The sequence below is a fragment of the Heliconius melpomene genome, chromosome 5 (assembly GCF_056956725.1).
Source record: "Heliconius melpomene rosina isolate 202511_hmr_F chromosome 5, ASM5695672v1, whole genome shotgun sequence".
Taxonomy (NCBI): Eukaryota; Metazoa; Arthropoda; class Insecta; order Lepidoptera; family Nymphalidae; genus Heliconius; species Heliconius melpomene.
In genome coordinates, this window is record NC_140393.1 from 7,430,249 (window position 1) to 7,718,606 (window position 288,358).

Genomic DNA, 288,358 nt, shown 5'->3' on the forward strand with positions numbered 1-288,358 from the left:
ACGTACTGTGCCCTTAGAAAATTCGGCGGCAGGTAACAGGTCAAACAGTTCTTCAGAACACTCCCCATGATAAATACGGTAGAGAACGCACAATGAGGAGAGGTCTCTACGCAACATCAATGTGAATAAATTATAATATCATTGATTGCATTTTCTATAAATGCAAGGTTAATAAAGGAAGTTTTTTATAGAATATTTCATTGCTCATTATTTTTTATAATAAAAGATTATTATCTAATATGAGATAATATTTTCTAAAAAACGTTTAATTTTCATTACATTTAGTTTATACAGTATATCATGTTTAGTTTTTTTTATAAAATATAAAAAATTAAAACAAGAAAATATCTCAGTTGTTTGTTCCCTTCTAGATTTTGACAATTGAAAATTTTTACTCGATTTTCTTGAAATTTATATTTAACAACTATCATTATCATAAATACATATCTCCAACTTATTCACACAACCATTCACCATTCTTGTGTAATACTAATATATAAAAAACAAATTGTGATAAGTAAAATAAAACACATACATTGATTCCAACAGACTATTCATTTAATTCTCAATCAATCAATAGGATACACACCATAGGTGCTTATTTACAAGATGATACAGATATTGCAAATAAGATTAAAAAAAATTGTATTGCCATAGAAGTTACAATAGGATGTTTTGGTGGCAATGACAAAGACGCTAATAAGAAAGAAGAGCCGTCCCATATATTTGATATAGGAGACTTGCTCCAAACAGTAGTACACTTGAAGGATGATTCGACTTGACATACGTTTTCTCAATAATAGTAATATATTGGTGTCTTCATTTATCTACAAGTCTATAAGCTGGCTATGTGCCTAGGGCTCAAGCTCGAGGGCCACGCCGACCTTGTGACCGCCGGCGTTGAAGTTCTGCCCGTCGATGGCGGCCGACAGGGTGAGGGTTACGCCTGGAGAACAAAAATATTTATTAAATTTAATTAACATCTTATATTAGTAATTGAAACACTGAACTTCCCATATTGACAGCTCGCAGTATATATATTTAAAAAAGTAACAATATTGAATACATATTTTATATTATTTAATTTAATAGAAATTTGACATACAGTTTCAAATCGGTTCATCCTTTTAGATAAATTTCAAAACTTTCTCTGCCTTGTGTAAATAACTTCTGCTTTAAATATAATGTCTCATTCATATTTCATACTAATCAAAATTAAAAGGTTGAAGATTTTGGCAATGTTCCATACATTGCCAAAATCTTCAATATAAAAAACAACATTTGGAAAAAATAATAGAAAAAGAGAACATTTGAAAGTTTTTGAGAGTTCAAAATATTTTAAAGTAATTTCAATAAGAGTTTACTGCTACATCTTTATGTCACAGTATTGCTGTTACATAATTCATTTACCATTCATCATAATATACTGACATACATTCAGATAACAAAGACTAGTGTTTAACTTAAACTATGATATGATAATAATAATCTTTTGTTATGTTGCTGTCAGATTTTGCAGTGACGAAAGTTTCAATTACATATGATATAAAAGGTGAATAGCCCTAACTATTCTAAAATAATTTAGTACTTTTATATATTTGGAAACATTTGCTTTGATTATTATTTACTTTACTGGACATCAGTGTTCATTCTCTGCATTCGGTATTGTAAATTTTTGACACTGAATGTTGATTTTCCAAACTTTGTCTTAACAAAGACGGGAAATTAAAATAATTAATTACCCCATATGGAGAATGAACCCATAACCATAACATTTACTGTCTTAATATACCACACAAATATTCTTTTCTTTATTAGTTAATCTAGATATAATATGTGCATATTAAAACTGTAAAGTCAACAAATAAATTTTAAATAAATCAAAATAATACCTGGGCGCAGTTTCTGTTGGTAACCAAGTCCAATAAGGGACTTGTTGTTGATCTTAGCATGAAGTGACGCATCTTGGTCTAAAGCAAACTTAGCACCAACTCCGAACAATGTGTCAGAGGAACCTGAAGTCCACTTCATGTTGACTCCGCAGTCCAACTTGTCTGATACCTTCTGGTAGATGGAACCACCAAAGTCCTTGCCATTGTCACTAAATATTTATATAAAAGATAGATGTGAAACTGATTTATTTGTCAAGGGATTAAACATAGTCTAGTGAGTAAACTTGAATTATGGTTAAGGTAAACCCATCTATCTAAACTATGTTTAATATATAGTAGGCAAAGGGCATTCCCCACAGAATGCCCAATTTTCGTAACTTGAGTGCTATCACAAAACTGTAGTGTTCACAACACCATGTTTTATGTTTGTGTTGTCACCAAAGCGAGGAAATGAAAATAATAAATTTCCTCAAGAGGGAATCAAACCTACAACTGTTGCATTTACAGACAGACACATTGTGTCAACAGTCTTAATTGTCTTAACTAAATACATAACATGTAATAGTAGGTAATTGTTTTATAAATTAAGCAAAAAATAATTTATCTACATAAAACATACAAAGGTAGTCCCATTACTCTTTAAACTAGAACAAAGACACTAAAATGTCATTGCATTATGTAACCTCATAAAATCAATACATGTATCAACTGACTCAATGTCTTTGGTTACCATTTCAATGTAACATGCTTATACACTGAATTGTATATTTTTAATTGCTTTTTAACATTCCAATTAACAATAATAGTTATACAATACTTAGAAGGTTCACCAGAGATTTTTTTAATTAAAATTACAATTGTATGAAGATAAACTTATGCCATGAATTGGGAAGAGTAATTAAAAATAAGAGTATGTTTTTTGTACTTACACATTGGTATGTAAAGCAAAGTCGTTGGTCTGGTAGCCAAAGGCAAAGTTGTTCTTAGAGAACTTGGCCTTTTGTGTGTCAAACTGTGTGTGTGCACCGGCAAGCCAGCCCTGGTACTTAAGCACAGCGGCTACGTCAACTATTGGTCCGGCCAAGTCAAGGTCCAAATTGCTGTTGACAGCTACTGTTTCATTGGCGAATTGGGTCTTCAATTTTCCAGATTTGCTTCTGCAATTCAAAATGAAAATTTTTGCCATTATTTATACATATTTTTGATAAAATGTTTTTTAAATAGAATATAGTCTAGTTTACCCAGTTTGTGGTGCAAAAGTTCCTTCAAGTGTAACTTTAAGACCAGCAGCAATCTTGTCTTGGATGGTAATGTCTGTGGCCAGTGTGTTGTCGGTATTCCACTTTTCTGTGAATGTCAGACCATAGTCTTTCACAGCATATTTAGATGAAAGGCTACCAAATACCTGTAAACCGTAATCATTTGTAAAATTTATACTATACAAAAATTATAAAAAATTGTACAAATGTCAGTAGAATTCATTCAATTTTTTAAAAAATATATATTTGGAAAATTTTTTTTATGATTGTACCTTTCCACTTTCTTGGTTGGAGGTGATGCCGCTGCTGAACTCAACTCCAGACTCGCTCTTGGTCTTGAGGTCTAGTTTAAAGACTCCAAAATGGTAGCCCTTAGAGAAGACATCATTGGCCTTCTTTCCGAGGTCGGAATAGTGAGGGGGAGCCATTTCCTATAAAAAATATAACGTTTAAAATGCTTCCAATTTGTGTTTTAAACATACGCAAAATTTTACAGTTCGCAGATTACATTTACGTCATCTACCTGGGCAATGAACTTCAGGGCCCCATGATATTTTTATTATTTTAATAGTTTCATGATTATAACACTTTGTTTTAAATTTGTATATAGTGCCAGATGTGTCAGGGTTGATAACTATTGCAATGCACTATTTACAAGCCACATTACCGTGACAGTATTACATAACATTCAAGGATTATAACTGTGCCAATTTGCAAATCCTTGTTTTAACTTCTAATTGCATCTAAATGCAGTAAAAGAATTAAGCACCCGAAAACGTATGATGACCGTAAACTTGACCTTTGATTGAAAGATACCAAAATAAATTCCCCAAGACGAAAATCACATGCTAAACAGTACTTCGTAATTATTGGATAAAATTACCTAACTGGTAAAAGAGGAGATTTATATTAAAGCCAAAATAGTACAGACGTTTTCGATTTATCTATTTACAATAATATATCCAATCATTTCTGTAAAATAAGTAATAAATCACGTGTGTGACGTAGATACTTCCCGGCTAGTCTACGTTTGTAACCTAATAAGAAATTATTTTAACCCCGTTTTGCACAAAAGCTATATACATATTAAATTCTTAATACTTACTGTATTTTATATTTAGTCACTAATTGAAATTAAATATGTAGAATTCAGAGAATTCTTGGCAGTAAGTTCACCTCCTGCACCGCACCACAAGACAATTCTGATTTGCTGAAGTAACAGTAAGAGGGCGTTCGTACCGGATATAACGTTATTGACGTTACGCAAAAGTTTCTTTTTTAATTTAAAATGATAATTATTAATTAAGTTTAAGTAAAAACCTAATTAATATATATGTATTCTATAAACAACAAGTTTATTTTAGAATTTAAAAATGTTTTTCAATATTAAATAATAAAGAATGTATTTGACTTTTTAATGGTACGATATTGTTACAACCAATACAGATGGTGCAATCAAAATAAATACTATTTAATTAACCGACTTCTTTTAAAACGTAATTATCACACTATAAATGAGTTTTACTCCTAAATTATAGTATAAAAATATATAAAGACACATTGGCACGCGTTTATAATAATTTAGCAGGATTTAATTTATGGCGCAAAATTTAAAATACGCTGAATGTTATGGTGAAGATTTTTCTTATTAGATGGATATTTGAAATAACATCATAAGTATAAAAAAACTCACTGGACAGCATGATAATTTTTTTGGAGGAAATTTATCATCTCCTTGATAATCATCTTCCTCTTCACGGGGGCATTCAACTTGTTGACCGGACTCATCTTTGCATACTACCATTTCGCCTATTGAACCATCCTGAAAATAAATTAATTTTAACAAGATTATTTTTATAATTTCTGATTGTAGTCAAAATATAGATAAACATATGCATTTTAAACTTAGCCTAGAAATTAGAATAAATACCTATGCAAGAAGAAAGCCATAACAAAGTACTTACGGAGCGACGACATGGTACTGTTTCTTTGATGACCTCAGCATTAACTAAAGGAAATTTGAAGTGTTTAAAAAGAAAATTGTCCATAAACACATTTTTCAAATTGAATAAATCATTAAAAATTGACATAACTACAATAAATTCATTAATAAATTACTATATCTATGAAAATGGCAAATCTAGGTTACTAGAAAATTTAAATAACACAAATCTATATGGTTTTTATACTTAAAACCTACTAACTATACAAATAAAATACAGTAGCGTTGTGTTCGCAGAGAAGTGATATGGTAAAATGGCATAAAAATATGCATAAGAACTGCATCGATTGTTGAGATATACTTACTTAGATATTTAATATATTACTGATAATATTGTTTTGGCTTCGACGCTCTTATCTAATATGATTTGTTTATAAATGATACAAAATATTTACTATAATATTTATAAAATTCCCTATCTATAAATCTATCGAGCGTAAAACGTATTATCTTAACTATTACAGATTACATTAATTCTTTTTATTAATTTCTCGTACATTACATTAGTAAGATAAAATATCTGTGTAATTAGTATTAACACACTCGGTTCCCCACTCTCCGCCGAATTCTGGAGGCATTGCGTGTTGAGTGGTGGAACTCAACGCTGTGCTTTGCCTCGATACCAGAACGAAGAAATGGAAATATAAATTTAAATAAATATTTCATTTCCTCGAGTGGGGAAGCTGATTTGTATTTTGTGAGAATTATAATTTATCTATAGATACTAAGTATATTTTACCATAGTAGGGTAGGTTAAGTACTTAAATATAGGAATATAATTTTTTTATTAATTTCTTAATGAAAAATTGCATCTTAGTAGTCCTCTATAGTAGCGTTCCAAATAATGACAGTATTATTTAGATTTTTAGTGTTTTATTTATGTTCTCACTTAAAAACCACATTTAAATAATGCTGAAATTCATTATTTTATAAATATTAAGCACTTAAGATGCCTAGACATAGTTAGAACTTTCTTGATTCGTCTGGCGATTCCCGAATGGTCGTTGGCTTATTTTAAGACAATCCAAACGTAGAGACGCTTCAATCTTCGTCCGGCATCCTCCCAGGGAGCATTTTATGCCGCGCTAATTAAGAAATCTTAATTAACTAATTAATAAATTAATTAATTAAAATGGCTGATTCTTGTCACTATGATGTAGAACGAAATGAGAAGTACGGTCGCTATTTGATTTCTAACAAGGATTTAGGATGTGGCGAATTGATATTTACAGATGTTCCAGTAGCTGTTGGACCAAAACCAGGCAAGTTACTGATGGCCGACTCGTATTACAGCACAGTGAACGTGACAATTCGAGTACCTAGTCCTATTTCTTATTCAATAAATACTTACTCATAAATTTTAAACAAACATAATTCATTATTTTTTTTATTAATTTTTGTCATGTATGCAGTATTTAAATTAAATAGATAAGTCATAGAAGCGCCATGTTGTAAAAAATATAATTAGGTTGTTAAATAATTAATTATTTGTTATTTTTTTCATTTCTTCGCTCTGGTAACAAAGCACGGCGCGGCTTGAGTTCCGCTACTCAACAAAAACTCCGCCACGCAACGCCTCAAAAATTCGACGGAAAGTGGAGGACAGAGTGTTTTAATGTTAGGTACTCTGCTATAGCGGGTTCGAGCGTCCATCAGACCTCGTACCTCCCAGTCACCAGTTACTCTCGCGCCTCCCGGTGCGGTGACGCTGTCAATATCAGTCCAGGTCGACTGCAATAAAGTCCTTTCGAAAAAAAAACAAAAGCTATAGCGGAGTACAATATGAAACTGAAAAAAAAAGAAAAAAATATTGAAGTAGATATCATTCACATATCTATCTAAATATACTGCATAAGTTATTATATTACTTAGGGTGTGAGTTCGATTTCTATTCGAAGAAATGAAATATTTAATATTTTAATTTCCTCTCGGAACGGAGTGTGTTAACAGTAAGTCCTCACGTTCCCGTTCCACCCTGCTATGTGCGGGATATAGCGCCAAAATAAGTTATTTACATTATATATTAATTTTTCAGATACGCCGCCGCTTTGTCTAGGATGTTATTGTCCCGTAGTAAACACGGTTTGTTCACGCTGTTGCTGGCCGATATGTAGTAATGAATGTGAACAATCCCCACAGCATTTGCCCGAATGTGAAATATTCTCTGATGCAAAAGTACGCTTTCAGTCAATCGAAGATTGGACCGTTAGCGCTCTACAACTTGATTGTATAACACCGTTGAGGTCGGCTTTAGTATTTTAATTTAAAAAAAAGATACATTAATGTTTACCTTATTATTTTTATAATAAGTTATTTTTTATAGTAAATTGATGCCAGTCGTGGCGCAGGGGCCCAAGCGTATTATTGTAAACGCGGCAGGTTTTAAGTTGTGGGGTTTCCACATTTTAATATTTTCATTCCTTCGCTCTGGTGTCGAGGCAAGCACAATGCCTTCAGAATTCGACGGAAAGTAAGTAAGTAACACTAGCCTCCCTCTGCCTATCTTTTTCCATGCGGGATACAGCGTAAAGATTATTTTTTTTAAATTTTTCATTGAAACACACTTTTAGGTTGCTTCTAGCAAAAGAAAGAGATCCAGAACGATGGCAAAAAGAAGTTGAGGTAATGGAAACTCATACGGAAGAACGCAAAAAAAAACCAACATGGGAAGTCGATCAAGTCAATATCGTTAATTACCTTATAGACCATTGTAAACTTGGAAATAGATTTACAAAACAGTTAGTAGAACAAGTATGCGGTATATTGGAGGTGATTGAGTTCCTTTAAAATAAGATTTATCGTAATTTTATGTTGTTTTATATAGGTAATAACTTTAGATATGCGTGTTGTCCATGAATTATCGATATATATTCTACTTATGTCCGACATAATAAGTATATCTAGTGTGTAGACATGCATTTTCTTTAAAATAAATGATCACTAGTAGATATGACGCCTAATATAAAGCATTAACAGAAAAAAAGAAAGTTAAAGTTCCATTCGAATGCGCCTATCGAGCCTTCCAGACGAAACTCACGATTGTACGTCAAGGGGAAGTGCTAATTTTAATAGTTGACAAACTTAAGTTTACAGGCATATACTTTCATTTTGTTTGAAATGAACTACGAGTAATATTTCACACAAATTTTCACTTTTCGAATTAACCTTTTCTAAATTGAACGATTAACTAACAAAATTAGTAATACAAAAGTTGGTAAGCACTTCCATCCATGACGAAATGTTTTTGTTTGATTTTTACATACATTAACTCAATCTATATTTATAATATGTCACGTTTTCATATTATTTCGATGTAGATGTTATGTTAGCTCGTTTGTTCTTTTTCCTCGTCAATAATAATATAGTAGAGTGTCTTCCTTATGTTAGTTATATTTAGAATATTAAAAAAATATCAAGTAGGTAAGTACCTACCTAATGAATACTTACTTATATTAAAATCGGAGACTTTATTTTATGTAAATAAATACTAGGTCGTCTTAAGGCCGGTACCTACAGCGTCTATAAACGTGATGCTTCAACTTCTACATATTAAGTATATTTAAGTATTTCCCCGAACTGGTAAGAAAACAAAGCACGGCGTTGAATTCCGCCATTCAACAGGTAGTGTCTCGAAAGTGGAGAACACAGTCTCTTATCACAAGGTTTCCTCTGCTTATTCTGCTAGGGATACAGCAGAAAGATAAAAAGCGGTTCGTTTTCAGGTGAACGCTGTAGAAATTCCTTCACGAGGTGGTTTCAGTATACGTGCAGTGTACCCCCGTTTAGCGATAGCCGCACATAGTTGCGTACCAAACATCGTGCATACTATACTTCACGAGGACTATCAGTTTGTATATAATATTTAAATTTATATTTATTTCATATTTATATTAGGTAGCCAAGTAAGCCAAGGGCACAAGAGTGTGACTGTAAGCGCAACAGGTTGTGGGTTTGATTCCCACTCGAAGAACAATAATATCTTTATTTTGTTCCTTTCTTCGTTTTAGTGTCGAAGCAAAGCGTTGCTTTGAGTTCTACCACGTAACACACAATGTCTCCAGAATTTGGCAGAAAGTGGAGAACGGAGTGTCTTAACACTAGATTCCTTCTGCCTAACCTATGTGTGCGGGATACAGCGTGAAGCTCAAAACAAATTTCTATTAATTTTAAATTTTTATATTTTTTCCTTTAATTAAATTGCAAACACTCACTTCTTTCTAAATTTCATAATTGTAGTTTCCATTTCTTCTTTTTGAAGTACGGAATCCTAATAAAGATAAGATTTTTCGCAGAGTTCAAGTACGAGCAGCAATACCCATAAAAGCTGGTGACTTCTTGAATCTCAGCTACACCCACGTTCTGTCCCCAACCATATTACGTCGAGAACATTTATTAGAATCGAAGTTCTTTAATTGTGAATGTCCACGCTGCGCTGACCCTCTGGAGCTCGGTACACACTTGAGTACCCTGAAATGTAATAAATGCGACAACGGTGTGATATTGTCTAGCAATCCTTTAGGTAATTGCACTATTGTTTTTTTTAGCTTCCCGCTGTTTACTGCACATAGCAGGTTAGGCAGTGATACATACTGTAGATGCGGATTTTTGAACATAATTATTATATTTTTTTAACTCCAAATTTAATACATATTATAGTCATCTCTCAACTCATCATATAATAAGTACATTTTTTTTAAGACAACGAAGCACAATGGTGTTGCACTGATAAGAATTGCGGATTCAAAACATCTGGCGCTGCAATGCGTAAAATGTTAGCTGTGGTACAGGCTGAACTCGAACAATTAGATGCTGTGGACCCTGGACCTGATGCTATTCAACTGAGAGAAGCTACTATAAGTAAAGTAAGAATAGCTGTTAATGCATATTTAATATTTACATAAATAAAGTTAAGAATAAAAGAATAAACCGAAATTGGACGTCTTCTTTTAAATATTGTAGAGTGAGTCTATCATCTGAAAAGCAAGGCCAAGTTGGCCTCTAACTTGGAGTCATCAGCAGAGCGAGACAGTACCGTCTCGCCAAAACACCAATTCCTCCTTTATAGCCCCCAGAATCAGCCTTATATGGAGTACCTATTGTTCTCTCTCTCTCTGGTGCACCTCAGTATCAACTTGAACCATTTAATCACTTACAACGTAGAGCCGTTCGAATCGTAGGGGACCCAATGATCTGTGAAAGCCTTGACACTTTGGCTTTGCGTAGGGACGTCTCTTCGCTGTGCGTTCTCTACTGCATTTATCATTGGAAGTGTTCGGAGGAACTGTTTGATATGTTACCTTCTAAAATATATAACATAATTTATAAGTAAAACTATAAAAATATTTTTTCCAGTACAAAACTGTGTTCCACCCACGTCACTCGTTCCTATTAAACATAAAGTATGCCCTAGCCCAGATGTACGGTCGTGTCGAAGGGTACACTATAGACGAGCTGCTCGACGTAATGCTGCAACGTAAAGTGGATTTTTGCAAATTAGTTTTATCTACGCTGGATGTCATATCTCCTGGAGAGAGTAGGATGAGAGGTTTTCTATTCCTTTTTTTATTTAACTTTTTGCCGCATTTAGGAGGTAAAATTAAATGATTCCAACATTTAATAGACACTTTACACTGTCAGACTAAGATATTTTTTATCAATTTTAACACAAGTATAATCATTACTTGCGCTATTAACGTTAAAATTTAATTGATTATATTTTTTAGGTATAATGTTATATGAGTTACATGCACCACTTATTTATTTGGCGAGAAATGAGTTTAGTGCAGGTTTGATAAATCAAGAGCAACTAAAAGAAAAATTACAGGAGCCTTTACAATGTTTATCCAACGCGGCCAGAATACTCAGTAGGGAGGATCCACAGAGTCCTGAAGGCATAACTGGAAATATTGCTAATCAGTCAAAAGAACAATTAAGTACTAGCTTAGAATGTCTTTAGATTTCACTGCTTTTACAATAATCCATTGTTACAGGTAGACTATATGTAAATACATATTACATACAGTATATATTGTGTCATGATGTGATTTCAATATCAGCTTCATGCTGTATCCAGCACACAGCAGGGTAGATAGAGGGAACCTAGTGTCAAGAGTATGACACTCCGTTCCCCACCTTCTTGAGTTTGATAAGTTGAGAGGCAGAACTCAACACCGCGCTTTACCTCGACACCAGAGCGAAGAAAGGGAATATAAATGTAAATAAATATTTATTTATTTGTATATCAAAATATATATAATTAATTCGGTTACAAAAATTCAATTAAAATGTGAACAATAATTAACCTATAGTAGAAAATTACATGTATCAAAAAAGACTATCTAATCTCTTATAATAAGTTGAAATAAAAAACCTGTCTGATTTCAAATTTCTTTTATTGCATTTTATGCATTGTTTAGAATTTTATTTTCTTGGGTTTTTTAACAGTGTTTTTAACAGCCTCTTGTGAGACTGTTTTGGTTTGCTGCCCTATATCTTCAATATTATCATCATTCAATGTTTGTAGTTTAATTGATGTTTCTTCCTTTTTAGTTTGAACCTGTAACATATATAACATGAATTTGAAAATCTGAGGTTTTTAATATAGATTAAACACATTGGGCAAATATTTAGCAAGAATTGCAATTGATTTGAATAAGAGTGAGAATAGAACCCACAAATGTCGTATTCACACTCATTTCCTGTACTGCTGAGCAACCAAGGACTCAAAATGGTACTTCTAGTAATTAAATTCAGAAATTAAATATACTTGTGATACATAGTTTTCCTTAATGAAACAGTTTTCATTAATATGAGCTTTTATAAATTATCTTATCATCCCAAGTACCTTTTTATTGCATATTCAATATATTTCGTAAAATAGGACAAAATTTATCATAACAACAGCCTTCACTTTTATCAGTTATAGTACATTTTGTAATATAACTGTTTATTACATACTTAATTTAGTATAATTAATGTTGGTGTTAGTAATATATATCGAAGATCATAATCAGATATATCATTTAACTAAAACATAGAATCTCGATTATTTGCATTCTTCTAATGCACCCCTACACTATTTAGGGACCGCATTTGGCAAATTTCAGCATATTATATCCCCTGTAGATTTAAAGGTATGTTATATATCAGTCACTCAGCAACTGAAGAGTTACAGTTTTGAGGTGCAAGAAAGTTTTTAATGTGCAGTATGTTCAATCTTACCTCATTTGCTAGTACATATGTATATAAAATATTTTTGATTCCCCGCTCTGGTAGACAAGACATTGAGTTTTAATACTAAACATGCAATGTTTTAAATATACTTACAGTTGGACAATCTTTTCTCAAGTGAGTAACATCCCCACATAATTTACAACAGCCTCCATTTGGATACAGGCCTTTTGGATTATCCGGACATTGCCTTGCTATGTGACCCTGTAACATATTTTGCTTATATGTAGACTCTTATTTTAAATTTCCATCCATTATTTTTACTTTATGTTGTATAAAGTTAGTTCAATTAACAACTAAATACAAATTACATAACTTATTTAAATTTTAAATAGATTATCCAAACAATATTCATATATTATACTTTCCCAATAATACTTACAGATTCTTTGCAAATAAAACATGTTGCGAATCTAAATTCTTTATCCCTCTGGACTTTGCATTCAAATTGCCTGTGTTCAGTTGATCCACATTTAAAGCACAGCCCTTCAGCTGCATCTACACCAGGTAAGTTTGATTTCAAATCTGGACAATCTGATAAGTTATGACCACCCTTCCTACAGTTATAGCAAACATCTCTTTTGATTCTAGCTAAAGCTTTTTCTGCTCTCCGTCTTTCTAACTTCATTGTCCTCTGTACCTCACTTTTAGGTATACCTTTCTTTATCATATTTTTTTTCAATTCATCTAATCTTTCAGCATCTCTCTTCATTATAGGAAAACCATCATACCTCACGAGTTCAACCTCTTTGCTATTTATTATAAGATGAAAGCTTGTATCATTTATGGGCTTTCTACGATTTGGTTGTTCATTTCTATTAAATTTCTTCTTTTCGTTTTTAGTGACCTGTTTTAGGTCTTTATGATTGTTATTTTTAATTGTGTTACTGGCAGAAGTATCATTGGCTGCATTATGTTCAACTTTGGAATCTTCAATGTTTGAATTTTCAGCATTAGAAGTTTCTAATGATTTCTTGGACTTCTTAGCTTTCTTGTGTTTCTTCTTTTCTTTCTCTGGGGATTCTGCTTGATCATTCGTTAGACTATTAAGCTCATTGTTCTGAGGAATTTCTTTATTCCTCTTTTTCTTTTGTGGTGGTTTTGGATTTATTTCTTTTTCTACATCATCTCCTACATTACTAATTTCATTTGCTTCTGATTCATTTAATTTTAAATTGTTTTTATTTTCCTTACTTTTATTTTTTTCTACCTTACCATTTGTAATACATACTTTTTTAGTATCATTATTTATTGCCTCTTGTGTATCATTTGTGTCTGCCTTTTCTTTATTTTTTTTATTTTTCTGTTTTGTGTCTATAATAGGTTTTTTGTTAGGTTGTGATTCTGGAAATTCACACCAAGTTGCCGTTCTTTTTTGGACTCTATGTTCTTTCAGAAAATTATTATAATTGTCAATTCTCTGTTGTTCCGCCTGGTAAAAAAACAGTAGTAAGTAACAGTAGTAATACATATATACATACAATGATATATTTTAAGGATCTTCGAAGCTAACATTATGTTTATAACAAACACATACCTCTTCGCGTTTTTTAGCTTCTTCATTATCTTGCTTCGCTCTCAGCATATGTTCTTTCATTACCTCCCATGGTGTACTATCTTCAGGAGCTTTTAGGTTAGAAGCTTTGGATCCTTTGGCCCTCGCAAATCGAGTCATTTTTATTTTTCGAATAAATTAATTATATTGCATATAACTATAAGTATTATTTATTAAAACGAGCAAATAGATACAGATATTATTTATTAAACTAGTTCAAAAAACAATACAAAGCCGTGATCATGAAGTATTTGACATTTGACATGTGTTTGTTATGGACCACAGATAAAACTGTCAAACAGTTAAAAACGGATACACGTCGCTGAAGTATAGGTAAAGTCCAAGAATGTTTTAAACCTCTCTAATAATTTCTAGAGCTCCGATTAAAAAACTATCTATAACTGTAATCACATAATAAATAACACTGGCCACTACAGACCAAAAAGTCAATAAGTTAAGAATATTTATATATATTGCCTCGAAATAGGCGGGACCGTAGATCCGTATATGGTTTGAATTTTAACTCAATACCTCCAAGCGTTACTGAGATAAAGGTTCTTGACTGACAGACAGACGAAAGGACGGACGGACAACAAAATGATTTTATAATAGTTTCTTTTTCCTTAAAAGATACGGAACACTAAAAAGTATGAAATAATATAATTATTGTACAAATTTATAGCAATATAATAAAGAAACATCAAAAACCGTCTCGTCTCTACTGAGTGAATCACAAAGTATTGCCACACAGACAAAATTACAAAGATCATATTTTGGCTTCTGTTGCTTGCATTAAACTCTCTAGAAGTATTGTTTTAGTTTAATTTATGATGTATAGATTTGTATACAATATCTATAAAAAGAATATATAAGAGCTATGATTAAAGGAAATTTATTACTAACAAAACAACCAGCAAATGTGTTAAGATTTCTTTTTATTTGAAGTCAACTTTTCTTCTATTAATTTAACCCAGTTTTCATACTGTTCATTATCTTCTTCTTCTATTTCATCACAAAACTTATCAATATCTTCCTCTTTAGCTTCATCGTCTTCACTTTGATTTGATTGTTCTTTTCTTAGTTCCGATGTACCAGTATTACCTTGTGTATTTTTAATTTTATCCTTTTTACTGTTACTTTTTTGTACAGATTTATTTTTCGCCGTGTTAGGTAAGATGTCCTCTGTCTGTTGTTCTGGATTACCGTCTTCATCAAATATTATCTTCTTAGACTTATTGCTTTCATTTTTTACCTCACTTTTATTTTGTGTATTTCTAGTTCTTTTTGATTTAGAGTGCTCAATGTTAGTTAATTCACCTTTACTTCGTTTCCCCATGTTGCTGTAATAAAAAATATTTATTAAAACTTTTCTCTCAATCTTGGCACAATCTAGGCAAACAGTTTGTTCTTATTTAATACAATAACGAAATTATTCTACTACGGCGTCATCAGATCAAATATCAGTTGAAAAATATAAAATTTTAAACATCGTCACAAATTTTACGTTTAAAGAGGTCATCTCTTTAATATTTTCTCTACATAAGAACAATAAAAAATAATATTGTTAATTGCATAAGTTTTCCGATAACTAAAAAGGTAAATGATCTCTGACTACCGCGTTAAGAATAAAGAAAAGATAGGATAATTATTAACATTACTAGACAGATTTATATTCTAACATTGGAATGTTTTAGTCCATTAATAGATTATAAATGAACATGAAAATCCACATGTACGCGTTATACTACTCATTACTCATTAACGATCACAAGACTAAGCTTGTCTATTTTAAACTGATTTATCATATTATATTAAATCAGCTTCAAGCTGCATCCCACATACAGTACGGTAGACAGAGGGAACCTTGTGTTAAAACACTCCGTTTTCCATTTTGTTGAGTGGCGGAACTCAACGCCGCTATTTTATCTTGATGCCAGAGTGAAACATTCATAATATTAAGATATTAAATAATTCATTTCCCCGAGTGGGAATCGAACCCACAACTGTCGCGTTACAGTGTCACTCCCTTATTGTGTGCCTGCGCCGCTACGGACTCATTTTTATTTATTTATTGTATATTAGAATCAAATTATTATTGAAATAATTGAACTGTAAAAAAGATTGTAATTTTAATACGACAAAGAAAAATCGCTAATGTTGTGGTGGTGGTAGGTACAGTGTATACTTATGAGTTAATTTTATGGCGTATAAAGCATGAATTGTTGCCGTCATGGCGCAAAGGCACAAACAAGCAAGCGACTGTAAACGCGACGTTCTGGATTCGATTACCAGTCAGGAGAAAGAAATAAAAATAAATAAAATAAACAAGCTAGATACATAAAACTCTATAGTTGAAACATAAAGGAAATAAAGCATTTAAAGCAAGGATAAATAAATTACTTTAACATATAGTACCTACGCGCAGTTGCACTTGCAAGTCACGTTATTTAATGATAGTAACAAAACCCATCGAATATCGTTGATATATTTTTAAATTAATAATATTATTGTTATTAGATGCTTAAAAAAACATATTTTGGCTTAGTCAACGCATTTATCAAGATCTACAATAATAACCGCTCGTAGTCTGAAATATCTGGCATTCAGTCAATATTGCAATAGTGACGCTTGTTTCAGTTTTTTTTTTGCCAATTCCATTTTGTTTAAGGTTCAATTAATAATTCCACAACATTTTTTGAGCGTTATTACTATTGTAATATAATATTGGCAACGACATTTTTTTTTTAATATTTTTATCTGACTGCCTCGCCAAATTAGGTAGGTACCTTAGTTTTTTTAGGTTCACTCTGACATAGCGAGCGCAGAAGCTCATTTACAAACTGGCACGTTCCCGGGATAAAGTGACGCAAGATATCGCAAAATGTCTTTGCGTCAAAGATTCCCAGGGCACGCTGCTCTGTAGTCATGCCTCTGTGAAGGAGAGGTGGAGAAGCTACTTCCAGGAGTTGCTGAATACTCAGCACCCATGCAGTCTTCATCACGACCCACCGCCTAACCTCGGACTTATTGCCCCAATAACCCTTGACGAAACACGTAATTGCCTTCGACGCATGAAGAACGGAAAAGCGGTGGGACCTGACGACATTCCGATCGAAGCGTGGAAATCGTTGGGCTCTCTTGGTGTGCTCATGCTTACTGACCTTTTTAACCATATCTTGAACACTGGTAAGATGCCGCATCAGTGGAGGCTTAGCTTCATTACCCCTATTTACAAAGGAAGGGGCAGTGTTCAAGATTGTGGTAGTTATAGGGGCATTAAGCTTATGAGTCATACCATGAAGCTCTTCGAGCGCATGATCGACCTCAGGCTCCGCCGAGAGTGTACTATCTCTGAGTCTCAATATGGATTTCAGCCAGGATCGGGCACCATGGACGCCATTTTCGCCCTCAGAACTTTGATGGAGGCATACAGGGAAAAAAGGAGAGCTCTGCATGTGGCCTTTTTAGATCTGCAGAAGGCCTTTGACTGTGTGCCTCGTCAGTGTATCTGGTGGGCATTGCGATCCAAAGGGATCCCTGAGGCCTATATTGAGATTATCAGAGACATGTACCACGATTCCGCTTCTATGGTTAGGACTGCTGTTGGCGACACTAGACCCTTCCCGATTACAGTGGGGGTTCACCAGGGCTCGGCTCTTAGTCCGTTCTTATTCAATGTAGTGCTCGATATTGTCTCGGCTCACATCCAGGACCAGCCTCCATGGCTGATGATGTATGCCGATGACATAGCACTCATTGCCGAGAACCGACTGACGCTGGAGCGTAAAGTGAACCTCTGGAAGGGTACGCTTGAGAACGGCGGTCTTAAACTAAATGTGTCGAAGACAGAGTACATGGCCTGCGGGAGCCGGGACTCGAGCACGATCCTTATAGGTCCTGAGCCAGCCGTTAAGTCGGAGAAGTTCATGTACCTTGGATCCGTTATGCACGAGTCTGGAGGCATCGATCACGATGTCCAAGGGCGGATAAGCGCTGCCTGGGCCAAATGGCGGGAGGTCTCTGGTGTGGTCTGCGACCGCAGAATACCGCCCAAACTCAAGGGGCTGATATACAAGAGCATCATCCGACCGGTTCTTTTATACGGCAGCGAATGTTGGCCGGCACTATCTCGGCACACTCAGGAGCTTCACGTCACGGAAATGAAGATGCTGAGGTGGATGTGCGGCGTAACGCGGTCTGACCGCATACGCAACACATTCATTCGAGGTAGTCTTGGGGTCCGTGACGTAGCGGATAAGCTCCAAGAGCGTCGTCTGAGATGGTTTGGCCACGTTACGCGCCGGCCTAAGAACTATGTCGGTTGCAAGTGCCTTGCTATATCAGTTCCTGGAGTGAGACCTCCTGGACGCCCAAGGAAGCGCTGGCTGGATGTCGTGATGCAGGACATGAGAGCCAATGGTCTAACCACCGAGGACGCAAAAGACCGTGCAAAGTGGAGTAGGTTGAGTAGGAGGGCAGACCCTGGCAATAGCCGGGATTAATGCCAGGAGGAAGAAGAAGACTTATTTCCATTTATACACATTTCATACTTATATTATACAAAAGTGCAAATTGAAATAGAATTTGTGTATATTTTAGTAAAAAAAAAAATACTGTACGCGCAAAAATTTAACTTTATTTAAATAACAGAAACTGTTTACATTAAACAAATAAACGAATTAGTTAAAGAAAATTATTTTTGAATGTGCACAAGGCTATCTGGTTCACATCAACTTAATATATTTTGGTTTGTTATCATTAGAACGTAAAGACAAGTGTTATTTATTTACTTTAACCATAATAACTTTTTCAATTACAGTCAGATAAACGTATCGTATACTCGCGAGATATCAAATAGCTCTTTTACGTAATACGCGAGCGGCGCGACCGAGCGGGCGCAGTGCCACCAGCGACCGAGCGACCGCCACCCGCATCCCGCTTCTCTCTTATTGCACCGCGACACGCGAATACCGCAGTGATTGCAACATCCTTGACGTTAACCATCGTAGACGCGAGTGATTTGTCTGTTTAAATTATTAGTTACAACTATTTAACATCTACAAAATGACAGAAAAACAATACATATTAGGAATGGACATTGGTACTACTTCAGTAAAAGTTTGTGTGTACGATCCCGATACCAAAGAGTTGGTTGCTAAACAAAATAAAGACACCGCGGCAAATATTCCTAGTGACCAAGGAATAGAAGGGAACAAGCAGGATGTTCCAAAAATAGTATCTGCCGTGCACTACTGCGTGTCGAGACTACCTCGCGACGTTCTGCGCCACGTTAAAAGAATTGGAGTTTGCGGTCAGATGCATGGAGTCGTCTTATGGAACAATCGGTAACGTTTGTTGTGGCTTCATATTTAGTTGTTTTGACGTTTGTTATCAGTCTAATTATAAATATCGTTATTTACAGAGCGTGGGAGAAAGTCGAAAAAGATGGTGTTGTTATTCGTTTTGAAGCATCTAGAGAAAAAATGTCCGCATTGTACACATGGCAAGATACAAGATGCAAGCCAGAATTTTTGGACACTTTACCAAAACCTGATTCCCACCTGCAGTGTTATTCTGGATATGGATGTGCTACACTTTTGTGGATGTTAAAAAACAAACCAGAAAAACTTAAAAATTTCACATGTTCAGCGACTGTACAAGATTTTGTAGTGGCCATGCTTTGTGATCTTGAAAATCCTATTATATCAGACCAGAATGCTGCAAGTTGGGGTTATTTCAATACAGAAACAAATGAATGGAATATTGATATTTTGAAATCAATAGATTTTCCAATAAATCTATTGCCAAAAATAGTGAAGAGTGGAGAAATGGGAGGAAAATTATGCAGTTCCTGGAATGGGATTCCTGAAGGAACACCTGTGGGTGTTGCCATGGGTGACTTACAATGTTCTATTCTCGCGACATTAGAAAGTAAACAAGATGCTGTTTTGAATATATCTACCTCGGCTCAACTTGCTATTGTTGTTGATAAGATTTGTGATTTAGGCTGTAAGACTATTGAACATTTGCCATATTTTAACAACACTTATTTAGTTGTAGCAGCATCATTGAATGGAGGAAATGTATTGGCTACATTTGTAAAAATGCTTCAGCAATGGATGTTAGAATTTGGATTTCCAATTCCGCAATCTAAAGTCTGGGAAAAATTAATAGCTCTTGGCTTAGATGCCCCAGAAGGTACAAACATGCATATAATTCCTCAACTGTTAGGTGAACGACATGCACCTACAGCAAAAGCTTCTGTTGAAAATATTGACTTATCAAATATTCAGTTAGGTCATGTATTTAGGTGTTTATGCGATAGTTTAATTGATAATTTACATAATATGATGCCTAAACAAATTTTACAAAATGCAAACATAAAAAGAATTGTTGGTAATGGGTCTGGTTTATCTAGAAATGCTGTACTACAGAGGGCCACAGAGCATTATTATAGCTTACCATTGGAATTTTCATCAGGAGGTGACGCTGCTAAAGGGGCAGCTGTAGCCGTTTTAAATTTTACAGAATTTTAATGTATAAAGGCATTTACAATTATAAAATTCATATACATGAATGCATTTATAAATTTCCTATATTTATATATATACTATTATAAAATAATAATTAATAATATGAATTTCTGATACAAGTTATAAATGCTCGAAATTTACTTTTAATTTTATTAATTGTATAAAAATATGCTTGCAGCATTGGAACTAGAAATCTTTTTATTTAAATTTAAAATTTAAACTGTTCCTATTAATCTACCTTCAAAATTTCATAAATAATATAATCTGCTTTTATTTTGTTGTTTTATTTTAACGTCACCGTGCTGGCGCAGCGGCACAGGGGTGTGACTGTAACGTGACGGTTGTTGGTTCGATCCCCACTCATGGAAGTGAAATATTTATTTACGTTTATATTTCCATTTCTTCGCTCTGGTGTCGAGGCAAAGCGCGGCGTTGACTTCTGCCACTCAACACGCAATATCTCCAGAATACGGCGGAAAGTGGGGAACGGGGTTCGCGGGTTCCCTCTGCCTACCTTGCTGTGTGTGGGATACAGCGTGAAGCTGATTTTAAATTTATTTCAACGGTGAAAATAAAAATTATAAAATACTATAAGGGTTTGGTTAGTTGTGTAAAAGTAACCAAATAGTATGTAAATACCTGTATTATGTATGTGACGATTTTCTTATCGTAGCATATGTGTAAATTATGGCAAATTAATGGAGATAGCAATCAGAAATATAGAAATTTCGTATTTAAAACCACCCCACCATATATCAAGCAATTCCACATGACACTGACACTGACAGTGACGACCAGGGAACATATACTAGTGACAAATGTATCTGTTCTATTCTGTTTCTTATTTTATGGCTTTTCGCGTTCCAGTGGAGCAGATTTTTCACGTAGAATGGAGATTGGTCAATTACAAATAAGGAAAGTTCCACATAAAAACTGAATAAAACGCAAAAAGTGGAAAGTCTAATTGTACTATATTCTCTCTCTACTACTATCTCTCTCATCTACTGGATTATAATCCAGCACCTGGAAAAACCAACACAAACTGTATACAATAAAACATAAATATAAAGTGTTAGTGACAAATTTATCTTTACAAATGTGTAAAAGCTTATAACTATAATAACTACGTAATATATTTTTCTATTTTTAACGATCACTATAAACATAATATAGCTTAAAAATATTTTAGATCAAAATTAATTATACAAAGACATACAATTATATTTGCACCGGTACCGTATAAAATAGTCCGAAAAGGGGAATCGGAAAATTATCAGCTGTAGTAAAGAAATAAAAATATCTCTTATCAAAAAGTGTCTGTTGTGTTTATCAAGCTACTAACCGTAATAGAAAATATTCAAAGTTTTAGTTCTTATGTCATTACAAAAAATCTTGTATCGTACGTAAATTGAACACATATAATCATTGAACATAATATATAATCTTGATATAATCGATTAAAAAAATCTTCGGCTACATGTGTCAAAATGACAGACTTGCTTGGAAGTTAGAAATAGCGGAATTGTCAAGTTTCAAGTATACACATAACCCAATTTCAAACAGAATTGGGTTTTGGTGTTAGTTTAGCATTGCTAACATAAATCATTCAAATTAATATATAATATGTTCGCGTAACAATATTTCCAATTATATAAAATAATGAAGTATATAAAACTATAACATAATTTTTACTATTCTAATTATTACGTTATTTTTATAAAATTTACGTCGAAAGCTATTTTTTATTGCATCCAATATGGAAAACATGAAAAAATCAGATGACGTGGATAGTCCAACAGCTGACGGAAACTTATTGCAACCTCCAAAACACAACAGCATTCCAACACGAAATCCTCTGATGAAAGTGCGTACTTATGTGTTGGCACTACGACCATGGTCCCTAAGTGGAAGCTTATTACCGACGTTACTGGGTGCTGCACTAGCGTATCGTCTTCCTGGAGATAGTGGATTCAGCTGGGTTACATTACTGTTGACACTTTGTACAGTTGTTCCTGTTCATGGAGCTGGAAACGTTGTAAATACGTACTTCGATTTTGTAAAAGGAATAGACAATCGAAAATCAGATGATAGGACGCTAGTTGATCATATTTTAAGCATTGATGAAGTTGTATCTTTGGGAGCTTTACTTTATATGGCTGGATGTGCATTTTTTGTGTTGCTTGTTATAATGTCACCAGCTAGAATGGAGCATTTAGCATTAGTATATTTTGGTGGTCTATCTTCATCATTTTTATATACAGGAGGAATTGGCTTAAAATATATTGCTCTTGGTGATATAATGGTTCTAGTTATATTTGGACCTGTGTCTGTTGTGTTTGCTTTTCTTGCACAGACAGGGAGGGTTGATTGGCCAATTTTCTACTATGCCATACCATTGGCGTTAAACACTGAGGCTATTTTACATAGTAATAATACAAGGGATCTGGAGGCAGACAGTAAGGCAGAAATTGTGACATTAGCTATCTTAGTAGGTAAAACAGCATCACATTTGTTATATGCTTTTCTTTTGTTTACTCCATATATCATGTTTGTTGTTGCATCTGTTCGCTGTTCTTTATGGTTTTTATTACCATTGCTTACATTACCAAGAGCTTTTGAAATTGAAAGAAGATTTAGACGTCCAGAAACTATGCAGTATGTTCCAAGACAAACTGCAAGACTTAATTTCTATTTTGGTATGTTATATGTGATATCCTGTTTATTTGCAAATAAACTGCCTTTCTTGTTAAGATAGTTGGAAAGTAGTGTATTCTATGTTGAATATTATGTACTTAAGGAGCTTGCAAATTCTAATTAATGTTATTGCATTTGTTTTGATTTAAGATGTTCATGAAATTTTATATATAATATAAATTTGATAAACATTACAAAGTTTTATATGTTTAGATTGGTCTACAATTTTTTTTCAGAATTGGAAGCTCAAACTAATTAAATGCAATTGATAGATCTTATGTAAACTTTTGACTGATAATGTAATACAAATTGTGACAATGGCAGTTATTTTTTTTTATATATTGTTAATTAAGTTGAACTTGTATCTTTCTTTAGAAGATTAAAAGAAATATTTATTACATGTTTATAAAAATTTGGTGTCGACAAGAACATATCAAAAAGTTGAGGATTGAACTCTGTTACAGGATGTTATTTATCAAGATACATACTACAGACTTGATGAAGGTTACTGATAACTAAACTTAGCTTGGCTTTTTATACAAATGCAAAGTAGTCTTACTTAGGAGGAAAATAAATATTATGCATATTTCAAGTTACTTCAATTCAAAGAAATTTTATTTGTCATTGATATGTGTCTCCACTATACAATATCTCATTAACTGGCTACCTCATGAATAAGCGACAGTATGCATAATTTTATCACTTTTGCTTATTAAATATGTATCTGACAATAACTAAATGATAAACATTACTTAAGTTTTAATATACATAGAAAATAAATACTTAAACAAAACTTTTAGTTTTATTATATTAATCAATTCTATGGTAACAAATTTTAGGCAATAATGCAGTTTTTTATATTTCATTCAAAAAATATATTCAATTTAAATCAGATTGAAGCGAATTATTTCAGACAGTTTGGAAATGACAATAAACACATTTTCATATTTATTATACTTTATTGACATCAACATAAGAGTTATTACAATCTTTATTACATAAGTATAAGAATAAAATTATAAATACAAGAATAAAATTATAATACAATGAGACCATGAATTTTCAAAGAAATATATAATTTAGGAATGCCTGATCTGTAACAACTAAATCATTAAAGTTGGCAGTGACAGGATAAATTTTCTATTTAAAAAAATCATTTTTTTGGCCTAATATATTAGTATTGGAGATTCCCGACGACTTTCTATATCCGACCAATATTTTTTTATATAAGAATAGCAAATATGTTCACTATTACCAATAAATGTACTTAACTGATTAAGTTTCTGATATACAAATGCATGAATATTGAATATTATTAGCTAAGAATTCTATCCAAGATATTATTATCCACGGCAGCTATTAATAGAGGAACATAATCACATCATCGACCATGAGAAATTATTAAAAAAAAATAACTAACAAGAAATTAAATTTAATCACTATGTGCAAATTATTATATACTAAATCGATAAAATAAATTCATATTAATTTTTCATGAAAATAAAGTCTTTAACATTCCATTATATCCTACTTGTGATATATTATTATATATTATGTATAACCATTAGTCGCACTATTGAATATTGCAAAACGTAATGGAGTTACGAATTTACGATTATCGGAATACAGAGGCGGACGATTATTTATGATTTATTAAAAATACTTATTCGCACTAGAGAGGGCTTTTTATCGAGTGTTGACGATAGCTGCCAGTTTTAATTACTAATGAAAAATATTTCTGTAATTGATATGGGGCACTTGCTTTACTTATGAGTATCTTTTTTAAAATAATAACAGACTTTGTGCGGTGCACGAATATAGATATGCAAAACAATCAAACATTTATGAATAATATAACATATCTATTAATCGTCAACCTCTGCCCCAGAGAGTACAAAATCTTTGAAATAAATTCACACATTGCACTTCAAAGATGTACATATATCTTATAGGTATAATGTATACCACATTAGGCCCCCTTTACTTTAGTAAAAAACAAGTCAGATTCGAGTCGGACTCACTCACCCAGGGTTCTATATCAATTTCATAATTCTAGGTCAACAGGCAGTATAACTTATAAAAAGTTTACAAGCTTATGATTGCAGGAATATGCACTAATTTTGAATGAAATGGACTCAAATTATAAGTTTGTAATATTTTTTTCCTGTGACACACCCAATAAATTTCCAATTTCATATATTTTCTCAATTTGGCTTCCATACCTCAGGATGGAACCCAAATTGAGAAAAGAAGTAACATTTTTTCAATAATTATAAATAAAACATGTGAACTACGTCAATTTCGAAACTACAGATCTTAAAGTTTGAGCACACAAAATTGATTTGTTTTACATATTAGTATTGGTGTTATCCTAATATTTTTCATTTCATTTTCATTTTCTATATTTATATTTTAGATATTCATAAAATTGAACAATTCTATTTAATAAAACTTAAAAGGATTGACTACAAAGTTATTAATTGTTGAATTACTTGAATGAACACACAAATTTACAGTACAGTAGGCATGAGCTGCATAGCCCATGTTGTCAGTGAAGTTTCAAAACCAAGACAGCTTACCTTTTAATGAAGACTTAATTTTTTAGGAAACAATATATTTTGAATAAAAATCAATTGTCCCTTTTCAAATAAGTTGTAATACTCGTACATATCAACATACAAAGAATAATGTCTCATACAAGTGGACAATAGTCCGTTGGTCGCTGGCAATATCCAGACATTGTATATGTCAAACATTATATACATCAGACTTTGTGATGGCTTAAACGTTTATGACGTTGATTTTTTTTCGCGTTGCCACTGTAGTATCCTTTCTTTTAGTTCACTTGCTGGAAAAAAATAAAATTACAATTATAATACCTGATTATATCTAAATTAATATGTAAGTAACAATTAAAATTAAGATAATAACAGAAAAAAAATGATGATACCTACTGGGGGTAACGAATGGCGGCTTTGAGTTGCGCCATTCAAGACGCAATGTTTCAAATTGGACATTCTCTGTGAGGCACGAAATGTTCTTAACACTGGGTTCTCTCTGCTTACCTCGGTACATGCGAGATATAAAATACTTAACGATACAAAAGAATGTAATATTACCAGGGCGCAGTTGGTCCTCTGTTAGCCGTTGTCTGTTGAAGGGATCCGTGGCGCTGTTCAGCAAGTGTCGCAGGATCACTGATCGATCCATAATCTGTTGATAAAACAAAAAATATATATATATGTAATTTATATTTATTCTTAGCTTAAAATATCTTTGTAAAAAAATTATGACATTATGATGCAGTCTGGTAGTATCTTTAAACGAAATACTTGTGGGTCTGATCGCATTTGAGTCATGATTGTAATTGGACTGACGTGAACATTTTTTTATTTCGCCACTTTGATATGAATACATACATGCGCGGGGTCTTCGCCGGTAAAAACGCTATGTTCTAAAAGTAGACAGAGAGTGGAGAACAGAGTGTTTAAGTTGTTTTATCTTTACGTCATTTTGTGCATAAAGCAGTGCTTTAATCCATTTATTTCAATTAATTATTCCGCCCAATTTTTGGGTATGGCGAAACTCAACGCCGCGAAACAATATAAATTTATTACCAGATCGAGGAGATACAAATAATTCATTCTTCAGTGGGAATCTAACCCACAACCATCTCTTACAGTGGCACGGCCTCGGATGCTTGTTTTATATTTACCTTTCCAGAGGGTAGAAAAACTGGATCTGTCATCAATGTGTCCATGAGTGGGTCTCTAAACTCCTCTGGGGCGTCTGCGTATTCATCGCTTTTTTGTTGATTTGACACTATAATAGGAAATAAATTTTGACACTATAATAGGAATTAAATAATAGTTTTTATCAGCAGGTTCATCCCCAAACAGCTAAAAACTGTGTGTTATAAATATAATTAAAATACTAGAAGTAACTCTACCCACAGTTAACGTGAGTTACATTGAAACGATAAATGTATAGTAATGTAGCCTCTATAGCCTTCGTCGATTGATGGACTATCCAGAATAAAGATTTTTTTCCAACTCGTAGCAGTATCTGGTAAGATTAGAGCATTCAACCAAACAAGAATTTGTCTATCCGTAAAAATTTTAAGTTTTACTTGAAGCTATTTTTTGTGTTACAATAAGTTACAAGAATAGAAAACATTTTGAGTAAAACTATAATTGCATTTATAACTTTTATTGCATATTGTTTTCCCCCCTTTTCAGAAATATTATAACCCTCACCTTTTCAGAATTATTTATAGTACGACGACTTAGTTTTACGACGATATATAATTAAGATCACCAATTACGTACTATTACTATAAAATAACATTATATTATAAATAATTTAGAATAAAATAAATTAGGTTATTTATAAATAGAATAATTAACCATAAAATGTTAAGTAACAAGTAGTATTTTTTTAATAAAATAACTCACAAGCAATCTGATAGGCGTTGTCCGCGAGTGCTTTAAAGCGCTCGATTTCTGAAGACGTTTTAATGCAGGACTTGGCGAGACGCAGCGCTGCTTCCTCAAATAGCTCCTTGCGGAAAGATCTCTGTGGTACACAAAGTTAAATAGTGAGCAATTGGATATTTTTAGAAGCCCGAAGTAGCACAGGGCACGCACTATGTTCTGCTAATCAAAACGCGTGTATCGAAGTGTCTTAATGGGAACGGGGTGTTTTCATACGAGATTCCCTCTGCCTATCCTGCTATGTGTAGGATGAGACAAAAATTTTTTTTTTAACTTAACAACGTATTTATAAACAGCTGTCACGCTGAAATCCATTTTGTTATTGAGAGTGTGAGTTAATATATAATCTATGAATTAAAATGGTATCTCAAGGTCAATTTCACAATTTCAAGTACGAGTTTCACAATCAATACGAGCCTAACGATTTCAGGGTAGCCAGACAAAATCTTGCGTTTCGTTCTTCACTTTCCGCCCGACTTTAATTAGTGAACATCACGACCGAGCTTTTCTTAGAAGAGCCAGGGAACGAAAATATAGTTTTTCCCCCAGCAGGAATCGAACCCAGACCTATTGCGATTACAGTTAAACACAGTTGCACTGTAGGCCAGTCTCATGGATAGTTAACAGTGGTAGTATTAAACATCACATACATAAAGATATTTAAGGATAATATTTTTAAAAGAAAAAAAAGGCCATATCCTACCCATACCATATACCCATATGTCCATATCATAATGATATCCTATTATAATCCTTAAAATATGCAATAAAGAATTTTAAAGTTAAAATGTAATTCTTTAAAAATGAAATTAGAAATAATAAGAAATTCACCTACATAACTGAAATACATAATTGAAATGGAATAAGAAATAATATGAAAATCAGCTACATAACATGTACATAAAAACTACAAAAAATGTAACCTCGTCCGTGGCTAGCGCGGCGTGGAACTGCGGTGAGTCTAAATGCAGGTAGATGTCCACGAGCTGGCTCAGAAGCCGCCGTGGCTCCCATCCATACATTTCTGGTCGTCGAACCTGAACGAATTACAATATAACATTAAATAAAATGCCGTCGCAGGGTTGTAGAGGCAGCGATTGTGAGTTCGATTCCCACTCGAGGTAATAAATATTTTCATTTCTAATAACAAGACAAAGCGCGGCATTAAGTTTCGCCCCTCAACATGCAATGTCCTGAAATTATGGAGAAAGTTTGGGAATGGAGTGTTTAACATTAGGTTCTTCCTGTCTGTTGTATGCGGTAAAAAAACGATTTACGATTATACAATTTTTTTACAGATTCACACTTGTCTCACATATTAGTAGGGTAGTTAAACGAGTAATCTGTTACGCTGTTTGACTGCAAAAAAAATCCATCACAAATAAAAAAAATAACCAACATACCTTAAGATTATTGCACTTTGGTCCACACAGTTGTTGTAAATTAAAATTGAGCATTGAGGCCAATCTGTCAACGAGCTCCGGTCGCAGGAACGGTTCCTTTATATCCACTGTGAGGTACTGCAGCATATCCACGGTCTCACGGGCCAGGGTCAGGTAGGAGCGACACTGTCTTTCATCCTGAGCGAGGACTCGGGCTCGAGTACTGGTACTGCCTGAGGCCTCCGCTTCTTGTGCTTCGTGGATGCGTTTCAGGTACTGTGGGGTTTATATGGTAATGAGGTAATAAGATAGGTGAATTTTCGTATTACTAACTTTCATAATGAATGCAACAACTTGCATAGTGCATGAGGCTTGCATAGCCATTATTTCAAATTAATCAAACACAAGGATTGCAATATTATACTCTTAATATTTTTATGGACTTTTCATAATTTATTGTTGTACATACATACAAAATTTTAGTAAAACTTTGTAAAGATGTTTAAAAATACAACCTAGTAATGTAACACATAAAATTAAAAATATATATATTATAATTCAAATATAGAAACTAAAAGAATCATACCGTAAGACATTCGTCAAGTAGGAATGTAGTATCGTTCATGAGCATGTTAATGAATTTCACGAATTGCCGCCCCGAGCGAGATTCTTTGATGATTGCCTGAAAAAGAAAACAACATATTATAAATAATTTGAAAGTATTAATTGTCTAACATCATAGTTTGTCAGAAATTTCTTGTTCATATCGGCGTTTGTAAATTTTCCCCAATAATCGGGCCATTGCCTGTTGAGTGGCGGAATTCAATGCAGCGGTTTATCTTGTAACCAGAACAAGGTAATGAGAATAACTCATTTCCCCGAATAAGAAACGAACCCACAATTGTCGCGTTTACAGTCTGACGCTGTGCGAACTATCTACTACTAAATAAATATTTGCATAAATTCTTCTACTACTTGCAGAGAAATTGCATTTCCAAATTGGAAAATATTGCAACACTCGTCACTCAGAATTCAAAATATTGCGAGTAGTCTGTTGGAACTCAACGCTGCGACATGCCAGACCGGGAAAATGCAAAGAATTTTCATGTGGGGATCGAAGACAATTGAACATAGAAAATTCGAAGTATATACCATCCACATACCTGTTTATGTATCGGCCTCTCCCACATACTCTTAAGAATTATACTAATATGGAATCTAATAGTGAACTTGTCGTAGAACTCAGTACTTTGTCCAGTCGTCTCAATATCCGTGTAGAACTTCATCAAAGCACTGGGCAGAGCCGTCTGAGACATCGGATGGTCCATGAATTTTTCATATACTGCGTCGTTCTTCAGTTTAATAGGTAAAGAGAGATTTATCACAAATAACACTTCTACGATTTTCGCGACTAGATATGGATTCTTGATGATGTGGGAATTGCATACGGCGCTCAACAACCATGTGATGATAGGATCTTCTATATAGTAAGCCACTATCTGTGGGACATATCTGTAATTTGGATAAGTATACTTTATTAAAAGAAAATAATTAAAAAAATATATTTTTAATAGCTTATAGTGGAGTAGACAGAGGGGGACCCTATAGTTATGACACTCCTTTCCCCAGCTGCAATCAGAAATCGGAAAGGAGAAGAGTGTCTTACTTACTTACGTACTTAAAAATAATAAAGTTGTTATATAAAGAGGAGCACTCACTGGACAGCAAACAGCATGAACTCGGCCACGTCCTCCACGTACCACTCGGGTGTGGCGCGGAAGGCCTGCGCGGCGCGCCCGGCGCCCTCTGCCACCGACAGCTGCGCGGTCAGCAGCGCGCACACCGACGCGTAGAACTGCACCCCGCGACGCATCAGCTCTGGATCCAAGAGGGCTGTCTCCGCGCACTGCTTTGATCTGTTACGAGAATTTACATGGTATAAATTACATTACTTACTATTACTATATTATAAGGCCATCGTGGCGCAGGGGCACAAGGATGCGACTAAAATGCCACGGTTAGATTCCCACTAAGGGAAATGAAATATTTATAATTTTGTACTATTGGATACATAATTATATAAATTGAGTACAATTTTATGTCTAAGTAAAATTAATTTTTATTTCTGTTTATTCTTACATTTTTGCATTAAAAAATTTGCATTAAAATTACCACAAATTATATTTTTATCTAGTATGAGTCTATCCTTATATAGAATTATCTCTTTCTCTCTCACACACACGCACGCACATACACCCATACACCATATTATATTTTATTGCACAAACGACTGAGTGAATAAATGAAATACAATACGTTACCTGTGTAACCGTTTAATTTGTCTGCGCCACCGTCGCAACAACTCGCGGTTGCGTAATGCTGAATAACTGTTACGCCATTGAGGCTCTGCCGCCATCAGTTCTTCTATCACTTTTTGCAAGTCACGGAACGCGCTGTGGACAGGTTTAATTTTATTATTATGTTATATATTTAAATAACTGATACTTGAGATAGTAGTATGAATTTACTGCAAGAAGGAAGAGTAGTAGCTTACGAATAACACAAAGGTTGATCACAATCATTGAAATGTTGAATATTTATTGAAATCTTTAAGTATCTGATTTTACATCCAAAATAAATATTTGTATATAAGGTATACAATCTCGTGCTGTCTATTCATTTTTTCTCATCTCGGTATTGCATCTGGAACAGCAGAACACAACGCCGCACCGTTTGCCTTGATACCAGATAAAAGAAAATAAAATGTTAATAAATAATAATACATTCCCCGATTGGGAATCGATCCCACACGTCGATTACAAACGTCGTCTTGCAATCACACACTTCTGCCCCTGCGCCACAAGTGCCTCAACTGCTTGAGACCTTTCTATTCATATTATGCTAAATACATTAAAACATAATAAATAATAATACCGAATCCGTCGTTGATGCGTGTGAAGCGCGGGTATGAGCGCCACGTGGTGCATATGTAGTGTCAGGAACCAGCACACCGTTTGGAACTTTGCTTCGGGCCACGTGTGGTTCGGGTCGTTGTCTGTGGTTCATCGAATTTTAGTCTTAAAATTGTTGGATAGATAGAAATGTTACAAACTTTATAAATGTAAGATACATGTGATAGTGTTCAGTGGAATGTTAATGATAAAATTATAGACCTAACGGAAAATAAACAAACATCAGTGCTAAGTGGTATATCACTTAAAGATATTATAAGCTTAAATGACAAAAAATTAAGTGGATTTGTTTAAAATCCATTTTACAAACTTTAACAAAATTAAATAATCCTATGAATTTAAGATTTTTTTGAACACGATGCACTTAGGTATATTGAAAACATCATTAACATCATAAATTCTTGGTTTACGACTACAGACAGTTCACACACAAAAAGTAATAACAACAAATGAAAAAAAGAACACAAACACATCTACAGCATATACTTACTAAGTTCATTAAGCCAAAACTCAGCTTCCAGTGCGGTCAAACTGAGTCTCGTCTCGTCGCGCACGTTGATCCACGTGCCGGGCTGGAACGTGTAGAGCGGGTATACGCGCTCCAACTTGATACGCACAGATAGCAATTGTAGCACCGAGCACACGTTCAACATGAAACCGTCACCTGTGAATAAAAATATTTTTATTAAGTATTGTTTGTAGCGTCACCTGTATCCCGCTCACAGCATAATAGAAGAACCTAGTGTTAGGACACACCGTTTAACATTTTATGCCAAATTCTGAGGTGTTGAGTGGCGAAACTCGCCGCGCTTTGTCTCGACTAGAGCACTAGAGCATAATGAAAATATTAAATATTTCATTTCCTCGAGTAGGAATCTAAAACACAATTTATGGCGTTTACAGTCACACTTTGAGCGTCTGCCACACGACTGGCCTCGATAATAATATTAAGTTAGTTTAGAAAACCTTTTACCTTTTTACCTTCACACTGTATACAGCATATAACGGAAAACGACAGAAGAACTTAGTGTTATGACAATCCGTCTTTCCACTCTAATTTTCGGAATATTGTGTTTTAAGTACCCCTTTTTCTTTCTAATAAGGTTCGTTCGTTTCCAATCACTCAAAATTTTAAAAGTTTATATTATAGAGATGACGATTTTAAAATAAAATGTTATTCGAAAATCGGAGCGGTAAGCTGTTTTACGACTTCTTTATTATTTACGTGTTTACCTAATTATAACAAATACAGAAACAAAATATAAAAACAATCGTGTAACAAATAAAATATAAATCTAATAATTAAGGTTGTAACGAACGGAAATGTTGATAATTGCTCAAAATTGTTATATTCATGATTACACTGTGATCTTGGAAAGCATATAAGTTGGAGGAACGCCAATACTAATCATTAAACGACGAGGTGAGCGACATTTATACGCAGTATCTATTTTAGAGAGTTATTAACAAAATATAATTTACCATCCAAACTTGCTTAATTTTGTATATTTTTGAATTCATAAATTATTACAATCCTAAGTATATTTCTACACAATAATCAATCATACAAAAATTATCGTATTCTCAATATATTAATTGATAAAGTAATTAAAACATTGTAATGTTATATATAGTATGTATAGCGACAGAATAACAAATCATTTTTGTTTTTATTTATTTTTATTATTTCTTGAAAACTATATCGTCCAGTTAGGATACAGCGACGGATGATGGCTAGTTCTTAGATGTACGGAGATATGTTTATTGTTTATGCATCATAATATGTGCCATTGACCGCACTGACTCATCAACTAGTGAGAAATATTAGTGTTTCATAGCAAGTTAGGATTTATAATGAGATATTTGTTTTATTTTGCGGTTACGTATTTCCGCTATGATAAAAAAGGTTCAATAGTTTTAACATTTGAGTTTTAAAATTGGTGGCACCTCTTCAGAAAATCTTTTGTTTTGTTTCTGGTTGTTTGGGAAGAAAGCGTGCAATAACGATTGCGCAGCTTTCGTGCGTTCCTTCGAAACAAACAAAACAACTCAGAAATAACTTTGGCGGGATTTGATAACACCTGACACGAAAATGTACAAGGAAAACAATTTATAGGCGTTCCAAATACGTTCCAAATACTGTTGTTGTTATTAAACTCTTTTTTTTAAATTATAATGACAACCCACTGCATTCTATACATCATTTTTCAATTTCCCTAAAATGAAAAACTGAAAGAAATGTATTACATAGAAATACTTATATTTAAAAACGGATATTTTGTTATTATGTTTTTTATATTACAATAAAATTAAAACGCAAGAAAAATGAATTTGACTTAGTGAAGTACATTTATTTCATAAAAGAGAATCCCTTGTGTAAAAAATATATTAAGATTTTTTAAAATTATTTTGTAGTTTTTTCGCGCTTATAGTAGGCAGTGTAGGCAGAGGGAACTGAATTATTTAAATGGTAACGACCCACTCGTAGCGTTGACCGCTTGTACTACACAATTATTTATTTTATCATCTGAATTACATTCATGGTCTAATAACATTATCTATCATTTAAAGACAATATCCGTAATATATCGTATACCGTATATACCTAAATTTTCAGCTAATTCAATGAAACACTTATTTTTTGGCAATATTGTTGCATGCAATTCTTTATATTAACATAACGTTTTTATTTAAAAACCGAATGAAATAAAACAAACTATAAACATTAAGGGAAGTTTGCCAAAATACAACAAAGAAAACCGCATTTAAATCGGATAACCCATTTCTGAGATTAGCGTGAACAAACGCACAGACAAAGAGACAAAAAATATTATTTTGATTTTTATAACGTTAATAAATGTTCCCAACAACGGTATTTCTCGGACAGCGAGGAGTTATATTTTAATTATATGTATAGATAATAATTTCTCCAATCGGGGACTGAAGTTACAACCGTCGCGATTACAATCACACACACATTTAACATTTTATCTTACAATATTGCAATATTAAAACCACTTACCAGCCAAGGACCGTTCATCAGTTTGCAATTGAGCTCTCCTCTCATTACGTTGTAACAACGTAGCGAAATAACTAAGCAAGGGCTCCCTCGCTTCAGGACATAGTAGGATATTGTGGCAAATATTGTGCAATGTGTTTCGACTCGCTTCAACTTCACGTTGTAGAGCGAAGGATAAACTTTGGTCTGTGCCCGTTGCTATCATACGCTCCGCGAAACGTGGGTTCTCCTCCGCAAACAATGATATCTGGAATTTTTTGTGCTGCTTTAAAATTACTAACGATTTTTTTATATTTTTAATTCGATTTTAATTTTATTTAGCTTTTTTTAGTTATCTTTGAGAATCCTCCATATTTATTAGAGTATATGTATAGGTAGAACTTTATATTTAGAATAATAAATACACTAAATATAGGAGAGATAACTGGCACAGCTGGGACCAAACTTGGAAATACTATATGGGAACTTAACTTACTACTTGGAAATAATATAAATGACTCAAAACGCGCAACACTTGCTGGCATCTTGTCCCACCCGTCGCAAAGGCGAAACACATCGCCGCATCGCAGCAATTAACTTACCGCAAAAAACGGTCCAAGAAAGCTAACTCTAGCAATTTCGCGTCCCGGTGCAGTTGTAACCGGTGCTGGGCATAGACTTGGTAGACGAGCTATGAGGGCACAGACAGGCCGCGAGGCATGGCGAGGGCCTGCGCGTAACTCGCATAGAGAACGGAGAGCGCGTAACACAGCGCCGTGTCCCCGACCAACTAAAGGCGAAACACAACGTCGCATTTCTTCACGAAGGCCCATGAGGAGCGGAGTAAACACCTGTTTATGAAATAGTTGTATTATATTTTTTAGGATCACGATATATATATCCTATATATCAATTTCCGCCTAATTTTAGTGACGGTATTGAGTGGCAGAAAAAATGCCGTTTTAGTCTTGTTACCAGTGACAATAAGAAAGTAAGAAAGATTTCTCACAGTACATTTTAAACATTAGAATAAACATTTAAGTTATCCATTACAAACAAATATAGTAAAAACAATTACCTCGTCAAATCCTTCTTGATCTAAATACGTAGCTAGTAACACTTCTGGTATGAGTCCTATCGGTGTGTTGCCAATTAATATATAAGGCAACAATGGCGATTTTCTACTTTTTTCCAATTCAAATCTACCTCTTATCACTAACACCAAGTTATTAACAAGTAAAGTTCTTAAACTTTGCAGTAAATCACTCAAAGGTGGCTCCGAACTTTTCTTTGGATGTTCTCTCTCATAAATATTTATGTTGGAATAAAATTTTAATATATAACTAACAGCCAAGGCTTGTGTCGGTACATTTTTTGGTATGGGCAGTGATGGTGTAGGGCAGTCAGCTTTATCTGTATCTGTCTCAGAACCAAGGTGTCCTGATGTTAGAACATCGTCCCCACAATCTTCGCTAAGTCTCTTTGTTGTCTCGGTAATTGCTATTAATTTTTGATTTAGCGGATCTAACCCATCAATAATTTGTGTGATAACATCCATTAGAGCTTCGGATGCTAGTTCTTCTAAATTTAACTTTGGATTGTCGAGTAATGATGCAGCTACTGATGGTACAAAAATTCCACCTGTTTTATAAAAAATATTTTGTAATTCATGATATATGATCATTATTTTCATTTTCATAATTGGTCTTTATTTTCATTTCCTTACTTCCTTACTCTGGTAGCATCACGAAGCACAGCAATGAGTTCTACCACTTAACATGCAATATCTCGAAAATTTGGCAGAAAATGGTGAATATAGTGTTATACACTATGTTCCCTCTGCCTTCTTCTTAAATGCCGGATATATAGTGTGAAGCTATATAACCTATATAACCCAACGTAAATATACTTTCTTGTTTAATTTCTACCCACATTCAGACATGTTGAGTAGTAAAACTCAATATTGCATTTTGTCTTCCAAGAGCATGAAAATAAAAATAATTCATTGTCCCAAATAGGAATTAAACCAAAAAACCTTTGCATACTTACTGTATGCATGGTATTGAAATATACACTTTATGTTACCTGCACTGCCATCTGACCAAGACACTTGAAGTATTTTAGCAACAATATTCCGAAGTTGTTCTTCTGTTAGTTCCGTACAACTAACTGTCCGTGATCTTTGAATTTTACGTGCTGGGGATTGTGTTGGATCACTATCCTCAACCTAAACACATATTAAATAAATATATTTCATTAGCATTAGCAAGTTAATATTAGAATTTGAGCTTATTATACTAAAATAGAGACAGAATTTTACATGTATAATTTATTATGTTTTCTATTGTCACATGTTGAGTGGTGAAACATAATGTAAACAAGAAAATTATGAAAATCTTAATACATAGGTGCTTTATACACATTCACTTTAAAAAGATATGTCTTTTAATGAAATATACTTGTACAGTTAGGTATGTCTATGATAATATAGCAATTTGTTTGTATATTTAAATTGATAATAATATAAACATTTAATATAGATTAATTATAAATATATGTTAAGAATGTTATGATAACAGAAAGCTTATAAATAATTTAAAGCCACTTTGGCACAGTGGAATTGCATCTGTCTGTAAATATGATGATTATGGGTTCAATTTTTGTTGAGGGGAATGAATTATTGTCCTTTCTCTGGTCTAGTAATTCAAAGTAGTGTTGAGATCCACCACTCTACATGCTGTCTCAAATTCAGGCCACAAGGAAGGTCCTGTCTGCTCTAAGACTTATTATGTTAACTGTGAAGATAAATAAATATGAACTTTGATGACTATGATTGTATGACTATGACTTTTTGTTTTTAAATTGAACTTTTTAAAATTGAAATTAAAATTACAAAATGTTGGTTAGTAATTGTATGAATTATAAGTTTAATAGCTATTTCTCATCAAAGTTATGAAAATGAATAAGAATATTAAATGATATTTAATATCATACAAACCTCCATAGCCTCTTGTATTGTCTCAGATTGTGAATTTCTTTCAGATACATCATCCACTTCCATAGATAATGAGCGCCTTGAACAACTTGGTGATGCATTACTTGTTCTAGCTCTTACTGGCGGAGGTTCTGCAAATTGTGCTGGAGATATAGACCTAGATGTACTGTCTTCTCGTATAGATGCACCTTCTGATCCACTGACTGTTGATTGTGGTAGAACCCTCACTGAGCCACAGCTTAATAATGTCTCATCACCCATTGAATCAAAGCTATTATATTGTCTTGTTTGAGATAAATCTGTCATTTTTGTGTCAGGCATTTCATCTATTAAATTATTATCTGTTTTGTCTGTGACAATTAAACCATCTGCCGGAATTTTGGCTTGATCTGATACTTCATTTTTATTTTCTGAATAACTTTGATCTTGATTTGTAGTGCCTGAATTTTCAATAGAACTCCTTGGAGTTTGCGCTAGTGTTGGAGATAAACGAGATGGTGGGGCAGGGCTTAATATGTCAGATGGTATTGAAACACTTGGTGTTACAGGGGGACTTGTAGGAATAGGAGATGAACCCGTCCCTCCTAATGCTGCTAGACGCGCCAATCTTCGTCTTCGTATCTACAACGAAATTAATGTTAATTGTTGCAAACGTAGCACGTGTAAAGTTTACACTCACATCAACACTTTTCACTACGATACGAACGCTTTGTTTTGTTACGAAATTAGATTGACCATACGCATTATGCCAAGGGCCGTTTACAAAATAAAACTTACCTCTTCTGGACTGAGTTCACTCATCGCAGTTAATGTACTTTATGTATAATATTTTAAACAACGTCTAATACTAGTTATAATTAAATAGCTTTTTAGAAGTTGAATCAGACAGAACAACGGAGCAAGCTACACAACGTCAAGCAGTCAGTCACCTCTAGCTCAGCTGAGACGATTGGCTATTTGACGTTTGTACTTTTGAATAGATGACGAGAAAGTATTGAAAATACACGCGTCATCCTCATGCAACCTAAACAAAACAATTTATTGATACTCTGTCTCTGTATAAGTGAACAAAATTATTTTTTTTTAATATTGCTCACCGTATGCATTCTTAAAATGTATTTTCATTAACAATTTATCTTTAAAATATTTTTTGCATTAGATGTAATTATAATAAAATTAATTACAATATTATATTTTCTTATTTTTACAGATTAGTTTAAAACTATATAATAATTTATTTGTTGTTGTAATTATGTTTATTTTGCCAAGAATTAAGATTAAAAACTATCCAAGAGTACAATTTAATGAAAATCTAGTGACACTGTTATAAGTATTGTACATAAGTTAGCGACGCAAAATAAATTTAATGTAATTTAATCTAATGTCTTGAAATTTTAGCCATATATCTATTGTCCTCCTCAACAATACGGTACATACGGCATGCTAGCGTATCGTACCGCAGTACCGGTATAGTAGAATATAATGGGCTAATTATCTATGCTCTTCACTCTGTGGCAATAATATAAATTTAAAAAATCGATGGCCGCATGTTTTCAATTTGTTTATGTTTTTTATTTGCTTAAATCATAAATGGATTTGAGTATTATGCAGTTCCTATAAATTGCTATAATAATTCATGTGAAATAAAAAAACACATAATATTGTAAATATGTAGTGCATCAAGAGATTTTCCTATATCTATATATGGTATAAAATATATTTTAATTAGTATTTTCTAGTAATATCAACAAATAAAGATGACGAACAATACAGTATTAGAATTAATATCGGGTCTAAAATCTCGGCATACTGAGACCAGACATAAGTCGATACGGGAACTTCTGCATTTTGTAAAAACAGATCTAAGAGAAATGACACAGGAAGCTGCTACACAGATACTTGATGAATTGAATCAACAAATTCATCTCCTTACTTCGAGTTATGATAATAATGACAAGAAAGCAGGAATTTTAATTATTGGTATGTAGTTTTTATATTGTTCCCATATGTTGTATGGAGAAATTTGTTATGATACTTACTTACTTTTATATATTTGTATTTCCAGTATGTTTAGTAAGTGGAGATTCTGAAGCTAATAAGACGAGAGTAATTCGATATGCCCAGTATATAAGAAATATATTTCCTTCAACTGATAATAATATTCTGGAATTAGCTGCAAAAACGATGGGTAGGATAGCAGCATCATTAGGCATTAAGAGGGCAGAATTTCTTGAATCAGAAATAAAAAGAGCATTTGAATGGTTAGCTGAAGAAAGAAATGAATCCAAACGTTTATCAGCTTGCTTTATTTTAAGAGAACTAGCAATAGCTATGCCTACATATTTTTTTCAGCATATTAATGGATTCTTTAACTATATAATGCTTGCTTTGCGTGATCCTAAAGAGCAAATAAGAGAAGCAGCAGCTAAAGCTATAAGAGCAGCTTTTGTTGTTACATCAAAAAGAGAAATTCCAGAACAAAGCAACAAAGCTCATTGGTATATACAAAGTTATGAGGAAGCCATAGCAGCGTTTGCTGACCAAATGGCAAGAGAAAGAATATTAAGTAGGGATGATCATGTTCATGGTGCGCTCTTGATTTTAAATGAACTTCTCAGGTGTTCTAATGCAAGTTGGGAAAAAAAGTACACAAAGCTTATGCAAAAACTTGACTCTGAGCAGGAAATATTAGATGAAATGGCCAATTTTAATCCTATAGGTAATTTATCTGGATACCATAATTACTCAGATGATAAAACTCAATCTGTCAACATAACTGAGTCTTCTATATGTAAAAAACTGATGGCCGAAAAATATGAAAAAATATCTCTTGGTAAGTTCTTTAATTTCCTAAATTTAAAGCTCTCTCAAATGAAAGGTACTGGTGAACTTCAGGTTCAATTTCTTGCAAGGTTCTTTTATATTATGTTTTAATTTTCATCTTTTATAACAAGAACTTAGGTGACAGTAATTCATATTTAAAGTATTAAATTTACAGAGGTCATGGCTCAACAAATATCAAGATCTACTAGTGTTCACCAAATGCTACTGCTAATAATACCAAGATTAGCAGCATTCAACAAGGAAGCATTTACAAAAAAACATCTAAAATCAACAATAAATCATCTTATCACATTTCTTAGAGGTAGGGAAAAAGAAAAGGCAATGGCTTTTATTACATTAGGCCTGATTTGTATTGCAGTTGAAGATGATATTCGACAGTATCTACCAAGAATTATAGAAATAATTAAAGTCACACTCCCATTAAAAGATGTTCCAAAAAAGAAAAATGGTAACGAAACTCCATTATTCAACTGTGTTACGTTACTAGGAATAGCTATGAAAGAATGTATAGCAAATGAAATAAAAGAACTTTTAGATCCAATGTGTGCAACGGGTTTGAGCCCACAATTGACAACTTGCTTTAAGGAACTCAGTCATAATGTACCATCTTTGAAAAAGGAAATAACAGACAGATTACTAAATATTCTGTCATTAATATTACGGAAAAAACCTTATGTATCCAATAGTTCAGATTCTCCAGTTGTAATGTTATCCACAGCCCTGTTAGTTGAGCCACATGATGCTGTTAAATTGGTCCTAGCATTGCACACTCTTGGAACATTTGATTTTGAATGGAATAATACACTTATGTCTTTCATAAGAAGATGTACAGATTATTATTTACAAAGTGAACAACAAGATATTCGACTAGAAACAATAAAAACTGTGGCAAAATTACTTATAAAAGCTATTGAAAGATGTGCATACTCAAACTCGCGAACCCTGAATGCGTTAATAGACGAGTCTCTGGGTAAGCTGTTATCAATTGGCCGTTCTGACTTTGATCACGAAGTACGGTACCGAGTACTGGAAATATTTACTAACCCTGTATTTGACAAGTATTTGGCTGTGGAAGAACATCTTAGTTGCCTATTTGTGGCCATCAATGATTCAAATAGTGAAGTAAGTGAATTAGCACTGTGTGTGGCCGGAAGACTGAGCAATGTAAACCCAAGCTACACAACGCCCGCTTTACGACAACTATTTGTTCAAATTCTAATGGAACTCCAATATTCGGAATCAACACGTAATAAAGAGCAGTCTCTACGTATGGTCAACAACCTTATATGTCACGCACCAAGGTTGACGCGACAATTTGTAGATACTATACTAAAAGTGCTTGTACCTAAATTGAAGGAAAGTGACAGCAATTCTGTCATGATTTGTATAATATTGAAGGCCATAGGGGATCTAGCAGAAGTCAACAGTGGAGGCAATGCATTAATCCAATGGTTGCCAGAATTAATATCTATACAACTCGATATATTGTCTGATCCTAACCAACTCGAGAAAAGGAGTATAGCTCTGTGGTCTTTCGGACAAGTGATAAGCTCAATTGGATATGTTGTTACACCGTACATGGAGTACCCTAATCTCATGGATATGCTACTTAATTTAATAAAAACTGAGCATAATTCAAGAGATAGACGGGAAGCAATTCGTGTATTAGGTTTGCTAGGTGCACTAGATCCATACAAGCACAGAATTAATCAGGGCCACATTGATTTCCAAACAGTCTCTACACTGATACCAGTCATGGATAGTCATGATAATATTGACACAAGTGTAAGTGAAATGCTCGTGAGTATGTCACCTTTGGTTTTAGATGAGTTTTATCCAGCGATAGCGGTTACGTCTTTAATGCGTATCTTGAGAGACCCATTGCTGTCTCAGCACCACATTAGTGTTGTTCATTCAGTTACGTACATATTTCAAACGTTAGGCATTAAGTGCGTGCCGTACATTTCACGTGTGACACCCAGTCTCTTGTATGTAATACGTACCACTGACAATCAAAATTTTAGAGAATTTTTGTTCACCCAATTAGCACTTATAATATCTGTTGTAAAAATACATATTCGAGCATATTTGGAAGATATATTTGATTTAATTAGGGAATATTGGACTCCTGATAGCCAGATTCAGCACACGCTTATACTACTCGTCGAGCACATAACAGTGGCTATTGGTACAGAGTTCAAAATATATCTAAGAAAAATATTACCAAATATATTAAGAGTTCTTAAATGTGACAACAGCAAGGATAGAATTCTAACACAAAAACTATTGTTGACCATACAAAAATTCGAAAATAATTTAGATGATGTTCTACTATCTGTAGTTCCAGCAATAACGGGACTTTTTGATGGGCGGAATATACCGACATCGATATCGATATTAGCAATGAAGACAATAGAACACTTGTCTATGTATTTGTATTTTAAACCGTATTCCGCGATGCTGATACAGGCTTTGGCGAAGGTTTTGGAAAATAGTCCGGCTTTGAGACAAACAGCTATGGACACACTGTGTGCCCTAATTGTTCAATTGGGCCGCGAGTATATAGATTACATACCTTCTATAGATAGGATATTGTCTAAATATAAAATTCAATGTCCAAATTATATTGTTTTGGTGACTCGTTTACAAGTTATCTCAACTTTAGCTTCGGATGATGATTATTTAGATGAAACTAGATTGCGACTGCGAAATCAAAAAACAGATGTAAGTTTCCTTCAAAAAATGATTTAGTATTTTTGTATTATATTGATTGCCCATCATATTGATAAATATATATCATACTGTTGTTGCATATAAAAAAATAATGATAGGTTCATAATCATTTTGACATATAAGATGTTGGTTCAAGTTCTCCTTTTAAATAAGTATGAAGGTTTTATATTGCCTAAATTTGATATATTATTAAAAATAATTTGGGTTACAGGTTGTTACTAGCGGTGATCTGCAACCGATTCAAAAGCTATCCCTTAATGTGGATAAACTACGAAAATGTTGGTTAGTTAACAACTTAATATCAAAAGAGGACTGGTTGGAGTGGTTGCGTCAACTCAGTGTCGGATTCCTTACTGAGTCTAATAGCCCAGCTATACGGTAAGTCGATTTGTTTTGAAATATAATAATGTAGTGTAGAGATTTTTTTTTATTGAAATCATTAGATATGTTTTTCATTCCTTATCTATAAGAAAAGATAATTTCCTTTTTATTTAGAACTAGCGGTCCACTCGCGGCTTCGCCCGCATACATATAATACTTTTATTATATTGCCAAGAGTTAAGAGGTTAATACATTCAATCATGAATGTGTGTTCTATATACATGTGAAATAAAAATCGATGAAATATCACCTTACAATTTTCAATATTTTTTTTTGTTACAAAATGCGTAACACTAAGTTAGGAAAGTCCTTCCTAATTATCTCTACAATAAAATCTTCAGACTGTAATGATAAATTTTATATATCACTAGCGGACGCGCGCAGCTTCGCTTACGTATTTAGGGGTGATTTCTAATAAACCATGAAACATGTGTTCAATGAAATATTTTTAAGAGTCTAAATTTCAAATTTTATAAAAATCGGTGGCGTTTTAAAAATTTTTTCAAACAAACTTTCAACCCCTTATTTGCACCATTAGGGGGTGAATTCTAGAAAACCATGAAACACATGTTCAATTAAATATTTTTAAGAGTCTAAATTTCAAATTTTATAAAAATCGGTGGCCATTTAAGAATTTTTCCATACAAACTTTCAACCCCTTATTTGCACCCTTATGGAAAGAATTCTCGAAAACCATGAAACACGTGTACAATTAAATACTTTTAAAAGTCTGAATTTCAAATTTTATAAGAATCGGTGCCGATTTAAATTTATTTCCATACAAACTTTCAACCCCTATTTCGCCCCTTCAGGTTTAAATTTTTTTAAAATCCCTTCTTAGTGGATGTCCAGATTACAAAAGTAAACATCTGTCCAAATTTCAAGTTTCTACCAACAGCGGTTACGGCTGTGCGCGCGTCTTACCTCAGTCAGTGAGGACAAGTCCTTTTATATATATAGATTATCAAAGTGAAAACGGAGTGTTTTAACGGTATATTATCTCTGCATATCCTGCTACTTGCGGGATAACGTGTGTATAATAAAAAGATTCTAAAATCTTAGGCGAAACCCGCCTCACTGTTAACTGTAGTGTGTGTATTATTTTCGCTGACAATTTTTATAAAAAAAACATCGATTTTTTTTATAAAAAAGTATATTAAATGAAAATATGTATCTTTACAACAGGGCATGCTCCAGTTTAGCACAGAACTACCCGCAATTAGCCAGTGATTTATTTAATGCTGCATTTATGTCATGTTGGACTGAACTTGGCGACCATCCTCGGGCTGAATTAGTGGTGGCCTTAGAAAAGGCACTCTCAGTGCCTGACGTGCCTGAAGTGGCCCTAGCTGTTTTAAATCTGGCTGAATTTTTAGAACATTGTGAAAAGGGTGCCTTACCTATATCCATTAAACTTCTCGGTGATACAGCTATTACGTGTAGAGCGTATGCTAAAGCTCTTTATTACAAGGTAACTTCGACTTAAAATTTTATTGATTTAATATGTTTTTTAAAATTATTTTAGGAATTTATCTTTAAAAAAGTTTATTATTTTTAATTTTATTCGTACAGGAAGAAGAATATAAAAGAAATCCCTCGACGCAGGTCGTCGAGGCTTTAATTCATATAAATAATAAGTTACAACAAAAAGAATCAGCCAATGGCTTACTAGAAAAAGTAATAATGCAGAAAAAGAGCGGCGATTGTTCACTAAATGTGCACGTTCGTTGGTATGAGAAATTACATAATTGGGATCAGGCATTGGACCTTTACAGTAAGAAGTTGGAGGTAGATCCACAAGATTTCGATTCGAAAATGGGAATGATGCGTTGCTTAGAAGCAATGGGAGAATGGAGAAAGCTCTACACCATGACTACAGAACAATGGGATTCAATGGCAGATGACATTAAAAAGAAATCTGCTAAAATAGCTGCAGCTGCGTCGTGGGGCTTACAAGAGTGGGACTCTATGAAGAAATATGTGGATTGTATGCCTGAAGACACGCAAGATGGTGCTTTTTACAGAGCAATATTATCGATCCATGATGGACAGTGGTCGGAGTCAAGACATTTTGTAGATACTGCCAGAAATTTGTTAGATGCGGAGCTATCTGCTGTAGTAGGAGAAAACTATCAGAGAGCTTATGGTGCTCTAGTAAATGCTCAGTTACTGACTGAACTAGAAGAAGTAGTGACTTACAAACTAGTCGAAGAAAGACGAGGCATTATTCATAGGACATGGTGGAATAGACTTCAAGGTGGTCAACGTGTAGTTGAAGATTGGCGAAAAATGCTTCAAATACGGAGTCTCGTTTTGACTCCCCGAGAAGATTTCCAAACATGGCTAAAGTTTGCGTCACTGTGTAGAAAGACAGGAGCTATTAATCAGGCCCACAAAATAGTACTGTCAATACTAGGATGCGATCCAGCCACTAATCCAGATGTACTATTACGTGTTCAAGATCCAAGAATTGTATTAGCTTATAGTAAAATTTTGTGGCACGCTGGAAATAAACGCTACGCCTACGACGTCTTACAAAGACTCGTCGATAACTCTGAACCGGAAAATGAAGACCAGTGTAGACTTCTCGCTCGCTGTCATCTTAAACTTGGATCTTGGTGCGAATCGTTACAAGAGGTAAATGAATTATCAATCCCTGAAATTTTGAGAAATTACACCTCTGCCACTTTTTATGCCCCAGACTGGTACAAAGCGTGTCATGCCTGGGCGTGCATGAATTTCGAAACTGTATTATTCTATAAGCAACAGGACAATATATCCGAAAGTAGTACGGCCGGCGGTTCTGGCGAGAAAAAGATATCAAGAGCAGAATTTATTAACACCTACACTATACCTGCAATTGAAGGATTCTTTAAATCTATAAGTTTATCAAATGGTAGTTCTCTTCAAGACACTCTAAGACTTCTCACGCTGTGGTTCGACCATGGACATCATCCGGCCATTTACGACGCTTTATTTGAAGGGATCAGACAAATTGATGTTAAGATATGGCTGCAAGTGATACCACAACTAATAGCTAGAATAGATTCGCCAAGAAGCTTAGTCGCAAAGCTTGTACACATCCTGTTAATAGATATTGGAAAGTTACATCCCCAGGCGCTAGTATACCCATTGACTGTAGCGACAAAATCTTCGTTCGTGACGAGGAAGGCGGCAGCAAATTATATATTGAAAACTATGAGTTCTCATTCACAAAGATTGGTAAATGAAGCTGCTATTATATCTGAAGAATTAATCAAAGTAGCGATGTTGTGGCACGATCAAGTGTATACGGCTCTTGATGATGCTTCTAGGTAGTGCCTTTTTTCTATTTCTCCTAATTACGTAAATTTTCTAAATAGTGACAAGGTGGTTTTTATTATTTTTTCTATTTCAGATTATATTACAGTGAAAAAGATTACAGAGGAATGTTCAGGACGCTGGATAAAATGCACGCTATGTTGGATCGTCCACCAGAAACCTTGAAGGAAGTTTCGTTTCTACAAATGTACGGGCGAGATTTACAAGAAGCGCAGAGATGGTGTGAACTTTACAAGGTTTCTATTACATTCTAAGGTTTTGAAATATTTATTCGTTATAAAAGACCAATACGAGCTTACTTTAATACAATATTTCACTCTTTATGGAATATTTTTAGATATCTTATTTGTATATATTGTATAATAATTATAATATGCGAATATCTAACAAACCCAGTCCAAGTCCAAGAGGCCAGTCGTGGCGCAAGGGATCGGCGCAATCCCCACTCGAGAAAATGAAATATTTATTTAAATTTATATTTCTATTTCTTCGCTCTGGTGTCGAGGCAAAGTGCGGCGTTGAGTTCTGCCAGTCATTAGGCGATGCCTCCAGAATTCGGCAGAAAGTGGGGAACGGAGTTACACTAGGTTCTCTCTGCCTACCTTGTTGTGTGCGGGATACAGCTTGAAGCTGATAAAAATAAAAATAAACCCTTGATGGAATTAGAAAATATAACTATTAATATTCGTATTAACAGCAATCTTCTATACTATTGGTGCTTAAAAATTAAAATATGAACTTCAATATTTTATGTATTTTTTCTTATTAGCTTGACGCTTTATCCTTAGTGGCAAAGCCAAAGGGAACGGAGCACCAAATACCACCTAAACCACAGTCATCAACATTGTCTCAATATTAAATATCATCTCCAGCTTTAATATTAAACATATGTAGATTTTCAATTCTACGGCCGTATATAAAAGAAAAAGTAAACATTTAAAACTTTGACGGGCTCTCCTGTAAAGTTGCTGATTTTCACATCCGACAATGTTAATAAGGATACTTCTTTTGCCTTTTCCACTGTCTTCATACATGTTTTCCTTAGTGTTGTCTTGCTTTTCACCTAATCCGCATTCGCCCTGTCTCTTTCTACTCACTCTTGCTTAATTTTTTTTCCCATCCGTCATCAATAATTCTTTCGACGAACCTAAAACTACCTGATTACGTTCTTTTTCATTCTCGTTATGATATTATCACTAGTACTAGCCTGTCATACTGTGTGTTTATTATTTGCGGATTTAGTTAGATAAATTGACCGCATACAGATTTACATTCATTTCTTCTCATGATATAACCTATTCTTACCGCCTATTAACCACCTTGTTTTGAAAGCAAAAATGACACAATCCAACACTCCAGGAGACATCATCAGAGCGCTACCTGAACTCAGCTTGGGACGTGTACTGCCACGTGGTGCGCCGTATCGGCGCGCAGGTGCGCTCGCCCGCGGCGCTCGAGCTGCAGTACGTGAGTCGGCGCCTGCACGCCGCGCGCGACCTGCAGCTGGCGGTGCCCGGCTCGTACGTGCCGCATCATCCGGTCATCAGGATTGCGAGGATCGATACGCATTTGCAGGTTAGCTACCTGAAGACCTCGTAGCGGTCGGGTCCGTTTTTTATGGAAAAATACAAGACAAACGAGCCTATGGGTCATCTGATGGTGAGTGATCACTGCCGCCCACGACCCAGTGTAACACTGGAGGAACTGCAGATGCACTGCTGGCCGTTAATTGATGTACATACATATGGTATTGTCATACATTTCGCCAGTAAGCTGAATTGAAAACATTTTCATGTTACAATTTTGTTTTTCTTCTATTTCTTACAAATAGATTGTTAAATAAGTTATAGAACTTAGAAGACTATACTACTATATGTGCTACTAATAATTTAGTTACAGCACCTTCGGTGACGGAACCTAATTTATATTTTTCTACTTGGTGTATATCAATGAAACAATTAATTCAGTAATAGTTATATTTCACGTTATTAGATAACAATTTAAGCAAGCGTGTGTCTGGGGACAGGGTTTGCGAGCGATTGACTGGCGAATACCACTAAGCCGATACTTATACTCTAAACTGTGTCACCACAGATGTAACTTAAATACAAAATTCTCACGAGTATGAACATAAAAGCATTGTATGTAGATTGTAGAGTCATACGTATCCTAAATGCTTCATGATTGTGAAATATATAGAAAGATTTGATATTTCAAAATGTTAAACACATGCATTTTTTTATGTAACTTTACTACTACTTTACTACGTTGTCATCATGACTTTAACGTGTTATTTAATTGGTTAAAATTCCATTCCATTATAGGTAATTAAATCAAAACAAAGGCCACGTCGACTCACGATTCAAGGTTCCGACGGCAAACAGTATATGTTCCTTCTAAAAGGACACGAGGATCTCCGCCAGGATGAAAGAGTGATGCAACTATTCGGACTTGTTAATACTTTACTTCAGGCCGATCCTAGCACTAATAGACACGACTTAGCCATACAAAGATATGCTGTTATACCCCTTTCTCCTAACTCAGGGTTGATCGGATGGGTGCCTCAATGCGATACGCTGTATAACTTAGTAAGTGATTACAGAGACAAGAAGTCCAATAAGCTAGCGTTGACTAAGGAACAACAAATTATGTTGGGAATGGCCTCCGATTATCAGAAATTGATGTTGAAACACAAGGTTTGTAAATTATTATAAATAATTTTATTTTATATTAAATCTATTGTTATTTGTATATTGCCATATTTTAGTCCCAACTCAATATTTATTTATTATATTTGAATTTAATATATGTATAGTCTGGCAAATATGTTATTGATAATGGGAAGCACGCGCGGCAAATTGCGCAGTATACTATGCGCAGAGAACGTTCGATCAGTGTTACCCTGTTATGTTGTTTTACCCCACGCTTAGCAAATCACATTTACCTATACGATAATTAAAATATCTGTCTATCATGTTTATGTTGTAGTTAATTATACAAAACGAAAATTTTATGAGGATACGTAAATATCGAAAAATAATCAGCTGTTCCATACATTGTTGTCGAGAATAAAATCAAGACTAGCCCGAAAAGTATAATCATTTTTTTTTGTCAATAAATAATTAATCAATTCTAAGCTTCTGCTTATATATCTAATGGCACATGATATTTATATATATATATATATATATATATATATATATATATATATATATATATACACACTTATGTACAACATAAACATTCAGTATGCATAATACAAGCTTATATACAATGCAATATGGATAAAGAAATATGTGGCAATATTTAAGATTATATATATATAAAAAAAATATTGGGTAAATTATTTAAATAAATTTTGGGGAAAAAAAAATGAGAGTGAGGTATCCCTTTGCCATACAAGTTACTGTGCGTCAGTGTGAGCGCTACGTCCTTACAGGAAATTCGCACCCACACATCTTTAAAGGTACTATTGAGCTCACATTATATTGTTCAAACAAGAATATAATTAATTGTAAACAAAAATGCCTTTTACCGTTTTGATTATTTGCTTTATTATTTGTTAATTTTTATTTTTTACTTTCTTGCATGCATTAATTAACGTTTTAAATAAAACGGTAATAAAATTTTGATTTAATTTGGAGATATAATTTATTAACATCATTTATTTGTTAAGACCTCTATTTCCATTATTTAAAAAATTTTTTACTTACCCATAAGTTGATTTTGCATGTTGCCTAACGCCAAAATCTTGTATTTGTTTGCTTGTTTTATATTACTTTTTACTTTTTAAATTTAACTTTTTTTATTGAATTTGGATTGAGAAGATTTGTATGTGGCCTCATTATAATAATTTAATTCAGTTTTTTATTTAATTTTTCAATTTACCATATCTTCATTTTGCATGTTGCTTTGGTGTTTTTTACTAATTTTTATAATATTACTAGATAAATATGCTCTACTACGCCATTCCGCATATATGATGCTATCATATGATATTATATTCATATTTCATAGTAATGAACTGATAGCGTTGCACTCGACTGTACCGTAGCCCGGTCACACCCCGCAACGATTCCCCGCGAGCCCTTATGGGGAATCGGTCCGGCGTGAGCGGGTGTCTATGTGCAGACATCAAAATACGCTTTCTGCGCAATTTGCCGCGCGTGCTTCCCATTATCAATAACATATTTGCCAGACTATACAGTTGTTACTATTAAATGTAAAACCAAAGTCTCTATATAAGAATATTTTCAGGTGGAAATATTCGAATACACGCTATCCCAAACGCCAGGAAATGACCTAGCAAGGCTCCTTTGGCTAAAAAGTCCTTCAGCGGAAGCATGGTTTGAGCGACGTACTAACTACACGCGGTCATTAGCAGTAATGAGTATGGTGGGATATATTTTGGGACTTGGAGACAGACATCCCTCTAATATAATGTTGCATAGAGTCACTGGCAAAGTGTTGCATATAGATTTCGGAGATTGCTTCGAGGTGACCCAAACTAGAGAGCGTTTCCCGGAGAAGATACCGTTTAGGTTGACTCGGATGCTTATTAATGCTATGGAAGTATGTATGATTTGTGTAGTTTTTCTTAATTATGTGTATATATATATATATATATATATATATATATATATATATATATATATATATATATATATATATATATATGTGTGTATATTAATACTTAACTGCAGAGTTTAGAGCTATTTGGTTTAGTCATTGATAACTTTTGAAGAATTTTGACCCTTTCTAAGTACCGTAACGTTCTCCTGTTACTCCTGTAGACCGCTCAAACTATCATTTTAACTAACTTAAATAAGATTGAAAAATATGACAACAAAAAACATTATTCATAATTAATTACAATGCGAAGACTTTATTAAACAAAACAAGAGTTTTTCTATTATATGCAAATTAATATTTTTTTCATTTATACCAACCAGGTGACAGGTATAGAAGGCACGTACCGCTTCACATGCGAGTCAGTAATGCACGTCTTACACAAACACCGAGACAGTGTAATGGCGGTCCTAGAAGCGTTCGTCTACGATCCACTACTAAATTGGAGGTTAATCGACAACGAGCAACACTCCATCACTGAATCTACCTTCTCCTCAGATATAGATTCGCCATATTCTCTACCTAGCCGCAGCAGAAATTTACATTATGAATCTTTAGAAATGCCGCCTGAATCTAATTTGAACAAACGTGCTCTAGCAATATTAAATCGTATTCGTGATAAGCTCACCGGTCGTGACTTCCCGAATGTGGAAGCGGTCGTGAGTGTCCCGAAGCAGGTGGATTTATTGATTAAAATAGCTACTAATAATGAGAATTTGTGCCAGTGTTATATGGGGTGGTGTCCGTTTTGGTGAAGTATATTTCAAGTGTATCGTTATTGTGTAAACTTTATATAAATCACTAAAGAACTGTATTTTATTGAGTGTTTTTGTTGAAAAGGGCGATTTTAACTTTGTATCATTACAAATTTATCAAACATAAAATACATAGAGTATTTTATACATATATATAGTTAGTTATAATTTTCAAGTACAACGTAATTAAGAAATGTATACCGCACCCTTTTTAGCATTTTTGGTTTATATGGCCTCGACAGGAATTGTTTTGGACGTTGCCGAAATTTTAAGGCTTCAAAGAGTCCGTCGTTACGTCAAGTGATGTTATATAGAGTTTACATTGTACAAAATGTATTACATATAGTCGTGTAGTGTTTTTTGTTTAAGATTATATTTTTCGTTCATTATCGTTATAATTATCGCTTTGTTAATCGTATCTTTAAAAACATCACAATACATGTTATATTTAATTTTGTATTTGATGAATTGTTTTTGTTTCGTAGAACATATTATTATAATAGTGACAAAGAATATTTGTTTCAAAACTGTCTAATTTGAGTTAAGCTTGTTTTATATAAACAAACATTTAATAAACATGTATGTGCTCTTTTATATATGTACATATATGTATATTGATTTTAGTTCATATCAGCATGCTACTCGTAAGTTGTAATTTTCATATTTTATTCAAGATAATATTAAAGGCTTAAGTGTTTGAGTGAAAACTCTTATGTGGATACAATCATATTTCATAAGGTACTGAGTACTTACTTAAAGTACTGTTTGCTACTTACAAGACTCAGCCCCGTATATATATACCGCTTTCGACTCTGAGATCGATCTTAAAAGGTTCTCGTTTTTTTTATAAATAACATAGCTAAGAATAAAAACGACATCTCAACACAATTTCAGATTTGAGAGCGATTTATAAATACGGACCTTTAATTATATATGAATCCTTGTATACATAATAAATACTCTAAAAAGATTTTATGTTATTTCATCATTTACATCAGCGGGGGTTTCCCTTTTGTACTCCTAGTCTTTTATTATTATTGCTTTTCCTATTGTTATTAACGTATGGCATTTCAATTTCTCTGAAGCGTAAATATTGTGCGACAGCTGTTCTATAATACGTAGGTTAAGTGTTAAATGTATTAAATAAAGATTACTTTTTAAACTATAAATATATTTTGTTCAAACCTATCACATGTCAATTCATAAGTGAAAAGATCACTCATTTCAAATACTGTCCTGTTGGTAGCTGACGAACGAGAGCGGTAGTAAGTTAGACAATTTGGTACACAAGACTCTATCCATGGTGGGCTTGGCGAGGTACACGTCGATGTCCCCGGCGGAACCTCGGAACTCGCTAAGTGTCTGACGACACACGCCGCACGGCGCTGTAAAGCTATCCTTTTGATGCGCAACCACTGCTACCATACTAAACTTCAGGTACCCATCGCAAACCGCCTTAGGTATGGCCGCTCTCTCCGCGCAAATACTAGGCGCCAGTGTCGAACTCTCTATATTACATCCTGTGTACACTCTGCTATCCTCCTCGGTCAATACAGCAGCCCCCACGGGGAAATTAGAGTACGGACAGTACGCGCGTTTTCGTATCTCCGTCGCTTCTCGAATTAAATTTTTCACTACTTCGCCTGAAAATTAAAGCGTCAATTGATTAACGACGTCTTAATCAAGACTAAACTAGATAAGAGGGTCGACCTTCCGGGCGTTGTGATAGGTAATAGGTGATAATTAAATTAATTCAACACTAAATTATTGTTCTATAACTTATTAGAATTAAATTTTAAATGTATGTTTTTTTTAAAAACAGTATAATGAATTTGGTAAATATTTTAAAATGTTTAAAAATTTCTGTTTTTTTTTTTATTTCATTCTTATAATTTTTTTTTACAGTAGGTTTAATTAAGTCCAATACGGACGCACGGTCTCTATTTTTTTAACTATTAGGTATGTTATTATCTCTATAATTTACAAACTACAACTAGGCCAAAGTCAAGTAATACGCGCCAATATAAATAGATTTCCTCTTTATTTTGCAAGATCACGGCATCTACGTAAATATCGATAATTTGTAAAGGAAGTTGATGTTAAAATCTGTCACTGTAAAAACTATGATATAAAATACTGTTTGCTTTTAGATAATAATAAATAGACTCACTTAATGAATTAAAATCAACTATTTCAAAATTATCCATGGACGCGTATTTGTTGTGTTGTTGTGAAGTTCGCGTGTCGATTGCAAAATGCGAGAGGCGTGCGACTCCCGATGCGGTGAGCGGAGGACTGATTATGGTTAATGATTGTTGATTAGATACTCCGGTTCTCGTGATTGAAGCTTGAAAGTCTCTCCACCCTTGTGACCTATGTTTCCATATTTTATGGGTACCTATAACTTTTTATTAATTCCTTTAAAATACTGATTTTTATACTAATGTTACGGTTTTGATTCAGTTCTCTAATTTAAGCAACTAGCTTTATAAAAATTATTAAGTGTGTAGGGGTATTGCACAAGTATTAATATTATTTATAAATATCAATTGTTAATACGCTATATCAGCGCCCTCAATTTATTCGCTACAAATGCAATTGTGAAATTATGTTCCACTATTGTCTTGTAGCGTTTAAATAATCAAATTAAATATATAATGACAGAGTTGAATGTGAAGTCTAGTCTTATTAACACCACCACGATACTATACGTAACAACTATAGATAAGTACTTATAGTAAGCAAATGAAATATGTTCTTGCAATTTAGAAACTAAATAGGACCTTATGTTATCCATTTACGAGTTAAATGGATAACATTTCTAAACATAGAGCTAAGACTCGAAAAAGCTACAATAAATATATTCAAAATTAATATTTTAAATGTTACTGTCTGCGAGTGCAAACTTACAACAATACAAAAAGGTGTAAAAACTACACACCAGAGCGACACAGGTAGTAAGTGTCTGAAAAAAATTACAATAGTAGAGTTTTTAAATTCGACCTAGGGGGGAAACTATTTCAATCATGATCGCCTTCCCCGGTGTGCTTAGGCGAAGTATGTACATACAGCTTTGGATCCGACACGCAGACCTAAGAAATAGTATAAGAATACATATGTATCTAAAACTTCTCCAGACTTCAGATATTGTTATAAGATGTGGACAATGCGCGAATCATGAATAATATAATAATTGATATTATTTTGTAAAAATGAAAAAATATATATATAGGTAGATACTTGCCGACATTCAGACTTAAATTAAATACAAAACATAAAAACAAGTAATATGCTAAGGTTTTTTGGTAAAGACAACTATAGCAGCATAAAATATTAATTTAAAAAGAAATAAAAAGTTTAAAAGCTTAAGAAATAAAATTAGGTACATTATACAGCTTCAATCACTTGTAGTACAAGTTGTGACTTCCTTAATTTTTTATAAGTTACATTGTATGTGAATGGTAGATATGTGAGCTAACTAATTACGATTTATCGAGTAAAAGTCAAGGTAGCAATTGGAAATAAAATCTCACTCCTGTCCACGTACCAGATAGATCATGTTTTGAAATATTATGCATTTCCTAATTATTTGGATCGTTATTGAAACTTAGCGCTACCTTGTAGGTACAAAAACTATAATGCACGGTTGCAACAGTTCTTCAAATCTATTACAGTACAGTCGACTGATTATGGCCCTCATGAAGCTAGGCTTTCTGAACTTTTGAACATTGGTCACTCGGGAAGAAAGTAGTCAAGAGTAAAAAAAAATTTATTAAGTCACGACTCGTTGACCGTACTATTTGTACCTAAAGGTTATGAACTACAGCCATAGATCTAAGATAATATATAAGATCTCAAAATGTACTGAATTAAACTTGAAAGAAAAACTGAGCTTGCTATTTTTTAAACGATGAATGATAAAGTTAAAAATCTTTATATCAAAGTAAAACAATTTAAGATATAATTATTATTTCCTTTATTGAGTAATATAAAGCGAACTTTATGCATATACATTACCAATTAACAACTTAGAATATTTTAGCTGCTAATCAAGTTACATTATCACCATACTATTGTACATAAGAAAATGAAAAGAAAATGTCGTTTTATTTATTTCCTATTATTAATTTACATGAAATTAGAAACATATTACTAAAACTAAAGTTTATGATATAACCCTCTATAAATATTATTTCTTATGTATGTTCTTTCTATGAAAGCCTAAAAAATTGCTTTACTTTGAATTTTGAATTTCAAAAATAGATAAGTGTAATATTTTTACACAAAAAAACGTGAGATGTCAAAAAAAAAGTACTGAAAAATTGTATTTTGTTTACATCACAAGTAAAAATTTGACATATAAATTAGTAGTAGTATTAAAATCAATTTTTTTTTATTATTTTTGCCTCGAAATATATATTATAATTGTATAAATGAAAAGATTAATCTTTTATTATAAACTATAAAGGAGACGCTACATATTTTTTTACAATTGCAGGTTAAGTGTATATCTATGTATATAATCGTACATATAGAAATGCCGTTGGGATTAAAATTAACTTAAGAAACCCAGAAAACTATCAATAACAATAATCTTACAACTAAATAAATTAATTATTACAATTAGTTATTAAAAAATAATAGGTACATATACCTATAAAAATTTTCATATAATATTGTATTAATTTAATCGTTTATAAAATTAAACCAAATCAATTTATACATTTATTTTCTTTATATATCCCCATTTTTATTGTTTAATTACCAAAAAATGTAACTAAATCTATTTTACAGACTAGAAAACCCCAATATTAATCATAAAGTAAACAATCATATTAATGATAAAAAAAAATAGATTCACTGTCAAAATCGTAAGGGTCCATCTATTAATTACGTCACACGACATTTGTTAATTTTTTTAGCCTTCGTCCCTCCTTGTCACATTTGTAAGACAAACCTACATATATTTTGCAATTTTACATCAAGAAATAACTAAATTAAAACAGCAACTTCAAAATTAAATTTTTATATTATATATTGAAATGAAATGAAGTCCCAACGGAATTTATGTCTCTCCCTACCTCTTGTCACACAATATCATATTTCGTTGATCTTTACGTGTGACTTAATCTATGGATGGTACCTAAGTAGAAAATACATTACAATTTTGATTATTCACATTAAATCGCTTAAATAAATTGTCAGCAAAATTTGCTAACTCATGTCATATTATATTGTAGGGAACGATTCGATAAACAATAATAATAATAATGAACAATAGCAACTAGCAATAAAGCAATAGTTTCTAAACTATTTCTTATTATATTCATTGCAATTAATAGATCCAAATGTATACTATATATAATATAATATTAATTATTTATTTCATTTCTTTAACAAAGAGATCAGTAAATAATTAATCAATCGCATATTATATATTGTGAAATTTACAGATAGAAGTTCCTGTCGCTTCGTCATCTTTACGTTTGATATATAAATGATAAGTCATTTAGAGACTATATTATGACAATTACGTTACACTATTTCTTATGTTGACCGCATTCCAAATAGGGCATTTCAAATTCAAATTTCAATCGTTTCAAGTTTCGCCCTGGCTAGGGTCCTAGATCCTCACATAGATTTTTCTACATATAGTGACCTATACGACATAGTGCACTAGAAGTAGTGTAATGTAATTGCCGCTTTACACTCAGATTCGATTATATGATTTACCAGAACGGGCACCACCCAACATAACACTGGCACAGATTTTCATTACTAGTGGCCTGTTGTATCAACAGATCAACTTGCTTATGAACAGAGACGGCTGTATCAGCTGCATCATCTATATGAGTGAAATCGCGTCCCGTGAGCTTATCCCTCACACGGTTCACTATAGCTAAAGCTCGTTTATTTAAATTCGTCTCGGGGACGTCGTCCCTTGGGGGCGGGTCTGTGTCGTGAGGCGCGTCAGAAGCGCGCGAGCGTCGCCCCGCGTCAATTAAACGCCAGTTTAGCAGCGGGTCGTAGACGAACGCCTCGAGGACCGCCATCACGCTGTCTTTGTGACGATGGAGGACCTCCATTACAGATTCGCAAGTGCGACGGTATGTACCTTCTATGCCTGTTACCTGTGTGTATAATTCATTATGGTGATTGTACATTTATTTAAAATAAGATTGGTAATTTAAATTTCTATTAGCACTGATAATTATAATTTCTTTTTTGTCAAAAATAACATCTAAACACTGATGACTGATCGACCAGCCTATATTCTGTAATAAAAGTAGTTTTTTGATGTACAAACTTTACATACCTCCATAGCGTTTATCAACATCCTTGTCAACCTGAAGGGTATTTTTTCCGGAAATTTGTCTCTAGTGACGGCCACCTCGAAGCAATCACCGAAGTCAATGTGTAGGAACTTTCCAGTTACTCTGTCTAACATGATATTAGAAGGATGTCTGTCGCCAAGTCCCAGAATATAGCCCACCATGCTCATGACCGCAAGTGAGCGAGTGTAGTTGGTACGTCTCTCGAACCAAACTTCTGAAGAAGGACTCTTAAGCCACAATAACTTTGCGAGGTCATCTCCCGCGGTATGTTCTAGAGCATGCTCAAATACTTCCACCTATAAAATATATATGTATAAAAATAGTTGCGCCGTGGTAAACGCGACGGTTATTCGTATTATATTTATGGCAAAGACAAGGCAAACGCGAGTACGTGTCACCTGATAGTAAGTGACCACCGCTACCCATGAGCCGCCGCCCCGACCCTTTGCTACACCAGAGGACCTACAGGGGCATTGCCGGGCTTTAAGGTGGTGCCAGGACGTCTACCACTCAAAACGCAATGTCTCGAAAGACATCACGTGTCTTAAAACCTATCAATAGATAAATGTATCTATAAAATTCATAAATGTAATTTCCAATGGGAAATAACTTTTATCATTAACACAAAAAATATTTTCTTTTTTTAGCAATGTTCGAATCAATTATATTTAGATTCAGTTATTAAATTACTTTGAAAATTTGCGATGCTTGGCCACTTTAATATAAAAATAAAATATACCACCATTAAAAAATATACCTTTTGCATTAGCATCAATTTCTCCAAATCTGAAGCCATCCTCTGCATAATCCTGTGTTCAATATTTATAAGAATCTTTCTTTTCTCCCTAAAATCTTTTATAAGGGAATGCAAGGTATCACAATGGGGCACCCAACCGATTAGCCCCGAGTTAGTGGATAATGGTATTACAGCATATCTCTGTATCGCCAGGTCTCGCCTAAAGGTATCAGGGTCAGCCTGAAGTAAGGTGTTAACGAGACCAAATAATTGCATCACTCGTTCGTCTTGACGTAAGTCTTCGTGTCCCTTTAGTAAGAACATATAATCTTTCCCATTGGAACCTCGTATACAAAGCCTACGGGGTCGCTGTTTTGAAATGATTACCTGAAAAGTAATTACATACGTATTTTAACTTATATCATTACAAAAATATTCTTTTTTACGTTGCGCGCGCAAAACGACACGAAAAACTGATACCATGAAATTAGGTAGTTAACATATTAGATTTTTTAATGATGTACAGTTTTTTTTTTATAAACATTTAATTTATATTTAAATGAACATTATTTAACTAGATAATGTGTTATAATATTTTTTTTTTCTATAATTAGGGGTTTTCTCTAAGAACATAGGTTAACGATTAGAATAAAATTTTTGAAAGAATTTTGTCTTACGTGCCTACATTCTTTTTCATAGTAATCTATTAGAATAAGACTCTAGAATTAACATACTTTAACATATTTTCCAGAAATATATGAAACACCCATATTAAAAACCCAAAAGTTCACCTGCAAGCTACTCTGTATGTGCGCAATACGTATAAGGTCCTGGTGGGGCACGTAGGAGCCGGGCACCGCGAGCTCCAGGTCGCGACAGTTCAGCAGATCGGGGCTCACGTACTGCAGCTCTAGGGACGTGAGCTGCGGCAGCTGCCGGCTGATGCGGCGGAACACGTGGTAGTACAGGTCCCACGCCTGGTTCAGGTCGCGGACTGAACCAGATTCCTGGACCAAACAGATTTACTTTATATAAATAAAACAATAAAATATATTTTTTAGATAGATTAGCGCAAACCGCAGCCACCATAATGTGACGTCATACATACGGTCTTGTAAAAAGTGTCAATAAAATTGTTTGCAGAGGGAATCTAGTGTTAAGATCCTACGTTCTCCACTTTCCACCGAATTTTCGAGGCATTGCATGTTGTAAAAAAATATTCGTAATAACTAACCTTAAAACGATTGCACCATTCCTGAGCTTCATTAAGATCTCGTCCATATGCTTGACTGAAGGAAACTTCTTTTAATGTTTTCGGACCTCTTTCCAGCATAGCGTGCAATGGCTCCAGAGTCTTAAACATGGCCTTCACGTCGTGTTCGCTAAAGTATAATCTTGAAGCTTCTTCCAGAGCCTCATGCCATTGTTCGTGCCACAGAATAGCTACTCTGATGAGCTCTTCGGATATCATAGCTGCTTGATTCACTAAGTTACTTGAATGTGTGCACATTGATTTCAAAATTTGATTGGCCGCATTTTTGCGGTCTACGAACGACGATTTCGATGCGACTGTTAGTGGATAAACAAGGGCTTGCGGATGTGACTTCCCAATATCGATAAGAAGAGAATGGATTAACTTCCCAACTAAAGCCCTCGGAGTGTCAATTCTGGCTATAAGCTGCGGTATAACTTGCAGCCAAACATTTATTTCGATCGTCCGTATCCCCTCTAGTAGTGCTTCGTGCACAGCGGGATGATGCCCATAATCAAACCATAGTGTCAGCAATCGCAATGTATCTTGTAACGAACTACCGTGTGAAAGATTTATAGATTTGAAAAATCCCTCGACAGCAGGGACAGTGTACGTCTGTATGTATTCAGCCACCGATTTAACCTCTTCGGAATTCGACATGTCTGCTTCTTGATGCTTATAGAATAGAACAGTCTCAAAATTCATATAGGCCCACGCATGCCAAGCTTTATACCAATCGGACGACAATTTAGTTGCGGCCGAGTAATTGCGTAATATTTCCGGAATAGAATGTTTATTTATGCCGAGCAAAGATTCACACCAAGAGCCTAGTTTAAGATGGCAGCGAGCAAGCAGGCGACAATGTTCAGGATCTCCTGTTTCGACATTTTCTACGTAACGTTGCAGTTGATCATATGCTAGTTGTTTGTCTCCAGCTACCCACAGATGCTTTGCATATGCTAGCGTAAGTCTTGGCTCGTGAGCCGGAAGTGGCATGTCACGATTTTTGCTTGGATCTATTCCGAGTAACATTACTAGGGTTCTATGAGCTTGTCTTGGAGCACCGCTTTTTCTGCATAGTGATGCAAACTTAAGCCAAGTGGCCATGTCTTCTTGTGGAGTTAGCACTAAGCTATGTACTTGAAGAATTTTACGCCAATCTTCTACTAATCTTTGACCTCCTTGTAATCTTGTCCACCAAGCTTGTCTTATACACTCTCGTCTTTCGGGAACTAATTTATAAGTTATAACCTCCTCTAGCTCAGCCAATAATTGAGCATTTACTAGAGCACCGTAAGCTCTTTGATAACTTTCACCGGCGACGGCAGTCAACTCTGAGTCTAAAATGGAACGAGCTTGATCAATATATAACTTAGAATGGTCATAGTCTTCGTTGTGGATTTTGAGAACGGCCCTATAAAACGCTCCGTCTTGGGTATTTTCTGGTAGAAAGTTAACATATTTATTCATTGAATCCCATTCATTCAATCCCCATGCAGCGGCGGCGGCCAACCTTGCTGATTTAAACTTTTCGTCGGTGCTCATCTTGGACCACCGCTTGGACACAGTATTGTACAACTTATACCACTCTCCTAGAGCTTCGTAGCAGCGCATTTCGCCGAGATATGACTCGCCATTGTCGGCGTCTCCAGCGAGTTTTTCCCCGTACAAATTCAATGCCTTTTCCCAGTTGTGCAATTTTTCATACCATCTAATTTGAACTTTGAGACTCGCGTCGCCGGCTTCGCGTTGTGTCATCACACGCTCGAGTAAACCTTCTGCAGCTTCTTTTTGTTGTAATTTATTATTGATATGTATCAACGCCTCTACTACTTGAGAAGTGGCTCCATTGCGGAACTCTTCTTCCTGTAAGCAAAAATAGTTGGTCACATTTTTTAGTTCTTTAATATAACAAATGAAATGCATTTAGTACTTGATAGTTAATTAATAAAATAAATGTCATAGTAAACCATCAAATGACATTTTGAATTTATTTAACCAAACCGTAACCTACCTTATAATGAAGTGCTTTAGCATACGCTCTGCAATGCATAGCCCGCTCTCCTAATAACTGAGTCGAGATAGGTAATGCGCCACCTTCACAATGCTCCATAAACTCAGCCAGATTTAGGACTGTATGGGCTAGTTCTGGTGCGTCAGGTGCTGTGAGAGCCTGTTCCAAAGCATTTGATAGCTCTGATCGGGACGTATTGTCTAACTCCGTCCAACACGATACAAACGCCGCGTTAAATAGATCACGCAGTAATTGCGAATAATTGTGTGCCAAAGCCAGGCAAGCCCTGTAGAAAAAAGTATTCATAAATAGTTGTATTCTCCGTACGTTATATGAAAAATAAAATATATAAAAATATACAATCGAGATAGCTTAGGTAATAAACAATCAGAAAATATTAGTACAAGCAAGAGCAGATATGATATTATACGATCTTCAAATCAAAATGACACTTGATTAACATTTTTACGGTATTCATTGATTTATACGATACGTTTATTAGAATTTTTTCATCGGTTCCAGACACTTGTGTATTACATCAATTGAAATTGAATAAGTATTAAGATTATTTATTTATGCTTACCTTAAAGCTGGACTATGTGATTCAGTTAGTAATCCTATGCTAAATCGACGCAACCATTCCAGCCAATCGTCCTTGGAAACTCGGCTACTGACCGTCCAAGCTACTTTTAAACTATGAGCATTCACGTAAAGTTTGCGAATGGACTGTGAAGTATCACAAGCTACTATACGTGCCTAAAAATTAAACACATTATTATATAATTGATTCATCAGTTTTGATTAGATGCAAGAAATACAGGTTACCTCTTGGTTATTATTTCGTGGTTTTCGTCTTGTACTTTGTAGGAAATCATCGACAGATAACGCCGAGCTTGATTGTAGTTTCGAGAGCAACAGCTCATAGTTTTGATGCTGTATTCTATGTTTCACAATAACTTTTTGAACGAGCGGAATAAAGTCATTATACTTTCTGCCAAGTTGGATAATTAAAGCACACAGTGTGTCCATTGCGGTAGGTCTTAGAGTATAGATATCCAAGCTTCTAACTAGTGGGTGAATTATCCTCGAAACAAGTTCGCTGTAGTTCAACGAGTCGGATAGATAGTCGACAGTTTCCATAGCTACTTTGGCCACTTGGATAGGACAGTCTGACGCATCGAACAATTTAACTATAGACGGTATTACTAAATGCATGTAATCATCGAGGTTGTCTTCAAATTTTTGTAAAGCATATAGAAGTTTCTCGGTTACAAATCTGTCTTTACTAGTATCATGTGCTAAAACGCGCAATATTTGTGGCATTAATTGTGGTAGATACACTTTAAATTCGGAACCAAGCGCTACAGCAATATGTTCAACTAACAATATTAAAGTAGGCTGTAGAGGACTGTTTGGTGTCCAAAATTCTTTAATCAGGTCGAATATTTTGTCTAAATAGTTTCTTATGTGCTGTTTAACAATAGCTATTAATTTTGCTAATTGAGTAAACAAAAATTCTCTAAAATTATTATTATCAGTCGCTCGAGCTACATAAAGTAGGCTCGGTGTGACGCGAGATATGTATGGCACACATTTTATTCCTAGGGATTGAAATATGAAGGTTACAGCTTGCACGACACTCGTGTGATGTTGTTGAAGTGTTGGATCTCGGAGGATTCGCATCAAGGTTGAAATCACAATAGCGGGATAGTACTCATCTAGCACTGGTGATGACATATTTACTAACATTTCACTAGTGGTCATATCAAAGTTGTTTTCTTCAGCCTTGCTGTCAGCTACTGGCACCAGACTGGAGTCTGGTTGTCCATCAATTAAGCCCCTCGTCATTTTGTGTTTGTATGGATCTAGAGCACCCAAGAGTCCTAAAACTCGGATTGTTTCACGTCTATCTTTGGGTTGTTGTTCTGTTTTTAAGAAATTGAGTAATACATCCATCAGATTAGGATATTCTGTATAGGGTGAGACTACATGCCCTGTTGCACTTATAAGTTGACCAAATGCCCATAAGGCAACACTTCGTTTATCTGTGGCACTTGCATCAGATAATAAGTCTAGCAAAGTGGTAAGAAGGTCAGGTAAACATTTTTTAAGACCTGTATTATCTCCGTGTACATCAGCCAAGTCCCCTACAGCTTTCAAAACACTTATTATCACACCAGGGTTCAAATCAGCCTCTTTTAGCTTAGGAACCAGAACATTCAAAATAGTTTCCATATATGGTTTAACCAGTTTAGGTGCATGTAAAATTAGGTTATCTAGCATCCTTGCAGCCTGTTCTTTATTCCGACTCATGCCCGAATGTTCTAACTCAGTCAAAAATTGTATCAAAGTTTTCCGAAGCCCAGGCATAACATATGCAGGATTAACTGTACTGAGACGACCAATGGTACAAATAGCCAATTCCCGGATTTCCAAGTGTTCATCATTCATAGCAATAAAAAGAAAACTTAAATTTTCAATTTGTGCTAAATGTGTGTCAAATATTTCAGTAAGAGATTCTAGTACCCAATATCGCACTTCGTAATCTGGATCAGTAACTGAAACTACCAACATTTTACCCACAACTTCAGCTGTCAGCATGGTCAGAGTTCTAGAAGGTGTTTTCATAGTTCTTACCGTGGCGTCAGACAATAGTTTTGCTGACGTTTTGACAGCTTCCACTCGAACTTCTTGGTTATCGCTCTGTAAGAAATGTTCAGCACAGCGCCGGACAAATGTTAATAGACTATGCTGACCTTCAAAATGAAAGGTTCTAAGAGTCCTCAATGCGAGAACTATGCTAGCATTATCGTGAGGTTCTAAAACCAAACTGATATTGCTTTGCTGCTCTAAACTTCGAGGAACACCTGGATGTAAGAATGGTTTATTTCGTAACACTTGAGAAAGCATATTCAAAAGTCCTTCAGATATTTCTCCTTTTAGAGTGGGCAAATTGTGACTCAATTCTTTTAGACATATTGTCAAAGATGGACTGAGACCAGTTGCAAACATTGCATCTAACAATTCTTTTATATCACTAACAACAAGATCTTTGACAGCACTGCTTAGTAAAGTGATACAAGCAAAAATAGAGGGATCAATCCACATCCTTTTTTTGCTGATGGTATCTCTGACTGGTAAAGCTTGTTTGATAACATCCATTATTCTAGGAATAAATGGTTTTATATCATCCTCTATTGCAGCTGCCATTAAGCCTAATGTTGTAAATGCCATATTCCTATCTTTCTCTCTACTTTTGATTGACGTTAAAAGATAATGCATAGTAGAATTAAGATATTTCTTTAAAAATAATTCTTTATTAAAAGCTGCTAATCTTGGTATTATAATTAAAAGAACCTGTGGTACACCTTGAGTTTTGAGAAGGCGCTGTGACATCACATCTGAAACATATATTCATTTTTCTAAGTGTTAATTTGTATATTTAAATAACAATCTGGAATTCTAAAAAGACAAAATAAATTAATAAAAATATTTTTTTATCAATTTATTTACCAGAGATAAGAAGATAATAATGGTGGTTGTACTACCAACAACTAAACAAAGTATGGTGTCAAGTTCTATCACTTAACAGACAATGTCTTGTGGAGTGGAGAATGAAATGACTTGACACAAGATTCTACCTATCTTGCTGTATGTGGAGTATAATTTAAATATATTTGTAACAAGACTATGCTTGTTTATAAAAAATATTCACCTTGACATGTTCTTTCTATTTTCTCAGATAGCAATTGTTTACAGACTTCAGATTCATAAATAGGAACAGGATATTGAACATTTTCTGTTTTGAAACCATCACATAAATACCCTCTCTTCACTGATGGACTGTGTAATTTAGAACTTATGAAAATTATATCATCTGAAACTGCAATGTCCTTTTGTGTGTCCAAGCTGTACATAAGATAGGTATACTTTTTCTCCCAAACTGAATTTGAACATCGTAATAACTCATTTAAAATTAAAATTCCTCCATGGATTCTATCTTCTTTAGTAATTCCTTTTTCTCTAATTGGTATTTCTTCAAATGAAGACATGGCTTCTTCATAACATTGCATGTACCACTGAGGTTTAGCAGTTGATTGTTTTGCTGATTCTCTTTGAGCTGTTACTACTAAACCTGCCCTTAGGGCTTTACCAGCTGCTTCCCTAATTTGTTGTTTTGGATCTTTCAGAGCTATGAGTATATGATCAAAGAAACCTGACACTTGCTGATAAAAATATGTTGGCATTGCTATAGCTAATTCTTTTAAAAGTAAAACTGCTGAATGTCTTCTACCCTCATTTCTTTCCTCTGATAACCATTCAAATGCTCTCTTGACTTCAAATTCAACATATTCAGCTCTTTTGACACCTGATACAGTTGCTAGCCGACCCACTGTTTTGGCAGCTAATTCCATAACACCAACATCAGATGAGGGCAATAAGTTCCTCAAGTAATTAGCAAATCGTGTGATTCTTGTTTTAGTTGTGTCACAATCACCTCCAATAAGACAAACTAAAAAATAAACAAACATTATAAAAACTTCAATTGTCACTTAAAGTGTAAGTCGTGTTTCCTACGTACCGATAGCCAGGACTCCTCCTTTCTTTTCATGAACGTCGTTACTGGATACCATTTCGAAAATTTGATGATTAAACTCATCGAGGAACTGTGTAAGTTCTTCTTGAGGAACTTCTCGAAGTTCTGTTTTAGCATAATGATACAACTCCCGTGCTGTTTTTGTTTGTATGTCCACATTACGGGATTTTAAGCCCGCTACAAAAGCGGTTACTTGATTGGACATTTTGGCTGATTTTTATATAAATTTCAAAACGATCATCATTATATAGTTTCTTTTACTCTAGAAAAAAATATATTTATAAAATAAAACCTTGAACAGTCTAATATTAGTAAGTATAATTATTCATTTAAAATATAAATAAATACACAAGGGTTATACTTTTTCAATCTGTCATTATAAGTTTTGAAGCGTTGTAATTGCCTATTACAATAATAGAATTAAAACACCGCTAATCGTCATTAAATTATATAATGGTTGTAATATATTTAGTTAATATATAAATTAGCAAAAAACTTTACTCTTTTTTTATATTGTATACTTAATTTTATCTTAAAATCATTATTACTATAAAAATATCTATGGCCAAATGGCCGATATTTCATTCATTTGACGCTTCAGATTCCTTCTCTGTCGTTTAGATACCTATGTACGGGCGGTCATCGCTGAAGTTATCCGTATAAATTATTAAATGAAGGTGCTATAGGTGTTGATTTTATGCAAAAACTGTAGGTTATAAATTGTTAAATAATGATCTTGCTGGAGATCAATAATAGAATTATAGAAGAAACTTTAACAGTTAAATATAAAAATGCACTGGCGCGGTGAGTACGTTACGCTTAGAAAGTTTACCTGTTTTTTAACGATTACTATTTTAATTAGTGGGTCACACGAGATTCTAAATACAGTGTTTATTAGTAAGTGTTTTTACGTATAGTAAATTACAGTGAGATAGTATTAAACCAGTAACCCCCTTTCCGCAAGATATGACAAATGTCAAATACAGTCACACAGGGTGGGCCCACGTTGGCCGCGGAATATGCAAAATTCGAATTGTATGGACATTATGTCATAGTATACATGGTTTATTTTCCACAATATATGGCTTAAAAATGACGTGATTCAGACCATATCAGCTTGGATGAGTCATACTGGTTGTCTGTATGTACTCACAGCAATTGCGGAAACGTTCCATAAATTGTTTTCGGATGCCTTTGGTAGTAAACAATGTTAAATTTGATATGTGATACTGATGCATAGCAACAATGAAGGGATATCAAGATAATTAAAAGGATGGCAGGAAATGACTAACTCTTGTTTAAAGTTGTGCTTCAATTTTCAATTCAACATTATTTTTATATTTGCAGCTTAAAGCCTGAATCCATAGATGTTACCCTTGCAGACTTTGATGGAGTGCTCTTTCATATATCTAATGTCAATGGGGACAAAACCAAAGTTAGAGTAAGTTTGATATCATCATTGCTGTAACAGTACTTAAAGTTAAATTAGTAGTAAATTTTATTTAAAATTTCCTCCAATGTATTTCAGGTTAGTATATCATTGAAGTTTTATAAGCAATTAGAAGAACATGGGGCAGATGAATTGCTTAAAAGAGTCTATGGACCACTTCTAACAGAACCTGAATCAGGTAATTTGTTAATTTTAAGCCAAAAAACAAATATATTGTTTCATGTAAAACATAAATTATTTTAAGGAAAATTTCCAATGAATAATAAGGAAGCATATAAATAATGTTAATATTGTTTGTTACTAAAGACTTAATAGAGCGAAAATAATTTATTTCACAATATTTATTAGTCTCATTAATTTAATTATAGCACCTAGTTGCTAGCTTTGAAATGTGAAAGCAACTTGTAATTAAGTGCATAATGTTATGGATTATGGTTTTATGAATTGAATTTATATTTATTAAGAGGTAGATGTAGTTAGTACTTAGTTCCAGTGTCTGATAGTAAACAAAATGCTGGTGGGCGTGATTCCCAGTTGGTAGGTACAAGTTCCATGATTGAATTGGGTGGAAAGTTCAATATAACATGATGTTTAATATATAAAACATGAAGCTAAAAGAAAAAAAACATTACTATATAAGTAGAGAAAATTTGATGAATTTTCTTCAGCAACCAAGAGATGATTTCTTCACAACAATATGTGGTGAATATTGTTGTAAAGATTTATACATGCATAAAAAAAATTATAATACCTATTTAATTTATTTCTAGTATTATAATTATTTGTTACATTCCAAATGAATAAATGGTGACTCATGTTGTAGATGATAAGTTATACCACAAAAGAAAAATATTTGTAAATAAAACTTATTATATTATATACAGTACTATATGAGTATCCCTATTATCTGTCATAAATGTATTTGATAAGATTAGCTCTACACTTATTACAAAAATATACTGAGATAAGACAAGCCTGTAATGTATTAAATACAATTTGTCATAACTTTTGGTACCTAAATATTTCATAATAAATTAAAATTAGTTCTTCACCCTGACACAATATTCAGTGGATAGTAAAGATTAAAAATAAATCAGGTTTACGCTGTATCCCGCACACAGCAGGGTAGGCAGAGAGAACCTAGTGTTAAGACACTCCATTCCTCACTTTCTGCCAAATTCTGGGGGCATTGTGTGCTGAGTGGCAGAACACAATGCCGCTATTTTGCCTCAACACCAGAGCACATTGTACATGTTCCACCATGATCGGCTGCATATTGGGTGGCAGAACTCATTGCCTCACTTTGCCTTTTTACCAGAAGGAGAAAACAAAAATAATTCATTTACCCAAGTGCAGTAAATGAAGAGAACCCACAATTGTCATTTTAACAGTCAGATGCAATGTGTCTACACCACAATGATAATAAGACTATTGCCATAGTATTCAAAATATATGTAACTTCATCAATACATTTTCTCTTTTCAGGTTACAATGTATCAGTACTGCTTGATATGGAAAACATCCCAGAAGACTGGGAGGCAATAGTGAAGAAAGTTGGTCTATTAAAGAGGAACTGTTTTGCATCTGTATTTGAGCGCTACTTTCGACTGCAAGAGGATGGTGATGTCGGCCAGAAAAGAGCTGTAATCAACTATCGACAAGATGAGACTCTGTGAGTAATGATTATAAAAATGTATATGTCAAAGGTTTCTTCTTGTCGTATTTTAACACTAGATTTCCTCTGCCTATCCTGCTATGTGTGGGATACAGTTTAAAGCTGAATTTTTATTTTTGTATTGTTACATTATTTTATTGCATTGTTACTATATTAGTATAATAAACTGCAAATATGAATAATATGAAAGCTTACTAAATATTCATATCAGATTACATGATTTTTGATATATCAATACCCTCAAGCCTGCTATACATGTAATGATATATCTTAACAATAAGTGAAAACTAGATTGATAGATTTATCGGTTGTGTGTATGACAAATGGTTGCAATTTATCATTCATCGGCAGCAGTAATAATTTTCATTAAATAATATGGTCTCTTCCCAAATACATATCTGGGAAGGAAATGAAAATATTTTATATTTCATCCCCCTAATAGGAATCAACCATTGCAATTGGGTCATGTCTTAATTCTCTATTTTAATGGTCTTATTTTTATTTCACAGGTACGTAGAAGCGCAAGAGGATCGTGTGACAGTAGTGTTCTCCACAGTGTTTCGTCATGAAGACGACATGGTTATTGGAAAAGTTTTTATGCAAGAACTTAAGGAAGGCCGAAGAGCCTCACATACTGCTCCGCAGGTAAGCAAAGTACTTGCCCTAACCTTAATTAATCACATTTTTGATGGTATAATACATATAAAACTAAATTATAATAATATATTAAGACAAACATTACATGTGTTGACTATTGAAAGTAGACTCTTCATGTTTTTATATTGGAAAAAAGCATAAAAATAAAAAAAAATATTAATATATTCTTCAAATATAATATTAACATCTTTTTACACATTTTAGTTAAAAATGGAAAAATTGTTAATCTCATAATAAAATTTTAATCACAATTTTTCTTATTTCAGGTTTTATTTTCACACAAAGAACCCCCATTAGAACTCTTGGATACAGATGCCAAAGTAGGAGAAAATATAAGCTATGTCACATTTGGTGAGTTATGCATGTTCCATACAAACCCAAAGTTGTAATTTAAAATTATGAAAGTATTATTATTTATATTGTCGTCAAACGTCTGGCGGTAAACGCGGCGGTTGTGATTCGTACGCAATCACGATTTCCATTGTCTAATGTTTATCAACAATATTAAAATAACAAATATTAAATGTTGTACATATTTGTTATGAATAATGTTAATTAAAAATAAATTAGAGGCTGTTGTGGTACAATGAGACAGCATCTGACTGTATATGATGAACATGGTTGTGGGTTCCACCCCTTTCACTCATGACGACTTTGTGTGTCAATGAGTGATGAGGTGTGGAATAGGGAAATGCAGTGTTATGACATTACATTTTCTCTGCCTTTGCTATGTACGGGATAAAGGATAATAATTTCGAATATATTTTGTATGTAGTGCTGTTCCCGCGGCACACGTGCGAGGCGGCGCGCGACAACACCATCGACCTCCTGCACATGTTCCGTGACTACCTCCATTATCACATCAAGTGTTCTAAGGTAAAATATTGTTGTTATTATTATTATATGAATAATTAATATTAATATTATTTTATAATTATACTAGCGAACGCGCGCAGCTTCGCCCGCTTATTTGCACCCTTAGGGGTGAATTAAAATAAACCACGAAACATGTGTTCAATGAAATATTTTTAAGAGTCTAAATTTCAAATTTTATAAAAATCGGTGGCGATTTAAAGATTTTTCCATACAAACTTTCACCCCTTATTGGCACCCTTATGGGGTTCATTCTAAAAAACCGTGAAACACGTGTTCAATTAAATACTTTTAAAAATCTAAATTTCAAATTTTATAAAAATCGGTGCCGATTTAATTTTTTTTCCATACAAACTTTCAACCCCTATTTTACCGCTTTAGGGTTAAAATTTTTCAAAATCCCTTCTTAGTGGATGTCCAGATTACGAAAGTAAACATCTGTCCAAATTTCATGTTTCTCCCATCAGCGGTTACGGCTGTGCGTGCGTCTAACCTCAGTCAGTGAGGACAAGTCCTTTTATATATATAGATAATAAATATTGTAATTGTGTTTGTTTATCTGTTACGCAAAACGTTCAATTTATCAACTAAGCCAATACTATTTTAGAGATGATTGTGGCGTTAGTGTAACAATATGATGAATTATTGATTGTTTCGTCAGGTGTACGTGCACTCGCGAATGCGCGCCAAGGCGGGCGAGCTGCTGAAGGTGTTGAACCGCGCGCGCCCCGCCTCCACCACGCGCCCCACCGAACGCAAGACCATCACGTAAGATTATATAGTTTTTTTCTATATAAATGATAAATTGACGTATTCATAATAATTGTATAATAAGACTAAGATAAAACATTTTAAAATTCAGTGCGATTTTAAAGGAAACGTGACACACCATATCGCTCGGCTATGACGTCAGTCTTGAAAACAAATGTACGACTCTTAGAAAATGGTCAAGCGCTTTGGCTAAAACTATTTAATAAATAGCATTCTCTTTTGCTAAAGCATACTTCTGAGGATTTTTTGGGCACCGGAAATTTAAAAAAAACTGCCTACAGGGATTCTAACAACGTAAATAAATTGTAAGAAATGTATAAAAATTTCAATGTGTCTATGACAATGTATTACTTAGTGGTCAGGGGGCTTGGACGATTTCCAAGAAGCTGGGGTTCAAATACTGCTGTTAAATTTTTTATACATTATCTGAATAAGTAATTTTATTATTTTATGAACTATGTATGTATTAAAAAAAAATATGAATTGTTCACAGGGGAAGAACGTTCGTGAGACGAGATTGAGTGTTGCGTGTCGGCGGGACGTAGGCGCCCCCGCGACGTAACGCGCCCACTCGGACTGACCCCCTCCCCCACTGCTAATACCCTTCCCCATCGCTCCCCACCACAGTGTTCAGGTCCTCAAGACAGCAATCATCCACTAGCATATCTATATAGATATGTATTCTCCCGCCACTATATTTGTGTTAGTATATGGTCTTTAATAATTTGAATAAGCAACCATTAAGCATATTATGTGTTGGCATTAATAATAATTTAGGGAAACCGGAGTCGATCGCTAATTGTAGATTTAAATTTTAAAAAGCATATACTAATACAAATTTAATTGCTAGTCCCTGTGAAGTTATGATAAAAAAAATGGCACTAGGAGATTATATCCGAATGGTCGCGTTATAACTAACGAAACTCCGACAATGTGCGTAATTCCTATATATATATTTAACCGTATAAGTAAAAAGTGTAAACTAAATGGTAAACATACAAGGTTCATGTTATTTTATCGAATCTACATACATACATAGCATTTGTCACAAAGTACTTATTTTAATTGTTTCGTTGCTCTTTGAGATTGTGTACGCCAAATGTTGCTCAATGTACTATATATCATGTACCATTTTGAGTTAAAAAACGAAATGTGCGCATTGTGACATAAATATATATAATAATATATTTATTGTAATACATCAGATTATATGCACTGCTACATTGTACTTTTTATGTTGACATTATGTGTATAAAAATCTCTTTTCGAAGGAAGTAATGGAACATACTGATGCTGATGGTTGTTATTAACAGTTTTATTATTACATCTCTCGATAAATGAGTAAAAATATAGACCGAATTATTCTAATTTACCATATTTTGGTATATTAAAATATTATCGTTAATCAATGTAAAAATATTGTAAATTCTAATACTCAGTGTCATTAGTATGGATGCTCCATTTTTTTTGTTACGTAAAGGTACCTTTAGAAGTGCAATAATCGAATGTATTGATTATTATTATTAATTCTCCAAGCCTAATATAGTGGAAGTCAATAAATAATGTTGCCGTAGTTCTTGTTGATAACAAAATTATGCTTTATTATAAAGATAGTTATATTTATAGTGGAGACACTGCGACAGTCGTGACTTGGGTTCCTAATTCGTAGCGCGCGCCCTCGCCCCTACTACTGCAACCCGGCTACGAGCGTCAAGCACAAACTTACCAATTAATCATTGTTTACGTTTAACAATTACCTGTTTTGTTCGTAGTACGGGATGTGAGCGGTGACGATTTAGTATGAGACGTTATGTTTTTAGGTAGGTCCCATGCAATTATTAATATGTAAGTGAAAGTGTATAAATATATGTCATGCATACTCCTGTAGACGTGTAGCTCGAAGAATGGACAGCGAAGGCCTTATTTGTGGGAAGTGGTTTTAATTCGTTCGAGGAGCCGCATAGTGTCGCTAGTGTAGTGCCCGGTAGGCGCCGGCCGTCGGCCGATAAGTGCAATTCGATACCATACCGCTACTCATATTCCAACTTGCATTCATTTCGTTGTTTTTGGTTTGGTTTTCTACATTATATAGTTAATGTAGTAACGGAAAGTTCAAATATTGTATAGAGCAATAATGCAGTTTTTTATAATCCGATTTTATAACTTAATTATACTGCAATTTTGCTCAATTCTAGAGAATCACCGAATAACCCTATTATATATGCACATTGGAAGTGTCCACTATAAGAACATTGCGCTCTCATCAAATAAAAAAATAATAATTTATCTAATGTTAGCGGTTAAGGAACGGGAATGGAACGGATGTGGCAAATATTGAGTCGTAGACGGAGAAATGTTTAAGGCTATTATTTGTCAGACGTCGGAGGCAAAGTATTGTATGTGAAGCGAACGGATGCTGGTAGATTAACCAAGTCATAAATTTAACAATAATGACAAAACATTATACATGACAGGGAAATTTTAAATCAATACACTTGTAGAAACAATTTAATCTATTTAAAAATCTTAGCTAACTTGAATTTAATGTAATTTTTATTTGCAAGAATGTATTATTTATGTATTATAAAGTGTAAGTTAAATGTTGCTTTAAAGTTATAGCCTACGATTGAATCATTGTTTTACTGTCAGTTTTAACACGAGATTATGTAAGCTCCCCAATAATTAAACGTTGTTTGTGAATATGTAATTATTCTTGTGATCTAAAATCCATTTATACGATATTTTTTATTTTCTAGATTAAAGAAAACATGCCACTGTATTGTTTGTTTGTTATTTTATTTATAAAATATTGATTTTCTACTACACTACAGCTACAGCATCACTCACAGATATCAATTATCGTTCATTGACGTTAAATCAGTGCATGCATCGACTCTAAATGGTATTTCTAAGTTTAGCTAAGTCTACATATAACAATTATATTTCTAAAAGGCACATTTGTTTTCGTAAAAGAGGAATTTTACATAATAACAATTTTAAATTATATCTGAATATAGTATATTTCATTATATATGTTTAGATGATACCTAAAACGAAATAGCTATATAATATCTAATTTATATTAGCTACATAATTCAACATAACTACTTAAATATTAATAATATCATTTCTACAATAAAGTAAGTAAAAGGATACACTTTAAAGATAAGAAACCTAAACATTATTTGAATTTGATACTTAATACAACCTTGTTATTAAAATTCCATTTTAGTATCAGAAGTGGTGGGAGAGGTCGGTGATTTAGTTTGTCCTAGCTTAGAAAGATTTGCTACTTTGGTAGCAAATTTGACAAAGCTTAACCCCGATGGTTGAGACTCTGTCTTGGGGCCGTCTGCTTGAAGAGATGCTTCTAAAGAACCTGAAATAAATTATTATATTTTAGAGAAGCTTGGATTGACTAATATGATGTTCTTATAAGGGTACTTGAACATTATGAGGTAGTATGATTAACTTGCGTCTATTGCGTCCTTAAGGCGCTGCGCAAACTTATACACTTTTTACCGACAAGGTACCTAAACCAAAGAAAAGAGTACGTGTCAAGTGGAAGTACAGTACGGTCAACAACTCGTGACCGTCCTGCAGTTAGTTTGCCTGATTTTTTGAGTATTATTCACTCGATAAGAAAATAATTAAAAAATCCTACAATTAAGAGGCCGTCGTGGCGCAGGGGTACAAGGGTGTGACTGTAACGCGACGGTTGTGGGTTCAATCCCCACTCGATGAAATGAAATATTCATTTACATTTGTATTTTCATTTCTTCGCTCTGGTGTCGAGGCAAAGAGCGGCGATGAGCTTCGCCACTCAACAAGCAATGTCTTCAGAATTCGGCGGAAAGTGGGGAACGGAGTGTCTTAGCACTAGGTTCCCTCTACCTACTCTGCTGTGTGTGGGATACAGCGTGAAGTTGATTTTTTAAATTAAATCTGAGCAGTCATCTACAACTAACTTCGGTCGGCCACGACTTGTTCACGGTACTGTAATTGGACACAAAAATCTTCACGTCTTGTGGATTGATGTCATAATCGCCCATAAAGTACAGGCATACAAGTCAAGCAAGTATACTAATTCGTAATAAAAAATAAAAATTTAACTATTAATTTTAAATATGTAAGAAAATGAGATGCAATGTTTTATATGCAAAAAGTGTGTTTTATCTTATCGTTTGTAATTTAATGCATTTTTTTCGAAATTTGACTTCTACGTTATGCAATTGACGTACGTACCTACATAATGCGTTTTATTATAATGAATGAACAGTTTTTATTTCTTCATAATTAAATTTCATGAGACAATGTTACGGTGATGTTTGAATAGGGTATTTGTTTTAAATGTCTTAAAAGATAACAAACTTGTCACAAGACGCATCTTCCTCTCTTCTTATCTTATACTAGCGACCTGCCCGCGGCTGCCCCATGTACCTACTTAACAATAATTTATTTTCTCATCTGAATTACTTTCGTGATCTAATAACATTAACATTTTATAGACAATATTATGGATATTGATAACTCAAGTTGCAGCCATTCGATAAAACATTTATATTGTAACAATATTATCACATGCATATTGCATGCATTTTTTTATTTGTGAACCGATTGAATTCAAACAAATACTAAATGTTAAGGGAAGTTTGCAAAAATACAATAGTGAAAACTGCATTAAAGTCGGTTAGGCTGTTTCTGATATTCGCGTGAATAAATAATGCACAGTAGGCACCTATCAAAGAAGACAACATTTGAAAAATGGAGAGAAATTACAAAAAGCTCAGGAATATTTTCGAATTTATTTTAGGATTATTCTTTATTTAATTAACCTCGATAGCTGCGTTGTACTTTTATATATGTCTGCAGGCGGCGGCGGATTAGATACTAATATTATAAAGCGAATTAATTTTACATTTAAAATATACTACGATATAAAGATAGGTATTCACGTGTTAAAGTAGTTTTGAAGTAAATTCACACTCAAATTTGGTAATAAAATTTTATCTACACTAATATTACAAAGCGAATTAATTTTACATTTTAAATACATGATATAAAGATATTCAGGTGTTAAAGTAGTTTTCGAAGTAAATTAACACTGAATTTTGATAATAAAAATTCTATTTATTTTTTTAAAAAATAATTGAAAAATAATTGCCCTCAGAACCTTTGGTTGCTTTATGTTCATTTTACGCTTCAAATATTTGCAGAAGTCTATTTGATAAAAAAATATTTGGGAGAAACAAACGTAAATTGTAAAAAATTATGATGCTTAGAAATTAAAAACGAGTTTCTCTTAAGCCTTAATAATATTTTATAAAAAAAAATAAAACAAATAATACTAAATATTACTTAAACAAGTAATAAAATGTGTAAACTCTGAGGGAGGATATTTGTTTCAACTTCACACAAAACTACTGAACAGGTTTAGATGAAGCTTTATAGTAATTATATAGCTTATATACATTAGAAAAATATATAGGCTACAATGTATGTAAAGATTTATTGTAATTCAGTTTCAATTTTTATATTATAAGATCTTATTATTATCAGATGCGCGGGTGAAGCCGCGTTTGGGTCGCTAGTATTTAGTAGTTTAAAGTATTTAGTATGTTGGTATGGTGTAAAGTACAGGACTTTACACCATTATTTGAATATGTAATAAATTATATCAACTGTTTTTTTAAGCAAAATTGAACACTTCTATCAAGTACTTATAGTATAATTGTAAAATAGATTTTTTCAACAATAAAAAAAATACAAACTTTGCTGTGGGGACATGATCGAGCTGGGCTGGGATCCTGCTTGATTGTCTTCTTCCATTGATTGGCTTTTCTCGTGCAATATTTCCAAGGCTAGGCGTGTAATGCAAGCCAAAACTGAATAATATTATATTACTATGTGAAAATATTACTTCCCATTTGGATATCTTATCAAGATAACGTCTTGAAAGACAAATACGCGCTCATCATGTTTAATCTTTAAATAAATGAATCGGCATGCTCACGTAATGTGATTCTGTAAAAGAATCGAATGCCATGAGTCTGACTTAGTGCAGCAGCATCGTCCGACTATTAAAGGCTAAGTCTGTGAGTTCGACACCTACTCGAGAGGAATTAATTATTTTCATTTCCTTTTCATTTTCCTCTGGTAAAGATGACAAAGCGCGGCTAAAAAAGGAATATTAATTAATTAATAATGAATGAAAACATAGCATCATCATTATTTTTAAGATCTTTAAAAATTTTCAACTTTAAAGTTCCTTATATAAAAAGAAGCCTGGACCGATAAAGCAAAAAAGTGTTGATTGGGAGTTTTACTGAAACAAAGAAGCCGGGGCGGCTCACACTTGACATTGAACCAATTTCCACACAAATCTCGAGACAGCGATCTAGCACACTAACAATGGCTACCTCGGCGGATTTACCTTTAAGTTTTTTTTCATAAAAGACTAAAGTGTGGAGATGCGAAATAACAAAGCTCAGCTAAGTATACGACAAATTATTATAATTTTTCGTAATTCGGCTTTTTTCATTCGACGATTCAAAAGTGCTTATTATAAGTTTATTTGAATAAAGAATATTTTGAATTTGAATTTGAATAACATATAATTATGTTAAGTTAAGTTGATTGATATGAATTATTATTAGATCATTTGTATTTACAACGATTGGGAGTTCAAATCTCGCAATTATTTTTGGTGAAGTACTTAAATAGTAAAACTATCGTAATGTTATCAAAAGTAACCATCTTTTAGGGATATGGAATCCATTTTAGCATCTTGAATCGTTTCCAGTTGCTGCCGAAATTTTGTTGTTATCTTCCGTCGTTTATAGTCAGCCTCTATTTGTTGTTTGGTGCGCGGAATACGAAAACGGAAACAACAGCACACCATCACGACTGGAATATATTATAAATAATTAGATAGCAATTGAATATAAATTTGTGTTTTATATTAAAGTATATAGATACTCTAATAGTAGCTATTAGATTACAATTAATTGATTAAAATAACCCAGTTACATACAAAATCATATAAATATTTTCGTATAGACTTACTGAGAGTGGTTACACCAGCCAAACACAAGAACATTATTTGCCATAGCCGTAGTTTTCCAATTACAGCTTTCTCAAGCCATTCTGGCTCTTCTGAATTTTTTATGACGTCCATTATTGGATCCATTTCGATAGTAGGTAGTATAAGAAACTTATGCTTAGTTGCAGATGTTTGCTAATCAAACTAGGACACAGCGAACAATAGGCGCCTGTAAAATATTCTTCTTGAAATGAAACTAATTGTCCTAATTCTGAGGAGTGGTTAATTGCCACACCTAATACTATCCACCCTCGGCACTCCCCAAATTACTATAGTTACACATACAATTATTACAAAAGTAGACTTCGGCTTTAGTCTTTTTGTTTTATTGTATAGGAAATTAATAACATCAACCTTTAAATTATTGTCTTGTCACTAAGATTTTTAGCTATTTTTATCGAATGATGAATTTAAGATAATTAAAATATTGCTTTGTATATTTTGTATTTCCCGCTTAAATTCGTAATAATGTGTGTTGCCTTATAAAGTTCCAAGCAAGCAAATAACGTTCAAATGGTTTGGTGAATAAGTGATTTAAAAATATAAATTTAATATTACAAGCAAACGATCTTAAGAATAAGGTCGTTTGCTTGTAATATTTCCGTGTAAATTAATTGAAAAAACGTATTAATTAAAAAAAAATTGGTAATATTTTCAAAAAGTAAGTTTAAGTAGTTTTTTCCGCAGCTGTGCATAATTAACTTAACGATTTAAGTTATTTTTATTAAATTACTATTAATTCGAAGGTGACGTCAATGCTTACTGATAGTGAACCACAATATATATTACACGACTCTTATAGAAAAGCGGCATATCATTTTTTTTTGTAATGACAACATACATTCGATCGTTTTTCTCTTTCGTTTGAAGTCTATTTCATTTTCCCGCAGAAAATAGGGTGTCGAATCTGTCCTATAACCTCCGTTATATTTATCACTATTTAAAGATCGAAGATGCATCTTTTATGATAATTGTGGATTAATTCGTGTAAAGACTGTTCTAAGTGATGTTGTGTAAGATCATTTGTGTTCTTACGATAATTCTGTAGCGTTTTTAAAAATTAAACATGGCCTCGAATCGAGGACTTCAAATTGGATCCGCGTGGTTTCAACGGAAGCTCAACCTTAGGCCTCAACACCGGGGCGTGCACCTTGTCACGGAAGAAATCCTCAAGCAGGTGCCTGAGTTGTCACAGTTCACGGTCGGTCTCTGCCACATCCAAAGTAAGTGCCTGAAGAACCGTCTTGCCGCCGATGTTTCACTCCCTTCCTATTAAATATTCGTTAATTTATTTAAATATATATAAATTTATAGTATAGAGAAATAAATTAACAAATAATTTATTCACTGATATTAGTTCAAACTCAAATAATTATAATATTTCGTAAGTAAGACAGCTGATCAATTTGATCAGTAAAATTAATGCTTTCAGTTATGCATACATCAGCGAGCCTCGCGCTAAACGAAAGCTGGGACCCCGATGTTAGAGACGACATGGAAATGATGCTCAACAAAATTGTGCCAGAGGGTCTTCCTTACCGCCACTCTTGCGAAGGCCCTGATGACATGGTGAGGCATTACTTGTGTCCAAATCCGAACTTTAATATGTAGATATCTTGCTTAAAAAAATATTAATAACTTAAGTCACTTATGACACTCATTTGTTTGTATTCTAACAGATTGACATGACTTAATTCTAGTTTTGTTTTAGTTATGGATGGACTATCAATTTAAGTTTCAATTAATAACACCTTTTAAATAAAATAATATTATACATTTTAACAAATTATATTTGTGTAAATGTAAATGTCAGATTTATAAATTATCATATTGTTATGCTTACAGTGCATATTTTTTATTGAGTAATTATATTATAATTAACTGACATTATAACACTCAAAATAAGTAAATATATGTTTTTTCATATAGCTCATTAATGCTTATCACTTATATATTCTGAAGGTCTTGTATTGATAACCACTGATGTGTTTCACCTTTAAGTAACATTTATGACATCACTGCAAATAATTATGCATACATTTGCTTATAGATAGTCTTGATTAAGGGTTTTTCAACAGTATTTGGATTGTAACACTAATTTAAATGTAAATTCTCAATTTTTATTAAAAAAAAAATTGCACCAATATTTAATTATTATTATAGATAATATGTGTAATGTATCTGATTCAAGAACAAAATAATATGCTTATTACTTTATTTTTAATAATCATGCCTTTCCCATTTAGCAGATTATGTGCCTTCCACTCGAATTTAAGATATTGCTTATTTTTTGGTGGAATTCAAATCTAAGTTTTAATTTATCAGAGTAAAGAAACTTAAAATTAACTTCAAATGTAATCATTTTGCAACAACTTTTGCACAACTTTTGCATTGACAGTTCTAGTATCAAATCAGAAACACTTTATTGCACAGAAATGATAATAAAAAGTAGGTATTACAAATTTCAACATTGTTAAATGTTGACTAGTATAGTTCAAAGGTGACTTTATCACTACTTATTAAGACAACCACTGTACAACAAATTCATATAAACATATGTTAAGAGTATAGTATATCTGTGTCACTATAACCTCAATACTCAATAATTAAAATTTCATTTTCCATAGCCTGCACATGTCAAGGCTTGTTTCCTGGGCTCTTCGCTAACAATCCCAATCACTGATGGAAAATTAAATCTAGGAACTTGGCAAGGAGTTTGGTTATGTGAACATCGGAATCATGCTGGAAGCCGGAAGGTAAACATGATATTTTTTTTAATATATGATGTATTCCACAAATAATAGGTTATGTAGTGGAACCTAGGGTCAAGACATTTCATTCTATTTTAGAGACATTGTGTTTTGAGTGATTGAACTCAATATATGCTTTGTCTTGTTACCACTGTGAGAAAATGAGAATTCCCCCGAGTGAGTGAACCCATAATCACTGTGTTTACATTGACACTTTGCATCTGCACCATAACAGTCTTGCACTATTATAAATATTATTTTGTATTGATTAAGACATAATTGTAAATTCTGTGGGCATTTTATTTTTGTCTATTTTCTATGGACTAAATCTAAAATCAAAAATCAAAGGCTATAGTTTTAGCTTAATACAGGAATATTTTTTTCTGTTTAAGTTATTAGTTGAAATAAGTGTGTTCAACCAAACAATTTTTGCATTTTAAAATATTAGTATAGATTACAATTCTTAGTACCTTTAATTTATATTGATATGGGCTTGTACCTACCACCTAATCTTTTATTAATGTGCGATATTTGGTAGTTATCATATTGTATAATGTAATTTAAAACTGTATATGTTATATTGGATATACAATTATACATATATAACTTAACTTCACACTTTATTCCTAGCAGGGTAGTCAGAGAGAATGGAGTGCCAAACACTATGGTCTCTACATACAGCTTTCGCCTTGTCCACTCATCATGCCCTCACATGCTCTCTTCATATATGCCCTCAGGGGGGCCCTCATGCTTTTTGCGTGACCTTCCTCCGGTATCTTTGATACTGTGTATCTGAAGGTCAACTGAGGTCTGCCTCTACTTCTCTTACCACTCACTTTTCCATCATAAATCTTTTTTGCCATTCTTTCATCACTCATTCGTTCAACGTTCCCCAACATAGTGTTTTAGTAAATAAAAAAATACAAACTTTATGCAATAATGACTGATTTTATTACCGACGATTTAAAGTGTATTATTGTATCGATAACAATCTAAACCAGCCAAAGTTTATTTTTAAATATGTTTGCTGTTCAATCAAGAGACATTATATTGAAATAACATTGTATTTGTAATATTGTTACAGGTGGTGGTGACCCTATCGGGGTGCCCGCGGGACTCCCCGTTGTCACCGGTGTCGGCCGCGTCGTGCTCCAGTTAGGAGCGGGGGGGGGTCGCGACCCCCCACACGCAGTCCCACTCGCGCCCCTCCTCCAAGAGCACAAGGAGGTAAACCCGCGGACCTTTTGTACCCTCAAATTATACCAAACAAACCCTAGACGTTAGTTCTTATTCTTATCTTCAAACGACAATATGTACATAAGATTAATATTTTGTATCTCTGCATGGCAGTTTGAGCAGACTCGACCGCCGACCAAACGGTAGTTGAGTTGTCACGGAAATTTTATTACTGTTGTTGTTTGCGCGTAGACGGTGTGTGCGTTTTGTCCCACTTTGTCCCCGTAGCGAAGTGCCATGCAAAGACGGGCCCGCGTGTATATAGCGGTGTAGCTGGAGGGTGCCAGTTCAGGTGTATTCCTTTCTGTCGTACGACTTTTTTCACTATTTGCACTCGTTCAGATATTTTCGAAAGTCACTATATTTTAACATGACACGATGTTAGATGTTTTTACGAAATCAACACTTATTTTACACCAACTTTGTACGTAATGGCACTGGTTAAAAATCAGTCGTAAGTTTTAAGCCCTGAACTTAGGCTAAATAGTTAAGTACTTTGTACGTATATAATAGCTCCCTTCTCTCCGTGTTAGGTTAGACGATCGAAGATTAGTATGTGAAATATGTCCATAGCTTTAAATGTGTCACACCCGTTGTATCAACGGGTCCTTCACGGGACAATGAGCTATAAAAATGTAACGTTAGAAGTAGTATATCATTACCGGTAAGATCATGTAAGTGCCTCGGATTTAAGGGGTGGTATGTTTTATTTGCGGTTCGGCTAGATTCGGTTCGATTCGGTTTTGTTTGATTCGGCTCGGTTCGGCTCGGCTCGGCTCGGTTCGGTTCGGCTCGGCTGGAGGACAACACGCGTCGCTTGCACTCCTTGCGCTCTTATTCGTCACTCGCATACTCGCTCGTATTCTTGACGATTATTAATTTTTGTTTTTTCTTATGAAATAGTGACTGCAATATTAATTTTGTCAATAAAAACCCATATATGTATAGATATACGTCTTCCTATGTAAGTACCAATGTAAGACAAGATTAGTGTATCGAGTAATGTAAATGGCATGTGAGCGGTCTTAGGGTATATCAACATCACCAGATCCGGCCACATCGGTGTATATTAGATATTGTAATGAAAGTAATATTAGCTGGGGGCTTCAATATCGGACCTGTCTGCAGTTTAGCGTTATAGCCATTAATATAGTGTAAATGGAGTTATTGGTAGCGGGTGTCTTTTTATATGAATTGAGATGTAGCACGAAATATTTTAGGGAGTGATGTGCAAAAGTATATCATTTTAACGACATTCCAATGAATTAACACGTTTTGGTCATTCCAAGGAACACGTTGGACTCAATGTCTCCGTTCACGGCGCTCGAAAGTGTTCAATTTGCATTTTTACATAGTAATATTCCATGAGAGCTTGTACTGCACAATCACACTAACTAGTTAGGAGTTAAAATTATAAATGTAGATTACAGACGTTAATATTAAGATGTGCTGGCTGTCACGGGTTCGGTTCCAGGACGCAGATTGGAAAGCTAGGCAGGCTACATTTTTTAACTACCACTGCTAGGCGCTGGCGCCTTTAGCCTGCAAAGCGGGTTAGGTTAAAATTAATTAAAATTGTGAAGTTACAATTCGATGTACGCGGCTCTAATTACTATGTCTTATTTAATTTTTCGATCTGCATATGCATTTATGGAACGGTAACTAGACTGAGGTACATCGAACGTCTCTGATTGGGCGCGAGTGTCGGGGCTTAGCAAGGAATCATACGCACAAGTACGATGGTACGGTGTACAGTGAGGGATGCTTAGTTCATCTAAGAGACTTATTGGGGGCCATGCATATATTACGTGACATGTTCAGGTGGAAGGGGGGTCCTAAGTTTGGTCTTTTCCACATTTTAACATACAACATAGAAACGTAATTGCTATTTAAATTTTATTATTTCGAAGTGTGAAGTATTCGACGTCTCACTAGGCAGAAGCAGAGGGACAAGGGGGGATCTCCCAAATTAGAGTAGCTGAAATAAGGGCGGGGGTTAAAAAAAATTATGAAATTCGTGTGACGTAATTTATGGACGGCCCTTGTGTGTATTTTATCGGCCTTATAATTAACGACCACGTAAGCCGTTTTAGGTTCTTCTCGTTCTCACGTTATCGTTTTATTACACTTTGCTACAATTTGAATTTTTTCCTTGATACTGCTCGTGTGTACATTTTCCGCTTACTCTTACGGATAGAATTTTGGGTGTCGGTATGGTGACGGTTATTAAGTGCTTTTTATTGACTATATTGATCGAAAATTTGTAAATATTTTTTGCGATTATATAGTGTACATATAATGTATCATGTAAAAATGTTCAAATGCTATTTGTGTATGAGTGTTAGGTATGCCACTGCCATTGAAATTGCCTGTACGTAAAAATACTGTTAGACCATTATCAGTTGTCGTTTTAATATCAATTTTATCAGTTAGTATTTAAAGTTTTCTCATAAAGTAAATAGTTAAAAGTGTAAATTTCACAAGGAATATGAAAAGCGACTGGTTCGCAGTAATTCCTCGATTTTGAACCTGGTTGTATAGAATTGCGTTTTCTCCCTTTGCGTTGGCTTGTGTGATCCCATATCAGGCTGTTTTATTACAACGAATGTGTTAGTTCTATTTCTGTAGTTCTTATTGACAGTCGTGCTTCTAGTGATTGCCCTAATGAATAGACAGTTTCGATCTTTGTACAATCGTCATTTTACTATGTATACGGTGAAATATTAGTACCCTGTTAGGCCAAAACAGAGCTTTAATTCTATTTTGCCCTTTAAAATTATTTTTAATCTATACCTAATCGATCCCAAATTTCAAAAATATTATAACGTAACAAAAATAATTTTAAAGGCGATTGGAATCGACACAAATTATTTCTTTATCTATGAAACGAAACCAATGATATACGAATAATTAACCAAACACACAAATAGCTGAAACAACATTTAAGTATATATAAACACATTTATTTGTTCTCTGTATGACATTTGAGTGTTTTCACTATTATAAATACTATATTAATCAATAAAGACATACATTCACTTATAAGGGCACGAAATTTTTAAATCTAATTATTTATCTGTATAAGTAATTAATTTGTTAATCGATATTGCACATAGAAAAATGAGGTTGTAATCGAGATTTGTTGAATAACCAAGTACTAATGTGACAAATAATTTGTGTGTATATTATTTAGATAAATAACTTATGAACATGATTGTACAGACCACGAGCCGAGGCTCGCGGCCGGTGACGGGAACATCGTCACGATAAATCTAATTGTATAATATAAATATTATAGATCCACAATTATGAAAAAGATTAAATATTTGCAAAAGTTAAACTGTTGGGTTTTATTTATTTTATTTATCCTATATTTAAATTAAAATTATTGTTACAATATAGTTTAGTTTTTAAAATTAATTTTAATCCATTTTGTTAATCTACTTTATTTGGTAAGTTAAGTCTAGTTTTTGCTGTCCTTAATTATCTGCTAGGTGAGGGCCGGGACCGCTGTCTGTAAACAGAATATTTGATAGTTATATAGTATATGTTTTTAGAATTTAAATTACTTAAGAGACTTCAATAGAATAAGATTTTAAAAATATAATTTCAATGAGTCATTAATATATAATTGTATATTATATATAATTGTATATTATATTGTCATTAATATATAATTGTATATTATATTGCAAATAACTTAATTCTATCGTAGAGGCACGATAGAGTCAACAGAGTATCTCACTATAAACATGATGGATGTCAGTTTGATTCACAATTAGAGCAATGACATTAAAGCCCTTTTCTGGCAAACTGCGCCACTTCGACACGCTGTTTTTAATCAGCAACTCTGCCTTCCTGAAGTCGGGCTGAGTAGGTCAACTTAAAAAATCTATACCTTCAATTTCCGCTTTAACATTCTTTAGGCCAGTTTTGGCTTTCTCCAGCGCCTCCCCAAGCCCGGTCTTGATCTGACTAAACTCCTGAGTAACGAGAGACAGCCTTCCTAACAAGTAGTTTAAGTTGTCGTCCACCTCCGCCATACGTTTCGTGATCGTGCCCACCTGGGAATTGTATCACATATGTTTAATATTGAACCTTAGTGCTATAACTTAAGGTCGATTTCATCTTACCTTGTCTTTCATGTTGTCCAAAGTGGTGGAGCTTCCATTAATATATTGTGTTGTTTGTTCCTGTAGATACAAATCAGCTGTTAATTAATTAAATTTAATGGTTACAAGCTAAAATATGAGTCACGTGTTTTTGTCACCATTACATAGTTTATTAAGGAATTTTATTGCAAATACCTACCTACATAACATGTTAATATAATAGTTATTTTTTACAATTTTTATTCAAATATAAATGATGATTTGATTAAGTAACTTGTCAAAGAAGGATGAAAAAATAAAGAAAAATAAAATTTTGAGAAATAGAGAAGCTAAAGAAGATAACTCGGAAACAGTTATCGCATTTTATATTAGCTAATTTTTGATGAGAATGAGAATTTAATATTTTTTTATATTTAACGAAGAAGACACTTACAGTAAGTTTGTCCAGAGCAGCACGGCTGGCGGTGAGCTGCTGGTACATGACGCCGATCTGACGCCACACCTGCGCCATGCCCGACTCTATCTTAGTACTCACGTTGTGAAAGGTAAGGTTCTGTTTGGCGATCAGAGACGATTCTATTTGATCGAATCTGAAAACACGAGAAATAATTAATGAATTAATATTATTATTGAATTAATATGATATATATTGATATGTACATAAAAGTCGAAAGAAAAAGCTTTCGTTCATTAATTGAGAACATATTTTTTAAATTGGTTAAAAATAAATAGGTATGAATGAGTGATGCAAATCATTTAATGTGTTTATGGACATATTTAGTTTTGCACATTATTAATATTAGATTAATTTTGATGGATTTTGTCAGGTTTTTACTCCAAATTTTGATAGATATTTACACTCAATTAAGAACGTAGCCTGAAGGTTATCCAATAGGAATTAAATAGGTAAAGATATTCATAAAAAATATTACCCATATAAATATCTAATTTTATTCACCTCTGTGATATAGATTTGTTCAATAGATTGCCCTGCATTCTAATAAGCTCGCTGACTTCTACTGAAATTTGGTGGACACCGTACTCGATGCGTTTCTTAGTTGCGATCACGTTGTCCGCAGTTTGAAGTAGCAAGTGCTCGTTTTTGGAGAATGCTTGCAACTAAAATAGAGAAATAGAATATATGAGGTATTTCGTGCTAATAGCAATTTAAATAATGATATTCGGGGCATTTATTATAGAAAAACATATAAGATTATTGTGAACGTCAAATAAGTTTTCTATTTACGAATTTTATTCAATCACTTCGACTATAAACATATATTTAAAAAAATTCCAAATGTTTTTTAATATACTAAAATAATAAAATTAATTAATTATATACCTCTGTACGCAACTCGTCGTAGCTGTGCTGTATATCGGTAAACGCGCGTTCACTCATGGTGTTGCCCTGCGTCAGACTTTGCTGGATGTCTTCATTGGTGGCCACCAGTCTATCCCCCACTTCGTGCAGTTTCATATTTATTTTCGCTACAGCTGTAATTATTTTTGACAAATAAAATCTAGTTTACTGTTAAATTAGATTTGATGTATCTGCACTTTGCTTTGAAATAGATGGAGACAGATTATCATAAATGACTATTTGATGATATTGCTATTACTAAACTGTCAAAGGAAGATATTTTTTTAGCTTCCCGTTGTAGTTCGCATATAGCAGAGTAGGCAGAGGGAACCTAGTGTTAAGACACTGTTCCCCGGTACCTGGATGTTATAAGTACCTAGTACATGCAGCATGTTGCACTTACTCTTTTCTTGGTCTCCAGTTAGGTTATTCTTCAAATCCGCGATTGCCTCGAGCGTATAGTTGGTGCTCCTCTGCAAATCAGCAAGACGTGGCAAATCCTTCCACATGCTCTCCGCGTCGGAAAGCAAATGTTGGATTTTGCCGATTTCTTTTTCTTGTCGCTCCATAACTGATGAGTAACAAGAAACGTTGATTGTTAAGATTATTATTAACTTGTCGCTTTTTGTGATTTAAAAAACTTGAAAATAAAGAACTGTTTCAAAACAAGTAGGTAGTAACGTTACAAGGAAACTATACCTATGTATATATGATTTCGGACGTTTATGTTTGGAAACAATTTGGTTAGGTTTTTTGAAGTACTTTCATACTCTTATTAGATTTATAAGCTTAAATTATTTTTGTGAAAATAAATTATAAACATGATGATAAATTTTAGATTTTCCATTCTATTCATGTTTGTTAATGGGCGGTATGTACAAAACGGAGTGCGCCGTCACTACTTTCTGTTTAGGACAAAGCCAGGAAATTTATTATACATTAAATAATTAATGTACATACACTTATATAACAGAAACAAATCAAATAATTATAATTAAATATTTATTTATTGATTAACTACTATCGTTCAGGAAATCAATTGGTACAGTAGGTCAAGATTGACAAGAGCAATATGTAACTAATAATACCTAATACAAATATAAGATCAAATGAATTCGCTGTTTCATATCCGCAAATACGTTTCGAGTGGGTCTAGAGAATGCAATAAACCTACTTAGATATAAAGCCCATGCAAATAAGTAAAGCATAATCATCTAACTTATCGGTACAAATGGCTAACTTATTTTAAGGTATGATGTTTATTTATGTTTTGTAGCACTGCATTCTGCATATAGCTGGGTAGGCGGATGGAACCTGGCAACCTTGTTTTAAGACATTCGGTTTCAATTTAGACATTTGTGTACCCCATTTTCCTTTGAACTCTGGATATATTTCGATATGAGTGGCGGAATACAACACCGCGCTTTGCCTCGTTACCAGAGCGTGGGTATAAAAATTTTAAAATTTCATTTCCTCGAGTGGGATTCAACCCACATCCTGTGGCTTTCACAAATGTACGCTTGCGGCCCTGCGCCGCGATTGGCCTTAACGTAGTTTTAGTTTAAACCTTAACTTAGTACCATACCGTCGCGCCGAGTCTATTGTATTATTGGTCATCTCTTTAATAAATTAAGAATTATTAAATGATTAAAATAAAATGATATTTTATATTCAATGTAAATACATTTTAGATGGTAAGTTTTTTGTATAGCTCCATTTTAAAATACGTTATGAAATAACCAGAAAGTTGTCACGACTTTTTCTAGCAAAAATAGTTCCGTTATCACTTCCATATACATGCATTAGTTCGAAAGTCGGTTCACGAACGGGCATGATGTCACCGGGGGCATTCTTTTACATAAGTAATTGAACAAAATCAACCAACGTTTTTCACATTTTAAAAGTATTATTCCACACTTAGAAAAAAAAAATACTTATTTTGAATACAAATCTAAACGCAGCGGGTTATGAACCAGCGCCTGTTGGTTCCCAAAGTCAGGTTAAAAGTTCGTTTGAGAAAGCGTGATCAGGACACTTTGATCGATCTAAGAGTCGCAGGTTGAAATACCGCTACGGTCAAATTTTTATACGTTTTCTAAATAAGTACTTATCAACTAACGTTGTTGTTATAAGATATCTAAAACTTTTGTATTTCTCATTTATTTTGAGATCTTTTTACTGCTACAAAAGACAGTAATTATTCTTAATTACCAAAAGTTAGAACTCCTTACCTTCCGTCATCTTGCTGTGCCACGCTTCATCAGCTAATGAAACTTCGCTGAGTGGTACGAAATCAGTTTGCACTTTACTTGCAGTGCCGTTATACTCGCTCAGCTTTAATTCGTATTTGTTAAGCAGTTTCTCAGCCTCTGATATATGCCTTTCAAAAGGATTGATATCTGGAGTGACATCCAAACACATAGCTTGTAGAGCTTCCTAAAAAATTAATTATATTTTAGTTAGTACATACATATATGTTTTTGGTAAGGTATGACTAAAATTCAATTGCAATTTAATTTATTATTTTGAAATTAAAACGAAATATGCATTTATTAAGTTTACCAACTTTACTCAAACTATTTTTCAAATCTTGTATTTCAAGTTTCAAATTATCCAGTTTAGCGTCAGTCGCGTCCAAACGCTTGGTCAGCACGTCATTCTTGGCGGTCAAGCTATTGTCCATTTCCTTAGGGCCACTGTTCTTTTTCACATTTTCTTCTACTAAAGTTGTAAGTGACTGTAGAGACTTTTTAATGTCTTCTAAAGCTTCATGTGTCTTCTTTTGAGTTTCCTTCTCCTTTTCTTCCTTCTGTTACAAATGAAAATTAATGTTTAGGTAGGTCCATTTATGTTGTCAAATTCTTAATAATTTCTTTTTTTAGTTTATAATTAAAAAATTAATGACAACAAAGGGTTAAAAATTAATAATACCTGTAAAAATATATTCTCTACATTATAGAGTCTTTCGTCTAGCCTCGATATTGTGCCTTTCATAGTTTCGAGATTTCTATGTTTCTTTTCTAACCCTGTTAACATTTTTTTTAATTGCTCTCCGAGAGCTTTCTCACGATACTCGTGTCGTTCTAGCTTATCCTCTGAGATTCTGAACATGTGGACTAGAGACATCATTGCGTCGCGTATGTCTTCGTGTCTGTAGAGCAGAAGAAAATGAAATTAAATTTTATAGTAAAAAGTATAATAAAATGAAATAAAAAAACATATAATAATATTTTAACAAACATCGAAATGAATATTTTTGGTATAGGCCTTGTAAACTGATCTATATTTTAAGAGTATCATTTCGTAAGTAGGTAGTTATCCTAAATAGGGTCAGCTTGTTCAATTGATTAACTAAGGTTGATAAGTTTATTTATTATGTATACTTTAGAATTGCGCACAATTATGCATTTTAAACGAAACTACTCTTAATAAAATAATATATCTATTATCTAAGTACATATCCTATAGGTACTTAGTTTACCGAACCGATTTTATTAGCAATTAATAGTAAAATGACGTAATATACTGTGTTCATTCAAAGAGATTCACTGTATTTATATTTTTTAACAGGTTAGGCAGAGAGTATCTAGTAAAACACTCCATTCCTTATTTTCCGCTGAATTTCGTGTTGAATAACAGAACTCAACGCCGCGCTTTGCCACTACATCAGAGTAAAGAAATAGAAATATATTTTTTTCATTTCCTAGGATCGGGATCGAACCCACAACCGTCGCGCATACAGTCACAAACATTGGCCTTTGCGTCGCGATTGACCTGGCTGGTATTAAATTTATAAATTACTTAGTACTTATTTATTGCTTATTTTTTACACAGTGTCAATGCGTGCGACAATGTTGTCATCTAATATACCTACCAACCTACTAAGAGAGATCTAACACATCTCTCTACTATTGGTGTTCCTAAATAAATAAAAATAGTGATATAACTTGGCAAGTGTCCATAGATTACATAATGACCCTTAGTTTCAAACTTTTAACTGTATATAATACACTTGTTGATAATACACACTACAGCAAACGAGAGAAAGGCATTTTTACGCAACTTACTTATATCTAAAGCTAAATTAAAATTTAATTCGATCTTTCTTATAAAGTTACGTAAGCAATACAAAACACATATTGCTGTTGTAGATGTTTATTAATAATTTGGGTTTCCTCTTAACAACGTTCGTTGGCAATTTATTTATATTTTGAAAAGGAAATGCTGTATTGCGTTACTAGTAAACATTGCGAATATACTAAAAAAGGATATTTAGTATTTATTGTTATTGTATACAGAGTAGAATTGTCAGCACCACTTTAAATGAAACCACAGTTTTAACAACTCTATAAAAGCCTAATATAATTCGGAAAATAAATAATTCCCAAAAATAAAAAAGTTATTTTTTCAAACAAAATAAATAATAAAATTATCGTTTTAAAATAAAACGCCATTTGTAAAGCATAACATAAACACGCACACACTTACCTGTCAAAGCGGCAACGTCGCATACGTATGTGTGCGTCACACGAAATACAGGTATGGATAAAAATCGTGAAATGAAGAAAAATTCCTACGTCCAAACTGTTGAGGTACCTTGATTAATTTCTTAGGTTTGGGTTTGAAATTTATTACTCTATATGCAGTTTCAATAAAAGAAGCGCTGCCTCTTCCATCCTGTATAGTGGATATTTAATTGAAATGCATATTATCATTTATAGGCTGTGCCAATTATGTATTCTTTAGAAGAAGACACGAAATGACTAAAGGGCCTAGAGCAGAATATCAGACTGATGTATTAAGTTCTTTCAGCCTCATTCTGCCACTTAAATAATTTAAGGCCTTCGTGGCGCAGCGGCACAAAGGTGCGACTGTAACGCGATGGTTGTGGTTTCGATCCCCACTCGAGGAAGCGAAATATTTGTTTACGTTTATATTTTCATTTCTCCGCTCTGGTGTCGAGGCAAAGCGCGGCGTAGAATTCTGCCACTCAACACAGAATGCTTTCAGAATTCGGCAGAAAGTTGGGAATGGAGTGTCTTAACATTAGGTTCCCTCTGCCTACCCTGCTGTGTGCAGCGTGAAGCTGATTTTATTTTATTTTAAATAATTTAAAATTGATAAATAACAGCAAAATAATAAAATAGATACAAACATTTGATGTCCGTTAATTAGTTTACTTGTTAAAAATATACGCCATAATGTTTTATGACTTCAAATTTAAGATAGACTCATAAATGCCCTACACAAACAAATAACGACGGCATTGACATCATAAAAATACCTATATTAAGATGCAAGCGTTTAATAATAAAATGTTTGTATCGTTAAAAGATCAACGATCTTTACTACATGTCAACAGGTGACAATTACATTAATTTATTAAAAAAAAACATCTCACGCTTTTCTCAGAGAGCAGGTCTCTTCGTTCTCCAGCTCTCAGCTTATCTTGTCAGAGCAGAGAAATGAAAATAAGAATCGAACTCATAGCCATGGTTTACAGTCAAGTGATTCCACTGTGACACAAAGGACTCAATAAAATTTAAAATATAATTGTATATAATTTTAAATAAAATAAAGACTAGTTACGTTTAATTAAAGCAATTTCAAATAATTTTAATATCAAATCATGTATTTACATGAATAAATTATTTTATATTTAAAGTATTTTTTTCTTTACATCGATTACAGGATTTTAAAAAAAGTGAAAGAAAATAAAAGTGCTTCATAGTTGTTTACTTTTTTGTAATCTATACTTACAATAAAATCATAAGAAGGAAGATACATATTTATGCCCAATAGAAGCAATGCGATTGTGCACACTAATATCAAAAATGACTTAAACGATTTAAATGCAGTTTTCACTATTGTATTTTGGCAAACTTCCCTTACTATTAAGTATTTGTTTTGTTTTAATCGGTTCATATATAAAAAAAGTTATATAAATATAAAATATTTTCTTTTTCCAAATTGCAACAAAATAACTGAATTGCCTAAAATTTTGTATTAAATAATATCGACTTTAAAATGATAATATTTTTAAAACACGAAAGTAATCCAGGTTACTAATTAAATAATTGTGTATTATTACTATTCCTCTTTTAGCTTCTACGTAAGTAACCTTAATCAGGCTTTTAAAATAAGATACATTTTAGGTACCTACTATTAATTGAGTATTCCTATGCACTTTAAGCTTTTTTATTATAAAATTAAATTTAATGTATGTTGAAATTTCCCATTAATTAGTCAAAACAAAAGATACTTGACTAAATATATTTTAAACTTTACTTCTACTAATGAGTATTTCCTTAATTAATTAGAACTTGGTAACGACCAGTTTACCCATATATGGGCTATTATTTATGCTCATCCTACTCTTATCATCTTCAATACTCAACGTCAATGCTATTTATGGGTTCTTGCTCTGGTTGTTTATTTTTGCTTGCAAAGGGAACCCATGAATCATCCACGAGGAACAGGAAAGGAACAATTTGTTTACCTGGTAGAAACTATGTAGGTACCTATTTACAGTTTTATTAAAGTAACGGTGGCAGTGTCTCCTCATGAACATCGAACGATGCCATTAAGTTCACATAATATACTAGGCGCCGTAGGAAACTTATAAGGTGCATAAATAACATTTTTTTAAACACTAATTAGGATATGATTATCGTTACTGCTTATTTTATTATTATTTGCGTTATTAGAATTTTTTTTTTTGCGAATTTTTTTGCGGCGTTGAGTTCTGCCACTCAACACGCAAAGCCTCCAGAATTCGCAAAGTGGGGAACGGAGTGTCTTAGCACTAGGTTCCCTTTGTGTGCGATTTATTTTAGAAAATTCATTTCTTTCCTCGTCGTAGGGAAAAATCTCATATATTATTTCATAATTTATCATTTCCTAATCAACACTATTTATGCAATTATTGTAAAATGGACGAATATTTGTTTTGCCTTAAAAGTTTTCTATAAAGCTACTTACGTGACATTCCTGGCGTGTGTTTCGCCCGCCACCAGCAGCACGGCGGCCGCCACCCATAACAGTCTCTGGAGACAAAAAGTAAATTATATAATACTTCATTTATATGCGAATTTGAAATAAACGTGTAAGTTTATTTCTTTCCCCTTATTGTAGTTATTTTAGTTGCGTGCGACGGAAGTCTTAATTTAATTGTTAATTTGAAGAATAATAATTTTAATAGCATGTTATGGTATTTAGAATTTTCAGAATAGATATAGAGATAGAAGTGTTTATTCAGTATTGTCTATTAACAATAATTACATCTAGAATGTAAATTAAAAAATGTATTAAGAAGAAATTTTAGACTGTCTAGTTCTATTATTTTCATAACATTTATTAATTGACTAGAGACCCGCTCGCTTCGCCCGCTTAAACTACTGAATTATTTACTTAGTTTGTCTGCGCGTTTGTTCACGCTAATCTTTGAAACGGCTTGACCGACTCTAATAATAAGTTACATCACTATAAAAAATGTTGTTAAATAAAATTGCTATAAATAACTGTTTTATTCAATTGGCTGAAACTTTTCAATATATATTGTATAGATATTGAAAAGTAAAGATTTTAATATGATTGTATTATTATAAAACTAATGTAACGCAGATTAATAAATTAATAATGATGTGTTTCAAGCGGGCGAAGCCGCGAGCGGGTCTGTAGTTATTCAATATGCGTGTAGACGTAATAAACAAACCCGTAGTGTTATCTCTTGCGGTCATATTAAAGTCAGAGTCGGCTCCAAACGGCTAATTATTTCTGGGTGGTACAAAACGACTCTCCGCTTATCTCAGGTATTGTGTTGCCATCAAGACTAAATAAACTCCTTGCATTCATTATTTCATATGAAAATAGTGTTTTTTTTTATTTGATTTTACTTTTTTCTTTCTCTACATAATTAATACGAAACGTACACTCCATCGTAAGTGCTATAGCATTATTAATAAAACTTCGAATAGTTACCGTTTGAAAGTTTAATTAAATTTGGTAGTAAATTTATTTATTAAGGCGGGAATCGTATTCGTTAAAGATTTAACTAGGTACCTACAAATTGACACACTTCCAAACGTCATTAATTATCTATACTCATTCATATTGAATTACACTGTCAATAAATATTGTTAACCCGATTAACCTTAGTTAACCTAAATACCGCCCTCTCTTTTTAATTTGTAAGAACGCTATATAGGTACCATGTTATGCATTAGATAAGAAATTTAGGTAAGATTTATAAATACTACTATTAAAAGCTTAGGAATTTGTTTTCCTGTATACACTAATCTTAGGTACTACTGGTTTGAATAAAAAAAAACTTTGGATAGTCCATTTGTCAAAAAAGCAATAGCCTATTCCTATAAGGCTATCAAGTTAATCATTAGATGTATCGACAGCGGTCAGAGTTACATACTTCGTGTATGTTTAAAAGTCAAGCTAATCCCATTAGATCATGCGGGCGAAGCCGCATATAAAAGCTATTAATAATAAACTTAAGATGACGGAGAATTTATGATGGTTAGCATACTAGCTTCATTAATAACTGTTGCTACTGTGAGACGACCCCCTGCCAGATGGACCGACGACATAAAGAGGTTGGCGGGAAGCGGATGGGTCTGAAGAGTTGAGGGTCGAGTGTGGTGGCGAGAATTGGGGAAGGATTGGGGAAGGATAAAAGATGACTGCTGTTGCTGATGCTGATGATGATGATTATGCAGCTAATTCAATATTTCAGATATTACTATGTGAAAATTAAATCTCATATGAGATTTAAATGGTCTCTAATGTTAATGATTACCTACATATTATTTCGTTATCGCAACATATAGAAATTAATTCTCAGTTAGTTGTTATTAAATAAGTCGATAATAAGAAGCACATTTAAACAATTCTTAAACTATTTAGATAAGAATATGTGTTTGTAGTAACAAAATTATAACGCTTATTGAAATTATTTTAGGTCGATGTAGATAGTAGATACATACTTCGATATTTACTTCGACTCAGTATCACTTGGATAGATTTTGTAAATGCAGTGAATCAGCAGCAAGAACTTTGAGTTAGCTGGTGGGGGGTGAGGAGGGGGGCTAAAATAGTTGAACAATCATGTTAATGTTAATCAAGTTAGTATTGGATATTTTAATAGCTAGAGTATTATCTAAAAGGGCGCAGGTTCAAATCTCAATCTTAATCTGTAAATTGCGTTGAACTGTTTATATGAAATTTCCGAATTGATGATTTTTTATTTACTAGCCACTACCACACGCCAATCTTAGAAAAATCAGTTTAGGAAATAAATAATTGTGTAGTTCAAGCAGGCGGAGCCGTTAGCGGGTCGCTAGTACGTGATATACCAACCCACTAGAGAGCCTCCTCTTGTTTAAAGTCGGTTAAAAATATTTCTATTTAATTCATTGTGTATGTAGGTATCTACGTCGTCATGTTATTCGTTGATGTCACGACAAAAGACACGCACAACGCAATGTTGACGGCAGCGGGAAAGGAGTTAAGCTAAATGTTGGATGGAGACCTTGGCCGGGATCCAGGTTAATCACGCAAAGTAGTCGCGCGAACAAAGAGGGGAAGCTATGTTTAGGATGATTTCCGCATAATTGTCCCTTCATTTACTGTAATTATCTACTATTTATGTTATGCATTTACATATATTGTTTGTATTTACATATTATTATGACTAGACTTTAAGTTTAATAATGTTTTTATTATTTTTAAATAAAACAATAAGAATTCTTAACATCTTAAAAGAATCATTGAAAAATCTAAAGACGCACTTCGCTCTCAATAGTAGGTACGTATATATTTGTAAATATTTTTGATGTTTCTGCTGTCGGTACTCTAATTGATTCTATATCTGGTCAAGTGGCTATACAGATAAAAATAACTTTATAAATTACATATCTAAATGCATCTCATATTCTAATTAAGTATATTTTTATTTTAAATATTTCCTTCATTTAATATCAATTACTTCATTTTATTTTTGGTTTCTCTTATTTGCTACAAAGCTTACAGTGTACACAGAAGAAAAGTATTTAATATAAAAAAATAAATGTTAACGCCGGACTTTTGCCTTGGTGCCAGAGCGAAGAAATTAAAATATTAATGAATAATACTTCATTCCATCGAAACCGAACCCACAACCGTCGCGTTACAATCACGTCCTCGTGCTCCTGCGCCGCGACGGCCTAAACAGAATAAATGTCCTCTAATATTTTCACAGCGTTTTTACTATTAAATACATTAAAAATATAAAGGCTATTTCGAAGAAAAAAAAAACATAATTACATATGCAAGACGCACCCATAAGTAATAAGTCAATTTCTTGTCACGATGAGGCGTGAAAAGCTTACACGAAGCTCGAGCCTCGGGCAATAAACTTTCTTGTCGTTTGTAGCTTATGACTAATTTTGTGAAATTTTGCGTTTAAAATTCTTAAATTTACTGTGGCTTTTATTACCATTTGTGATTTATCTGTACCAAAACAATAACACGATGCACTATATTTTTATTTATTTCTATTGGAAAACTATGAAAAATATAACGAAAAATAATCTAAGTTTATATAATAAAATGCAAATGTCACAGATATACAAATATGTATTTTTTTCACTTAATGCGTAACAAAATTATCATCTATATTTTAATTTGTAAATGTCAAAGTTTATTATTTAGAATTCGCGCTTACAGTGTCCAGAACTTTATTCACCTATCTTGTTGTGACTCTTGACCTTTAAACAATACTTTATTTAAATGTTGTTTATACGGAATGGAATTATCGCCTATTTAATAGTAATATAATATATGAATTTTCTCTTATAAATGTGCAATTATTAATTATATGTACCTATATCATGATACTTTGTCACATTTAAATACATGTTATTATATTAATTATTACTTCAGCCTAATGATAAATTTTAATTGTGTATAATTTTAGTAAATTTTATTACAAAATCATACTTACAATGTGATGTTAAAGACGCTAAGGCAATATTTTATATATCAAGTCTAATATTTTTAAAAAAGTTTGATCATTATTATTTTTTATATAAAATATAAATAGTATAAATAACATAACAAAAAAGTCTATAAAATATTACTTACCGTATTAAATATTGCCATGTCCTTTTATTTCTAAATGTATATCTAGGAAGCACTTTTTTATTTTAATTCGAGCTCTACACGAGATGGAAGCGGGTTCTAAATTTAAACTAATATGCTGCGCTTGCGCGCGCTGTCGGTCGCGAACTGATCGATGAACTTTTGTTAGGCAGCTGTAGCGCTGGCGCCGGTGAGCGAATGCGCCTGCCGCCTGCCGCCTGCTTATTAGGCCCTCGTATGCTTGATCGATATTCCTTTACGTTACAGATCCTTATTTTTGGACACTATCGGTAAATCGACGTGCACCTCTCATAAATAACCAAAGCGCAGCCAACTAACGGAAATAGAAAGCGATAAATCTATGAGTGATTGTATTTCAATTATAGATGCATAAGACTTCAGTAGCTATGTACTAACACAGCCTAAGGTTATACAGTAGCTAATAAAAGCTGAAACTGGATCCTCCAGTATTGAGTCAATGACGTGTTCTACCTGAGTGTTTCGTTCCTTTTCCGTATATCAAAATTATTATAATAGGAAAACTGAGAGCTTATTGTGGTCACAAGGTATCTATGGATTCAAAATATAAAAGTATCCTTTACAATAACAGATAACTATATTTAACTTTGTTAAAGTTTCCGCATTTAGAAATGAAAAATAGTTTTTAAAACGGTCAAAGCGCTCAGTAGGTTTTCGAAAAGCGCTGGTTCGAATTCTGCTACGTTTTTTTTGACAACTACCAAAAAGTGTATACAACGTTCCTATATTTTTGTAGCAGGATAATATGATACCTACATTTTCCATCTGAATAGTAAATATTTTTCACATAAGAGTGTAGAGCAGAACCAGGGGAATGTCTATGTATAAGAAAACACGTCGTAGGTAAATCTGTCACAACACAAAGTGCAGAAAGCGGGTTATAGATCTTTACTTTTTATATTAAGTTTATTTACTTGTTCCGAGAGTAAACACCCTGATTCAAACTATAAAGGACATTGCTCTGACAATTTCGGTTAAGCTAACAGAGATAGCGCGGCGACTCACGCTATCTAACGAGTCGGTGACGCATTTGTAAGAAACTAAGAACTGATGAGATGGATATTTCGAAATAAATTCAAGATTATATCAAAATGCTTCTCTTCGTACTTGTTCAATTTTTTTTATAATGAAGAAATAGCAAAGATTTTATATTTTTATATTTATGTGAATATATGCCTGTATACTTGAGTTAGTCAATTTAAGAAAGTTGTACTTCCTTTTCCTAGTTCACCTACAATGGCACTGAAATTGGTACGAAAGACTGGGTGCGCGAGTCAAACTCGCCCTTCACCGGATTTTTTTTAATTTCCGGGATGGACTCAGGTCTGTTTTAGCGTGAATCTGGACTACCCGGTATTCCTGCGTCCATGGCTAAAAAATACCTATAGTCACTTAGATAACTAAAATGTGCCGCTTTTGTTGCAATTTAATAAAATCATAGATCGAGGCATTTCATAGATTGCTAATATTTCTCGTTCATAATGTGTTTCTTGCATATGTAATTAATTGCGGAAATCGGTTTGCATTCTCCGTTGTGACTTCAAATGCTAATAATATTGTCACCCGCCATTAGTAGATATCTACTTTGAATATTTATGCAATTTTATTAGGCCATAAATATTTAATACACCTACTTACTAGTAATGTACATTATTGTAATATTAATAAAGTATCTCAGCGCGAATTTATTTACGTTTATATTTCCATTTCTTCACTCTGGTGTCGAGGCAAAGCGCGGCCTGAGTTCTGCCACTGAACACGCAACGCCTCTAAAATTCGGCAGAAAGTGGGGAACGGAGTGTCTTAACACTAGGTTCCCTCTGTCTACCCTGCTGTGCGCGGGATACAGCGTGAAGATTGATTTTTTTATTCATATGTTGCTTTATAACGTTTAATAAAAATACAATACACTATACTCGTTTCCCGTGCATAATAGTATTTCAAATAAATTTTTGCTACGGTTAATGTTTGACCTGTAGCTATCTTATGCATAAGAAATGAAAATTTGCATTATTTCGTAAGAACAGTTCCATGAAAGATAAACGATTCTGTCGCAAAACAGTTTCTACAAAAGCAAACAAGCACTAGTGTACCGTGTACGGCAACTAATTTACAAGTGAATGCAAATGTCATTTTCGCTTTCTGTGGTAGAAACGTCTTATTTATGTATCTGATTTTTTATGTGGGTAATACATGTAGGTATATTTAATTCGTTTTTATAAGATTTATTATAAACCTACGAAGATGCCTTCTACTAATACTTATTATGATATTTACTTCGACCTTTTCATATTTTACGTGTCTTTCATAGGTATTTTCATGTTTTTATATTCAGTATTGTTGAATCACTGCGGCGCAGTGTTTTGTCATGAAAGTTTTGATAGCCACGTACCTACATAAAGCCATATGAAAGATCACGCCTCCAAAAAACGTGAAAAGTAAATATTACATGTATGATCTTGTTATATTTTAATAAAATCGATTCGACAAATCTTTAAATGATAATCTTTATTGTATAAGGAAATGGGTAAAAATTTTATATCACAGACTTACAAACTAAAATACCAGAACACCCATTAAAAACAACATAAATAGATAGGGCTAACAACTAAAAGATAAACGTATTGAGATAAAGACCTTTAATAAATAATTCAATAAGCGATAACGAGGTCAAGTACACAAAATATATACTAAATAACAAAATTATATTTATTTCTTTACAACCTTAATATTTCTGTGGACTATCCGTTTATGTCGGCCCACACAGCCCGCTGTACGGAACGATTTCCCGCATTCGGAACATGTAAACGGCCGTTCATCTGTATGGGATCTATTATGAACCCTTAAAATATCTAAAGAGTTGAACCTTTTCCCACATGTTTCACATTCAAATTTTCTCTCGTTAGCATGGTAGGCGTAATGTCGTCTATACTGCGCCATTATATAAAAGTTTTTGCCGCAAACCTCACAAGTCTTTTTTGGGATAGAATTGTGTATTGCCTTGTGTATAATGAGACCACTTTTGAATTTAAATCTCTTTTGACATATATCACAAGAATAAGTCTTCTCCTTGGAATGTACGTCGAGGTGGCTGAGAAGGTTCCTCGTGTGTTTCCCGCAGATTTCACACACTTTCCAATAGTCGTATCTCATTTTTGCCACTTTCCGCTTTTTCCTAACCTTCTTTTCCGATTTAATTGGTTGATTTGTTTTCGAGGATTCGTCTGGCATATCATCGTAATTTATATCTACATCAAAATCTTGGGATCCCCCGTTATCGTGGTGTTTAAACTCATTATTAATATCAGTTTGTACTTCAATTTTAATGTTGCTATTACTTCTAAGTTCTCGATCCGCCTCTTGACATTTCCGTCTAAATTTGTACGCGTTTTCTAATTCTTTGACACAGTCTAGGCATATTTGTGCTGGCAAAGAGTCTGATTGATCTACCTACGACAAGTAGATTAATCGATTACCTATAGTTAGCTATAATATTTATTACTTACAAAAATATTTTATATTATATGTTAAAATTATCAATGTACAAGTAAAGATGTCAAAGCAATTCAATTCCCATTTGGAATTTTTTTATTTTTTTTACTCTGGTAACTGTTGATTTCCGCCACTTGACACTCAAGATCTCGAAAGCTAGGCGGTGTGTAGAACACAGCTCTTTAACAATAGATTCCTTCTGCTAACAATGCTGTATACGGGATACACCGTGAAGCCAAAAATACTTTATACTATTTACTCAAATTATCATCTAAGTAAATAAAATTAATTAATATTTAATTATTACGACAGTTATATATACTCGTATATGTTGAAACAAAATATTTTGTAACAAAAATTTCCAATTTTGATTTTAGCTCAAAGCCCTAAGTGCTATCTATTTTTTTAGCTTGACGCTGTTTCCTCACAACCTACTCTAGTTGCCCGCTTTCCGCCTGAACGGAGATATCGCATATTACTAAAAATAAAATAAAAAATTACCTCAACACCACAAATAACTCTCAATTTATGTGCCAAATCGAACCCACTATCATCCACTTGCTCATATATACCAACACAGCCGTGTTCACTAGAACACGATCTACAAACATTAGTTACTACTTCTAACTTAGGCTTAACTAGCGACAATCTTTGTTTTAGATCAAATAACTTCATATCATCTTCTACGTCGTCGATGACGTCATTAAAATTATCGTTTTGCTCTTTCAGCGTTTCGTTTTCATGTATTTCTGTATATTTGGCCATTGCGTCGTAATACGGCCATTTTTCACTGAGTATACCTTTGTTAGCGAATTTTTGTTTCCACTAAAAAAGAAATGTTAATATTTATTACAAAAGGAAATTCAATTAACTAAATTATTTACAATTAAAATGAATTTATTTATAAATCATAGTGAAAATTAGGCTTTCGTAATGCTGTGGTATATTGACTAAATGTAAACGTCGTGTGTTAAATATTTCAATTATTTTAATTTTTTCGCTGTGGTAGACGAAGCGCGGCGGTGAGTTCCGCCACTCAACACGCAACGACTCAAAGAAGGTTTCAATACTATGTTGCATCTGACTACCCTACTTACATCCGGGATACAGCATGAACCTATAATAAATAAATAAATAATTACCCTAAAAGTTTTAATTAAAAATGTCCAAATCTCAGGTAGTTCTAACAAACTATGGTCCACTGGTATTCCTAGAGTTCTCAGTCTCTTTTCAATATCTCTGCAAGAAAATATGTGTTAAAAAACTTATTAAGAGGAGGCCGTTAGTACGTCTGGCTGTATTTCTTTTATTTTCAATTCCTCGCTCCGGTAACAAGATAAAACGTGGTGTAGAATTTCGCAACTCAACACACGATATCTTTAAAATTAACCTGTGCGTGGAGAACAGTGTTTTAACACGTGGTTGCTTCTACGTACCCTGCTATATGTACCGTGGATAAATAAATAAATATGTTACAAACATCAAAATAATAAATAGTAATACACACACAATAAATATAAAAAAGTGTTATATTACCGCCATGCATCGTTTACTTCTTTTGTGGACAATCTAAATAAATGATCTAAATCGGATCTAGCTTTTATTAAATTCAATACCCATTCCTCTTGCCCTAAAACAAAATGTGTAATCATATATTTATAATTTATTAAATACATCAATATTACTATTGATAAAAAAAGCCCATAAATACAACAAAGAAACTTACATCCTACTAAAGGGTTGAGGCTAAGACCACCTTCTCCAAAATACACTTCTAACAGATCCCAGTATACCCACGACTTGTTATTCGTGGCTTTTGCTTTTTGATACTCCTGAAATTGTACAACCGCTATATAGTGCGTCCTGTGCACAATAATATTATAAATTACAAGCGTGCGACTCTAGACACTACAGATTGGGGGTTCGATTCCATTCGACGCAATGAAATATTTAATATTTTCGTATTCGAGAATACGAAAATATTAAATATTTCATTCTGTGGTAAAAAAACAATCGCGCCGGCCTTGAATCCCACCACTCCACACGCAATGCCTATAGAATTCGGCGGGAAGTGAGAAATGGAAGTGGGTTACAGGATTGTCTAACACTAGGATCCCAGGTTCTCTTTGCCTACCCTGCTATGTGCAGGATACAGTGTGAAGCTAAAAAAAATCTAAACTGTACATACCCTATAAGTTGCTGACCATTTTCGACAAAGCTCTCTTGCACTTAGTGTTTTAGGAAAACCATATTCTTCTACCATGATTGATCGTAGATCGCTACAAATATATTTATAAAAATAAAAATAAAAATAACTAACACTAACAAAAAAGCTTAACAGAGTAGGCAGAAAGAACCTAGTATTGATAACAATAACTTTCGTTCGTTTACCACCTATATATAATTTCGGAACGGAATTTTATATAGGTGGTTTTAATTTTTTAAGTGCCTGAACTCAACGCCACGTTGATCTCCTTTCCAATGTGATGAAATAAAAGTAACCGTTTTCTCCAAAGGGGAATCGAATCCATAATCACAGCCATGTTTACAGTCAGACACTGTGTGGCTGCACCACAACGGCCTCTGTTATATTAAATTGCAATTATTACTGTTTGACATTTTGATATTATTAATAAAAATAATTAAACAGCTCACCTCCACGCCCATTTCCTATCTCTAAATAACCAGTCATTTTGCAGTCGGATTTGTATGAATGACTCAGTTATGTCTTTGGACCCTGAAAATATGTTAACCTTAGAAACGAAGATCTAAAATGTTTAATAAAATATAAATTGGTATAAAGACCTTCCTATTATGTCAATTATATCAATATTAAACACAAACACAACGTCGTCGTCGGTATGATGCTACATAGAAAGTGTCAGTATAATATGCAAAACAGAGTGAGCCACTGAGCTAACCAAAATCGATTCCAAATTTTTGGTCAGTTCTTTAAATCGAAATCTAAAAGCGAATCGCATACACTGTAAGAAAAATGAAACCTACATACATTGAAACTCATCTAGTGTATCGTTATCCATAGCTTTCCCGCGAGGTCTGTGTTTTTCCCTCCAATGTATCTTAGCTATGCTCCGCGCTGATAACGTCCCTAATCTTTCTAGGTATTCGGGCTCGTACTTTATTAAATAACCCATCATTGGCTTATATAACACCCAGTCTTCAGGACATAGTGATTTTCTTAAAATTAAACGGTGCTTTCTCTGGTAATCAAAAATATAATAATAATAATTAGGGCTTGAGGCCAGTCGTGGCGCAGGATTACGAAGTGTGACTGTAAAATCGTCTTGTTCTGGGTTCGATCCCCCTCCCCCATCCATCGAGGAAATGAAATATTTATTTAAAATTAAACTTCATTTTCCTCACTCTGGTCAAAAAGTAAAGCTCGGCGTTGAGTTCCGCCACTCAATACTGAAAGCCTACAGAATTTGGTCAATAGTGGGGAATGGAGGGTCTGAGTAAGTGTTTTAATGGCAATGGAGTGTCTTAAAAATAGGTTTCCTTACATTAAAAGTTGTCTTTATATACTGCCATAGTCCTTTTAAATCTTGTATGCAGCATTCTAAAGGCAAATCTTGACATCTTAATGCAGTTTCAACAGTTCTGAAAAAGTAAAATTCGATTTTTAATAATATAACATAATTATCTATACATAATTGTAATCACATTGTAACTGATCACTGTCTGAATGTGGAATCTATATAAGAAACTTTATTATTGTAGGCATTTTTCAATGCAACAGAACCTAAAACTATTACTTTAATTGTTTTCTGTGTGTATACTTTACATTTAGTTGTTGTATGTTGTTTTTAATCAATCAATTCATAAAAACAAATATATATAAATATAAAGTCTTAAAACAAAATTGCTACAAAATAACTGTTTCATTAAATTGACTAAAACTTTAGTTTTACATGTGGTTAGGTTTCAATGATACAGTCTTTGAAATTATAATGTTATTCAAACCCTCAAAGTTAATACAGATTAGTAAATAAATAACTGTGTAGTTAAAGTGTGCAAAGCCACAAGCAGGTCACTAGTTATTAGATAAAATAAAAGTATGATAACCATTTTGTTACATTAATCAAAACCTAACTTGTGTTTGATTATTTTTTATCAGTAAAATTCAATGTTATAATAATATTTACTATCATAAGGTTGGGGTTATTAGGAATTGATATTAAAGTTAGTAAATAGAAAAAAATCATGCCATTTTGGAGCAACAGGACTTGTTGACTATAAGCCTGATGGTTGTGGGTTAGACCATCATTTAGGGTGTCCCACGTTGGAAAATAAAAATTACTGATGATTTTGAAATTTGCCAATCGTGGCGTATCCAGGCAAAAAAGAGAATCTTAAAACAGGGTTGTCTTTGTCTAAGCTATTAAATGTAAAATAACATAAAGCATTAAGATAAAAAAAAATTATAACACATTCTTTAAATTACTTACCGCCACATATTATAAAAATCAAGTTTTACTTCTCTAGCTTCAGTTAAACATATTAATAATTTTAATCTCCATTCATTATTCCCTAAAACATATACATAAAATGACATATATTATATAGGTGAAGCTGAATTATACAAAACTCAATAAAAAAATCTCTTCTAATATGTGCTAATCTAAGGAACAATTTAAAAATAATTTTCATATTGTTTCCACTTATTGAAGCAATCTCTAACAGCATATAGGCCATATAACAAGGCAGCTATTAAGCAGGTAAAATTTTTTAAAGTAAAAATTGACTGTAGACATTGGTAAGTACTTACATGATTCATATTTATCCAATTCTTCTGCTTTACCAAAATATTTGTCAAATAATCGATAATATTTCCAACTTGTATTTTTTGTTTTCTTAGCTGCTCTGTATGACTATAAAAAACAATACAATGTAAGAATGACTTTAATGTTTTGAAAACATATAACATTTGAAAGTAGTATATAGACACTTTTCTGTTTGGAAACCATCCTTGCCCTGAGTTCTGAACCATATGTTTTTATTAAGCAACATTGAAATGATGGGAAGATTTTCATAAATATTCTTTTCTCAAATATAATTGCAAAGAACAATCATTCGAGAGACAATGCTATTCATAAAAAAAATTGTCATATTTTCTATACTTAGTGTGAATAACATTTAAAAATTTTAAAAATAATAGATAAATTATTTTTCTTGTCATTAGTTTGTAATATTAATGTTAACAAGAAATTTTCTTTTTAAATATACCACTAACATCATATGTATAAGACCACTTCTTCCTTAAATGTTGTGTAGTTACTTCCTCAGGAAAACCATTTTCCAACAGGATTTTGAGAAATTCACTAAAATTAAACATAGTTATATAATTTATTAATCTTTGCGAATTCTCGGATAAAATAAGAATTAAGAATATCATCGAATATTATAGCTCTTACCTCCATGGTTGCTTCTTTTTTTTAAATAACCAATTGTTTTGGAGACGTAATTCAAAAAACTTTTTCGTTAACTCTGAAGTCCCTATAAAAAATATTCTTATGTGAAAGTAACCAAGTGCTAATCATTAATTTATAAATAAGCTTTTGTTTTTACTTACACACAAATAAGTTTTCATCCATTTTTCTTAGATATTTTGATAATTATACAACTATGTTTACACAATGATATTTAAATATTAACCACTTTATTTAACATTATTTCCATAAAGATATTATTTGTACATTTTATAGTTCAATTCAGTTTTATATTATATCAAAATTGAAAATATGAGAAATGACATTTTCATGTTGATTGTTGACATGTTACTTATAAGATAAAATGTCAACAATGACAAGTGTCAATTTACTACTAATTATATGAGTAAATTTGTTCAAAAATGAAAAAGAATGAAATGAAAAAAAAACGTAGTAATATTAACATTATTAACTATAAATAAGTAAGCCATAAATAAGATTTATATATACTTTATTGCAGTTTAAAATAACATATAAGTAATACAAAATTGAAAGATTCGTTAACAATGGTAGGTTTATAAATGTTTATTTCATCCTACTGCTTGAAAACCATTTGAAATATCACTATGTATTAACTATCTTTAATAATCAAATATATATATAGTCGAATTTTCTAGTTTGAATTATACATAAATAAACTTAAGTTATCTACATAAAATATGTCAAAAGTATGTTTATTGTCATCTGTCGTATATTTTATAAAGTACTTCATTTTCACGTGGTTTTTGAATTTTCGGCATGGATTTCGTGATCTTTTATTCGTAATATTAATTATTGAGATAATGCATCGACTTTTATCTGCAAAAAACTTTTATCAAAATAATTTTCATAGTGTTGTAGGTGGTGGGACCGTTTCACTTAAGAATATATCTCTTACTCATATAAAATGTTCATTTTGTCGCAAAGCTCTATTAAACTCACCAACTATAGGTAAATATACTTTTAATTATTGATTCAAATATTCAAAATATTAAGAAGCTCTTCACATTTTGATATTTATATATATAAACATAACCTTTTTAAATACGTTGCGTAATATTTTAATATCGTTTTAGAAAATTTGTTTCACGCAAGGCATCAATCTACGAGAACGGCTAATGCCTTAAAATCTTTGAAGAAGAAAAATAAACACAAAAATCCAAAAAAATATGGTGAACTTTTACAAGGTAGGATTTGTTGACAAATATTTAGTGTTTACACTTTGTGTTATATTTATATAAATTTCATATTTATAATTACAGTAAATGAAAGTAGTATGACGGAACTGAAGATATCTATTAACAAACTAAATGCATCTCAGCTATCAAAACTTGCTTCTAGTCCAGTTTCTCTGGGTCAACTGCACCAATTGACCACAACATCAGCAAAAAAAGTTAACAATATTGAAGTTGATAAAGAACTACTTCAAAGCATCAAAAATAAAATTTTGAAAAAAGAAAATTCAGAAATTAAATTAGAAGATGATAAATGTGCTCTTATATTTACGCACCACAAAATATCTTCTGTAGAGCAGCACTTTAAGACTAAAAAGTATATAGACATGGTAAAAGACAGCTATTACAATTTTAGGAAAACTACTATATATGACCAAAGACTGCAAGACCTTAGATATGCTATAAATGAAGGGGTGAACCAAGAGATTGACATAAATACTGACTTTAAACATACTAAAAATTCTTTTGACACTAACAATGTATCAAAAAGTCCTCATGCTATATTCAGACAGTTGTTTATTGAAAATCAATTAGATAGCTATGATCAGGAGCTGATGAGTCATATAACAAATTTACAGTAAGTTATTCTCTTATGTATGCATTTATTTATTACATAGGTATCTATGAACAGCACATACAAAAAACAAATACTGCTTTCTCCAGAAACAACAATGTTAACTAGAAAATATATAGTTTATGAAAAAAGCATTTAATGAAATATAATAGTATTAGAATAAAATATACAGTACCTACTTACAACCTAGTTTAAGTTAATGAATTTAAACAATATCTTATAAATATATTAACATTATGATTTGTGATCAATTTGTTAAAAGACAAGTAATTTAAGATTGTTACCACAGTAAATAAATTAAAAAAAGGTATTATAATTTACATGCTGACACTGTTTCTGTACCACAATGGTCTCATTTGTACTAGTGTATTGATAAATTTTCTTTACATATTACAGAAGTGGAGGTTTGCCACAATCTGCAATGGAAGATATTTGTGAAGATGGTTACAGTCAGGAACTTGGAGAGGTTAAAGATGATTTTCACAATGAAGCTGTTAATGTCAAAGCTTTAAAAGTTAAAAAAGCGTAAGGCTATAATTATATAATTACTAATGCTAACTTATATTATAGTAAAATAATATAAGATATTTGCATAATTTGGAACATACATTCATTCTCATAAGAATTACTCTTATGTTTGTGATTCTAAATCTAATGAGATTATGTGTAGCATTTTGAAATGGTATTTTTTTTTTAATTTTGTGGATTCAATTCCCACTTGGAGTAAAGAATTATTTAAAATGTTTATTTCTTCATTCTGTTAAAAAAGACATTGCGGAACTCAGTTTCGTCATACAACACTCAATGCGTCGAGAATCCGGCGGAAATAGAGAACGGAGTTTCTTAACACTAGGTGTCTCTGCCATATACAGGATAGATTGTAGCTGAAAAACAAATAAAAAAATATTTTTTTTTAGTCAACAAGCCATAAAACAGAAAAAGAAGAAACAACGCGAGAAACGCCGCGCTGCACAAGAGGCTAACATGAAGCAGGATATCAAGGAAATGGAGCAACGCGGCAAAGAAGAAACACTGCAAAAATTACTAACTTCACACTTACAACTTCTGTGTTCTTTGGACATGATTGCTGAGGTACATATAAATATTAATATTATAGCTTTACTCTGTATCCCGCATAGAAGGCAAATTGCATAACCTAGTGTTAAAACACTATTCTTCTCTTTCCTTTAAATTTTTAAGATATTATGTGTTAAGTGATGATGCTGCTGGGCCACGACAATGTCAATCTTATTTTATATGATTTATTTTGTAAATAAATTATGGAATTATATCTTTATTCAAATTGAAATTGTTATTTTTATTCTTTAAATTATTATGGTTTAGATGGTTCAGACATTCCTTCAAGATAAACTATTAAGAAAGTAACACAGCATTGATAAACTTTGTTGTTGTTGACCTCGATTCTAAATACACTATCTAAAAGTTAGTGCTCTAGATTTGTAACTAATGTACTACTAAAGTTATTTGTACCTTACTTATTTAATAATATACTTGTTATGGCGCAGTGACACAGTGTCTGAATGTATATGCAACTGTTATGGATTCAATTCCTACATTTTTACATGTATTCTATAATTGTGTATAGTTATCTTTTTTACCTGTAAATTGTCTTTGTGTGTTTTCACACCCTCAAACGCCATATATCAAGAAATTAATCAATCAATTCCTACATTGTGGAATATTTTCACTTCCCCACCCTGAACAAAGCTCAGCTTTGTGTTTCACCACCCGCAATCTTGAAAATTGGATAAAACATAGGGAACCTGGTCTCTTAGCACTAACTACGACTGCCCTGGTATAAGCGAGTATGTTAAAAAACTAGTATTTTATGTGACATTACTGAAGTTATTGAATAATTCTGATAGTTAAAGTAAATAAAACAGCTTTACGCTATATCCCGCACACAGCAGTGTAGGCAGAGGGAATCTAGTCTTAGGACACTCTGTTCCTCACTTTCCGCCGAATTCTGGTGGCATTGCTTGTTGAGTGGCGGGAATCAACGCCGCCCTTTTCCCCGATACTGGAGCGAAGAAATGGAAATATAAATTTAAATAAATGTGTAATTTCCTCGAATGGGGATTGAACTCACAATCTAATAAAATACTAATAGATGTTTTTTTTTTATTTGCAGGGTCGGCAAGTGCTACAGTATTATAGGCAGAGAAGTGCTAGATCTTCAGAGAGCCCTAAAGTTACCAATGTCAATGTTTACAACACTCTGTTACATGGATATGCGTCAAAGGTATATTATTTATTTTATGTCTAAAATATTTATTGTTCATAATATTTCAAATCTTTGATATTATTTTTGAATTTAACACCATGGTTGTTGGTTTGATTCCTTTTTGGATACTACAAGGTGCTGTGTTGACTTCCGTTACATATATTATATTTTTTTAAATAAACTCCATTTTATAATTTACCTTAGGAATGATATTATTTTCGTTTTTTACAGGGTCAATTAGAAAACGCCAAAGAGTTATTATCAATTATGTATGAGGATAAAATAGAACCAAATGCGCAAACATTTGCCGCCATATTTGAATGTATAGAGAGATCAAACTTGCTTGACAAAAATAGTATTCTAGATTACTATAGTAAACAAATGGAGGAGAAGGTAATAATATGGTTATTTATTATCCTTAAGTTATTATTACTAACTTCTTACTACTTTATTTACATTTTATTTTTGTTTATTGTTTTTAAAATATTCAGTTATTATGAAACACTGTTTCTAAATAAAATAATTAATATTCCAATACTGGAATTCAAAGTTAAAGTCAAAAGATGATTATGGATTCCATCTTTTTTTTTATACTTTGGAGGAATAAATTATAATCAATTCCCACTCTGGCAAGACGAAATTGTTTTTACAATGCTACTACATTATTAGTTAAACTTAATATACATATCACATCATTGAAATTAAAATAACCACTCCATTTTCCAACTTCCTATAATCTGACCAAAAACTGCTGTTTAAAGCAAACAATTTTCTTGAACCAACTGTTCCTTGTGTGGGAAAAAATCTGAAACTTCTCATTTAAATAAGCAAATTTTCATTCAAATAATATCATTCAAATTTATTCCTCATTTAAATAATATATTAATATATACAATATTTTTTCAGGGTATAATGTTAAATGATTTATTAGACAAAAGCAATTTTTTATATGATCAACGTGAGACAGTCCTAAAGGCAATCAAAAAACTAGACCCCCACTTCGAACCCAAATACACACTACCTCTGCTAGATTACATATGTCCATTATTAGATAAACTTAAATTAGAAAATATCGAAAATAGAAAAGGATTGCTCAAGTCACCAGCGGAAGGTCTTTTAGTATTTGATGAATTAAAGGCAAAAGGTGTCAAGCAGTTGGAAATGGAAATGGCGGGAGAGATCGAAGTGGAAAATATTTCAGTTAAAGATGAAGAATCGGAAACTGTGCAATTATTTGTATGTTTTTGTTTTATTATTATCTATATATATAAAATCGAAAGGTCACTCACTCATCACGAAATCTCAGAAACTACATGTGCTAGGAATCTCAAATTTTGCATAGCAGTTATTTATAGGACGTAGGTGCTCGCTAAGACGGGAATTTGCAATATTCGACTCCTAAGGGGTTGATTTTGGGGTCGAAAGTTTGTATGAAACTTCGTTACTACAAGTGCTAGGAGTCTCAAATTTTGCATAGACGTCACTAGGACGTAGTCATGGAGACAGAAATTAATAATAACATAGTTCACGTGGGTGAAACCGCGAGCGGGCCGCTAGTTAAGGATAAGCTTGAGGGATTGCATTGATCAGCTGAGACTGAGACTTGAGAAAGTCCCAAGTCATACAACTCCATACAATGGCGACTGTTATTTGTCGTATTGAAAAATAAAGATAAACAATTGAAAACTTTGGTATTCTTTTTATAATTAATTTTATTTTATGAACTTAAACAATAATTTTCTGAGTGTTTATAAAATAAGCTTTATCAATTTAGCAAGAGTACAATACACTCAATGAGTTGTGGTCACACTGAATATCTGAATAATCAAAAGTAAGAAAAATCCTAAAATCAAATTTACAGCTAATTTCAAAAGGGCCACAATTTGTCGAACGTACTGTAAAATATTCAATCGTAATGTTTATTTCAGAGAGAAAAACTACACACAGTAGAAAATGAATGGCGAATCACGATCAGGGAAGCTTTAGAGAGAAACATGAGTACATTGAAATCTAGAAGTAATGCATCTCATTTCGCCATCACGCTATACCCGTACCTGAAAGTTTTACAGGTTTGTTTTACACAAGAAATTTTATCAGCTTCACACTGTATCCCGCTCACAGCAGGGTAGGCAGAGATAGTATGAACACACTCCGTTGCCCACTTTCGGCCGATTTATATAGGCATGTTAAGTGGCGAAACTCAACGCGGCGCTTTGTCTCGACACCAGAGCGAAGAAAATAAAATATAAATGTAAATTAATATTTCATTTCCACGATTGGGCATCGAACCCCCAACCAGTCGTGTTTACAGGCATACTTTGTACCCCTGCGCCACTACTGGCCTAAAGAATCAAGCACACAAGAAATTTTATCAGAATAATAACTTTGTTTTTCACTGCATTATACTATATTAGTGCATTTTTTAAACAGAGCCAAAGATATTTCTTTGGCAATTAATTTAATTACTTTCCACAGACAGAAGACTATGTAAATTTAATGATGAGTGAGATTAGTAAGCTAGTGGACGGCAGCGACACATACAGTCCCACGTTAAAAATGTTGCAGAGAGACCTTGGTACTCAAGTGTATAATAAGTAAGATTTTTTTTATTATTTGTATTAAAAAAATCTTTTCTATTTTAAATCCGCAGTCTGTTGCAAGACTAAGATATTTATTATATGCTGGTTAGGTGACGTCTCTCTAGACGTCTAGGTCTCAGTTTGTCTTTCCTTTTTAAAGTGTAGCCTTCCTTTTTATCCCTTTAGTCATGAAGGTTTCAAAAGATCATTTCTTAAAAAAAATATTTTAATTAATTTTATTATATCCATATAGATGTTTTCAAATTTATTGATGGAAAATGACTAATCAATTTAATTTTTATTGTTTAGATATCAAATAGAGCAATACAAGAAAAATGGGATTCTAAATAAAATTGAGCAAATATACGAGAAGTATTGTAAGTGGTACTTAGAGAGACATTCGTTGGACGGCACCAACACACCATATAATAGCAGACAGGCGTGGCAGTTGATCGTACATCAAAACAGGGAAGGAGCTAGCTTAGTGAGTTAATAGTATTAAAATTATAATATATTTGGCGATGGTTAGGGATTTGATTTCTATTTTTATTTATTTATTTATATTTAAATTATTTTCATTTTCCCATTCTGATGAGACAAAGCGCGACGTAGAGTTCCTCAACATGCAGTTATGTGAATATTAGGCAAAAAGTTCCATTCTTCATTTTTTACCATTTTACCAATATTTTACCATTATAAAATATTTATTAAATATAGCTGCAGTTAATAAACTTAAAAACCTTTTTGATTTTATAATATAATGCTAATATTATGTTGTATATTAAAGAAAATTCTTTATTTTAGGATATTGAGGAAGCACCATGGCCAGTTGAAATGAGACAGAATATTGGAAAATTTCTATACAATATTATTATTAACGATGTGAAAATTGATATTAATATGTTTAAAGCAAAAGCTAAAGTGTAAGTATAATCTTCTTTTAAAGACAGTGTACAACATACAACAGTTTATATGTACATAGTATGTTTTAAAAATTGAATGTAATATTTTCATAAGTTCTATAAGTTACATTAGCCACAAAAGAAACTAATTATAATTCTAATTTAAGAATGACCTATTTGATTAATGTAGAATGTGAATTCTGCGCACAATTACTAATGGAGAACATTCTGTCATGATCTTTACAACAAGCATTCCAGCTTCTTCCTTTAAACCTACTATTATATTAAAGCTAAATTATATAAAATATTTACATTTATTATATAAAGTGTAGCCTATGTGTTATTCTGATGTACAAGCTCTATCTTCAGTAAGAAGCTGCCAGCGGTCTACAAGGTGCACCGCCCGTGGGGTCGCCTCGTCCGGCTGGAGCTGAAGCCGCACCCCACGCTGAGTCGGCTGTGCGGCGCCGCGTCGCGCCCCACGCTGCGGCTGCGTGCCGCACTCGCGCCCATGCGCGCTCCTCCCGCGCCTTGGCGCGCGCCCGACCGCGGCGCCTATCTGCTCACGGACACGCCTCTAGTGAGGTATATAAATACATACAGAATGTTCTTTGTCATCACCACTTTTAATGAAACCATAGTTTCAACTATTATATAAAAGCCTAATACAATTAAAACTAAAAGAGATTTTTCCAAAAATTAAAGTGTTTTTTTTTTTTCAAACAAAATCAATAATAAAATAAAACCCATTTGTTAAGAATGACACAAACAAACAAACCTATTAAAGCAACAACATCACACACACCTCATTCATGAAATCGGATCGTAGGTATTGTCGGTGAAGTTGAACGTTGTTTAAGTTTATTATAGAAATTAGGTAATTTCATGTAAAATATAACGAGGGATATCCCTTTCGCGTTCTGGTATATATTGTAAATGAAATATTTATTTAAATTTATATTTCCATTTTTTCGGTTTGATGTTAAGGCGAAGGGTGGCGTTCAGTTCCGCTATTCAACACGCAATGCGGAAAGTGGGGAACGGAGTGTCTTAACGCTAGGGTCCCTCGGCCTACCCTGCTGTGTGCGGGATACACCGTGAAGCTGATTTGATTTTAATTTAGTTTTTAATTAAATTTTTGTTTGAATTATTTCACTCTATCAACTTTAAAATACTTTTCCTTCGCCCATGAATTTATATAGCACATGACAGACAGAGAGAAAGTAGGGACTAGTAGGGACTCCATTATTAGGCTTCATCATCAACTCAAATGAATTCTAAAAGAAGCTGATTTAAATATCCTGACATAATGCTCGAAGGACTACCGTTAGACTATAATCTATTCTGCAACATGCAATTTATGCATTATGTGGGATCTCTACAATACTTTTAAAATTAAACCAAATATTTTTCGAAATATTCATCTTCCATCAAATGATACTGTGGCATTGCAACGCAGCTATAATTTAATATACACACATACATTTTTACAATATGAGGCAATGAATTTATGTTTTAATTTATTTCTCTCAGGATGCAATTTTACGTGATGAGTCAGATGCAACGTCTAAATGAAGCTCCTCCAGGTGCTCTTTATCCAGTGCTGGACAGTCTTAACCAGCTCGGTGAACTGCCGTGGGTCATTAATCAACCCATATTGGACTTACAAATTAAAATATTCAGGTATAATATGTTTATGTTAGTTTGTTCATAAAATAGCTTTAACATAGTCACAAAAAGATTATTTTCAATTTAAACTATTTATAAACAGAGTTTTTTTGTCAACACCACTTTTAATGAAACCACAGTTTTAACTACTCTATAAAAGCCTAATACAATTTTTTTCCCAAAAATGAAAAAAAAATATTTTTTAAACAAAATAAATAATAAAATTTGTTAAAGACGACGCATGCAGACATAAACCTATCAAAGGGACACCGCCGCACACGCCTCATTCCGAAATCGAGTCGTAGGTATTGGTGGCAAAGATTAAAGTTGTTGTACCTTTAGTAGTATTTTTGTATTAGTATGTGTTTACGTTATTGATATCTATGCGTAACTGCGTCACATAAAATACAGGGATAAACATCGTGAAATGAAAAAAAACTGCTACAACTAAACTGTTGAAGTATCTTGATTAATTTCCTTAAATATGGGTTTGAAGTATTTTGCCCTTATTGCTGTTCCCGCAATAGGAGCGCTGACGCTTCCAATCTGTATATAGGACTATATATCACTACAAACAAAACTATATATCACTACAAACAAAACTATATTTTTTAGGTCAGGAGGAGACAAGAAACTCGTAATACCTCCGCCAGCATCCTCGCTAGACACAACGCAGTTTAACGCTACCAGTACCGTTAGCGGCACAAACGCAAGGGATGCGATGCGACGTCGCGCCGCGTTTAACCGCGCGCGTGCTGATATGCACTCGCTGTGGTGTGACGCCCTGTATAAACTGTCGTTGGCTAATCATTACAGGTCATTTTTATTTATCAATTAGTATTATATAAGCTTAATATTATTTAGTAGCTTTATGTATATAATATAAGGAAATGACAACAATAATATTATATATAATTAAAATTATATATAAAAAAATATATATAGATTATATATAAAAATTATATATAGATTATATATAAAAATTATATATAGATTATATGTAATTAAAATTATAAAAAATATTAAATTTTGCATATAAGCTTAAATTTTCCGATGAACTAATTTTAATATGAAAATACAACTATCTATTACGGCAATTAGCAAATTTGTCGGTCTAAATACTTTAAATTGACATAACTTTTTTATTAATGAACCGATTGTAATAAAATAAATATGTTTTCGGAAGTTTACCAGAATCCATTAGTGAAAACCGCATCTAAATCGGTTAAGTCGATTCTGAGATTAGCGATAACAAACGCACAGACAAACGGACAAACAGACAAAAATTTTAAAAATCATTGTTTTGGGTTCTATTAGGTTAATAAAAGTTCCCAATAACATTTTTTTTAAATATCTTCCAAGTACAGACACTGACCGTCTTACGATTTTATTATAAGTATAGAGTATAGATAACATTTAACATATACTTGCTTATAACAATAGATCCCAGTCGGCGGAATTAATTATTTTGATTTTCTCAATCTGGTAACAAGACTTAGTTAAGTTTGCAAGGAAAATGGAGTGTCTCAACACTAGGGTCCCTCTGCGTACCCTGCTATATTCCGGATATTATTTAATATTTACTTACAGAGAGCGCATATTCTGGTTGCCCCACAACATGGACTTCCGCGGGCGAGTGTACGCAGTGGGGCCGCACGTGTCAGTTTTGGGCGCAGACGCTGCGCGCGCGCTGCTGTGCCTGGCGGGGCGGCGCGCGCTTGGCCCTCGTGGCCTTGACTGGCTAAAGGTGCACGTGGTAAACCTGACTGGTACTAGGAAACGGAGTACTGTGGATGAGAGGTGAGACGCTGTACCCTGTTACCATAGTGAGGGTATAAATATAATATATTTCATTGAGTGGGAATTGGGCCCACATTTATCTCGTTTATAAGCCAGAGCATACGCCATTCCATCACATGGCAAAAACCATCAAAGGCTTTTCAACTACATCAGAATAGCTTTTATAGAGTAGTCAACTGTGTTCACTTTGTATAGATACTTAGATATTGATTAAATTAGTTTTTTTTAATTTACAGATATATAGCATGTTTTATAATTATGTTTTACTTTACCATAATAAAATATTTTTTTAACAGATTGCGATATGCAAATAGTATTCTCGACAAAATCCTAGATTCGGCTGACAATCCATTAAACGGTGAAGGATGGTGGAAACTGTCCGAGGAGCCGTGGCAGACGCTCGCTTGCTGTATGGAAATTGCTAACGCTATAAGATCACCTAATCCAGAAGGTTGGTTAAAGGTTGTTTCTTTAACTTCACGGTGTATCTCGCAAAGTGGAATAAGCAAAGCGAACCTAGTGATAAAACATTCAGTTCTCTTATCTTTATCAGTTCAAAATGGAACTGAATTTTGTTATGAAATTAACTTAAATCAGCTGCACGCTGTATCCCGCACATAACAGGGTAGGCAGAGGGTGCCTAGTTGCCGAGGGAACCTAGTGTTAAGACATCCCCACATTCCGCCGAATTCTGGAGGCATTGCGTGTTGAGTGGCGAAATTCAGCGCCGCGGTTTGCCTCGACACCAGAGAGAAAAAATGAAAATATAAATGTAAATAAATATTTAATTCGTGAGAATCGAACCCACGCCCAGTCGCATTTACAGCCACGACTGGCCATGATATTGACAGAATTCCACTTTGTGAGTGCAGAGTACCAGTGCGGGTTCCCGGTGCACCAAGACGGGTCGTGCAACGGGCTGCAGCACTACGCGGCGCTGGGTGGTGACGGCGCGGGCGCAGCTGCCGTCAACCTGGCACCGCGCGCCCGCCCGCAGGACGTCTACAGCGAGGTTGCCGCGCTGGTTTGTATATCAAAGTCACTTTGTGAGTGCAGCTTTGTGGTACCATTGCGAGTTCCCTGTGCACCAGTATGGCCACGGAGTGACCACATTTCGTCGACCACGATGTATTAAGGAGCTGAGTAGGCAAAAGGGAACTAAGTGTTAAGATTCTCCATTCTTTTTTTTTTCCCTTTGAGTTCATCTGGTATCGCTTCCCCATACTTGGATTCCATACATCCACACTGCCTTAAGGATCATTTTGTAGATAAGCAACTTGTTGCCTGTATATATTTTTATATCTAATGATTATTTAATAGCGTTTTCTTTTAATGTGCTTATGCGAGGTAAGTCTCCTATCTAGGTGAAGGCCAAAATATTTGACTGAGTTACTCTGAGGCAAAGTAGTATCACCCAGTTTTACGGGTGGGCAGTTTCCTTTCCTTAACGTAAAAGTGATGTGAGTTGACATAGAGGCACTAGTCTTAATGGGCCATTTTTGGAACCAATCATCCAATTCAATCATTTATTTATTTAGATCACTTATTCTAAAGATAATATAGGTTATGTTATCTTATATAATAACATAAATACCTTTATTTAACAGGTGGAAAGTATGCGTGTACGCGATGCAGCAGCCGGTGTTCCAACAGCTGTAGTACTAGAGGGTTTTGTACGCCGCAAGGTCATCAAACAAACTGTCATGACCACCGTCTATGGTGTTACCAAGTTCGGTGCCCGTTTGCAAATTGCTAAACAATTGAATGGTAAATCAAGAAAATTTATATATTATTTGAATTTCAATCAATGCGTCTTGCTGTTCGTCTTGTATTTAGCTATACCAAAAATTTTATATACACTAAAACATCAATTATCCGAACTCATTAGGGTGTTCGAAGAATCGATTTTTTTTCTGATTATCGAATAATTAATTTAGCCATTTATTATATATACACAAGTACAATATTTTTATTATTACAATTTAGTTTTGTTTGAATAATACATTATATCATATTTTATTCCAAGCATTGTTTCCATTTGCCATATTGTCATTATATGTATTTTGAATTTGAGGTCAGTCGTGGCGTTGGGGCACAAAATGTGACGTGTGTAAACGCGACTGGTTGTGGGTTCGATCTCCACTCGAGGAAATGAAATATTTATTTAAATTTATATTTTCATTTCTTTGCTCTGTTGTAGAGACAGAGGGCGTCGTTGGATTCCTGGTTTAATTAAATTTATTTTAATTTTATATATATCAAAATTAATTATAAACAATTTGATATAATATAGACATCGAGGACTTCCCAAAGGAGCAAGTGTGGACGTGTTCTCAGTACCTCACGTCACGGACCTTTGACTCTCTACGGGAGATGTTCTCGTCCACAAAACTTATACAGGATTGGTTCACGGACTGCGCTAAGTAAGTGAAATAACTGCTTTGTTTGTATGATTCCGCAAATATTATTTGCACCATTCAAATAATTTGGCTTTTTTTTCTTGATATATTTCATCTTACTTATTGATTTTTTTGTTGTTCAATAGACCTTTTTGATTACATTAAATTTTCTCTGTCTACCCTACTATATGAACAATAAGACAAAACATGAAATTAAAAAATAAATAAATAATAATCACGTTTCCAGAGTAATATCTGGCGTGTGCGGCGAGAGCGTAGAATGGACCACACCGCTGGGCCTGCCGGTTCTACAGCCGTACTACCGGCGAGCACCCTCAAGCGCCCCCACAGCCGCGCCCGTGGACCTGCAGCAGCGGCCCTGCACCATGAAGCAGAGGAACGCCTTCCCCCCCAACTTTATACACTCGCTGGACTCATCCCACATGGCGCTCACGGCGCTGCACTGCGGCGGCGCTGGTATCGCCTTCGCCTCTGTGCATGACTGCTTCTGGACACACCCGGATTGTGTCGACGCCATGAATCAGGTACGAACGCTGATTAATTCATTAAAATTGTTGTGGCCCCGAAAAATTTTCCAATTAAAAATTGCTTTGTTGCTTGCTATGCTATATGTATAATGAATATGCTAATGAATGCTACCGGACATTACGCGCTCCGAACAGACACTGCCTTAATGTACATGTTTTAAACATAGAAATCTTAATCTTGAATTTCTTTCACTCTGTCTTTTAATGAAAATTGCATTAAAATCAGTACAATATTAATCTCATGTCATATTCTAATTCGATACCTTCCACCCCAATTTTCTGAATATTACAACGCCGAGTTATGTCTTGATACCAAATAGAGAAAATGAAAATAATTCCTTCAAGTGGAAATCGAAAATCCTCCGATTATTACATTTTTTTTTTTAGAGTTTGGCAAACTTTTGTACAATATGGCAGTCAAAATTTCTGTCACATCACTACATTTAACAATTATCTAACTGCTTGAAATTTGTTAACATTTTAGATATGCCGAGAACAATTCGTAGCGCTACACGCGCAGCCGATATTGAACGACTTATCTGAGTTTATGGTGAAACGATACAGCTACCCTGAAACGTATGTATTAATTTAATTACTACATATGCCCATAGTATAATAATGATCAAACCCAGAAATAGCAATTTCTAGGAAATCTTCATAAAATAAACGATTACTGTGGATAGTTTTTAAGAAGAGTAAAAGAAACAAAACATCATTAATGTTCATAAAACATGAACAATACACCTTTGCTTTTCCTTTAATTTAAATCTAAATTTTATATTACAGAGAACTTGAAGATGATACAACAGGCGCAACAAACAAGAAGCGTGTCAATTCTTTATTGAAGAAAGTTCCAGAAAAAGGGGATTTCGATATTAAAAACGTTCTCAAATCTGTTTACTTTTTCAGTTAAATTCTCAAATCGGTGAAATTTGGTCGCAAATGATATTGGAAAGACATTGCGTAGTTAATGGTACGCTAATAGACTGATAGCTAGTTCGAAAGTATAGGTAAGGTTGCTGATTAGAATTGATATTTAAGAAATTGGGTGCTTTTTACTCAGTATTTTTAGTAAAATAAAAGAAAAATAATGGAAAATTTAAGTGTAAAATATATACATGCACTTTTTAAAATAAACTACTATATTCTTAAGATACTTATAATTTATGGATAATTTAAAACAAACTAAAATGATTATATTCGGTTCTTTTCTGTTATTTGATTATGACACTGATTTACATTTAACAAATTTACATTGTCATTGTTATATTTGTGCACAATTAGATCCTTGGTGTAAAAAAATGTCATAATAAAAAACCAATAAGCTGCATCTATATTTAGTTTATTATTTTATGTATATACGAATAAAGGTATTTTTTGAATATTGTTCAAATGACATAGCCATTGTTCTAAAGTTCCTCGCAACAGTAGGTGTATAACTTTATATCATAATTTGAAACCAGTATAAAGAAACTACTTATTTGTTCAAATGTTAGTCTGTGATTTAGTTTAAAATAAAATGAGTTGAAATCTAAAACAACTGTTTATCATTAACTAAAATTTCCAACTCAAATGAAAGAGGTAAATATTTAGAAAAAAACTTTATTTACGTACAAAACCGATTTACATTTACATGTTACATTAAATACAAAGTTAATTTAATTTAAATATCTAAAATTGTTCAATATTTTTAAACACGCATTTACAACAGATAAAAAATTAGAAACAATTTTAAATTGAAATATTTGGCGCAAGTGCAGTCTACTGATTATTCTACGTGTTAAATTCATTTCGCTACAGATAAAATTTCAAAAAGAGGTAATCTATTGGCAAAATACTACTTTATACTACATATTTTTGTAACATTTTTAAATATATAATTATAATTAAATACATCAATTTAGAATTCAACATCACACGCGTTACGTTATTACTTGGGACACTCACAGCATCACATATTTTTAAGATTTGTTTATTATATTAATAATAATTTGATTGATATAAAATTATAAAGACGAATTATAAATCAAAATATTTCCTGTAGTACAAAACAAAACAAGAAACTGGCAGAAAAAAAACTAAAGTTCATTAAAGATATTGCTATTCTTTTTATCGCTAAATAATAAACATAATAATACATATATAAATTGTAAAGGTAAGCTTAATGCATATAAACTATAGTTGCCAACCACTTTGTTTATCTAGAATATTCCCTACTTTTTGTAATTAAATATTGGTGCGTAAATTTTACAATCAATACAATTATTACTACAGCTTGCTGGCTATACCTATTTAAATATTATATACTAAAATTGTGTTCTAAAATCATGTTTTAAAATTAAAATATCCTATATTTTTAACTAAGTACGTTTAGCACTTAGTTTTGCGAAATGAATGACTAGTATAGTAAAGTTGACAACTATAATTTAAATATATAGATGTTATAAACTAATGTACAGCCGTGAAAGGTCGTTCGGCGGGGTCGGCGCTCGCACTACCGCTCGTCGTACTACGACTCGCTTCAGAGCCACTGTAAATACAAAAAAAAAACATATTATTTAGATCTTTTTTTATTTATTATTTTATTAGTTTGTTTATCTTGCGTTGAGATGGCAAACAGCACGTTTTAAATTTTCATCCTTTAATGTTGGAGATATTAATGACTTTGAAATTTGAAAATTCGCTTTGTCTTCTAGACCAAACCAGACCGTGGCATAAGGATCAATTTTATTTCTGTTTATAATAAAATCATTATTCTCTGGACGATATATCGTCAAGTGTACTTAGGGAATCTAACTTAGAACTATCATGAATTTAATTATATATTAATTTGTTACGATTATATCGTATAAGTATTTAAAAAGTTACAAGTTACCTTGGCGTCAAAGCTTCAGGGTCGATGTCCTCGAAACATATCCACTGTGGCGCGAGCTCGTCTCCGCGCGCCATTTCTAGAGATCCCGTGTAAATCAGTAGATCATCCATTAACACCTAAAACAAATTGTATTGCACAGCTGTGGAGATGCGATCTCTTCGTAAGATATGCGGAGTCAGCTTAGCTGATCAAATCCACAATGAAGAGTAACGGAATGGTAGGTACTAGCGAGGATGTCACGGTGAGAATGAACAAGAACGTGCTCAGCTGGTTTGGGCATGTCGAACGAATATGTGATGAAAGAACGGATGGAAAAGTGCGCGGTAAGAGAGATAGGGGGAAACCTCGGTTCACCTTCGAAAACACACTATCAAAGATACCGGAGGAAGGTCACGTAAAAAGCACGAGGACCCCTCGGAGGGCATGTATGAAGAAGTTGATGACAGTAGGCGATGCAAAAGAGGTATGTGGAGACCGTAGCGTTTCTCGCTCCGTTCTCTCTGACTACCCCGCTAGGGATAAAGCGTGAAGCTAGTTTAGTTTACAAATTGTATAATAACTAGAAGTTAGTGCTAGCAGCTTCGGCAGAAGTTGTCCTGCCCAGATCTATATTCTTTTGTTATATAATTCAGAGATAAGTAAAATTAAAAAATAATACGTTGATATCAAGTTAAATTACTAAAAGCTAAGGCCGTCGTGATGCTGTATTAAATTTGTTAACCATTCAAATTCAGCCATAAAATTAATCATTATATAAATGTGAAATATGATAAATAAGTATAAGTAATGATCTTACGCCAAATTCTTTAACGCCTCGTGTTGGCGTTTTCCCATAGTTCCATATCTTCATCCCATACACCGATACCGGGGCGTCGAATACGAAAAATACTCTGAAATTAAAATATGTCTAATACTTATTTGATTTATTTATAAATTAATATTATATTTAACGCAGGTGGCGCAGTAGCACAGAGTGTGGCTGTAAAAGCGACTGGTTGTGGGTTCGGTCCCCACTCGAGGAAATTATATTTGATGATATTTACTTAACTTTATATTTCCATTTCTTCGCTCTGGTGCCAAGGCAAAGCGGGGCGTTGAGCCCCGCCACCTCAACATGCAATGCCTCCAGAATTCGGCGGAAAGTAGGGAACGTAGTGTCTTAACACTAGATCCTCTCTACCTACCCTGCTGTGTGGAGAATACAGCGCGAAGCTGATAAATAAAATGTTATAAATGTCAAGAGGCACCTATTTAGTGTCCTCGGCAGCACCGGCGCCAGCCACGAGTGGTAGGGCGCGCCGCGCGCATTGCGCCCGTCCACGAGCCGCGCAGGCGTACGCGCGTCGCCGCCTGCGCCGCCCCCCACACCACCCGCTGCCAGCACGTTGACGCTGGCGGGGTGCGCGCACACGTCTGTTTGGATATTTAAATGATTTAGGAATTCTAATAGAGTAATTATTGCTAAGTTTTCTACGGACTGCTTGGATACTTAAGTATTATAATTTATATTACTTACTAGACTCGCTAACGTGTATTTGTCGTCCGCTGGGCTCGTACAGCTCGACACCCGTAAGGCCCACGTAGTAGGGGTCCCCCCACGTCGAGTATATGCTTATTTGCATTACGAATCCGGTCGGTATTGATGGAGTTGATGGGAACTGATCGATTTTAAAATTGGTGTTTTCTTCTGGGTCTTGTTGGTTGTAGCTGTAAATTATTAATGGCTGCCTTGTTAAAAATATCATAAGAGGTAAAAGTAATTTTATTCTATCGTGCCGTTATAAAGAAGTCGTTCAATGGTCACTTAATAGCAGCCGAAATTAAAGTGGAAAATCGTATACTTCGTGCTGGTAACAGAATCAAAGATTTTCGATTCACATGCTGTACCTAGTTGTAGCAGACGTAACCGGGCTATTGACATATAGTTGTACTTTCATAGCCATGAGGCCAGTTGTGGCGCAGGGACACAAAATATGACTACAAATGCGAATGGTTGTGGGTTCGATCCCTACTCGAGGAAGTGAAATATTTATTTACATTTATGTTATCATTTCTTCGCTCTCGAGTTCCGCCACTCATCACGCAATGACTCCCGAATTCGGCGGAATATGGGGAACTGAGTGTGTTACCATTAGATTCCCTCTGCCAACCGTGTTGTGTACGGGATACAGTGTGAAACTGATTTATTTAAATGACACACGACAGTACATCGGGAAGAAGGGGGGTGACTTGTGTAACGAGTAACGACATACGTGTTCCCAAACAAGTCAGCCAGGTCGATGTGCTGCACGTAGTCGTAGCAGGCGTCCCCGGGCGCGCGCCTCAGCAGGAGGGACGCGCGCCGCGTCGCCACACGCACGAGCGCAGCGCGCGCACCCGCGTACGACAACTCCAGGGTAGCGTTGTAGTTCCATAGGCGTATACCTGATAGTTACGAAAAATAACATTTTTTAAATTAAGTTTTTAAGACCATAAAGTTTCTGCGCATTTTATGATACTAAAATGTCACTATATAAAGTTCACACTGTATTTTTATATATGTACTTGCTCTGGTAATTAATACCTAGTATCTTGTTGAAATCCACTACTCAACATAGCACTACATTCTTTCTATCTACCCTACTGTAATATAAGAGATATAGTGACTAGCTAGAAATGAAGAATATACTTACTAGTAACTTCAGTTGGCTTTTCAAACTCCATAACAATGTGGCAACACTGAGATCCTGGAGAGAAGTTAGTGCACCACATATTATTAAAATCCGTAGAAATATTATTCCCATTGAATAAACTATTGCATTCCATATAGCCCTGTTCTGAGTCCTCGTCATCGATGAGTTGGGTATATGCGTACGCGCGGTTGATTTTAACAGATTCATTATTGCAAAGTACATCTATACCTTAAAATGGAGAAGAATATTACAGAAATAATATAATTTTTGATAATTTAAAATTATCTATAAACAATTAGACTATTGTCGCTTTGGAGCTGATGATACTCACACCAGATAAAATGGAAAAAATTAAGAAATAACAAAAATTTTAACACAAAACTATATTCAAAAAAATCTTTTATTATTATTTTTTTTTCCTCCATCTTGTATCCTAGTAGGTACATAGCAGTGTAGACAGAGAGTCCCTAGTATTGAGACTCTCCATTCCCTACTTTCCGCCCAATTTTCGATATTTTGCGCGTAGAGTGACGAAACTAATCTCCGCGTTTTATGTGATTACCAGAGCAGGAAAATGTAAATAATTCATTTTACAAAAGTATCTATAAATATAGTGATTGATATTGATAAAATATAAAATGTATACCTGTTAATCCAATCAATTGCTTAGCTCCCCAATTAGATACGAGCGTAATTTCAATTTGCTTTACAACATACAATTCATCTGTTTCTAGGGTTTGGTCTTCATAGCTCAGTGGACTTAAACTTTTAGTATCGTTAGCGGTGGGCGGTCGTTTCTCTATAATGCTGGTGTCGAGTGACGGCTCATTCTCCTTTAGAACAGCTTGGAAATTTTTATCATTTGCTAATATTAATTCAAGGATACGAGGATCTTTTGTGAATAGAATTGTCTGAAAAATAACGGTATTTTAATGTTCTACAATATTAATGATAGTAATTATCATAAAAAAGTAAACTTTATATAATTAGGTATATGAAAAATATTTGAACCTATAATTTTTGCATAACTAAGTAGTAATGATAACCATTAAAAATATATATATCTTTAAATGACTTACATCCCCGAAAGAGGACAGCGGCCCTTTCAACTCTCCGCTCGCGCGCGCTATCTCTCCGTGGAACACGACTTGGTCGTCCAGCTTGATTTGTATGAGGCGGACGCCGCGCGTCGAGTAAATACGAGATTTGTTGTAATTCTGAACAGATTATCAAATATTACTATTTCAATCAAGTAACTTATTGATATTTACATACCCAAAGTTTGTAAGTCAATTTCATTTTATCTGTGTGACAACTGACAACACAAAGCGTGGTGTTAAGTTAGTGTTGTTCCATAATCGGTCTACAGTTAGGCTTTCTGACTGCTTTCGGACTTATGCGCATTGTTCAATAGGAGAGAAAATAATAAAATCTAAAAAAAAATGCTAATCTGCTCAACCACCTACAACTAACTTTAACTAACTCATCAACCACTCTATACTATCGCTGACATCTGCAACACAACGTACCCAAATCCTCAACAAAGCTAACACAGTCCTCTTAGCCAACAGCAAGCTAATAGATATAGGTAGACCGTCGTGCGCGGGCGCAGGCGCGCTCCATGCGTGCGCGTCGTCGCGCGTGCGTACTACTCCGTCCCCCAGCGCGGCGAGGCGGCCGGGGGAGTGGTCCCCGGACTCGGCGTCGGTCCATACCTTTGTGATCAATTATATGTATTAAGGAATTGACTATTTTGTTTACTCAATATGAGAAAGATCTAAAAGAATGCAGTTAATATAGCTTAGATAATAAGTAAACAAAGAAAGCTAGATGTAGTTTACAACAGCAAAATTAATTTTATAACTCGTATAAACTTTTTCATCATGATTAATCTGCATTTATAAATATGTGAATCGTGATAATCTTGTATAGAAAGTAAGCAGTTGGCACTTTCAATTGTTTACAAGACTAACTAACGTCACAGCAAAGCAATATGGCGATTAAAACAGAATGGGAGCGAAGTATCTTAACATTAGGTTCCCTCTGCCTACTCTGCCACATAAGGGATACAGCGTGAAGCTGAAGAAAAATTCTGTAATAAAATAATAAGTCCATAGACATACCTTTTCAACGGTAACCATTCCTCCGTCGGAATCGAATATCTCAATCCCATTCATACCAACTAAATATTTGTCCCCCCAATTTGAATAAATCTTAATCTCTAATAACCTGCCTTCAGGAAGTACAGGAATAATAAATTCACTTTTGATTTTTCCTTTCGACCCATTATTATAAGACACTGAAGAGCTAGTACATTTTTTTATATTATTTGTTTTCACGGATTTCTTTTTATTAACATTTTCACGTGTGTTAATGGAACTTTCTTTAGACAAAGAAGTTTTGTCAATTCGTTTAGTTTCTTGATATCCTAAAAAAACTGCATATAATGTACATTCCAATACGTTTTTAAATACTTCTTCGTGTTCTTTAGTTTGTATAATATAATTTTTAAAAAGTAACTAACTTTTTTTTTATTTCAGCTCATGCTGCATACTGCAGTTACATAGGACCGTGGGCGGCGGTGACCACTTACCATCAGGTGACCCGTACGCTCGTTTGCCTTGTCTTTTTCCATAAAAAAACGCTGTGCATCGGTACCAGAGCGATGAAATGAAAATAATAAATATTTCATTTTCTCTAGTGAGAATCGAAGCCATAATCTGTCGCGCTTACATGCTTGGACCCTTGAAGCGCGTCTGGCCTTTTAAAATTTTAATCAGTTCTTTTAAATACGTGAAAGAGTAGTAGCAGAGATCTTGTAGGGGAAGTACATATTAACTGATTAACATAATCTGTCATAGGTACCAATATTTGTTTACAAGACGAACGAAATTACAAAGGCTAAGGTATAAATTAATAATTCATAACGAGTGGGGTTCCAACCCACAACCGTCGTATTACAGATACACTCCGTGCACCACAACGGCCTCTATATGCGGGTTAATAATAATATCAAAAACAGTTTTAACTAAAGCTAAAGTGTTTTTATTTCTTTTCTTACTTGATCCCAGTATAACGTCATTGAAATCATTATCAATGACTTTATTCAACCGTGTGTGTCTTGGCGTCACGTAGTGAGGCAATAGGTCAGAAAGAAAGTCGTTTGAACCATCGTTAGTGGAGTCATCCAAATTTAAATTATGATTCTTTGATTTTCGCCTCCCAATCTGCGAAACACCTGAAATTCAAAAGTAATAATATTTTCATATAAAAAGGAGGGCAGAAGGATCTATTGTAACATTCCGTTACCCATGCACCATCGTCACCACCTTTCTAGGCCACTACCTTTCTAGGCATTGCATAGGTATGGAGTAGCGGGACTTAACATTGCGTTGCGACTAATTATCAGAGCGAGGATATAAAAATAATTTATTTCCCCCCCTTGAAAATAGTGAACCCACAACAGTGCAATTGTTAATAGTGAAACATTTTGCCGCTGCGCCAATATGCAATACGTATGTGTTTAAGTTTTTTTTGTGCTTGATACTTACCATTTGCTCGATTATTGCGTACAGTACCAGCGGAATGGGCGATGTATTGTTTGTTAGGCTTTACAATTTGATCCATTTTTGTGTCTAATGAAGTCCTGCGAACAACTCTGAAAAAATAGAAATTGAATATCAATTTAAAAAAACAGTCAATAACGAGAAAAAATATACTGCACCTAAAATGTTCATTGTTGGTGTTAACATACGCCGGATTAGAAATTTGGTAATTCTTAATCTGATCCTTTGTTTTATTTCTGATATGCGTCTGTTTAATTTCCCTAAAACAAACAGAAAATAATCAAATATATTAGAAAAAAACCTAGGCAAAGAACACATAATTAAGCTTGATGTTTTTAATTAAATTATTGTAGCACTCACTTCGTTATGTCTTTGAGCCAGAATGCAAAATCCATGTCTTTAGATGAATATTCCAATTCATGTTGTTGAGCCATGTTAAAGCCATTTGAGTTAAATACGTAAGGACTAAAATACAATATTCGCTATAATAAGTGTAAACTAGTATTTGCAAATTGAGTAAACATTATTTTAATCGTAATAAATAATAACTATCTGTAATTTTTAGGTAAGAAATAGATGAAATCTTTTATATTATAATCCGTTTTAATAAACTAATAACAACATTACTACTTGCCACTTTTGAAACCTATTTTTGCCGCTGTTTGTTAGTCCTTCGTGACCATGGTTACAGTCGTTAAAAATAATTTCTTTTCTGTGTTTCATATTATTGAATAGTACAGTATAAATAATTTTCTGGAGTCGAAAACTATAACGAATATTTACAATATTTAAAATTAAATATTAATGGACATTTCTTATTATCAAATGATTTGTTTCTCGTTTCTGAACTAAATTGTCATTATGTGACACGACATGGTGACAGCAACAAAATGTCAACATGCGGCTCTTAACCTGATAACCTTACGTACACCTTTGTACGCCTATATTTATTAATTTATTATATTTACGTTTTGTGTATAAAAAATATAAAAATGTCAGCAATGGACGAAAGGACATTGGAAATAAGGACATCCAATGCTGAAAAGGAAGCAAAAATAATAGAATTGGAGTTAGATAAAATAATAAACGATGATCTTAGTTCAGTTGGTGATCCGAGGCTGGATAAATTGCTGTCCGATAATGAGAAACTTAAACATCGTCTTTCTATTCTTGAAAATGCTATAAAATCAGAACAGAGTAGTTCATCGGGTTCGGCTAAAAGAAAGAAACCTATTTTAATAGCCGACATAAAGTCTGTTGAAGGGACTATTTGCATAATGGATGAATTAAAAAATGTTTTCGAAGTCGCTATAACTTCGGCATATCCTGATTTGGTGGATCCACCAATTGTTATATCGTTATCTGGAAACAATCCAAAGTTTGGTGACTACCAGTGTAATTCTGCTATGCCTATATCACAACTCCTTAAGGCCAAAAATATAAAAACGAATCCCAGAGAAGTAGCAAATAATATTTTAAATAAGACTCCTTCTTCACCACTTATACAAAAAATGGAAGTTGCTGGTGCTGGATTTTTAAATATCTACTTAAATAAAGCTATGGCTGAACATGTCTTAAAGAGTATTCTTAATATCGGTGTCAAACCACCACCTGTAAAGAAAGAAAGAGTAATTGTTGATTTTTCATCACCTAACATTGCAAAAGAAATGCATGTGGGTCACCTAAGATCTACAATTATAGGGGATAGTGTATGTCGTGTCCTAGAGTTTTTAAACCATGATGTCCTCCGTCTAAACCATCTAGGTGACTGGGGTACACAGTTTGGTATGCTTATAGCTCACTTGCAAGATAAATTTCCTGATTATAAAATTCACTCTCCTCCAATTTCTGACTTGCAAGCTTTTTACAAAGAGTCAAAAAAAAGGTTTGATGAGGATGAAGAATTTAAGAAAAGAGCCTATTCATGTGTAGTTCAATTGCAATCTGGGCAACCTGACTATATAGCTGCTTGGAAACTGATATGTGAAGTATCACGACAGGAATTCCAGAAGATATATGATCGTTTGGACATCCAAATCATCGACAGGGGAGAGTCATTTTATCAGAGCAGAATGGATGCAGTTGTTAAAGAATTAAAAGATAAAGGTTTCTTAGAAGAAGATGAAGGCAGGCTAATTATGTGGGGCAATGAAGATAATCATGATGGAATACCTTTGACTGTTGTAAAATCAGATGGTGGCTACACATATGACACTTCTGACATAACAGCCATAAAACAAAGGGTGGAAGAAGAGAAGGGAGACAGATTCATTTATGTCACTGATGTTGGCCAATATACACATTTCATGACAATAGATGCATGTGCTCGCCGAGCTGAAATACTCAAAGGTGGCAAAAAATTAGAACATGTTGGTTTTGGAGTTGTTTTAGGAGAGGATAAAAAGAAATTTAAAACAAGGTCTGGTGATACAATCAAATTGATAGATTTGTTAGATGAGGGTTTGAAAAGATCTCTGGACAAGTTAGTTGAGAAGGGCCGGGACAAAGTCCTTACTCCTGAAGAATTGAAGAAGGCCCAAGAGGCAGTTGCCTACGGCTGTATTAAGTATGCTGATCTCTCTCACAATAGAATTAATGACTATATATTCTCATTTGATAAAATGTTAGACGACAAAGGTAACACTGCTGTCTATTTATTATATGCTTTAACTCGTATCAGATCTATAGCTCGGACAGCTCAAATTTCTATTGAAAAATTATTAGAGGAAGCACAAAAATCTGGTCTTAAACTGGAACATGAAACTGAATGGAAACTAGGGAAAGTACTTCTTAGATTCCCAGAAGTAATACTTAAAGTGTCTAATGATCTTTACTTACATAGTTTGTGTGATTATTTATATGAAATATCATCTGCTTTTACTGATTTTTATGATAAATGTTATTGTGTTGAAAAAGATAAAAGTGGAAATATTGTCAAAATCTTTTATGAAAGGTTAATGCTTTGTGAAGTCACTGCCAGAGTAATGGAGAGGTGTTTCGACATTTTAGGTATTAAAACTGTATCCAAGATGTAAAACAATATACAATTAGATGTACTAGTTCTTAACTAACATAGTTTTTTTCCACCATCACAACTACACACATATAAACTGAATAAAAGACAGTTTTTCGGATGTAAAATTTTTATTTAATTCCCAAAAACCGCTACAAAACTATACCAGGATCCATTAACAAAGGTAAAGTTAATGTAAGTTTACATGTAAATTTAAAGAAAATAACGTTTTAACAATCACCAGATGTGTACTTAATATCATACTTGTCATGTTAGATTTAGATACTGGTAATCTACAATAACACATTACAATATATTTAATACTAATTCCTTATTAAAATATTTGTATTATTTGAAAAAAATTTTGGTTTTATTCAACAGATCAAAATTACCTCAACTGACTCCTGTGGCAGTGGGATTCGTTAATATTATAAGGAGATTCTTTTATCTTGACGCCGTCGTGGCACAGCGGCAAAGCGTCTGACTGTAACCGGAAAGGTTGAGTGTTCGATTTCCACTAAGAAATGAGTTATTTTCATTTCATCGCTCTGGTAACAAGACGCAAGACGCAATGGTGAGTTCCGCCAGTCAACAAGCAACATCTCGAAAATTGAGGGAAAGGTTAGGTTTTCCTCTGTCTACCCTGCTATATGCGGAAAACAACGTGAAGTAAAAAAATAACTAGGTCAATAAACACAAAAGAAAAGAAAAGTCATAATTAATTTGCGTAAATAATAAACGTTTTCTAATTACGACAGCTTCCTCCTCCTTTTTTGAGTATTATTCTACAGATTAGCTTATAAATGAAAATATTAGACTACATCTGGCACTATTGAAATCTTATTTGAATAAATCATAAATACAATATTAAACTTACACAATAAATTATTTTACTTGTCTTTGTTCACTTCATTATAATAGTGTTATTCCACGGAAATACATATATTATATGTTATTGTTGGTAGTTTAAAAATTTGGCCCATAGTTTGAAAAACTGTTAAAAGGGAAGATTAAAAGTTGACTATATATTTTATCTCAAATGAGGACTTGAGATAAAAAAAAAGATTTCTACATAAATGAGACATATATCTTAGAGTACTATACCTATCGATTACCAGAGGAAATATATAGTTAAAAAATAGATTACTTTTAACATCCACAAAATACATCATTATTATTTTATTTTACAAATGTACCTCGCGTACAATACAATATACAATAATATAGACATATGAAACTACTTACACTGAGATTCAATTCCTATATAACAATAAGTGAATATTTGATTGTAAGACTATTTATAAAATTCAAGATAACAATTCATATTTAAGTATATATAGATGTTACTTTCTGACCAATATAATTATTTCAATAAATTTAAGCAATAAGATTTTTTGATCTATGAATGAAAATAGTATCTCAAGATGGATCTCAGACAACCGATTTATAATTACAGGCTTTAGAGAGCCTTAGTCTTATGTGCCTTCTGAACATTATATCAAATATTATTTTGATCAGATCGTACATACATATATCTATTTCAGATCTTAGTCTAACACAGATAATATTTAAAAACTTTTTCCTATAAACAATCATTAAGAAACCATGGAACAGGTTACAGATACAAAAATATTTATGAAGATCATTTTACTAACGCCATATTACTTCTTAGTTCTTAAGTTTACAATACAATAGGACTGATATAATACAAAAAAAACATATCTTCATTTTTTTCCTTTAATGAGTGAAATAAAATATTTTTTTTTGTAATTTTGTGCAACTGCTTTCACCTCTTAATTACCCTGTTGCCTTAACATCAAATGAATTTTGATCTTTCAAATAATTTTAATTGAATTAAAAAAAATAAAATTAAACATAATATCAAATGTGTATATTAAAAATCATTTACGATCACTAATTTGCAAAATGTCAAGCAAATTATACGACTAGAATTTATGAATACGAACCGAACGATGGTAAAGTACGATCGGTTCGAAGATTTTTTTATAGTGGCGCTAAAATGCTGTTACCGTTAAATGCAATCGATAGAAATATCGAGCAAAAAAAACATATATATTAAAAAAAAGAAACTAAGAACTGATTTTATCTAAACATTCCACCATTTCCCCAGTAGCTATAATACCTGCGTACATTCGATGAATATTCACGCGACCTACATATCTTTGGCTACGGTCATAGTTCGCCCTACTTTATGAGACTCCGATTGTCCACAATATCGCTATTCGATAAAAAAAACAATACATAGTGACGAAATTACATCACTCTTTTGACCACTTGATATGTATTTAGAGGATAGTGTTAAAAGTCACACAGCACTTGTGGTCACTTCGGGAAGGCAATCTATTGAATTAGCTAATATAGGAGTATTATATATTTTAATAAATTTTATCCATATAGAATACACTTACAGGGGACCATTTAAAATAATTGGGGGGTTTTGATAAATTCGTTTAAAAATGGCGGACGAGGGGTGTTCATTATTAAATCTGTCAACATAAATATCAAAACGAAATCGACGATTGAGCAAAATCTACTTACAATATGAGTTACCTTTACAGTTTCAGGTTAAAATAGACAACAGACAGAAGAAACGTTACATTCAACTAGCTACGCTAAAACATGTATAAGGAACTAATCTAAGGGAAAACCCACATGAGGTGTATAAAAGATCTACGCTGAAAAACTGGATCCGTATAACTATAGATAGATAAACATTTCTAAAAAATCCTAATACATTTTTGTTTAAATATTCTAAAAAAGTATTGGATTGGTCTCGAGATTCTGGAGTTACTACTCTACTACAACAATATGTTACAAAATATACACATACATCTTATATTGGAACGCGTTCTTATAGTTTTTTCTATTGGATTATATTGTTATAACAAACGCATCGGTTTGTTGCGTAAAGGAAGCCGTATAACGTTACTTACGTGGTACGGACTGTTACATAAGAGTTATAATTATAATATACTTAACAGTTCTATATACGATGAAATTAAAATATTATTGAAACAAAAGAACTGAACCCATTGATATTAAAATATATATATATAAATAGGTAGACGATGGGCAACGTTTTGATATTTTCTTAATCAGCTCTCTTCTAAGTATATCGATATCGATGATTTAGAATTTTAAGGGCAAAGTAATAATTATTAATCTAACAGTTATATCATACATAAAAAGAAAATATTAGAAAGAACGCGTTCGCAGTCACTCTCATCTATAATTAAATTGGAATTAGATTCAATGGCTTTACGTATAATATCAATCTCATTTGCTACTTTTATATATTTTACATTGTTTATTGTTTTAAATGTGCTACCAAGAAGACATGAAGCTGCCTTCTTCATGACATACTTAGATATTACTAACAAACAAACCGTAAATCCGATGTAATTATACCAAATACAGTACATATAAAAATTCAACGAATTCCTCTATGAATAAAGATGAAAATCATTTAGCAATTCCAACGAGAGAGCACGTTTATTCTGGAGAAATACACATTTTGTCCCAAATTATTCGTTTCATTCAGCCAACCGAATGACACTTGAGTTTTGACATTTCGCGAGTCGCTGTCAACGGTGGCCTTGTCACCGAGTTATATAAAAATAGCTTAAGAGAGCTAGCCAATAGAATGAATAGGTTAATGGAACAGTCTTCATTGGGACCTGAGTTCGGGGAAGAGGTGTCTTAGGATAGCTAAGTAGTGAACACTGGCGGCGAGGGCCACGAAGACGTGCCATATCGCGTGGGCGAACGGTATGCGCCCGTCGGACTTGAAGAAGAACACGCCTATGAGGTACAGGAGACCGCCCATCTTGAGATCGTGCATCGCCGGAAACTGGTGCTAGAAAGGAATAAAATACAATAAGTTTATAAAGAAATCGTATATAATTTAACAAATAAAGTAACTATTGGTTGGTACGAAGGTACTTTAAATAGGTTTCAAAGTAGTCAAGGTCTAATTATTTAATTGCAAAAGCGGCAGGTTGTGGGTTCGATTCCCACTCAAGGAAAAACAATATTTAATATTTTCATTTTTTTGCTTTAGTGGCGAGACAAAGCGCAACGTGGAGTTATCCCTATAGAATTCGGCGCAAAATGGGGAAAGGAATGTCATAACACTAGGTTCCCTCTACCTACCCTGCTGTGTGCGGGATACGGCGTGAAGGTAAAAAAAAGATTTATAAAACATACATGCGGAAACCATCATCTACACAAAGATAGCTCCATAAAGCGAGAGCTGCGACCCCTGTGTCGAACACGATATGGTACTTAGCTAACGTTTCGGAATTAAAAGAGAACTTTGTCCCACTTTTAAATGGATCGAAAATTGAAGAGATTTTGCTAAATTTTTGCTATACATTAGAGACAGATAGGCAAAATTATATTCAAAGCAAACATCTACTACCTTTTTTAACAAAAAAAAAAAAAAAGAAAAAAAAAACAGATTTTAATTTAAAGAAAACACTTTATTTTAACATAATTACGTAATAAATAATAATGTAATATATTAAAATCAGTTTGTGTAACATTATTTTAGTTACATTGCCAATTGTGGTATAGAATTATTTCCTAATAGCCTCATTTTTTCTAAAGTATAGCCTATAGGTACATTCATTTATTATTACGGCTCTATATACAACCTATATAGCTTTCATTAATAAGTTATTAATCGTGCCCTTTACGTTTTACACGTTAGTTTTCTTTCCTCGAACTGCTTAAAAATTTATTAATCTTTAATGGTATTTCCTCGTTTAGTAGACCTTAAGCAGCTATATGCCTGTATATAAAACATATTTTTTTATTTGAAATATATATTTTTTGTATATGAAATAGTAATTGAACCCACATATATGTATGAAAATTACAACTTTTATTTATAACGTCATTATAAATTCATATTTTTACTTTTTACATTTTCCTATAAATATTTTCGATATAATTGCTAACGAAATTTTCCTATTATTTATTAAAAAAAACCATTTTAATGTTCACTAAGTTCACACATACATAAATTGACGTCATAACAGTAAAAATAATTATAAGAAATAAACTTAAATACATTGTTAAAAAATAAAAATATATAATTAATTAATTAACGTACTTCAGACTCTTTGTTCACAACAAAAATGTAGAAATGTGCTTCGAAATGTAACCGCTTTATCGGTAGATACTTGTTTGTTAATTCAATGGTCGGTTATTAATTATTATATTAAATAATAAACCATTAGATACTATGTTAATTTTCTTTGTAATTTATTATATTAATAAACAAAAAATAATTTAAAAAGTACGTACTGAAAGAAAACACTATTATTATAAGTGAAGCTAACAAGTTTTTAAAATAGATAAGACGTTCAAGTTTAATTTTTAAAATAATTTACAATATCGTAAATAATATTTTAATTCACCGATGAATATATTAATAGAATTTATACGTAAACAGCAATGGTTCTGAATAAAATAATTAAAAGCCGCTAACAACATAAAAATAGGTTTCATATACTATTTAAAAATATGGAATTCTATGAAGCGTAATAAAAATAACAACAAGAAAAGTAGTAAAATAAATAACAAGATGGACGTCCTTCAAGTAACGAAAGTATTTTTTTAGGCATTAAATACTCATTGCGTGCCTCTGAAGCAGCTACTTAGCTAGTATGTATGTACATGTCAAGGCGATCCAATATTTCTCAGTCGATCTACACTACGCCAGGAATGTACAATTTTCTTTAATAGCCAGTTATTTGGCAATAATCATATAAAACCGGTTTCTATACAAGTTATATACCTCGAGATCATATCGTTAACTTAGAATATTTATATAAGAAAATAATAGAGGATTAACTTCTATCATAATTAATACGTTTCTCACTATGTAAGTAATAATTATTTACATTGTTTAGAAGAATGTTTAACTTTTTTTTTAAATGTATCCAGTATCCCCCGCATATAGCAGGGTCCAAAGGGCGAAGGGATCCAATTGTTAAGACACTCCGCTTGCACATTGAGTGACGGAATTCAACGCCGCCTTTTGTTCAATTACTAGAGCAAAGAAAAATAATTCTCTTTCTCCGAGTGGGACTCGAACCTACGACCGAGGCGTACAGTGCCATGTAGGTACATTTGTACATTATATAACATCATTATAAAAATGTAAATATAGACGCGTCTAGAATATCTGTTACACGAGCGTTAAGATCAATAATATGTTACACAGTTCTCAGCGGAACTCTTAAATGAAGATGCATAGTATAATATTATTTTCAGTTTCTTAACATTTGTAGGTATTCATTCTTAGTTTTTTAAAGTATTTCTTGTTTATTTTGTGCTAAAAAAAACTACAAATAAGAAAAAAAAACACAATAGATAAAATTTTAAATTCAAAATCATTGTGTGAAAATAACATTTTCCAATTATTATATCTCCCGACGTTATACATACCTACTTAATATAATAAGAATTATTCATGTATACATAATAATATGTTAAGTATATAGGGAGGCATTGCGAGTTGAGAGGTGTAACTCAACGCCGCGCTTAGCCTCGACACCACAGCAAAGAAATGAAAATATTGGAAATTTAATTTCTTCGAGCAGTTCGAGCTGTCGCATTTTCTGTCATTTGTGCTCCTCTGCCACTACTGGCCTCAAAAACTTAATATAAAATTTAAAAATAAGTCTAAAAAAACTATGGCAGAGTTTTCTCATTTCACAAAAGATTATAGCAGCTATGAAAGTAGTTTACTTCCGTTCTATTGTTTGAGGTTTCTAAATGTGGCAGTAGAGCACTTAGCTCCGCCCTGAGGTCGAATAGAGGAAACATGAAGGAGATTGATCGGTGAACCCAGTATTAGCTGGCTATTATCATATCAATCCTTGTTAGGTGACCAGTGACGAGTAATGATAGGAGCCCAAGCCTACGACTGCATGCGAGCTTATATGAATGTTAAATTGAATTGCTAATAATAATAATTAACTGTCACTATAGTATAAACACATTCGACCTATAAATATCACGGGTTAGAAAATATACAGATTAAATATAAATGTCATTAATTCAATAGATACATTTATAAAAGTATTCAGATATTCTAGAATATGCCAGCTATTAATTACTCGTTAGAAAATTATTGTAGCATATTTTCGTGCTATACCTAATTTTTTTACAGCTTTGACCGTAAGCGTGACGGTTGGAAGTTCTGTTCCACTCGGGACAATTCATTATGAATTAATTTCAGTTACATCGTGAGTTAGCTCTGGTAACAGGACCAAGCCCGGCGTTAAATTCCGTAACTCAGCATGCAATATCAAAAATTGGGCGGACGTAGAGAACGGAATGTTTTACTTTGTTTTTGTTTTAGTTAGTATACAGTATTCAATTAAAACTTAAACTTAGGTTTTGTATTAAAACAATAAAAATTGTTCGTATACCATAAACATAAACAAGGCTAAGATCTAAATGGATGTGGCACTCTGTCACATGTTAGCTACTTTTATCAAAATGGAACGTTTGTATTCTATAGTATGGGAGAATGTGGGTCACATCACGCTTACTACAATATACCTACATATCTACACTACTGTATTGTAAATAGACCGGAAAATAAACGTATTTTTCTATAAAAATAAAAAATACATAATATCTCTCAACGTATCATTAATCGTTTTAGCTTCTTAGACAAAGGAAACCTGAAAACTTAGTGTTAAGACACTAAGTTCCTATTTAGACACTTCCGTTCCGCCCTTTCCGCAGTAATCTGGAAGTATTGCCTTTTGCCTCTTTAACACAGCGACGAAATATAAATATTAAATATTCCATTATTTTGAATGGGAACCGAATCCACAACCTGTCGCATTAACATTCGCACGTTTGTGCCTCTGCGCCAAGACCGTCCTCGTAATTAATCGTAATATATCATTAAAAAAGACAATAATCTTTAAAAAAATATTTTTATTTAAATTGAATTGTTTTATCGTAAAATAAATTTAAATAGGCTTATTTTCCTATGCATTTTGCATGTAGCAACAACTGCGGCAGACAAATTATAAAGATATAAAGTTACGTACAATTATAAAGCGATAAGGAATGAAACAATATGACTAATTCAAGGGTATTCTTATAATTTTTTTTTATATAAAAACGCGTTCAATGTATTGTATAAACATAATTTATCTTCTGTTTATTGTTTTATTACTATTTCTATTTGCCTCGTCACCAGAGCGAAGAAATGGAGATATAAATGTAAATAAATATTTCACTTCATCGAGTGGGGATCGAACCCACAACCGTCGCGTTACAGTCACGCCCTTGTGCCGCTGCGCCACAACGGCCTATTAGTATAAATTATGATATAATACATAAAAATCTAAAACTTTAATTAGTATATAATTAAAAGGTTGGGCTTTATATAATTAAAAGGTTAAGCTTTACATGCTTCTCACTTTACACTATTAAGTGCTAACATCGACACTCCTGACACTAAGCCCCAACGGCTTTTAACGATACACGTAATAGCGGAGCGAAAAGTAATTGAGTTAAATACGTTTATCTTTTTTTATTATATCAGCTACTTATAAAGCTAAATAAAGAACTAATAACTTAACCGTTCCTATTTCCATTCTTACACATAGATTCAAAAAAATATAATATTGTCAAAAACATTCTCAAAGGTGTAAAAGTGACAGATGTGAATTCGATTCTCAGTTGAGGTAATGAAATATTTAATATTTTCATTTCCTTGCTTTGGTAATGAAGTATAGCGCGGCGTTGAATTCCTCCACTCAACACACAATGCCTCTAGTGGGTAATGGAAGTTTGATGGGAAAAAGACATTAAACATTTGTCTCACTAAATCAATTTAAATTACCGGAACGGATTTTTTCTCGGTTTTTACTTAATTTTTAAAAAATAATATTTTGACAAAACGCTAAGCAAATCTACTCTGTTGAATATTTTCTCGTTGTTATTGTGTACTTCGTGAATATTATATCGTTGAAAACTACTAAAACAAAAACAAAATAAAAATGAGATGTTAGCTTTTAAGCTCAAACATGAAATGGCAGAAACCTCATTGTTTTAAAACTTATTGTTCTACTTTGTCGCAAATTTGTATACATTTTTTTTACTTTAATAGAAGAATAATTTAAAAGATGTAATGTAATATAATTTGAAAAATATTTTAATGTTTTGAAATATTAACAACAGATGCGTTTTAAACCAGTAACTATTATGCAAAAGGAAGTCATTATTTGAAAATATGTATTGACCATGAAAAAATAATGACCGCGAGAAAATACAAAAAAAAAACTTTATAATGTTAATGATATGAAATTAGTTGTTTGTGTGTTCTGACATTTTGTGAACATTTGCATTTTGATAAAGAGTAATTTTTACGGTTATATAATCTGTTTGAAAAGACCGGAAATGGAGAATCTACATACATTAATTAACTATTATATAAATGTTCTAAATTTAAATTGAGATTTGGTACAGCACACATCGTCGTACTATAAGTTTAAACAATGCGCATACAACTAAAGATATAGCAAGAATTAGAATTAAGAAGTACTTCTTCAAATACATTGCAAGAGAATAGAAATTCATCATAGTTATATAAACATTTATATAATACATATAAATATGGTACCATCAATCAATAATCATTCGTTGTGAACATAATTTACATCAAAAACCACGGCCAAAAAAAAAATAGGAATTTATGGAATAAAAAATAAGTTTATATTTATATTAAAAAATAAGAAAATGCTTTTACGTCACTGTCATATGACATTCGTTGTCATATTTATTTATTCCACTCGATTGGCTGTATTCAATAAATATACTTACCAGCGCGAGTCGAATTACCACACGACGACTTCCTTACCAATGGATTTATATTTTTTCCAAATGGTTCTTAAATTTATTACCTAACTTTAATACTTAACTTTTTATTTATGTAAGAATATATAAGTCACCTAATACAATCCTAATGCACTTACTTTGAAATACTATACATAAAGAACGATTAAGTATTTAGCTTCCTTTTCCAATTTTAAAAACTACTTTATATAAATTTAAATAATATATGATAATAGTCAAATGACATCAAAACCCACCCATACCGCAATATTTTAAATAATATTAAGAAAATATTGGATTTTACTGATGCATTTTCAGATTTCTTCGTTTAAAGAATTTAATTGAAATATCAATACTAGCTTCACGTACCTATTACAATAGCACTCGGTTAATTGTTTTGTTGCAATGACGACTTGAATAACGAACTTCCTGAGATGACTATTCAGATTCCATATTATAGGTCTTGAGTAAATAATGAATCAACTACAAATGATTGATACAATTTTAATTGAAAATTAGATTTTTCAATCTTAACTTAATTAGTGTAAGCGCGACAGCTTATGGATTTCCATTTGAGGAAATGAAATATTTAACATTTTCATTTCCTTGCTCTGGTAACGAGGCAAAGCGTGGGGTTGAAATCCGTCAATCAACAGGCAATGCCTTCTGAATTCTGCGGAAAATGGGAAACGAAAGAGTCGTAATGGAATTCTAGTATGTTAATACTAAGTTCCCTGGTTCCCTCTGCCTCCCTGCTATGAGCGGGATACAATGTGAAACGCAATAATGTTAATTCCTAACATTATTGCACACTCAACCCATTTAAAAAATGTTATGTTTTACGTAGTAACACCTAACACACATTGTCAAACGATACCGACAAAAATAAATGTGTAATTTTCCTTTTTTTTAAAAACATAATATATCAAAATAGTTTGAAATAAGCTTACACTTTATATACACTAATGTTATTCTATAGTGTGCTTAGTTTACTTTATGTTTCACAGCACAGAAAAGACATGAGACGTATGAAGGTAACTTCGTTATAAATAGATAGGTCTCAACGCACGCTGGTGCAAGCCGGCGAGTAGGGTTGCCAGGTATATGTAGCGTATTTTGGGACACACCGATATTTATATTAATTAATACACCTGTTGTGAACCATATCGAGTTTAAGAAGCTGTTTATATTATATGTTTCTTAGAATAATATTAATATATATTAGTTTGGATGTTTGGGTGTAATTGCAAAATGTAATGAAAAAAATATCAGCAAGAAAAGTTCACAAAAGACACACGTTTTGTATAAAATTGCCTAATTTTTATATAACTAATTTAAAAGACTACTCTACCTCCTCAATAGATGCGTTTGCAAGGGCAAATATTTATTAGTAATTTAAATTATTCTTTAATTATTCATACATTCATATTTGTTATGCATTTTTTAATCAAATATAAAACAACCTGTTTTATTAGAATAATTTTCTTTTAAACATAACTAAAAAATTACTTATGTAAATAAATGGGTGTCACTACGGGACGTACGTTGTTTACATCTGATACCGTCGGGAATGTATTGAATACAATAATTGTTTAGTAGGCGATGAAACATAAGACTACTTTACTGACGCAAAATCGTTCACTAGAAGCAATATTTTATATACGAATGATAAAATTACTAAGTAAATTTCTTTTTTCTCTTTTTATGTGTATTTATAGTGCCTAGTGATAGTGCCTATTTACTTCTTATGTGTATTTATAGTGCCTATTTGCATTTTCTTTTTGAATCGATGGAAAAATATTTAATATATAACCCGCAAATATTTTTCATCCAGTGAGCTAGATGTCTAGTCTGATTTAAAATAAAAGTTACAGTAGCGATATATGTGCAGGACAAATACATAAAGCGACAGCGCCACAACAAATGCGAAACATGCATGAAAAAAAAACTATTCTTATATATAAAATATCTACGGTAAGCAAATAAATATGATACCCTGCATTCCATGTGGTTATAAAATCATGCCACAATTTACAAACATACTTTTCTTCAGCTGCACAGTGTATCACGCATATAGCAGGTGCCAGAGGGAAACAGGTGTTACGACACTTCCGCTACCCACTTCCCGTCGAGTTTTCGAGGTCGATTGCGTGTTGAGTGGTGAACTCAACACCGCTTTGCCTTGTTACCAGAGCGAAGAAATGAAAATATTAATAAATTACATAATTAATTTCCCCGAGTGGGAATCGAATCCATAACCGTTGTGTTCACAATCACACGCTTGAGCCACTGCGCCACAACTGCCCCATATACATGATTTATTACAAAATAAGTAATTCCCTGATAAAAATGTCGAAATTCCTATTCATAAGTTCAAAACAAAGAGTTCTCGACACATATAAGCAATCTAGCAATAGGTAAAATGTCGCAACCAAACAACCACAAGTTGCCCAACTAACGCATGCAAAGTGAGTAAAACACAAAGGGACATACATTTGACGTGACAATAATCGCCGCCGGTCCGAGCCCCATTATCAGATAGAGCAGCAGCTCCAGCATCTTGTATCTCTCGTGGAATATCTGCTGGTAAGTGATCCCAAGGATAGCGAGGAGCCAGATCGCCCAGCGGAGCTCCCGCAGCATCCAGCACGAGAGCGTGCCTACGGTCAGCCACGGGAAGTAGGAACTCGCGATGAATATATATATCATGGCGCGGTCGCAGCGGTGGAGGAAGTGTTTCATTTTACTGAAAAATTAGTATGCGTTTAGCACAAAAGTGGCATGGTGGTCGCGTGTGTGAAAAGCTGTGGTGTGGTGAGGTGTGAATATGCAGAAACGTATGAAATAAACAGAAAGAAACAGAAAGAAGGCTTTTTATAAGTTAGTAGTGTTTTAAATTTAAATAATGTTTATGTTATCGATAGTCCTATTACAGAATTACTTATTGAGGTAGGTATATCATTAAGGAATGAGGTATGAAATAATTTTTAAACAGCATAATATGCATGCCGTGCCTCGTTCAGAAGTCTTTAATAAATTTACACGCTGTATCCCGCGTACAGCAGGGTAGGCAAATGGAACCTAATGTTAAGACACTCTGTTCCCCATTTTCCGCCCAATTCTGAAGGCATTGCTTGTTCAGTGGCGGAACTCACAGAGCGAAGAAATTGAAATATAAATACTATTTTTAGTATTTGAATATAAATCGTCAATTGATTATACACATATTTTTCACAGGTTAAATTAAATATGGGAATCGATGTTAAACGTCGCACAATTGACGGCATCAAGATAAAGTGGACAAGTGTGTGCAAACATTTGTTGTTAAACACTCTAATGGAGACAGGACACGTAACTACGATAAATTACTCTGTCTATAACAAAATACACAACGTTATAGCCAGCCATTGTTAGTTAGAATCTACATATTTTAATTTTTTATAAAGATATTATGTAAAGTAATACAATAACTAAGTATATACGTTTTAAAGTTACTTTTCTAAAAAAAAAAAAAGAATTTTGTTTGTATATCTTTTAATTATGAAATGAAATACATAATAAGCTTATCATTTATTTTAAATAATTGTTAAAAATAATCTTCATCATTAGTGTCCAAATAAAAATAATATTCTAAGAACTATTTGCAGTTACGCTTAATTGTTTTCTGACTACCAAGACTACCAAGCTCTGGATATAACCTACTTTTTAGCTTCACGCTGTGTCCCGCACATAAGAGGGTAGACATAGAGAACCAAGTGTTAAGACACTCCATTCCCATTAAAACTTTCTCCATTCCATTCCAAATTCTAGAGGCATTGCATGTGTTGCGGGGAACAGGAAGAAATCAATATTAAAGATTTAACATCCTCGAATGGGAACCGAACCCACAACCTGTCGGGTCTACCATCACATTCTTGCGCTCCTGCGCTACAACTGGTCTATAACCTACTTTATTTATAAAAAAATCAAAGCATATCTATTTTTATATTACCAACCTTTACTTCTATATAGTTCTATAATATCGTAAATCTATATTAGAAAAGAAAACCCCGAGCACCTCTCATTCTTAGCATCTACTTCGCAAACACGGTTTCGTCCCCAAAGGAGCGTAGGTATTCATTGGTAATTGAATCTCCCGTTCAAATGTAACAAATAACTTCCTGTGACCTAAATTGTCTGAGTTACGGTCGGCTCCTACAAGTTGTGAAGCCTCAAACGTTGGGTGTACTTTATTAAATAGCTTTAGAGGCATTATGGACTTCTACTATTCTATTTTTTTCATTGTTTTTCAGTTATGTTATATCTATTATTGGATAGAATACAATAATAGGATAAATATAAATAACTGTTAAAAAGTGAGGCAAGTCGTGGCGTAGGGGCACTAAGTATGACTGTAAAGTGTAAACGCGACTGTTGTGAGTTCAATTGAATTTCTTCACTCTGGTGTTCATGAACATTTCTTCGCTCTGGTGTAGAGGTAAAGTGTGGCGTTGGGTTCCGCAACACGCAATGCCTCCATAATTCAGAGGAAAGTGGGGAAGGAAGTGTTTTTAGTGTCTACCTCATTTTAAATTCCTTTTACATACATAGATAATGCTCACGTTTGTGGATCACGTTCGTACGGAAAAACTTTCAAGACATGCCCCTAAAAGGATCGTAAAGTTCGCCAGAAAATACATTTACTTTAGCAACACGCTATACCAACATAAGAATATTTTATTATGACCTAGTATAGCGTTTTCTTCTGAGTTGTGTTTTTAATATTTAATTATTAAAATAGAATAAAAGTCTCTTTATGCACTTTATTATAGTGGCGACATAATATGTAAAAAAATAGGTTCAAATCTTAATATTTTGATTTGGTTGGTTGGTATGTAATATTACGAAATATATAGTCGTGTTAAGCCATTCGATATCGAGTATCTTTATATAAATAGATCAAATAAGTAATAAATAAAATATCCTATACAAAAAAGATTGTTTGTTTTTGAGATAAGCTTCAAACATTCATTGTATCTTATCTCAAATACAAACAAACAGAAGCAATGACATTAGCGAGTCAATAAAAACATTGTAAATATTAAAATCGTCATAATGTATGTTATTCCGCACATTGCTGGGTAAGCAGAGGGGATCTTAAGGTTAAGACACTCCGTTCCCATTACGACACCCCTGTTTCCCACTTTTCGCCGAATTGAATGAGTTTTGAGGACGTCAATGACACGGTTTTCCTCGGAACCAGAGCGAGGAAATGAATATATTAAATATTTCTATTCCTCGAGTGGGAGTCGAACGGCTATGAAAGAATAATAGCGAGGCAATTAAAAAATATACACATTATAACACTATTATAACACTTAAGCTTTAAATTATTCATTCATAATAAAATTAATCATAAATAGTGAAGAGAATTAACATCCAAAATATGTAGTTTTTAACATTTTTCTTTTATTAACGTAATAAATCTGAATTATTAATATGGCTCCTTAGGAAAAATCAAATGAATGTCCCTTAGGACATTCTCATTACTTTGTTGATTGCACAACACACGCAAAATAAAACTGACCGTGACCTTTCCCAGTTCTATTAATCGGTAGAAAAGTTTAATGGCGTTTAAAACCATAAGACATAAACCCTTAATGTCCCAAAGGCTTTAAATTTATTCGTTATCTATACAATGGGAAAAGTTTCCATCGTAAACCCTTGGGGGTTCTTGAATATTAAAAGTTATATTATCCATTCATATTTTATATAAAGGAAGAAATTTCCTTTGGGTATACTATTATATGTATACTGAAAGTAAAATGATAATGATTAAATAAATAATTATTGCAGATTTTATTTGGGTATTATTTTATTTTGTTAAAACAACGACATTATTTTTTTATCGTTCTAATTATTTTCGCTAATACTTACTATAAGCATGGAGATTAGAGAGAGAAAATAGAGATATATCTATAAAATGAACGCACGTTTTTGGTGTCTATTTATGGCATACTATTTCAATGTTATGTTTTATCTGTTTTGCACTTAGCTGTTAATGTGTTAATAAAAATGTATGTTTTTAAATAGTGTCATGTAAAGTTGTTAAATTGACCGCAGGTTCTACGTTTACTAATTTAGTTTAAATTTACCCAAAAATTTGCAAACTTATTGAAATTATAAAATAGAGATTTCGTATCGTACTAACAGAATAAAAATGTCATAACTTAATGCAATGTTTTTCCTGCATATTATAAATTTTTCGATAAATTTTGTTGTTACAAAATTACGAAAATCTTTGATTAGGTAACTTTAATTCCTGGTAAGTGTTTCTCTGAACATGATAAATTACTAATATTATGAATAATATAAAGAAAAATAGTAACTTACGTGTCAGACTGGCAACAGCATACCGAGTGGAAGGTGGTGGAAACAGCAAAGAGGAGGCACAGCGCCAGCCCGTACACCACTGCGGCTATCGCTTGGGGAGCGTTGACGGACCGCGTCAGCAACTCGCGCGCACCCAACGATGCCGGTGCGACGCAAAGCGCATGCGTGAATACATTTGCTATGTTTTCCACCTGGATTGAACAATTTTTTAATATTTATAGAGTTATAATATTACACAGATACAGACTAATAAGGATTAATATTAAAAAAGACAAAAATAAGCTTCAAGCCGTATCCCGCATATAGCAGAGTAGACAGAGGGAACCATGTGCTTGGCTTGGTTGGCATGGTTCCCTCTGTAACACTGCGGTCCCTACTTTTCCAAACGGAGTCCTGTGCATATATTTTTTTTCTTCACGGGTTTTCTCCGCATTTACGTATGTACCGTTTCCTCATTGACAATTCTTTTAAGAAGATCGCGTTTTGAATGACGGAATTTAACGCCACTTTGTCCATTGAAGGTCGGGAATGCGAAAATAATTTAAGTCCGGAGGTACCATACAATATTATATTATGTATCTAAAATAATTATAAAAGTGATTAGTAGAACCTTCATTATTAGTAAAATATGAAAGAACCCTTCGAATCGCCCATCTTTTTAAGGGTGGGTCACTAATGAAGACTATCAAAATAGATAGGTACGAATTGCCTTTTGGCGGTAAAATAACCTTCTTTTTTTTAGGAAAATAAAAAGGTTTTCTGTGTCGTAGAAATAGCATGCAGATTATATATTCATAGATAAGAATTATATTTTATTTCTTAAATAGCCAAGTATTTAATTTTTGCATATTCTCTACTTAAATACTACTATTTATCTATTAATACTGCTAAATAAAATTTTGGTAATCAAAAATCTTAAGATTTAAGGATAATTTATATTATTATTATCGCAAAAAAAGAACAATGCATGCTAATTAGCAAAAAACATGTATTAAAATATGTATGTTTTTTTAACGGACAATATGTTTAATGATAATTATTATTAATATTCTACTGTTTTATTTAAATCGAATAATATTACAACAGAACATTTTATAATAAAGTAATGAAATAATATGTGTAACTTTTACTTTCTTTAGTACTATTATTATACCAAATATAATTAAACCCAAAAAGCGACAGCTTTTAACTAATCCGTTTACAATAAAAGTTTTAAAAATAAACATATTGATTCTCGGTTTATAATAAATTCGTCACTTACTGTCGTTGGAACATACGCCTTGTTCGATGAAGCTCGTTCATTCATCCATTTCACTGATTTCATCTTTTCCCATGGCAAATCACAATGAAAATAAATTTTGCTCTGAGTAAATTTTGATTTAAATTTCATTATTATCACAGAAAATAAGCTTACAACGTCGCCCATCGTATGTATTTATAGTTACTTGACTTGAAAGCTAAATGGTCATGAGACCAACATTAACACTTTTAATCTTATAATGAAATTAGCACTCATGATCGTGATTTAAATTTACATGTTTTGTTAAACTTTTAACAGGACATTTTATTTCAGCAACACCCCAACGTTCACCCAACTCACTTGACAATCTTCAACAACCGAGTGCAGATTGACACAAAGTATACCTTAATAACAATTTGACAGATTGTGAAGGACAATGAAGGGGAGCCAACTGTCAAGAGATAGCTTTGCAAATCAATGTATCGAACTAAATAATATCGATTCTTAAGTTGAAAACCCAATTTGCTTAATATTATATTGCTGAAAAAATGTTGATAAATTTTGTACTATATACTAATAAATTGTCTATTATACAAGTAACAATGATAACGCAAAATTATTTACAAGTAACGCCAGAGTTGACGAATCGATTAATATCGATTTGAATTTTAAGTAACAAATATCAAATATATCATGAATAAGTTTTGTTATTCTTTCTCCAATTTTTGATAAAACAAATTAAAAGCTCTTATACATTAAATAAAATAAAACATGAATAATGGTAATAATGTGAAGTTGTTGGTGCTAATGAATCAATTTTCAATAAAAAAAAAAGTTATAAAGGCGCCGTATCATCAAGGTGTGCTTTTGTTTTTTTAGGGTGGCTTAAATATTTTAAAGCTCTACTTTCGTTATTTAGAAATCTGCAAAAGAATATATCGGTTTTAATACAATTTTTGATTTTGGGTATTTTATATCGATATATTAAATTTAAAATATCGATATTTTTCAATGAGCCTAGCTTTGATAATTATGTATGTATACATATCACGATAGTTGTGGGTTCGATCCTATTCGAGGGAATTAATTATGTAATTTCCCTGTTTTGTAAATGATGCAAGGCATAATATTTTGTTAGCCATGTGAAGTGTCTTACTACTAGGTTTCTATTAGGTACTAGGTTTTTTTTTAGAGTAGAGCATAAAACTTAGATATGAATACTCTTGTCACTAAATTTAGAAAAAGATAAAGAAGAAATTAATGCACTTTCAATTCAAATAAGAATTGCTAAATTGTGATAGTTGATGATAGAATTCATGAATTCTATTCTGGGGTATAAAAGAGAGTAGATATATAAGTATATTTTACATATAAAATCTTTATTTAATATAAGTAGTTTCATCACACCTCAGTTATTATTATTTCAGCCTTTTTACCCGCCACCTGGTAACAGGGAGATCCAAAGGATATTCATGATAGGATTAGTCTTGTATTGTCCACAGCCTACAGCTTCTGCCTATCTCATTGTTGCTTGCATGTGGTGCGAGACTTACCCACTGAGCATCATCCAATTTGTGGCCACCACTCCAGATTTTATTTTACTCCAATAGCCTAGAGGTATTTAAGAAAAAGACAAGAGCATAATGACCTTAACATACTGACTGACTAGGAAACTTAGCCCATCTAAAAGTAATTATGTAGATAAAACAATACAATTATTTTTTAAATAAATTATTTTATTAATATTCAAAACTTTATTAAATAACATCTATTTAGAAATTGTTTTCAAATATCTGTAAAAGTCTTTTTATTTCTGCTATCCTTGCAGCTTGAGCTTGAACTGGAACCATAGCCTGTGATACCTCTTCTCCTTTTGCAAGAATAGTATACATACTTTTTATGTTATTATCCATTGCATCACAGGTTTTTCCAACTGCATCTCTATATACTTCCATATTTTCTGCGGTTAACGAAGAATTGGAATGTAAAATGCTAGATAAATTTTCTATTAAATTATCAACTGATTGTGCTATCTTCTGTGCTTCATATTCTAGATCATTTAACACTGTTATATCTATTTGCCCTATTTGTGGAGCTAGAATTTGCCTATATAACTTTCCAGATGGAGTACTTGATCTAGATGCACTAGAACTTCCAAAAACTGGTGTTTCACCTCTTTTAGCAATTGGACTTGATAATTTAATCTTAAACTCCAAATCATCAGCCACATAATGTGTCATGTCACCTTCATAACGAACATGACCATCAATATTTAATGGTATTTTTCCTTGTTTACGATTTTCTGATGGAAGGTCATAGGGTCTAGATGGCCCTGGATCTCTGTTTTGTTCCTCATTACTATTTCCATTATCTGAATGAAAAGATATTTCACTATATGAGGCCGTCATTTTTGATGATATTTCCTCATCAATATCAGCTTCTGCATCTTTATTTGTCTTATCTTCGGAAGTAGTTTTACTATTTTCATATAAAGAAACTGATTCCTGATTATCAGACATTTTAATATATATTTTTACTATTCGAAAAACTAAATTATACGCAAATAGAATTATAATAGCAGGCCTAAAGACAACCTCTGGTATTATTTACAATATCCACATATTATTATAAGATAAATTATTATAAATATTAACAGTTATATTGACAAATAATCCTTGAATCATATTAATATTTGATTGTTTTGGTTTTGGCTCATTCAGATTTACGCCACAGATTATTAATGTATACTATATCTACCGACAGAACCGCATTTCTGTTACGGATTTACCGTACGGTACCGGTATTGAAAATGTATTTATTTTACAGTATATATGCAGCTACCTATTGTTATAAAATTTATTCATGATTAAATTTGGATTGGTTAGTTACTTAATTATTTAAAACGAATAATCATACATATACGAAAGTAATTTGATTAACTTGACGGTATTAAAAAATATTTTTATTTTACACAAAATGTTTAAGCAAAACAATTACCTTATATTAATTATTAAATGGATATTTTTTTTGAATAAGTGATATACATATCTATGTCACATAATAATTTATGTTACTTTCAATACAAAATATCATACATTTTATTTTTATTCATTATTGAAATAAAATGTGCAATGACGAGTATGGTAAATTGTCTATAATATGATATAAATGAGATTTTTTTATAAATTGGAATTTGTGGTGAAAACTTACCGTACGGTACCGTATCTAAATTTATTTTATTTCATTGTACATCTTTTTTTTGTTTATGGCTGGCACCACCATAATAAGATTTGATAACTCAAGGAATGTCAAAATTGCGGGAATATTTGACGTTTGTCAATAAAAACATCACAAACGTGAAAATTGAAATCGTAAAATGTATAATCTATGGTGAAGTCGTATAGAAATAATTTTGATGGGTAAAATATTGTAGTTATAGTTAGTGTTTAATGAAAAATATATCTTAGGTGAGGTAAGAGATGTGTAATTATTAATTTAATCAACGAATTTATTATTCCTTGATTCATTGTGAACGTAGGAACATTGCGAACATCCGTTTAACATGGCGCTCTAACGACATGTGCGGAAGATAACGCTTGTCCTTTGTCGTGTTACAATCTATTTCAAGCTCCTAGTGTGGCTAATATTTTGTTTTTTAATTCTATATAAGATTCTCAACTTGTTACATAATCTATTTGTAAGCTTGAATGTAATATTACGACATAACTTGCGGGCATTGCAATGGTGAAAACCCGACGTAGTAACGGAGAGAATGGGGAGGTTGATGAAGGAAATTATTCAATAAACGACGTTGGCAGTGTCTCTGATGAGAAGGTGATACATTCTAAATGATTTTTACGTATCTCTTGGCAATGCACCTTAGCTTATGTCTGAATGGTGGTCTCCATGAATGCCAACTTCCTGTCCCCATTTTCCTCTCCAAGTACTTCTAAGAGTGCATGTAATTGCATGTGCTTTATAATTATTGGTCGTAATACAAGATTGTAATTTATTATGAGTCATGCACTTTTTAAAAATCTAAATTTTAGTCTGAGCCTGAGTCTGTTAACAAAACAGATACAATTATAATCTTTTTCTAATTTTGATTTAAACCTGTTGAAATATACTTATTATAAACTCTGCATGTAATAAGCTTTTATTTATAAATATTGTTATTGATTTCCAAATAGAGTTGAATAAAGTTTTACTTTATAAAATTATGTTCTGCTTTTTTATTCTATAGTATTACATATATGTTTCATGCAAATTTCTTACTGTTACAGTAATTTTACAAATAAAACACAAAAGAAAAATATTGATTATAATTGGAATACTATAACTATTATTATACATTTAAAAGACTGATTTTGTTACTCCAAAAAAAGTGGTGATTTATTGTTTAAAGAATTTTCTGAATATTTTGTAGGCTTCAAATTGGTCTCAAAGGGAGTTAAGGAGTAGTCAATATAAGGTGGCTAGGAAAATACAACGCTGGCCAACTAGATGTGAGTGATAACACTATGTTTAGTGTTTTAATTTTATTTATAAGTAGAGTGGCCAGTCCACGGCACAGGGGTGCAAATGTGTGACTGTAAATGTAATATGTGTAAATGCAAAATGTGGAATCAACTCTCACTCAAATAATGAATATATTAAATATTTAATTTCTAAGCTCTGGTGTTAAGGCAAAGTGCCTCCAGAACTGTTTATAGTTCGTAGACTATATAATTTATAATCTATGTAAGCTGTAAAACTCATTTTATTATTGTTACATAAATAACATTAAATCAATGGAAATAACTATGAGTTATGTCTGACACATTCTCATGCCAATATTTATGAATCACTCTAAGAATCAAAATAAAATAAAAGAAGATCAATTGTAAACACGCTATATCAGCATCCTAAATTTATTTGCTACAAATGCAATTGTGAAATTATTTTCCACTATTGTTTTGTAGCATATAAGTAACCAAATTTAATATATAATAAAAGGAGGAATGCGATGTCTCATATCATTAACACCTCCATGATACCATAGCCCATATTGGAGCATAAGTGACGGATTTTACATAGACTTATCACATACCGTATACATTCTGTTTTTATTACCACTCATTTTTTACATGTTGAATATTTGAGTTCCGCCACTCAACACGATGCCTCCAGAATTCGGTGGAAAGTGGGAATGGAGTGTCTTAACACTAGATTCCCTCTGCCTACCCTGCTGTGTGTATGTGTTGAATGGCAGAGTTATAAAACCTTCTTTTTTCTTATTACTAAAGTAGGAAATTAATGAGAGTGGAAAATAATTCTTTCCTATGTGTGGAAATTAAAACCTCAACCATTGTCACAAAAGTTGTCCCTGTAACATGATGGTGTGACAGATAGATAAATATGACACAAATCATACAAATGTATTTAGTATTAATATTGTATTATTTTCTAATAGGATAAGTTTAAATTTCGCATACAAAAATATTTTGTTATTTTCTAATAGGATAAGTTTTGATTACAATTTTGTTTTTAGACAGCCGCAGCAGACTTCGTGCAATCAAAATGCCTAGATCTATAATGTTTCCAGAAAGTGATACTGAGCCAGAAAAATATTCAAGGAGGTATGGAGTTCTCACTATATGTTCTTACAAAGGCACAAGGGTGTGGATGCAACATTATGGTTGTGGGTGTCGATCCCCATTCGAGAGAATAAATTGTTATATGTTAATATTATTTTCTTGTAAAATTTTTCATATCTTCACTCTGGTGTTGAGGGAAAGCGCGAGGTTGAATTCCGCCACTCAACACACATTGCCTCCAGAATTCGGTGGAAAGTGGGGAACAGAGTATCTCAACACTATGTTCCCTCTGTCTACCCTGCTGTGTTCGGGATACAGCATGAAGCTGATTTATTTATTTATTTTAGATCACGCCAGGTCAGGGTGTTTTTTGCTGACGAAAACGATACAAAGAACAGAAGTATGAAAATAAGGCGCAACCGTGGGCCTAGAAAGAATTACATGGAAGACAGTGAAGATAAACCAATACAACATAGTAAGTTTTTGTATTAAAAGTATTATTACTTGCCATTTGCAGTTATGATCAGGTCAATTGGTGAACTAAGATTGTGTTCTTAATCTTAATAAGGCTCAATATTGAGGCTACCATGGAGCAGTGGCACATCGTGTCACTGTAAACGAGAAGGTTGTGGGTTTAATTCTAATAATATTTAGATTAAGGAATCTATTCTGCTGAAAAGATAAAGCTCGGCGTTGTGTTCCGCCACTCACGCAGTGGCTTAAAAATTCGGCGGAGATCACTAAGCCTCTGCGGATATCTGTACAAGGATTTACAATGAAACAAAGAAAAAATATTATTATTAATATTTTGATTAATTAAAAAATATATATTAATATACGGTGTTTTTGTGCATCATGCAGGGGTGAAAATACGCACATCAAAACATCTAATTTTAATCGAACAATAATTCATTCCCTTTTCTACATGTATATATGTAATGCAGCAATAGCTTGACAATCCCTATATAGGCTTTTAAACGCGGCTTCGCCCATTTGGACTTGTTTTTATATTACTGCAATTTACACAATTACTATACAGGGTGGAATTGTCAGCACCACTTTAAATGAAACCACAGTTTTAACTACTCTATAAAAGCCTGATATAATTCGGAAAAAAAAAATTTTTTTCAAACAAAATAAATAATAAAATTATCGTTTTAAAATAAAACGCCATTTGTAAAGTATAATATAGGCACGCACACACTTACCTGTCAAAGCGGCAACGTCGCATACGTATGTGTGCGTGACACGAAATACAGGTATGGATTAAAATCGTGAAATGAAAAAAAAATCCTACGTCTAAACTGTTGAGGTACCTTGATTAATTTTTTTAATTCTGGGTTTGAAATATTTTACCCTATTTGCAGTTTCATTAAAAGAAGAGCTGCCTCTTCCACCCTGTATAAACTTGGATTCTTAAATTATTCAAAAATGTGATGAGTGTGATTGTGTGCGTGTATAATATGTCATTGCAGTATTTTTATTATTTGAGTAGCACACTAATATATAAACTATAACAATTATTACCATTGACGATTTTTTTATTTATAGAATATATAAAAAGATATTTCAGATGTGAGGCGCAGTTGTCGTAAACGTAAGCTTCTCCACCACAATTTCAACGAGAGTTGGATTACGAATGAATTAAAAGTGAAGGGATATCCTGATTTGTATGGGTTCCCCGGTACCAGCTCCTCTGATGAATTCTCTTCAGGAGATGAGGCCAGAGAAACTAAGAAAATTGTAAGCAACCTATGTTTTTTCGAAAATAATACTTGTATTGTTTTTGACTTTTGATTATTTGATTACCTCTATCTGTGTCTGGAATACTGTATTTTTTAAAAATATTTTATATCTCTTGTCTGTGAAAAACCCAACTATAATGAATTTTAGAAGACAATCTTGGCCTTGCACAATTATGTGGGCTATATTAGATATGCGGAGCTGAACTCTACTTGACGGCGTCTATAAGACAATGACAACGACAATAATAATATACTAACTTAGTATATTATTATTGCCGTTATAACGAGGAATTGCCTTTTAGCTGTAGCATTCCTAGGTCGATACGGCATGCTCCTTCAAAAAACGAGTCTATCTTTGTCTGTCTTTTCAAAAAAAAAAAGCGGTGTTGTGTGAGAAGGGGGTGTCCTAAGCTATCTTAAATACATATTCTGCGCAGGTTTGAAAAAAATGCAAAAATGTTATATTTGTTTCTAGACTCGCAGCAATGTCCCAACAAACACAGATGAAGACACACAGCTCTCGCGGAGAAGAACCTCTGCGAGGTTCACAAAATTAAAGGTAAATTAGAAAAAAAACACATGCTTTACTAAAATTGAGTCTAGTTTTTCCCTATGGCTTCATCTTATTTGATTACACAATCAAATAGAAACAAATGTTGTGTATTATATATAACACATTGTAAGTATGGGAGGTAACTCTGCCTGAAAGCATAATGTACAAATAAATATTAATACAATTTACATGTTTATCATGTATATATAGTCTGTCAACCTTCCTTGATAAATGGACCATCCAAAAATAAAAAAATATTTTTTAATAGTTATTGAGTTTGACATCTTCAACTAAACAAACTTTTCAGCTATATAATATTAGGTCCTAAAAAAATAATTTAATTTTCCTACTGGCAAAACTGTGTGTTGGATTCGATCAAAAAGCGGAGAACAGAGTGATTTGATTCCAGTTTTCTTATTATTTCTTATCTTTTACAGGATGCATCCGATTCAGATTCAGATGATGATAATAACCAAACTGTAATTGAAAAGAAACCCGCAGAAACAAAACAGGTGAAAGAGGATAATGACAAAATGGACATTGAGGAGACAGAGGCAAAAAAAGAGCAAAAAAATGAGAATAATGAGAAAGATGAAGACCAAGATAGTACAAGGTTTGATGATACTTGATATAGTATGTAAAAGAGATGACGAGATACTTGTAATGTGATGAGAGATACTTGGCACCGTGTGGTGTGGAGTTCCACCACTCAATAACTCAAAATTTCGGCGGAAAGTGGGTATCAGAGGTTCCCTCTGCCTACCCTTCCAATTGCTTCAAAATTCTTTTAAAAAAAAAACCTTTCTTACAAATTATAATAAATACCCACAGTAACCAAGTCCCCGCTCGCTCCACCAGGCGGAGAGGGAGGAGAATAAAGAAGAAAGTTGACAACCATCAAGAGACTGGTGAGTCTATATTGTATGTATGTTAGAATTAAGTAGAGTATTTTTATTTTTATGATTAAGAATTTTGTTATTAGTTTTATGTGAATTGACAGAAGTTATAATATCATTTAATATTTTTATTTGTACTTACAATACATATATCAAGTAATATGTTTATTTGGGAGCATTAAAAAAAGAGAGCAAAAAATAAAGTTTTTTATTGTTGATTGTTATGTTTAATTTTTGTTGTTATTGTAGTTGTTAATACTATTATTATATGTAAGAGTAAGTAAGTACGTTAAGAATATAAAGGGTACTAGGGTGAAATTAACATTAATTTATAGTATCATCATCATCTTCGTCGGAGTCGAGCAGTGAGCTGACGAGGCGAACGAGGCCTCGGCGGTCCGCCCGCGCCCGCACCGCGCAGCCCGCTTTCGTACAGCTCACGCCCAGGGAGACCCGCACTAGAGGTAAATAGTGCTTTTCGGACCTTCTGCTCTCCTGGTACTTTTGTTTCCTTGTCAGTCCCTACTTTCGTTGTCCTTCGCAATTAAAGTGCGGTCGAATGAGTTGTATTAAACTTGAAGGTAGGCGTCGATGGCTGCGTAGATCTGATTTTTGGGATTTTACTTCCTTCTGAATATATATATTTTTACTGTTTGTGATAACTTGTTTTTTATTATGTCTATGTGCTAAACTAACACAGCTCGTCTTCGTTCAGCTCGCGCCTAAGTAGATCCATCCTATGGGTAACTAGTGCTCCTTGGTACTTCTGCTACTTCTGGTTCTTTGTTATGGTGTTCCCTTGTCCAGTTGCTGCAGTAGTTCCTATTATCATGCTTCCCTGGTTACCACAAATAGAATACCACAATACGGTAGAAGAGTCGTGGCTACCAGAACTTGGACCTTCTGAACTTTTGTGCATTGCACACTCGGGAACAATATAATCCAAAGAAAGAAAAATTCTAAGGTTGTCGGTCTGTACGGTCTTTTGATATTTTATTTTAAATAAGCTTCGATTTCTTTTCTCACTCATCTATTAAACTGTGAAATTGATTTTTAGTAGGAAATGGTGGTCACCTCGAATTACACCACCTACAGAAACAGGCTACACTAGAAAGTATACTAAATAAATACCTAAAAACTATTTTATCTCATTGTTTCAGGTAAAAAGTTTACATTAAGAAAAAAACCGTATAGCCTAAGAGAAAGAAAACCTAAGTTACTTCGTAGGAAAACGATAAGATGTTAGTGTTTTTTTTTATTAGTCATATAATTAATAATAGTATATATTTTATATAATTATATATCAACTTTACGCTTTTTAAGCAAGGTGGGCAAGGTACTTGGTGTCATGACAATACGTTCCCCACTTTCTGCCTAATTTTGAAGAGATTAAATTTTGATTTGTAGAAAACTGTGTATTATGAGGGCAGGGAGAAAATAATTTGAAAATAGTTATTTATCCGAGTGGGGATCAAACCCACAGGTCTCGCTTTTATACCCAGGTGGATAAGCCGCTGCCCCACGGCCGCCTCAAATATTCAAAATTGGAAACTACTTATATCCACATTATCGCTGTGGTAACCAAGCGGAGTACAGCCATTCAACTCGTAATGTCACGAAAATTTAATAGAAAGTGGAGAAAGATGTGTCTCGGTATTAGGTCCCCTAAACTCTGTAGTATAGTTTATAAGAATAAAAAAATATTATAGATTAACATTTGAAAATATTTCAGCGCAATCTCCCTCAAGCAGTAGCAGCAGTAGTAGCACCACCAGTTCCGATACAGAAGAAGATCTTAATGTTTCTATGAAAAATAAAACTAAGGGAAGGTAAGAATAACGGCGGTATTTGAAATTCTAATAAGATATATCTTTACTGTTTATTGTTAGTGTAGTATATTTGAAATTGGTAAAAAATATATTTTTACTGACAGCGAAATACGAAATGTTATTAATTTGGCTTCGGAAGTGGAGTTTGGGGCCTTTTAAGTCTAGTTACATTGCATATTTAGCAAAAATATAAAATATTAAATTAAGGATATACCTACATGCTTGCAGGAAGTATAACCACAAATAGTTAATTTTAAAATTCCTATAAACAGCATCTATTTGAGTAACAGCATACGTTTTTGTCAGCAAAGTATTACATGACCAACAGCACCTTAGTACCTAGATGTTTTTACTAATACAATAGCCTAAAAGGTTTGGAGGATTCACAGCAGAGCAGCATAGAGTCCAGGTTTTGTCAAAATTGCGAAAATTATCAATATATATTTTTTTGCCACTTATCAGTTGAGTATTTTTTTTAATTAGGGACTTTAGGATCCAATTGAGATAATATGCAAAATACATTTCACAGGAATGTGTGTTGCATATTTATGTGAAAAAGATAGATGAAATTATAAAGAGAAAGTGAGACAGCTAAAGAGAAATGAGATTTTTCTTATTGAGTTTGTAACGATAAAAAATATTTATAAATGAAAAAGTAATTAATGCATATTTATTATTGCAGACAAAAATCTAAGTCTACGGACGACAAGAAGACTGATAGGGCGTTGAGGGATATACAGCCTATAGAAGTTGATGGCAGTGTGAGGTTTTCGTCTGTAAGTTCTATTTGTTTATTGTTTTACACCATATATTGTTATATAGTTAGATACAGGAAATTTTGTTTAATTTTCGTGTCATTATGTGTTTGCGCACTACGCCATGAGTGCGTGAGAACCACATTTTTTATTTAAACATTGGATCATTTATAAATATGATCTAAAATATTCTATTTTGTAATTTTGGTTAAATACAGGCTTAGATTAGATTAGCGGTTATTTTAGACTTATGTTTGTCCTCATTATCTAAATATAAGATAAAAAATATTCACAATATCACATAGCTTTGTAACTTAATATATATAATTATGTCTTTCTAGGTTGGAGGTTTGGAAGAACATATAAAATGTTTAAGAGAAATGGTTCTATTCCCACTAATGTATCCTGATTTATTTGACAAATTCAAGACAAGACCAGCCAAAGGTGTTTTATTCCATGGACCTCCAGGAACAGGAAAGACTTTGTTAGCGAGGGCCTTAGCGAATGAATGCAGCCTAGTTGGTGGTAGGAAAGTAGCGTTCTTTATGAGGAAAGGAGCTGATTGCTTGAAGAAATGGGTTGGGGAAAGTGAACGACATCTCAAGTTATTGTTTCAGCAGGTAATGTTGTTTAATGTTACCAAAATATTTTTTTTTGTGATTTGATTTAGTTGTTATATTATTGTTTACTATTTCTTTACGTAAAGGCAAACAAAATGAAGCCGTCCATAATATTCTTCGACGAGATTGACGCATTAGCGCCTGTGCGCAGCGTGCGACAGGAGCAGGTTCATACCAGCGTGGTCGGGACATTGTTGGCTGAGATGGACGGCGTTTGTGATAGGTAAAGTTTTACGATTATAATATTAAAAAAAAATCAGTGGCCTTTATGTGTTGTTGCCATATGTAATTTATTATTATTATTATATGATCATCATCATCTTCATGTCACAATATCATATTTATTTATGAAAGAAGGAATGTTTTTTTGTTAAAAAAATCTTACCATGATACAGAAAACTAAATTGGCCTGTCATCTTTAGAAATATATTAGTAATAGATCTCGACAAGCGAGGCTAGACGCTATATTGAATATTGTAATTTTGAGAAAAACTTAATATCATTTTCTCAATATTTCAACAATATTATCTGAGAAGTTCGTAATAGATGTAGTTTGACGCAGTTGATTCGACGCGTTAACGTGTAGTTTGAATCGAATGCGCTTTCCTGCGCGGGGCTAGCTAACTGTTTTAGTATTATTATATTATTGCCAAATTATATGAAATCCTCGCATAAATTGTAGCGTATGTGTTATTATGTTAAAAGCTATATTACTGTTATATGTATGACGTTATATATATAAACCGTCATGTAAATTTGTTTAGTACACAACAACTTTCAAATTTACAATATTAGTAGAATTATGTCTAATATTTTTAGGGAAGCATTTTGGTAACGTTTAATATTTTTTCAGAGGAGAAGTCATAGTAATAGGTGCAACTAATCGCCTCGACGCAGTAGACCCGGCGCTGCGACGTGCGGGTCGGTTCGACCGCGAACTCCATTTCCCGCCCCCTCACGCGGCCGCCAGGCGGGACATATTAAATATCTATACTAAACATTGGGTGCCCAAGCCTAGCGAGGACACTTTGGATCATATAGCTGATGTTACTAACGGATATGGAGGTAAGGGATGGATAGATAAATAATATGTGTTATTACACTTTATTATTACTTACCGCATGTGTAAAAAAATATTCATAGAAAATAAAAATAATATATCAATGAATGCTGTAGATAATTGCATTAGAATAATTGTTTCAATGTAATCATATGTAAACATATACAACATATAAAGATTTCAATTTGACCACGGGGGTGCAAGTAAAAAATGTTGTTATTAAAAGTAATATATTGTTTAGTATATCTTTTATATACGAAAAATATTTGAGTATCTATTAAGTTTCCAATATGTATTATTCAATTCTGTTTTCTCTTAGGATCCGATTTGAAGGCGTTATGTTCAGAAGCAGTATTGAAAGCGCTCAAAAGAGTATATCCACAAGTGTACGACAGTGAATACGCACTTGTAATAGATCCTAAAAATGTAAGTACATAAATTTTTATTCAATTGAATTTTTATAGTAAATGAATAAAACAAATTAAAATTAATACCCTTTTTATTTAAAAAAATGTATGACATAATATTATGTTGGAATTGTGTTTTGAGTTGTATTTATCTATTGAATATGCAATTCTAATGAAGGAGAAAAGTATAAAATTACAATACACTACAATACAATATACTTTATTGCACAAAAAAAACAAAATTTTACACAATATACAAAAATTAACAAAAACAACATGTACAATAAGGTGGCCTTATCGCTTGAAGCAATCTCTTCCAGGTAACCTTTGGTTGATGGAATTGTATAAAAAAAGAAGGTGGTGGGTGGTGCATTAAATTATAATATAAGGAATTGCTTTCTTTACTTTAACTTTACTTGTTGCTTTACCAAATGTAGCAGTATAGTGTTCAAATAAAATATTTAACTATAAATACATCACATTATAAACACTACAGTCAATCCATCCAGGTGGAAGTAACACAGAAAGATCTAGAAGCGGCCATGCGGGGTTTAGTTGCGGCTGGTGCGCGTAGTGCCCCGCCCGCCGCCCGGCGTTTACCGCCGTACTGTGCTCCGTTATTGGCCGCTCAAGTGAAGGCGGCTGCGGAACTACTGACTGAACCGACTTTGTCTACTGTTGGCAGGTATTTTTGGTTTATTTATTTATTTTTAGAGGCCAGTCGTGGTGCAGGGGAACAAAGTGTGACTGTAAATGCGACTGGTTGTGGGTCGACCCCACTCTAGGTTATGAATTATTTATTTAAATGTATATTTCCATTTCTTGGCTCTGGTGTCGAGGTAAAGCGCGGCATTGAGTCCCGCCACTCAATACGCAATGCCTCAAAAAACTAGCGGCGGCAAGTGTTGAATGGAATATCTCAACACTAGGTACCTTCTGCCTACCCTACTGAGTGCGGGATACAATGTGAAGCTGATCAAATTTTTTTTATACATATGACACTATTCTTCGTACCGCCCAATTGAATGGCTGAACTTAACGTCGCTCTTTATCTTCTTGTAATCTTATTCACATTAATTTTCTTTCAGTATATCAACACCATGTTCATCCAACGTCCTACTAATAATAGGTCCCTGTGCCGAAACCCATTTAGCGCCAGCTCTCTTAGCCCGACTTGAAAAATGTACAGTACGTGAGCTGAGTGTTGCGGCGTTGCACTCCGCATTGGCTTTTACACAGGAACAAGCGCTTATATCGGTTGGTTGGTTTTTTTTATTAAATTGCTATAGGATATTTTAATTTTCAACCAATTTTAAAGTGGTATTTTTCACCGTTAGAAAAGAAAAAATTTTGCATAGAAAATGTTTCAAAATATTTAATAATCCAGTTACAATCAAAAAGGAACTTATGATAAGTTGTAATTATTGCATATATTTTTTTCATTAGCTCGAAAGATCTGTCCTTATCTTTCAAGCTATAAAATATGTGCATTTAATTAAAAAAAAACAATTTAATATAACTTGTTAGTATAACAATTTACTTCAAGGCCTTGTTTCAATAGTTGTTATCGCAGTCACTATACAGCATCGGGGAGTTTCCGAATACGGGCTATCGACTAATGAAAATAACCTATTTATATACGACATGCAGGTTTAAGGCAAACCAATGAAATTTATATTTTGGTGCCTCAACATGAATCTTCCGTTTGAGACTGAGGCATAAGGCCGCTACTGCCTTATAAAGTCTAAAGTCAAATAATTTCATTAAAAATAAAAAGTTACATGCTTCATTTTTTTAATGTCAAACATTTTACCATCAGTTCACTAAAGTTAATGCTTCAGACCTGAGAACCGGCACAAGAAACAAGGCGGGGCTCTTTTTATAATCAATTGATACAAATACATATCTAATTATTTGTTTGTTTGATATAAAAAGTAATTATGCTGTAACAAATATTCCAGCTGTTCTCGGAGTGCAGACGAGCTGACCGCGGCTGCATCCTGTTCATCCGTGACGTCATCGACGTGTGGCGTGCTCTGAGCACCGGGTCGGGTGCGTCTCTTCTGCTGCAACTATGGAGGTCGCGGGCTGCAGGGGAGGCCACGTTAATGTTAGCTACTGCCCCTGCTGACGAGGAATTACCCGTACAGGTCAGTATATAGCAAAGTAGACAGACCTGCTGACAAAAAATTGCCCGTGCAGGTCGGTATGTAGAAAAGTAGGCAGACCTACAGAGTGACCAAATGATAAGCTGGTTGAACGAGAGAATGGTTCAGGTTAACTAGTATTTGTAAATTCAGTCTTGTCACTATAGAGTCTAGTATTAATTGAGTTTGGGTGGATATTTATATTTTTGTGACGTCGTGGACGTTTGTCGAGTATAAATTAATATTACCTACGCTACTACACGTGACGTAGAATTGCTTTACAGGTCCGTAATTAGTTGAGGAAACATAGTGTTTAAACATTTCTCCAACACAAAACTACTGCGTGCTTAGTAGTGAAACTGCGAGTATCGCGTGTAAAGTTAAACAACGTCCTAATGTGATGTGGAGTAAAAGTTGAGTCGTTACTAAAAACTAAAAAAAGTCGTTATACTAATTTCAATAGGATTCCCTTAAGTGATTCCAACCCACAAATTATTTTAGAATTATGTTATGTATTTCAAGTTTAAATCAAATCTAACAAGTAAATTAAATATAAGTACTCTATCAAATATTTTTTTTTCTAGCTTCAAGAACTGTTTCCAGAGTACAAAGACTGCGTATACAGAGTGCGTGAACCCACCGCCCCTGAAGTTATAAATTTTTTGAAGCCCATCATAACTGAAGCGCCTTTGGAACCTCCTGTAATAGAGAATAATGAACCGCCACCGCCACTGCCAAGAGGTTAGTTTTAGAAGTTATACAATACGGTCGACGAGAAGTGGCCTCTCTAAAATTGTGTGCAGATTAGATTTTAGGGTTTATTTCTTTTGGTGCCTAATGTCAAAAAATTAAAATGCCTAACTTTAGGCGGCAACGACCCGTGTACCGAAATGTACATAGAATATTAAATAGGTATTTTTGTTTATGACCATTATATTGTTATATATAGGCCATAGTATTGATAATAATGACGAGTATTTAGTCGGAGTGTGGAGAACAGAGTTTCTCAGAACATTCTTTATATATACGAGTATATGATATATACCGGATACAACGTGAAGTTGAACGAAAAAAGTCTTAGTTAAAATGTATTAGATGCTAGTTATAACTTAAAAGTACATTTTATGCTTATAATTTTTCCCTATATTACCTTTATATTTAAAGGAGTTTTTGTTCAGCTCCACCGCCGCCGCCTCCGAGAGAGAGTAAAGAAGAAGTGGCGCGAAGAAAGAGAAAGGAAGACTACAAGTTACGAGAATTGAGGATATTCCTGCGTGATATTTGCAGGAAATTAGCTTCGAATAGGCGCTTTTACAAGTTTACTAAGCCCGTTGATTTGGAAGAGGTAATTATAACTGATATATTTTTTATTGAGTTATATACATTTTACATATTTATATACATTCTTTCATTGAAGTTAGTTTTTTATGAATAAAAAATACTAATATTGTATTTTTTATTGTATATGTATTCGTTCATTCAATGCTTTATTGTTACATTTTTTATCATACCGCCGGGCAGGAAATATATTAGATACCAGTTCTTAACTTATTATGTACTTACTTAGTTTTTATAGGCGGATTGTGATAATGTTTTACTTGTTCTGAAAAAATATTTGTAATGTAAATGATGTTCTAGACAGTATAGATAAAAGTTCAACAATGTCACACATTCCTTGGTTATATTTAATACTTATATTTATATTTAATACTTTTTATACATTGATCCCAATCGTCCTCTTGAACTTAATGTACCTAATTTATTCTATTTAATGTTTTTATATTAATGATATAAATATGTGTGTCCTTTTTTATTTAAGGTAACAGACTATCTAGGCATAATAAAACAGCCCATGGATTTGGAAACAATGATGACTAAAGTAGATATGCACAAGTATAACTGTGCTAAGGAATTCTTAGATGACGTAGACCTGATATGCGCCAATGCCTTGGAATATAACCCGGATAGGTATGAAAGTTACTTGTTTACCTTCTGTTTATATGTGGGAAGATGGCATTTTAAATTGTCAATGTTATACTATTCTTTTTACTCTTTATTTATATGTGAGAGAATGTAGTTTTAAATTGTCAATGTTATACTGTTTTTTCGATTAAGAATAAAATTGTTCTTCTTAATAACTTTTGTTGTGACATTTCTATGCTTTTTCTGTTATATTATTTTGGGCATACTACTGTTATTGACCAATGTTAGGAATTGTTTTAGTACGTAAAAAAAATAAAAATATTTTTTTTATACTATGCACAATTTAAACTTCAATGTTTAACATTTTGACAATTTATTGAAAAATATCATTCATTTAAACTAATTAATATCAGGACATTAACTGCAATTGTATTCATCATTATCATCATCATCAGCATCATCATCATCGTCGCCGCCGTTTTTTTTACAGAATTTTTATGTACATATATAATATTTATACCTAATTAACATTTTTGTCACATTTTTTTCCATATTTCCTGGTGCTTTTCAAAGGGCTAGAGGGATGTGTAGGTATGAACATATTTAACACAATATTTAGTAGTTTTGCGTGAAATACCGTATTATTATTATTATTATGTAAAATAAATATATAATTATGTTATATGTACTGAATTTACATCCTCTAACCTTTTGTAAATTTATAGTACATAAATAATTTAAACTTAAAAAAATATTATTGATATTTTTTTGCATGTTAGTTATGAGCATAATGTATGAGTTTTAGTGTTGGCTGGTTATTTTGATTCATATTATGAATAAAATAGTACTATATAAGTATATATTTTATACTATTTAATAATGTCATAATAAGATCTTAATACAGATTGTATGTGCTAACTTGACAATAAAATATTGCTTTTGTAGCAGTTGAAAATATTTGCAAATTGAAACTGAAACGCCGATTCGTTTTGTTTTTATTAATAATTAATTATTGTTTTTTTTTTAAATTAAAATTAAATTAAATATATCAATTGAAATAATTGAAACAAAATGTATTTATATCCATTACATTTTTTATATTTCCATATAACAATTTATTCCTTGCTATATTTATCCAAAAAATTAAATCATCTCATTTACAAGACATCAGATAAACATATTAACAAAAATTGTACAAATAATATGGCCGAGCCGTGGCCCTCCTGAAGTTAACTGTAAATGGCTGCGCAGTTTTGAATTTAGAATTTTTCTTACTTTTCTTCCCGAATGCATATGTATGGATAGTGCGCAAAAGTTCAGAACACTTTCACTTGAACACTTTAGGGGCCACGACTCGTCGAACGTACTACTATAATAATATATAATAAATATTCTATAATAGTAAATACTCTCATTAATAGGACGTCGTCGGATAAACAAATACGTCACGAGGCGTGTTCTCTCCGCGACCATGCCCACGCTCTCATAGATGTCGAGATGGACAGTGACTTTGAGCTGGAATGTCAGGATATAGCGCGGCGGCGCCAGGAAGAGGGCGACGCCGACAACGATGTTCCCGATTTTATATATACTGCTTCTAATTTACGTAAGTGTTTCTGTAATTTTGTTTATGTGCCCTTGTTTGCTTTTTTTTTGTTTTTTAGCTACACGTTGCATCCCGCATATAGCGTGGTAGCTAAAAGAAATTTACTATTAAGCTGTTCCGCACAATGTCTCTTAAAATTATATTATCTTAAAATTATATAATTATAAATGTCTCTAGGGGACAGGGTGTCTTAAAAGAAAACAAAACAAAAAACTCTGTAAGGAAAGAGTTTTTTTCTAAATTATTAAATATGACAATGTCAATTTTCTAACAGCTGAAGGTTTCGACTCCTCAGTAAATGACAAAACAGTAAGGACGCCCCAGAACGGAGAAAAAAATGAGGCTCACTCCGCAAAACGCAAGAGAAGGAGAATTAATGCGTGGTCCAAAGGTTTGGTTGTAAAGCGGCAGAAGACTACGCAAAAGGTATATTACATTTTTATTATATTAAAACTATTTTATATTTTATTGCTAGACAAACTTTTATAATTAAATTAAAACTGACTGATTTAGATTCTTATGATATGCTTTTGATAATTCATTATTAGGTTGTGAAATTGGTGATATCTTTTAGTTTTTTCGTTATAAGTTCATGAGATGGTCCCATATAATTCCCAAACAAATAAAATCTAATAGAAAAAACGAAAATTATAATTACACCTGTTTTTCTCTTTTTTAGTTAATATTGCTCCTTTTTTATTTAGACATACCAACATATTAGTTAGTGGTTTTAATTAATTATAATTTCTAAACTTCACACCAAATATTAAAATGTGTATATCCATTTGTTCTAGAACTACAAAGACACATCAATGGCGATAACAGACGAGGAGTCGAAAGAGAATAAACCTATAACGTCAACGCCTTTGCACAATGGCTCCTGTAGTTCGTCGGGATCGGACGACGACGCCCCGCTACGTAGACCCGCGAATGATGATTCTTTAATCGATTTTAATTCACATTCACAGATTAATCATGTTATTGAGAGGTATTTGTTATTTTTTTACATTATTTTTTTAACTTCACACTGTATTCCGTATAAAACAGGGTTGCCAGAGGGAACCTTATCTTGTGTTGCCTCACAAACCGACAATGCCTTTGTATTTCGCAGTGTAAGTTAATATAGGTGAATTTTGTAATAAGTAACTTCTTTTTCAATATGCTGTTGTCAGCATATTGAAAAACTTGTGTTTGAGATTATAATTCGATAAGGATTACAATTATTCTTCTCTTAAATATTTTTGATGTGTGTTAGCCAATTAGGCCAAATATTCTTAATGAGTTATGTTAAAAACTATGGCTAAGAATAATCCTAGACAGTTTGAAGTTGCTGTAATTTGTGAGTGTTAAGACACACCATTCTTCACTTTCCTTCCAATTTTCGTGATATTGCGTGGTTGCGGCAGAACTCAACACCGCGCTTTTGCTACCAGAACAGGAAAATTAAAATACTTAAAGTTATAATAATTTTCCAAAGACTATGTTTCACTGCGCTACGAGGGCTTCTAATTGTTTTTAATATAGCACACAATATTTAGTTTGGTTGTTAATATTTCGTTCAAAGCTTTATTTTTGTACTATAAACGAAAAAGTGTTATATTTAGATTATTGTATCTAAATTACTGTATATTCCTGTTTTAGTCCTGCCAAGTCTACAGAGAAATCACCAACAAAACCATCACCAAAGAAAAGAAGTTCAGGTCCAGAGGCGTCTAGTGGAGGTGAGTGACTTAGAATAGATTTTTTCATACTAAAATTTTATTATTTTTCTTTTTAGTAACATTTTTTTTTAACATAGTATGGGCCAAACTGTTCAAGCGCTCTTTGGCAATTAAGCCATACATTCTTGTCGATCTACGTCGTAATTGTTATACTATTATAAGTAATAGTATCATGATTTATGGTACTTAATCTTTTTTCTTTGCCTGATATGTATTCAACACTTTAAAAAATGTTTTACTTCTTAGAAATGATCTGAATCTTATATATTATTTACATTATGTTTAATTTTAATAAAATACTGCAATATTTTTCAATATAAATAAAATTTAAGTAAATATATAAATTGTAACTTGAATAATAAGCATTTCATTTAAATATGTACTTGTATAAGTGTATCTAACAAACAAAATTAAATCTTATAATTTCATTAGATAGTATAACATGATTTTCAGCTGTCACTCATTTTAACGTAAAAATTGGTAAACACGTTGATTTTTAATTGAGGTCCTCTTAGTACAGGGTTTGACTATAATTGCAAAGATTGAGAGTTTAAATGTTTTCATTTTCCTTTTCTGAAAAGAAGCGTTGAGTTCCGCGACACAACACGAAAATTTCGACTATGCTATTATTGTGCAGGACACAAAGTGTGCAGGACACTAATATTGACATTTTAGAATTTGTAGATATCTTATAAGTTAATTTCAAAATGTTTAATACTATAAAATTTCCACAAATCATAATAATCATCTTTCAAATTACAGACGAAGACAAAGTACTGATAAACAAGACTGAATTAGACAACATTCTATACAAGAACGCCAAGGCGCTTCGCTCCATTGGTCTGGAAGCCCTTCTGGAATTGTACGCGCAACTATCATCAGCAGTGACATCGCACGCAAAATCGTTTCAAAGAGGGCGTCTACCGCAACACATGCAGGCGATCGTGAATAGGTATTTACAGTGGAGGAGGAGGTAATTTGACAGTTCTTGGTGACATCACTAGCAACTGTCAAATCGTAAAAGGAATTGACGGAAATGTTGAATGGACAGCTCCGTTGTTGTGTACCAGGAGGAGGAGGTAATTCGAGAGTTATGTTAGTGATGTCAAAGTAAAAGGAATTGTCAGAAATGTGAAATTGACAGGTCAGTAACTTCTTTTGCTATGCAATTGTGCTATGCAATAATGTTAGTAAGTGCGTTAGAGCTGTCACACTGTTTTGAAAAGTTGAAGGTTGGATGAAAACCCTGTACTCATTTTTACGTTATTTTATGTCTATCTTTTATATGGTAATTTTTAATGAAGCATATGTTAAAATTTTTGGCATAGCGAAAATAATTATCACTTATATTCTATCTATGGCCATAATATTATATTGAGTAATGTTAAAACAGGTTATAGGAGTTACCTTGGCAGTTTGTTTTTTGTCTTTGGGTAAGAAGATGATTGTACAGGAAAAAAAATGATTATTTGTGCTGAAGTATGTTTAATTAAAAAGTAACATTTCTTTTATCCTCTGGTATGTATCACAGTTGTGGTTATACTCATAGACAGACTTGGATATGGGACTTAAAAGAATCCTAATAAAGGACACAATTTCTCCTTTAAAATTTAATTTGGCCCTTACATTGGCATATATTCGTTCTACCTCTTCCTGAAGTGGTTTATTTAAGATATTAAGATGAAGATAATATTTCTCATTTAGTGTAACAATGACGTAATTGTACTTTTTTGAAAACAAAATAAGTATTGTAATGTGTGTAGAAAGAGTATTTTACACATTTTGCGTCTGCAATATTTTAAAAAGTGCAAATACAGTATGGTCAACAAGTCGTGCCTTCTCTTCTTCTATCTTGGAGTTAGGCTTCCTGTACTTTTGCGGATTGTTCTTTATTGAAGAAAATAATTAAAAATAAGCAAAATTCTAAAATCCAATCTGCGCAGCCATTTACAGCCAAGTTCAGGCTGGCCACGAGTGGCCAACCGTAGACTACGTCATTGTTGCACCAAACGATTGATGTGTATTCTTTATTGGATAATACAGGAGTAATTGTAATTGTTGTATGAAACATGGCGATACGCCCTAGTATAGGACCTAAGCGGTCCATATGTATTGGTCGTCCATATTTTATTGTATAAATGGAAGCCTTCATGTCAAAAGTATAAATAATGTGCACGAAATTAACATTGATTGATGGAGTTTTATTAAATTTCATTATATTTTTTTCTTCTGTTAATATCTTCGGATTACTTTGATATTTGGTAAATTGGTCGTTTTTATTATAATTTGTTATTTAGAATTTCTTCAATCAATGTTATTTATTAACACAAAATAATAGTCAAGTAAGTGCCGACAATAGTACTGAAATTGTATTCCTAAAACGTGAATTTATTGTCTGTGTCATTCTGTTTAATGGATGTATAATATGGATTGAGCGGTTCGTTTCTTAAAAGTATATAAAAAAAATAAGGCAGGCCTTATCGATATTGTGTTAAAATAAATATCACGTTGCTTTGAGGTCGTTGTGAGGCAGCGGAACACCGTCTTACCGCAAACGCAGCAGTTATAGATTAGAATCTCATTTGAGGAAATGAAGTATTTTCATTTATTTGCTCTGGTAACAAGACAAATCGCAGCTTTAAGTTCCGTTACTCACCACGCTAAATATCTCGAAAATTGGACAGAAAGTGAGGAACGATGTGTCTTCACACTAGGTTTCTGTTGCGTAACCTGCTTTATGCAGAATGTTGCATAAGACTTGAAAAAAAAGTTTGGTTTTCCCAATATTAATAAATCGCACAGTCCACGTTATAATGCTATATTACATGTGAATAGATTAGGATTTTTAACTTTTCCAAAGCCGTCCAAAGTTTTTATTAAGCAAAAAGACCAGTATCATACTCGTAGTAAACATTAAAACATTTTGACAGAAGGCTGTCAGGCAGATTGTTTGAACATTCCATTTGTATGGCAAGTGGAACATTTACTTAGAAAAGTTAATGTTATATTATATGTTGTAGATAAGATACGAGAAGTAAGGTTTTGTTTTGTTTACCGTTAGTTAGTCGATTTGATTTTTTTAAAATTTAATTTTCAATATTTCCATAGTTTTAATCGTTTAATTATTCGATATCTCTTTAAAAGTTTTTATCGATTAATTATACGATATCACCATAATATTTTTAATTGATTATTTATCTATTTAAGGAATGTAAGTCGATTACCTAAATAGCCAAATTGATTGTCAGACTAGTTGTCAAACTAGTACCAGGACTGTGATAAGTGTGGTGTAAATACATTTCATATTTCATAATAATTATTCGCTTATTTATTTTCATATTGCCATTAGGTGTGAATGTTTTTGAGGGTTTGGTGGAACAATTGTACACACTTTGGATTTTTTTTACATATGGCAACATTAGTTAAGGTGTGTTACTGATTAAGAATGAATTGTTTATACTCCGAAAAAAATAGAAAACATTTTAATTAAATAATATTTTAAAAAGTATAAAAAAATTGTGGCATTGTCGTTGTGGCAGGACTTGAACCTGCTCCGCTACATTCAAATTATTACGTTTTTTTAAATATAATTAAGCGATCTTTTTTTAATTGAATCAACATAATTTCAATTAAAATGTTTATTAAACTTCAAATATACTTAATTCATTCAATATGTTGAGAGAAAAATAGATTATCATAGAGATATACAAGCAAGTATAGCAATATCCCTTTTTTCAAAGTCTACTTTAAATAGCGTCTATTTATAATTATTCGATATTTTATATTTTGTGGCCGCCGTGGCGCAAGGGTGGGTACAAGCGAGTGAACGTAAACGTGACCGTTGTGGGTTCGATTTCCACTCGGGAGAATGTAGTGTTTAATATTTTCATTTCCTCTCTCTGGCAACAAGACGCAGCTGGGTGTTGTCACATGTTGCAGACGCAATTCGACGGAAGTGTCTTAATGGGAAAGGAATCTCTTAACATTAGGTTCCCAGATTTGCTCTGCCTACACTGTTATGGAGGCAACGAGAAGCTCGTTATTTTATCTAATACATACTAATTTAATAATATCTCGACAGTCTAGTCCCAGTAATAAACGTTCAAAAGCTACACGAATTCTTATGAACACGTTTTATTTCATTCTCCTTATATTAGTCTGAATGGAGATTGCTTTATTTGTTTCTATATGATTAATATGTTAAGGGATGTTATTCTATAAAATAGTAAATAACTTACTTATGCTAATATTTATAATCAATCCTTACTCTAAAAATTATTTACCTATATGCTATACTTTATAAATTAAGTAATAATGAAAACGCACTTAAGTGCAGATTCGAATCTCATTTTAAAAAATATTCCTTCTATAGTAGTTCTAAGTATATTAATAAACAATGTTTACGCACAATATAATGTGTCCAAAGTGTGGTTTGCCTGTTTGTATAATACTTGTCTTTTAAAGTCATCGTTAATGAATGAAAATGTTAATAACATGAAGGTTAAATATATGATTAAATCCGCCATATTAGATTTTGTCTTAAATTCGATTTTTTTTCCATTTCTTGTTTTAAAATATTGTAACAATACCTATAACTGCCTCAATATGTAAACAATGAAATATTAATAATAATTATATCGTAAGATACTGTTAAATTTTATAATAAAAATAATAAAGAAAATCACAAAAGGTTGTGAAAATTTATGACTTTAGACAATTTGGCTTTTTAGGTTCCAATTAAATACTAACAGTTTTTGTATGTCATGGTACTAATTCTATTTATTTAAATAATTTTAATAAATAATCACTTATATTTTATTAATTAACAATTATTGTGTAGGATTGCATTGCTATTGTTTATTGTATGATAGCAATAAATGCAATTTTTTTTTTGTTAATTTTCTAAGTTCCCCATAAATTACTCGCCATTTCAATGAATTTAAACTATTGAACACTGCCACTAATATATCCTCTTACAAAGGCTGATATTTATAAATATCTGACTGTTTTTCTTAAATGAGTGGGCTTATGAAAAATATCGATATTTATTAATCATTATTATATATTAATAGCCTTTCTACCTGTGTCCGAGTTAATGTGGTTTCGCGAAATATCTCATATCAATATTAAAAATTATTATCTCCTTTTTTACATATCAAAGTCGAACGTTATCCCATTCATCTCTAAGAGAAAGTATTTTTTTTTTAATGTTTAATATCTTTTAATGCAAACTCATCTTTTATGTCTTTAAGGCCTTCGTGGCGCAGCGGCACAAGGCTGTGACTGTAACGCGACGGTTGTGGGTTCGATCCCCACTCGAGGAAGTGAAATATTTATTTACGTTTATATTTCCATTTCTTCGCTCTGGTGTCGAGGCAAATCGCGGAGTTGAGTTCTGCCACTCCACACGCAAAGCCTCCAGAATTCGCCAGAAAGTGAGGAACGGACTGTCTTAACACCAGGTTCCCTCTCCCTACCCTGCTGTGTAAGGGGTACAGCGAGAAGCTGATTTAATGTCCTTAAAATACAAAATAGAAATCTCAAGTTACTTAAATGTGGAGTACTAACTACACAGTATACTCTGATGTTAAATAAATACGGCTTCCAAAGTTTCACGACAGTTATAATATTCGCTCGTCTATTTTTTACTGCACCTATTCATTTCAAAATTCTTAGTTATTTTGTTAACATGATAAAAGGCGCGTTTTTCTTTTCCGACTGCCCGTGTAAAGCTTGGATTTTACATTAATAACTTAAGTTATTTTATCTCATCACTCCATTTTTTTTATTGTTTAAACCTGTCATTTTTTATTTATAAATTAAAATATTTTTTTTTCTTAACATTTGGTTAAACTATAACATTTAAGTTATAATCAATTCGTTGAATATAAAATACACATAATAACAGTTACAGTACAAAAGTAGCTAAAAGATAATCTTGGCTGAACATTTTTTACACATCGACGAATCTACAAAAAAAAAAAATCACCAAGAAACCTCATGGTTGCTTATAACTGTCACAGCAATTTTTTACACGTGCACCGTGGTGGGGCGTTTTATTATTTTAACGCTAGAATAGCCTACTTAAAAGAATTACGCAAAAAGTTGTGCAAAAATTCACAAGTTTCAAATTCGCATTTAATCATCGACTATTGAAATTTTTTGTCCAATCATTTTTGTGCCGCGTACCCCCCCTCCACCCTCCATGCAAAACCTAGACATCAGATGAGTGTTATAGTTTATTTGCAAGAGTTTTTGTTTGGTCTGTTTCAAATATGTTTACACACCTTTCTCCACCGACTTTGTTATGCACGGCGTCGATGAATTGGCTGCCTTTTTTTTTCTCTTTCATAGTGTTATCACAATAATACTTCTTTTTTTAGTATCGAAACATCTAGAATCTTGTCTCGTTAGTGTGGAAATTGAGAGTTGCAATCTAAACATACTGTGTAGACAATTTAGTTTTTCACTATCGTCGCCATTTTATTTTCTAATATTAATATTTATCGGTAAATTGATCGAAAAGGTTTTTGATATTATTACTTAAAACTGAGCAGTTTGTTAAAAAATGTACTTAACTATCTTGGAGAATATTGTTGCTTAATAATTTGTTTTTAACCCATTGATTGTAGAAAAAAAACATTTTTTTTAAAGACCTTATCATTTTATTTATTATCTATTTCTTTCTAAAAACACTATTTCCATCACTTTTTGGGTATTAAATAATTAATATGTTAACCTTTAATTATATGGATGTGTGGATACATACTTAAATGTAACAGTGTGATAAATATGGAATAAAGGCACATAAATTATATACGAAAATAGTTACCTCGTTCCGAATAGGAATCAAATATATATATTCATATATTGTATATGTCATTAAGATATAATTGCCATAAGTATCGTATCGGATGGCGATTAAAAAGGAATTCGATGATCGAGTTGATTGTTATATTGTTTTTCTCCGCAAAAATAGATTTTATTAAAAAAGAAAATATTTCGTTACAACTGAAATTGACTAGAACATCGAATTTCTCTGAACAGTTCAAACGAATTTGTAGTTTATATGTATTTATAATGTGGCAACACTTGCAATAACAGAGGAAAGTATGATTAAAATAAAATGAAAAGTTTAAAATTAATTTGAAAAGAATAAAAGTTAAATTAGTTTATATGTTCCCATGATTACGCGAGATTAGAGCGGTGATTGCAATCCGCCGGTAGCCCAACGAACAATTCGTGTTTTGTATGCGTCGGGTAATGAACTTGCGGCCCTTGCCATTTAATTATGGCTTTCTCCACGTTCTGATAGATTATTAAGTTTTAATAACTTTTCTTTTGATTTTATAATGTTGTCTATATAAATTGTAACAGTACTGGTTTGGAAGTTAATGTAAAATAATTAAACTAGATATGGATGGTAGAGTTGTGTATTTATTAAATTATTCGATTAGAAATTAACTTTTCTTTATTGCTAAGGTTTTTTTTTATTTTTATTTAGTTTTAATCAATGTTAGCACAAATGCAGTTGTTTAGTTACATAATTTATAATATAAGTGAAAATCTGCTAACAGTTAAACTTAATGAAACTTAAAATTTTAAATTTGATTTTTTTCAATAAATAATCACACTTTGACATAGCATCGAATTTCTAAATGTATAATAAAAAGTAAAAAAATAAATGTCATCGACAAATTGTAGACAACAAAAAAGGAAATAAATTAAATTCAACAAATACATAATGTGCATCGATTAAAAATAGTTAAATCGATTTGATTGTAATAGCGGAGGCGAGTAATAAAATGTGAATAGCCCATTGTCTGGTATTGCAAGTGTGTCTAGATGACCTAATTCTAATGAATCTTGCTTGCATTTGCTCAATTTCGTGTTTTGGAGATTGTAAGCATCCACCGTTTGCTAGTTTAATAAAATTTGTATTTATAAAATTGTATTTAATTGAAAATAAAAGGGTATGCCTTCATGTGATAACGATGTTTTGGGTTTTATTTCATTTATAAATGTGTTTTAAGTTGAATTTCAAAAATTGATTTCAAATTGGTTATTGGCGTATAAAAAACTTGATTTGCCTTTTGGTGCAGGGGCGCAATCGTGCGACTGTAAATGCAGCAGGTTGTGTGTTCAGTTCTAGCTCGAGCAAGTTAAATAATTAATATTTTCATTTCCTCGCACTAGTAAAGAGGCAAAACGCGGTGTTGACTTCACTCAACATACAATGCCTCAAAAAATGGACGATTTAAAGTGGAGAATGGAATTATATGAATGGGAATGGGATGTCTTAACAGTAGGCTCCCAGGGTTCCTCTACCTACCCTGCTATGTGCAGGATACAATGTAAAGCTAAAACTTTTACAAAGTGCAGATTGTGTGTTATATTAATGAATTTTCCAATGTCAATATTTTTTTTTCATTTTGCTAACACAAGTTGGTAAATTCCACAAGTATCAACAACCATCAATTTTACTTTATGTCATGAATACTTTTTTATGGTATCGGTGGTTGTAACTACTAAAAAAATATAGTAGACTAACTGATTTATCTTTTACCTGCCTATTGCTAGTGTAAATTTTTTGACTCTATTTTGCACGACCTTCAATATCCTCAGTGGTTTCAACCATCGCTTCCCAGGACGTCAGTTGGGTTAAACACCAGGGATAGGCTGGCACACAACGATCTTGGAGCTTTTCTGTGAGTAATGTTTGCGTAAAAAATAATCAAGGTATATTTTTGTTTATTTTTTTTTATGGTTATGAATTAGTTTTTCTATTCATAAATAGAAAAGTAAGTAGTAGATGCCGGTCGCGCAGCAGTACAGCGTCTAATTGTAAACGCAGCGGTTGCAAGTTCGATTTCCACTCTGGGGAATGCATTATTTTCATAGCCTCGCTGTCTTAAATGTTCTAACAGTAGGTTCCCTCTTACCTTGCTATAGGCGGCATACATCGGTGAAGCTAAAAAAATATTTATCTTTTGAACTTTAATGACTGAGAATTTATCGTGGTTCGATTGTTCTCATTACAATGAATATATTACTATAATAATCTTGTAATAAGTATATCTAACATCTGAGGCCTGACGTGACCAAGTAACCCTGTAGGTAACTGACATACAGCATTCTATATTAAACTTTTTATTAAAATAGACAACTTCAAAATTTCCAAGCAAAAGTATTAATAAATATTAGTTGATTTTACAACTTTTTTATCGTTTTTCACTTTCCGCCCATTTTGGGTAACAGAATCCAACCAAAGTGTTGTTAATGTCTATTCTTTTTCTTGAATTCGTGCTTTGTACTAAACCAGACGACAAAACAATTAAGGATTCAATAATCCTTTTTATGGGGTATATCATATAAACCCTTCCAGTCAAGTCTTAACAGCATCACAGTAGCATCGTTCAATGTTAAATTGTCTTCACAGCTCTTTATAAAATGTTATAGATTTAGCTCAAAATCAGCTTCACGCTGTAACCTGCACACAACAGGATAGGCAGAGGGAATCTAGTGTTAAGACACTCCGTTCCTTACTTTCTGCCGAATTTAGCTTATGCTTCTAAAATCTGTTAGCGGTAGTATTCATTATGAATTTATAGTAAAAATGTGAATATGAAACCAAATGTGTAAGTTGTGTATTTAAATAAAGAGAAGTTGTTATGATTTTATTATGACTGAAGATAAAAATATAAATGAAGCACTTTTATTAATATATAATTTTAAAATAAATATTGTCAATATGATTTAGTAATTTAACTTCAATTAAATATTTTTTTAAAAGTGATTGTACATTATAGTGTTAATTAAAACTATAGGAAGTTACTATGATATTGTTATAAGATTATAAATTAAATGAAATACTTTTACTAATAAAAATAAAGATTGTTATTTAAAAATAAGTATTGCTAATAAGATTAATTTAAGGGCAATTAAATGTTTTTAATATGAAATATGTTATAAATGATGGCAACACTGAAACTATCTTTATTATGAATATGTATCACCCGGTAAGCTTAGTTTTGGAGGGAAATTGTACCTAAAAAAATACCCCAAAAACAGAATTGAACAGTCTTCCTAACGTTGTAATACTGCCAGCAGGCTGTAAGGAAGAGTTATTAAGTGATAGTTTAAGTGCTAAGTGTTTAAGTGTCAGTGCTAAGTAGAAAGTGTTAACAATAAAGTGATTTCCTCCTCCTGGAGGTTAGGACAAGTAGTCCTGGAGGCTATAGTTGTACTCGGTGCAAGCGGTCAGCAGACGACGACCTGGAGGCGAAAGGCGACTGCAATGAAACAGCATAGCGGTATTTGATATTTTTATTTTTACACTTTACGTCGGTGACCGTAAACGAATTTTACTACAACGCTCCATCATTTCAATTTCAATTACACGATAGAATGGTACTAGAACGTAAATTTTAAATATTTTTTCGTATTTATTTATTATAAGATCAAATAGATAATCTTTTTTACATCCTAATGTAACGATATCATTTAATTTAATTTGTAATTATATTAGGCAAATACAACAAATAAAAATACAGAACTTATAATAATAATATTTACGGTAGAACAATATCTATTAGCTAAAATCATTTTTCAATTACAATTTATAAATACACGTAACAGAAGAACTAAAGGAACTAAATATTTGTTTTTTCTACTAAATTAATACAATCACATATACTTTTTTTTATTATAAACTAAAAAATACATAATTTCTTAAATTTATGTATCTATTAAATTACGTCCTTACATTTGGCTCCTGAAAATCGTCTGTTGTACAATATATAGGGGCGGGCTAAAGAAACAAGAATATCGACACCTTCATATATTTACATATGAAAGTGTGTGGGGCTTTAAAGAAAGTGCGTGATAATCAATACAAGAAAACGAGATTGTTATTGCTTAGATATAGAAATATAAAATAAAAAATAAAATATTCTCATATACATCCTATCCCTCGCCGCGCGGCGACACTTTAACAAATAACAAACTTAATTAAAACGTCTCAATTATAACTTTAACAAAATCACTCTAATACTGCTGAATTTGTACGAATTAGGTAAACTCTAGAAACCGACGACATATCCTGCGGTCGCAGGACCACCAGGACAGGACCTACGGACTTGGGAGTCACTCGTGAAGGAGAAGAGAGACAGAGATATGTACGTACATACAAGAGATAAGGAGCTAGAAGCGCTGGCCGGTAGAGAAGGTCTTACACGTTTTTGGCACATTATTGTATTATTCAATTTAATTGAAACGATATACCGAAACAATCGTTCGTATTATATTCGTATGTTTAGCGGAAGCTTATTTAGGAGCTTAATTTAGTTATTTTACAAGAAAACGCTACAACGAAAGTGCTCAGTTTCATATTAAAAGATCTTGTCGATTTTTATAAGAAAAGCGAAGGAAGTGTAGATAAAGCAATAATTATATAATCTGTAATGTTAAACTATAGGTACGTATTCAATTATACATCTCGTTAATATATAAAATCCCTGTAATGATATATTGTAAGTGACGTGACACTACTGTGTGACTGCGGCGCGGGCGGCGCGGGGGCCCGGGGACGCGGGGGCCCGAGGGCCCGGGGGCACGGCTACGGTGTGATCCAATGTAATATACAAAATAGAGTCGAAAATAGTTTCAGTCTTCTGTTAAAGAGTTATGCGGATTTGTGACGTGTACTGACGTGAGGGCCTCGCGGACCGCCTCGGTGAGTGTACTGAGATAGATCCCTACAAAACAAGTAACTATAAATACTATTAAACATATTTGGGAATGTCTCTATACGGTTGAACGAATGATATCTCCAACACTGCTATACTACGTAGACCGTATGTACAGGAGTCCGCGACCTGCGGCACTAATTTAGTACGAAATAATTGTATACGATATCTAAAGCCAGGTAGTGTTGAACCCCGATTTATACTAACTTTCATTATCCACTAAAATGTTGAAAGCTCCTTTTAATTTGAACATTGAGTGCAGACACATTATTCCCTAGACCTGGCGCGCACTGTCTTCGTTATAACATCGTTATCGATAATGAACTCTTTGTTTTTTCAATCAGTAATCACAAAGTTGCGTACGTCACGACGCGCGCGGCCCGGACCACCCGGCGCTCACGACCGCGCGGCACACCGGCGTCCCGTGGGCAGCCAGGACCCTCGGGGAAGTAGTGGAGGTGCTCGAGGGAGTGACGAGTGCGTCGCGGACCTTCCAACGGCGACAGTTCACTGTATTCACTTCTCTAATTCTACAACAATTACAAATACGCTACTATTTACCATTTTAGACACTTAATGTCCCCTTAATTAATGGTTAATTCAAATTTATATACCATTAATTTATAATAACTATTTACATTTAAAAATTGTTTATCTGCGAATAAAACTATTATTACGAAATATTTTACAAACTTTGGTGAAATGCAGACGTCAACTCGCACGTGTTAAGTAACATTAGGTTAACACAGGTATAGGCAAGAATCGCTTCGGGGTACACTTGTGGAAGTACAGTCGTAGCCATAAGTGATATGAAATATCAAAAAAAAATATATATATCAATTAATGAGAATGTAAGAATGGAATGTCAACAACAAAGAAGATAACAATCACAACACCTTTCATACTTATTGCACTCCTTCGGAATAATAAATTATCGCCTATCACTTACGCGCGATTTAAATATACATTTACAATATTAACACATCTTTTAAATATAAATTTAACTAATTTCAATGAGGACGTCGCTCGCTCCAGTGTGGGAGCAGAGTGGCGGGCTGGTCTCCTCCCGCCTCGAGCCTGATCTAGCGAAACTGAAATTCTTTCAGCATACACCGCTGTCTTAAACATTAATAAAATTTATCTTCGATAAGATATTGCACGAGATAAGATCCAAGTAAATACACAATATAAATCACAATAAAAACGGAGTACGGGGTACGCTAACAAAACTCCAGTTTCACCGTTGCTTCATTACTCACAGCGTACCTAGCTAGCGATCAAACGTCCATAAATTATAAAGATCTCGTCCCTCTCGGAGGACGCGGCCCGAGTGAGGGAAGGTACGGGTGCAATGTTTAAAACGTTTTAATTAATTTAAAATGGAAGTGGCCTAGTGCGCCTAGTCCTGCCCGTTGTGGTGCAGCAGCGCGCGCGCGTCGGGGGGGTGCGGCTGGTGCGGCGGGTGCGCGGGCGCGCGGTACGCCTCGCCCTCCTCGTCGGCGGAGTTCTCCTTCGACCTGTCGCTCTTGCAGTCCTCCTCCTTGGTGACGCCCGCCAGCGAGTCGAGCGCCATCGGCATCGACTGGTACAGCTCGCGCGCCTTCTCGCTCGGCGGCAGCAGGTGCAGCATGTTGAGTGGCATGGGGAACCCGGGCGGGAACTCTGGGTAGAAGCCCTGCTGGAACGGGTTGAACATCGGGTTGGAGGAGATGTCCGGCTCCGAGCTCGCCGGCCGCTGGCTCGCGTTCTGGTGTTGGTCGTCCTTATCGTGGTGCTTGCCCGGCGGGTGGTTGTTGTTGTTGTTGCCTGAATTTAAATTTAACACCTCCAACGGACCGCCGATACAATCTTTTCGGAGTTGCTCCAGTTTTAAGCTCTTGCCGTATTTACCCCGCACGTACATCAGAAGGGAATTGTACGGGATGCCGAATATTCTTGATGCTTGGCTCGTTGTCATCTTCTTGTTCCACACGTGTTGTAGCGCTTCCGTGAGTTCTGCGTTGGTCCAGGAGCGGGGCGGGCCGCCGCGCGGCGCGCTGTGCTGCCCCTTCGGCCGCCCTGTCGAACAACAACCATAAATTAGATTTTACGTTTAGTTTTGGAATACTTAATTCGCTAATTACATTACGGAAGTCGTATTCAATGATTTATGAGTGAGCTAAATGCAATCGCGGTGCAGGGTGGTTTCGCGTGGGGGGAGGAGGTAGGGGGAAGTGCACGACATGTGCCGTGCACCGCCCGCCGCCGCCGCCGCGGTTACCGTATGCACAACTATCTAATGACAGTGTTTCGGCGATGCAGTGAGCCGGTAGCGGCAACGGGCGGCAGCGGCGACGCGGCGGGAGCTGTCGCTAATTCGGCGCGAGCACGCGACTATTAGGGCAGGGGCGGGCCTGTCAAAAAGAAAGCGCAGCACCGCCGGCGACGTCGCCACATGTAACTTTATAGTTTTATAATTCCGACGGATCACGTTAACTCGATTCCGATCAGATAATTCGAGGAACGTTTCGGATTGCTGCCGGAATCATATTTTATTATGGAAATTAGTTTTCTTTTAATAGTCGTCGCGGGTCACGCGAGGGCCTCCCCCCACTCCCCCTCTCCGACCGCGGAAATTAAAGACGGCTCCCATTAAGTGCTCAACCTCGTTAGCATTTCACAGGGAGCATCACCGTGCGTGTGACGTCGACGGCGCTAGCGATGGGCGCTCATCGATCGCGACTATTGTGTTCGACGTGACGTGCCAGTAGCACGCTCGCCGTTGCCGTGACGTGCCAGTGGCTCGCCGTGACGTGCCGGCGGGACACGTCGCACGCTAGTCCCGCCGTCTGTTCCCCTATGACTAGGAGATAACGCTATCAGATCGTCTTAATAAACATTCGCCTGGAAACAATGGTCGTTTAACATTTTGCTCTAGCGATCGCAGCTCCGAGCGGGAGATGTGTGATGGCGCGCTGCTATCTGGCGGTTGCTAATATTGAGAGACCTATTGTTGCGGCTTTTATCTATCTTATAAAATGTATTTGCTATTTAGTTTGAATGTAATGCAAATCGTGCGCGATTTTATGTTTGTATGGAGATAAATATTCTTTTAAGTAATTGTGTTGGCTAAGATATATGATTTTACGAAATTGATTGTTTTAATAGAGTTAGACTATGGGTACCTAGAGATAGTAAATAATTAGGTTTTTATTCCGTAGTTGAAGTTGCCTACCTACCTACTCTATAAATAAAATTAACAAAAAAAAAATATAGCTGTCCTTGGCTTAAATTGTAAAAACCTTCCAAAAATACACATAAATATCTCATTGCTATTTAAAAACTTGTTTTGTTTCCCGAGAATTTTCTCAATAGACTGTTACCAGTTTTACAGTCTGAACCCACTATGTAATATGTTATATATACGAGTGTATACATAATTACATATAACTTACATTTCTTTTTGACGTTCGTGAAGAGTTGCGCGTCCAGCGGCGCGCGGTGGTCGACGTCCATTAGTGGGTACATCTTGTGCTCCATGCCGGGCGGGAACAGCGCCAGTGGGGACTCCATTCCGAACACTGTAACAAATATCATTTTGTTAATAATACTTAAATTTATATAAAAGAGAATTAAAATTTTGATTATTCTTTACGTATTTTTTTAATTAACTGATAAAATTATAGAAATCATTATGAATAAAACAGGATTTTTAACAAATAAGTTATTATAATAATAGACAATTTGTTTATAGATGTGTATAGTTGAATTAGGCACATTGTATACACCTATACATAAAATTATCTTGTGTACGTACGATTAAAATAAAAGATATTTAAAAATCGATTCAACTTCACGCCGCACTTAACAAGGAAACATAGTGTTAAGACACTCCGTTTCCCAATTTCTGAGGAATTCTAATCGATTCGATTTATTTTTTTTAATTATTATTGTTGATTCATTAAGATTAATGGATCAATTATTATAATAATTAATGGAATAAATCTTTTTATAGTATGCTTTTTAAGTTAGCATAATAAAGTGAGCATAATAAAAAAATATTTATTGCTAATGTATTTAAAATTCAACGTAACGTGCTTTTAGTTTTGCTATTCAACACTAGATGGCGCAGAGCGTATTCGTGTAACCGCGAAAGGAGATTACCATATTGAAAGCAATAAAAAATATAGTACTAACAGATAAAATAGAAAAGAAAATACAATGAAGACTATAAATAATCACAAATAATTATACAATTTATTTTGAAAACTATAAACCATATTTTTAAATACTTATTATTAAGTTTTAAAAAAAGTAATTTTTTAATAACAATAGCTATATTAAGAAAGAAAGATATTTTTATACGAGGTATTTCAGAATGTATCTCGACAATAATAAACGAGGGATTACCCACAGTGAATGTGGACGGAGATGTAAATAGCGGGAGGTGTCGTCCGTTGAACCAAAGGCGACTAATCGATAGGGCTGCTTTATTACTATTCTATCTTATTTCTTACTGCTTTTACCTATAGCTGGATCGTCTGTCTGTCTGTACGTTAATAGAGGATGGTGGAGATGTGATTTTTCTTTAAGATACTAATGTTTTTCCATTTTAACAGTGATTGTTACTTATAGGTATATATTTATATGCATATAGTTGGGGACGGTATCTTAACACTAAGTTCCCAGGTTCCCTGGAGAAAGAAATAATGGAATAGGAACCTTGTGCTAAGACACTCGATCTCTAAATTTTATTTAAATGAATGAGCTATCTGTTCCCTTTGCGATCTCTAAATTAGAAATTGAAATTGTAATTGAATAAACGTGTAAAATATACCTATTTAACCTCGAAAATAATAATATGTGAAACTTATGATAATTTAGTTAGTTAGTTTTTTAAACTCAATTTTACAGAGCGAGACAATGCAAATAATTTAGTCCCCCAAGTGGGAATCGAACTAACAACCGTTGCATCTACAATCAGACGCTATTCTTAAATATACGTATTATATGTATCTTTCATTTAGGAAATATTATTTAATAAAACTAAGCTTGAGTTTTATTAAAACTTCCCACTTTTACTTAATTGTCTCATATGAAACCGAAGTGTAATAAATATTAATACATAGAAATACAATTCCAACATTGTAATTTTACTAGTGCCTAGGTACTTCGTTATATACGCACATAGCATCTAAAGCTGCCTTAGACCCGTATTATCTATTTTGTAAGAGATGTAAATAAGGAGATGTCTGAACTAAGGCTAGAAAGCGACTAATCGATAAGTCCAATTTATAGTTTATTGTAAGTACCGGTACTAGACTGAGATTAAAACTTGTTTTCAAATGGTTGTATAGCTGTGTGTTGGAAATTTTAGAAAATTGTTTTTTTTGTTTCTTGCTTGTTTCCAGCTCTATTGGCTGAAAGGGTAGAGGGAACCTGGGAACCTAGTTGAGGGAGTCAGTTCCCATTAAGACACTTCCGTTCCCCGTTTATTCTGTTTGTTAAGATGTCATAGCAATCTTTTTATGCCATTTTGTATATTTGGACAGCGACGTATAACATTTTATATATGATAAGAATAAAAAAATCAAGTTTGATTTATTCATACAATAGTTATGGTCGATACTATAAATACAATTGATTTATTTCACAATTTACGTGGCTTTTAGTTTAATTGTAGGTCCCCATTTGCTGCTATTTACTATCAACAACTTATCTATTATTATCTATCTCTAGCAAAAAAGATAGATAAAAAAATATATAAATAAATATCAAAATGTCTCAAATAATATAATCTCAATAAAATCCTAATTTCTCCATTTCGGTAAAACCTATGGCACCCACCACGTCCGTCTCCGAGCATTTCCTATTGGCAGGTTATAATTTACTAGTTTCGCACGCGGCTGCTCCCGTAACCACTGGCTGGTGGTGTCGTAAGAATAAATGTATGCTGCCACTTGATAGGGTTGTCACATTATAAACATTATCTTAATTTTTTTATTATAAAAAACTATTTTATTTAGTTCCAAATGTTAATATATTAATTATAGCCTTATTTTTTTCAAATTGACTCCTTTTGATCAAGTATTGGTTTATTTCGCTGTTTGTATAACATACTTTCCATGTCTTTTAGTCTATATTTGTGATTGAGTTATTAATTTTTAAATATATAAAATTTCACATTTACATGCCTAAATACTGACATACCTATAACTATTTTTTTCCTTTAAAAGACTTACCGTTTTAAAAGACTTATATTACAATAAGTTTATCAATCCGTTTCCGTTTAATTCCACTTATCCCGGATAAGCCGGCCATTGGGCAACCCTGAGAGGATCTATCCCATATAATTAGTGCGTGTTATGAAATGCTTCCTGGCTTCTGTGCAATCAGCGGCAAAGAAGGGTTATGTGTATAGTAATACTATGTTATTAACAATGTAAGATCTGCATCTAGTGTGGTGCTACCAGGCTACCAGGTCAAATGTATGGAGAAATGTATGTCTTATTATAGATGTATGTGGGTATGGCGCCTTGAGACAGTATTTGCATTCGCGGTGGTTATAGGTTCAATTCTACTTTAGGCTTTGGGCCTTCGCAACTCGTAAATATAGCGAAATGTATCTAAACATTCGTGAATTGCACAAAATATATTGTTATTATTAATATTTCGAAGATGAAGAAAACAAAAGGTGTTTTTTCTTAATTAATTGCCATCCACAATTGCCATTAAATACGAACTACCCTCATTTTTCTTGATTTCACTTAAAAATACCCAATCTTATTAAAACGTTAATTATTTTTTCAAATTTTTTTTAATATGTTTATTTCAATATGTCGATAAGTTAATTATACGTGTGGTTTATTATTTAAAAGTGGCAATAAACACGTTATAGTGCCTTAAATCCTCCATTGTTTTAGTACCGATAAATTATTAGTTACAGCAATACCGGGTGATGTGGGTGAAAGTTTCGACAAGAAATTGTAACGTAGAGCTTTATTTGCTTGTAGGACTGTAGGGGCCGATTTACTTATTTGTAAGGGTTTATGTGATAGATATTGGTTATTTTGCTCTTAATAGTCAGCTTTCACGCTGTATCCCGCATCATAGGGTTAGGACACTCTGTTCCCTATTTTGCGCTGAATGTCTATTATTCATTCGTATTTTGTGTTGAGTGCGGAACTCAACGCCGCACTTTGTTGTATATATTCTGGCGAAGAGTTTAAATAATGAAAGAAAAGAAAAACTAAATAAGATTAATTTTTAAATTATATACCTACAGCTAAACTTTACAAATTTATGGCTATGAGTAATATGGGGCCGTCGTCACAGGTTAACTTCACGTGCTCAGGCACATTAAAATTTAGATTATTTTTATTTCTTCATATTCAACATGCAATGTCTTGAAATTGAGCGAGAAATGGGGAACCGAGTGTCTTAACACTAAATTTATATCTGCCTCATCTATGTGAAAATGTTTGTTTAGGAACATAATTTTAAATATCTAATTAACTTCGTTATACGGAGTTAATACGAACGTACGGTAATCTTTAATTATTCTATTATAAAAGTTTTTAGTATATTATTTATAATCTATGCAATTTATATGCAAAATATACTATATTTTTTCACTTTCGATATTACTTAGGGAGCGTTGTTATGTGAATATAGCACTATACGACCTCACGAAGCAATCCCGAGGTTTTACAGCCGGAGCTAACGAACCGTTAATTCCTATCACTCGTTAAGGCCAGCAGATATACGTTATTTGCATAATTGTCGACAATCAATACATACTCACGTCGCCGCCAATTGGACTTGATCGTGCCCCGGCTTTGTTAGATACGCTGTTTCCGCTAATGCAGCCTTTGCTGCGACATTTCTACAGAGATTATCCCTCATTTGTCACGGCGCGGAGACCTCGCAAAACGAAAAAATTGATTCAATTTCACGAGAATAAATTGCAAATGTTTGTGAGAGAAAACTGCATCGCCAGTGCCTAGTAGGCTAACGCTGACGTCCGCTTAGCATTTATTTTCTTGTTATTATTGAAATTGTATTTTTATTTAACGAGTAAAATTTCTAGCAGAATAACGTAAACCTTGCGGTCAATTAGTCCCACCGGCGTCGGCTTGACGCTTTCTAATTCTAGTGTTTGAGACACCTCACAAACCTATTCGACCAGAAACAATGATTTACGAAATACCTACGCCTCCGAATCAGCACAATGCGTTCGCGTTCGAGCCAACATTTTTTCGTGAAAAATTTGTAAGAAAATCTTAATTTATCTATCTTTTAAGAATAGAAATCTATAAATTCTGTTTGAGATATCTGTTCTTAAGAGATATACGTATTGGATCAAGTTGTATCGTCATTAGGGCACTAACTAATAGACAACAAAGTTGGGATCGATAGCGCCCCATATGGAGCATTGAAAACGAAAGCGCCCGCAAAGTTCGCAACTCGGCTCAACCCTTTCGCACATGGAGGAACTTGTCAGATTCACCCCTTCGCCGTTCATTGAGAGGAGCGAGCGGGACGGAGGGAGGAGGGGGTGCCGTCACGTCGCGGGACACGCATATGTGTTGTGTCTCGTCGGTTGCAAGGTCGGGCCCCGTGCGTAGAGCTCGTGGTGGGACAAGGTCGGGAAGGGTCCCGGTCCCCATTCATGGCGGGCGTGTGGGAGTCGCCGCGTGTTGTCTATGGTCAGGCCGCGCGTGCTCGTTCATTTTGCAACTAGATTTACAACTATAACTGTAAATTAACTTTATCGGCCGCGCTTGTATCTAGGTCGTATGGAATCAGCATTAATTATCGGTCCAATCTTAGGGCCGATGTCGACTTGCGTACAATAGATCACATGGCAGATAGCGCACGCCAAGGACGCGAAAGTAATGAGACTAATGCTGCTGGCTGACGAGCGTAGAACATGGCGAACTGGGTTAATCCATTGTTTCACAGAAATACATAAAAATCGATGTGAGGAACGATTAAAGAAAGAAGTCTAGGTCGCGGCGCCTCTATCCTTGCATTGTTCTTGTCGAGATGATCGCGTGTCCAGTGTAAGTCCTCATTGCATAAATCATGAGGGGTGGATACACGGAAACCTGTACACCTTGACTGCGCGAGTGCGAGTGCGAGACATCGACTAGCTACGAGCACGACAGATTTAATAATCGATATTGTGATAAATTGCATTCGAATAAAAAAACTTTTTACGACAGTCAACAGGAGTAACAGATTGCCGCGTACGGTATTTTATAATTAATCGATATTTAAGGAAACGTGTGTGATAATATAACACTGTCGATCTTTGGCTCTTGTTACAATTAAGTATGAAATTTGTTATATTTTATTGACATAGTGATTTACAATGGGCATAATATAACTTTTACCTTTGCTCCGAATGTCTCGTTTCAAGAGAAACTTGTGCGACGCGATTATTAATCTTTCTCTTAAAACAATAATAAGTGCCAGTTTATTTCATTGCTTTGAAAATAATACTAACATGCTTTTTTAATTAAAGTTCGGAATCGCTAGTCATAGGGTTGTCACGTTGCAAAAATATTAATTTAAATATAATTTTTTTTTGCGTCACGCTGTATCACGCACGGTGCAGGTTAAGTAGACGAAGCCAAGTGTTAAGACACTCCGCTCTCCATTTTTCGGCGAATTCTGGGAGAATTGAGTGGCAGACCTCAACGCCGATAATATAATCATTTATTTTACATTATAATTGATAGGTACTTGATAACATTATCAAATATTTAATGCAAAATTTTTCCGTTATAATCTCATTCATATTCAATTTCACTCCATCTCATCATGGAGGATCCTTACGCTGAGCACGATCGACGTAAGACGGAGTGCTTTAAATATATGTGGATCGTCTTAAGTTAAACTCTTCTAGGTTAAATTTGCATTATAAAATTTAAAGTTAAAATTGTTTTCATTAAAGTATATCCACCTAAACTATTTTTTTTAAGTACCTTTAGACTTTTTTAAAATATTTAAATGTAAAAAATTACTATTGATAATTTATTTTGGCGTTAACTTCCGCCATTCAAAAAGCAATGCCTCCAAAATTCAGCTGAAAGTGGGAAACAGAAGTGTCTTAATGGGAACGGACTGTCTTAAATCTTAGATTCCTAGGTTCCTATTGCCTTCCCTGCCATGTGCGGGATACAGCGTGAACCTAAACAAAAAAAAAACATTTTTTTCCAAAACGTTAACCCGCAACCATTAACGCAACCACATTAGGCGGATCACACACGCAAGCCTGGGAAGTATTCGTACAAATGAATTGCTGGCAACGTGTTAATTTTTATTCAACCAATTTGGTCCGCGCTTTGTAATATGTTTTCGTTATTCTCAATACTTCCCATCCCGTGAGATCCATTGTCTCTGGGGGGCCGAAAGAGGTCGAATGCCCTACAAAGAAAGAAGATTTAATATCTGGCTTCAAAGTTTTTTTCGATGCTCGATTTATTCCTATTGAGCCCACGACATTCACACTTGAAATTGGCCATTGTTGGAAACCCGCTGACTTCATACTATTTCATTCTTCGACCAGCAATCTATCGATTTCAAATCGGAACTTAATTTGATTATTTTATTACTAATCTATTATGGTGTAACGGAAATGAGATGTTTTAGTTCTTTTTTTTTAGTTTAGTTGGTAATGTTGGTAATATAGTGTTTTGATAATTTGTTTAATAATATTTTTTTATTTCTTTACTTATTAGTCAAAAGTCAAAGTAAATTTTTCATTTATTCATATTATGTCTCAAATAAGATTGTTCTGGTTGTAGTTATTATTTATATTTACAAAGAAAATATTGATTTCATACGTGTTATGGTTTATACATTTTCGAAACCATTTGTAATGTGGTAGAGGAATAATTTAAGACCATAAATATATAGTGTTTTTTTGATTACATGCCCTAAGCCACCTTACAATAAAAAAAACTAAAAATCCACCGCAGATATATTCTGTGGTCAACCAATCCTGACTTCCGTTACGTATGTAATCTATCATGTGAAAGAGCCGAGCGATTGTGGCTCGCGAGAATCGATTTAAGTGCCAACAATGATACAATAAATAAAAATCGATACGGTCATTATTATCAGTTTGCGATACGACTTTCTCTGAAAAGTAAACAAATTGGCACATTTTGACGTGTGAAATTAGAATAACTGTTTTTAAAATTATAATGTTTAGTTTCCTGGTGTCGCGCGGGAAAAAATATAGTAATAATAATAAAACAAGTTTTAACTCAATTTTTTGACTCTTTAGTCATACCTACCTATGTATGTACAATGTATATTTATTATCTAGGCATTTAAGTAAGTTGACGGGATATTGAAAATTAAGTTATTATTGCACCGTTGAATCAATTATTCAACTATATTTGACAGTATTATAGATATGTATTTAACAAAATTTCTGCATAAATGATATTTTTTACCTATATCATTTTGTAACAGTTATTTTTTATGTCAGTAGTACCAACTACGGATCTTTGGTAACTTAACTGTATCATATAAGAAAGTGTACTCGATTTCAATTCGGCGTAATTATCTTTATGATAATCAAAGATAAAAAAATAATAGATAGATATTATATAATCACATATAAATTTGTAACCATTTGTGGCTATTACGTACAAACGTACAACGTTACTCTTATCACGCATTGCGTAACGCTAATGAAATAGAGAGTGACGTATAATTACATATTAAGTGCCTTTTGTTATGACAATATGCAGTACATTGTAATTATAGTTTCATTAACAAAAAAAACACATGTAGCAATACCTAATATGGTTAGGGCTGTCAATAAGAAATATCGATTAGAAAACCGATTGTATCGATTATAACAAATTAAAAAAACAAAGATAAGTTAAGATAAAAAGATAAGATGGTAGGATTATTGTAGATACAGATAATAAAAAAAAAGAAACATCAACATACGAATATCTCACGACACACTATAAATAATTTAAAATTCGAACAAATTTCGCTATGAAAAAAAAAACAAACAAAATTTGACGTTTCAAAAATAGATTTCCCTAACAGATAAATAATAATCATCGACTTCCTATTGATATTGACAACAAAAACCATGGATCGATTCCAAATTGCTATTTACGTGTGTGGTTGTCTCGAACGGTGATATCCTGCGCGCGCGCCGGCGCTACTGACTCATACTTGACTCACATATGAGTTATAATGTTTGTAATTATATTACTGGAAACGTAAATGACGACCCCAAGTTCTTAGTACCTAAGACCACATACGAGATTGTATGTGAATGGAAATAGTCTATTCCGGATTTATTTGTGGTAATGATTTAGTAATTATATGGTACTACTATGTGTGGATTTGTATGAAAATATTTGTATGAACTTTTCCTGTTTTAGATCGAATATAGTAATTGTTTTATGGGTTTCTTTTTTTAGCTTTACCCTGTATTCCGGATCTGAGAATCTAGTCTTTAGACACTCCGTTCCCAATAAGACACTGCCCACTTTTCGCTGAATTCTGGAGGTATTGCGTGTGGTCTGGGGAAACTCAACGCGGCGCCATGGCTCGTTATCAGAGCGAAGAAAACTTATTATTAAAAATTTCATTTCCTTCAGTGGGAATCGAACCCACAATATGTAGCGTTTATAGCCTCACGTTCTGTCTCCGCGCAGCGACTGGCTAAAGTTAAAATTTTATTATATTTTTTTTTAGATTTTATTTGTTATGAACGATACGAATATATAATGATTATAATTAAATCTTTAAAATACATGATTCGAATGTGGTCAGGGGCACATTTCGGGGAGAAATTGTGGTTTGGCGCGCTTTGTTACGTTCAGAAACTTTGTAATCGCAGGGCACGTCATCTGATTTCGATTTCTTACTCGGCTTTTTGTGGACGTAAAAAAGTGGAGGAAGGTTTCGGTCTGCGCTCCTCTTTGTTATATGTCTTATAAAACTAAGTATTCAGTTGTTTACACTTGTTTAAGTTTGGGGAATTTCTTATATGACATATATATGTTTCTTCAAATTTATTCAATAAAGGTAGAGTAGGCAGAGAGAACCTAGTTTTAAGAAACTCCATTCTCCCTTTCCGCCGCGCACTGCCTTGTTATATTATTAAAAATAATTTATATTTCTATTAGCACTGTACAATACTGTCAAAAAGTATTTAATATTCACTTTTTACAAAATGCAGTTAACTTAAATATGAATGAGTCTAAAATCCTAATGCTCCTCTATAATTATTGCATCATTAAGTTCTATAAAGACCGGGTTGTTAAGAGAACGTAAGAAACGAGGATAAAACAATAGAAAGAGTCTCCAGACGCCACGAGACTTATTAAAAACATACTTATTACAACGGTATCTTTCTCTCTGCCTATCCTGTTATATGCGGGATACAGCGTGAAGCTGATTTTTTTTCGTTTCTTACAATTTTTTTATCGCTGCCAGTCACCGCTCTGCAGTGCGGTGTTTTTGTCAAAATCATTTAGCGACTTCCCAGAAACGTTTGGCGCGCGTATCAGAATTGTAAGCGGATGAACGCCGGTCGAATCAAATAGGCTCGATATAGAATTGGGCTTGTACTCCACCAAAGTAGGGACGAGATGAGTGAAGATTTGTTTTCTTAAAAACCAATTTCGTTATTCATCTCGTCTCTATTGGAGATCGCTAAGCTAGTCTCGTAACTCTCCGCTTTGGTTCTCTCCGCACGTCAGCTTTGGTGGAGTACGGGCCTTAGCGGTGTACGTAGACCGTAGTAAATGTATCGATGGTTAGCAGTTTCGGTAAACCGTTTCATGTGCACGGATTTTAATTGCTTTCTAAAGTCCATCTTCGCCCGATTCCCATGACGGCCGCGACCAGCCAGCACACGTAGATGCATGACATGTAGTTTTTTCGTAGAGTTTTTCTGTTTATCGAAGAGAAAGATCTGGTTCGAGCTCGGTCATTGCGCCGCTTCTAGAACTGAGAGAGACTCCGAACGCACTCGACTCGATCCTATTTCTATTTCCATTCACTCTTTCAATTCTCATTCAAATTTAACGGCAAAATCGATTTGAGGCGTCGCGTTCGTGACGACACATCGCTACCGGCAACAAAGGTTAGGCGGTGATGACTGAGTGAAAGGGAACGTATCGCAGTTGGAATTGAATGAATGGATTATGGAATATTAATTATTACTAGCGACCAGTCGTGGCGCCGGCAAGGTGTGACTGTAAACGCGACTGGTTGTGGGTTCTATCCCCATTTGAGGAAATTAAATATTTCCATTTCTTCGCTCTGATTTCGAGGCAAAGCGTAGGCTGAGATCCGCCGATCAACACGCAATGTCTCCAGAGAAACGCAGTGTCTTAACACTAGGTTCCCTATGCCTACCCCGCTGTGTGCGGGATACAGCGTGAAGCTGATTTAATTTTGTTTTTAATTTAATTATTACAAGCTTTCTGTCGGTCTGTCGCGCCCAGCGCGCCGGTACCTCCGAGCATCATACATCAACATCAATCTCGGCCGCTTGCGTCGGCACCTCTTTATCGCACACAAAAAATCGACCACTTTTTTTCACATGGTCACTGACAAAACAATAGCTCGGCGCGCATCTCTCTCGTTATTAAATTCGTATAAAATTAAATATAATGTGTGATTCCACTTCCGGTTGCGTGGTGGGAATGTTGGCTAACTGTAGTTTATGGAAAACGTCAGTCAGGTTTGATGTTGTAAATTGGCAGTTGTTTACATAAACCAGTGCGTCTATCGCGTCCATCTTAAATCTCTCAAGCCTCTGTCCTGTACTGAAATTGATATTTAGGTTGCTCTCGATGCGGATATTATTGATGGCCGCCGTGCGTCGTAAAATGCATAATTTACAGCGGAAGCGGTGGAGACGCTAGCGGATTCGTATAGTCAATACATTGTCCAATTAGACATGTAGTTTGTACGTTTATTTAAATATAATTTGCGTAAGTGGGTACGGTCATTACTTAAAAAATAAATTAATAATTTTATCATTTTCTCTTGAGTCCGTAGTGCAGGGTCACAAAGTGTGACGCGCTAGGTTTTGGGTTCGATTCCCACTCGAGGAAATGAAATATTTAATATTTCCATTTTCTTCTCTCCGATATAGACAAAGCGTAGTGTTGTGTTCCGCTACTCAACACGTAATGCTTTCAGAATTCAGCAAAAAATGAATGGAGAATGGGAAACGGAGTGCCTTAACACTGGGTTCCCTCTGGTTATCCTGAATGTGCGGGATACAGCGTGACACTTAAAAAAATGACTGACTTTTGTCCACCATAAGGTCATATGCAAATAACTATAATATACCTAATTTGAATGCCACATTCTCAAACTTGGGTAAAGGTAAGCGATATATAATGTGCGATGACAATAGATGAGAAGAGATGTTATTTCCGTAATTGTCAAAGCTATGAGACTGTGAAAATGTAAGAGAACGCAATGGTGGTGAAATTTGACACTAAGTAGATATTTATGTTGGAATGGAGGTAAATTTTTTTGATATGTTTACTTATTTGTCCAAGTTTACCTACTTGTCCAAGTTCCCACAGAGTGTGGTCGCAATTTTGATATAGTAATAAAATAGCAATTTAAATGTCCGTAACAATATTTTTGTATAGGTATATTTTAAGATGACAACATGTATAAAATAAATAAAAAACTAGCTATTTACACGGCGATCTAGTGGCAATTTCTTCTACTTTTTAAAAAAATGTGTAAAAAAATTAACTTAGCGGGAGGGTGGTGGGGGAAACGGTTTAAACTTGCAGGGTCTGATTTTCTGCCCAAAGAACATAACAACATAGAGACCTAATAATATTTTACCAAACAATCGTTGACATTTTCCACCAGGAGCAGTAAGCTGGATAGTGAAAGTGTTAAACGGGGAAAATTCTAGGTTAAAATTTAAATAGAAACAGATTTTCAACAGTTCGATTTTTTAAAAAATAATACTTCAAATATCAATAACTTGATAGCGGCCAGTCGTGGTGCAAGGGCAGGAGCGTGTGACGGTAAACGCAACAGGTTGTTGGTTCGATCCTCACTCGAGGAAATTAAATATTTAATATTTTCATTTCTTCGATCTGGTGTCGAGGCAAAGCGCGGTGCCGAGTCCCTCCACTTAACACACAATGTTTCCAGAATTCGCAAAAAATGGAGTTCAGAGTGTCTTAACACTAGGATCCTTCAGCCTGCTATGAGCGAGATACAGCGTGAGGCTAGAAAAATATCTCTTATAGAATAAAACCATATATAAATTCTAATATAGAATAGTTTTTTTGTAATGTAACGTCAAATGCTATTAAGATCACATATCGATAAGTCCAACTGGCCTCTAACCTTTGATCACGAGATGTTAGAAACATTCATGATAAAGAAAAAAAAACCAAATTGAATTATCATGCTAACTTAAGAAAAAAAGTATGAATCTTAGCATTACAATGAACACAAACTGAACGTAACATATTACTATTTATTTGATATGGACAGCGGAGTCCCCACTCCAAGGCACTCTGTTCCCATTAAGACATTTCCGTTTTTAACTTTCTGCCGAATTTTGGAGACATTGCTTTGCCTCGTTACCAGCTTCATGCTGCCGGGGCGAGGGCGGCACGAAATACTAATGTTACATATTTTATTTCCTCGAGTGGGAATCCAAGCCACAACCTGTCGCCTTTACAGTCATACGCGCCTTTGCACCACGACTGACCTCGGGAACGAGGACAAAAAAATATTTATTGTTAATTTTAATCTATATTAAGGATGTTGTTATCGATAATTTTAAATAAAAATAGTGCGAAATTCAATTAAAATAGCTCGAATATGAACAGTTTATATATTTAACAAATTACGATAAAGTAATAGATTTGTGATTTTTATTTCACGAAAAATATTTTTCCTTTTTTAAAGAAATAAACACGTTTTAAATAAAACATGAACGTGAGAATCATACGCAAAAAATAATGTTACTATATATACCCCTAGTTTAAAATCAATTTATTAGTTAACTGTTGAACCGACTTCAACAAAGAAGGTTTTCAATTTGACTGTGTAATTTTTTGTTATTATACATACCAACCACTACATACTTAGTTTAACGTTAAACATATTTATTTTGCTGATGGTACTTTTACGACTGAGTCGTACTATAAATTGTAAATTGAAATAACTATAATAAATACCGTTACAATTATAATAATTTTAATTGAGTATATTTGCTTACAAGTGATTGCTGTACATAAAATATTCTTAGTTACTACTTTTATGTATTTATGGATATATTATAACAAAAAACCATCTATGTAAGTGGCCCGATATAAAAAAAACAATTTCAATATCAACAGGTCTTTTGTGGTGACTTTTTTATAACTGATAAGAAAAATCATAATTTTCGACTGAATTCTGGAGGCATTGTGTGTTGAGTGGCGGAACTCAACGACGCACTTTGCCTCGACACCAGAGCAAAGAAATGAAAATTTCCTCAGATGGGAATCGAAGCCACAATCTGTCGCTTTTACAATCGCACATTTAATAACTATTTATTTATATTGATATACTTAGTTTATATTATTTATATACTTTCTATCATTAATATTTGTTATTATTTCCATACAAAAAACAGATCTTGTAAGCCAGAGAGTTGAGTGATGTTTTATTCTCTTACGCGACTTCGTACAACCAGCAAAAATATGGAAAGTTAAAAAGTAAAAGCAAATTATATTTCTCTTAACTTAAAAACTTTTTCACTTTAACGACTTTGTTAGGTCAAATCAAATACTTACAAAATTTTGAAAGTATAGCTTTTTTCTATGAAAAACAACATTAAAATATCTTATTTAAATAGATATTTAAAAAAAAAGCACCTGTGTCTCAAATTACAGGCATTGTTGTAAAATAATTAAATTACAATCCCAAATAATCGATGTGAGAATATAAAATAAATAAAATTAGTCTATTAGAATATTAATCATGTATTAAGAAACACTATTCTATTACCGACTGATAAGGAAGTTCTTCTTAATAAAAAAAAAGTTTTAAAACTTTAATGGATTCATTAAAACTTTTTTGTATGTTATAATGAATATTAAAATAGTTATTGAAATAGCTTAGTGTATTTTAATTAACACTTTCGATTAAATTTACATATTGTTTAGTATTGTATAGGTAGGTACATCACATGTACTAATTTGGAGTTGTTATAATAGAAATCTATATAAAAAAAAATTGTAAGCGATCGGTGTCTGTATTTAGAAAACATATGAGAAAATCTATTTTAGAAGCCATGTATTAAAACCTAAAACAATTATTTTTATTTTTTATGTCTGTTTATTTCAGAAACAGATGAACTAATTTAAAAATATCACATATATGATATCTTGAAAATATCTTTCACATTGACAAGGCATTTTGCCAATGTGAAAGACTCAAAAGAAATTATGATAAAGATGAATAAAAAATAATCTTGTTTCTTTTGTGGTCTAACTAGAATCTTCTATAGCGTTATGAAGTTTTATAAGGGGGGGAAATGGTAAAGTATGTGGTGGGCTGGTGAAGATTGATCTGCTTATACAAATCGCGGCACAGATAATAAAAATAAAGTGTTGTTTCATACATCGACGACTGATTAATTTCTCGCGTGTCGCTGTTATTACATTCATTTGTATAGCCTTAAGCAAAAAGATATAATATTAAAATTCTACTATGTTAGTATATAAAAAGATATATAAAGTATAATAACTTATGGTAGAATCAGTGAAAGTTGATATGTTTTTAAATTGAAATAGGTAGGCCCTTGTGTGGATCGTGGTTGGGGGTTCGATTCAAAGTCGGGAAAATAAATTTATTACATTTTCTTTCTTTGATAACAAAACAAACGGCGTTGTGTTGCATCACTCAAAACATAGAATCTGGAAAAAATTACGAAAAATCTAGAAACTAGTTCCTTCTGCCTATCCTCCTCATCCCATACGGGAAACAGCGTGAAACTAAAAAGAAAAGAAAAGAAGTGCCAACCGAGCGCCACACGTGCACAACCGGCCAGGCGCTGGCGCCGCAAAAACTACCAGCTACTCAACACAATGGAGTAGCGGCGCTGTAATTAGCACCAACACGATATGTATGTATCTCTTTAATTAATTACACGATACGGCTATGTGCTTATTGCGAAGCAATTTAATTATGTAACTTTAGATGAGGTATTGGACATGAGGTAGGTTGGGGGATTCGATTCTCATTTGAGGAAATTATTTGATATTTTTATTTCTTCGCTCTGGTGTTGTCCAGAATTCGGCAGAAAGTTGGAAGCGGAGTGTCTTAACACTAGGCTCCCTATGCCTAAGCTGCTACATGCGGGTTATAGAGGGAAGTTGAAAAACTATTTATTTACTATGTAATGTTGTTTTGGTTTTTCAAACTAGAGGTCACAAAGACATAGCGTCCGACTTGAAACGCGACGTTTGTAGATTCGAATCCCATTCGGGGAGTGAATTACTTTAATTAGGTATATCTCGCTCTGGATACAAAATGCGTCCTTCAACGGATAATACATAAAAATATAATATACTTACTTGATTATTTTGTGGTGCCATAGCGTGTTACTTGGTTATGGGTATTGTCCAAGAGAAAGATTATTACCTAGATCTCACCCAGTCTTGTAAAAAACATATCAACTGAATATCAAAAACATACTTAGTTTTTTGCTACTTTTATTCTATTTATATCCATTTTTTTGCCTCACCTATAGGTAAACGTAACTAAAAAAAGTATTCTATATCAGCGTCTTCGTCTCGCCAAAAAAACGATAACAGTTAATTATATCGGGGCATTTATACGAATTTGATTTTATACTTTGAATAAATTGTGGTGTATCTAATTATGTAAATATCGCTTATTTGTTAAATAGAACTAAATAATGATTAAATTATTTTAGTTTGACGGGTTGTATAAAAAGTGTTGATAAACTATTAAGCTACTAATAGCTTAGCTAAATCAGGAAAACGATAGGTTAAAATGTATTAAATGATAGTATTTATACTGTCTTTTTAGTTAATTATATTTAGGGTTCCGTACAAAAATTGTAAAGAATAGTAGTCTTAGACATGGGATCCTCTTTCCGTCTTTGTCTGTTTGTCTGTGCATCTGTCGCCGGCTGCATCTCAATAATCGTGATATTTTTAAAAAACTAATACTATAAAAGAATCATATAAATATTTAAGGGCGCTTCCATACACAAACATGTTTTTATAGATGCGTACGGAACCCACTTTTTCGTCTTCGAATCCGACTCGCACTTAGACGTTTCTAAATAAAAACAATTAACTAATAATTATTTTGTTGAAATTAATTTAGGTTTCTTGAGAAATTTTTCTTCGCAATAGAAATAGGCGAAAGTGAAAGTGGGAAAGGCGATTTTTTTAATTATTGAAGTATAAAATAGATTGTTTATGCAATTGATTTGTATTACTTTTTCTTAACGATATTAATAGAAAAAAAAATAAATAATACCTTATATAAAAAAACATGTAATGGTAAATATTAAAGTGTTTGAAAATATAATATAAGTACAGTATCCTCCTAAGAAACCCGAATTCTTATATAAATATATCGTATACAAATATATTGTTGTTAGTGTAAGAGTACCTCCTAGTATCTTAGGAGTACTAGTAGCTTTTCACATAAGTACCTAATTAACGAATTTATAGTAAAAGTTAAAAATTATTAGCATTTGGTTCCCTTAAGAAAATCGATTAATCGATCTTAAATTAATAGTTTCACTAAATCAATTATTCCATAGCAAAAAAAAATATCTAAAAGATTTTTGTCATTATAAAAACTTTGATATTAAATGTATGACGAAGGCATACAAATAATTAAACAAGAAATAGATAGATATATTTATTATTTTTCTATTCTTACATGATTATATAAAGTAATAAATACATATAAGTAAGTTTGTAAGTCATGTAATAACGTATTAACCTATTTATTGTTTTTTATTTCAATTATCATTTCAATACATTTAATCTATTGTCATTAATATACCTACTTATTATGTAATAATATTGTATTTTTATGTCCTAGGTTTGTACCTAGAATATACTCAAGATCACGGTATTTTTTAATATTTTTAGGTATGCAGAGGGAACCTGGGAACCTAATGTTATGACACTCCAATAAGGTATACATTTCCTTTCCCTACATTCCGCCAAACTCAAATCCTCGCTTTACTTCGACACCAGAGCGAAGAAAAGAAAATATTAAATATTTCAATACCTCAAGTGGGAATCGAATCCACAACCTGTCGCATTTACAATCTCACGCTTGTGCTCCTGCACCACGACATAGCTAACTTCATTAAGTTTTTTTTAATATACAGCCTCTATTAATTGAACTACTTTTGACTATTTTAATATATCAATAAGAACATAAAATGGATATTTCTACGAGGTTTTTTCTAAAAACAATTAAGAACCTCGTTAAAGGGCATATATTTTCTATGGGTAGGCAAGTAGGTCACCAGCGAGGAGTGTCGATTGAATGTAAATGCGCGGGAGTAGTGCTCGTCGTCATCCTCCGAGGGTGCGCATGAGTTTGTATAATTTGGTACTTTAAAATATTATACTAATATTTTTGATCTAATTTAATATTAATGGTATAGCAGAGTATACACAGGCATGACTGTATTAGACACTCTAGAGAAAAAGTAACCATGAACGAATTAGTATTCAAAAGGTAGTTTATAATATAAATATATAATTTTAAATATAATATAACTATCTAAATACAATATAAATGAAGGCAAGGGATTAATTATTCGTATTTAAAATATATCCCTGTATCAGTTCGACCCAATATAGCTATACGTATATGGTATATCTATATATATGTTGTAGGAATCATGGTAGGTAGGTATAGTGTAACTGAAAAACACCGATGCTTGAGAGTCGAAACTCAAGCAGTAATAGCTGACTTACTTTTGCCATGTCAGCTATAATAATTACGTGCTATTATAATAAAATTATATATTTTTCATGACAATAAATATTTTATTGTTATAATAATATATATAATTTTTAAAAATTTAATTAACAAATTACAAATGTGACATATTCTCAATAACACACAAACGGTAGGTACTCCACACCCTCGCGTGCACAGTTCCGTGCCAATGTCGTGGGCTCCGTTTTTTCTGGCACCCCCCAAGGCTGCGTACCCAATGCTTCACCTTGCGTGCGTTTATCTCCGCTATTGTTGTACGTTGTACCGAGTTATTAATGTTCGCTTAATATTGATTATCTACGTAATTATGTTCCATTTAGATTATATTTACCGTTTTTTTTTTTTTTAGTAAATTTGTAACCTATTTAGGTATGCAAATGATATTTTTCTTTTTTGCAAACTGTATCCGCATATAGCGGGGTAGGCGGAGAGAAGTTAGTGTTAAGTTACGTTTCACACATTCCGCCGAATTTACGTGGCATTGTGTGTTGAGTGGCGAAACTCAACGCCGTGCTTTTGCATCTGTTGTATTTTCACTAGAGCGAATAAATGAAAATATTGATAAATAATTGTTCATTCCCCATTGAAAATCGAATCCACAACCGTCACGTTGAAGTCCCACGCTTGTACCCCAAATTTGGCTTGCAATGTCTGAAATTCCGAAATTAATTAGACCAGTACCTACTCCCACAAAGTTATCCATATCAATGATTGTTGATTATATCAGTAACCTACCCACTAACTAGATATATTTTAATCAATTCACATCATAATTGCTTTAGTTTGCTAAATTAAACACATAATTTTGTAAAATTCCGAATATATTACCTAATAAATAATTTAAATTATAATCTGTAATTTTAAGTTATACTTATTTAAAATGAACTATCCATTGTTTAGACGCCACACACGAAGCCTCTGCTATTTCAAATTGCAATTTGTGTAATTGTTAAAACAAAATCATTAGCACATTATACAGTTTACAAGTTTAATGATGGCAATGCCTTTTCTGGGCTGTAAATGAAATGGTTTAATGAAAAAAACTAAGAAAATCAAATTTGGAATTACTTCAAGTGGGCACAATCAGGAAGGCGAGGTAGCTGTGATTGCAGCACCAGCCCTTCATTATGTTTACGCACCACCATTAAGCGTAATCAAGCTCTCATCACACACGGAGAGGAAACAATAAAATGGACTATTATAATTATTCTCCACTCTAAGAATTTAAATGATTTTATTTTGTTTAAATAGTGTCAATTTTAAATTTTAGCTCTGGTTGTTATACTGTTAAGTATAAAGTATTTAAATTTAGAACGCGATAATTTGCTTACTTTATTTTCGATGGATATCATGGATACACATCTATTTGCAAGAACATACACAGATTATATATAAATCACAATAAATGTATGCAAATGAAATTTTCATATAAATAAAAAAAAAATAAACATTTTAAAACGATTAGAAAGGCAATTTCAAATTTGGAACACGCAGTAAAATGACAAGTGCGGAAGCGTAGCTCCCCTCAACGTTTAGTTACCCCACGCACGTCGACGGGAGTGCGTGCAACCCTTCCCCGTAGACGGACTATTATGACGTAATCAACCTCTCCACACACGAATGTATGAGGAAACAAAATTTTGTACGAAACTTTTTTGAGTATCCAAAAGTGCAATTTTTGTTGTAACTAACCAAAATATTCGTTAGCATAAGTTTTCAATGTTTTTTTTTTGTAAGTTTATACCTATTAAATTTACGAAATAAATTTTTTGTGGAAAGGATTAAATTAAATACGTTAATCCTTCTCCTTTATCCTCTATTGTTTATGACTTATAACTATGCGCGTTAATTATTCAAACCAATGCTTAACAATTTCACTTTCGTTCAAACCATAATTTCACTTTAAAATAATACGACTTAAAATTTAAACATACATAAAACGTGCATAAAAAATAGTATTGTCTAAATAAATCAACTTTAACTTTACGATGCAAATAACAACAATCACTGTCATTTCCTCAATAAACACATTTATTTCGAAATCGAAAAGGGTTCGTAAAACAAGATGACCGCTGTTATTGCTTCCTTTTACAGGCGTAAGGAGATCTCCAGTAATTATCCAAGAGTTAAATTTACACTGACACACTATTACGGAATGCATGCAGAGCCAAGGTAGGAATGGGATGCCATTTGAAATTACATTTTACACCGAGCCCCGCGACATGCGAAGTTAATAGACCATATAAAGCTAAAACCTCTTTGGATACCACAGATAAGACATCGACGTATGAATAGGTGATCTTAATTTATCTGTGAAAGGTTCCGGTTAACACTCCGAGAGTCTGTGTCGGTCTAATCGAATCGTTAAAACTACACGCGATTTGAATTATCGATAACTGTCCATTAGTTGTAAAAATTTGTAAGTGTTTTATTACTTTTACTTTTAATCTCGTTTGAGTTAAAATTAAATAATTATTTAAATACAGATAATATTTTTTATTATTAACATTTTATTAACGAATGACGTGTTCTTATAATATATAAAATGTTTAACATTGACTAAATATAAATGAGAACCTTATTCGACAATGAGGTGGCGAGGTCAGTTTTTGTAAACTATTATTTAATTTATCATTTAGCAATTGTTCATCCACAACGACATTGTTGTTATCGACCTTATGTTTTTTAACACTCGGTACAGCGTCGAGACTGATGTGGAAAATTATTTACATCAATGGTAACTTATGAATTTTCCTAATATTCGAGATAATTTAAGATTCCAGTAAAAATGCGGGTAATATCAAACTAAAAAGTGAAAGATCATATTGACGTCAGACTATATGAGGCAACATTATTATATTTACTACTACTTCTACTAATACTACTACCTTAATTTCTTATCAGTTAATTAATCACCATTATGCAACGCGAGCTCGCACGCCGCCCGCCTATTTTCCCGCTTCTATCTTATTCGATAACACAACGACAAATTTGTTGCAAACCAAGTAGGTATGTATTTGACATAATGTACCTACCAAATGTGCGTATGTGTGCTATGTGTGTGTAGAAACATATTTAGCACTTACTGTGAGGTGGCGTCAACGACATCGCGGATACGGCAGGCGGTGGCACTGGGGGGAACATGTCCTGGTGCGGCGGGAACATCCTGGGCGGCGGCGGAACCTCTGTCTCGGGCTCCTCGGGCTCCTGCTTGTGCGGGGAGCGGCCCCGAGCGAGTCGCACCGCTTTGAGTGCGCTGGGCGAGCGGCGCATGGATAGGTTCTCCGGCGTGTCGGACTCCCCCGAGCGGCGGCGCGGCCGTGCCTGCTTGCGGCGCGGCTGCGGGCTGTGCGGGCTGGCCGGCGGAGATGGTGCGCCGCACGCCGCCGCCGGGCTGCCGGCCGGTGAGCCCGCCTCGACGCAGTCCCCGGCCTCCTGGTCGGCGAGCCCTCGCACCTGCAGCGACTCGCCCGCGCGGATAACAGTGCCCAGCTGCTCCTGCGCTACTGACACCTCACCGCGGTACATGAAGTCCACCACCGCCTGCACTTCCCATCCTTGAAAGTCTTTGAGCACGATCACGGGATGCTTGCACGGGTTCTCGCTAAATATCCGGCGGAACAGCGGACTGCAGGCGCCCAGCAACACCTTGTGAGCGCGCACGCGGCGCTCGGCGCACACCAGGGTCACGTCCACGAGCGTCTCGGCGTGCAGCAGCGCCTCGAAGGAGCGCAGCAGGTGCGCCTGGTGGTTGTTCCAGCGCAGGCTGTAGTGCTCCTCGCCGGCGGTCGGCTTGTCGTCCATGGCGCGGCCGGTGCTCCTAAACGCGTCTGTCGGAGGACGATGCGAGCATCCCTCGCGACACGCTCCGGTATCACTGCACGGCACGGCACTGGTACGTGTGTCGCGGCGCGGCGCGAGCAAACATATACGTACGACGCGGGCGGCTCGCGAGCGCGGAGTGAGCCGGGCTGGCGGCGGCGGCGGCGGGCGCGGGCGGGCGGCGCGCGGGGCGCACGGGGAGCGCGCGGCGGGCGCGGGCGGTGGGCACGCCCCCGGCCCCGCCCTGCGCACACACGCGCCCGCCCCGCCGCGCCGCGACACATGACACACGGGCACATGTGACGCCTCCTCTATGTATTTCTGGATACCTACCGGCAGCACGCGGCTGCGGGCGTGCTGGCGAGCGTGCGGGCAGCGTGCGGGCTCCCGTGCGGGCTGCAGGCGGCGGTGCCGGCGCCGCTGTTTGTTTACATGCCAGTGCGCGGCGCCGGTGCTCGCCGGAGAGCGGCGCGGTCGACACAGTCGCACAGCTCGACAGTCGACATCGACCTTATTTTAATATTTTTTCTCGCGGGAGCATCGCGTGATCGCTGATGAATATACACAAATAAAGAAAACGAACACTTTAGCGGTTATTTTAAAATATAGGAAAACGTCTCGATTTTGAACAGAAATGTACCTACAATGTTAAGAGACTAGATAACGCCATTAGATAAAGAGTATCTTTTACATTTATGTTCACGTAACCCATTTGCTTAGTTATCCATTTAAAAAATAAATACTACAATTGAATAAACATGTAAAGATAGCATTGTAAATAATTATTTAAGTACTTATAATATGACATAAATAATATTATAACACCTATGTAGTTATATAAATTGTACGATTTATCTGTTAATTTCATCTGTAAAATAAACTTAAGTCTCTAATTTTCCAAGTAGCCCATAATGCGCATCCCTAAAGTAAAAAAAAAAGATAAATATACAGCTTATCTTAGCTAATATATTTAAGAGAAACGAATGAACTTTAAGTATATATTTGATATAAAAATTATGGACATCAAGTGGAAGCATAAGAGGAAAAAGTTAACAAAAAGTTAGATCCCACTTTGAGTTTTTAAGGTCAGGGCTACCGACATCTCTCTAACAAAATAGAGGTATGTAAAAAAGATTTCCTATAAATAGAAATGAGAAAAATCTATCATTTTTAACATAGTATTTTCAAAAATTTAATATTCTTTTGTTGCTATTAAACATATCTATCTATCTAAGTTACCTTATAAATAATGTTTGAAAAAAAAATAGTTAAATAATACTTCTATAGACTTAACTAAAAATAAACTATGAGAAATGTATTAAATAATACCTGTAGACCTAGATGTTGTTGATACAAAAAATCAAAAATATAGAGTAAAAACGGGATAGATGCCCTTCCTAAAAATCATATTTACAAAAATAAGAATACCTTCAGGTACCTATAGGTACCCAAGTCCTCGTCAGTTCTTAATTAGGTGAGGTATTAGGTAACTTATATATTTTTTATTATTTTTCATGATGATTCCATAGCATTATGACACAGTATTTTGAAATCATTTGTAAAATGCCTAATTAATCTAAAAAATATTAAATATGTAGTTATTTAATTCCTACTGTACCTAATGTGAAAGTGTCATATTAATATTTACAAGAGGATTAGTCCTTAATCAAGAAGAATAATAGAATATCTTTGGAATATTAATATTTTTATTTAATTAGAATTAGGTTTTTTATAATTTCTATTTTTTTTCTATAAATATGAGGCCAGTCTATAGTAAACCTAAAGGTTGTAGGTTCCATTCCCACACGAGGAAATGAAGTATTTAATATTTTCGTATTGTCGCTCTGGTAACGAAACAAAACCGCGGCGTTGAGTTCCGACACTCAATACGTAATGCCTCCGGAATTTGGCCGAAAGTGGGGAAGGGGGGTTTGGACACTAGGGTCCCTGTGCTTATCCTATCAGGGCAACCTAAAAAAATATACTTATAAGTAGCCTATTGTAATACAATTCACTAGGTTACTATTAGGTACGTAATTACTAGGTTCAGTTTATCTTAAGATTAAAAAATATATATTTTTATTTACATTAAATTTTTAGGTTCAATAATACAGTTATTTATTTATATCGAAATAACTATAACCATAAATTAAAACTATAGTATTTATTTATTTGTACTAGTTTAGTTCGAAAAGTCATATTAATTTGATTAATTGACACGTCACGTTTCGTGGTATTTCGTGTTAGAGCTAATATATTATTTCTTATATGAAATTATGTTTAATTATTAAGTTTGAGGCAGACTCGCAGTTGACTGGTTTCTCTTTATAAATTCTTTTCTATTGCCACTCAAAACGCAATGCCTCCAGAATTCGGCAGAAAGTGGGGGACGGAGTGTCTTAACACTACGTTCCCTCTGTCTACCCTGCTGTGTACGGCATATAGCGTAAAGCTGATTTTTTATTGTTTTATTTATTATATTTGTACGAAATAGCTTAATGCTTTTTTCTACATTTCAGGTTAGGCACGCTTTTCGAAAGGATTTGACATATATTTATCAAGTCGCGGAACACAACGCCGCCCATTATCTCGACAGAGTAGGGATCGAACCTACGACCATCTCGATTACATTCACACGCTGTATACGTACTCGTATATATCTACTAAGCAACATTAGGTATATATTTCGAAACATATTTTTAAATTACCTATCAACTTATTAATTATGCTTATTAAACAGGATTAATGGTGATTTATAAAAAAGTGTAATTAAAAATGTTTGTGCCGTTAATTGCGTTAATACTATTTTAACAAACATAAGTCGTTTTTGATTATAAATGAATATTTAGAGATGAATGTCGTATATTTTGTTTTTTTTTTAATAAATAAGGAAGTGGAATTTGATTCTAAAGGACAGATTCGTTCTAGGTGTAGGTTCAATTTTTTTGTTGTTAATAACAGGACATCTGGGTACAGAGTGCGACGTTAAGTTCTGTTATCTTAATAGAACTTCATTAACATTTTAAATATTTTCTTCCAGCTTTACGCTGTATCATGCAGATACCTCGGATATAGAATAGCAGTGGTAGAATAGAATAGAAGAATAACAGTGGTAGGCAGAGCGAACCTAGTGTTAAGATACTTCATTCTCCACTTTCCACTGGATTTTCGCGGCAGTGCGTGTTGAGTGGCGGAACTCAACGTTGCGCTTTCAGCTTTGTACCAGTTGTGAAAATATTAATAAACAATAATTCATTCCTTCGAGTGGGAATCGAACTCACAACCGTCGTGTTACAGTGACACTTGTGCCTCTGCGTAACGACTGGCCTCAAGGACTTGCTCATTCAAGTTAAAGCTAATATTTAGTACCTACCTATAGTCGTAAACGATTGTAAAATTGAAACTGATGAATTTATTGGCGACTCTCCTCACTAAGGCTGCTTTCCGAGCCATTGATTTCTATAAGACTTATACAAAACTGATAGGTTAGTGTCAATTGACATGTTAATTTTGATGGTTTTAAATTTTGAGCGCGACAGGTTATGGGTTCAATTCCCACTCGAGGAATTGAAATAAATATTTTCTTTTAATATTACAAATCGTTCATACCTAATACGCAAAATGAAATTAATCATAATCAAATCATCAATCATCAAATCAAGCAGAGTACGCAGAGGGAACCTAGTGTTACGACACTCCATTCCCATTAATAGATACACTTTTGTTCCGATGAATTTTGATGTTGTGTTGATAATTTCCTCGAATGGGAATCGAATCCACAACCTGTCCCGTTTACAGCTGACAGACTGGCCTCAAACCGTCAAGCATTCTTAATAACATTACTTATTACGATATTAATATTAAAAACAAAGAGTCGTTCAAATAAACATGTTCAGTGAACTAAATCAAAATTGTTTGAAAGTCGTTGGGCTTATTAGCCGGGGTCAGATCGTATCGGCGGTCACATACTAACGTGATATTGGGTAGGTAGGTAACACACGTAAGGGTAATAAGGGTAATTCGGGGTGATGTATGGGGTACCGGCCACGCAGCTAGGGTTATTTTGTTTTCGTTTAATATATTTGTTTGGCGTGAAAAGCGTGTGGTTTTTATTATGTTTTTTGGTACTTTATTTTAAAAAATCATCTTCACGCTGTATCCCGCATGTCGAAGGGAACCATGGAAGGAAACCCGCAAGTCCACTCGGAGGAATTAATTATTGTTTATTAATGTTTTCACATCTGGTACAAAGCCGAAAGCGCGTAATGCCTCCAGAATTAGGCTCAAGGTAGGGAATAGACGTATCTAAAGGGAACTGAGTGTCTTAACACTAAGTTTCCAGGTTACCTCTGCGTACCCTGCCATAAGCAGGATACAAAAAAAAATAAAAAAAATAGTGTAAAAACACTAATTAACAATTAAAATACGCAAATAAGTACTGTATCTAAGGAGGACATCCATAGTACATTTAATTATGCTGAAACGTTCTAATCACGAACACTGGCATGCCGATAATGATTATTGAGAAGCTATATGACTTGAATGTGACTCAATTGTACGAATACCTATCTATACTGGCCGTGACATAGTTCGGTGTTGCACGTAACTTAATTACGCTGGCTGTTTTATTAGCATTTTAAATGCTTCGCTTATTGTTAAAATAATTTGTTTACAAAGAAGTACAGGTAAACGTTGTTGTTTAATTTTTTTGTGTGTGGGGATTTATTTTTATTTTTTTATTATTATAGGTTTTTATTAAGGCTTCGTCAACGTGTTAAGTGGGAATTATAGTTATTTCCATTTCATCTTTATGTCTTTTTTTTCTACTATTAAATACTTAGTAGATAATGTTGAACACATAGAAAATGAAAACATTTTTGGACGGCTTCTGAGAGGCGCGGATTCTAATCCCGCTCGCTTTTGTATATTTTCTAAAAAAGTAATAATATACTTAATAATTATTGAAGTTATATCTAACTATTAATAATAATAATAATAATAATAATACCTAATTATTAATGATTTTTTTGTGCTATTTCCAAAAAAATATTAATGACTTACCTCATGTTCAGTAGACGTTAGGCGGACGTCCGTTAGTCTCATTCAATAGTCCAGTAGCCAGTCCATCTAAATTCCATTCCATAGTCTTAGTTTAAATTTCCACATTTTCCATAGTTCCTACGCATTAACCGGCGACCATCTCTGGGCAATCACCTGTGGTTACCCAGAGATGGATCCCGGCTGATGCGTTTAAACATTTGAATATTCTCTAAGGAGCCTCTACGTGTTGGACCTTTGTCCCCACGCAAGCCTTCCAAAGGACCGGGTTCTTTTGAACCCGTGAATCTTTAAAGAGAAACATAATAATAATAATACCTAATTATTAATGATTTTTTTGTGCTATTTCAAAAGAAATATTAATGACTTACCTCATGTTCAGTAGACATTGGTACGTACTCGTTTCGTAAACACAAATCGCACCAAGCACTCACAGATAATGACGTCATTAGACCGTCCTCTCTTATCTCGTTAAGGAGTGAAGCGTGAAGATAAATAGACATGTATTAACTTCATATTGGAAAATATTTATAATATTTTTTTCTTTTATATTCAAATTTTTTCATAGTTTATGTTTTTATATTAGTTATTTTGTTTCCTATGAAATTTTATGTCTACATTAGCTAACTAGGGATCTGCTCGCGGCTTCGCCCGCTTAAACTGCACAATAATTTATTTTCTCACTTGAATTACTTTTGGGATCCAATAGGGAAAGTTGTCAAAATATTACAGTGAAAACTGTTTTTAAATCGGTTAAGCCGTTTCTGAGAAGAGATATAGACGAACAGATAAATAAACAAAAATTTAAAAAATCATCATTTCAATAGAGATCTATTTTATTGGTAAATGTCTCTAATAATCGTTTTTCTCTTATATCTATCATGTACATGAAAATTACAATTTTATATGTATAGATAGGTAGTTAATAAGTATAGTATTTTTGAACTTCTAAATGGGTAATCTACATATATAAAATCGAAAGGTCACTCACTCATCACGAAATCTCAGAAACTACATGTGCTAGGAATCTCAAATTTTGCATAGGAGTTATTTATAGGACGTAGGTGCTCGCTAAGACGGGAATTTGCAATATTCAAATTCTAAGGGTTTGTTTTTGGGGTTGAAAGTTTGTATGAAACTTTGTTACTAATGACATTTGTCTTTGTCATTCGTTACTAAATGCTAGGAGTCTCAAATTTTGCATGAACGTCATTTATAGGACGTAGGTACTCAGGGAGACAGAAATTAATAATAACGTAGTTCACGCGGGCGAAGCCGCTGGCGGGCCGCTAGTAATATATAAGTTAAATATGTCTTCCTTTTGCAGCTATACCTCATAGAGTTTTAATTACGAAGAAAAATCTTTTTATTACCTACTTTAATTTTAAAAACTGTAGCTAACTCTATAGTGGTTGCATCAAACAAAACGTAGGTACTATAAAAAAAGAAGAAGAATTCAAGAAGAATTCGTATCTACAACTATCGTTTAACTTATAATTATTTTACTATATTATATAAAAATATTTATATTTATTAGAAATGTATATATTTTAAAATAATATTATTTCAAATATATATTTATTTCAACTCCCAATTTTCCACATTCAAAATTCCACCACCGCCAAGGTGTAAGGCGAAGCGTGGAACCGGCAGAAATGAATGCTTTGGCTTCACTGTTCACTCCTCGTGCCGACATGTTTCCGACAAAACGTGCAGAATAATTCATATCTAGAGCTTAAAATGTCTTATCTTACACAAATAAATAATAAATTGTATTTCATATTATCTTAATAAAAACTTATCTTTGGTCGTACGAATAAATGGTAATGTTTAAATATGTTTAGTTTAAATTATAATTTTTCTAATGAATTTAACAAAAAAGTCGTAGTGGCGCAGCGGTAGGAACAGCCTCTGAATGTGACAGTTGTGGTTTTGATAATAAGACTCGTGGCGTTGAGTCCCGCCACTCAACGCAAAAAGTCAAAAAAATCCGACAAACCTGGTATATCTCATTTTGCTTTGGCAGTTAATTCTTTTACGGAGTTTGAAGACTTGATATCTCTATTTGAGTTCTACAGTTCAAAAATTTAACAAGTACTATATTATAGATACAATCATTATTATTTTGCTTCGAAGTTTTATACTTTGAATAAATTATTTACCCTCTGTCCATCATTACTCTGTCTCTCTTTCCATGCATGTTACGATCATATCACTGGTTCGTTGGCGCTGAAAGAAAAAAGGCCACGTCGGCGCTCGTCTGCCAACTTGTACGAGCGCGGCACTTAGATTAGTTCGGAACTTGTCCAAACTTAGGCTGTAAAAATAGTCCCCATTGCTATATTATGAGCACGTGTTTGTATGATACTTTAAGAGTATCTCGAGAACTGCGACTCTATTATGATAATTATATAGTGCGTTGAATAGGTGTTTCTGTTTATTATCTATAGTTGTTAGTCAAAGATTTATTAAAAATTAAAAAAAAATCTTGTTAGTTTATTTTTTTTATATCTACTCATTACTGCCAACACTTCATTATTTAAAGCGTGACTCGGTATACTGAGTCATTATATCTCAAAATAATATACAATTAATAATAATAATAAATAAATAAATAAAATTAATTTATAATGCAAATATAACGAACGTCTGAATCACTAAGTACAGACAATAATTCTTCTCTTCCTGAATCATAAATACTATTTTAATCCACTATGGAGTCCGTATATCATGATTCCACCTCCTGACACGGGCGTGCTCTATGTTGTATAGTCTGTGGTCTATGGTCTACGGTCTATAGTATAGTCTGTGGTATAGATAATATAGATCGGGCGCGGTAATGAATCAGATGTGTATCGGCGACGTGTGAGAACACACGCCCGAAATACAGCCAGTAAATATTGCCTCGCGTGCACGAATGTTTGCACTGGGCAAGGGGTAGACATGACATTTGATTGTAGTGCTTTTTTTTATTAAAATAAGGATTGGATAAGGATATTTTGTCGTAGAACTATTATAATATAATTATGTAAATATGTTAAAAAATGTTTATGTAATTTTCTCAAAGGGAACTCCTATGTTTATTTTTTTTTGTAGGTGCTCAAATAATTAGGAGTTAATTAAAATAAACAAAAATGTTAATGCAGATCAACGTTTGAAAATAAAATAAAAAATATATATCTAAATCATTATTTTTAAGCGAATTTTGTAGGATTTGAATACTCAATTTATCCCGATTTAGTATTTATTTCAATTATTACGAATCTTTATCGATAAAAATATATTAAATGAAAATAGTACACACAAATATATTAAATATATTAAAAATATAACTGTCATTGTAAGGAAAAAAAATATGCACATATATTCTTTGGACTATTTTACTTAAAAAATAATGGAATATCTATTTCTTTGTAATGCTATGGGTAATTCGTGCACACAAGCCCGCCTCGGGCACAAAATAAAAGTTAAATTCGGCTTGATAAGAGCCAAAATTTTCTATGGCTCTGCAGTTTGCGAGTTCACTGCTGATTAATATACTATTTCGTTGTGCATATGTTATCTAACAGGAAAGTTTGGAACTTGGAGAAGGTAGAAGTGGATTTTTTTATTTTTTTTTTGTTTTGCTTAAGAGTTGTTAATATTGTTAACTGCTTACAAAAACTAAGTTAACATTTCTTATGTTCGTACTAATAGGCATATTCATTGTTCACCTTTTTTTAGCTTCCCACTATACAGCCTGCGGCACTGGAGGGAATCTAGTGTTAAAACACTCCTTTTCGTTCTTTTTGCCATCAAGACATTGAATATTGACTGGTGGAACTCAATGAAATGAATGAATGAAATTAAACCCTGGGTGATAATCAAACGACATATCACACACACAATATACCTAGGTAGGTAGATAGATACCTTTTTAAGAACATTAGAGTATTAAAATATTAACACATTGTTTTAAGGCCGCGACTTAATAAGTTATTTTTTTTTAGCTTTTGCTTATATTTAAGCTGGATTTACTTAGATACTTATCACATATGTTATACCTGCTTCGTACTTGTGACAGGAAGATTTAGTACAAAACATCGTTGAATAAGAATTATGAAGTTTTCAAAGGAAAGCTATTGTTTTTAAAAGATTACTTTGATCTTTTCTTTTATTTTGTGTTATAAGTAAAGAGTGGTCAGAGATAGTTTAAGGATCACTATTCTCCACTTTGGAAGAAATCAACAGAATGTTATTTTACTATACCTTTATAAATAAAAATTAAATGGGTTCCCCAGTTACTCGAATGGGAATCAAATGTACAACCTGTCGTTTACAGTCACACTTTGCCCTCTTACGCCACTGAGTATATACCTCTAAACCTCGCCATACCATTTCAGCCGAGGAAGTTTTATTGGAGAGTTCCCTGTTTTCTACACATTCCACCTTTTTTTTACAATACAACAAAATACCTTGGAAAAAAATCTAAAAGAATACACGCACGCCTCATATAGCAAATAGAAAGTTATATACATACAATAGCAGTAATAAACATTTGGGTTGCAGTACGCGATAACAAAAACAAAAGGCGTCTCCCGTCTTTACCTGGGACTTACCGGTCACATATTCGTTTCTCGGAACAGATAAATGGCTATAGAAAATTTTTGTACATATTATTAGTATGTTCGTCACAAAAAATATGGCGTTGTTTTCATAGAATTAATATGAAATGTGTTTATGATGGACTAAGCTGCGTATGCGCACAATAGGGTTGGTTTAACGCTACATGTTACTCATAGTGTTTTGCCGTGTAAAAGGGTATCGTGGGGTAGTGAGATAGTTTTGAATGTATGGTGGTTGTAAGTTCGATTCTGCTGGAGGGAAATAATTATTTTTATTTAACTGGTTAAACAGGAAGACAGCGTCGAGTCGACCTCTATCGATCAATGCCTCTATTTTCCGAAATATATATGTATATAAAACAGTTTTTTTACTATGTAGCTAACAGATAAAGCTCGGTAGAAACTTGAAATTTGGCATATGCGGTACTTAAGGAGTCTTGGGAACTGTTAAAAGAGGATCTCCCGAAATTCCTACGAGAACGGAAAAAAGGGGTTTTACATTTTAGTAGTAGTTAAACGATAACAAAATTGTGGGCTATGATTCGTTTTTCGTTCGCCATTTATTGGCAAGAGACTAGTTATAAATATAACATTGTTTAGTTAACAGTGTTTAGTTCAATAGGTAAAATTTAAACTCCAATAAAGATACAAATGAACTTTTGACATTGCAAAGACAAATTTTGTGACCAAAACGCGGTGTCATGCCCCAAAACTATAAAGCTCTAAACACACTTTACGAAACACGATTTCGGAAGTCCAGATAAGGGCATTAATGGATTGACTGACATAAATGTGACGTCACTCCACATATTTCGTCCGATCGCATGTACGAACGTCCAGTGTAAGATGAACTTTGAAATTTCATATATTTTATATATTATGTTAGACGATCAGAGGTCTAGCTGAGCTGGTCTGTTAGCTAGGTTATCTGATAGTTGGGTTATATTTTCGTATGCGTGGTCCGGCTTACGCGTTAAGGGTTAGATTAGGATCTCGCATTAGCATTTTCTAAGGTGATTTTGTTTCGGCTGTCTTGAGGTCGTGTGTTTAAGTTAACACGCGATTTTTATACTTAGGTACCTTTATGGAGTATTACGTATGTGGAAAATGGAATGAAACGTGCCTTTTTAATGCCTTATCGCTTTTGTTTAGTGCTGTAGTGGTGGTTTTAATTTTCATTATGTGCTAGTTTTTATTGTGGATTTACTTTAATAAAAATTTTATATTATTCAGCTTTTTGAAGTTTTTGTAATTGCCTATTTCATAAACTAAGCATAGGTATACTGAAAAACAATATATTGGGAATAAATAGTTGTCTTCCATAGACTGATTGCAATAATAGTACCCTTCAGAAATGTACATTAATTTTTAATTGTATTTAACACAAATATTTTCAGTACGATTGCAACAGTGTGGGGACATTTATTAAGAAAAACGCAGCTATGCATATAATATTAGAATCCATTTATATAATAATATTATAAAGTTGGAGAATTTCACGTGTTAAAACGTGTTAAAAATATATTTAGCGCTGATCCACCTCTTAATACGTAATGCTTCCAGAATTCGACGGAAAATGGGTAACGGAGTGTCTTAACACTTTGCCTACCCTGGTGTGTGCGGGATACAGCGTGAAGCTGATCGTTGTACCCACTATTATGGTACATATAATCGTCAAGCTATACTGTCTACCTAACTACGGTTTAACAGTTAACTGCTAGTGGTAATTTCGTCCAAGATTAATTGATAAGGCGTAGAAGGAAAGGTAGCAAACTTCACTTAATAAGTCGTTATGAGAAAATAGTTATTTTCGAGGTGTTTATTATGAGAAATACTGGGCGTGCATTAATTTTGGGTTGTTTTCGTTAATAGTTGACTGAGTGGGTTATATATTGTAATTGTGATTTGGTTAACTTAACTTACAAAAACATAAAAGTTTTTGAAAATACTATTACTTTATATATTTAACAATTACTATATATATTTAACTATTACTTTTTTATTCATTTAAAATGATGTTACTTCTTTATGGTTTAGTAAACTAAGCTTAGTTTATTTTCGTACATATATACAAGCTAAATATTGTATTAAAACTACTGTTTTAAATGATCAAGTCCTTTTTGACTCTTTTTGCTATGTTACCTTCAAGATTGCATATAGATATACTACAGGAAAAATAAACATTACATTATAAAAGTGATAGATACTAATATTTGTACTATGAATAGACCAATTTCTTTTTTTTTACAGTCTTAACCAGACTGCAGAAACAAAAATGTTAAATAAGTACGTAATAACGAATTCCAAATCACATTTAAAGTGCCGAAAGTAATTTGCTATATTTTAACATCTATTCTTCATATATCTAAAATATAAAAAAAAATAGAGTGCCCACATTATCATACATTTTATTACTATTTTAAAATGTTATACGAAAAAACAAATACAAATACTTCCATTATTCTATTCCTTACTCGTGAATGCCGACAAAACAAATAAGCGAGGTAAGGTAAGGTTTATTACTAATATTCTAAAAATGCAATAACAAAAGAGCACCGTACGACTTTACCTGTGTGTCGTAAAATTTGTTGTTCATAGAAATTTAAATGTCATATATATATATATATATATATATATATATATAGGTACTTCATTTCTATGCTCTGGTTGACAAAGCGCGGCGTTAAGTTTCGCCATTCAATATGTAATGTCTCAAAAATATGAGTGGAAAGTGAAAAATGGTATGTTTTAATACTATTCTCCTTGTGGCTACACTGCTATGCGGCAAGAGGCTTGAAACTGCTTATATATACTTTTTGTTTTTAGCATAACGCTGCATCCCGCACATACCGGAATAGGCAGACGGAAGTAGGAAATCTAGTGTTAACACACTCCGTTCCCATTGAGACTCTTCGTTACCCAATCTCTGACGTATTCTTAAGGCACGTTACGTAGCTGGCAAAATATTAAATATTTCATTCACCCGAAAGGGAATCGAAACATTGCTTTTAAGAAAAACTCAACGCCGCTCTCACATACTCGTACATCTAACCATATTTTTTAAATTAGTAATACTTTTTATTTATTTATTACGAAGAAATATCTTTATCTCAACACGCAATGCCTCCAGAATTGGGCAGAAATTGGGGAACGGGAACTTAACACTAGGTTCCCTCTGCCTACTCTGCTGTATGCGGGATACAGCGTGAAGCTGATTTGATTTGATTTTATTTTTAAATATCTTTACACATTTCCCTTATTTGTCATATATTAGTGTAGATAATACAATTTTAGTAAGCAGATAAGCACTAAATAGCTTAAAATTCAAATGGTTTCTAACAGGGCCATGCAATATTGATCACACAACTATTAATGAGGGTTACGAAACAGTTTCGGGGTTGTGATTCATTAAGCGATATATCGCCGACTCAAATTCTAAACGAGCCATAGAATATCATTAGAATAATATTTTTTATTTTTAAATTGTTTTAATGATATTTTTTAAATGATAGTTAAAGTCAAGAGTGCCCCTTGATCGTTCTTCCCATTACGGTAGGAATTGTGAGAAAATCTCTATCAGTGCTCCCCTAGAATCCTTAACTTACCTACATATTAAATTTGAAGAGTGTAAATTATTTAAAATATATTTTTTCCACTTAGAAAAACCCTAAAAAACGAAACACAAATATAAAACCTAGTGTTATCCGCTCCCCACTTTCCACAGAATTCTGGAAGCATTGCGTGTTCAGTAACGGAACTTAACGCTACGCTTTGCCTCGACACCAAAGCAACGAAATTAAAATATTAAATATGTCACTTCCTCGAGTGGAAATCGAACCCACAACCCATCGCGCTTCTCAACCCACCCACAGTCACACGCTAGTGCCCTGTACCGCGACTAGCCTGTTTTAAATTTTTTACGGTATTTTCGTAGAAAAGTATCCAAAGTGAACATTTCTTCACAAATTAGATATTTGTACCGAATAGCAGTTCTGCAGCAACATCATCGCATACTCGAATTTATTTGATAATACATTGGTAGCACGCGAGCACACGTGCCCCGGCCTTCTACGACAAATGCAAATGAATAAGCTTCCATATTAACCGAGTAGAGGTTGATCGTTATTAAAAAACGTTAATAATTATTTAAAAAATTAAATATTTAAAATATATAGTAAGGACACTTTTGGTAGACACAAATATAATGGAATTTTTAATTTAAGGTTTCGGGATTTTAAGGTTTTTAAGTCTACCAATTAGCAATTAAGTAGAAAACCAAAGCTCAGATATGACAAGCTAAATGTACGGAATACAAACGCCTCGGCAGGTGCTGTTTTTCCCCATTAGCGACGCCACAATCTAGATAGCATAGACACAGTCTAACTTTTTATAATGACTGCCAAAAAAAAAACATCCTGTATGAGCAGTAGCGCAAATTCGGGCGGTACCAACCGGTGCCGGCACCCTGTATAATTGCCCGTCTGTCTTCCATGTGTGTATGATCACTAATCTATGCTTCGCTAACTTCAAACATTTCACAAGTAAACATTTCTGTAGCACTCGCCTTCTTTGTTTTGGACTTTTTTTATGGAGTTTGTTTAAGCATTATTCGCTAACTTTATCTACAGGGGGTTTACGTAGCGTGACAATTATTAATAATATAAATCTAAAGGAAGCAAATGTTTACAGTTATTTTCGAATTATCTGGTCTAGATTTAATTGCAAATAGCCTAGAAGTTTCGATTAAGAATAAAATTATCTCTCGTTAGACACACCGATGTCTCACTTGGGAAATGGTCAATAAACTCATATTCTGCAACGTGATCCATTCAGTGTGGAAACAGTATGAAAAATCTGTCGAAAACGATTTAACGGTTGATTAGTCCGGTTGAAACAAATTAACGATGTTGACATACAGGTCTGGTGTCGCGGTGTCCCGGTGTCACGGTGTATCGGTGTCGCGGTGTCGAGCCATCCCACATCGACCGTGGGACAGCTGCGTGAACGAAACGCAACAGTGGTGAATCGATTAGCTGGAATCGATTTTTTTCAATATAACGGTATCTAGATGATTTACATCTCGATAGTTATATTGCAATTTGTGAGCGTGATCTATGAAATTTTCTATTGCGGCTAAACGTTTGCTCATCGAAGCTTCAATTGTCATTTCTTAAGCCGCGACGACGCAATGGCACGAATGTACACAACGTAGACAAGCGGCCAATTCTTTGCGACCCTTGGCCGGCGGTAGGTTCCATCCGTTTGAGCTGATATGTAACGGGGCCCAGGGGTCGCGGCGGGTCCAATTAGGCTGGCGAGGTGACACATTGTCACCGGCCGCACGACTCAATGTCCGGCCAGACGTGACGAGTTACGCGTGGTCGCCGTTTTTATTTCTGCCAATGACGGGTGTCGAGGCGTGGTGCTCTGCAGATCCACCGTCGCAACGGCGCTAGCGGTGGATCCTATCACGGTAGCGGAAGGTCCATTTTGAGATCACCTTATCGGGTTATTAGTTGATTGCTGTGTAACCGGTGAGAAGTGGGTGTGATATGTTTTTTCATAGAGTCTCAGAACACACGCCCACAATTTCAAATCATTAAACGATGAATGTAATCGAGGTTGCGTTACGCTATTGCTAAATCGATTTTAGTGTAATATCAACATTTTGTTACATACAGATTTGTAGGCTGGAATTTCTTTAATATGGAGAATTATCTTGTATTCCGATATAGATATCGTATTAAAAAATTGTTATAAGATATGAAATAACGCGTTGATTCTATTGAACAGTAACGTAATTGTAGTTAGAATTTGTTAAGTAATCCGGACGAGATATCTCTGAGATTCGATTGGGCTTTATGTATTGTCCGCTATTCTGATTATGACGTGACTGGCACATCTGTCTGTCGTAGCACGCGCCTCCCGCCAGAACGGGGGTCAATGACCTGTCAAAAAATAGTTTTTGGTCTGGCTGTGTTTGTATCTCCTTGTGTCCAAGCTGCATATATAAAATTTTCGAAATTCATATATTTTTTATATCTTGAGATTATCATACAAAATATACAATATTTTTCATAATTTCTACTCTGACATTTGAATAATAATAATATCTTCTTTTTCTTTTCTACTATTTTATATACGATTCCACAGCTAATTTTTAAACCTATTTTAAAGTGTTGTTGTAAAGCAAATTACAAAGGCTTGATTTTAATCTGGCTCATTTCGGTTCCCATAGTACATGCAAGTAATGGGAGTTATCGACGACATATCTCGATATATCGATAACATTCACACGTAGCACACGCTCTGCCCGTCTATCAATAGAGATGGACTGGCGGTGCTTTGTGCCCTGTATCGATTTGATATCGATTTTTCGACGGCGGTCCTGTCACTCAAAGTTTTTGGTGATTTTTTATAAACTTGATATATAATCTATGCTGTAGTTTGTTAGGAAATTATTTTGAATTAGATAATATCTGGGATGAATGGAGTTTTAATTATAATTATATATAAAATATAATTTGATCCAGCATTAATTATGAAAATAGAGAAATTATCGATGGTTCAGGTAGAATTTCAAAAGCATGGTGTATGTTTATTTTATTAATTTCTTTGAATTCTAAAATGTACATATGTATTTTTAATAATAACCTAATATGTATTTTTTATTCTTAGGTAACACTAAAGCTTAATAAAAATCAGTATTTTACTGATGATATAAGGCCTTTTTTATTCTCCTGGCATAATAACTTGAGCTGCTGTATCTAATAATTAAACTGATATTAAGTTGTGTATAGACGTGAGATATCGAGTCGGCAATCTTTAATGGACGCCGTAAAACGAGACCATAGATGCTCGAGATTGTTTTAACACTAACATTTTAATAGAAACTTAATTTAATTTAAATATATTTAATTATAATAAAAATTAAGATATTTAAATTATGTATAATAATTATAATAGATTCTTATAATACTGCATTCGTTTAAAGAAAATTGAGTGACTGTTTTTTTTGGTTATACATTAAGAGTTATTTTTAAATTAAAAAAAAATCGGTTTCCTAAAAGTCTAATTAGTGGAATGTTTGTTGCGTTATACCCAAAATTTATGCTTTAATTTATTAATAAGTGCAATAAACTTCAAACATAATTATTTAAAATATAAACTTCCAATTATAATTATTCTCTTAAGTCATACAAATCTAAAAACACATTCATATACCAGATTATATTTCAGCAACCGAGTTCAGTGACCGTTAAAAAGTTCACAATGGAAAAAAAGTGGGTAAATTTGAAAATACAATGTCAATAGCCGCCGGCCGGACCTGCCCTACGCGCCCTTGCCTTGCGATAGGGGGATGACCCACCCCGATGGACGCTGCCCGCTGCTTCATCTTTAGATGTAGACTACTTTAGAAAAATGGTTCTTTAAGAAACGAAAGTCAAATATGGGTTATATGTTATGATAAAACATAAATAAATAAATAAAATTAACGATTAAGATTATTTATTTGTGGATTTTTAGTGATGTATTGTAGTTTTTAAATTGTATAATATTTTAATCAAAAGAAGACTTTTTGAAAATAGTATTTGAGTAAAGAAAATTACAAGCACTTGTGCCATTAAAATGAGATCTTATAAGAATATTTATATTCTATGTACCACATTGAATTATGGCGCCAAATTTGGTCATGTACGATCCAAAAATTTTAACATTATTAACGTCAAGTTATTATTTGTAACTTATTTTCGCAAATTTTATTGGAACTTAAGAAATTAGAATGAAAAAATCTAAATGAGAATTGAAAATAAATATATAATTCTGTAAAAAATTCAATTTTTCGATGCAAAACAATTTTTAATATAATTTTTTAACCATCTTGCGCAAACGTAACGGGTGCTGCGTTTATAACAGCTGATTGTAAAACTGTCCCCTCGGCTGCGGCCTTGAACTACACCACTATTTAATTTATGCAAATGGCTTCAAAGAATTTTGTGTATTCATTTTTCTTTTATTTTGTTATTATTTGATTATTCCATTGTTTTACGGTTACAACATAAAATATATTAATAAATAAAATATATTTTTTATAATTATTTCCACTTTTATTATCTTTCATATTTCATTATTTTGTTCTGTTTTATCTGTGCTCTGTAAAATAGTTTCTTAATATCACGGTACGTTGCGCTAGTTAAGCCTTTGACTCAAGTTGCGAGGTGAAATTAAAAATAGAATATTTAAATGACTATTTAAGCAACAGAGAAATCAACAAAAAATTTAAAATTTGTAAAAAAAGTGTGGAAATAATGTCAGTTTATGGGTGATCGTAAATCTGTCCCCTAGCATTGACCTTGAGCGACCCCACTATTGAAATTAAAACTCCGAGGTTACTGGCACTCTGTGCTGCACACCCACGGGACTATCGGCTCCGTGATTTGACAATTTCTTTAATTCTGAAATTTTTTAGGAATAAATTTGAATAACTCATAAATATAATGTTTTTTTTATACATTTGCTTATTTATTTTTATTTTATTTTATCAATAGATTGAATTTCTCTTGAAACAAATTAATTACGTTGGTATACAAAGGGTGACCACGTATGAATAGAAAAATAATAATAATCCAAATTGGTTAAGCCGTTTCTGAGATTACAGTGCACAACCGCACATACAAACAGACAATCCTTTAAAAAATGATTGTTTTTGGTATTACATAGATAAATACATAGATAAATGCTAATTATATTAATAATTGTTTGTTGATTAAATAATAACTTAAAAGGTATAAAAATTTGCGATGTTTTATTAAAATATTTACTGGCGAGGGCGATATTGAGTTTTGCTACTAAATTTCGATATTAGGTATATGTCTTAAAACTCGTATGGAAAGTGGAGAAAGGAGCGATTAGACACTAGGTTATTACTGTTTGTCTCCATATAGGATATAGCATAAAGTTGATTGACTCCTAATATATTAATCTAAGTAGATTCTTATAAACTTTTGACTATAATCAACAAATTGTATGACTAATACCAATAACTTTACCTGTGTAGTATGTAAAACAAAAAGTCATTGTATCTACGGACCGATAGCTAGGCCGAAATCTAAAAAAGCCAATTCATAAACGCTCTCACAGACTAACTAGGTATGCAGGAGTAGGAGTGGCCACGAAAACTTTAACTTATATTGAAAATTTTAAAAGATTTTTACCTATCCGCACTGTAAGGACATATTTCTTATATAGACATTAGTAAGGATATATTCTTCATCGTCATCATCATCGACAGCCATCTTTTGTCCACTGCTGGACATAGGCCTTCCCCAATTCTCGCCACCATACTCGATCGTCAGCTCTTCGGACCCATCCGCTTCCCGCCAACCTCTTTAGGTCGTCGGTCCATCTGGCAGGGGGTTAGATAGTTCTTATATAGATATATCTTATATAGATAGCTTTCTTATCAGAATTCTAATTGTCTTATTAGGTCACGATTAAATATTATTATTTTATGATTTTATTTGCTTAAATATAAACTGTTAAGAAATGCTTTTATTATATAAAATTTTTGGACGCTGCAATTTTGTTATATCTGTATGCATTTTTTATTTGAACCTTTAATATCTAGTGACCTGATATTTATATTATTAACTTTAATGATGAGTACTCTCCAACCCTCCTCAAGGAACCTACATGGCAATTCAACTTCCTAAGTACAGTATTACCGTCTCTACGTTTTACGTATCCAAAATATAAAACTAAACATTTCTTATACAAAATCGATACTACCTTAAATCTAACACGAGGAATCAATGGCCAATTCCACACAATCGGAGGCCAACGTCCACCATGTCCATTGATTCGGCTTTCTTTAAGAAATCACGTCGGACGCCGGAAGACGATTCGACGCGCACCACGCAACCAGAACGAGAACTGACCAAAGATATATTGAAAACGATAAACAACCTTATTGCTACGTAATATGATTCAAATTTAAACACCTACTTTGCTATTTTAAACGAAATTTAACGATAATTTAAAATATACTTTATGTTTTGTATATAAAGTTGATTTTTTGTAATTTTCGATAGTTTAAGGTTCGATTCCTTAGTGCGGGGGATGTAAACGCTAAGTCACCGACAGATGATGTTCCGCCCTAATAGACGAGGTGTGTTTTTAAAAACACTTTGAAAATGTTAATGTTATAGACGACTGGTCAACACTTGTAACGCTTTTAGATTTATTTCTAATTACAAATCTATTTTCTTTTTTTTTAAATATTATTTTGAATCATTTAGACGTGAAAGGAATGAGTATATTATTAATTTTATATAAATTAAATACATTTACTTTAAAAAACAAAAATTATAATATTGTTCTATTAGTTGTGTCTTATAGTTTTTTTTTAAATTTCATTTTATTGACTTTTGAAAATTCTCATAATACAAAGTTATAAAATAATAAATAATTCTGATTTCTTATATATTTCAAAAAATAAAAATTACAGTTAGCTACTAAGAAAACAAATATCTATTAAGCTAACGTTTTCGTTGAACTCTTTCGTATATTACTACGTGTGTGTAGCACATGCGTGTGTCGCTACGATACGCTACGTAAAAATGCTGTGATTATATACAAATTGACGTAAACATTTACTCATGCATAATAAATAGGGTATGCAGAGGGAACCTGGGAACCTAGTGTTAAGACACTCCGTTCCCCAGTTTCCGTCGAATTCTGGAATCATTGCGAGCTGACTGGCGGACCTTAACGCTGCAGTTAAACTGTTTTACTTAATTTTATAATGTATTAATAATGTAAATTCAATTTGAATCTTTATTAAAAATAGAAATCAACATAAAATATACCTAACCCATATCTAAATCTAAAATTACTTAGAACACACGAACTTGAATCAACAATAACCATAAAAAAACCCCCACCGGAACCCCCCCATGTCAACGGCGTACCAATCTAGCTTTCATTAGTATGAAACAATCAATATTCATATCCCATGCGAAATCTTCATGACGTAAAGGAAAAAAAAAAACATTGAACAAGATAGACGAACGACGACTGCGCTCACAAAATGAAATTAAAAAGAACAAGCCATATCACTTAGCCGCACACAGGCGAGTTTTTATTAAAAAATTCTACATATCTTCGTCGCCTTTATCTTACCCACCCCCAGAAGGGGATGGAGTGGAAAACACGGCAGCCAGAAAGGGACGCAAGGGGAAAACGAAAATTATAATTGCCAAATGTACGTAAATTAACACCGCGGATTCGTTTCGTCTCATTCTGGCCTGGCTTTTCGAACAGGGTTGTTTGTTTGTGTGTGCATTTGCATATATGTGTAGGTATTGTGCACAGTGCACAGAGCACAGCACAGACACAGATCGAAGGTATCGGCGGTCTAATTTATTCGTTGCATTTGGGATGCGAGGCTGCATAATGGAAACGAACATACTTTATTGAATGGAGCTATGGGAAATGCTTCTTTATAGATTTGAATTCTATTAATAGTGGAAGTTCTTGTTGTCGTTTTGCTGACTTAAGGTTTTTATTAAGTAGTATAGCTTTTAAATTATTATTTAATATTTGGTTGTATTATATTATTATTATAATTAGAAGATGTACTATGTCTTATTATATTATTTATACAGATATAATAAAGTAATTAAAATAAATAAATAAAACAGAAAGTCAATTGATGATTGAGATATGTACATATTATGTATATTATATATCTAATATTATCTATGAATATAGATAATAATTAAAAAATATAATAAAAAGCGTCCTATTTCCTTTCTAACATCTCTAAGAAAGTACGAGTATGTACAAAGTTTAATGATAAATAATCGGTTGAGTAGTTTTGCCGAGAAATCGTAATATTTAAAAAAAAATGTGGATATTTAAGTTTCTTTGCATACATTCTCTATGGCTGAATGATTTTAAGAAATGTGTAATTAGTTATATTTCATTATAAAATTAATAAACAATACATAACACCTATACTTTAATTATAATCAAATCATCAAATAATAAAAAGAAGGAAAAAAGTAAAGCTTTTATGCCGTCTCTTATAGCAATTTAGGCAGAGGGAACCCTAGTGTAAAGACACTCCTTTATCTCCCTCCAATTTTCGAGACATTTGCGTGCTAAGTGGCAAAACTCAACCACGCTTTAGCTACCACAGCGGGGAAAGGAAGACGGCTACAAAAAGTCAAATTAATCTTTTTAAAGTATACATTATAAATCAAATGATAAACAGGTAGAGACCATCGTGGGGAAAGGGCAAAAGCGTGTGACTGTAAACGCGACGGTCGTGGCTTCCATTCCCACTTAGTGAAATTAATCTATACTAATATAATAAAGCGGAAGAGTTTGTTTGTTTGTTTGTTTGTTTGTTTGTTTGTTTGTTTGTTTGAACGCTAAGATCTCTGGATCTACTGGTCCGATTTTCATTGTTTTTGTTTTGTATGAAAGCTGCATTCTTCAGAAGTGCTATAGGCTATATAACATTACATTATACATATAGACTAATATATTTTAAAGTACTTTCTAATTTGACATGCAATTTATTCTGCCATGTTAATAACAACCGTCGCGTCGCTACGCAACCGTTACCGCGACATTTTGATATTGATCCTTATGAAAATAAATATAATAGTCACTTTTGGCATTTTATCTAGATTGAAATTATAGTTTACTGTATAACATTCTAATAAATAATTAAGGAGATGTCACTGATTCCAAATGACCTAGCCTACGGGCAGATGACGTTGACGGTTTTATAAATTTTCATACATTTTCGAACTATTGTAAATGTTTATGTAATTATTTGCTGTTTATAATTAATTTAAGCTACACTTTGGTTCTCTTCTTATTTTATTTGATATTGCCCGCTAAAATTATCCTGCTTAATAGAGAGAAATGTTTAGTTATTTCGTAGAGTCGATATCTATGTACGCACGCACGGAAAACTTTAGGTACTTTTTCTAATATTAAGAATATCTATCCTTTAATTACTTTTAATCCTTTTGTTGGTTAATTTCAATAACTCAGATATTTTTTTCTAATAATGTGTATCTACTTATTATTCTTTTTGATTATTTAAGCTTATATTTTCTTACTAATTCTATTGAAAATTGAAAATAATTTAATGAATATATTTAATAAATATTCTTATAGTTGAAGCAGGCGTAGCCGCGTCCGGGTCCACTAGTTATTTAATAATATTATTACCTCGCTTTGGTAAAAATACAATACGCGGCGTTCAATTTCGCCAATTCAACAACGCGATATCTCGAAAATTCAGCGGAATGTAGGGGATGTACTCGTAAATGTCTTAACACAGGCAGCGGGAACCTATACCACTATAACCTACTCGATAGAGACGGGATACAGCGTTAAGGGATAGAGCGTGAAGTTTTCTTTACAAAAATAATAATAAAGAAACAATATATAATTTATATATAGATTAATTCGTAGCTCGTACGCAAAACAATGGCGACGACGGTTGACCTCGCGCGGCCACCCCATGTCTTGCCTCCCGGTAGCGCCGCGTGCAATTAATATGCCGAGCCCGCGTGTAGTGGGATTGATTGTGTTGGAGCTTTTGAAGATATAAGTTTTTTTTAGTATTGTAGTAATGAATATTGTAGTATTACTTTTAAAATTAGGTTAAAATGTTAATTTTCTTATAGGAAATAGTACAATTTTAAGAAATAGTAATAATACTTCAATAAAAGTCCCACAGTTCCAGTTTTCTGGAATGATTGATTTTTCTTAGAAAAAAAATAAGTTTTTCAAAAAATTGTCGTATAAAGATAAAAAGTTTGCATTTGATTCGAAAAGTATCCAATAGGTCCTAACACGTTGAAATCTCGTTACGTAAATAAGATGAGTATACTAGCACTGGACATATTAGATTGTATGTATGTCACATATTAGTTAGAAAAAGATGACCATGGAACTTGTTGAGGTACAAACATATCTTGGGAGATAGGTAAAAAAATTACATTATTTACTCTAATATTTTAACGTCATCATATTTCTTTTTTCTTGGAATATCATAATCAATCAATGAACAATATTATAAATTAACTATATATTTATAAGAAATACATAGCTTTGTTACCTTACTGGTAAACTTAAATATCTGCCTAAGTGCCTCTATACGAATGTATATTTCACTGATCTAAAAATATATAAGTATACATATTATATTAGAAAAGAGTCTCCTAATAATTAAATAAAAACTTAATTTCAAAACAACAATAAACCTTAACCAAAAAAAAACAAATCAATTAAAATTATCTAATTACAACGACCAAGCTACACCGGTTGACACATAACCCGTCCAAGTTTTCTTTTGCGAAAGAAGAGAGAGAATTTTTGATCAATAATTGTCACTGGGCGGAGGGGGGTTGGGGCGGGGGCGGGGGGCACGTGGGAGGGGGCGTTGGTAGTAGGGGAGGGGGTGGTAATTACCAGTGCGTTTTGTTACCGAGATGATAGGCGCGAAAAATGGTTCGCGCGTGCCTTTACGTGTCTCTCCGCCTTTAGTTTTGAATATTCAAGTCGGCCTCTTGCCCTGATGAAATATTGAATAGACAGAGTCATTTATACCCTGAAGAGATCTTTCGAACGAACGTTCAGTTCAGTTCGGATATTGAAATTAGATGGTAAGAAAGCGTTCGTTTGACGTGTCCTTAGGTAAGGTAAGTTGCTGATTGATATTATTTTACCTGGTCGCGTCTTCGTTCTCGTCTTATTGATGTTTCCTTTTGAGGTAGTGTAAGTAGATGGTTTATATGGTTTTAAATATATAATGTTAATAATAGCGTCATAGTTTTGTATTTATTATATATGCCATGAGGTATATAATATATGTTGACTTAATTTAAAGGAAAATATAAAGATACGTAGGTAGGAAGAAAGAAAGAGTCTTCAATTCATTGATAATATACAAAAAATATGTGTTGTATAATGGAATTCACCATCGCAACACTGTTATTTTTTTTAGCTTTAGCTTAGCATAGTGCTAAGGCAATACGTTACCCATACCCAACCCAATCAAGTTGAGAGGTGGTACTCAACGCCGTGTTCTTTCTTCTTACAAGATGGAGAAAATTACGAAAAATATATACATTCTTCCTTACTTATCCCTCTTTACTTGTTCCAAAGTAAAAGCATCATCACATATAAATGTAAAAATGAATTAGCAATTCCATATAAAAACAACAATAACTTGAAATAAAAATCATATTAATTGTCAATATTAAACGAGAAGTAGAGTAAAATGGGTAAATATTAAGAATATCTGAGTGCGTACAGACAAGCTATTGCACTTAACGCTTTGAATATGCAAATTCATGCTTCTCATCGCCGGCAGTATGTCGTGCGAGGATGGCGGACAGCGAGATGTGTTGAGTGGATTGGTTATAAAATTTTTTATAATTGTTTTTATAGTTTTATGTTGCTTATTTTTAGTTAAACAATCTTTGTTATATATTTCTCTGTTATTGGATTTATTCTGCATTATATAGTTTTTTTATTAGCTTTACGTGTAGGTAGAGCCTGGGAAACTAGAGTTAAGGCACTCCGTTCCCCTTAAGACATTTCAGCTACCTACTTTTCACCAAATTCTGGGGACAGCGCGAGCTTCATTCCAGTGGGAATCGAACCCACAATCTGTCTCATTTACTGTCACACGTTTGTGTCCGTGCGCCATTTGATAGTTCTTAAATATTTTAATTCTTTCAACACTTATTTTCTAGATAATTTTAAATATTAACACATTATCTTGAAATTATTGATATAAATATTGCAATACACATTTGGGTACAAAATAATTAGAGTTAAATTAGTAATAACATAATCCAATATCAAAGACGTTTCTTCACAATAAAATATTTTAAAGGACAAACTGTTTCTAAAGTATTACAGAAATCATATAAACAAATAACGTCCTACAAAGCTTACTTTGAAATTCAATAGAAATCTTCACATTTTATGGACCAAATCCTAAGGAGAGGGTGGTTAATGAATAAAAAAATTCCCATTTTTTTCATAGCACAGTGATTAGTTACCCTCATAATGAGTGGTGTGTGTGTGTGTTTGTCGTAGGGGAGGGGATGGTTTTTAAAATCGTATATGACACAAGAGGGATGATTATAATATTCCATCGATGTCACGATGAGAAAATACTTTGTCATGTTCATTTCATTTATAAATTCTATTGTGAATTTTTCAAATGTAAATTTCATATTTATAATGTTTATCATATTTTTGTAAGCGGTAAATATTTCTATAATTATTGAGTATTTTTCTTATTTTGTTTTTCTTTTATTGATTTTTCATTATGTAACGAATTAAATTTTTGTTGTTTAATTTCCGTATGTTTATAAATCTTGTTATAGGAATGGCATTTTAAATCAAACTATTACAATTCCATTACAGTTCCATTACTATGTAGCTGCTTAATTTCATTTCAAACACATTTATAAAGTTCCTTAAGACTTTTACATATATATTCAAATATTCCAATTTCCTTTCTCTTTCTCGTTCAATATTAAATTAAAAACAATCTTTTCTGAAAAAAAAAAACAAAGAAGCATAATAACTTTAAAAGTAATTAAGGCTAATAAGTCCATACAACGTAACGTACTTACGTCAAGAGTGAATTCTTAAAATCTGCGCTGTTTTCCCCAACACGGTGTAACGTAGCCGCAAACGGCATGTCAAGGTGAACCCCAAATGAAATCGGCTAAGTATCACACACATACAAAAAGAATAAGTGTACTGCCTGAAGAAATGGGGGCTTTCTTACTTTTGCCTCCCTCAGCCCTCTCATGTCCAACATAGGATGAACTCCGACCAAAAGTATCAAGACGTTCCTTATATTTTAGAGCTAAGGAATCACGACGGAAGCGGGGGTTCCCAAGAAAATGGTTCTCATCCAAGTAGGGATGTAAGAGTGACTCAAGTTAAATTAAGAATGTGGAACTCGTATTTTCTTTTACTTTTTTCACTCACTTTGTTTGTTGACGGAGACTTTTTTGACATCGTGGACTTTGGGTGCGTCCTTTTTTTAATTCTTGAGGCGTTCGCTCGTGTATACACACCCTTATGTTACATTTTATCGTATAAGTTGCGTAGGGAATATTTTTTACGGTGTATTAAGGGATTTTGGGTATGGGAAGGTGTGTTCTTTGGATTACCCGCGCTTTGAAGTCCCTGATTAAGGTTTTGCGCGATGCGTTTTGTTTGTTTTCTTCGAAAATTGTGAATGAGGACCACGTTGTACCATAAGAAATGGGATTTACAAAATTTTGGAAAGCAATAAAATTAGATATAGATAGATACAAGTCACGATTTCTAAGAAACAAATCGTCGTTGACCAGAAAAAGAGTGAAGAATTAATTAAAAAAGTACACCAGCTACAGATATTGCTAGATCGGTAACGGACTTTATTATGATAGTTGTAAGGTGTCTCTCAGGTGTCGAAACGATCTGAGGTAGCCATTGTGGCGGGCAGGTGAAGCGTGTCGCGGACGGTTACTTTTGAGAAGGCGTTTGTGTGTGACACCAGGGCTGGTAGGCTCTAGCTTATGTCAAAGATGTCACCTTCATAACTGGTGGTTAGTCTGTATGCGTATTTATTTTGCTTTTTAAGTGGTATGCATTCATAGTAAATTATATTAATAGTACATATTTATAGTAAAAAATATTGGAAAGCCTTACATAAGTAACTTTTTGACAATTTACTAAAGTTACGTCAAAACATTACAAGTGTACCAACAAAAACTGTAGATATTGGCAGAGTGCTTAAGAAAACAACAATTTTACTTTTGATTTTTCTTGTTAGTTGCCTCTTTAAATGTTTTTTTAAATCTTTTTGCAGCTTCACGCTGTATCCCGCAAAACCTGTTTAATGAGAGATCATATATTAACGTTAAATAGCGAGCCCTACGCCACGTTTTGTCGATACTGTGAGAAATACAAAATAAATTTGCGGTTTAAGAAATACATTTTTACATATAATAATAGAACCTACAATCATCATGTGAGTAAGTTTACCGCTGTGTCACAATGTGTGTGAACCTGGGAACCTTGTGTAACCTAGTGGTAAGGCACTTCCGTTCCCCACTTTCCACTGAATCATTGAGGATTGCGTCTCAATACGCACTCTGCACTTTGTCTACCATAATGGAGAAAATAAAATAATTATTTCCCCCTATTGGGGATCGAAGCCACAGCCGTCGCGTTCACAGTCAAGCACTACCCCACTACGCCACGAAGACATCAATTTCTTTAGTTTGTTTATATTTTAGGGTTATTTTGTTAAGGTTTGTGGTTGAGTTTATTTAGTTCAGTCACGTTCAGAATTAGCTGCCTTCCAAATAGCTCTTTTAACTTCGCCTTGTTATGTTTAGTTTTTTGATTCTTTGAATGTTTTTGTAACTTACGAGTAGCTGGCGGTGAAATATAAATGTAACTTTAATATGAAAATTATGAATGGTGTGGCGTTGAGTTCTGCCACTCAACATGCAATGTCTCAAGAATTCGGTGGAAAGTGAGGAACGTAGTGTCTTAGCACTAAGTTTTCCAAGTTCCCTCTAGCTACTCTGCTACGTGGGATACAGCGTAAAGCTAAAAAAATATTAGACTTTGATAATTAATTATTTGCACATGGCAGACATAAGCATTGGCAGACGAAACCTAGTGTTTAGAAATTCCGTTTTCAGTGGAAAATGTTCCATGGAGTTCTTGGGGCATTGGACTGTCTACCAGAGCAGGGCGATCTAAACGGCTACTTTAATATAGTAAAGGCTTTCAATGTTAAATAATTAAAAGTAATAATAGTAAAAATCTTTGTCTATAATAGTTATATATTCCGGAACGTTATATACATTATTCATAGTATTTGAACCTAAAGTGTCAGTCTTATATCGCCGTGGAACCGCAAATTTCCTGTTCTTCCGATGTGATTGAGGAATCACGCTCCGCTCCACGCACCTGCTGCGGTTGTACAAAAAAATATCGACACATTCATATTGGAAATACACAACAGGTTCGATTATCGACAATTATGCTATATTAAAGTACCTAACTACAGGCAGTACATAAGGTCATTTGTGGTGCAGGGGCACAACCGTGTGACTGTACGTAACAGGTTGTGGGTTCGATTCGCTTCGCTTCGCTCTGGTGTTGAAAGGTTAAATACCGCCACTCAACACGTAATGATTCCAGAATTCAGCGGAAAGTGGAGAGGAGAGTGTCTTAACATTAGACTGCCTCTGCCTACCCTGGTACATGCGGGATACAATGTGTGAGTGTTCCTCATATAAATAATAATTTGACTAATTAAAATATTCCGAAACATAAACGTTCATAATTTTGAAAATAAAAAGAAATTCACGACAAACTTATCGCACCCCAATACAAAATACCAAAAGCAATTTTTTTATTAAAACAACATCGAAAGTTAGGATGTTCACCATTTCACGACAGAGAGTCACGTAATGGGAAGTTGAGGTACCTTTTTGTTTGTAATTTATACCGAAACTAAAACTACTGAACTAATTTGGTGGGCACACGTGATTTGCCCTGCATAGGCCAGGGGTCGGACGGGTTATTTTAACTTAGGTACTCGTATAACTCTGGAAATAAGGTATTGCCAGTATTGGTATGGTAATGAGTATGAAATTAAATGACCGCTAAAACTTTTATGATATGCTTTTCTATAAATGATTGAAACAAGCGTGCGACTATAAAAGCGATAGGTTTCGATCCCCACTCGCGAGAATGAAATATTTAATATTTCTATTTTCTCGCTTTGGTAACGAGGTAAAGGGTGGCGTTGAGTTACGCCTCTTATATATTGAAGAATATTCTGAGTACATTTTGAATACAGATTTATATTTATAATAAAAGTAGGTAGGCTACCTGCCTTGATAAATATGTAATATTCGAGAATCCATTACCTTCACTTGAAGCCAAATCAAATAAGTCACATATGTATTTATTTTAAAAATATATTTTTAATAAAAAAAATTACAATTACTAATAAATATACACAAAATTATTAATTCACTCATACAATTAATACTAAATATCCTATAATTATATAGAACTACCCTCCAATATTTAGTTCAATTATTCAGTATAACAATCTCCAAATTAACAATAACATCGCTTAGTTAACAGTCCATATTAAACCGTAGTACCAAAACGGTAATCGCGTGCCAGACCTCGTAAAAATTTGAACCGCACGTATCAGCACGTATCGTCGGCATTTTGGTAATAAATTACAAGGGTTATATGCAACCCTTCCTGTTGTGTAATTAATAATATGATGTGATATCAACGAACCAATAGATATATAGGTTTTTTAAAATAAAAGGCAATTGGAATGTTCTTTTTGTATTGATGATGTAGATTCGATTCCCACCTGGTACAATAAGTTAATTTCAATTCCCGGCTCTAGCATAAAAGAGTTCAACATACAACGATAGAAAATGGCAATACAAAGCAGATATAGCTTAACACTAGGCGTTTTGCACACCTTTATTTACGTACTTATTATTTATTAAACTCTAAGTTGTAGCCCGCACGTGGCATGCTACGCAAAGGGAACCTGGGAACCTAGTGGTAAAACTCTTCGTTCCCATTAAAACATTTCGTTCCCATTAAGGCATATCGAACTCGATGCCGCGCTTATCCTCGTTACCAGAGCCAGGAAAATAAAAATATTAAACATTTCATTATTAAATACCCACAATGATAGTGTTTTCAGTGACGCCAAGCTGGCCTCAACATCTTTTAAGATACGCCAAAAAAGAAAAAAAAAGAAAAAAATCACACAGGCAAATAGGCAAAGTCACGTAGAAAATCTAGTTCACACAAAATTTACTTTGTAAATAATTCGACCCTAGATTACTACCATGTTTCCGATCGAGAGATAGATCTAGATTAAATCAACTTAATTTTACCGAGAAATTAACACTTTGGAAGTTTATGCTAAAATATGTATTCGTTTATAATAAACGGTGATAATTGGACACCTACAGCTATAAACTAAAGAAGGAATTCTGATAAAATGAATGTCGCAACAGGTCTCTTGAAATGGTTATTTTAATATATGGACCAGCTAATATTTCAATTCTAGATCACTTTATATAGGTACCGACTTCCAAGTGAAGGCTGTGATAGAAGAAGGGTTCCGCACGTTCCGTAATACTGTTAGGGTACTCCAGTTTATTATATTATGTTTCCCAGGTCGTGTAAATTGAGATGCGCAGGTAATTTAAACGTTATATATTTATGTTACTTTTTAGTGGTTTAAAAAATGAGTACTAATTTTGTATGTCTAAGGAAAAGTTAATAGCAATTTTCTTTTTTTTTTTCTTTTTTTTTTTGGCATAATTGTTTAAAATGCATTAGTATTATATATATTATTTTTATTACTCCGCTCTGGCGAAACAAATTGAGAGAGAAATTAGTCTGGGAAGTGAAAAATGGAGTGTCTTAACACTAAGTTCTCCTACCAAGCCGGGGTCTGAAATAAAGCGGAAGAGAAAAATGTATTTTAAAACAAAGTAGTATTGAAAGTAGTAGTTCTGTAGTTAGTGCAGATATATTCGATAAACTCACTCTTTAGCTGTCTCTTAAAATACTTGAAACATGTAATATTATCGACAATACATAAATAATGATCAAAATATCACATAAATTCACTTAAATTATGTGTTTTACTGCTCTATAAGACTTTTAATATTTCAGTAATAAGTAAATAAGTATAATTCTTTGATAATTTGTTTGTACATATTTTACACATTTACTTTGTGTTTTAATAAAGAAAATTGATTTGTATTGGGTTATGGATTCTTTAGTTAGGCTTAAATATAAATTCAGACAAAGCCAAAATAATATAATAGTGTTAATTTATATTATATATTTAGCTTTATTAGGGCATGATCGATATTCCACGTCGATCCGTATCGAGAGCGGTGGCCGATCGCGAAATTCACTTAGACGATCGGACACCATTTGAATATTTTAGACGATAACAACCCTTCGGGTAATTTTAGCTAATAAAAATATAGTGGGGTGTTCCGTATTATTTCTAAAATATATATAGTAAATAACATAGTTATGGATAACTAATATACTTATTTTTGTCATTTAATTATTAAAATTTAATTATGTAGACTAGGCAGATGGACATCATTTTAAAGGCCAAAGCCTTTATTACCTTTAAAGCCTATATAATTTGTTTTTTTCTTTATTATATAATTTGTATTATAATTATATGGCTTTGTATATATTACGAAAAGCAATGTTACTTGTGCCTTAATCAATTTAAGGAAACATTATTAATTACTAGTATTAATGAATCTATGGCATCAAAAAACAGTACAGTAGTAGAAAAATGTATGAGAATCGTGGGAAAATATAGTGACGACTGTGTTTGAGGACCCCTGCTGAGGTCGTCTCGGACTCGCGGGTCGACGGTAAAGCAATTTGTGACAGAGTGACGTCTGCGTGCTCTAAATGAAGCTGAGAAATACTTGTTAAATACGTCGCGATATATAAATTATGTAAATTTATATGGATTAAATGTGGCAGAATTCGAAACATATTATCCTTTTTTTTATTATAAAATAATTAAATTCATTATAAATAATTATTTATTTAGATTTACTTAATGGCTACTTATGGTATGCATGGAGTTTCTTATTCTTAACACAAGAGTTCCCTTTGCCTATCCCGTTGTGAGCGGGATACAGCGTGAAGCTGATTCAATTTAATTTTATGGCATGCAAGAAATTTTCTAAAAAATATTTCCTCCTAACCTTTTTTTTTTGCTTATGTTCAGAGAGCTTCCTGGAATGGTTTTAAAATATAATAAGAGCTGAGCTAAGCTTTAAGAAATCAGGAAAATTATCAAATAATAAAACTTCATTTCTGATCAGAACTGATCTTTTTATATAATCCTACTAGGTCCCCATAAAAACCTTCCCTATCAGAATACTTAACTTCAATAATTATTCACCGATTTCGATCCTACGCAACAGCGGATGCAGTACGTTAAAGGTAGCCATACCAAGAATTAAGTTGTCGCATATCGGTACCTACTCGTTGTCTAATTAGTACTTGCGTGTAACGGTTGGTGTGCCGTAAAAGCGTGTTTATTCTGGTCTGGATGTAGGGAAATCTCGATCTCGATATTCTATACAATGTATTTTATGAGCTTTAATTATATTATTATTAATATAGTTTAAGGAGGGTATTTAGAACACATAAAGTTCTTTCATCATGTGAAGGAATTTTTATATCTTAAGGTATAGGTTGTGGCTTAAGGTGTGTGTGTAGGCGGATAGGTTGTGGGGTCGAATCTTACTTGGGGGATTGAAATATTTCATATTTTTATCATCTCGCTCTAGTAACGAGGCGAAGCTGCGTGTTGAGTTTCCCCGCTCAACACACAATTCCAGAATTCAGCGGAAAATGAGGAGTAGGATGCCGTAACACGAGGTTCATAAAGTAAACAGGCTTTTGTGTTGCGGGTTCGATAACAATTTCTGGTTACAACGAAATTTTCCTTCTTAACTTCAATATCTCAATAAAATAAAATATTTTAAAGTATTAATTTAGCTTTTGCTAATATTAAAATATTATGAAAATGATACGAATGTACAACATTTAAATAAATTATACTTAACCTTGGACCTGTGCCCCCACCTCAACCGGGAAATGAACCCCAAACCATCGTTTATCCACATCCTCATTGTATCACAAATGTCTCAATAATAATAATCATAATGTCAACTATAAAAGTAAGTGAAGATATTCAAAGCTAATGCAAGTGAATAGTTTTATAACGAACTAGCCTCTTTACTGTAGTATGTAAGTAGTATTTTATACGTTTCGAGATACGTAATTACGTGTTTAGAAATCGCATACGTCAGGGTGGAATGCGATTGCGAAGTGGACTTGGACTTGGCTTAAATATATGTTTTGTATGTCTTTATATTGTTTTAGTAGTAGTTTTAGAGGGGGGGTTAACGAGGGGGTGTAACTGTAACGTGACGGCTGTGGGTTCGGTCCTCACTCGGTGGAAAATAATAATATTTTCATTTCTTAGCTCTTCCACCAAGGCCGGACGTTTGTTCCTCACCATAACTCACGCAGTCGAAAAATTCGGCGGAAAAGGGGGAACGGACGTCATAGGTTACTTCTGCTTACCGTGCTATATGCGGGATACAGCGTGAATTTGATTTTTTTTTTTTTTAAATATACAAATAATTACCAACTATAAAGCTAAACGCTTATCCAACACGCTAGTGTATCTCGACGTTTTAAATCATTAAATCTATACTAATATAATAAAGCGGAAGAGTTTGTTTGTTTGTTTGTTTGTTTGTTTGTTTGTTTGAACGCTAAGATCTCTGGATCTACAGGTCCGATTTTCATTGTTTTTGTTTTGTATGAAAGCTGCATTCTTCAGAAGTGCTATAGGCTATATGACATTACATTACACATATATACTAATATATTTTAAAGTACTTTCCAATTTGACATGCAATTTATTCTGCCATGTTAATAACAACCGTCGCGTCGCTACGCAACCGTTACCGCGACATTTTGATATTCATCCTTATGAAAATAAATATAATAGTCACTATTAACATTTTATCTAGATTGAAATTATAGTTTACTGTATAACATTCTAATAAATAATTAAGGAGATGTCACTGGTTCCAAATGACCTAGCCTACGGGCGGCTCAGTATATCCGACGCGAACGGGCAGATGACGTTGACGGTTTTATAAATTTTCATACATTTTCGAACTATTGTAAATGTTTATGTAATTATTTGCTATTTATAATTAATTTAAGCTACACTTTGGTTCTCTTCTTATTTTATTTGATATTGCCCGCTAAAATTATCCTGCTTAATAGAGAGAAATGTTTAGTTATTTCGTAGAGTCGATATCTATGTACGCACGCACGGAAATCTTTAGGTACTTTTTCTAATATTAAGAATATCTATCCTTTAGTTACTTTTAATCCTTTTGTTGGTTAATTTCAATAACTCAGATATTTTTTTCTAATAATGTGTATCTACTTATTATTCTTTTTGATTATTAAACTTATATTTTCTTACTAATTCTATTGAAAATTGAAAATAATTTAATGAATATATTTAATAAATATTCTTATAGTTGAAGCAGGCGTAGCCGCGTCCGGGTCCACTAGTATGTAAATATACAGAAGGAATAGGTACAGGCGTCCATTGAAGTGACATGTCGCGACGTTGGCTCTCATAGGACTTCTACTTTCATTAGAATATTTATATATATCTTATATATTCTATATTCTAATGGAAGGCAGAGGGAACTTAGTGGTAAGACACTTCGCTCCCCGCTTTCCGTCCAATTTATATTAAAGTATTATTACTTAATTAAATTATATTATTTATATTGACCCAAATATTTAATGTGAATCTCGTGCATGGAGTGAACTATAAATATTTTTTTATTAAGCTTAAAACTTTAATAACAAGCTTCACTTCCCACTACCCGGATGATACTCCATCGTCAAGTTCTCGACAGTATACAAGAAACAGAATATATCAAGAATATTTATTTTGTTTTTTTACCTTCATCATCTATTTCGCACATAGTACGATAGGCAGAGGGAACCTGGAAACCTAATATGAAAACACTCCGTTCTCATTAAGACACTTCCGTTCCCCAATTTCAATTAATTCTTGAATCATTGCATGTTGAGTAGCGGAACTTAACGGCGGGGAAATGAAAAGATTAATTATTTCATACTGTTTACTGGGAATTGAACTCACAACCCTGCGCCACCCATCGTACTTCCTTTATATAAGGTTACCTCATCTATATGTATGTAATATATATCTATACTAATATAATAAAGCGGAAGAGTTTGTTTGTTTGTTTGTTTGTTTGTTTGTTTGTTTGAACGCTAAGATCTCTGGATCTACTGGTCCGATATTTATTGTTTTTGTTTTGTATGAAAGCTGCATTCTTCAGAAGTGCTATAGGCTATATAACATTACATTACACATATATACTAATATATTTTAAAGTACATTCTAATTTGACATGCAATTTATTCTGCCATATTAATAACAACCGTCGTTGCTACGCGACCGCTACTGCGACGTTTTGATATTCATCCTTATGAAAATAAATATAATAGTCACTTTTAGCATTTTATCTAGATTGAAATTATAGTTTACTGTATAACATATTAATAAATAATTAAGGAGATGTCACTGATTCCAAATGACCTAGCCACCTAGCGGGCGGCACAGTATGACCGACGCAAACGGGCAGATGACGTTGACGGTTTTATAAATTTTCATACATTTTCGAACTTTATTTGTTGTTTATAATTAATTTAAAATACACTTTGATTCTCTTCTTATTTTATTTGATATTGCCCGCTAAAATTATCCTACTTAATAGAGAGAAATGTTTAGTTATTTCGTAGAGTCGATATCTATGTACGCACGTACGGAAAACTTTAGGTACTTTTTCTAATATTAAGAATATCTATCCTTTAGTTACTTTTAATCCTTTTGTTGGTTCATTTCAATAACTCAGATATTTTTTTCTAATAATGTGTATCTACTTATTATTCTTTTCGATTATTTGAGCTTATATTTTCTTACTAATTCTATTGAGAATTGAAAATAATTTCATGAATATATTTAATAAATATTCTTATAGTTGAAGCAGGCGTAGCCGCGTTCGGGTCCACTAGTGTATAGTATAAAAAATATACATAAAAAAAAGTTGGTTTAATAAGCTAGCACTCTGCAACTAGATTAAGATGAAGTGAAGACTAAATAATGGATTGTGCTAATTATTTAAAGACAAACACTGGTTTTACAGAATATGAGACGTCGAAATATTTTTTGATTCGACTTTAAGCTGCCTGTAAAAATGTAGGATATATTAATTACTTATTTATGTTTTTTTGCTCTGCTAACAAGACAGAGCGCAGCGTTGAGTTACGACACTTAAAACGCAATGTCTCGAAAAAGTGATGAACGGATTGTCTTAACAATAGGTTTTTTACTGTTTTGGTGTAACGAAAACCTATAAGGGTCATAATCAGAAAAGTGGACATTTTCGAATTCGTAACGTAACTGATAAGTAACAACACTGATAATGTTTGTTACGAAACTGATGTCATAAGGTATTATACACAACAAAATAAGGATATTATATGAATAAAATATTGTTTTTTTTATTTAATGAGACACAGATTAAAATTTTAAAGATTCAATCGTGGAATTAACAGATTATAAATGTAAGAAGAAAACATAACAAACTGACAATATGAACAATATAATAATGCTAGTTAGTAACGTAATAAACTTATATTTCTAGTTAGAGATCACAAAGTTAATGATAAAATTAAATCCACTTTAAAATATATCAAAATTTGAGTTGTTATCACTGGAATTAAGTTTAATTCTTTGTAAGTGTTTATTCCGCATATCTTCATATTTAATAGGATTGGTCTTTTTAAGACGTTCTCTATATCTTTTATGTATTTCAGCACTTGACATAGGAGCCATGACGCTTACTGAAAACACAAAAATATTTATCAAAAAATAATAATCACAAAATCACAACTAATTTCAGGCAGAATAAAAAATATTTTTAACTAAATCGGTTCAGCTGTTTCTGAGATTAGCGTGCACAAACACAGACAAACAAGCAAACAAGCAAAAAAACTTAAAAATCATTATTTTTGGTTACTTTACTTTATGAAAAGTCACTAATAGTTTTTTTCATATGCTAGCAATTTTTTTTTCTTATATACATATCTTCCATATACAAGCACCGGTTCGATACAATTTTATTATAAACATATATAAGAAAACATTGGTACCGTAATTGTGAACTAGGCTTCATATTTTCTCAATTTCGTTACGTAACGAAATATAACGAAATTGAGAATGAAATCTGAGAAATTCTAACCCTTTTAAATATTTGGTCATAAGCCACGTGTTGCATCTGCAAGCACTGAAGTTCTTTTTTGAGATTTTGTAAAAAGAAGCAAATAACATAAACAAGAAAACGAAATTATAGAATACTTACCAAAATAAAAGCCGTTTATAACCCTGAGATGTAATTTCACGCATTCCCTCTAAAACATTTGAACCCCTCAACTGCTGCGAGTACACTACTGGTTGTAGCTACGACAGCATTGACTTTTAGAATTATGGTGCCACAACAAAAAACAATATTAAACACCATCCAAAATAATTGCGTTCATCATTTAATTGTACGTTACTAGCCCTGAGTAACAAAAACACAATATTTTGGGACAAATTTACTTAACTAATATATATTGTTTATTAAATAATGTATCAATAAAAGAAGTTCTATTTAATATTATGCATAAAGTAAAGTAATATAAACATATCTGAAATCAAATAAAACCATAAACATTCGTAACAAATCAATTCTTAAAAAGTAAAGTGGTGAATGGGACACGAAAAATTGTATGGAAGCATTTTGAAAGGTTTTTTGCAACTAACAACAAATACTATTATTTACCATAATACATTTAAAATATTACAAAAATCTTTAAGTTAATAAATAAATTTATCGTAAATGGCAAAATATTTAAATTATCTTTAAAATTGTATTTTTAAAACGCATTCAAAGTAGCGGGACAAGAAAAGACACAAAAAGGACACTTTTTCTGATTATGACCCATAAACTAAATATAGCACCTAAAACTTTACTCAAAAAAAGCACAATTTAAAAAAAACAATCCCAACTACGAAGTACTTCCTAAGATCAAACCAACAAACTCTTCAGCTTTGTAATATTAGTTCAATAATAGATTGCCCTATTAAAAACGAGTGGTACACACGCATGGTGCTATAACGAAGGCAGTGGGTTCGTTGGATTGTCATTTGTGCACTATTGTTCATTCTGTATGGCCACCGCGTGTCGTCTCGATTTGGACGTGTCTAAATAGGCATAGATCTATGTGCCGGCTGTTTGCCGACCAGTTTCTATTGGTACCAGCTAAAAGTGGTAAAGCTTTAGTTACATCACTGGTTCTTGGTTTTTTTAAGCTTGGTTTATTTATTATTTTTTACCTGTGGTAATTTTAGTGGAGAGTTCATATGTGTGTATATCTATTTTTTTATGTAAGCAAATTTGTGGTTGTCCGCAACTTTCTTTGCGTGGACTTTAAGAGGTAAAAGAGAGCATCCCGTTTTTCCGTTACCGTAATATTTTTTTTAATAATAGAAATAATTTCTTAGCGCTACCCTAAATTCCTTAGGTTTAGCATATACGTAGATAATGTTTGGCATGATGTATATGTACGAAAATTTTTATTTTCTCCTTTAAATTATTTTTATGCCTCCTGAACTCTGACGAAAAATGAGGAATGAAGTGTTTTAACACTAGCTCTCCTCTGCCTCTCTGCTATGTTCGGAATATAGCATGTAGCTACAAAAACAGTAGTTCCCGAAATAAACACCTTCAAACAAACAAACAGTTCAGCTTTTTAATACTAGTACACCTAGATATAAACCAAACCTATTCCCTCTATAACAAGTCTACATTACAGAGTTCTCCTACACTGGTCGCTACTTACGTATGGAGTTACATTGTCAAAGTTACAGCTTTCTTCTCGGTTACTGACTTAATTAGTAAGTTGGATATGTGAATGGCAGTGCAATGCATTCTACCATTTCTGTGTAAATCTAAGAGGTCATTATGGTAAAATATGGGTGGCGGCGACCGACCGCCTCTGTGACGTCGACGTCGGCCTCTTTGTTTTCTTGTGCGTATTATTTACGATAATTACTATTTGGTAAGGCTGGTTTGAGGTGAGCTGGTAGAAACAAGATGTTCTATTTAGTATTGTGTGTTTTCTATTGTTTTTTCTTGGATGGGTTCGTTTGTTTTTGTTTTTGGAAAGTTTAGTAAGTAGGCTATAGGGGGGATGCGACGTATACTGTGCCTTGTTAAATAAGAAACAATTGTTTTTTGTTTGTTTGCGTGATAATTAAATACCTATTTAAACATTAGTATTAATTCTTCTTATTATTCATTTTTATTAAGATTCACGCTGTATCACGCATGCAGCAGGGTAGACAAAGGAAGCCTAGTGGTAAGATACTCCACTCCCCAATTTTCTCCGAATTCTGGAAGCATTGCATGTTGAATGGCGGTTTATATATGTAATTTCCTCGAGTCGGAATCGAACCCATAGTCTGTCATGTTTACAGACATACGCTTGTACCCCTGCGCCAATACTGGCCTCAAAATATTATGCATTTAAAAATTCAAAACTTCAGAATAAAGTTAATAATTACTGATAAATGCCGTAGTTTTTTTTTCTGTTTAAGAAACTTTAAACGGAATACAAACTGGGCTGGCGCTCGCGATCTTCCGACATTAAAATATAAAACTATGCGAAATATTATTGAAGCGGACGAAGCGGAATTTCCGCGTAACATCCGATTTATTAGCAAAAGTTCGAGCTACTACCGAAGGTACTGTGGATTGTGGAAATTAATTGGGGGGAAATTTGTGTTGTTGGGAATGTGATGATTTTGTTATGTTTATTGTATGATTTGTGTTGAGAACTTTTTTATTTCTGGGTATTTCATAGAAAAAAAAAATTACAAACTTATATTTGTAGTCCATTTCGTAAGAAATGAATGCAGACGCCCGTAAATTTAAGTTTGTCATTTTTTACAAGTCTTACTTCTAGACCGACTATACTGAAGCAGTACGGAAGCCTCGGTAGGCGAGTTCAACTCGAACTTAACTAGTATATTTATTAATTAATAGGCAAAGGACAAAACCTATTGGATCGTTTTAGTCTGTAGTCCAATAGAGTAGTTTGTCTATCAACCACCAGTCCACCAGCCAGCGTACTGGCACCCAAATTCGATTATACACGAAATGTAAATGATACGCCCCTCAATAAACATATATCAACAAAAGCTGTATTAATTAAAGCTTGCGTGCGCGTAGACAATACTGGCACGAACAAAGAATCAATAAGATTAAAACCGCGTTAAATCAACATTGGACGAAGTATAAGAAACGAATCCTAGAATTTATGGTCGCCGTCCACAGACTTGGCAAACACTAGAGCCGGTAAATGATGCTATAATATGTCATTGTCGCCGTGCTTTGTGACTTAGGAGCAGCTCTTACGTTCATTTCGGACTTAATTAAGGATGGATTTATGTGGGTTGGATGTAAAGTGTTTGTTTAATCGTGTTTTTTTTATTATTTAATTTATTTTTCTTGTTAATAAATAAGATATTTTGAATTTAAGGTAACGGAAAATATATTTGATAAATTTGTTATTAACTACGGCTTTGTCATTTCTATATTCCATTAAGTCTATTATCTAAACCTTAATTTTATTAAGGACGCGCCCGCACCCGAAAAAGGCGCGAAACACACGCGATATAAAAAATGGCGGCATGCGATTTGAATGCGTGAATTATTGCCTTTTAAGGAGAAATAATATACCACCGGATGGCCAGATGCCCTCGCTGCGTTTGTCTATGTAGATATACGACCAGCTAATGTTTTGTTAACGATCCTATTTTATATCAATGTGGTATATTTTTTGGTTAATCGCTTCTGTAAAGCTTAATCGATTTTGAAATACATCATTTTCAATTAACTAAATATGATCGAATTAATCGATACGCAAAATCGATAATCAGTAGACACAAATTGATTTTTATCTGTGATGGAGATTGAATAATTTATTTTAACCTGTTAATTACATTTAACATTTAATGAACGATTTTCTTTAATCAAAATATTTAATGCATAGTTAAAATAATCTAAATAACGTTTGTGGTTCGACATAAGTAAGGGCAATCGTATCGTAAAAACGAGTTTTAGATAGTTTTTGCATATCCTTGGCGGTTACGAGTCAATGCGCGGTTTGATAGCCGTCTGTCCGTCATTAAAGTAATGAGTGGTAGGAAGTGTCTGTAAATACTTACTTATAGATACATAAATAAAATGGTTTGCCTTAATGTCTCTGTGATTAATTTGTAGGGCGGTTCATTATGTACTGAGTTTGTTTTTTGTTTCAATAGATGTAATGTTAGCTATGAATATCTGAAATATTTAATATTTTTATTTCTGCGCTTTAGCGTCGAGGCAAAACGTGGTGTTGAATTTCGCTGCTTACCTCGCAATGCTTCCAGAAATCGGCGGAAAATGGGTAACGGATTGTCTCAGTACTAGGTTCCTTCTGCCTGAAATTGCCTTTTGCTTCGACACTAGAGCAAAAAATAAAATTTTATATTTTAAACAAATATTTCATTGCCTCGAGTGGAGATCGAACCCACAACCAATCGGATTACAGTCACACCATGACCGGCCTCAAATGTGGTTTGATTCCACATTTCTTCGCTCCGGTGTTAGCAAGGCGCGGCGTTGAATTTTACCATTCAACACAAAATACCTCCAGAAAGGAGGGTGCGGAGTGTCTTAACACTACCTCTCTCCGACTATAACGTGAAGCTGAAAAAAATATATTACGCATTAATTGATATTCTCAATAACAATTCACTGATATAAAATCAAGATAAATAGATACAAATGTCCATTTAGTGTCAGTTAACGTTAATTTATATACTTCATTACATTTAGAAGTTTAAATATTAATTTCATTCACAAAACTAAAATATTCTAATGTCATCGGAAGTTATGGTCATGATATAGAATAATCTATAGAAGTTTTACATATTACTTAGTTTTTCATATGTAAGAGTTAGCAGGACTTGCAGATTTATAACCTATTGTATACAAATATATGCATATAGAACGGAATATTTAAACAATATATGCTATGAGAATATCAAACTACCTATATCATTTCTACATTTTGTTTTACGTCCCATACAAATAGTGATCAGTTTAACATAAAATAAAAAAAATCAGGTTCACGCTGTATCACGCACACTGGGTAGGCAGAAAGAACGAAAGGAGGAAAGAAAAGAAACCTAGTCTTTGGACACTCCCTTCCCCACTTTCTGCCTAATTCTGACACCAGGACGAAGAAATGGAAATATACACAAATATTTCATTCCCTCGAGTGGGGATCGAACCCACAACCAGTCGCTTTAACAGCCACACTTTGTGCCTCTGCACCATGACTGGCCTCAAACATGTTTATTATAATCTTCTACTCTCTTACTATTCCTATAAAGCGTAGATACTTTCTTACGTCCATACAAAATAGCTAAACGCAAACGAACCAGTAATAACGCTCACAAAATGGCCGATTTGTCAAACAAATATATGAAACTCACGGCTTATTACGTCAATGCATTTTATGTGGTCAATAACAGTTTATCGGTAAGTAATTCTAGCATTCTATTAAAGTAATATATATAATATAATATAATTATATCTATCTATCTATCTATGATAAAATGTGCCTCGGTCTAGACTTATGTGTCTATAGTATCGTTTTCTCGTATCAGAATTGCTAATATAGAGGGAATGTGTGCCTGCGCAGGCGCAGCGTACGGTGGCGCCCTCCGGACAATCGGTTAAAATGAATTAATGGACGCCCGGACAAGCTTTTTGCATATAGTTGAACACGATTTTATACTAGATCTCGTACTGTGTTATTAGAAACGGTTATTTCAATGTATATTATAGTTAATTTATATATGTGATGTAGGTTTGATAAATGTCGTGTTGGGGAAGGGGGAACGGAGTGTTTTAATTCTGTATTCATAGGGTCCCTTTAAACTTTCCCTTTTCAGCGGGAAGGTGACTATGAACACTACGGTTGTAGGTTCCTTTCCCACTTGAAAATGAATTAGTGATTTTTTTTCATATTCATGCTCTGGTAATAAGACAAAATGCTACGTCGAGTTCCACCCAACACACAAAATTAACAACAGAGTGTCTTAACTCTACGTTCCCTCCTACCCAATACAGTATATTCGTGAAGCTAAAAACCAACTAACAATTTAAAGCATCTCCTTGAATAGTACAATCAATAGTTGATTTAAATAAGTGAATCAAGTGCATAATGGCTGGCCATCGAGAATGTCGATTTAGTTGCTCTGCACATGCTCTAAGACACACCCTACTACCTGGTTGTACAAACTTAACTTGCATACTTTCTTAGCCAATTGGAACAGAATTGCCTCTCACATTGACAGCGTGCTTGTCGATTCACACTAGAACTAAATTGTACCCTCTTCCTGTTCAGAGAAAATTATTCTGGGATTTAGATTATAAGAATGAATGATATTGTTTTGCTGCTTCATCACACCGATTAAGGAATGTGTTTTAAAAATAGGATTAGAACCATCGTGGAGCAATGGAGACAACGTTAGAGTTTTACGTAAAAGGTTGTGAGTTCGATTGCTGCTAGAGGAAAGTAAACATTTACATTTTTACCTCTCTCTGATAACAAGGTAAAGCGCCGTTGAGTTTCGTCACTAAACACAATGCCTCTAGGATTCGGCGGAAAGTGGAGATCGGAACTAACGACGTGTCTTAACACTAGGTCCCCAGGTTCCCACTGCCTACCCTGCTATCCACGAGATACAGGGAATGTACGGTATGGTCGAGATGCTACTCTCACTTGAAAAATATTTCAAACGTCTCCCGCTCAATTTCAATAAGTGGTAAGTTAATAACGCCTTCTCTTTCTTCTTGAATTGTAATTTATCGCTATGTTCTTTCTTTGTTTGTATAGAAGTTGATACAATATTTATAAGTATACTAGTGGAACAAGTTTTAATTAAGAGATGCATTCATTTTAATAGTAATTATCACATGAATGATACCAAAATACGTAAAAAAAAACATGTCAATGATTTCTATCATTAGATACATACTTCTTTCAATTCTTAGAATAGAGTGATTCTCTCTGTCTTCTCCTCAAAAAAGTGTGATACGTAAGATTCAATACAAAAAGAAAAAAATCTGCAATTTATCAGTTTTGCCGCCATTTCTTAACTGTCATATTTACATAATCTTAATAGTGATGTGCTTTGGTGGTGCTCATTTAGATTGCTTCACATGCAAACGATGTCTCGAACATATTACTAAAATACATAAAATATAGAACATATTACACTAATATATTCAAATATAGGCAAAATCAAATGAAACTATAATTAGGTCTCTAAATTAAGCAATTAAAGGTTAACTTTCGTCAATAAAACTGTTCTATTAACTACCCCTAAATATATAGAATGGTCAAGTCGTAAGTATAAAGTGCTGTATTATTAAGCTAATGTATTCATAGTCTATTCGCCAGTTCGTGTAATGCTTGGACTTCACTAGCGTTTAATATGATTCTAAATGTTAGTTTTAATATTAGTTGAGAATATGAAACGGTAGTAGCGTTGCATTAGTAAGTTGTTGAATGTAGGGTAGATATAAGTTTTTTTGACTTATAATATTGGCGTATATAATGTAAATATGTTACTGATTTTGGATAATAGCAATTAAAAACACATTGAGTTTTTCTGTAAAAGAAACGACATTAAATGTTCATTATTATTATTATTACAAAGATTCTAATATCACAAAATTGTGCACGTTTTACGTTAAGCTAATTATTTTTAAAAGATTTCTTTTGACAGTCCGTAGCGTTATCACAGATTATATAACTAAAATCATAGACGTTGTGTTAAACATAGAGTTAGTCTATGGCCAGGAATTATACTAATAAAATTAAAGAAAATTATAATTTTCTTTACATGTATATTACTTCATAGGCTTTTAGTAGAACTTTTATGAAATTTATTGATTGTATTATAAATATTTTATATTTACAACTCTTGAAGCAAAATTAATCCTCAACCCTACCCTAAGTTATGGCTGTATATTATTTTGACATGTGATTTCAATGAAGAAATAATTTGATCTCTACCTTTTCTTTCTCAAGTATATTCTTCAATTTCAAAATTTTCCATTCCCTTATCATTCCTCGAAAAAAACATGTTGTTTGTATGTAAGAAATAAAACGGAACATCGCTCTAGACCAAGTCAACACTTAGGTATATTAAAAACATAAATATTTTCTTATTTATATTAAGAATTAGTCTTCATATGTATTAGTTAAAATTAGTTTAAAAAAAAATAGTTATTAGTAGTAGGTAAATATTTCAGATATGTTGTTGTTTTTTTTTTCTTGTGGCAACACTAGGATAGAAACTTCTTAAAAACTTATCCTGTTAAATTTTATAATTTTTATTGTTAAAGTTGGTGTGATTTGTGAAAAAGTCTCCGATATAGACATTTGTGCTGTTAATATTATATTAATTATATTTAAATTTGTGACTTTAAAGTGTTTGTGTTGAAATTTGTTCGTCAGCAGTCATCGCGCAGGTAATTCTCCAGTTTAATTGTGTTAAAAAAAAACAATAATGATTTTACCAAAATTGGTGATGCAATTTTTTTCAAAACGCGGCGTTGAGTTCCGCCACTCACACGTAATACCTTCAGAATTCGGTGGAAAGTGGAGAATTGAAGTGTTTTAATAAGCATGAAGGAAAATTCTTAACAAGTTCCCAGGTTCCCTCTACCTGCCTTAAATAAAAAAAATGAATCATACATGTAAACCCAGTACAAACTAAATGTTCATATAAAATAGCAATGACATATAGAGCGGGTTTTAATTAACAAGCGCATGCTAATAAGCATACGACGGGCGCCGTAATGAGGGGAAATGATATGTATTATTACGTGCTCGGACTAGGAGTAGGAGGTACTCGGTCAGGTAGTAGTGCTGGAACTAGTGCTGGAATAAAACGTGAATGGAAATTACTTACATATTTTTAATTTTCTTTCATTACATATATATATATATATATATATATATATATATATATATATATATATATATATATATATATATATATATATATATATATATGTATATATATATATATATATATATATATATATATATATACATATTCTTAATTCTCCGTTCCCAATTTTCCGTCGAATTTCCACCAGAGTGAAGAAATGAAGCAACGAGTGGGCATCGAACCCCCAACCAGTCGCGATTACAGACATCATCTGTCACACTTTGTGCCACTGCTGGCCTCATAGTGTATACAATCAAAACATTAAAATACCTGTATACATATATCTGTTTCGCACGTCCTCGTTATCGTCCATCTCTTACATATGAGTGCAAAAGACCATAAAACGTATTTAGTTTATTTTTATGGCACTTACAGCATACGCGCAAAAAACATATAAGGGTTTCGACAGACAGACGTGATATTTTAATAGACTGATTATATTAATTATTTTTTAAGACTTCTAGAGGCTGAAGTAATACAGTAGGGCAGCGTAGCAGTATAGTGGGTTCGATTCTCCCTCGGGATTCTTCTCAATGTTTTATTTTTATTTTCCTGTTTTGTTAAGAGAAAAACAAGGCAAAAAGTTCTTCCATACAACTCAACACACAATGTTTTGTATTTGGTCGAAAAGTGAAGAACGGAGTGTTTTGACACACTAGGTTATTATTGGCTACCCTGCTGTAGAATAAAACGTAAGATTAAACCGGGTTTAAAGTTTTGGTTACGTAATGTAAAATGTTATAGAAGACAATTTAAACATGTCTGTTCAATTGTAAAACTAAAAGTTATGTTTTCTAAATATAACAGAAAAAATTGCATAATTTTTAATATGAAATAGAAAAAATGGATGTCATCCATTAATATCTAATCCTAGTAAATTCTAATATTTCTATTTTTTTTAATGTAATAAATTAAGATATTATAATAAAACAACTAATACAAGAATTTTATTAATATCATAAATGAATAAAAATTTTGTAGTCTGGACAGCCCCTAATATAATACCTTACTTCGTGTCGTGAGACACACCACTTGTAGACATGTACGTGAATGTACAGTGTTATGCAAGTATTCGCAAACTTCTTAAAAATTATATAGAAGTTATATATTATTATATTGCAAAAAAAAAATAGACATATGTATATTGAGGATACTAGTGGCGCAGGGGCTCAGGCATGTTACTGTGAACGCGACAGGCTGTCGGTTCGATTCCTACTCGGTGAAATGAAATTTTTAATATTTTATTTCTAGTCTGCTTTATGCGGGATACAAGGGGAAGTTGAAAAAAAAGATTCAAAAAGTTATTATAATATGGACACAAAACAACACATCCTTATATTTCTTGTAAGTGTATAATGTGAGCTTTTATTCTATACAGATATGCTTCTAGACGCCAGCCACTCCAGCCTCCAGTCTACGGAGGTGAGTACCACCAAAATAAATATTATTTAACCATCGAGTTGTAACACATACACCAATATATGATTAAATTTGTAGGCCTATAAAAAAATATATTTTTTTCAGATTAATTAAAATTCATATACTTTCACAATTTTTTTTATAAAACTGCCCTATGAATTTTACTATATTTGCTAAAAATATTGGATATATTAATTTTATATTCTTCTTATACTGATCGTGTAGTGGAGGATTAATAGAGGATTTCTCAAATTTATACGACAAATTTATAACCGAGAAAAAATGGGATCATCCGTTTTGTATCTCAAAAATAAATAGGTTTTTTATGGAAACAGAACCATAAAAACCATTATTAGTTCATTCGGGATATGTGAAACATATTCTTACATATATTCACATGAATTATTTGTCAATATTTAATGACAATATAAAAGTGACGCGAAAGTACAATCGCTTGTATAACGTCGTGACCGTTTTAGATAAATGGACATGTGGGGTTGCACAAGCCACGAAGGCTGTTACACATAAGAGATATTAATAAAATATTTATGTTATATTATTAAAAAAAAAACAGAAAAAATTCTTTGAAATACTTTACCCAAAACTATGGCCGGAGCTAGATTTTTTGGTCAAAACTGGTCGAAACTGAAATCAAATCTACAGCCTGTCATTAATTTTGCTACTTTTCTTATCACTAACGATAGTGATTGGTCATAGGAAATTGTATATACTTTTTATCTTTATTCTTTTAGTGTCTAACATTGTTTTAGGTCAAGACTTTTATTCTTCTGTTATTAGATATGAATTTTTTTTAATGTACTAGACTAAATTTTGTTTAGCTGTTTTTATTATAAAAAAATATTCTTTATGAGTAAATTAGACTTAAATTTTTATACAGGTTTCATAAAAGAAATATATGCAGATTTTAAATGTTTCATTTTCGTTCAAGGGAATATTTACCTGTGGGTATAGAATCTCTGAGCTTCACGCTGTATCCCGTACATAGTGGAGTAGGGAGAGGGGACCTGGGAACTAGTGTTAAGACATTTCGTTCCCATTAGGGCACTTCTGCTCCTCATCTTCGCCTCATTCATCATGGAGGCATTGCGTGTTAAGTTAGTGAAACAATAAAACATAAGAAAAAAGAAAATCCTATCGGAAATTTAACCCACCATGTGTACTATATACAAAATGGCTGGTATTTAAACAATGGTAGCTGCAATTTAAAGTTCAGTACAATTTACTAACGCGTTTTGTAACATGTATATTATTGTGTTAACTTATAAATGGATATCGCTTTCTAAATTCTTGGCTCTAGATGGCGAGTGTGGTGTGGAAGTCGTGTGAACTGGTGATCGTTACTAATAGGGCATCGTGAAATTTTGTTTTAGTTTGTAGATTCACTTATGTTATTATTTTTTTAAGTTCTCGCTTTATCTCGCTAGTGTTAAGACACTATATTTCTCACTTCACTTTCCGTCCATTTCCATTCCGTCCATTTTTCTCTATGAGTGAAGAAATAAACGTAATTATCCCTCTTGTGAGAGATTGAACCCACAAGCATCTCATTTACAGCCAGGCGCTGTAAACACGCGTCACTATATTCAATCAAATCAAATATCAAAATAAATAAAAAAAATTGAAAACGAAAATTAATTCCAAATATTTAATTATTTTTCGTTAAATTCAGTTTTACAGTTATTATTATAAATATTTTATAGATGTTATTATTATTAATATTATATTAAAATAAATATAACTATTAAATAACAGTCATTACTATTATACAGAAACGATTAATATATCAAATACGTATAGATTAAATTTAATGAGTCGTATAATAGCGTTGGTCGTATTGGGTGCGCGTGCGCACAATGCAGATAATCAGGTGTTACCCGGTGCCCTATATAATGCGAAATGGAAACGCTAAAGGACTTATTGTACAGGGTGTGCTTGGACGTGCTTATTGTATTTTTTTATCTTTAATGTAATGAAAATTAATAATTTAGTAAAATTTATAGTGGGGGGTTAATGATTACAATACACTTCTTAACTAAAGTAATTTATATTCATTATCGAACTTTAACTTTATGTATTACAGTTTGCAGTCCAAATGAAAAATTAAATTTAATTAAATATCTAGTGTTAATGCACTCCGTTCTCTATTTTTTTTTTCTTTATAATTCTCGAGGTATTCCTTGTCGGCGGACCACAATTTGTTTGTTTTTTGCTAATGTAAGAAGAAAACGAATATAACCTATTCCTCCGGAAGGAAATTGAACTCACAATACAAATGTTTACAAACTGTGCCGCTGCACTACGACGGACTTGACCATTGTAGTGCAGCTTCAAAGCCAAATGGGGTGAGTAATATATATTTAAAAAACAGGTGCTTACCACTCACTTATGATAGACATTTTTGCCTTTGGTTGCAACAATATTATTTAGTAGACAGACAGAAAACGTATACATAAAAAAGTCACTAATAATTTACCTAAGAAAAAAGAGTTTAACTTAACCAGATATTAAAAAAGATCAGCCTGTTATTAAATAACATCAGCCTGTATAGTACTGTATAGCGTGTTACGGTACATTGTCCCGCGACGTGGGCGCTCGCCCACGGCCGCCACGCTGGGGCCGTGCTGATACTGATGTGGCTACCACGGTCCGGCTACACCTGTGCCTGTGCCAGAGATATTTGCTGATTGATGAATTATTCATATTGAAGGTTGGTTAAATGCTTAATGAGGTTTGGGAGGTTTTGATTTTTTTGTTGTAACTTTTTTATTGTTATTGCCATTTTTTCTACGTTCTTAAGTTTTAAGGCTGTTGATAGGTGTATTATTTTTAATTTTCTTTTTTTATATAATCTATTGCTGTTGTTGTTCATTGTCAACAAGAATAGATATTAAAAAAAACATATCTATAGACTCAAAACATTCGAAAATACAGGTAGATCTGTTATGAGAGATTTCTAATTTTTTCATTTTTTTTTATTGACATAGACTCTGAAATCAGACGAAAATCACATTTTGTAATTTTTTTCAAATATTTCTTAGTATTTAATAATAAATTATATAGAAAATTGTATTTTATATATATATATATATATATATATATATACATATTCTTAATTCTCCGTTCCCAATTTTCCGTCGAATTTCCACCAGAGTGAAGAAATGAAGCAACGAGTGGGCATCGAACCCCCAACCAGTCGCGATTACAGACATCATCTGTCACACTTTGTGCCACTGCTGGCCTCATAGTGTATACAATCAAAACATTAAAATACCTGTATACATATATCTGTTTCGCACGTCCTCGTTATCGTCCATCTCTTACATATGAGTGCAAAAGACCATAAAACGTATTTAGTTTATTTTTATGGCACTTACAGCATACGCGCAAAAAACATATAAGGGTTTCGACAGACAGACGTGATATTTTAATAGACTGATTATATTAATTATTTTTTAAGACTTCTAGAGGCTGAAGTAATACAGTAGGGCAGCGTAGCAGTATAGTGGGTTCGATTCTCCCTCGGGATTCTTCTCAATGTTTTATTTTTATTTTCCTGTTTTGTTAAGAGAAAAACAAGGCAAAAAGTTCTTCCATACAACTCAACACACAATGTTTTGTATTTGGTCGAAAAGTGAAGAACGGAGTGTTTTGACACACTAGGTTATTATTGGCTACCCTGCTGTAGAATAAAACGTAAGATTAAACCGGGTTTAAAGTTTTGGTTACGTAATGTAAAATGTTATAGAAGACAATTTAAACATGTCTGTTCAATTGTAAAACTAAAAGTTATGTTTTCTAAATATAACAGAAAAAATTGCATAATTTTTAATATGAAATAGAAAAAATGGATGTCATCCATTAATATCTAATCCTAGTAAATTCTAATATTTCTATTTTTTTTAATGTAATAAATTAAGATATTATAATAAAACAACTAATACAAGAATTTTATTAATATCATAAATGAATAAAAATTTTGTAGTCTGGACAGCCCCTAATATAATACCTTACTTCGTGTCGTGAGACACACCACTTGTAGACATGTACGTGAATGTACAGTGTTATGCAAGTATTCGCAAACTTCTTAAAAATTATATAGAAGTTATATATTATTATATTGCAAAAAAAAAATAGACATATGTATATTGAGGATACTAGTGGCGCAGGGGCTCAGGCATGTTACTGTGAACGCGACAGGCTGTCGGTTCGATTCCTACTCGGTGAAATGAAATTTTTAATATTTTATTTCTAGTCTGCTTTATGCGGGATACAAGGGGAAGTTGAAAAAAAAGATTCAAAAAGTTATTATAATATGGACACAAAACAACACATCCTTATATTTCTTGTAAGTGTATAATGTGAGCTTTTATTCTATACAGATATGCTTCTAGACGCCAGCCACTCCAGCCTCCAGTCTACGGAGGTGAGTACCACCAAAATAAATATTATTTAACCATCGAGTTGTAACACATACACCAATATATGATTAAATTTGTAGGCCTATAAAAAAATATATTTTTTTCAGATTAATTAAAATTCATATACTTTCACAATTTTTTTTATAAAACTGCCCTATGAATTTTACTATATTTGCTAAAAATATTGGATATATTAATTTTATATTCTTCTTATACTGATCGTGTAGTGGAGGATTAATAGAGGATTTCTCAAATTTATACGACAAATTTATAACCGAGAAAAAATGGGATCATCCGTTTTGTATCTCAAAAATAAATAGGTTTTTTATGGAAACAGAACCATAAAAACCATTATTAGTTCATTCGGGATATGTGAAACATATTCTTACATATATTCACATGAATTATTTGTCAATATTTAATGACAATATAAAAGTGACGCGAAAGTACAATCGCTTGTATAACGTCGTGACCGTTTTAGATAAATGGACATGTGGGGTTGCACAAGCCACGAAGGCTGTTACACATAAGAGATATTAATAAAATATTTATGTTATATTATTAAAAAAAAAACAGAAAAAATTCTTTGAAATACTTTACCCAAAACTATGGCCGGAGCTAGATTTTTTGGTCAAAACTGGTCGAAACTGAAATCAAATCTACAGCCTGTCATTAATTTTGCTACTTTTCTTATCACTAACGATAGTGATTGGTCATAGGAAATTGTATATACTTTTTATCTTTATTCTTTTAGTGTCTAACATTGTTTTAGGTCAAGACTTTTATTCTTCTGTTATTAGATATGAATTTTTTTTAATGTACTAGACTAAATTTTGTTTAGCTGTTTTTATTATAAAAAAATATTCTTTATGAGTAAATTAGACTTAAATTTTTATACAGGTTTCATAAAAGAAATATATGCAGATTTTAAATGTTTCATTTTCGTTCAAGGGAATATTTACCTGTGGGTATAGAATCTCTGAGCTTCACGCTGTATCCCGTACATAGTGGAGTAGGGAGAGGGGACCTGGGAACTAGTGTTAAGACATTTCGTTCCCATTAGGGCACTTCTGCTCCTCATCTTCGCCTCATTCATCATGGAGGCATTGCGTGTTAAGTTAGTGAAACAATAAAACATAAGAAAAAAGAAAATCCTATCGGAAATTTAACCCACCATGTGTACTATATACAAAATGGCTGGTATTTAAACAATGGTAGCTGCAATTTAAAGTTCAGTACAATTTACTAACGCGTTTTGTAACATGTATATTATTGTGTTAACTTATAAATGGATATCGCTTTCTAAATTCTTGGCTCTAGATGGCGAGTGTGGTGTGGAAGTCGTGTGAACTGGTGATCGTTACTAATAGGGCATCGTGAAATTTTGTTTTAGTTTGTAGATTCACTTATGTTATTATTTTTTTAAGTTCTCGCTTTATCTCGCTAGTGTTAAGACACTATATTTCTCACTTCACTTTCCGTCCATTTCCATTCCGTCCATTTTTCTCTATGAGTGAAGAAATAAACGTAATTATCCCTCTTGTGAGAGATTGAACCCACAAGCATCTCATTTACAGCCAGGCGCTGTAAACACGCGTCACTATATTCAATCAAATCAAATATCAAAATAAATAAAAAAAATTGAAAACGAAAATTAATTCCAAATATTTAATTATTTTTCGTTAAATTCAGTTTTACAGTTATTATTATAAATATTTTATAGATGTTATTATTATTAATATTATATTAAAATAAATATAACTATTAAATAACAGTCATTACTATTATACAGAAACGATTAATATATCAAATACGTATAGATTAAATTTAATGAGTCGTATAATAGCGTTGGTCGTATTGGGTGCGCGTGCGCACAATGCAGATAATCAGGTGTTACCCGGTGCCCTATATAATGCGAAATGGAAACGCTAAAGGACTTATTGTACAGGGTGTGCTTGGACGTGCTTATTGTATTTTTTTATCTTTAATGTAATGAAAATTAATAATTTAGTAAAATTTATAGTGGGGGGTTAATGATTACAATACACTTCTTAACTAAAGTAATTTATATTCATTATCGAACTTTAACTTTATGTATTACAGTTTGCAGTCCAAATGAAAAATTAAATTTAATTAAATATCTAGTGTTAATGCACTCCGTTCTCTATTTTTTTTTTCTTTATAATTCTCGAGGTATTCCTTGTCGGCGGACCACAATTTGTTTGTTTTTTGCTAATGTAAGAAGAAAACGAATATAACCTATTCCTCCGGAAGGAAATTGAACTCACAATACAAATGTTTACAAACTGTGCCGCTGCACTACGACGGACTTGACCATTGTAGTGCAGCTTCAAAGCCAAATGGGGTGAGTAATATATATTTAAAAAACAGGTGCTTACCACTCACTTATGATAGACATTTTTGCCTTTGGTTGCAACAATATTATTTAGTAGACAGACAGAAAACGTATACATAAAAAAGTCACTAATAATTTACCTAAGAAAAAAGAGTTTAACTTAACCAGATATTAAAAAAGATCAGCCTGTTATTAAATAACATCAGCCTGTATAGTACTGTATAGCGTGTTACGGTACATTGTCCCGCGACGTGGGCGCTCGCCCACGGCCGCCACGCTGGGGCCGTGCTGATACTGATGTGGCTACCACGGTCCGGCTACACCTGTGCCTGTGCCAGAGATATTTGCTGATTGATGAATTATTCATATTGAAGGTTGGTTAAATGCTTAATGAGGTTTGGGAGGTTTTGATTTTTTTGTTGTAACTTTTTTATTGTTATTGCCATTTTTTCTACGTTCTTAAGTTTTAAGGCTGTTGATAGGTGTATTATTTTTAATTTTCTTTTTTTATATAATCTATTGCTGTTGTTGTTCATTGTCAACAAGAATAGATATTAAAAAAAACATATCTATAGACTCAAAACATTCGAAAATACAGGTAGATCTGTTATGAGAGATTTCTAATTTTTTCATTTTTTTTTATTGACATAGACTCTGAAATCAGACGAAAATCACATTTTGTAATTTTTTTCAAATATTTCTTAGTATTTAATAATAAATTATATAGAAAATTGTATTTTTATATAGATTACATTAATAAAAACGTTATTTAATATACTCGTACGTATAGAGGTATAATCATCACACCTCATAAACAACTTCCAGCAAGTGTCAGAAGCAAATATTTTATGGAAATATAAAATACAAACACAATAAACATAAAACCAAACACATTCACGATGAAATAATATAAATCACTGCTTTCTCATATCAAGTTGCTACAAAAAGGGATCTAACACAATTTTTTAAAAAATCATATGTAATTTAATTTAAATAATATGTATTTTTGTTAAAACAATTGAAAATGATTTCTTATTTTTAAATTAACACAAATAAATAGTTCAGCATTTTTTTTCACTATACACTTTTTCACAGTAATAAATCTTAGCAGGTACATTTATATTTTTTTTCTCATTAGTAAAAAATTCAAACTTGTGGCTACGGTGGTGTAATTTGAAGGCGTCCAAATGAAAACGCGATGGTCGTGGGTTTGATCACCATTTAGTAGTTTAATAAAGAAAACCCCATACAATCAATAATTTTAATTTTTCCCTACTTACGAAAATTAAATAAAATCGGTTATACCACTTTACAAGTAACCACCTCATATAAGATTATGGAAATAGGTTGAAATGAGTAGCAACTCATAGGATACCTAATGCTATTCTATTCTATTCGTAGACTATAAATACGCCTTACCGTCGATTCGTAACGGAATGCAAAGCTTGACGTGTACATGTATGTACATACATTCATGTACGCATTAGTTTATTATATGATTTGTTAACAAAATTGATTATTTTGTTAGTTTCTCGATGTTTTTTCTGCTTCACCTAGTGTTAAGACACTCCTTTATCCATTGGCGGAACTTAAATTAATAAATAATATTTCATTGCACATGGTGGGAATGATAATTTTCTTGGCTTGGATAAGTAAAGAATAGGTTACAGCTATGTCTTATTATTTTTATCTAACTCATCTCACATATGATTTTATTTAATTGATAATACATAAGTACGTTTTAATAAAACTAGTTAGGGCCATTAAATATCTTTTGAATTCTTGAAAAAAGTTGTTAAAATTTTAATACCAACTTAAATCACTTTATTTAAGTATTTTTTTCTAGATTTGAAAATTTCGTAGAAGACTCTACTAGTCTCTAGCTGAGTGACAATCGATATGTTTTTTAAATATATATAGAATATATTATTTATATTTTTCGCATACCATAAAAACATTTATCACCATATTAAATGTATCTTTAATACTACATATAAATAATATGAAACGTGTGTTTTTATTAGATATAATAAAGATTATAATTTAATGTCTCTACATGTTTTAGTGGCAATAATTTCATTTTTATGTGATCGTCGATAGCTCAATTTTCACTGAGATAAAAATGTATTGAATTTATAATTGAGGCTTGCCTACCAGGAAAAACAATTAGACCACGACGTCTAATTGTTTTTCCTGGTAGGCAGAGGGAACTTAAGGGGAGGGAATCTAGTGTGTAGACGTTCCATTCCCATTAAGATAAATCCGTTCCCCACTTTCGGCTTAATTCTGGAATTGCACGTTCATATCCCATAGTGTTAACATATTCCTCACAAGTAGACAAATGCGCCGTTCAGTTCCGTAATTCAACAAGGAATGCCTCGAAAGTTGGGCACCAAGAAGGAAGATCTTCAATCTAAAAAACAACTGGGACTTGTATTCTATATTAACTGGAAAACAAATTATTTTTTTATAAAAAAATGGATAAATTTAGGCCTTAGTTTTTCATTTTGATTTTCCCTACTTCCAGACCTTAACCGAATTTTTCATCCAACCTTACAACTACCAATCCAGCGTCTCTAAAAAATATATATTAAACACATCCTTAAAACCTCAATTAAAATCCCTAATCACCAATTAGTGCTATAATTAAAAATTTATCAAACCTAAGAGTTCCGCTTGCCAGCGACATGTCCACGGCAGATTATCTCGGAGGCTGTGGTCCAATGGTGAAATAAGTTACCTAAGTTCAGGTCCCATTCAGATACCGATCATATCTCTAAGTAAATTCAAATTGTATTTACTACAGTATAATTGTATAGAAATGAAATTGTGATATTTGATAACATTTCATTTTCAAGTCTTGTCGGTTATAATGTTAGGCAATTACTGAATTTTGAGTGGTACAGTGATAACATCTTTTTTGTATCTTTGTATGTATATCTATTGTTTTATACGGACGGAAAGATAAATTTATTTATGATATATATTTATTTATGATATATATTTATTATTATTTTTATATTAAGAATAACAATAAAAATTATTTGCATACCCCTCTTTTCGCTGAATTCTGGAGGCATTGCGGGTTGAATGGCATATGAATTTCATTTTCTCGATTGAGATCGAACCCACAACCTGTAGTGCTTACAGTCACACGCTTTTGCTTTTGCGCCATGATTCGTTTCACTAATATGTATCTATATAAAACGCATATCCATACCTATATTATAAATTCGAAAGTAACTCTGTCTGTCTGTCTTTTACTCAATCAGGGCCAAACCGCGAATTTAATTGTGATAAAATACTCATATAGAGATACTTGAGGGTGTCGGGATGAATATAGGATACTTTTTTTCTCTCATATTTGTAATATTTTCGATATATACAAATATATTAAAATACTTATTAATTTGACATGCAATTTATTCTGCCATTCCGCCAACCGTCGCTATGTGACCGTTGCTAAGCAACGATTTGCAAAGTTTGTTAAAAAACGTCACCCAGAATGAACTTACTTAACGCATCTCTCTATTGAAAATTGAAAATATTTTCATAAATATATTTAATAAATATTCGTATAGTTCAAGCGGGCGTAGCCGCGTTCGGGTTCACTAGCAAACAATAAACTGAATATGCCTTCATATATAGTTTCTACAATAATACATAGAAATAAATAACAATCACCGCGACTAACGCACTCGCTGCATCGCGTCGCCTTCGAGATCGACAAATCAAACGTGCGCTGACCAGTCGTTAGCACTCGATGCTCACTTACGATAACTTTATTTTATGTATAGAAGTCTAGACCTAGAAGTCTTGAAGTTGGAGCTAACTTGATATTACTAGAAGGAAATTATATTAAGGGATTGTTGTAGTAGAATAGTGTAGTTTTGTGTATTATTAATATAAATAGTTCCGGTGGGACTGTAAACGATTGGCGTGGGTTCAATTTCCACTCAAGGGAATAAGTAAAATGTAATAATGAATATGTTTAAAATTTTGATTTATTCGCTCTGGTATCGAGGCAATCAGGCCTCCAGAATTAGACAAGTTTCGCTTCAGAGAATGATATTTCAAAATAATGATAAACGTATCACTAAATTATCTATTAGTTAGCAGGGCAAACAGAGGAAATTTGGGAATCGAACTCAAAACCTGTCGTTAACAACGCTTATACCCGCCACGCGGCTAGCCCCAGCTAAATTCATTCAATTATTATATATTTGTCTGACAAATTTATTTCTAAAAGTATCCTTCCGTGTTTAAACTAACACAAAGATATCTTGAAGGATACATTTCTGTTATTATTAGCACTAAAGGATACTTGGTACCTCACTTTCCAAGTGTAAATAGGCTAGTTAGCAAGCTCATCTAAAGCAAAATACTTGGCCGTTTATTTGTGTATGCAAAGTGACCTGTCACTGCGACTATGAGTTAGTGACGTTTCTACGTCTAAATTATGGTTAGGCTATGCATATGTGGGAGAAAACACTCGTTACTGATGATTGATGTATTCCTCTAAATTATATTCTATATCGATCGATGGATTTCTTCTTTGGTTTGCTCTGTTTATTTACATATTGTTATTGGTGATTATAGCTTCCGTTTTGGTTTTTTTTGTGTTTTATGCTTATTTTGTTGTGTTTTTATTGAAAATAGCAGAATATCTTATGAAAAATATTATTTTTGGAGCGTGTAGTTAAGTTTTTGGCGTTAAGTTCCGTCGCTCATGTTCCCCATAAATTGGATAACGAAAGTATCTTAATGAGAACGTGGAGTCTTAAAATTAGGTTCCCAGTTTGCCTACCCTATAATTTAAAACGCTGGAAGCTAAAAAAAAATAAATTTTTTTATACTTAAATGTGGTTATCAAGATGTCATTGTGACAAAACTGGTATTCTTAGTATATTTTTTTTTGATATACTTCTCAAGCCTTGTGGGGTAAAGGTGTTACTTCCATGTTAGCTCTTCGCTCGCATAGTGCAATTTCCGCATCTGATTAGGGTCGGGGATCGGAACTAAGTGTTATAGTATTTTAGGGCTAGAAGTAGAGCTTTAATATTGTAATGAAAATATTTTTTATTGAAAAAAACAATTACAATTTGAATCTTCATGATTTTTTAAAATAAAATATTACTGAAAACATATTTAATTAATATAAATATCTACAAAGATTTAATAATATTTCCTTTTATTAATAAAAACATATATTATAATAATATATATTTTATCAAGCACTTTTGTGTAAGTCGGTTAAAATAATCCAGTATCTATTTGTAATAGAGGCTTGTAATATAGCAGTTATACGTTTATATAGCCTCCAATTAAAACCAACTACGGGAACCTTGTTCCTTTAATCAACAGAACAATTAGATATACCTAAGTAATCCTTAAATATATTTAAATTTTATTGTTATTTTATTATTTGTTAATATAACATGTAATAAAAATGTTTTTTTTTTGTAAATAATATATGTTGCGTATATGATAAAAAACTAAAAATTAAAAAAAATTTTTTGCAGCTACACGTTCCTCAGCACATAGCTGGATAGGGGGTGTGAACTTAGTGTTAGGATACTCCATTGTCCACTCAAGATCCAATTTTTGAGATATTGCATGTTGGGTCGCGGAGCTCAACGATAAAAATTCAAAATGTATTATGTAAATACTAGCAACGTATTTTTTTTTCAGCTTAACCTTAAGCCTCCACTAATAGGTCAGAGATTAGAACTCCTAGGAGAGAGTAGAGTGTCGAGGCCCTATATTTTTCGTTCGTGACATGTTAGACAAGACATTCCTACTTAAAATTTCTAAAACATACGTATCGAATTCTAGTAGTAGTAGTAGTAGAACCATCGAATTCTAAACTTTAGTAGAGTTAACTACAACCACTATGTCAGTGGGTACCTATTAATAATTATCACAATCATATCTCATAGTGGAATGCAAATATTAGTTCATTTAGCGAGGTGTTCCCGTATTTACCCAATCAAGTAACAGTACGTGACCGAAATGGAATGGTGTGGACCGGCAGCGGACAGGGTGATGATACTTAAAATGTTGAGTTAAGACTTGCAGATTTCCATCTTGATGTTAGATAAATATTATAAAAGCCTTTGCTTTCACGCACTATCTCGTATATTGCAGGATAGGTTTTTTTTCCTTTTCTCGTTCTGGAAGGTAATCGGTGTGGATTTTTGCCATGTACAATGTCTCCAAAAGTTGGCCGGGAGTGATAAACGGAGTGTCTGACACTAGTTTATCTCTAAACAATGCGCGAAGCCAGATTAAGTTTAGTCACTATCTTTTTCCTATATTTAGGTACTTTATAGACAACCATAGAGTTAGATAGCAAAATTCACTATAATTCATTTCTAATCAGATCGAACAAATACTTATACGAAAAATACAAATGTGGAGAATACGGTAAAAAGTGGAGAAATATACCACTATGTCACGTTCCTACAACATAACTCACTAGTATATAATTATATATTATAATAAATCCTGTCTACCGTAAGAGCATACCATATCTTTGATGCAAAACCGACCCCATTCATTATCATCGAGTTGTAAATGTAAATTATTTTACTCCACATCCACTACCTACTCGTACTGTGCTATAAATAACCGACTTTTGATTGGAGAAAATCTTTTATTACTATGTATATTCATATGAAAATTAATTGGGTATAAGCTAATGAATTATTGAGATCAGAAAGACCTCATGATAAACTTGTTTTTGCCCGCGGCGTCGCATATAATTCAGGTTGTATTAAAATACGGTAGATAAAGTTAAATGTCCTGTATGGAGGCTATTTAACGGTAGGGTGTAAATCATTCTGTCATTTCTTATATTTATCTATCTATCTTTATAATATTAAATTAATAAAATTGTTTTTAAAAATTGTAGATATTTTTTTTTATTTACTGGCAAATCTTAATTATTTATTAACGTTGGTCATCATCCTTTTCCTTTAATGAAGCCTATTTTATCTTCAAGATCCACTTACAGGGCTACCTGTAAATCTGATCTCATCAGGTTCCTTTTAGCAGGACTGTCCGTAATCTCAGACTTCTGAGTACCTTGGCTGTATGTTAGATCGAGTGATACATGGTCAAGATGTCCTCTAAAGTAAAGGGCAGATGCATATAGTACACTCTCATCTAAATTTACCTGAACTGAGTAGTAGAGAAGTAAACATATTAGAATATAAAAATATTTTTTATATGAGACCAGGGATGGATATCAAATAATGCCTATGCATGTTCCTATGAACTATAGATATTATAGAAATTCTAAACTAGACTGGACTAGACTGGGCTATTGATAAGGCTAACCGATTTTTCAACAGTATTGGCCGTTATTACTAAGTGGAAATAAAACAGCCTCTCAAGATCGATCTCAGACTTGTTAACAGTTTACAAATACGGACCATAAATAACATATTAGAACAATTTCAAATAAGTCAAACTTATGTGAATAATAGAGTTAATTTTCGCAATAATAAGTGGTTTCATAATAATCACCAATAAAAGCTCTACTCCAGTTTTATGGGCTAAGTACTGTATTGACATATCCTATCAGGCTGTAAAGGCACTGTTTATTGCCTACTCTTGATATAAACTCGATTAAGCAATTCGTAACGGTACTATTTTGGGTTGCGTACTCTAAAAAAAAGGTCATTTATTAACATATACTATTGTTTTCCTAATTGATATCATAATTATCTTTAGGTATTTGCGGCTTCGTCCGCTTGGTCAGTGGAAATATGTGTGGTTAGGAGTCGAGCCTCATGCTCAGATTAGGGCGTCCAACCAATCAAGCTATTAAGGTATATGGAAATTAAATTTTATTTCAATTTAACGTTGTTTTTTTAATATTTTTATTATGGTTGAGGCTGTCTAGCGTAGCGTCTGTTTGTCAAAGTCGCTATTATTTTTTTTGTAATATAAAAAAATCTTTTTCCTTTTTATTTCTACATATTTTTACAAATATAATCTACCGTTGGGCAGAACGTGAAATGCACTCCCGCGAACCTCTCAACGTTTTATTGTGAAAGGATAAGGATACGAGTGGGTAATTGAAACGAAATGCGCTCATAAATGCTCCCAGAAGTAAGTTTTCCAAGTGTTAAAAGTGGCATATACGACCAATTTATATATAGGTTTTCTAATCTGGTTTTAAGTGAATGTTTATATTTATTTTGAAAGTATAGAGTTGTGACACTATTTCTATAATGTTGCATATTGTTTTTATATTTAGCCTTATTATAGAAAGATTTTACATACAATTTTATTAGGTATATTCATGTAGGAAAATTTGCTAACTTACACTCCCCATGGTACCTACATGCATATGCCAAATTTTAGCGTTCTACGCCGCGTAAACCTGGCTGTGCATTGTTTGTTTGTCAGTCACTCAGTAATGATAGAGATAATGAGAACGTATGGCCTATAGTATTCAAAGTGCTTGGACGGTATCCAAGAAGGGCAAGTTCCAAACACGCTGTTAAATTTTTTATATGTTTTCTTAAAAAAGTTTTTACATTATAGAATACATTTTTTATCTATTTATCACTTTATATCACTTTTATTTACATTTATATAATCTATACTGAAAAAGCAATATCAATTAAAAAAATCGTATCAATCGATATATTCCGATCAATTATCTCATTTTTATAGTATTTCTGTAAAAAGTAACGACCGTGTGTTTACATTTTGGATGATTAAAAGATTTTAAGCATAATTATGAATGAAATTACTTATATACTAATTGACATTTTTACTTTTTAATTGTAATTGGCAGAGATAATTTTAATGAAAGCCATTAGTTCCTTTACATCACGTGTTGTAGGTACTTCCGTGAAGATCGAGAAGTTTATGTCGATTGTACGGTCAGCATAATCATGACATCATAGCTTTTTTTTTTTTTAAACAATATTTTTGTTCAGGCTCTAGAATGCCTAGTTCTATATTTTTTTTACATTCATGTCTATCCATTATGTTGTTAGGTAAATAAAAAATAAAATTTAACCAAATAGCAGCTGGTATACCTCAGGGTGAGCAGAGGAAAAATAGTGTTAAGACACTCCGTTTCTCACTTTCCGTCGATCCAATTATTATCGAACCCACAACCTTCGCGTATCTATAGACGATGCTATAGACGACGATATTTAATAAAATTAGTCCTTTATAACCCTAATAATATGACACTAGTTCACAATAACGGTACCGGCAGCCCGCGGTCGGTAACCGGTGTGTCGGCCGCACAATATCGCTCTTAGATCGTACAATTATGAACGGCTTTAAAGGTAGCGAGTGGACATGCGAGGTAGGTAGAGGTATTTTTAGAAATGTATAGGGCGGGTACTTAATTTTGACATAGTGAATATCGTAGGTTCGATTCTCATTTAAGGGAATGATTAAATTTAAATATTTTTTTATTTCTTTGCGCTGGTTCTGATTTCCTACACTCAACGGGTAGGATGTCACGGAACAATTGGGAAGAAAAAGGTTATGCGAGTAAGTGTGAAGATGTTTGTTTTTTATATTTTTCAACTTAAACCATATTCCTTATATTTGTATAGTTTTAACTTAGACTAATTATCTTGCATAGTTTTAGACTAATTATCTTGCTCTTTTTGAATTTATCATTTTTTTTCTTCTATCTACAAATAAATTTTGCTACCTACACGATTCCCAATCAAAGTCCTTATCACAACATTAAAATCTAAAAGATTATCAATTCAGCATCCGATAATTCCATCAATAAAGCAATTACTTAGATCGTTTGTAATTAAATCCCCCCTAACCAATAAATATACTGTTGAAAGAAACAGTCTCCATACATCGCGCTGATTCAAAATCTATACACTGAAAAAATAGTACAAGTTTTACATAACAATAAAACTTGTATTATTGTGGAGAGACGATGCACAGCATCTGTGAGAGGGCGCTGTATACTTCCCTTTGATTATCCAATGATTTACACTTCCGGTTGCTGTTTTCGACCAATCAGCGATTCGCCGGAAGTCACGTGGTCCCAGGTGGTAGGGCGCCGAGACGTTGTAAAGGCGACACTACGCTTCTTACCTCATAGCAGATTCTCACCAGGAGCCTTAAAATGATGCTGTGCATCGTCTCTCCACAATAATACAAGTTTTATTGTTATGTAAAACTTGTACTATTATTTGGGATGTGACGATGCACAGCATCTGTGAGAGACGTGTTTATAACTCCTGGTGACCACGCACGACGCTATGTGATCTAAATCAGAATGATTGTATAAATTGATTCTGATACATTCAGATAAATTGATCTGTAAAAACACAAAAAACACGAGTAACATTGTTTTATTTATAAGCAATTTGAGAAACAAAGAATTGTAAATTGCTTAATTTTTTTTTTTTTTTTTTTTTTTAATTCAATTAATAATCGCTCTGCCAGAAGCGGAGCCAAAATAATTAACTTCAATTATTAGACTTACTTATAATCTGCATACAAACAAATTTTGAAAGATATTTCGCAACTCGCTGATAAGCACGAGTAGGAAAGGAAGCTTCCATAACTGTCTAAATAATAAGCTAGATGTTCTCACTTTTGATATTGATATAATAACCTATTTATATAAGTATCGATTATTATTCATGAAGCCCTTGCTTAGCCTCACCTCTAAATTAGACAACAAAATTGTTACCTTTTGTAGCCCGTTTCCGGTGGTCTAGCTAGTTTCTTAATGTAGAACCTAGAAAAACATTTTTCTTAGGATGACACCACCGTCTCTAGAGCGTAATTTTCAATAGGTCTCACCTGTTTCACCGAAATATTTCTAATCGAAATATGATGTTAGAAGAACGAGCAAGATCAAAATGCCAATGAAAATGTCGTCCGGTCTATTGGAAACTATCTCCGGCTCAGACAGCAGGTCATAGATAGAACCGGCAACCGACTCCACGCTTCCTAACATCTATAATAAATTTATAGTAAGCAGAGACGCGTTCTAGAGTGGAGACCACGCCTCGCCAAGCGTAATAATGTAGGACGTCCCTCCGCCAGGTGGGGCGACGATATTCGTAAAGTGGCGGGCAACGACTGGATGCGAAGAGTTGAAGATCGAGCTCAGTGGCGTACCATTGGACAGGCCCACGTCCAGCAGCGGACGAGGACCGGCTGATGATGATGATGAAGTAGTTACCAGAGTTAACTTTACCTTGTAATTGAAGATATTAGTACCATATATTAATAACACAAGAGCATTTAATAGAATGCTCTACAAAATACTATGTACTTAGCCCAATAATATGTTCCAATTCAGAATTAAACTGGTCAAACCTTTGAACGCCTTTGTAAAATTTAAGACTTGATACCATCATCACACACTTTGAGTATTAACTTCATAAAAGCATCAATGAATGCTCACCAGAACTGCAACCAGTCCGACCATTCATGATATGAATATCCTATCTGCTACTTATTTATTTATTTGTTTATATATACTTTATTGCACAAAATTACAAATAAACAATGTACAAAAGGCGGGCTTAACGCTAAAAGCATTCTCTCCTAGCCAACCTTGTCATGTGGGATCATAAGTATGCAGGTACTTAGGTACAGTTTTGAAGAAAACTGGACTTGACATACGACGTGTTAGAAAATGTGAGTATATAAGCTCATTAGTTTTTCAACCAAAATTTAGGCCGACTAATGATTATATCATTCTTCAAAGTGTAATAAAGTTATAAGTAATTGATACTACTATACATTTACATATCAAATTATCAATTTTATAATATTTCAATTATCGCTTCTTAGCTGTATTTTAGAACTACAATAGTCCACTCTCTGAAATTCGCTTTTAGAAGCAACTTTACAGTTTCAAAATTTATACCATTTAAATACAGATGTACTCAATTTAAACGTCCGATTTTCCCCGGACTTAATGATGTCATAGACATCCAACATGCTCTCCGCCATATTGGAGTTGCGACTACGTGTATACCTCGCTAGCCAGGTTCAGTTTAGGCAAAACTCATGGCAATATGTGGCGGAATACCTACGTTACGCACGTAGCAATCGCCAAAGTATATATGTAGACATTATATAACAAGACTGTTGACAGTAATAATTAGCACAATTACCTTACACAGCCCTCATGTTCCATAAAGACGATTATTTTCATTAGCTTTCCCCAGCTTTGGAACCAAAGTTACAAAAACGAATTACACTTCTTGATAGTCTTTTTGCAATATTATTGTGTATCATACTTTATGGTATCCAACAACTTAGTAATAAAAGGTTGTCTGTAATTCTCGCATTTCATATTTTATCCTATCTGACAACTTCAGTAATAAAAGGTCGTAATACAATACAATTCACTGCTTGATAGGCCCAACTGGCGACCTTAATTTGGTCTTGATTTGCCTTCTGAATTATTTAACTGCCTTCTTTTCCTCTTTCTCCTGCTTCTTATTAACGTTTCCTTCTATTTAAATGCAAATTTTACTACTTTTTCCAAATATGAAACTTTTATAATACTTATGTGGACTTGAACCGACTGTTTTAGTCAGTTTCTAATTTAGTTTTAGACGCATTGCTTCTTTTTATCCATTACTTAACAATTCATATATCAAATTATTTTTATATCAAATATTTTTTTTTTTTTTTTTTTTGATAAACCTTTCATTATCTATTAGAAAATTTCCTATTGGTTTGCTTTGTCGAACGCGAGTCGAACTGTTTTCTATCCTTGCTTTCTCGAACCGCTTGAAAATTCTTATTGGATAAAGCCAGAGATGATATGGAGAATGCTCATTATTAAATCGAAAAGAGTTTTCAGAGCCCCCAAACCATCTACACCCGTCTCCGATATACCCAGAGGCAGGCTCCGTATTTCTCAACACAATGTATACAGAAAGATACGGTTACATTTAAATAAAGTTATTAACAGTCATGCAATACCCTTGTACTAAGTTCTGGACTTGTGTTACCAGTCGGCGGATTCTTACTCCATACTACCGATATCCGGTATGCACCGATACTTGACAATTGCTAATGTATAATTAAATGTGCTAGAGTTTTATACTCAACTCATGCTTCTCAATTTCTTTGATGCATGTACGGTTGACGAAGGTCTAACTGCTTCAAATAATCTTGGAAAAGGATTATTGGTGGTATGGAGGTAAATGGCTAGATGCATTCCCGCGATTAAACCGGGAAGGGCCTACGGAGCCCAAACCATCCGAAGCCACTGCCTCCGATACGCTCAGAGGCAGCCTCCTTATAACTACCCCCCTCCCGTACAATTGAGAGCATTTCTAATTAAAATAGTACCGAGCTTTTTTAAATTCTAATGGACAGATAAATGCACTTTAAATAATTGGACATACCTTATGTAATAGCCCGAGTCCACCTTAAGGCAACTAAGATAAGGTGACTGGCTAGATCTTTGCCGAAGATGCCATACAGAAGATCCCGTGATTGCTAAATACTATGACGCCCATTGCTAAATGTTATGACGTTCATAGCGATGGCAGTAACCACGAAAAAGCAGCAAATCCACAATTGCTTTATCCTCACTCCTCCAGGGTTGAGAAAATAAACCTCCGATATTCCGTGTTTGAAACACTTTTCCTGCCAGGCTTTGAAATTGTCTTCGAATCCTTGTGTCTAATTCTTCCGAGTATTCGCTTGCAATTGTCAAAAGAAGCCAAAAGAAACTCCCACGCAGATTTATCCATTGTTGTTCGTTAACTCGCTTAGGATACGCTCCCAGCGAATATAACATTTCAACAAAGTTAGTAATTAACTTATTACAAATAAATAAAAAAGATTATCTAAAAATAGACAGACTTTTTATATATGTCGGAGAATGAGGTGGTTGGGACCGGAGCTTGTTCCGATCCCACTTCTGATTGTCATCGATCAGTGTCACGTCAGAGTGACAGGCAACGCCATCTGGTTTTAACAACTGGCAACTATTAAATAATCCGCTTCCCTGATATATATGATGAGAAAAGATTTTTTTTTTTTTTTTTTCTTTATATATTTGATAACTCGCTCAGGATACGCTCCTAACGAATTTATCGCATTTAAACGAAGGTAGTATATTAATAGATAGTATACAACTAAGTAAACTCGGTGAAAATCGATTTATTTAGTAAACTCCGTTTACATCGCATGATACTATGCCGAGAACGTCTCCAAGGGCGTTAAACAAGCGATGAGTCCTCTTGCTTTGTGCAATGCCCGTTAGCTGAATAAAATTGGGCCACAACTGCTAAAAATCTGAGACATATACCTAACCTTATTGTAGGTTATAACACAGCCGTGTTCGGTAAAGCTCAGAATCCACTACTGTATTGGTATATATAATACCAAGCAATAGAACAGTATTACATGCATGTAGATACTTGTTAAACAAGAGGTTCAAATGACTCACCCGTTGTCCATTTTTGTACCTTTGAATTTCACAAAAGAAAATTCTCTGACGAGGATGTACATCTTTGCTGGAGGCCTTCCATGAGTAGGCCCGATATAGAAATCCGGGTCACGACGTGAAGAAATTCCACCTCCAACACTACACTTACCACAGCACTTTCACTTTTAAACGATGTTACTCTATTGGGAAATAACGACGCTATGAGGTAAGAAGCGTAGTGTCGCCTTTACAACGTCTCGGCGCCCTACCACCTGGGACCACGTGACTTCCGGCGAATCGCTGATTGGTCGAAAACAGCAACCGGAAGTGTAAATCATTGGATAATCAAAGGGAAGTATACAGCGCCCTCTCACAGATGCTGTGCATCGTCACATCCCAAATAATATATATTTTCCCACCGTATATCTTATTGCGGATGCCATAAGGGTTATTTTTTAGATTGTTTTATTTTCACAGCTGCAAGTGAAGATGTGGTTAATAAATTGAGTGTTGACGTATGAATACGACGCGGCGCACAATGCAGTGTCCGTGGACCAGGAGGCACCAGGAGGCTGGTGCCCGTAAATCTGTTCCGGCCTTATCACCTGTATCTTAGCAAATGGTTTCTAATTTTAGAATGAGATGCTAAAATATGGATTTTATATATTTTTGTTTTGGAAATTTGATTAATTAGGTCTTATTTAGGGTTAGGCTCGAGAACTGTTAGTTCGAATTGGCAAATTATTTTTCAATTGGAAAATCAGTTATCGATAATGGTTTCTATTAAATCCTGTTAATAGTTTCGCTGTGATCTAATTGTACCTGGAATCACAATTACCTATGACATAAGAGCGATCTTGAGATGCCGTTTTCATTCATAAATTATAACTAAATGAAAACGGCATTTTCTACTGTATATCATATATGTATAAGTATTGGTCTTTAGTGAAGATTTAAATCACTACCCCTAAGATTATTGCAATATAAATAACTGCGATGTTTGTGGGTTCGATTCCTACTCGATCGAAATAACGATTTTCATTTGTTGGCGCTGATAAAAAGACAAAGCGCAGCGTTGAACAATTGGGACGTAAAATGGAGAATGGAATGTCTCAACACTAGGTTCTCTCTGCCTCCTCTACTAAAAAAAACATACTCTCACAGAAAAAACAACCACCATCAAGCTCATACATACATTAAAGCAAGTTTATACCGAGCACGCATAGTAAATAGCCGATTTGCATATAGATAAAAGCACAGTTAGCCTATCTCAAGGCCACTTACTAGTGATTTAACGGGCCAGATTAATTAACACGTACCAGCGTTATACTCTGTGGAACATCCGCTATAAATCTTGGTGATGTCGTATCTTCGATATGTTGAAGCGTCCACTTGCGGTAGTACTTGCTAGATGTTAGATGCTTGCTATGTTATATATGTATTTGGAACTTGCATGGATTTAGTTTTAATAGCCTTTTAGTTTAGAATATTGAAATTATTTTTGGAAAATTGAACATGGCTTGTATTTACAAGAAAATTAGTCTCCAATTGCAGATTGGAAAAATGTTATTTGCGACAATCAACACGCAATGCCTTAAGAATTCAGCGGCAAATGGGGAACGGAAGTATCTTAATGGGAACGGAGTGTCCTAACACTGCGAACAGATTTCCAAGTTCCGTCTGCCTACCCTGTTATGTGCGTGATACATTGTGAATCTACAATAAGATCTTGGCTTAAACCAAAAACTATTTAACGTCATGGCCGATATATTTGTTAAGCACTTTTGTTTTTGATTTTTATTATATTTATATATATTGAAATATCCTTAATCCTAAAATTCTTTAAACCATACCAACCATAACTAAGGAACTTCGTAAATATTTCCACGTTTTAAATTGTTATCAAAAATCAAAGTCTCTGGATCCACCAGCCGTTGTATCCCGATCATCTATCCCGATAGCCATCTGTAACCGATGAGTAACGTGATACACTATTGTGTTGTCTTCCAGTCGTTCACGTAATTGACTAGGATTTAAGTTACTACACCGGAACCCTTCGAGGGATGCTTTTCCGTCAGAAAATGTTGTTTTTTTTTCTTTTTTTTGATAAGAATTTTATTTGTGGATGAGAGTTGCTTATTGTTTATGTAATAATCAAAGTATAGTAGAGAGAAACGTCTCTCTGTATACAGAGTGCAGTATACTGCACACAGGTTTGCGGTTTGAATCTAGTGTTGAGACACTTGCGGTACCACTTCCCACTGTCTGACGAATTTTTCGAGACATTGCGTATCGAGTACCGGAAACCAACCCTGGGCCTCATATGAGAATGTATGTAAATAATAATTAATTACCTCGAGTGGGGATCCGATCCACAACCTTCGTGTTTCAGTCACACCCTTTTGACCCTGTGATATAGAGACTATTTCTATAAAGCCCGACGTTAAGTTCCTCTTCCAAAAACCTAATATCCTGATAAATAAACGGAAAGTGGTGAACAGAGTATAACACACTTGGTCCCCATTTGGGGACAGGTTCTCTCTGCATCTATTCTCCCTGGTATACGCAGTATAGCAACATCTGGAATATCTAAATATTTAATTTCTAGCGAGGAAACTAAATCTTACCTGATAAACTTCTAATGGAAAACAATTGAACTGTTTTTGTAAGGCGATAGTGCCTCTAATGATCAATTAAGTTATATTTAATTTTTATTTACCTTCTCCCGTAGGTACTTGTTCAGAAGTCTAAATGTCACTTTCTTTTATCTAAACGATAAAATCAATTGTGTTTTTTGTTGATGAAAACATTGTGAGGATTTATTTAGTTTTAATAATATTTTAATAGATGTTTCATAGAGTCGATATATTTGTTATCTATTTCTACTATCTTCTGTCTATCTAATAATACTTCTAACTAATTAGATATTATTATTTTTTCTTTTTTTAGCTTCCCTACGCTATCCTACACGCACATAGCTAAGTAGGCAGAAGGAACCCGGGCAACAAGTGTTCAAACACTTCCGTTCTCCATTATTCGCCGAATTTTTGAGGCATTGCGTTTTAAGTGTCGGCACTCAACGCTGCCAATTTTCTTTCTCCTCATCTCTTATCGCGAAAATCAAAGAATTCAATCTGTAAAATAAATCGACAACATTTTCTCGTTTTATATTATGACGTATCGGACGTACAATAATTATTTGTGTAATTACTTCCCTGGACACGGCGCTCGCTTGCATTGCAGCATTCTCATTAACAGTGTACCAGCGTTATCGGGAACCAAACCGGGTTCCCGCCGGTCGTCGCGTGCGCGAAGTGCGGTGAAAGTGTACCTGCAACATATCGTTCATTAGCTAAGGACGTTTAATGTATTGGAGGAAGTCATTTCTATTATTAGTTTGCAAAATTTAAATTAAGTTTATATTTAATAGAGCTAAATCGTTTCGTGTTGTGGGAGGAAAGTATAAGCGCGATAGGTTCTGGGTTCGATTTTCTTTCGAGGAACTTAAATGTTTTTTTTCTCGCTCTCGTAACGAGGGAAAGCGCAACGACGAGTTCCGCCACTCAACACGCAATGCTTGTAGAATTCGGCTTTAAATAGGGAAAGGAAGTGTTTTAATAGGAACGGAGGTTCCCTTTGCCTACCTTGCTATGTGCGGTAAATGCTGTGAAGCTAAAAACATGTGTCGTAGCGTCGCAAGACAACACTTCATTGAATAAGCGATTATGGGCTAGGAATCGAATCGACATCCCTCCTTTTTTCAGTCTTGGGGGAATGACAATATTATAATGTTTGCCCACATTCTGGTAAGATAAAACGACGGTCGTAAACATATGAGTTATCGAAAATTACAATAAATATTCTTAGAAAATCGTTCATTTCTATATCGATTACGAAAATAAAATATTTAACATTTTCAATTCACAAGTTAATTACTGAGATTTCAAAGGAATATTCCTAATTTCTATACAAATTATGTACCAACATGAAAACACATAAAAAACACATACTAAAGATATCACAAACTCTAGTTACCATTAAGTTTATTATAGACTAAGATATTAAAATAGTTAAATTACTTTCTAGATAGTATATAGTATGTAATAGTGTAACACAAGTAGGCCTGATAAGGGCTGTCAGTGCGGGCCTCGGACACCGCCTGGTGATAAGGGAGACAGGCCGACGTGCTGTGATGTTATATTAATAATGTTATTAATATTGTTATTATTTTTATAACTATACGAGTATGTGGAGTATTGAGGAGGGGGGAAATATCGTGGTAGTTATTATTAAAGTAAAATGACTTAATGGATGGAGATGGTTTATGTGAATTTGAGGAATTACAATCTGTTCTCCACTTTCCGGGGATAGTTCTTACGGATTGAAGAAATGAAGTAAAGTTAAAATATATAAATATTTGCCCTAAAATTATATGTAAATCAAAGTATTATATAAATAATAATAATTAACATAATATTCCTGAAGTTTGGTCAGACAAGACCAGCACTCATTCTCTTTCCTATGTCTCTATCATATAGTCATCTCCTTAGGCGGAAAATAGAGACTGAAATGTTATTATAAAATTTTCTATAGGGCCGAAATGAATGACATTATAAAATAGGGACAGAAAGTAGAGAATGAAATTAATTATTTATTAATAGTTTCCTGCGCGGGACAAATGAAATGGACGAAATTATAATAAAATAAATAGAATTGTATTGCCATTAGAACCATCAACAGTTATGTTTTAAGTCCGTATACAAACATACAGACTTACGTATATTGTAATAGTGATGAGTTGAGTTGTTGTCAGCGCCCAGTCGGCACTACGCGATAAAATATGGACAACCACTCTAGTTATTAATGTTTTAAACTGTTTCCGAGCTATATATATATACTCGTATATTAATTAGTGCTATTATTTTTCAAGAAATATCGAGAGAACAGGATTATTCCTTCTATTCTCCGATTGAAAAACAAATCGACAACGCGTTTACAGTGAAACCCTGAAACCACTGTGCAACGACGACCTTAACCATAATATTATAAAAGTCAGCTTTACGCTGTAACCCACGCACAGCAGGGCAGGTAGAGGAACCTAATGAAACAATTCGTTCCCCACTTTCTGCCGAATTCTGGAGGCATTGCGTGTTGAGTGGCAGAACTCAACGCCGCGCCTTTCTTCGATACCAGAGCGAAGAAATGGAAATATAAATTTAATTAAATATATCATCTCCTCGAGTGGAAATCGAACCCACATCCAGTCGGTTTTACTAAAGTACTTTGTGCCTCTGCACTACGACTGTATTCAATACTATATTAAATTAATACAAATTTGAACCAAGTTTACAGTTTTGCCAAGCTTTCATTAGATACATTAATTGTTATTTAACCAAAGCTTATGGCACTATGTAGTTTTATATGCGCATAAAATAGTAAGTGAGTTAACCGTTAAGTCGATTATTCAGTCCACATAATTATACTATAAAAGCTGGTATGCAAATACTGAACGTACATACATGTTTTAATTAAAACCCTCATTCACTTATTGGTACCAATTATGGTTCGTGCTTATCATGAAGGCATGGTGAAAGTAGACTAGATTAATTTATTGTGGAAATTCTGTATATTATGTGTAATAGATGTTGTTTAAATATATAATTTAGTTAATTTAATATTTAAACAACATCTATTACATTAAATTTAGTTAATTAAATATTTAATATTTTACTTTCTTCGTTCTGGTGGTGGCAGCGTTAAGTTTGGCCATGGAATACGCAATGCATCGAAAATTCGACAGAAAGTGAGGAAAGGAGTGTTTCAACACTAGGTTCGATTCGTCTACACTGATGTGTACGGGATATAGCGTGAAGATGGAAAAAAGGTCTTTTAAGTTCTCCATTTGTGATTAATTTAATGACTGTAGGTCGTAGAAATCTAGTATTTTGATTGCGTTGATTTGTTTTATTTCCTCTAAAGGTTAGGTCTAATTGTAAACACGATAGTTGCGGGTTTGACACCCACTAGAGGAAATATTTTTGTTTCTTACAAAATGGGTCTTCTCTGTCTAATTTGCTATATTTCCAACAGTTTTAAATTGAAAATGAGAAGAAAAAAGATGAAGATCCAATTTTTGTAAAATACAAATTTATTTAGATTAAGGATATGGTAATAAAAGCACAACGGAAGTCCTCCTATACTCATCATCGTACTATAATTCTCTGTCATTTGTAGTCGTAAGCAGCTTTATTTCCTCATCCTTACCTTAATTGAAATATTTAATTACATACATATATAGAGTCCCACCTATTACTTTTATTGCATCTTGTATGTAATAGCCTGCTAATTTCTTTCTCTTTCTCTTGCAAGGTTATAAATAATAAATAAATACTTTATTCAGTAATTAAATGTCACATATACACTCTAATTTAGTTGAAATATGGAAAAAACAAGACAACATTTTAGTAGAGGTGAGCGTTGGCTGCCGTACTAGTGTAAACTGTTGACTGCTGTAACTGCAGCATCCAGCATCTTTGCCCCTTAAGACACTGTTTCGATGACAAACGTGAAAATACTCATCAATTACATACTATTGTGTTGACATAGGCAAAACTAAAGCGATATAACAAAACGTTTAAATTAGGGTTATAATAAATCTAAAGATATCATATTTATAAGATGATATATATACGTGTAATAAAATTGTATGGTAACTAAGTATGGCCAAGTGGAGCCAGTCGTGGTGCAGGGGCACCAGTGACTTTCGTAACTCAACACCGCTCTTTGCCTTGTTACCTCTCTTCGAACGCCCTATTATTGAGACATTGCTTATGACCTCAACGCCACGCTTTATTTCGATATCAGAGCGACAAATAAATGAAATATCCTCAATTCGGAATCGAACTTACAACCTATGGCCCCTGCACCACGGCTGCCCTCGTTTTAAATCACATCACATCATATACCTATATAAATATGTATATAGCATTCCACACATGCGTGTTCCACACATGCTATAACATGTAGACGTATATGAGTCAACCTCTTTCGCTTCTTCCAATGGCAACCTTCTTTTGACGCATGCTCAGGAGAATTGTTCATGTGAGTTGGTTTTTGACTAAACATATACACATTTATATGTATCTATAGATATACCTACTAGCTTTTGGGAGTAAAGTAATATACGCATATTATGTATTCAATGGTTCAATTGCCTTGAGGCTTGAGGCTGTTATGAGTTCAAATCTCAATTGAGGGAATGAAATACTTAATATTTTTATTTTCTCGCTCTGGTAGCGAGGCAAAGCGTAGCGTTGAACTCCGCTACTCAACAGCAATGCTTAGAGAATTCGGCGGAAAGTGGAGAATGGAAGTGT

The 288,358-nt window shown here is 33.3% G+C and overlaps 22 protein-coding genes across 35 annotated transcripts; 9 read left to right on the plus strand and 13 right to left on the minus strand.

The window, feature by feature from the left end:
- Positions 1–536: 536 nt before the first annotated feature.
- Positions 537–5,256, minus strand: LOC146539141 (voltage-dependent anion-selective channel-like). Of its 2 annotated transcripts, XM_085186026.1 has the most exons (7): positions 5,116–5,256; positions 4,845–4,973; positions 3,424–3,582; positions 3,134–3,297; positions 2,822–3,049; positions 1,893–2,101; positions 537–946 (listed from the first exon to the last, which is right to left on the minus strand). In XM_085186026.1, exons 1-7 carry the CDS (start codon positions 5,239–5,241, stop codon positions 855–857), a joined length of 1,107 nt encoding a protein of 368 aa, XP_085042152.1. In that variant the 5' UTR covers positions 5,242–5,256; the 3' UTR covers positions 537–854. The 2 variants fall into 2 exon arrangements, with proteins under 2 accessions (XP_085042152.1, XP_085042153.1); XM_085186027.1 differs by lacking the exons at positions 4,845–4,973; positions 5,116–5,256 and adding an exon at positions 4,257–4,411.
- A 938-nt stretch (positions 5,257–6,194) lies between these two features.
- SmydA-3 (SET and MYND domain containing, arthropod-specific, member 3) lies at positions 6,195–11,256 on the plus strand. Its single transcript, XM_085186029.1, has 8 exons — positions 6,195–6,415; positions 7,189–7,396; positions 7,724–7,922; positions 8,876–9,000; positions 9,446–9,672; positions 9,852–10,015; positions 10,506–10,698; positions 10,877–11,256. Exons 1-8 carry the CDS (start codon positions 6,286–6,288, stop codon positions 11,107–11,109), a joined length of 1,479 nt encoding a protein of 492 aa, XP_085042155.1. The 5' UTR covers positions 6,195–6,285; the 3' UTR covers positions 11,110–11,256.
- Positions 11,257–11,528: 272 nt separating this feature from the next.
- LOC146539143 (uncharacterized) lies at positions 11,529–14,194 on the minus strand. Its single transcript, XM_085185987.1, has 4 exons — positions 13,921–14,194; positions 12,766–13,815; positions 12,480–12,587; positions 11,529–11,709 (listed from the first exon to the last, which is right to left on the minus strand). Exons 1-4 carry the CDS (start codon positions 14,056–14,058, stop codon positions 11,566–11,568), a joined length of 1,440 nt encoding a protein of 479 aa, XP_085042113.1. The 5' UTR covers positions 14,059–14,194; the 3' UTR covers positions 11,529–11,565.
- A 661-nt stretch (positions 14,195–14,855) lies between these two features.
- Positions 14,856–21,252, minus strand: LOC146539144 (uncharacterized). 2 transcript variants are annotated; one of them, XM_085185990.1, is made up of 2 exons: positions 21,111–21,252; positions 14,856–15,278 (listed from the first exon to the last, which is right to left on the minus strand). In XM_085185990.1, exon 2 carries the CDS (start codon positions 15,272–15,274, stop codon positions 14,861–14,863), a length of 414 nt encoding a protein of 137 aa, XP_085042116.1. In that variant the 5' UTR covers positions 15,275–15,278; positions 21,111–21,252; the 3' UTR covers positions 14,856–14,860. The 2 variants fall into 2 exon arrangements, with proteins under 2 accessions (XP_085042116.1, XP_085042117.1); XM_085185991.1 differs by lacking the exon at positions 21,111–21,252 and adding an exon at positions 20,401–20,424.
- LOC146539145 (sedoheptulokinase-like) lies at positions 18,635–20,744 on the plus strand. Its single transcript, XM_085185988.1, has 2 exons — positions 18,635–19,283; positions 19,361–20,744. The coding sequence occupies exons 1-2, from the start codon at positions 19,003–19,005 to the stop codon at positions 20,472–20,474; spliced, it is 1,395 nt and encodes a 464-aa protein (XP_085042114.1). The 5' UTR covers positions 18,635–19,002; the 3' UTR covers positions 20,475–20,744.
- Positions 21,253–22,084: 832 nt separating the features above from the next.
- heix (UbiA prenyltransferase domain-containing heix) lies at positions 22,085–23,802 on the plus strand. The gene is made up of 2 exons (XM_085185989.1): positions 22,085–23,167; positions 23,630–23,802. The coding sequence occupies exons 1-2, from the start codon at positions 22,228–22,230 to the stop codon at positions 23,662–23,664; spliced, it is 975 nt and encodes a 324-aa protein (XP_085042115.1). The 5' UTR covers positions 22,085–22,227; the 3' UTR covers positions 23,665–23,802.
- Positions 23,803–24,104: 302 nt separating this feature from the next.
- On the minus strand, positions 24,105–38,953 carry Ube4B (Ubiquitination factor E4B). Its single transcript, XM_085185986.1, has 18 exons — positions 38,783–38,953; positions 38,009–38,626; positions 37,096–37,237; positions 36,089–36,651; positions 35,613–35,861; positions 35,035–35,278; positions 32,503–32,676; positions 31,975–32,095; positions 31,362–31,493; positions 30,759–30,956; positions 30,204–30,552; positions 29,627–29,722; positions 29,062–29,316; positions 28,582–28,695; positions 27,620–27,740; positions 26,881–26,987; positions 26,285–26,378; positions 24,105–26,013 (listed from the first exon to the last, which is right to left on the minus strand). Exons 1-18 carry the CDS (start codon positions 38,804–38,806, stop codon positions 25,955–25,957), a joined length of 3,660 nt encoding a protein of 1,219 aa, XP_085042112.1. The 5' UTR covers positions 38,807–38,953; the 3' UTR covers positions 24,105–25,954.
- Positions 38,954–39,479: 526 nt separating this feature from the next.
- On the plus strand, positions 39,480–53,837 carry LOC146539148 (serine/threonine-protein kinase mTor-like). Its single transcript, XM_085185435.1, has 11 exons — positions 39,480–39,985; positions 40,071–40,838; positions 41,004–43,573; positions 43,794–43,960; positions 45,149–45,434; positions 45,536–47,277; positions 47,361–47,520; positions 48,644–48,859; positions 49,609–49,980; positions 51,542–51,856; positions 52,237–53,837. The coding sequence occupies exons 1-11, from the start codon at positions 39,763–39,765 to the stop codon at positions 52,666–52,668; spliced, it is 7,251 nt and encodes a 2,416-aa protein (XP_085041561.1). The 5' UTR covers positions 39,480–39,762; the 3' UTR covers positions 52,669–53,837.
- LOC146539149 (cytidine deaminase-like) lies at positions 53,823–54,997 on the minus strand. The gene is made up of 2 exons (XM_085185445.1): positions 54,839–54,997; positions 53,823–54,311 (listed from the first exon to the last, which is right to left on the minus strand). The coding sequence occupies exons 1-2, from the start codon at positions 54,873–54,875 to the stop codon at positions 53,893–53,895; spliced, it is 456 nt and encodes a 151-aa protein (XP_085041571.1). The 5' UTR covers positions 54,876–54,997; the 3' UTR covers positions 53,823–53,892.
- Positions 54,998–56,627: 1,630 nt separating this feature from the next.
- On the minus strand, positions 56,628–67,966 carry mTor (serine/threonine-protein kinase Tor). Its single transcript, XM_085185437.1, has 10 exons — positions 67,588–67,966; positions 66,721–67,518; positions 63,831–66,406; positions 63,589–63,761; positions 63,006–63,291; positions 60,974–62,857; positions 60,531–60,746; positions 59,761–60,126; positions 58,985–59,299; positions 56,628–58,799 (listed from the first exon to the last, which is right to left on the minus strand). Exons 1-10 carry the CDS (start codon positions 67,805–67,807, stop codon positions 58,398–58,400), a joined length of 7,236 nt encoding a protein of 2,411 aa, XP_085041563.1. The 5' UTR covers positions 67,808–67,966; the 3' UTR covers positions 56,628–58,397.
- Positions 67,967–68,195: 229 nt separating this feature from the next.
- Arpc2 (Actin-related protein 2/3 complex, subunit 2) lies at positions 68,196–75,807 on the plus strand. The gene is made up of 9 exons (XM_085185441.1): positions 68,196–68,406; positions 68,950–69,043; positions 69,131–69,230; positions 70,538–70,724; positions 71,237–71,372; positions 71,651–71,735; positions 72,160–72,260; positions 72,919–73,025; positions 73,522–75,807. The coding sequence occupies exons 1-9, from the start codon at positions 68,333–68,335 to the stop codon at positions 73,547–73,549; spliced, it is 912 nt and encodes a 303-aa protein (XP_085041567.1). The 5' UTR covers positions 68,196–68,332; the 3' UTR covers positions 73,550–75,807.
- Positions 75,806–80,816, minus strand: LOC146539152 (uncharacterized). Of its 2 annotated transcripts, none has more exons than XM_085185443.1 (4): positions 80,094–80,816; positions 79,782–79,934; positions 78,800–78,889; positions 75,806–76,407 (listed from the first exon to the last, which is right to left on the minus strand). In XM_085185443.1, the coding sequence occupies exons 1-4, from the start codon at positions 80,215–80,217 to the stop codon at positions 76,244–76,246; spliced, it is 531 nt and encodes a 176-aa protein (XP_085041569.1). In that variant the 5' UTR covers positions 80,218–80,816; the 3' UTR covers positions 75,806–76,243. The 2 variants fall into 2 exon arrangements, with proteins under 2 accessions (XP_085041569.1, XP_085041568.1); XM_085185442.1 differs by having other exon boundaries at positions 78,800–78,913.
- Positions 80,817–80,999: 183 nt separating this feature from the next.
- Positions 81,000–87,456, plus strand: LOC146539153 (uncharacterized). Its single transcript, XM_085185444.1, has 4 exons — positions 81,000–81,353; positions 81,563–81,699; positions 82,758–82,886; positions 83,965–87,456. The coding sequence occupies exons 1-4, from the start codon at positions 81,197–81,199 to the stop codon at positions 84,037–84,039; spliced, it is 498 nt and encodes a 165-aa protein (XP_085041570.1). The 5' UTR covers positions 81,000–81,196; the 3' UTR covers positions 84,040–87,456.
- Positions 87,440–100,918, minus strand: LOC146539154 (uncharacterized). The gene is made up of 12 exons (XM_085185440.1): positions 100,722–100,918; positions 96,570–96,634; positions 92,520–92,739; positions 92,155–92,397; positions 91,820–92,024; positions 89,992–90,159; positions 89,571–89,722; positions 89,187–89,347; positions 88,662–88,818; positions 88,250–88,309; positions 88,015–88,180; positions 87,440–87,630 (listed from the first exon to the last, which is right to left on the minus strand). Exons 1-12 carry the CDS (start codon positions 100,737–100,739, stop codon positions 87,596–87,598), a joined length of 1,650 nt encoding a protein of 549 aa, XP_085041566.1. The 5' UTR covers positions 100,740–100,918; the 3' UTR covers positions 87,440–87,595.
- Positions 100,919–103,379: 2,461 nt separating this feature from the next.
- On the minus strand, positions 103,380–110,152 carry LOC146539155 (uncharacterized). Of its 2 annotated transcripts, XM_085185438.1 has the most exons (14): positions 109,843–110,152; positions 109,685–109,766; positions 109,504–109,591; positions 109,039–109,141; positions 108,719–108,800; positions 107,774–107,870; positions 107,260–107,470; positions 106,905–106,986; positions 106,438–106,528; positions 105,976–106,081; positions 105,786–105,879; positions 105,392–105,488; positions 104,751–105,074; positions 103,380–104,207 (listed from the first exon to the last, which is right to left on the minus strand). In XM_085185438.1, the coding sequence occupies exons 1-14, from the start codon at positions 109,862–109,864 to the stop codon at positions 103,467–103,469; spliced, it is 2,220 nt and encodes a 739-aa protein (XP_085041564.1). In that variant the 5' UTR covers positions 109,865–110,152; the 3' UTR covers positions 103,380–103,466. The 2 variants fall into 2 exon arrangements, with proteins under 2 accessions (XP_085041564.1, XP_085041565.1); XM_085185439.1 differs by lacking the exon at positions 109,504–109,591 and having other exon boundaries at positions 109,843–110,042.
- A 284-nt stretch (positions 110,153–110,436) lies between these two features.
- On the plus strand, positions 110,437–125,225 carry PolrMT (mitochondrial RNA polymerase). The gene is made up of 23 exons (XM_085185446.1): positions 110,437–110,689; positions 110,815–110,925; positions 111,001–111,550; positions 111,944–112,072; positions 112,465–112,639; positions 113,700–113,810; positions 114,024–114,185; positions 114,699–115,028; positions 115,721–115,861; positions 116,268–116,386; positions 116,681–116,855; positions 117,176–117,294; positions 117,643–117,858; positions 118,807–118,956; positions 119,557–119,757; positions 120,532–120,741; positions 121,038–121,192; positions 121,614–121,765; positions 122,349–122,508; positions 123,035–123,164; positions 123,388–123,685; positions 124,173–124,264; positions 124,475–125,225. Exons 1-23 carry the CDS (start codon positions 110,542–110,544, stop codon positions 124,599–124,601), a joined length of 4,161 nt encoding a protein of 1,386 aa, XP_085041572.1. The 5' UTR covers positions 110,437–110,541; the 3' UTR covers positions 124,602–125,225.
- A 49-nt stretch (positions 125,226–125,274) lies between these two features.
- Positions 125,275–133,448, minus strand: LOC146539157 (protein KATNIP homolog). Of its 3 annotated transcripts, none has more exons than XM_085185450.1 (15): positions 133,162–133,448; positions 132,990–133,061; positions 132,787–132,893; positions 132,297–132,473; positions 131,359–131,672; positions 130,765–130,950; positions 130,315–130,452; positions 129,882–130,146; positions 129,236–129,463; positions 128,816–128,987; positions 128,080–128,270; positions 127,811–127,976; positions 127,360–127,453; positions 126,564–126,679; positions 125,275–126,218 (listed from the first exon to the last, which is right to left on the minus strand). In XM_085185450.1, the coding sequence occupies exons 1-15, from the start codon at positions 133,233–133,235 to the stop codon at positions 126,137–126,139; spliced, it is 2,382 nt and encodes a 793-aa protein (XP_085041576.1). In that variant the 5' UTR covers positions 133,236–133,448; the 3' UTR covers positions 125,275–126,136. The 3 variants fall into 3 exon arrangements, with proteins under 3 accessions (XP_085041576.1, XP_085041574.1, XP_085041575.1); XM_085185448.1 differs by having other exon boundaries at positions 132,960–133,061; XM_085185449.1 differs by having other exon boundaries at positions 131,359–131,663; positions 132,960–133,061; positions 133,162–133,447.
- A 235-nt stretch (positions 133,449–133,683) lies between these two features.
- Positions 133,684–135,942, plus strand: ArgRS (arginine--tRNA ligase-like protein). The gene has a single exon (XM_085185451.1). The coding sequence runs from the start codon at positions 133,794–133,796 to the stop codon at positions 135,834–135,836; it is 2,043 nt and encodes a 680-aa protein (XP_085041577.1). The 5' UTR covers positions 133,684–133,793; the 3' UTR covers positions 135,837–135,942.
- LOC146539159 (monocyte to macrophage differentiation factor) lies at positions 135,927–153,720 on the minus strand. Its single transcript, XM_085185452.1, has 4 exons — positions 153,342–153,720; positions 152,081–152,271; positions 148,202–148,454; positions 135,927–139,691 (listed from the first exon to the last, which is right to left on the minus strand). The coding sequence occupies exons 1-4, from the start codon at positions 153,504–153,506 to the stop codon at positions 139,503–139,505; spliced, it is 798 nt and encodes a 265-aa protein (XP_085041578.1). The 5' UTR covers positions 153,507–153,720; the 3' UTR covers positions 135,927–139,502.
- Positions 153,721–155,035: 1,315 nt separating this feature from the next.
- On the minus strand, positions 155,036–156,066 carry BORCS6 (BLOC-1 related complex subunit 6). The gene has a single exon (XM_085185898.1). It carries the CDS (start codon positions 155,837–155,839, stop codon positions 155,093–155,095), a length of 747 nt encoding a protein of 248 aa, XP_085042024.1. The 5' UTR covers positions 155,840–156,066; the 3' UTR covers positions 155,036–155,092.
- A 526-nt stretch (positions 156,067–156,592) lies between these two features.
- LOC146539161 (ATPase family AAA domain-containing protein 2-like) lies at positions 156,593–182,153 on the plus strand. Of its 8 annotated transcripts, none has more exons than XM_085185456.1 (28): positions 156,593–157,154; positions 157,747–157,825; positions 158,851–158,938; positions 159,244–159,371; positions 160,461–160,639; positions 161,117–161,200; positions 161,632–161,807; positions 162,026–162,102; positions 162,426–162,554; positions 163,251–163,331; positions 163,823–163,919; positions 164,602–164,695; positions 165,016–165,294; positions 165,381–165,517; positions 166,148–166,359; positions 166,674–166,780; positions 167,271–167,446; positions 167,850–168,018; positions 168,723–168,911; positions 169,493–169,649; positions 170,087–170,253; positions 170,728–170,876; positions 171,405–171,422; positions 172,253–172,437; positions 172,733–172,863; positions 173,232–173,425; positions 174,079–174,158; positions 174,921–182,153. In XM_085185456.1, exons 1-28 carry the CDS (start codon positions 157,062–157,064, stop codon positions 175,133–175,135), a joined length of 3,870 nt encoding a protein of 1,289 aa, XP_085041582.1. In that variant the 5' UTR covers positions 156,593–157,061; the 3' UTR covers positions 175,136–182,153. The 8 variants fall into 8 exon arrangements, with proteins under 8 accessions (XP_085041582.1, XP_085041585.1, XP_085041579.1 ...); XM_085185453.1 differs by having other exon boundaries at positions 156,599–157,154; positions 172,712–172,863; XM_085185454.1 differs by having other exon boundaries at positions 156,600–157,154; positions 160,470–160,639; positions 172,712–172,863.
- Positions 182,154–184,468: 2,315 nt separating this feature from the next.
- Positions 184,469–211,885, minus strand: LOC146539162 (protein jim lovell-like). Its single transcript, XM_085185524.1, has 3 exons — positions 211,018–211,885; positions 189,340–189,465; positions 184,469–187,963 (listed from the first exon to the last, which is right to left on the minus strand). The coding sequence occupies exons 1-3, from the start codon at positions 211,733–211,735 to the stop codon at positions 187,305–187,307; spliced, it is 1,503 nt and encodes a 500-aa protein (XP_085041650.1). The 5' UTR covers positions 211,736–211,885; the 3' UTR covers positions 184,469–187,304.
- Positions 211,886–288,358: the final 76,473 nt, after the last annotated feature.

What these genes read in the sequence shown, in the direction of transcription:
- LOC146539141 (XM_085186026.1), bottom strand. Translation starts at nt 5,241, where the DNA reads ATGTCAATTTTTAATGATTTATTCAATTTGAAAAATGTGTTTATGGAC. An exon ending in TTTGCTTTACATACCAATGT is followed by an intron (nt 2,102 to 2,821) that starts GTAAGTACAAAA and finishes ATAAATATTTAG; the next exon opens with TGACAATGGCAAGGACTTTG. An exon ending in CCAACAGAAACTGCGCCCAG is followed by an intron (nt 947 to 1,892) that starts GTATTATTTTGA and finishes TTTGTTCTCCAG; the next exon opens with GCGTAACCCTCACCCTGTCG.
- SmydA-3 (XM_085186029.1), top strand. Translation starts at nt 6,286, where the DNA reads ATGGCTGATTCTTGTCACTATGATGTAGAACGAAATGAGAAGTACGGT. An exon ending in AGCTGTTGGACCAAAACCAG is followed by an intron (nt 6,416 to 7,188) that starts GCAAGTTACTGA and finishes TTAATTTTTCAG; the next exon opens with ATACGCCGCCGCTTTGTCTA. An exon ending in GATTGTATAACACCGTTGAG is followed by an intron (nt 7,397 to 7,723) that starts GTCGGCTTTAGT and finishes ACACACTTTTAG; the next exon opens with GTTGCTTCTAGCAAAAGAAA.
- LOC146539143 (XM_085185987.1), bottom strand. Translation starts at nt 14,058, where the DNA reads ATGACTCGATTTGCGAGGGCCAAAGGATCCAAAGCTTCTAACCTAAAA. An exon ending in GTTTTATTTGCAAAGAATCT is followed by an intron (nt 12,588 to 12,765) that starts GTAAGTATTATT and finishes AATATGTTACAG; the next exon opens with GGTCACATAGCAAGGCAATG. An exon ending in TGAGAAAAGATTGTCCAACT is followed by an intron (nt 11,710 to 12,479) that starts GTAAGTATATTT and finishes TATATGTTACAG; the next exon opens with GTTCAAACTAAAAAGGAAGA.
- LOC146539144 (XM_085185990.1), bottom strand. Translation starts at nt 15,274, where the DNA reads ATGGGGAAACGAAGTAAAGGTGAATTAACTAACATTGAGCACTCTAAA.
- LOC146539145 (XM_085185988.1), top strand. Translation starts at nt 19,003, where the DNA reads ATGACAGAAAAACAATACATATTAGGAATGGACATTGGTACTACTTCA. An exon ending in GTCGTCTTATGGAACAATCG is followed by an intron (nt 19,284 to 19,360) that starts GTAACGTTTGTT and finishes CGTTATTTACAG; the next exon opens with AGCGTGGGAGAAAGTCGAAA.
- heix (XM_085185989.1), top strand. Translation starts at nt 22,228, where the DNA reads ATGGAAAACATGAAAAAATCAGATGACGTGGATAGTCCAACAGCTGAC. An exon ending in AAGACTTAATTTCTATTTTG is followed by an intron (nt 23,168 to 23,629) that starts GTATGTTATATG and finishes ACTCTGTTACAG; the next exon opens with GATGTTATTTATCAAGATAC.
- Ube4B (XM_085185986.1), bottom strand. Translation starts at nt 38,806, where the DNA reads ATGAGTGAACTCAGTCCAGAAGAG. An exon ending in CAATACAAGAGGCTATGGAG is followed by an intron (nt 37,238 to 38,008) that starts GTTTGTATGATA and finishes ATATGTGTTTAG; the next exon opens with GTTGAGGATAGTGATCCAAC. An exon ending in CAAATTAAACGGTTACACAG is followed by an intron (nt 30,957 to 31,361) that starts GTAACGTATTGT and finishes TTCTCGTAACAG; the next exon opens with ATCAAAGCAGTGCGCGGAGA.
- LOC146539148 (XM_085185435.1), top strand. Translation starts at nt 39,763, where the DNA reads ATGACGAACAATACAGTATTAGAATTAATATCGGGTCTAAAATCTCGG. An exon ending in AGCAGGAATTTTAATTATTG is followed by an intron (nt 39,986 to 40,070) that starts GTATGTAGTTTT and finishes TTGTATTTCCAG; the next exon opens with TATGTTTAGTAAGTGGAGAT. An exon ending in TGCTTATTAATGCTATGGAA is followed by an intron (nt 51,857 to 52,236) that starts GTATGTATGATT and finishes TATACCAACCAG; the next exon opens with GTGACAGGTATAGAAGGCAC.
- LOC146539149 (XM_085185445.1), bottom strand. Translation starts at nt 54,875, where the DNA reads ATGGATAATTTTGAAATAGTTGATTTTAATTCATTAA. An exon ending in AGTTGATTTTAATTCATTAA is followed by an intron (nt 54,312 to 54,838) that starts GTGAGTCTATTT and finishes TTTAATTTTCAG; the next exon opens with GCGAAGTAGTGAAAAATTTA.
- mTor (XM_085185437.1), bottom strand. Translation starts at nt 67,807, where the DNA reads ATGTCCAATCAAGTAACCGCTTTTGTAGCGGGCTTAAAATCCCGTAAT. An exon ending in CTAAAGCACTTCATTATAAG is followed by an intron (nt 62,858 to 63,005) that starts GTAGGTTACGGT and finishes TTTTGCTTACAG; the next exon opens with GAAGAAGAGTTCCGCAATGG. An exon ending in AATTGATGCTAATGCAAAAG is followed by an intron (nt 59,300 to 59,760) that starts GTATATTTTTTA and finishes TATATTTTATAG; the next exon opens with GTGGAAGTATTTGAGCATGC.
- Arpc2 (XM_085185441.1), top strand. Translation starts at nt 68,333, where the DNA reads ATGATCTTGCTGGAGATCAATAATAGAATTATAGAAGAAACTTTAACA. An exon ending in TATAAAAATGCACTGGCGCG is followed by an intron (nt 68,407 to 68,949) that starts GTGAGTACGTTA and finishes TTATATTTGCAG; the next exon opens with CTTAAAGCCTGAATCCATAG. An exon ending in ACCGAACGCAAGACCATCAC is followed by an intron (nt 73,026 to 73,521) that starts GTAAGATTATAT and finishes AATTGTTCACAG; the next exon opens with GGGAAGAACGTTCGTGAGAC.
- LOC146539152 (XM_085185442.1), bottom strand. Translation starts at nt 80,217, where the DNA reads ATGGATCCAATAATGGACGTCATAAAAAATTCAGAAGAGCCAGAATGG. An exon ending in GGCTGGTGTAACCACTCTCA is followed by an intron (nt 79,935 to 80,093) that starts GTAAGTCTATAC and finishes AATATATTCCAG; the next exon opens with TCGTGATGGTGTGCTGTTGT. An exon ending in TTCCATATCCCTAAAAGATG is followed by an intron (nt 78,914 to 79,781) that starts GTTACTTTTGAT and finishes AATATTATTCAG; the next exon opens with TTTTGGCTTGCATTACACGC.
- LOC146539153 (XM_085185444.1), top strand. Translation starts at nt 81,197, where the DNA reads ATGGCCTCGAATCGAGGACTTCAAATTGGATCCGCGTGGTTTCAACGG. An exon ending in CGGTCTCTGCCACATCCAAA is followed by an intron (nt 81,354 to 81,562) that starts GTAAGTGCCTGA and finishes TAATGCTTTCAG; the next exon opens with TTATGCATACATCAGCGAGC. An exon ending in ATCATGCTGGAAGCCGGAAG is followed by an intron (nt 82,887 to 83,964) that starts GTAAACATGATA and finishes ATATTGTTACAG; the next exon opens with GTGGTGGTGACCCTATCGGG.
- LOC146539154 (XM_085185440.1), bottom strand. An exon ending in TGAAAAATAGTTTGAGTAAA is followed by an intron (nt 92,025 to 92,154) that starts GTTGGTAAACTT and finishes TTAATTTTTTAG; the next exon opens with GAAGCTCTACAAGCTATGTG. An exon ending in TGGACAACATGAAAGACAAG is followed by an intron (nt 88,181 to 88,249) that starts GTAAGATGAAAT and finishes TACAATTCCCAG; the next exon opens with GTGGGCACGATCACGAAACG.
- LOC146539155 (XM_085185438.1), bottom strand. Translation starts at nt 109,864, where the DNA reads ATGGATGAAAACTTATTTGTGT. An exon ending in AGTGGTCTTATACATATGAT is followed by an intron (nt 109,142 to 109,503) that starts GTTAGTGGTATA and finishes TGTTTTTTATAG; the next exon opens with TCATACAGAGCAGCTAAGAA. An exon ending in TACACTAGATGAGTTTCAAT is followed by an intron (nt 106,987 to 107,259) that starts GTATGTAGGTTT and finishes ACATATTTTCAG; the next exon opens with GGTCCAAAGACATAACTGAG.
- PolrMT (XM_085185446.1), top strand. Translation starts at nt 110,542, where the DNA reads ATGCATCGACTTTTATCTGCAAAAAACTTTTATCAAAATAATTTTCAT. An exon ending in ACAGGGAAGGAGCTAGCTTA is followed by an intron (nt 116,856 to 117,175) that starts GTGAGTTAATAG and finishes TCTTTATTTTAG; the next exon opens with GATATTGAGGAAGCACCATG. An exon ending in CGATACAGCTACCCTGAAAC is followed by an intron (nt 124,265 to 124,474) that starts GTATGTATTAAT and finishes TTTATATTACAG; the next exon opens with AGAACTTGAAGATGATACAA.
- LOC146539157 (XM_085185448.1), bottom strand. Translation starts at nt 133,235, where the DNA reads ATGGCTCAACAACATGAATTGGAATATTCATCTAAAGACATGGATTTT. An exon ending in ACGCAATAATCGAGCAAATG is followed by an intron (nt 132,474 to 132,786) that starts GTAAGTATCAAG and finishes TTTGAATTTCAG; the next exon opens with GTGTTTCGCAGATTGGGAGG. An exon ending in TGACGTTATACTGGGATCAA is followed by an intron (nt 131,673 to 132,296) that starts GTAAGAAAAGAA and finishes CATTATATGCAG; the next exon opens with TTTTTTTAGGATATCAAGAA.
- ArgRS (XM_085185451.1), top strand. Translation starts at nt 133,794, where the DNA reads ATGTCAGCAATGGACGAAAGGACATTGGAAATAAGGACATCCAATGCT.
- LOC146539159 (XM_085185452.1), bottom strand. Translation starts at nt 153,506, where the DNA reads ATGGGCGACGTTGTAAGCTTATTTTCTGTGATAATAATGAAATTTAAA. An exon ending in TGCTGTTGCCAGTCTGACAC is followed by an intron (nt 148,455 to 152,080) that starts GTAAGTTACTAT and finishes CTAATTTTTCAG; the next exon opens with TAAAATGAAACACTTCCTCC. An exon ending in CGATTATTGTCACGTCAAAT is followed by an intron (nt 139,692 to 148,201) that starts GTATGTCCCTTT and finishes ATTCCTTTCTAG; the next exon opens with CACCAGTTTCCGGCGATGCA.
- BORCS6 (XM_085185898.1), bottom strand. Translation starts at nt 155,839, where the DNA reads ATGTCTGATAATCAGGAATCAGTTTCTTTATATGAAAATAGTAAAACT.
- LOC146539161 (XM_085185453.1), top strand. Translation starts at nt 157,062, where the DNA reads ATGGTGAAAACCCGACGTAGTAACGGAGAGAATGGGGAGGTTGATGAA. An exon ending in TCGTAGGAAAACGATAAGAT is followed by an intron (nt 163,332 to 163,822) that starts GTTAGTGTTTTT and finishes AAAATATTTCAG; the next exon opens with CGCAATCTCCCTCAAGCAGT. An exon ending in ATATACTGCTTCTAATTTAC is followed by an intron (nt 172,438 to 172,711) that starts GTAAGTGTTTCT and finishes ATTTTCTAACAG; the next exon opens with CTGAAGGTTTCGACTCCTCA.
- LOC146539162 (XM_085185524.1), bottom strand. Translation starts at nt 211,735, where the DNA reads ATGGACGACAAGCCGACCGCCGGCGAGGAGCACTACAGCCTGCGCTGG. An exon ending in GTCGTTGACGCCACCTCACA is followed by an intron (nt 189,466 to 211,017) that starts GTAAGTGCTAAA and finishes TATTTGTTACAG; the next exon opens with TGTTCGGAATGGAGTCCCCA. An exon ending in CACGAACGTCAAAAAGAAAT is followed by an intron (nt 187,964 to 189,339) that starts GTAAGTTATATG and finishes GTTGTTCGACAG; the next exon opens with GGCGGCCGAAGGGGCAGCAC.